Genomic DNA, 288358 nt, shown 5'->3' on the forward strand with positions numbered 1-288358 from the left:
TTTAGTGGGAGTCAGGTATGTCACTCAACAACGTAATAAGGCCATGTTGGCTGTTGGTAGACAAATGGGTTGAAGTAGTAACATTTCATGAGTTGTTGCAGTTTCTCAAACCACTTGGCCATCGTTAACAAAGCTGACCTCAGGACTTTCTGCACTGCAGTCTCGGCTTGGGTAGTTAAACAGCGCTCTGCTCAAGCTTTCTCCGAGGAGCTTCCCGTTGTCTCGCAGCTCCTCCGGACTCAGCCCTGCCCGCCGGCCACGCCCCTCCAACAGGAATTGCAGCTGGCGCTTCCTTTAGGGTGAAGAGAGACAAGAGTGAGTTAGACACAGCGAAGAGCCATACAGACACCTGGGGAGTAACAGTGGCAGAAAGTGAGTGACACCAAGGTAATTAAAGTGTGTTCTTGTGCCCATCAAATAACACGCTGTCACCTTAGTAGTGTGGAACAAGACTTTGGAAAAATAAACAAATTGGCTCACTTAAAAAGTGCTTTAGAACTGACAGCATAAACGTAAACGTGTTTCTTTAATTTCACTCAGCAGCAGGATGTGTACAATTATAAAAGCAGTGGAGGACTTTAAGCTTGATGTAAACTATAACAAATGTTGCTGTCTATCAGTATGAAATCTCCTGTGATACACTACTGCACCAACATGTTCCACAGGCCAGTGCCAGGATGCTGAAATCGTCTTTTCAGAGGCTAGAGGCAAAAATTTTCGTATAAGATAAGATATGAAGTGTGTGTGTGTGTGTGTGTGTGTGTGTGTGTATACCAAAATGCATTAACGTGTGTCAGTCTCATACATGTATCAACGAGCTTAAGAAAAGTAGAACTGTGTGTGTGCATGTTACTGTCAGTATCATGATGCCATCAGACAAGGTAAGTGTTGTGCATCCATCCAAACAAAGTTTAATTGAGTGTAAACATCCCTTGAGAGAACAGCAGTTATGATCAGGTCATAACAAAGTCCAACTCAGCCAAATGTTTCATAGTACAAGCAAAGACTATGCCATGTGTGATGGAAATCTTGCAACACTGTTTGTGGAGTTAATTTTTCAATTTTGTGTTTGAGCCAAAAGTTAACATGATACTTCCTGTGCTGACTGAGTTTTATAAACAGACTGCCTATGAAATCTATTTTAAGGTCTTGTGAAATATTGCTGAGTTTTGTAAGACTGATGGAACATGAGCCTGCAGCATTATAGTGGCTGCATTCAGGAGAAGGTCAAGAGATCAGCTGAAATCAAATCATCCATTGTCCTTTAAGCTTTATTCATTGTTAGGGGTGTCACAATTTCAAATTTAGTTCAAATCAAATCAAAAAGAGTTTTCAGTTTTGAGTGCTGTAGTCAAAAGAAGCATAGACAATTCTCCTAGAACAACATGATTAATCCTCATGATGGACTTTTGCAGACAAAAATCATGGCAAAAAAAGAAGTTATTGTTTATTATTTAAATTTGGTCTTAGTGTGGCATAAATAACATTTGTCAGGGTATAAAGATGATGATCTATTCATCTTGACCAATCTTTAACAATGGCATAGTGCTGGAAGGAATAATGTTTACATTGAAAATCAAATCAATCACTGGATACATGTCTTCTGCACATATATTTTTTTAGTTTTAACCTTATTTTATTTTTGAATTTTTGGTATATCTTATTTATTTCTATATATCTTAAGTATTTATTTTCTACCTTGTGTATTATTAGCTGCTGTAACAAGTGAATTTCCTCAGTGTTAGATCAATAAAGTCTTATCTTATCTTGTCTTATCTTATAATTATTATCTAATTATTTACTTTCTGTCCAGAATATACACTTTATATGAAATACAGTCTCAAACAGGGAGATCAAATCTTGCAGCATTTAGTGTAACAAGCAGACACTTATGTGGTAAGGATTCTGCACGCAGATAAAAGCGATTAAGATTTCAGAACCGATGCAAAAAATAATCTCTGCCCTTCAGCTGTTGTGTAATATTTATTCAGAACAGTCTATGGATCAGTGTGAGTTGCAGCCAAGGAGATGTCCTACAGTGTACCAGTTCATTTTCAACACTATTCTGAAAGGTCAATTGAGGACGCTGAGGCAGTTCAAATTGACTACTAGGTTCAGCTAGACTCAACATTTCTACATTTTGTTTATATTTTATTAACCAACCAGAATTCACATGTGCATCACTGTCTTCCACCTCCGACTAAATAACTCCACCAGAGCAACTAATTTACCAAGTTATGCCATCAAAATGGAAGTTATTCAGAGAGCTATGTGTAATACATTTTTCTAACCTAGTCAGATGATTCGACCTGGAAATTTTCCAATTTTCAGAGGAATAGTGATACTAAGAACCATTAAGAAATACTGTTGTGCGTGACATATTTGCTAGATTTTTGCCCTGCGAGGATGTTTTTCAATAACCAGGAGTGACAGACCTAAAGAACTTTTGGCTGCGGAGAGCGAGGAATGTTTGTGTCAAAGTGCCAAGTACCCACCCTAACCCTGAGACACATAGTCTAATTCCCCTGGCTCCTTGGTGCCAGGCTCTGTCTCACTGTCTCACACAAGCGTGAACACACACACACACACACAGCATGTATACACGCTATGCACAGGCATGCACATACATGAAGACTTACCTACACACTCACAAGAGGTAAGCTGTACCTCACACATATTCACATTTAAGACTCCACACATTCTTGACATATCAAAACAAATAACATACGTTGTCCAGGACACAGCACACACCTGTCATTAAACTGTAGTTAATGTTATGTTGTAGTTATGTGCGAGATCAAGTTCTCACCTGGACTCCTCAAGAACCAAGAGAAGCCGGCAACGTGGAGTTTCGGTGGCTGCTATATGACCCAGTGTCCCAAACACACGCTCTGCAGCAATCACATCATTCATCGTGACCTACGGTAGACACACCAATGAGAACTGACACATGCAACAAAAGATGTTCGATTGATTGGCTACTTGATGTGTCTCTCACACTCTAAAAACATGAAAGTAACTGTTTCAGCTTTGTCATAAGATATACCAGCGTTTTTTGAGGTGGGAGCTGTGCCTCCCCAAAGGGGTCCAAACAGTTGCAGGGGAGGCTTAGTGAATGAAAGCAAAAAATATTACATTAGTTATCAAAAGGAGATCATACAGAATAGTATAAATGAGTGGGATTTTCTGACTTTCCCAGAGTCAGGAACTAATAATGCTTTAGAACAGACCATTTTTTATGGATTTGATGTAGTCTGAAGTTATTTTAGCTTTGGGTATCTCTTCTGGGTTCACTGGCTGAATGTCTATGGGATCTTATAACAATCACGATTAGAGATGCAGTGATTATAGATTCTGATGGTCTATTTATAGTCTGAGAAAAAAAATGGCAGTGTCACGATTTTAACATTACAGATGTATAAAATCACATGAGCAACTTTTGTTTGTTTGTTTCGTAATTTTGCAGTTTTAGTAAGAATGAAGGAAACAGTCTCAGACGTTGAAAACATCTAGGCTATTATCATTTTGTCGAAGGTTATGGCCTTAGCAAAGATAAGTACACTGTGTGTACAATTAAAAGATGCTGATTGGAAGACATTGGAAGACACTCAACAGCTGACCCAAGAAAACAAGGTAAGAAACAAAAAAATTTAAATTATAAACACATTTAAAGATCATTTAAAACATCTAAAAAAGAGTTAAGAGTGAAGAAAAGTTTGCTTTCTTCTTTATGCTTCTGGTGGGGAGATGAGAACAGTTTGACATTTTTCATGCATCGAACAAATAAGATATATCCTATTATTTAGTGATCCTTAGAAGTGCTAGACAGAACCAGGGTAGTTGTTCCACCTCTTTCCAGTCTTTGTGTTAAGCTAAGCTAACAAGCAGCTGGATAGTAACCTTACAATTTACAGACAACCGTAAGACACCCCAGCAGAAAGCAAAGCGTAGAAAGAGTGAAACTACTCCTAAAATTTTCAGATTTGTTTAATTACAATATATTGATTTTGAAATGGTATATTGAACAAAACAGCAGGAGGGCTGCATTAAAAACCGAGCTGTTTCTCACCTCCTGGCCATTGATCCTCTGCAAGTTGAAGTGGTGGAGGCGGTAAATGACGAAGGACCGCCACAGGGCCAGACTGACCACTGGATTGCCCTCCGGGTGAATGGTCAGCTGGTCCAAACGCCTCACCTGAGCCAGGGCTGCCAGTTGGGGCAGACGGCTGATGTTAGTTTCCAAGAAGATCAGGTGCTGCAGAAAAAAGTAAGTTGTTTTAGAGTGGTTGAACTAGAACTAACTTGAACTATTTAGATTTGAAATATATTTGGCCTCAAAACAGGAATAATGAAATTATTAAAATATCTATGTAATTGACGTTCTTGTTGTAACCATTCTTCCCCCGATTTTGAATTTTGAAGTGAAAGTAGATCATTACCAAACCACTGTCGAATTGGACTGGAAAATTGGTTTGATTTAAACTGTGATTTCTACTGTAGTAGTAGAGTAGTACAGTAGTAGTAATCCTCTTAGTCACCTAACTGTATTTAGTCAAGCTTGTGGCAGGCAACTGAAAACTTTTGAACAGTTGTGTGTTCTTTCAAGAAACAGTAGAGTCAGTTAGATAAAAATATCATCCTAATTACACTGCATGAAAGGTTTTCATTCATAATATTTAATGTGAAGAAAATTATGTTAACTGTATGACTGTCTGGACAAAATTAGCTTTGTTTGGTTTAGACAATCAAAGGCTCACCACTGAAACTACTTCTAAAGACAATCTAAATGTCTATCTCATTGGTTATCCATCACAATGTTTTTCTTCAGGAGGTTTAGAATTACCTGAACTGGATATCCAGTACCTTTGGTTATCTGCTGTGGTCAGATCATGTTAAATTAGCCTTAGGAAAAATGTACATTGTGCTACTGTGTTACTGTATGCTAGTACCACAAGAAAGAAAATGGTTCAGCAGATGAAGTGAAAAGTTGTCTTCTCAAGGAAATTATGTCAACATTAACCTACGGCTCATTATGGTATGTGGCAAGATCCCTCACCAATAGATTAGGGAACTTGACCCTTATTCGTGGCAGTGTTGGTACGATGGCGTCAAAGTTGATGTAGCGGAAGGTTATTACAGTGACAGCCCCAGCAGTCTGAACTCCCCAGCCCCTCTCCAGGGCCTCCAGGGCTCCAAGACCAAATAAACGCAGGGTGTCTCCATCCAGCTCCGCCAGATGACTGTCAGAGAGGGACAAGCTCTGAACGCTGCCACTCCCTGTCTCCACAAGCCTGCACATAGACAGACACACACACAGAAACAAAAACATGATATGCTTGATGCACAGAATATGTTGATATTGAAGACTATCTTTGAGCTGAAGGTGCTTTGCTTAAATTTGTTTGAAAAAGCAGGTATTGTGCTAAAAGAAGGAAAAATCAACATTGCTACAGAACACACAGTGGTCTAGTCAATGTCCTATTTGTCTTGCCTAATTGCTTTCTATTCTCCTATAAGACAGCTGAAGTGCCCTTCCCTGATAAGAGAGTCGTGAGAGTGGAGAATCTGGGTGAGTCTCAAGGAGACATAATCTCTTCCAGAGCCCATGTGCTCAGCCCTCTGGGTCTGCTGACACTCAGGGGACTTTTTCAGCATGGCAGGGCATCAGATGGCTACTGGCTGCACGCTACTCAACACTGATCATTCTGGGTTCAGCCCGCCAACAGACTAATCACCCCTATTCATATTTCACACTCTCCCAATCTCCTTGCAATAGAAAGCCATAGTGCTTAGAGGACTAATCCCTTGATTACAGAACTCAAATCTGTGATTCTTGTTGAGACCGATTTTGTGTCTTTGAGTCAAGTGAGACAGAAGTAAGAGTTGGTGTCGGGGACAGATAAAGAAAAGGAGATGAAAAATGGCAGCAGATATACCATGAACAGAGAGGTACATATAAGGAAACAAAATGGAGCTGCACTGTAACTGAAGCTTGCCACCTTTGTTGCAGACACAGTAAGACTGATCCCCCCAGAGGTCACTCCTCTCTGTACCAGAGAGAAGGAACAGTTTCCTCTTTTAATGCCAGGTCCAGAATACATGATATATTTGTCTGTTAAGATTATTACTGTGTTAGATTAGGCGATTCATAAATACTTGAATAATACCTGCTCAAAACATGACAGACTGTACATTGCTCCCCAACCATTGTCACTTGCTAACTTCAACAAAATAGATTTCACCGTGAAGGAGGTGTTATGGCTGCTTCCATGAACAACAATGTAAACAATCTAAATGTCTATGATACTGGCTGTCTAATGTTTGGAAAGGCGTGAAAAAGAGAGAAAAAAGGTGACCCCCTTGCAACATCACTAAAAGCATCATTCCTCTTTCATTTTTACAACATTTACAGTTGTGCACAAAAGAGGACATGTAATGAAGTGCAAAAAAATTCTGAAATGCTAGTCCGTTTGTTGGGACGCCCTGATGCATAGCAGATGCAGCGTTGATTGCCATCCACCAAGACGCACTGCACAAAATAAAACAACTGATTATCGCCCATCGGCATTCCCAAACAGACCTGACACCCTACATCTGCCAGATCAGGCTATGATAGGACTGATACCATGTAGCCTGACCCTGGCATAAGGAAGAGGATCAAACATTTGGAGAAAAATCATTAAACTGGATTACTGAGTTATGCTGCAGAAGACTGGAGTCTAAGGAGGTCCAGGTAAAGAAGAGAATGATGAAGACAGAGAGATAGAGAGATACTTTTCAGTGTAAATAAAAACCACCTCTGCACCTACTGATGTTCACAGACTGTAAGTATTTTCTTTCTTGTCCAAGATCCAAATACATTTGGATGAACACAGTGAATCCTCACAAGTAAGAAACAAGAGAGTCGTGTTCTTTGGATTTAAGAGACTCTTTTGGGGTGAAGACAGTGATTGATACCAGTAATTATAGTGGAACATTGCACCAGCCCACATCATATGTGTAAGCTGATGGAGGAAAACATGACAAAACACTGACATCAGGTTCTTGGTGGGTGATACTTTGGCCTCGAGTCACCAGTTTAGGCCATGGCTGGTTGGGAGACTTTCTGTGTATGGAAGTATACGTTGTGACATAACACAAAGTCTTCTTTGAGGCTGTAGTTTGCCTTGGAGTTGCATCATTTTAATTAGTTCTGTAAGTTTTAATTACGCTTTGGGAGAATAAGAGAAGCCACAAATTACATTTGCCACAACAACCAGATTAATCGTAATACAGCCTGAACCTCTTCAAATAAACCTGTGACTGAGGGAATATCCCACTCAATAACAATATTTGTTTCCAAATTACTTTTACATGATACCTAAGGTGATCCTCAGGTATCCTCCATGCACCTTGTCATTCTTAATGAAATGTCAAGGGATGGCCATGGGACAATATGGGGGGATGCCATGGATATATTAAGAGGAGGCGTGGATATGGTGTGGCAGAGGCATCCTTGCTGTCATTTTTACCCAGTGGCCAATTGCCAACTCAAACTAAAAATCCCCTGAAAGCATAGAAAGCCTTTCCCCCAAAGACCACAATGACAAACACACATCTGTAAAACTGTTGACAGGACACCCCGAACAACACACAAGGTCAGTTATTATTCTGGTTTCTTACACCTTACATTACTCTTGTTACACTGCTGGATTTATAACTGAAGTGGGCACTGACAGATGTGAAAAGGTGTCAAAATATGTACATGTTAAATGATGAATGTACTCTGTCAGATGATGGAATGTGCATTAAAATGTAAAGAGGATTGTCTGAGAGCCGGTATAACACCAAAAGTATTAAAGCCAGGCTTGGTAAAGGAGAAATTCCAAGGGTGTCCTGTCCAAGCACACACATGGACAAAAACATGGGACTTGGCCAGCAATAGATGGGGTGCCAGACACTGAAAGGCAGTTTAATCTTCAGGGCATGACACGTCTTCGAAATGTAGGCTTGCCAAAAGCAGTAAATTTAGGAGCATTTGGAGAGTGGTGCAGGAGATGGAGAGTAACACGTTAGATAAGTCACGTAAAGAATGAGAGTAACTTCTGTGCGCCTGGAAGTGTGCCATCAACAGACTCTGTGCTGCGTCACATATTGTTGCCCCATAATCATTGCCGAAAGGCTGCCAGGTGTCCCTGAATCCCCTGCTGACATGAACCCGGCAACTTACACAAGGCAAGATAAGACAGAATGAAGAATCTGTCACAATTACATGGATCCTGCTGTGGCCTATTAGACTCAGAATCAGATTCAACTAGGACAATCTCAATCCTACAGGAGTTATAAAAAGAGCATTTGTCATCTCTCAACAACTTAATCTCCATGACATGACTTGTAGCATGCACATGTCTCCAATTGCCTGAATACTGTGTGGTAGTGATGCGTATGAAACATTACTCTCCAAGCTGTCATTTCTAAAGAGCATTTCATCATTACCATTCACTCTGTTGAAAAGTGAAAACAAATGGTTCAAGTGGCAGATACTGGTGCAGTGCAGATGTTGGGCTTATTGGGTGCTGAGAGCTGCAGACTGTTACTGTAAAGTGTGTTTTATTTAGGTTTCATTTTAAGGAATTGTGTAGATAACTCATTGATTTATGTGGCTGAAAAGCCACCTGCTCGAGGTCTCAGCACAGCTCTTTATAAATGTACAAATAGCATAAAAGCTTTTCCGTCTCCCCACATGATGACTAACCCCACTATTGAATTTCTGAGTAATAACTCTTCCGCTTTCACGCACCCCTACTCCCGTCTCTCAGGGGAAATGAGGTCAAATAAATCTTAGTTTGCACAGGAACAAACCTGGGCCTGCATCACAGTCACACTTTGGCAGTGCCACAGGCTATTGTCTCATAACTTATTGTAGGAACACATTGAGACAATCATGCTAAATGTGCTGTCCACATTCACACAACCTCATTCTTAAATTGTCACCAAACTGGGGCTGCTAATGCCAAACAGAGGTGACATCACGTTTTTCCCAAATTTTCATCACATTTACTATAATCTGAGGCAATGTTGTTGTTGTTTTATGTAAATGCTTTGCATTTGCACATAACAAGCACACACTGTACATTTAGAGATTGCATAGCAATTGATATGATGATTAAAAAAAAAAAAAATCAAACTGGTAGTTAAAGGCAGTTTTTATGCAGAATAATCAGATATACTGTTCTGACTTTTGTAAACTTAATCCATTAAAAGTGATAAGGTAGTCCTCAGCAGACATAGAGTTAAAGTTCAGTACTCAGAAAGAAACACACAGTGGTTGCCCTGCTCCCCAGGCTGCCACTGAGCAGATCCAGATGTGTGACTGTCCAGCCGCTGACCTAAATGGAAGACCAAGAATCTGTTCTGATTCTGTAGTAGCAGGATTATGGATGACCTGTAACAACCATACAGTGTCTCTTCAGGGTGCAAAGGAATAATTGTCTTCCTGCTGTTAGTAATTCTGGGAATTCACACCCCAAAGGACCTGATATGTGATGTCACGCACTAGTGAGGCAAGAGTGTTGATTCACAAGCCTCAAAAGCAGAGACAAGTTCATCCATCATCTGCCTCTTCATGCTCTGCATTTGGTAATATAATGTAATTTATTTCAGTGGCTAGTACTTCAGTCTGACAGCATATGGGCTGCACTGTGTAGGCATAATAAGCCCAATATACCCCCACACAGCTCAACAAAACAACCTTTAAATTTCTCACCTACCTTACATATAGCCAGGCATTTTGAGGATTGTATCTTTTGACTTTTCAGTCACAGCTATTGCTTGTATTTCATGTTACTGGTGGTGCTAGGGTTTGTAAAGGCCCTTGTTATTTTGAAATTCAATACAAACCAAAGTAATACAACTCTCATCGCATAACATTGTGGTACGTTGAATCGCGTGAGTCCTGTTCGTCACCATAACCTGTTAGGCCACAAGACTGAAGTTATAATAGACCTTGTAAAGGAAAGCCATTGCCATTGAGGGATTGCGCTTCGGGGCCATTTTCATATCCTGGTGCAGGAAGGAAAAGCCGTCTTTGAAACATGTAATAATAGTCCTTGACACAGCCCCCACTTTCATCTCAGCCTCCTCCTCATAAGTCATCCAGACCTGGATCACAGTCTGTGTGTATATCAGAGCCCTACGCTCACATTAGACTCAGCACAGACTGTTGATTTAGAGCACTTCCAACATTAGGTTATAAACAGTGGGAGAAGAAAACTCTCCTCAGACACCTTAGACATGCATAGACTGATTTTACCAGAGAGCTCACAGAGCTCAAGAACCCACGCCCCGGGAGTAAGTAAAGGGGTCATTTTATTGAGAATATTTCAAGATGGGTTTGATACACCAGCTGTTACAGGGATCAGATATGTAACCAGGATGATCTCTCTACAGTACATGCTCTATTTTGACTATTCTGTACACTGTAAGTATGCATTTCTGCAGATTTCAGTATTTAAGCTCATGAGAACCCGACTTAGCGACCTTCCCATGTAAATGACAAAGTTGTGTGTATGTATGAGTGTCTCTCTGTCTACCATTTACTGTTACTTCATGTAACACTGCCTGAAGGGAAATTCCGTTCTACCAATACAGAAGAAGTGTCAAAAAGACATATATCTCAAAACCTTTGCAAATAAAACTATCTACATGGCTAGATATCACAAGCCAAGTCAACTCATAAAATCTGTGATCAGTCCGTGTCTCATGAAGTTACTTGTCAATATAGACAACTTTAGTATTTTTTGGCATTTAGGGGGTCAGGGCCAGTACTTATTTTGGAGTTTATGGGGATGTATATGGCAGGGTTAACACACACACACGCATTTTAGTCTTACTTGGGATCTCGCGGGCTGTTTGGACGGCTGTTGGTGCGGAGTCTTGTCTCCGTTCCCCCTGATGGTCGCTCTGGTCCTGAACCTGGGCTTACCCGTCTGAAAAAAAAGAAAAAAAAAAAAAAATCAGCATCAAAACAAAATATTCTTTTTAGAACCTTCTCAGATGAAGAAGCTACAAGCCTGTAGACGCAGGCTCAGATTAGAGGTGTTTTAGATCAAAATCAAAGTCTCTGCTCTATAATTATATACGTACATTACAGGATTAGAAATAACTGCACCATATCAAACATAAAATTAAGATTGTCAATCCAGCAAAATTGCACAAACTACCCTCACCCATGCTTCTGTATCTCCTCAAGTAGTCCCTATATTGGTACTTTGAAGGACATTTCCTCCATCTTAGTTGTCAATCACAATAAAAGGCTATACCATCTTGACATCTCTTAATGGATGTCATTTTAAATGTTATTTACCATCTTCTACTTTGTTGCTTTACCTCTCATTGACTATCGTGTGTCTATTCAGACATCACTGACATATTTGTCCAGATTTTTGTAAACATGGAACTGGTTTAAAATGACCACAGTGACCAACATTGGTTGGCCAACAGCTCTGAAGGGTTGCAGTTTTAAGTGAAAACTGGCCCTCTTCAACAGATACCAAAATCAGAAGAGGAGACTCATGAGCACTGAACATATATCATATCAAACTTCCTGGAACCTCTTTACCCAGCATAAGATAGATTCATTTCTTGTGTTTTTAGCTTCCAAACAGTCTGATTAAAACTAAATAAGACTGTCTAGTGTTAGCAATGTTGACTTACCAAATACAAATAGTATGTACGGTAAATGTAACTGTCAACAGACTTGTAAAATGTTGACTAATAGTACAGATATTTTATTTATCCCAGGATGAAATCTCAAACAACAATTAGTTTATCATGGGTCACTAAAAGTCTCCACTGTAACACTTAAATAAAATCCTTTAAATAAAACTGGATGAACACTTGGCTGGCTTGAAAAATTAACAAAATTCACAATTCAAATTTTTTATGTGACTGATCAATAGGCTACCAAATATCTCAGAAAACTAAGAGTTTAAAGCCATGCTAACTACTCGGTAAGGCTATATTTATGCACAGCAGTGGTGTGAGAAAGACTCTAACAGCCAAATGCTGATGTTAAGCAGGGAAAATACTTATCATGTATCTTAGTTTACTATGTTTTACCATGCTGCTACATTTGCTGATTAGCATTAAACAGAAGTACAGCTAAGGCTGATGGGAATGTCATTGGTTTTGTAGATACTTGGGACCACCAAAAGTATTACAATTCACCCTGAGTGGGACATAAATGTCTGTACCCGATTTAAGTAAAACCACAAATCTCATAGTGGCGCTACAGCAAAAGCCAGGGGATCACTAAAATCTTCAGGATTAATCATCTGAGGACCATAAATGTCTGTACATAATGTTATTCAAACGTTAATCCATAGCCTATAAAAAGGCCAATAGGTCAGTAATTTTCAGCTAAGTGAACTGAGCCTGAATGGACTGTGCATTTCTCTAAGGTATATGAATTATGTAGATTTAAACCACGATTATACTACTGAAACCACAATTCACTCTGGACCAAACCGGAACATGAATCATACGTAACATTGGTATTTTACCAGCCAGTGGCTCTAGTTTTACAAATGTGACATGACTCCTGCTGAAGTGATGTGTACCTGGGTTCATCTGGAGAAGGGTCCTGTGCCAGGCCATTGGTCTGGGCGGGGCTATGGGCGGGGCTGTTCTCTGGACTAACTTCTTCTTTAGCACCGTTTGTTGGTGGCAGCTCCAGGCAGGCCCTGACACCCTCCCACTGCTGTGCTGCATTACGGATGGCCAGACGCCGTTTCTCCTTGATAAAGGGAACACACACACACACACACACACACACACACACGATCAAAGGACAAAGAAGGTTTCAAATGACAATTCTCTTGAGCAGAACACAGAGGGCATAGATGAAGGTAATGGAACATCTCTGTCTATCTTTACATAATCACAGGCAAACTTATACCTCTCGTCTTCCTTGTCTCTATCATATCACATTGCACTCAAGTTAGATTTGAAATCGTATATGTATGTGTTGGTCCAAATAATTTGCTTCTGTTATTACAGCATTTCAATTTAACTGCAGCTGGCTCTCGTAGCAGTGAAAATGACATTCCTGCCCTGCAAACGAGGAAATTTCTGATCTTTTAATTGGTCTTTCCTGGCCTAGCTGTAGTTTCGTATACCCAGTTATGGAATGTGCCACTCCTCAATGCAGGGGTGAGTCAGTACCAATTCATAGTGAATCCTTCGCCCTTATGAACTCTTGGCTACTGCATTCAAATAACAGTTTCTCAACACCGGGGATTAGCAGGAGTTAGGTTACCGAGAGACAATGTGTTCCACACAGAGACCATCTCTCAGCAAGAGTAACCACTGCAGCGCAGACACAGCAGGGGCACATTAATATATACTGTCACACACACACAAATACAATGACTGCAAAACAGATGCCTGTGCAAGACTGAACATCTTAGACCATTTAAAGAACTAAAGTAAAATTTACCACTGAGGACAGTGTATCCCTCCTTATATATTAACAATGCCCCCAAAAGGGCACTTGTGTTGTGTATTACTGAAGTACTAATGTATATATGTTTGAAAAGTTGAAAGTCCATGTCAGCATCAGAAAAGTGTATTTAATGGCCCACTAAAACACAGCCTCAGCAATCACAGGACTCATAAGTTAGAAGACGAAGAAGAAAGAAAAAAGTTGGATGTATCTCAACAAATCTTGTGCATGAACTAAATATTTTAGAGGTTTCTCATTAAGTATGTTTTGATGGGTGAGTATGATTAGGAGACTAGAGTTATTGCCCAAATACACACATCACCCTTGCTTTAACCTGGATACTATCATTGTAATGGCCGGATGCTGGCTAATACTGTAAAATGAGTTGAGTCCAAAATCCACAATACAACATAACATTCAAATGCTACGTAAAACAGGTCTACCCAGTGCTTTGAACCTTTGCAACTAAGTATCTTCTTCCGACCAAGAATAATTAACCATACAACAGCCAGTGTATGAAAAAGGGGCACCAGTGAGTTCAGAGGACTCTTGTTAATCTACTTGAGTTGTAGGCTGTTATGTGTATTTGCTCTATAATTAAACTTTAAATCCAGGCAGACAAACACAAGAGGAGCAAATCAGATCACAGCGATACCTTATGAATGGTCTGCTTGTGACTCTCCCTCTTCTTCTCCTCCTCTTTTCGAGCCTGTACACCAGCCATGCGCCGATCCTCGTCCTGAAAAAGATAGCTTGTTCTATCAGAGTGTCGCTCCATTCATGAGTTCTGAATTATTCAAGAGAGAGGGGAACCACAAAAGAGGCCGCCTGGAAGACTGTTCTCTACAGCAGAATTGGACCACTGTGGAGGATGGGAGAGATTCTCACACCAGCCGGCTGCATCACAGGATTATATGTCTGATTTTCAGTCTCGGATCAACTGAGCCCAGCTGTTGGGGAAAACCAAAACTCCCAGAATGCACTGCTGCCAACACAATCTGAGTGTGCCAGTTGAGAGCTGGGGGATATTCAGCTGTTTGTGACATGCTAGCGAAGACGATGCTTCAGTCTGATCAATAGAGGTAAAATGCTAAGCTCACTGGAGTCAAGCAGTGTCAGCTAGTGGAGGCAGATAAAGAGCCAGGGCTGCGTTAGTTTAAAGTCATTTTGTGAGAAAAACAGCTTCTCATGGGAAAAAAGTGCAAAGGGTGCTAGTTTTGTAGTAGTTTTTTAGTTTGGGTAGCTTCCACATTAAGTTGATTAATTGGTTGTTTATTATTTCCATTTATATATATTTAAGTTCTTTCATGAAAAAATGTCTTTTATTACAATAGTTGTCTTTTATTTTAGGAGTTTTTGGTCATATTAAATGTAAGTAAATATTATAATCAGAGTGGAATTATATGTTCTATTAGTGAATAAATTATAATGACTACAAGCCAATTGATAATAGCTCCTGTCTATATGTATGTGTATCCAAACAGTTCTGGCACATATATTCCCAAAATCTGGCCAATCTGCCAGCAGCCAGATTTAGACCTTATCTCAGATAATCTGATCTCACTTCCACTGACAGCATCGTGCACTGAGGGCACTCTTTTACAAATCAGTAGGAGGGGAAAATCTAGATCTTCAGTGGTTACTGCAGAATTTTGCCCCAGGCAATATCATGACACCTTTTGAAAAACTGGAAACTTCTGTCCTAGACTTATGTTGTTGTCAAATCAAAACTTTGCATCTTCTAAAAATAAACTTTCTGGAAATGAAACGCCTTTCCTGTTTTTGGGATTGACAGCTACAGACAGTAGTTTGTTGTAGGGGTTCAATGGGCCCTGGAGATAATGAAACTTGCTAAACCTGTTAAGGACCCTTAAATTCAAGTGAAAACATGAAAATGGTTGAAATTGGAGTTACAAGTGTTTTTTTCAAAGTATCCACAGTATGTTCTGAGGGCAAGGTGTGTGGTACTTACAGATTCCTTTAAAGTACAAGCTCAGACCTGGATGCTCCCTGCTTGACAGCCTCTAAGAGCAGGCTGATATTTCACTGTAGCGCTTTGCTGACATGCTATATAAATACAATGACTTCATATTTATGCTTGAGTATAATCATTGTTTTTTTAGGCTGGATATACATTATGTGTATTGTAAATGCTTAGATTATGGTTTAGTCACTGATGCATTTTTGACCCTAATATGCAACCAAGAATGCTGCACCAGTGTCAAAGAACAAAGATTAACAGTATGACATTGTCAAAATACAGTACAGGAGCTGGGACATGCTCCATTGACAGTGAATGGGTGACTGCCTATGTGGGTTCATCCTAAGTTTGTTTTGAACTATGAAATCATCACATTTATCATCAATCAAAGTTTTAGTTCGAGACAGAGTCGCACTCAAGAATCAACATGTACAGTGCTGTCAGGAACATTATGCTCCGACAGTGGCACAAAGGTTTGGGCTATTAGCCAAAAATGAATGTGTGATTAAAATATGACATGCAACACAGGCTTTCGTAAATACAACACGTGTTTCAGTTTTGGGTTTGTCATTCATTTTGCTTTGGTTTGCTTACATGTTATTAATAGTAACTGCAGTATAGCATAATAAAAACTATGATGTGAAGATCTCCCATTCTGGTCATATGATTTACTGTCCTAAATGTGTGGTAATAAATAAAAATATCCAAATGGGCTAAAATGTACAGCCACAGCTATAATTAGCAGAATTTAGCCAGGAGCTTACAGACACAGTTAAACAGTTTAAACTTACTGTGATGCGCTTCATGTCCAGCTGTCTCAGATGAAGCACACAGCGCAGGACGGCCTGCTTGTACCATGTCTCCAGGGCTACAGGATTCCCATCCAGGGTGAGCTCAGAAAGGGAGCGTGACTCTCCAAGGCAGGCTAGCTGATCAAAACTAGACACAAGGAAGAACACTTTGAATGAGATCAAGAGTTAAAGCAAATGTTTCCAATCTAAAAACAAGGTACACTGAATGCTTTATAATGATACAGAGACATGGGGACCTAACCCAGTATTGGGAATCCTGAGTCATCCACAGAGTACGTCAAAACAAGACAACGCTCCCCGATCTATGTTTGGATTCTTGAACCTTCAATTTAAACCTGTATTGACAGCATGGCCAAGCTAAAACAAGACATGGAGAACTGGTAATTTAGTACACACACTGGCAGCCTGACATTACTCAGGGGGCAATGAAGAGAGAAAAATCTGCCACACAGTTGCCCTTATTGGCCTGTAGCAAAAACAGACATGAAAGAGCACAGTCATGCTATGTGAGGCAGTTGAGATTCTATCGATGCTAATTTGTGATAATAACCTTGATGAATTATTTGCCTGGAACTACTGATGCACCTACTACAGTGGACTGTGCCTGACTGTGCCAGAATTTTATTCATTATCTATTCACATACACACATGTGCAATACTTTGTGTCATTTCATATAATTACTTATAACAGAGGTAATTATAGTAAATATAGAACATTTTTCAGAGTTATTATGAGAGACTACTTGACAGTTCCCAATGGTTCTTGGCTGCATCTGCTCAGGCGTTGTACATGATTATTGCATTCGTAATCACAGTCACCAGTGCCCTCTTGGATATTGTTATGATAAAACTGCTCAATAATACTCACAGTAATGAAAAGTCAACCTGCACCTGTCCCTCTGTGCTATCAAAGCTCCAAGAAGAAGTGAATATCAAAAATATGTGTGTGCTGTGTGTGCAGTGAGTGGGGTGTGGCTGAAAACTGTGTACTTTCCAAATTCATCTAGCACAACAATCCCTGCATCCCTGTCTTTACGGACTTCACATTATTAGATCTGTCTTGCTCCAGTTTCATAATGTGTCTTATTTCAAGTAGATAAAGTCAAAAATGCAATATTATGATAAGTGAAATAATGACTGCAGAGATTAATAAGGTATTTAACTGCTCCAACATCCTCTACTGGGCAAACCAACTGCACCACGTAGATGAGTGACCCTCTACCTAGCAACAGAGCACAACTGTTCTCCTATCAGCATTGAACAGTTTCAAAAGGTACAAACACACGATTTCTATTCTGCCATAGTCAGCATCCATACAAAAGAGTAGTTTTAATTAAAATTCCTTTCCAAACACTCTTATTAGTAATAATGAGAACACATTTTAAGTGTACATACTTGTACATACTGCACTTATATACAGTGTCACAGTGTTGTATATACAGAGTATATACAATGTCATAAGTTTAAGAATACAAATTGATTTCTCTTTGCAACAGTGTGTCACATACACAATCGTAAAGACACTAGAACAGTGGGGCTGTCTTGAGATGTCAGGTCAGATCTATCACAGCACAAGGTGACTAGGATAAAGGAGGCTAATGAACACTGTCCCATCCCAAATCCCATATACTGGCCCCTCCTCCAGGCAGACACAAGGCCTGTGCAGCTTTAACAAGTTAACTCTTTTACATCTCGATTGCTGGGCTCAGAGAGGGGGAAGCAAAGGACAAAACAGACTACAGATATTGGAATAGGTCTGTAAAGCAGGTTAACATTTGCACAAAGCAAGAAAACACACCTGTCATTCATCCTGCACACCTAGCAAAGCTGCTCTTCAATTCACTCAACCTTCAAATCTGTCATTAATTTTCCATGGAAGTGAACTACACTCTATCAGTCTGCTCCTCTGTTGTTTGAATAACTTACATGTATTGGCACACCCATTTCCAAGGTAACAGCATGCTAATTACTAACAATAAAAAAACACATCTAGGTTGTTGTTTTCTAGGTTACAGAAGTTGCGCATCACAGCAAACCTGGACTGTGAGTGTGCTTGTTTGTGTATATTCTGTGTGCAGCTGGTTGGCCAGGCCCTGCCAAGAGCCAAAGGAGCAGACGTGGAACTGTCCCTGGCCCTGTCCTGTGGGGAGGAGGGAGTTAAGCGGTACGAGCGCTTACCTGGTAATGTTGTTGCAGCTGAGAAAGAGTCGCTGCAAGCAGGGCAGGCGGTCCACCTCAGTCTAGAAAGAGAAAGAGAAAGAGGGAGAGGGAGGAGAGAGTGATGGAGGGATGTGAAGAGGAGAAGGTGCTCTGGAAGAGGGCACTGCATCGTCACTGTCGTCAGAGCCCTGTATCTCTCTCCATTCCCTCAGTCACCTTGCAGCTCTCAGCTCCAGCATACAGCATCCCCATCCACCCTGCGCATGCACACAGACACACACGCACACACACACACACACAGCTCACTGCCTTGTCTGCACATGGAGAGGAGGGGCAGGATAAAGAGAGAGAGAGAGAGAGAGAGAGAGAGAGAGAGAGAGAGAGAGAGAGAGAGAGAGGGAGGGGGGAGGGGCAAGAGAGCAGAGTGTGTGCTGCGCTAATGCAGAGATTCCCTGCTGCAGGAGGCTAACTGGTACTGCTCACTGGAACACATACACATCCATTCACACACACTATGAGCAGCTAGCTACTGCACCTGCATCATCCAAGAACAATAGTGGGGATAAAATTCAATTGAAACAGAACAGGGGTTGTTTTATCACCAGGCAGCGGCAGCATCAAAATCAATGCAGAATTTAGCGTGGGGGTGGGGTGAGCAGCAGCAGCTGACCACCTGGCAAGCTGAAGAGGATACCCGAGGACATAGGCAATGTCACAACCACAATGACTAAAGATAATCAGATGGATGTGTGGGAGGAAATCATGCTCAGTAGTATCCTGGTCTGTCCTGTGTATGTATGTGTGTGTGTGTGTGTGTGGATGGATGGATGGATGGCCAGTGCTGCACATGCTGGAAGCAAAGAGGACACTCCCAGCAGCAGTCTGAATGAGCTGCGTCAGCTTCCGCCCATATTGCAGCCACTGCCGTGCAGCCTCCTCCAGGACTGTTGGACAGTGTCCATTCAAATGTGAGATCAGCCTAGCATTTAGACTATGCTAGCTCCTCTGCAGAGAACAGCACTGCACTACTAACACTGCAGTCACAACTCACAACTATATAAATATAGTACAGTTACTCATCCTTGTTTGATATAGTGAGTATGCAACATCAAGAGCAATGCTTTGTGTGTTTATAAGTCTGTTTTGTGTGTGGCTGTTTGTGTTAGTTTGATGCTCAAATAAATTAATATAATGAAATCAATTTACACGTGAATTTTAACAGTGAAAATTTTATACATAATATAGAGTAGTTTCATCTTAGCTTCATCTTCATCTAGCACACAATAAATAGACAATTTTTAAGGTGTATTTTAGTCTCAATGCATTAAACTCTCTCACCTTTCCCATTTGCAGATGTGCTGTAGACCACCAGTGACTTATCAGTTAACTTCACAGCAAGAAATACTGATACTGCCATGGCACCTACTGTATGTTCTTCTCCAAGATTAATCCTAGACTATCCTACTACAACTAAGAGATCTGTTTTGTTGAAAACTGTTGTACGATACATTGTAGGCTACATCCATCTTGTTGCTCTCCATTCACAGTTCTGAGTGAATACTGGACTTAACATTTGTCAGGCGACTTGAACCTCGGCTAAAATAGGATGATCATGTTGTTCAACTGTATTTGATAATCCAGATTTTGATATTGTCTCTTAGCCTCGTAGTAAAATAAAATCACATTGTCATTTGGAAATAGAGAGCATTAGTATTAAACATACTGAATAAATTATTATTATTATTTTTTTTTTTTGCATTGAGACCAAGAATGTGTATTGATTTTTGTTATATTGGCTGTGTAATGCTTTACTGTGCACCACAGCAATACAAGCGCATGTCTCTCTTCTGCCTTTATAAAACTGCAAGTCATGCTATCCAGTGCTAGCTTAATCTGACCCTCCAACACACTCCCAGTGTCTCTGTCTGTGCCAGTCCCTTTATGGATGCTGGTGAAGCGGCAGCCACTGCACGCCGTCTGAGGCTAAATATAGCACCTCTGCCTCAGACAGAATGATGTCATCACTGAGCTGATGTTCTGCATAACAATCGCCCACCAATGTGATCTCTTTTTCAAAAAATCCGATCTATCAGAGCCAATCGGCAGACAGGATTTCATGTGAGGTTAGGTACAGTTGTGTTGCTGGATGTGTGTGCGCGTGCGCTGAGAAGCCTGCGGGTGGGCTTTTATGTGTATGTGTGCATGTGCCTTCACCTCTTTATTGCGGCTCCACCCTCTTCTCAGTGACAGTTTGCGTGTCTTCATTTTTCACACTCATACTGAGCTCTGACAGAGGCATTACTCCACAAACACAGAGCTACCTCTCATCACCGCTGTCTCTGTTCCATGCAAAAACACACCACAAAAGAGCGTGAAAGCTGCTCAAACAAACACACATGTACAAGTGGATGCCGAGTTTTTTATTTTATTTTAGATTGTAAGCTGTTGATTTGAGGTGTGAGCTTAGCTGACACACATCTGGCTTGAGGTATTGTGTGCTAGAATAGCAGATCCTAAGTGCATTATGCACTTACACACATTGAGACTACATATCTGGTGTTAAGTGTGCCTGTTCTGTTGTTTTTGCACTGTACCTCAGAGGTACAGTCACTTATCGGTCAATAGTTCTGATTTTCAGTTGCAAAGGTTTCTGTGTTCCTTGTCCATAAACTTGATTTGCTTACAAAATAAATCATCATCATCATCCCTATTATATTGACGATGTCAAGTTTTAAACTGTTTTTAATGAGAATTCTGCTTTTAATAGCAAAGATAATGATAACTTGATAATAATAATCTTACTGGTTAAAGCTGCAGCTTCCCAGCCTAACACAGTGTAGAGGCAGGGTTAAAAAGTGTCTTTATCATGGAGAAAATCAGTGAGATTACAGTTGAAAACAGACAGGTTACCTGAAAGTTGGTCACTATTAATACAGGCAATGCCAGAACCTCTTTTTTCCTATTCTTACCTTTATTAACTTATTGTGTTTATTTTGACTTTTGTTTGTATTTTAATTCCCACTGTAGTATCCTACACTTCTAATATTTTATCAAGTATTAGACACAAATTATGTTTGGCTTGTATTGTTAATTCATTGGTGGTAAAAGTTGGTGGTATTTGATATGTGCTTACCATGTTTATGAGAAAATGATTATTACCAATAAATGATTTTTTTCATAACAATGTTCAAAATAGACATATGAGTTAAAGTGTAATTGTTTAAGCTTCATGTGTTCTTTGGACTATCCGTGTTAATTAAAAACCCTTTAAAAATCCTGCATTTAAATATATTAGAGCCCTCATTGGTTAATAAGGGCCTGAGGGTCGAACAGTATGTAATGTTATAAGAATGAAAATTATTGATTCAGGAGACATGACTAGACAGACAGACTAGATTTGACTAATCAGCAGCAGAGCTACCTGATAGCATTGAATCTTTTTTTACATTTTGAATTGAAGTCATGCTTTACGCATTACTGGCCCCACAAGAAGACAAGCCCATTGGAAAAACTCCTGCTAATCCATTAAACCAGTCTGCCTCTGGGTGATGCCTTTCTGCTTTTGTCTGTTTCAGAAATGCTCACGCTGAATATCCAACTCTTCCAAACAAATCTCTGTTTCTGCTGCCAAAAATGTAAAATGCATCACTTATTGTCTGCCACAGGATTTCTCAATGGGAAGACTGACCTCTGTAGGTTTTATGAAATAATTATGTGCTGAATCACTGCTATGTCATCAGTTACACCTATCAATAAAAAAAGTGGATTACAGTATTTAGAGAGTGTGCAACACAACTGCACTAAAATTTACTTTAACAAAACAAAGATGAAATACATGTTCAGATCCATTATGGGATGACCAAAATATTAATTATCTTGACGTGTCGAAACATACGCCTAGCCCCTCCACAAGACGTTAATGTAAAGGCTTGGTTTTGATATTTTGAAGTAGGGTTGTATTTCTTTGGCAATAACCATAGAACTTACATATTCTTACACATAGTGCCGCACACTGTATTACACCAAAGATCAGCTGTTCAGAGCCGATCAAAAGTGAAAGTATTCTTAATATAGAGTACACTTAAATGGATATAGATTTTTTTTTTTTTTGAGGCGAGTCTTTTTTATGTGGCTAAAGGAAGTTTTTCACAGGAGCACATAGCTCTGCTTCAGTGCTAGGATTCCTGTCTGCTTCTACAAACTGGGGGTGTGCTGACTGTCATAGGTAATACACTGACTATATATGAGTACATGATACAACCTTAACCTAACATATAAACAACTGTTAAACTTACTTATAAGTCTCTCATAGCATATTTTCTGGTCCATTATTCCATGTTTCATCTCCCTCAAATGGAAGAGAAAACCTGGATCAGAGTTACACCTGGAGGATGGTTATTTACTTTGCACCTCATACAGGCACTTGGCAGCAAACACCTTTAATGATAGAGGCTGGAGAATCTGCTGAGGAGTTGCATTTTTCTTCTCCTATGCACCAAATAAAACATTGCATCTGATAATTAAAACTGGAAGTGGTTCTGGATCAGAACTTGCAGGCAGAGGACAGGCAGTGCGATGGCAAGAAGTTTCATACAACACAATGTTGGGTTCTGTTTGTATTTTCTACCCTGAAAAAGCAGGAAAGGGCTTAGGGGATTTGCATACAAATGAAGGGGCCTGTTTTGGCATGCACTGTTCTGTTTATCAGATTAAAACTATAGAAACCAAGGGGAGTGAATGTCCGTGTTTAGAATATCCAGTTACTCTTTCACTGCGCCAGAAAGTTGGTGGGAGGTTGTGGGTAATGAGCTACGTCTCCCTAGGTAACACCACCGAGATATATTTCACTACGAGCTTCCTCACAAAGATTCTATTGATGCACTCGTGTTTGTTGTTTTGTGACAGTAAAAACTGTTACATGTGATCTGATAAAAGAGGAAACAGTAATCATCCAGGGAACTCGTCCAAAGGAATGACATGACGATGAAAGATGAATCACTTTCAACCTATGAGGAACATTTTCCTACAGATCAATTGTCATGATTGTGTTGTCAGGGTGCATGTGTCTATTTGTTCATCAAAATGTATTTTTTTTAAATGCACCATACATGTGTATTAAGTGTGCACAACAGACACAGCACAGATACCTCAATGCACATGCTCAGGGTGCAAAAAAAAAAAAAAAAGTTAGATCCTGCTACAGCAGCAGCCAAAACAAAAGTCTGCATCTACTGTAATCTGCAACTATCGTAATTACTACTACAGTACTTAATGGGATATCTTATAATACATGTTTATTATATTTCTAACTCCTACATGCATAGAAGAAAATAGAAGCTCCACAAAGGGAAAGGGCAGAAACTGTTGGAGCCTTTTTCTTTTATATGAAGTAGAATAGTGCAGAGCATGCAGTGAATAAAGTGCTTTAAGCAGTTGCTAATTGGAAAAGAGGCCCCCTTACCACCACAGAGATGCAGTTGTGTCGTAGGTTAAGTTCATCCAAACAGTTCAGGCCCTGCAGTTTTTCCACTCTGGAGAGGTTGTTTCCTGCCAGGTTCAATACTCGCAGCTCGCTCAGGTGAGACATGTTTTCTATCCTGCAGATCTGTATGAAAGCAAAGTGGGACAAAGATAGCGTGTAAAATAAATGTATGCAAAAGGTCAATCTAAATATTGGACATATAGAGAGACACAGAGTAAGGGAGGATTAGCAGAGCATAACACACTTGGATATCACACGCAGCTAAATTTCTTTTTTGGGGTGCAAGAAAGCCAAAAATCAGTATGCTCCATTTTCTTTGCAATGCCTGAGGCTACACCTTCTGCTAAAGACAGTAAAATTACTCAACCTCTCTATGCACTTCTGAAGGAACCACAGCAACAATCTCTATCACTTGTGAAGACTGATATGCAGCCAGTCAAAGCTGTGACTGCGCCTTGACCCCTCCAAATAGTTGGGGGTCAGTCAATGGTGAAATGATACCCATTTCTCTCTCCTCATCTCTCTGGGAGAGAATACTTAGGGGCCCATGTCATAATGACACTTAAAACACTTCAGAAGAAGTCCTGGTTGCTGTTACCCTGAGAATGATGTTTTTGCCCCCATACAGTGCACACTGTACATGTGAGGATAAGGGCAAGATGTCAAAATCCAATACTCAAGGATAACAGCAGGTTAAAGAGGTCAACTGGAAAAGAAATTAAGCTAATTAAATTATAGAAAGTAATGATACATATACTGTAGATAAAGATAAATCGTGAGCTGGGTTTGAGCTTGTGTCTTCAACTATCAACTGGTCATTTTCCTCATGCCCTCTGTCCTGTAAAGATGTCATGATGGACGTTTTTTGCCTCCTTCTTTCCTAGTGTTTCTCATTGTTTCTGTCTTGTCTCTCTCTCTCTCTCTCTGTTGTTTGTGTTGCTGGGCATAGCATCCAGCTTTCCCTCTCACCTGCCTAATCACCTCGGCTGCTTCTCATCACCCAATCAACCTCCCAGATTCCACCACATCCTTCAGTCTCCCTTGTGATAACAGCGCTAACAGCCAACTATGTAATTTCTTGGAAACTTGTTTTTTGTGATACCTGTCTAACCATGATCTCCCTGTGCCTCAGAATTTTTTTTCTGCCCTCTCATCTCAGCACCTGCTCCTGGTATTTTGCCATTGCCATGTCAGCACCATTCTGGACTCACACACTTCAAGATCTTACCCTGCCCTTCTGCTGTCATATTATAAATTGTTAAAACTGAATATGGTCTCTGGCTTGTGTTTGGATCCACTACTGTTCAACATAACAGAAAATTGTTTTAAAAACCAGGCTCTGCACAAGTTGGGCTTTGGGCTAGTTAGTCTGGCACTCACTGGTGTAGGACTGGTGCTGTGTGACAAATGAATGCAGGTGTTGAATAGATCCACAACCCACAATATAATTAAAGGAGAAAAAAAAGCAGGCCTGACAATGTTGACTATTTCACAGGATGAGCAACTCCCCTCCTAGGTTTTCTTGGGGTTGCTCATCAGCATCCACAACATAAAATGAAAACAAGACCGGAAAACAAAGATTAATGGATGTGTTCTGCACTTTGGGTCGTGGGGATTCCCACTTCATTGTTTCAACTCTGCAGCATCTGTGCCTTGGGCCAGCTCCCCTGGTGGCCAGACCTGAGACCTGCCCCACTGCCACGACACACAGCACATTTGGGATGCTAATGGGACACCCACACACATGCACATAAACAAGCTTATAAACTAGGCTACTTACTAGTTGATAAATCTATTTACATTCCCTCCAATACTGATTATTAACACACAGGACACACACAGAGACATGTCCATCTGCATACAAAGGCTGTTTTCCTTTCTTTTTTTCCTTGGCTAGACCTCCATTCCTGATCCTTTGTTTACTACATGCCCACCAGCTTGAACTCATGTTGTATTCATCGTGTCCTCTTTGTTTCTGTTGTTTGTCTTTGTCTTATTGTGTATTGTAACCAACTATTGCACAATAAAAAAAAAGTTAGTATGGCACTCACTAATGGTCTGAGAGATCAAGATGAGGTTCATATGTGTGAAAACTAACAAGATTTTAAAATCAATACATAAACCTACAGGGAGCCATGGCAACATGATGAGCAGTATGTGTTTTTCTTCAGGAGTCAGCATTTACAGTTTCAGATTAATTGCAGCTGATTTATCTCTTGTTTTGGACAGTTCACAGATAAAAGTGTGTAGTAGTTAAATGATCAACCAAAAGGGAGGAAAGACTGTTACATTTGTTTGTTTTAGACACATCAAAGTACAAACATGGGATCAACTGTGTCATTTTTGCAGTGCTGGCTTTAATTTCTCCAAGTACATTGACAGTAGGTGTGCACATACAGGTGTCAGCACCGTTAAAAGAAGAGTGCATCAAGTCCACCTCAAACACCATAATTAAGCAATCTCATCTGGTGATGGATGAACGGAGTGAGATCATTACGCTGCATTCAAAGGCCTTTACAAAAGTTGGATTGTGGTTTCACAGCTGACTTGAATACTTTCAGTCAACACACAAACATCACACGCAAAGAGGACAATAGTACCTACAGTAAAAGGTTAGAGAGGCAGGCCAGTGGCAGGTTTCTGGTTCAAATATCAATAAGGAAAATGCATGAATGTAAAGCAGTCAGTGGATGGAAAACAGCTGTATCCTCAGGGAACCTTCCCTGAACAAATTAAGATGTGAAAAAAAAACACTCATCACAAGGTTAACATTATCTCAGGCCTAGACTCGGACTTCCTTGACCTAAGCATGGCAGGCGTCAGCATATCAGACCTCTGACAACATACAGACACAGTATCTGTACACTGATTCTGGATAGTTTTGTTTGTAAATATTTGAGGATCTTGTGTTTCACACCATGAATTAGGTGCTTTCCCCAGGTGTAGGTCAGACATACAGAAAGTTAAAATGGTTTTTACATGGCAAATGTTTGACCTGTCCTACACTCGTAAGATTACATTTTTCTAAGAACTTGAGATATGGAAGTAGGACACGGATGTGGGAGTGGAGAAGCTGTCTGCTATGTCTACGATACTTGTTAAACATGAGTAGAAAACTCAATTAAATGTGAAGGGATATGTCAAAAAAGAGGAGTAACATCAGCTTTTGGCATTTCATATAACGGCCTTGTGTTGTCAAAGAAGAAGTGTTAAAGATGTCTTTTATGACAGCAAAGTCTACTGCATCCTTGTTGGGAGGCTCGGTCCCAGCTTCACACGAACCCCAGAGTACTATGCTTAGCACACGTGACAGGTTTAATCAAAATCATCATCTTCCTTTAACAGACCCTGTGGGGCATTTTCCACTGTCTTCACAGAATATTTAAGTCACATTACTTGAGTGGCAAACATCACTGTCTAACTAAAGGCTAATTAGCCCACAATGTCAGGTAACCTCAACACTTAGTCACTGAGACCAAACGTGGGTTGGATGCACACTCCCAAAGAGACTATATCATTTTGAATAGCTCCAGCAAACTGGAAATGAAACAATATCCTGTTACAGAAATATGTGGGCAAACGGATAGGTTAGGAGTGATGTGAGCCTCCCTGCTAGAGGATGGGAGGAAGAACAGATGACAGTAATGTACTGTTTTGGTGGAAACTTGCACATAAAATAAAAGAGGACAAGCAGCTGGTTTTCTATGGCTGATAGTGGCTAAACAACACCCTGACCGGGTAGAATAACAATGCCTTTGACATGATTTGAATTCCATTCATCCAGTAACTCCCTCATTGACTTCATTCACTTAATCATCTTGTTTTATCATTGTGCAGCAATGCACATTACATTTGGGTGGTCAGGTCTCTAGGGAGTTTGGAAGATGTTGAGATGTTGTGATTGAACAGTTATTTAACTGAACAAAACAGGGGGTTTTGGAGTCAGTGAGTGAAAAGCAACCTGTGCTGCTTAGAATAATAGATTTATCATCTGCTCCTCAATAGGTGCCGGCCAACAAAAGGCTAGATCTGAATACAATGTATTCTCATTACCAACAAGGACAATACAAATGCTCTTGTTCTTCATTCTTAAGTCACCCACTATGCAATTGTCAAATTAGCAGAATTTTTAGAGATGTAGTTTGGAGACAGAACAAGTGGACAGCGCTTGAGATAATAAAAAATCCTCTGTCGGGAAAAATACAAAACACTGTAGCAGCATTGCATAGTAATTGAGACGCTTGCTCATGTAAAGAGCAGCCAACATCAAAGAAGTAGGGAGTCTTACCAGGACTCTGAAGTAGCTCTCTGTGGAGGGGTGTAGGCGGCAAGCTGGCAAAACGCTAATTTGACCAAGGGAAGCCTTTCTATTCTATCTTCCCTTTCTAGGAGCTGCTAAAATCCTCATTTGACATAATTTCAGATCAGTGAGCCACGTTTTATTGTGTAGGCTGAACAAACAGCCTCCAATAATAGATTTAGACTCAAATGAATTGAGGAACAGCATCTTCTGTAACAGCTCATAATTCCCAATGCTGAAAATGTGGAAACAGTTGAGCCTGTTGAATAAATTATGCTCAGGTCACTGAGAAAATGGATGTGGGAGTAGACACTTGACAAGAGCTTGTGGGTTCTGATGGTTATCAAATCTTTGTTGACTTAAAAAAGACACTGCAATACCAAACAGAGAAAGAATCCTAGACATGACGCATTTGTCCTTCATACTGTACAGGACACACTCAGTCAGCCTACAAAATATTTAAAAGGTGTAAGACAGTAAGTAACAAGTGGACAAAACTATAATGTAAGCCCTGAATTTTCATTTAATAGGCCAGCAGACTACGATGAAGAGCAAGAGGATGTGAATTCTCATGCCTGGCCTCCTGTTGTCATGTATGTTTAAGTCTAGCATTTACAGAGATGCATCTCATCCTGCAAACCACTAGTTAGCCACAGCGTGGAGGAGGTGGAAGAGACAATCCTCTACTGGTGCATACTCTGCAGCTGCAAATCATGATCCCCATCTACAGCAGCTAAATGAACTATGCAAAACGCATATGCTTGTAAGTGGGAGGATAGTGAAGGAACAGTACCTGATTGTCATGCAAATCCAATATATTCAGTTTGGACAGATTTTCCAGGCAGCATATCTTATTGATTCTGTGAAGGATCAGAAAGAAGTGACATAAAAAGTACATGAAACACAATTTGTCACAACGCATGTTAGTCAATCACACATTTAGCCAGTTCTTAAATGTTCAAGGTGCAGACTATAAGTGCATAGGAAAATCATTGGAGGACAGCCGACTGCCTAACAAGTGTATTAAAGGTTGCATTCCCCCGGGGAAACTGAACATATAGTATAGTGTACAGTGACTTACTGTTCAGGACTGTCTATATGGATTTAGATCATATTACATCTGAGGATGAAAGGCTGTAGTCACTTGAAAAATGCCAATGGAAAGCTAACTCAGTGGTGTTTTTTACTCTTCAAGAGCCCATATGGCCCGGGAAACAAATGAAATGTTGTGTTTTGCAGAAAATGAAACAAATGGCCATCTGAGTCCATCTGTCAGATCTTGATGTCATTTGCATGATTTGTGACTTCTCTTCCTCTTGCTGACATTTTGAAACATAAATGACTAACACGACAATGAATGGGTTTTCAATGAATGGCAGCTCATAAACTGCAGGCAAACAAACAAATCTGACATATTCTTGTGTTTGTTTTCTTGTGAATCCACTGACGACAACCAACCTGTTTTTCCCCAACATAAGGATCCTAAGAGAGCTTAGAGCCTCAATTCCAGTCATTTCAGAGATGTGATTGTCACACAAGTTCAGGAAAACAAGCTGCTGCAGATGTGACAGATGCTGGATCATTGTGATTTGATTGTGCTGGAGGTTGAGAAGCTGTAGTCCATTCATAATGCCCAGCTGGGGGCATTCCTCCAGACAGTGCCTGTAAAAGTAAATTTAGCACAACTCAAGCTTTATATAGATGACTGCAGATCAGTGCTTAATTTTCATGACATAACAACTTAATTTCACATTCAAGACATGCAGTTAAGTATTGATATACTGACTTATTTCTGTTCTGTCACCATTAAAGCAGTTCTTTTTGAGCCTCTGAGACAAGTGGGGGGTGGATATTTTAAGACTTTGCTGCTCCCTGGTGGCAATCTGACGCATTTACCATTTATTATTTCTATCACAGATACTGTGACAGCCAGACTGAGTTCATGAATCAAACAAAAATTAATGGTATAGGGATGACACCAAGAGTAAAGATACATAGAACTACCCTGACATGATAGTGTCCAGTTTACAGATTTTAACCAACAGATAAAATCCTTAATATGTTAGGGAATCAAAAAAAGAAAAACCGAGGTACCTGTCCAAGTCGATTCGTTGAAAACTAGATGCAAAACTGTCATGAGGCAGACGACTGAAGGGAAAACCAGGGACTGCATTGTACCTATATCTTCCTGAACTGCCTGCCATAGACATTTCACACAGTTCAAGATATACCAAATGTCATCTATGTTTTATAGTATATGTAGTATAAACTCAGAATCTTAAACTCTGCAATAGAACCAGTTGCAATTCCACAATATTTTCCAAGTGATATTTACATATTTACCTGCTGGCTTGGGGAGGTTTAAGGCATTATGGTAGTAAGTGGTCCCTGCATTGTTGGCTGGTTTCCTGGATTTGTTTCTAGCTTCTTGTGCGGCATGTGAAAATGCATCCAAACTACTTGGAGCACCGCCTGCTTGTTGTACTAGATTATGTACAGGAGAACATGTAGGATCGCTGACAAATGATGGCATAGGAGGTGTCTGGACAAGTCCTCTCTGGCTGCACGCATGCAACCTGTTTTCTTTGGAGAGTAATTAAAAGTATAGTGAAACAGTTCTTAAGATTACTGACATACCTTATGAATGTACAATACAGTGCTGAGTCACACAAAAATCTCTTGAGTGATTGGTGGGTGGGTTAGTGTGTGAACAAGTGATATTTACATATTTACCTGTTGGCTTGGGGAGGTTTAAGGCATTACGGTAGTAAGTGGTCCCTGCATTGTTGGCTGGTTTCCTGGATTTGTTTCTAGCTTCTTGTGCGGCATATGAAAATGCATCCAAACTACTTGGAGCACCGCCTGCTTGTTGAACTAGATTATGTACAGGAGAATATGTAGGATCGCTGACAAATGATGGTGGTGTCTGGACAAGTCCTCTCTGGCTGCACGCATGCACCCTGTTTTCTAGAGATATTAAAAGTATAGCGAAACAGGTCTTAACATTACTGACATACCTTTTGAATGTACAATACAGTGCTGAGTCACACAGAAATCTCTTGGGTGATTGGCGTGTGAATGAGTGGACTGTGTCCAGCTTACCTGGGTTACAATGATTACTTGTTTGGGCAATGCATTTCTCTTTTACAGGATCTTGAGAGTCAGTCTGTTAAACGATAAATGTAATAAAGTGTGAGGCATTGGAAAGCTTCTTTTTCAGTATGTTATTCACTCAGTACTCACCACACTCTGGGCTCCCTCTGGTACTGGTGATTTGACAGTCGTAAGGTGCAACTTGCAGCTGTTGACCTGCACAAATTTAGATCAACTATTGTTGCATTAAACAAGACACAGACTCTCAAACACTCATTTCAACTAACATGTTAATAGTGCGTATATATTTATACTATGAACAGTGGTACATTGGCATTTACCATGGGGGTGAGAAACACCCATCTATCGCTGACACCGCTGCTGTTGTGTTTCTGAGATCGCATTGTTTTGCTCTCAGTCCGCTCCGGCTCCATTTAGCTAAACGTTTGGTAAAGTTGCCAGATATGAAGCAACTGAAGCCTCAGCAACGATTATCATAAAATATTCAAAATAAATACGCGACTTTATAAAAAAAACTCCTTGTTTTTGTATAGCTATTTGTTGTTCATCTTAACTTGGGGCACTACAAACTTCCTCAGAGACCAACACTGTTGCCATGGCAATGACGGCGTTGCTTGGTTACGCTCACTTCCCGTGTCACTAAAAAGCACTCCGTAGGTAAACTAGTCCTAAAATTGCTTAATTTGTCAAGATGGCCTTCATTTGTTGTTTGTTTATTACCAAAAAATGTGTCTTTGTCCTGTAGAGGTGACCTATGTTACATTTAAAGTATAGAGGCCCGTATTATTTAAGTTCAAAATGTGTTCATAACATCCATATTGAGAAGATATTTTTCTTTAATGTACAAAAAATGACAACAATTACAACATTGAGGCCATTGAGTGTTATCTGTTGGTTTCTGGCCCTGTCAGTTGCAGTCTGTAGGTCTAGTCTGTGTACAAGTATATATACATAATGTATAGAAAGTAGGCAGAACGGGGGTCAGGTTATGGGCCCTCAACAAGTCAAGGATAAATGTCAGCCAACCACACACACCCGTCCAGAGTACACCTACTGCAAAGTAAATGTAGCAGAAAAACAAATCAACTGATGTACACAGTAGCCTAAGTAAACACTAGTAGCCTCTGCTATAGTCCATTACATAGACCTTTGAGATGTGGGTGCAGTCACGTTTATTTTCCAGCAAAACAGAGTAACTACAGTAATGATAGCAAATCTACAAGCAAATTGACAGGTCTACAGTATGTAAGCAAAATGTTGGTGTTTTATATAACTAATCAGTCAAACATTGTTCTCAGAAGAATCTGTATGGTAAAGGCAAAATGTCTCTTCATGAAACAGTCACTATGACCCACTTGTACACCACAAAACATTGACGTAAGCTGTTTGACAGAGAAAGTAGTGTATTTGCAAACATGCAAATTAGACATAATAGTACAGCACCTTTTCCCATCTTAATTCCAAACATAATTAAAAACAAAACACTTCAAAGAGCAAGTAATTACTTCTACCTGCCGCCGGCACATTTCATTTTGGCTTGTGTCCTTTTTCTTTTGTTTATTTATTTATTTTTTTACTCCATGTAAAATTGATGTATTGCCGAGGAAAGAGATTGCTATGATAATGACCACAAGAACACTGCAAACCGCCCTCTCTCACAATTAACATTTTGTCATTACAGGAAAAGGAACAGGTGTAACAAATAACACTAACGATGCAGACAGGAAGGCAAGGCAGTGAGTCACTGACATTTCTCAGATATCTTGGAATTTTTATTTATTTATTTATTTATTTGTATTGCTGATCTAGCCCCGCAATTAGCTTTCTGTTCACTATACCTCAAAATCTACTCTGGCTGAGCATTTTGCTGCATTTGACTGTAGGTTAAACATTTTCCATATAGATGTTAGGTTACAAACCAACACATTTCAGAATGCACTTATAGCTACACCACAGTTTGTGTATTATTGTAATATATGTCAAACTAATCACACAATATTTCTTTCTCCTGTTGAACATTTCTGTCTTGACAGTGAAGCAAAGGCACAGGTGTAACTAATTAGATTAATGACATTGTCCACTGTGAGAGAGGATCATTTCAAAAAGTTAATATGAGCTGTGTTATGTTGCTGTAAACTAAAACTTTGTTTAGTTATTATGACATGGATGGATAACAATTTAGACACAATCTTTATCAGTTTTGGTGCTCTTTCTTTGCTCCATGTACAATATAACCCTGGTGACTGACTATTTAATCCCAGTCAGTAACACCACAGAACACCAAATGTGATTAAATAGATTGTGTTGTGTATTTTCAGCCTTTTTACTCTGGCAGTAATAAGCGGTTGCTCAGAGAACACAAGTCCAGATTCATCAAAGGGACATCCCACACACTGCCTGTCACAATCTATTCATGAAACGCAGCCTGACACATATTATGTGAGGCGATCAACAGTTTGTATGACAGGGCATATTGAAGAAGTACAATGTAAATTTCAGTTGTGTATAGATGGATCTTCATATGTAGCTTTGCTATGTAGCTTTGTCATATAGGATTCACCAAAGAAACAGAGCCAATCAATGTGTTATTTCTGTATTTGTCACCTTTTATCAGTATCTTATGTTTCCTTCCTCTAGCCCAGGGTCTGTTCATCATTATTTTTTATCTCAGTTATAATGCCACCACCCTCTGCCCTTAGTAACCCTTTAATTTTGGTATTTGACCAATGTTTGTGTCACATTTAACACATTTTTATTACCGTTAAACCAAGTGGTATGAAGGATCTGTCACCAGGGAGAGTAATACAAGCAGGAAGGAAATTATTAGATCAATGTTTTTGTTCTTATAATTGGACATCCAGACAACTAGTCAGACTCAGGCTGAGTCTGCAGCACAGTCAAAGTTATATATACTGTCAGTTGTTAGAAAAACATAGACAATGGCTTTTTCTAATCATAAGAAATGCAAAAATAAACATGATGTAATTGTACCAGCAGTACTGATTTGTTGGCAACAGCACACCATAACCTCCACCTTAACTGACATGTAGATGTAGAAACAGGGATGCCAGATGAGCTGAAATGAGAGATTGAAATGAGATTTATTCTGTTTAGTCAGAGGGGAAGAATGGTTGTAAGTCGGGGTGACATTCAGTATGTTCACACAGAAAGAATAACGTGTTCAGGAAATTGTTTTATTGTATAGTGTATTCCTCCACAGAAACCCACTTCCCTAGTAACCACTTTAATTATTTGCTTTATAAACAAAAGGATGTGTGATAAACTTAAAGAAAACAACAAAACAATAAACATGAAAACACTTTGTGGTTATTGTTAAAATAATGCAAGATCTGTCTTTAGTTTAAACTGATTACATCTACGCTCATTTCAAATGTACATTCCTAACCAGCACTCTATTTGCTGTGATGGCTGCAAGAGATGGGGGTTGCAAACATTTCCTCACAGGGTTACAACCATCCCCCATTTTTGCAGTATTCTTCAAACATGCAAGTAGAAAACTGACAGGAAGGGAAAACAGATTGGTTGCCAAGGCTCCTTCCATCTGCCATATCGTATTGTCAATAATATCAAGACAGAGACAGAGAAAAAAAATCAATAAATCATGTATAATTCTTCTATATATAATATATATATATATATATATAAATAATATATATATATAGATATATATGTATGTATGTATGTATGTATGTATATGTGTGTGTGTGTGTGTGTGTGTGTGTACGTGCGTGTGTGTTTTCGATGACCTTAAGTATTCAAAAATTCTTCAAATATTTTCGCACTGTGAGCTTCAGAATTCTCCCATTGTTAACTACTGTACGTCAACAAAAATTACTGCAAGTGGCACAGCAGGTTTTAACAATGGAACTGTTTTTTAGACCTCAAAGGGAACTGGATCAAGGCCCCATTCATAGTGAGTAATGATGGGCAGGTTTGTTAAACCTCTGTTGATATATGTCACATAATTATTGATGTCACGTCAAGCTGGTGCTTTTCTACGTGTGAAACAAGACTAAGAGTCTGCAGCTATACTAATGGGACTGTAAGCCTCAACCTGCACAGCGATGCTATCTATCTATCTATCTATCTATCTATCTATCTATCTATCTATCTATCTATCTATCTATCTATCTATCTATCTATCTATCTATCTATCTATCTATGTCTGTGCTAAAGTTCATGGCAATCCATCCAATAGTTTTTGAGACATTACAGTGTGGACCAAACAGCAAACCATTACATAGACCAGATAAGGATAATAAGGGATGATGTAGCAGTCTCAGCTCTGAGATTATAATAATTTTTTACTTTTTGGACAAAAAGTCAATTTAATTATTATAATTTAAAGATTCAGGTTTTTAAACTGGGGTTGTGTGAGGTACTGATGTACAGTCAGTATGTCCCCTACAGTAGACAGCAGTCAGCACGTTCTCACTTTGGAAACAGAGGTCACAAGCAGACATGGAAAAAGAGCAAAGCACCGGTGTGGACATGGTCAGCAGAAAAATCTGTTTTCGCCACGTAATGGCCCACAAAATGGCACCTCCAAAAAAAATCTATCTGTTTATGTGTAACAAGTGTGAATTCTATGTTTGAGACAATAACAAAGGGAGAAATGTACACTTAAACAGATATTAATATTTTAAGATGGCCTTGTTTATCTGACTAAAATATTTTTTTCTGCCTGTTCACAGCAGTGCTTTGCTCTACTTCTATACTGGTGCTGGTGTCTGTTCTCCAAACTGGGAGCACACTGACCACTGTCTACTGTGGGTAACACACTGACTACGCATAAGAACTTCATATAACCCCACTACTGCCGACTGGTGAGACATGTGATCAGGACAGTCATCACAGTCTGATAAAATAAGGGTTTATTTGTGTAAACAAATGTTTCAGTGAGATTTAAGGGTGCATGTAGCTCAAGCCTTACTGATAAAAATTGCTGAAAAGAAAAAAGGTAAGTGACAAGAAGAAGGAGGAAAATTGCTGGTGGTACATTCGGTGCCAGAAGCAATTATAAAAATGAACATCATAGTGCGAATTAGAAGAAAATGCCCAAAGCAAGATTTAAGAATCAAAGATCTCGTACTCACTACATGAGTTTCCAGCTTATTCACACACCTGGATAAATCAAATAACCTCAATATAATGGCCCTGTAACATCCTGTCTTTTATCATTTTTCATTCTATTTAGTTTTTCTGCTTGAGAGGCGCTGATTCTTTTGCAGGATTTATTGTGTGGTGCTGTTGAATTGTATTGTGTTCTACAAAAAGCCTAAATGATGGTTCAAAGACACCTGAAGAAGGTCATGTTCTTCGAAGTGGGACTACCATGGGCAGCAAACAACATGTTACAGTGCTGTCTTTACATCACTTCATGGACAGCGTTTCACAACAGTTTGTGTAAGGCATGAGACATGAATCTAGAAAATCCTTGAAACAAGTTTATTTGTATTGGAAACAGCTGAGTGATCCTGCCGGCAGCCTCGCTCACATCATCTGAGAATATGAATCCATAAAAATAAACTAAATGCTTTAGGTTATTTTTGCCAGTCTCTTCCATATCCTCCCCCCCTTTTTCTCACTCATTTACTGTCTCACTGTCCCCCCATGTTGCATTGTACACAAACTGGAGCACTGTATGGCATGTGGTGCAGAGAATGAGTCAGACTGCCCACCAGCTGTGAGCGTGGCTCGCCAGTGGGGAGGAGTAAAGATATTTCATGCAGGGCAGGCAACAGCCAATAACACTGGTGTGTGATTTACAGGGCTATTAGGATGGAGGCCAACAACAAGCTACAAAAATGGACTTGAGGTGTAGCCTAGAGAGACATATTCAGATGACTGCAATCATAATTAATGCTCTCGTTTGAACACCTACATATGCTCAACATCATTGAAACCATCTATTCTTGAAATGTATGCCTGCTTTTGAAGATTCCCTAGACAAAATTAGTTATTTAGTGGTTTACTTTCACCTTTTTAGTGAGGTTTCACTGACCCCCTGGACCAAGAGTAGGGTCACAGCTACCATTGAGGACACTAAGGTCTTGTCCTTAGGATTGTTTCTGGATATTGTGCTGACTTTAGGGTGTGTTTACATAGACCTACACCCAAATGACACTTTATTGGGTGATTTTGGTATCATGTGGAGTACATGTGCTTTAATTTGATTTTAAAAAAAAAGTTATTTCCCCACAACACCAAATGTTAATACAGATCTGAGTAATGTGGAGTTTTTATACCCTGAGGGTAGGGTTTAACTCTCATTTGACTTCCTGACATGAATATATGCAAATGAAAGTCTTTCCCCCTCCTTCTTCAGACACATGAACCACTTGCCACATGCTTACAACCAGCCGCTGAAAGCATATTATCCAATTAGCGGGCGTTAGAGAAGGGGTCGTCCTTGGCACGGCAGTTTCCTAATTAGAGAGGAACACGTGAATTTGCTCCCCTACTTAGACCCATGTAAACGGGACATTCGTGTCTTCACAGTAAAAACCCAACTTACTCTGTGTGTGAAAAAAAGAAAGCGAGAAATATGCACGCCTTAGTAAACGCCTTCATGCGTTGCCTCTCCTTCCTCTTGCCTCCCTCTTGGCTTTGTGTCAGCTTTTGCTTGTGGGTTGGGAGTGAGTGCGAAGAGACGCTGCCGCGGCCCAATCCCAGAGCTCGTTTCAAACGCAGAAAGCCTCTTACATATGAGGAAGTAGCAGCAGCAGAAGCAGAAGCCCAAGGAGGCTCCAGCCCGTCGGTCTTACCAGGTCCAGGCTGCGTCTCGCTGGCTGCTACAAGCCCCGCTGCTCCTCAGGGCCCTCAGTCGGGTCGGATCTGGATCGGGGGTCTCTGGCGAGCCGTGGAGCGCGTCTTCGGAGCCCCCTGGGTCCTTCTCCGTCATCACTGGTGCCCGAAGAAACGTCGAGCAGCTTTACGCACCCCGTATCCTGTCTGTGCCTTCGAGTCAAGCGAGATTAGAAGCTTCCAGGGAGGTGCTGCTGCCGCTGCTACAACCGAGCAAGGGAAGAGAGCGTGTGCAGGCACCTTGACTTATTCGAGGAACATGAGTGGGTCCGTGGGGATCCCTGATCTGAACCCAGTGGAGTGCGCCTCGGATGCGTCAGCGGAGCAGGGCATCGATGAGGTAATCACCGTGGATCAGCACACGCAGGAAATGGGGACGGTGACGATAACCGTGGCCATTCAAGCGGCGGAGGACGAGGAACCCGAGGAAGTGTCATCCAATAATATTGACTTCCTTGGAGGCAGCTGTAGTGAGGACGAAATCGGAAGACATGACAAATCAAGGTTTGATTCACTTAAAGTTAATTGTCTTAACAGCCAGTGATGCCCCAAGGTTTGTAAACTAAATATAAGTTAATTATCCTCATGTAGTTAACAATCTGTCTCCCTGGCTTTGGTTGACTTATTTTTCATAAATGTGCCCAATAAATGTATGGTGTAAGTGTATTAGTCAGACTGGGTTCAGTAAGGTTGGTGGGTGAATGAAACGTATCCCTCTTGGTGTCAAGGTTATTTGAACTCTTCTCGTCTATTTCTGCTCCGGATTGTATAGCTTATATTGGCCCCCAACTGCCAGCACATGAGCAGCATGGATACTGTTGGATTGTTTTTTGTTTCACTGAATGAATGCCAGTTGTGTTTTAAAAAAAGAGACACTGTGCAAATATAACTGTAATCCCGAGAGGGGTATCACTGTGACCACAAAAGGCAGTGACGGACGTGACAGTGTGCTAAGAGGACAATAGATGCTCCAAATTGAGGGGGTGTAAATCCTCAGACATACCTGAGGGATATTATTATCTCCTGGGTGGGATGGCGGGAAGTACCACCTGTAGGCAGCATCAGTGCTATTGGCCTATAAGCAGACACCTGAGGGAGGAAAGAGCGAGAGAAAGATAAAGGATGGCACCTTCTCTTTAATCTAATTCCCCTGCGTCATGGCCTGCTATTTTTATCCTCTGGCCGATAAGTTCCCGACTTGGACTACGTGAGCAAAGGGTGAGTCAGTGACAGAAAGGCCAAAGGGGAAAATAAATCGGCACAACAAGTGTGTACGTTACACCGTAATGGTTCTCTGGCATAAAGAACATCTGGAATACCTGTGTAGCTGTGCTTTGTGACACGTTTTTCACACAGGATGTATTTCAAGATAAACATCTGATAGGAAGCATGCTTGCATCAGATAGAGGAAGATGCAGATTGCCCGCTGTCAGTCTCTCTTTTTTTTTAAATAGCCTATTCATGCAACATTCCTTCACAGACTTGCAGTGCACTACTTATTAGTGACTTGTAAGTGAACTTCAAGTATCACTTTACATTGCTACTGTGTTTTCCTCATTTTGCATATTTAAACTCTCTTTCGTATGTGCTGACACTGACAGTATTGTCTTCTAAAAAGCGCAGCCCGTGGTTGTCTTTTATCTGAGGTCCTGGGGAAGCAGTGGGCTCGTGCCAGCTGTGCGGTCAGCCGACTGGAGAGCTGTTTACTGAGGGCGTGTGCGAGGGAAGGGAGGAGGCTGGAGGAGGTGATGAGTCATACCACAAAATTTCATTCAGACCCTCACTCTAATCTGCAAGGCTACCTTACTCTGCTGCTCCACAGTTTCAGCCAGGTGTCTGACTGAGATCAAATAGTGCCTAAAAGCCATGGCTGTGCAGTGTTGGTACCAGTTTTTGTTAAATTGTGTGAAGTTGATTTGGTTGGCCACCATATTGTGTGTGGGAGGTAGAGCCTGTGACTCTTCGCCCTTCAGATGGAGAGGTTTTGGCAGTTTCAGGATTGGTGGGACACTGTCGAGGTCTGGCACTGAGGCGTTGTGGCTCTTACTGGAGACACAGCTCGTCAACTGCAGCAAGGAAAATTGCAGAGGGAAATGATTATGTATTCCTGCCAACAACTTATAAGCCTCTGGCTTATTGTATTAATGAAAGTGAAATGTGTAACAGTTGTAATTTTGGCAGTTCAGATATGAAGCTGTTTTCAGTGATGACTCTCTTCTGACCATGATGCATGTTGTCTTCCCACACACAGCGGTGCTGGGACCAGCGGAGGGGAGTTGGAGGAGGAGAGCTGGCAGCCTCCAGATCCAGAGCTCATCCAGAAGTTGGTCACGCAGATCGAGTACTACCTGTCTGATGAGAACCTGGAGCATGATGCCTTCTTGCTGAAACATGTCAGACGCAACAAACTGGGGTTTGTCAGCGTAAAGTTACTCACTTCGTTCAAAAAAGTAAGCATTGCTGCAAAGGGGTATGATTAAGTACACTCTGGAAACTAATAATTGGGTTCCTTATGGTAGTAGTAGTAGGAATAGTAGTCCACTGATTGCTCATTGTGTGCTTTATTCATGAGCTAATAGTAAAGTGAATGTCTAACCACTGTCTACATACATCATATTTGATCACTGCCCAAAATGTACAAATGAACGGAGGACAAATCAGTTTTAAAGTGAGAGGCTGCATAAAGTTCCAAGCCATTTTGAATTCCTAGTGACATTAGGCTGAGAAAGAGGATGTAATGACTGGCTGTTTCTAGTGTCAACATGATGCTGTTGGAGATGCAATGATATTCTCACATTGATTCGCAACATCTTGCGCTACTTTAGGCTTATGCATGCAGATTTGATGGGCTGTTTTGGCTGTAATCTGTTTATGCCACAACCAATCTGAATCCAGCCACTCATTTTTAATATAAACAAGGATTCAAACATGAGTTTGATAACACTGAGGTGAGTCATTTTCAACACGAGCAAATTATACAGCGATAAATTGAATAATGTAGTGAAGCTAGGATGTTTGTGGTTATTAAATCGGTTACAATGCCATCACTAGAGATATTAATTTAGAAAGTGTGATTGTCAGGAAGGCAGTATAAATAACTGATCGACTGATCCTGCTGAAATTATTGTTTAACCAACAAATCTTAACTGATTTCATAACTCTCAAAGAGAAGCTGTTGCAGGGACCAAATTTGTGAGTTAATAGTTGTGAAATGGCCCTCTTAAATCACTTAGCATCTCACCCATGTAACCCAAGGATTGTCTCTTTTGCAGGTAAAACACTTGACTCGTGACTGGAGAACAACTGCTTATGCTCTGAGACACTCCAAGATACTTGAGCTGAACGATGAGGGGCGTAAGGTGCGGCGTAAATCCGCAGTGCCAGTCTTTGCCAGTGAGTCGTTACCTAGCCGCATGCTGCTGTTAAGTGATTTGCAGAGGTGGCCAGAGCTGGCTGCTCTCACTAAGGATAATGGAGGCAGTGAGGGAGGAGCCACTCAGCAGGAGCAGCTGATGAAGCTGTTATTGAAGGCATTCGGAACATACGGTGCCATCGCCTCCGTTAGAGTCCTGAAGCCTGGGAAGGACCTGCCTGCAGACCTGAAAAGGCTGAGTGGTCGCTACACTCAGCTAGGCACTGAGGAATGTGCCATTGTGGAGTTTGAGGAGGTGGAGGCTGCTGTGAAAGCCAATGAAGCTGTAGGAAGCGAAGATGGAGGGACCAGTTCGCTGGGGTTGAAAGTAGTCCTGATTGGCACCAAGCCGCCCAAGAAGAAGGTTCCCAAAGAAAGACCACGTGAGGAGGGAGGGATGCGTAAAAGTCGCTCGCTCAACTGTAGAGTAAGAGAGCTCCAGTACCACGGGGACGACTCAGCCTGCAGCTCCTCAGACACTGAGAGCAACCCTACATCCCCTAGGCTTGCCAGAAAGTCCCAGTCCTGCAATAAGCTCAGCCCCACCACTGCAGGGATCAGTTTCCAGAACAATCACCTGAGTCCTGGTATGTCCCCGCGTAACAGTCCCTGGTCTAGCCCCCGTGCAAGCCCCTGTTCTCAGCGTAAATCTCCTCATTCCCACAAGTCTCCTTTAGCCAGCGAGGGCAGACTGAGCCCTGAGCCTGGTCGCCGCTGGGCAGACTACTCTTCAGACAGCAGCCTCACCCCTTCAGGGAGCCCGTGGGTTCAACGCCGCAAGCAGGTAGCGTCTCAGGAGAGCAGTCCAGTCGGCAGTCCGATGTTGGGTAGAAAGATCCAAAATGCTGACGGTCTGCCACCGGGCGTAATGAGGCTGCCACGGGGTCCTGATGGAACCCGGGGCTTTCACTGTGTCACTGTTGGCGAGAGGGGAAAGACTGCCGCCACTCAGACTTGATATGTGGAGCGTCCTTCTACATTCCATATCCCCCAGAAATAAAAGGATAGATTGGAAATTTAAGCTGTTCTTGGCCGTGTCGCTCAGCCCCCACCCTACCTTTGAGACTGTAGATATATTTTTGTTGAGTGCATCAGTTTTCAGTCTTTGTTATATTTTTATACGATGTTTTGCGTTACAATGGTAACATTAGTGAGTTACTAATGAAAATCTGAGTGAATGTAAATTTATATTGCTTTAAAATGGACCATATCACCTCCATTACTGTCTAAACTTGTTCAACGTGAGGCAGGTTGGAGAGGAAATTCCACTTTTTCTTTTCTTTTTTTAGATTGTAAAGTGTCCTCTGTCTTGTGTGTAAAAGCTCACAACATTGTCTGTGGATGGTGTATAAATGTGTAAGTGGCATAGGCGCATGGACTTGATAGAGATATCACCATATGCCTTTTCTGTATTTGTCTACTGTGAGTTCCATGTCTACATGCTATTTAAACTGAGGCCATAATCGTTCCACTGCCATAAAGGATGGACAGTTAAACTTGGACATGAGATATATATATATTTTTTTTAGGTTTTATTTCGACATTTTTAATTTCAATGTTTTCAGTACTCTTTGGCACTTAGTTGGGAGGGGCCCTGTGAATTTTTTTTTTTTTTTTTTTTTTTTTTCAGCAGGTGGCTGGTTTATTTATTTTTTTAGCTTTATTGTTTGTTTTTTTCTTGACATATCTGTTTCCATCAGTCTAAACTCAGAGTGAGGTTTGAGGGATCAGGTCAGGCAGAATAAATGCTCATACACCTGAGCTGGGGTATTTGTACAGTGTGATTCTTATTGTACAAATAAATCACTAAAATTGCAATTTGCTTGACTTTCTCTTTTGTTTGTGACACATTTTGAGGTGGCGATGATGATCTGAAACACCCATGATCCAATCTTATTATTTTATTTCAATATGTAAGCAAAATTAAGTGAGAGAGCGTTGCTGCGCCAAGACTGTTGAGACTTTTCCGACTTGGAAAGCAGAATTGGCACGGTGATGTGTTTTTGCAATGGAATGCACAGATGGGCGGATGATAAAGAGAGTTGATGGATTATAAGCTATATCAACCCTCCACAAGTAACATTAAATTGACAAAATGGTGGAGTAGATCACTTGCACATGTTCATTTATTTCCTGCATCTTGGTATGTGCAATGCCAAAAAATAGTATTCACTATGCTTTGAAATATCATGCTTGAGTCCAACACTGAGCAGGAAATGGTAATGCCAAAATGTCTGCAAATGATCCAGATTGCATCCAAATATGTAACGCACATGCAGCATAACTGGTTGCATAAGTAGACACCTCCCACAGTCAATATGTAGCAGAGGCACCTTTGTGACATCAATTACAATGTTATGTTCTGCGTGGATAGGTCTGTGCCAGGTTTACTCATCTGAACATCCACATTCACCTGCTCTGTCAAAGCTCTGCAAATGAATAGCAATTTTCACGTCTTGCCACAGATTCTTGATTGGATTGAGGTTTGGGTTCTGAATTGGACTGTATTGTTGTTGTGAATAGAGTACATTCCTATTCTAGCTTTTGCTTTGTCCTGTTGGGGGAAAAAAAGCCTCTCCCACAGTTCTCTTGCAGACCACAGCAGATTTTTACATCAAACAGGATTAAGTAAGTATGATGGACAAAATGCTCAATTTTGGAGGACCATCTCACTTTTTGTGTCAAACACTCATCCAGATGTGTGCCAGTTACAGCTCCTGAGGGTCTTTGAGTGTCCTTAAACCTTTTGGTGGCTGCTCAGAAAGGCTCTTCTCACACGGACATTTAGTTTTTTAGGACAGACTCTGAAGGAAGCTAATCTTGATCAACAGATTGGTATCTTCAATAGCTTTGTCACAAACTTGTTTAGCCTCTAAAAATAAAAAAAAAATGACCATAACAAAAGGAACTTATGCAATCAATCCTTTGTGTTTAATATTTGTTTTCATTTAGATCATATTGTAAAGCTTTGTTTTCACTCTGTCATGAAATGGTCCTCTCTGCTGATTAGTGTCAAAAAAAATTAATTACCTCTTTGTGAGTCAGTGTTGTGTGACAAAAAAAATAATCAAAAGGTCCAAGGGTGGTGGATACTTTTTATAGGCACTGTAATTTCTGTCATGTCCTCAGGTGGTTTTAAATGCTCCTTAGCAACCGTGTGAGAGTGTGAGAGCAAGGAGCACGCAGTAGGATACTTATAGAGTGGTCAGACTTGTGTGGTTCAATTCATGTGGTTGCAGAATTCTGTTTATCCACATTTTGTTGTGAGTGTATGTGTGTGAGTGTACAGTGACACAATCTGTCAGCCAGTGTTGGGCTCAGGGGTCAGAGCCAATACTCCAGAATATAGAGCTAGAGTGGGACTAAGTGGGATTGCATAAGAGAGGGATGAATAATAAACTTTTGTTCTCTTTGTATGCTTACTGATTCAAAATCAGGAAGTCGTGACACTGTCTGCCTATGACAGACAATATGTTGGCTCAACTCACAATGACTCTTAATTCTAACAGTGTCAGTAATGACTGTTTGGGATAAGTATCACAGAATTAAACTATTATTCCCTTGAGACTAACTGATATAAAATCATCATTTTGGATGGTTTCATGCTCGCAGCAATGGGAATCTTATGATGAGGGATAATAGTGAATACCACTCAGGCATCATTTATAATTGCAACAGTAGTCATTGATGTGTGAATAAGTTATTTAGTGAAGTAATTTAGCTTTTTATTCCAGACTTGTTTTTTCTTCCTCCAGACATAAGTAAGATGTGATGTTCAGAAGTAGAGCTTTGTTACTTTATGCCATGTCATTGTGTATTCAGCTTGTGTAAGTATTCTACCATAATTATAGTATTGTCAAATTCATCTAACGTGTAACAATGTATATATATTTATACCCAAATGTATGTAGAAACACCATTCAGTATACATGAAATATTATACAGGTAATGTAAGTACGTATGCACAGTAATTCAGACAAACTGAGGTCATGCTGGCGCAGTCAGTAGCAACAATCTTAGGGAGTATTCTGTGGATTACAAATCCTTTTGTGAATATTTAAATTATAGGCTTTCAAAATTATGTCTTCTTGCAGAATATAGGTGAGTGCTCTCAGCAAACTCAGAGTTTATGACAAACACTTGCATCAGTCTGTGGGAGGGAGCTGGCGAGGCTGTGAGTGGGCGGCGTCAAATTTGAGGAACTAAAATTAGGGTGGAGTACATTTACAACAGTCTTAGCGAAGCGGCCAATTGGAACAGTCGACACAAAAAAATAAGAACAAGAGAATATGTGTTCCACCAGCCCGCTGTGAAGCCCCTCCACCTTCCCATAATCTAACATGACTACAGTTAAGTTGAAACAATGACATTGTTGAATTAAATAGAACTAATTTAGTAAAATACCAATACAAATCAGTCAATCTGTTTGAATGTTTCACCACCAGGTTAACCCTCTCATGACCACCTCCTTCTGTTACACACCTTTGGATAACATAGGCTTCTGACACCGCTCACTCTGTTCGATGTGAGAAAAAGCAGACATCTGTGAAAATGACCTCAGCTAATAATAGAGCTCTGAATTCCAGACAAAGGCTGCAATGAGAACATCATTCAAGCAGAAGAACCAAGCTCATAGCCCCTGGAAACTGCACAAAGATATAAAGCAGCAGAGTTTGGTCCACAATGATTGTAGAGCTGCTTTTCTATTACAAATTAACACAAAAAAAGACCTCATAATTTCTGCTCAAATGGAGTTTTTTTTTGAAATAAAAACGTTAGTCAAAATTGTGTTCAGTCTCTTCCACCATGTACCCTTTTTATGCCTTAATAACCTAATTACAAAACCTGATGAAACTATCCACCGGAGCACCATACCCGCACCAAACCAAGGACTCGATGAAAACATTTAACCACGGCTCTAGTGTATCCACCGACAACCTGTCAATACAGTGAATTACAATAACATAAACACATATATTTAACAATTTTATTTACATAACTTAAAAAATGTCATTTACAGTGTTCCAACAGATTAAGATGACCTGACACTGAAAACATATTTACATGAAGTGAGAGGTGAGCCCGTTTGTGCCACACAAATCTTACAGTGTTAGTACATAGATATTTGTTTTTTACAATGTGAAAAATGAATGAGTTAGAGAATAAAAGACCAGTTGATAACAGGATATCTCCAATATCGCCAACACGGGAAACCAAAAGTAACCACAACTCATTAGTGCAAAAACATTTAAGGTGTTGCAATGTTGTATAACCAGATCTTGTTGCTGTTTGAACATAAGGTAGCTCTTATTCTTTTTATACAACATATGAACTTTATCAGTGAACATCTTCCAACATTTGACTTAAGTCATTGTATTATTTCTCTAGGCCTCAGGGTGATGTTTTTACAGTTGTGATATGCACCGCCAACTCACTGTAGATACGAAATAAAATTTAAAAAAAAGACACTGGATTCATCCCCAAGAACAGCTATCTGTTGTCAAAAAGGACAGTTTCCCTTCTGCATATTAATGCTATTTTATATAAATATTACCTTTCATCTTCTCTACTGTGTTTCGTATCACCATAAAAAAGGTTCTGTAGCAATGGTTACCATTTGACCCTCCATTGATGCATTTATCTTGCAATAAGGGAGGAACAACACAAGGTGACAGTATGTCTGTGAAAGCAATCTATCTATCTATATATCAGCATGACAGAGCCTAACCACCAGTAAAGTCAAACCCACCGGAGAGACATAATTACTGTCTCTCCATCCCCCTGCACAGCTCCATCTGCACAATCCTTACAGGAGATGGATGCAGGATGATGGGATTGATCTGATGATTGTGTGGGTAGAGTCATCGTTGATGTAATGAGGAAAACACTTCCTGCCTGTTAGCAGATGGGATGAGGACGTGTTGCACAGCAAGCTTGGGCAGGCAGACGTGCTAAGAACACAGCATCTCAGATCTTCAATCTTAGAGAGTGAAGCAGTGTGAAGCAGGGGGCACAAACCATCCAGCCATGTCTCCAGAGCTTTGCCTCAGATGTAGAGCGAACCGTCAGCTGGTCCCACATAACCAACCCCTATCAGAAGAACATCTATCAAAGTCCAAATGCCCAGGCCTCCAAAGCTGAACAGTTTGCCCAGGCCTTCTCTCCACTGGCCCAAATAAAACCGATCTGCCCCAAAACCACCAAGCGTGATGCTACAGAGACATGAGAGAAAACACAGACAGTCAAAGATGCTGTAAGCGAACACATTCTTGTAGATTGTTTCCAGCATCTAAGCTGGTAATAACTTATGAAATAAGAGTGGCAGGTGTACCTGAGTGCTAATGCTGTTGACCATTTGTATCCACCAGTCCAATTACAAAATAAACGTTTCTGAAAGCGTCTTTTACCTGCAGAAGAAAAAGACATTTAGTGAACACGCAAGCCCAATAATATTTCAGGAAAACAAATTAGCATGACTAAAGACAGATTTAACTTAACGTATGTAACATGCATGAAAATAAAAACACTTAAACAAAACACAACATTGGACATAATTATTTGTTGAAATATTTTCATTTGGGTTCAAGATTGTCAAATAATGCACCTGATGAACTGTCACATTGCTATAAATACTTTAACACTTCAAAACAAGACATTTCCTACATGCTACTGACTAAAAGTTTCCTTTTAGAACCATCAGGCTCTAATAATTATGTAAACTGTGCCTGGTTGATAATGGACTGGTAGCTCATTTCCAACTTTCTTCACTGCAATGTCAGATGTGATCCGTCTGAAAACTGCCTGGTAATGATAACTCTACATTTTTATTTTTAGACACCACAACATTAAAAACGTAAATGACTCTTAAGCTATATATACAGTATGTATTTGAATGTATCAGCATGGCACAACTGTTTTTTTACTATATTGTACATATATTGTCTACATCCATGTTGTGCATGTCCCTTTGAAAAACTGTGATTTATTATAATAATTAGCATCCTACAGATTGCCTATACCTGTACAGAAACACTTTTTCAATGAAAATGAATTCTGTAAACCTGATGAGAACATCTGTAAAACTCACTCCTCTCAAAACAACTACAATATGTCTGCAAGCAGTACGTGATTGAGACAGAGATATCCCACAGAAAGTAAACGCGCCGGTTTTACAACTGAGCCTTCATCGTACCTAAACAATGTACATGGTCTAACACGTCACAGGTGGCATTGTAGCGCTTGCGTGGGCAGGACACGGTCATACAGTTGGTAGAGTTTGAGCAGCGGTACTCGGATGGGTCTAGCTGCCAGCAGAACTGACAGCTGATGGAGAGAGAGAAGTTGGTTTGCGGATGTCCTGACTCTCCCTAAAAAAACAACAGCACAAAAAAAAACAGAGCATCACTACACACTGTTACCAAAATAAACCACAGCAGTTGTTTAAAACCTCAAACTCACCACACACAACTATGTGCTGCAGGGATTTTTCTCAAGAAACGTTTAGACAACTTCCAGTTCCTTCAAGCACAACGTGACGTTATGTCCATGTTTCATTTCCCTAAAATTAATGAGCTAAAGCATTTCTAAACTTCAACATATACATTTTCCACGCTTACTCTACATTTATGCAACACAGACGAGTCACGATAGGAACTGCTACTCACTATACAGTGAACTCCTTTTTTGGGTTTACAGGTGAAAGTAGCTGGTTTCCTGTAGGTGCAGTTGTGTTGATAATTGCACTGAATGCAATCAGCTGGCAGACGACTACACAAACCCCCACTGGGACACTTGGCAGTATAGCTCTCTTCATCTGCAGGCGTCACTGCAAAACAGTAGAAAAAATAAAGTTACAGGAGTTCTTCCATTTCCAGCTAGAACAATCAATATCATCAGAAAGGGTTTATTTATTTACTTTATGTGGCAATGGGCCTGCAAATACACCCCTCTGAATTTCTTGTAAAGCTGCTGGAGGTAAATGACTCTGCCCTCAACAAACAGGCCACCAGAAAGTCCCTGATCACTCCTGATTGCAGCTACCTGGTGGCCAGTATTAAATACTGACTGGTGTGTTTACCTGAGGCTGCAGCAGGGACCACCGGGCTGGTGATGACAGGTCCATGCTGGGCATCTCTGGAGTAGGGGGGCTCCTGGCCAACATGAGGAGAGCTCAGGTACCCTGGGTTAAGAAAATAAAAGCACAACTCACTTACAAAGGCAGCCACGCCGATAATGTAACTATAATCTACAAGTATCGGTCATGTTAGTGATTAATACTGCAGGACTGCGCTTTAACAAAACATCTAACATCAAGCTTTGCCTCTTAGCTGCTTTGTTAGCTCTCACAACGTGAGTAAATCAAAGGTATACATGTTGAAACACACACTGCTGTTCAATCAGCGCTGCTCACTGTTTCCGTCGTTAAACAGCTAACCAGTTCATGCTAACACGCTAGGAGGAAGCTAACACTGTAAGATAACCACATACGTGAGCCAAGCTGGTGTAATTTGTGTCACTGCCCCGATAATACATACCGTCAACACACTGTAAGGCCAGGTCCATGAACAAAACGATAATTATTCCGTAGGTTTTGAAGCACCGTCCTCGGTCCGGTCTCCATATCTGACAGCTAGTAGCCATTGTTGCTGCAGTGTGCTAACCGAAGCTGCGTTCAAGTGAAGTAGGAAAAAGCGACGTCAGCGACGCTTGCCTTTACTGACAGTGTCAAGAAATGTCCACACACGGATTTACGAATATCTAAAATACATAGCACTATTTCCCGGGTTTGACTTCAACCGAACACCATAAAGAGGCTATGGAAGAAGTGTTCCTATTACCAAGTGCTGATAATGTGTTTTTAACACTTACTCAGATACATTTATTGCTGACAGATGTACATGTACGTCTTTTGTTATACAGGCTTTGAACTAAGCACTTTGCAAAGTGATTCATTTGAGTCCAGCAAAAAATATTATAGTCAATAAAAAATCATCCTCACAGTAATCCTGATAAATATAACTGCTTTGTTGTGACTGTACATCTTAATGCCATTGAGTATTTTTTAAATTGTTCACTTTAACCTTCAGGAGGATGTTAACATGCAGTGCAGCACCAAAAGCTTTGTTATCAGCAGTGTGACTGAAATAAACGAAAAGATAATATAAGGCTTTACATTAGTCATCTTTCCTATAAGTAGGAATGCAGCATAACAGGCAGTCCAACTTCCTGGTCCTCATCTTACCACGCCCACCAAGCTCCACCTACAAAACCCTGATATCCATATAGTGAACTCAATGTTTTTTTTCTTTTAATTATGTCACATCTATGGTCAGAATGTCACATTTAATTTGATGTTTGTCGGCTGTAAATGACAGCAACACTGAATATGAAAAAGGAGCTATGGGAAATTTCCCTTTGGGACACTTCAAAAAAGGTTAAGTCTGGGGCAACTGGACTGTTTGTAGATCCATAAAGACATTTCGCCCCTCTTCCAAGAAGCTTCTTCAGTTCTGACTGACTGGTGGGGAGTCTGTGTGTTTGGCGATGAGAGCCAAAATGTCTTCCCAGATCTACAAACAGTCCACTTGTCCCAGACTTAACCTTCTGAAGAAAGATGACTTGGACGACTGAGAACCTACATGTGTATGAGCATGTCGCCTCACGTTACTCAATAGATAAAGACAATCACCACCGTGGATGAAGATGGCTTCATGGCAGATGTCGACCGTGACTGACTGACTGACAGACAGACAGACATCCATCCATCTAAGAATTTGACTGGCAAATCCTGGCCAGCAACATCTGCTCATGGAAAAAACTAAATTAATCAAGCATGACAAATTCCTGGAAGGCTGCATATCTCTAGGCCATCTCTCCAGCTGTTTATCGTCACATCTAAAGAAAAAAAAAAGAAAAAGAAAAAAAGGACAATCACTCACATTCAGTCAATTCAGTTTATTTCTGGGGTTCTCCAAGGAGAAAGACCTTCATGAAAAATCAGTGCCAAATTCACATTATCTTCATCACGATGATCACATTGTTTCCTTAAATCATCAAGTAACTTCCCTTCAGATAGACTTATAATACCCACACCACGTACAAAACCTGTCCTTTTCTACCCTTCAAATATGATCATGTGGACATTTCACGTCATTTTTCAGCCCTGTTCATTGAATTTACTTCAGCTCATCAATTCCTCTGGCTGATTTCTCCTCTACGCACTACACTTTCCCTGTACCATCATTACATGTGCCATCATTTGTCCCTTTACTGCTCATCTGACTGTAGTTGAGGTATTCGTATGCAAGAGTATGGATTGTTCTTTGTCTTGATCAGAACTCCTCCTCTGCGTTTCGACAGCGGGATTGTTTGAGCAGGGTCAGGCGAGCCAGCACCTCGGCCACCGACAGTTCTCCGTGGACTTTGTTGTCCCTCGTGCGCACATTGACACAGTTAGTCATCTTCTCCTTCTCTCCGACCACTGCCAAGACGAAAAGACACAACAGCTTGACATGGGCCAAGTCACACCATACACAGACACACACACAGCTACCCTCACACATTCCCTGCTTTGTTCCACTGAATTCAATAACTGTGGGTGGCCAGCTTGGAGGTCCATTTGCTTTATGTTGAGCCAATTAGGACTTATTATTCTATTCTACTGACAACCCACAATTGAAAATGACTTGAAAATGTGTTATTAGCCCATTCACTCCAAATTACATACTCTACATTCCCTTTGAAAACATCCATTTATGTTTGAGATTCTCGAACATTTTCTTTTGAACTTACAGCTGTAACGGTAGATGGATTTTTGAATGTCTGCAGTGCTTCTTAATGCAACAATAATTGCAACAAATGTGCTGAAAATGTATGCAAAAATGGTGGAAGAATACATTATGAAAAACCATGTTAGGACTTAGAAAGGTTTGGCAGCAGTGTAAAATATATTTTTGGTGAATGCACTATTACGTGTGGATTAATCTGTCTGGTCCTTTTATTTAAATTTTTTTAGTCACCTAATCTTTACTGATCCTACACCTTAAATGTTGTTGTGGTTTACAGCCACTGAAACCATAAATAGTCTTCTTCCCGTCTGCACTGTGGTGCAGTAATTACAAGTATTTAAAGGGGGGAAAACAACAATTTGAACAATCTTAAAAATACAATAATATCGTCTTTAAAATAGACTGGATGGTGTGGGAGTTAAAGGTACTTTTGAAGTGATTGCAGGCAACATTGAGAGCAGCAAAAAAATGAAGTGAAAATGCTCTTCAATCAGCAGTCAGTTATTGCTACATAGAGCATTAAAAGTCTCTCACCAAGAATGAAGTTATATTGGGCCAACTGAGCGTTACGGATTTTCTTGTTTAGAAGACAGCTCGAGTCAAGGTCAGCATCTGCCATGAAGCCAGCTTCTGTAAACTGCTTACACACCTGACATGTGGAAAAGCAAACAATATACAGGTCATGAGGATTTTAATGCCACAGATAAGTATTCATATGAGAGATGGGGAAGTGGAAGACTTACCCTCTTGGCGTAATCCTCACAGGAGGGGTTTACAGGCACTAACATCACCTGGCGTGGAGAAATCCACAGAGGCCTGGTGGAAGGACAAAAACAGAGTAATAAAGATTAGAACACTACCACCTACATTTTCACCCCCGACAAAATAAATCCTGGGTGAAATCTATGTGGTATGGTGATGTTGAAATTAATTAAAGAGGACATTGTGGCTTGAATGTTACTACTAAGAATAGGGTGGATAGTTTAGCAACAAGATAGCAAGCAACTCACAACTACCATAAAAACTGTATTGGAAAAAAAATACAATTTTATCTGCAGGACACATCAGAGGCATGGCACACAGGATGCAGTGGTTAGCACTGTCGCCTCACAGTAAGAAGGTTCATGTGTGAAGTTTGCATGTGTTTCCCGTGTCTGCGTGGGTTCTCACTGGGTACTCCTGCTTCTTCCCACAGTCCAAAGACATGCACTTAATCGATTATATAATAATAAAAGTAAAATAATATAAAAAAAGTGACATCATAGGAATCAGAAAGCACCTCACCATTTCCCTGCATAGTTTTCGGTGAGAATGGCAATCATCCTCTCCACTGAGCCAAGGATAGCACGATGGATGATGACTGGTCGTGTTTTGTCATCCCCATCCTTCCTGTAAAACATTGCAGCAGAAAGAATATTAAAAGGTTCCTGTGAAATGTGTCAGTATTAATATGAACCAGACTTACTTATTTACATTTATTACTAGATTTCTGTTTTACACAATTTCATGTAAAACATGCTTTAAATAATAATAATAGAACAATAATATAGAGATTATTTTTTATTAACACCACAATCGCTCTACCTCTATCTACCTCCTGGCTCTAAATCTTACTGTCTTCAACTTACGTGCCATCAATTGAGCCTTTTACTGACCTACACAGCTAGCTACCTCTTTCCTTTTCAATACGTAATACTGCGCTGATGGGCTAGTGTACAAGTCGTAAATATCATTAACTCCCTGCTGTCTATTGCTATGTGTTGTTTTTCCATTCTGGGTTTGCAGATTGAAGTTGTTGGTGATAAAATCAGCCGCCTGTCACTTGTCATCTGTAGTTCAATTTTGCATTCATCTCTTCTCTTCCTCAAACACATAACTCTGTGGAACACAGTGCACAAGCTGAAACATCTTATTTAGTAGGGGATTAACGCACAATGATTGATTAGGTGGTAGGATTAGGTGACTCACCCAACAAAGGTCAGGTTGAAGCGGATAGGCAGCTGGAAGTCCAGTTGAATAGTTGCACATTGGTGGTAACGTCCAATTGCATCTTTGATCTTAATGTCAATCTGCAACGGCACAGAACGAATTACAGTGTTTGCCAGACCTCAAAGAAATGGAAGGATTTTGTCTTTTGGCAGGAAATATGAAGAAATAATCTGACCTTGGGACCATAAAAAGCACCGTCTCCAGGGTTGAGTTTCCATGGCTCCCCAAACTCATTCAGGCTGTTCTCCAATTGCTGTCAAGCATGAGACATACGTTAACATGTATAATTTAAATCTCAACAATGGAAAGTGATTACTGTGAAAAAGGCCAACTCATACTGTAGTACACAGTTCAGTACAGAACACTGAGTTCAGTCTGCACTTATTCATTGTAGTAATTATACCATTTATATAAGTAAAGCCCTCACAGGAATCAAGTCACACCAATGACCAATGTCTTTTATTGACAACACACCTCCTACATTAATCCAAGGAACTTCACAATGACTCACTAATCTGGTACTACTCTATGAACACAGACAGCTCTTAGATTAGTCAGTGTCAACACATGCATTTTATTTGCTAGAAATGGTGTTAGGTGCGACAAAGTCCCTGCATTTTATAACATGTGCTACCAAAGCAGTGTTGCATACTTCTATATACTAGATAGATCTGCTGAACAAAGAATTCAGCTGGTACCTGCTCTAATTTTCCACCATGATGCAGTTTACCTTCTCAGCCTGGTTCCACACAGCAATGTCGCCCAGATACTTCTCTGGACGAGTAGAGAGGTGAAGCTGGAAGGAGAATCCGAACACATCATAAACACAGCGGAGGAAGTCAAGACAGCCCTTCATCTCTGACTCGATCTGTAGAAGGAAAAAAAAAGAAAAAAGAGAATTCAGAATTCAGGAAATGACTCATAATAAGTAGGTACTTGTTGTTCTTGTTTTTAACATGATGGCCTAACAACTGTTTGTGTGACAGCTGAAAACAAGTGATGTGGTCACCTGATCCATCGTGCAGAAAATGTGAGCGTCATCCTGCTGGAAACGCCGTACTCTTGTCAGCCCGGTCAGTGTTCCTGACAGCTCATTTCTGTGGAGGACCCCGAAATCTGCCAGCCTCAGAGGAAGCTCCCTCCATGAGCGAGGCCTATGGCTGAACATCAGACTGCAGGACACCCACAGAACAGGAAATCAACTGATTGTGACACACATCAAATATTTTGTCTGACATTTGATTTACAGCATTTGGGGCACGCTTCAAATGTTTACACTCAGAGTGCTCTAAATTTACCAGTGTCCGGGGCAGTTCATGGGCTTTAGTGCAAAGATGTCATCCTCTACAGGGAAAGAGAACATGTTTTCACTGTAGTGTTGCCAGTGGCCAGATGTCTCCCACAGTTTGCTGTTATAGATGTTGGGGGAGGCTACTTCCTGGAAGCCTCTTCTCCAGTACTCATCCTAGAAAAACAACAAAACCACAAAAACAAGTCAAGTCTGGCTGCACAGGTACTTTATTGAACTAAGCTGAATCATGACATTTGGCCCGAATCCTGAGCTGCAATGGAAATCAAATCCCATGAGCTTTATTTATCCATTTGTTTTCCTTTAGTAAAATATTTATTTTCCAGTTGAGTGGTTAATCAGCCAACAGTGGAAGACTGGTGGTACTGGAAAGATGTCAACCATAAATATGTGTGACTGTGAAAATGAACAGGAATGAGCTTAAGACCAGGTGTAAAAAAAAAGCATCCGTTTTCAGTCAGATTATCCTTAATGAACACAATTTTGCAGAAAAGAGGGATAGGCAACCTGAATGTTGTGTATTGAGTGACAACTGACTGCATCTCTTTCACTGCAGTCATAAGAAGCTCAGCATCTATAAATGTGAGTATGGTTCCCTGCACAGTGAGTGCTCACTGTTAAACGTTTTGGTGATGTGTCGTAGAGGGAAATACATCTCTTGTTGCTCGTTTTTTTTTCCCCCTCTCTTTTTTTATGCACAGTGATAACAGATTGAAGTGACGTGATAATGATCTTGCACAGATTCTGTGCAATGTATGTTAGGTCTTCTTGGCTTAGTCTACTGTGTTGGTGTGTGATGATGTGATGTGAAAGTCTTCAAGATGTCAACACATCTCTCCAAATCAATCCCTAAGTCACTGAGACAAGTTCCTGTTCAGTCACTGAACTTGGGAAAGAGAAGAAGTTAAAGTCATTCTGAAATTGTTTGCACAAGACTGTGTGCTGCTCTTACTGGGGAATTTCTGCCTAACTTAATTACGTGATGTGGAAATTTTGCGGTTTCGCAAACACTAATAGTTTGTCTTTAAACTAAAAGCCAAAAGAACACTTTCAGTCATTGGTTGATCATTCTATGGAACTGATCCGAGAAATCACAGGCTACTTTTAAGAAAACTGATGTGCTAATAAGCACATTAAGACGGCAATCTGAAAATCTTGACATCTCTGACTTCATGATGTTCAGTTTGTCATATATTTGGTGTTGAAACTGAAAAGTGAAAACTTAACAGCTCAGGCTATAATTCAGACATTACATAGCAGTCAGAACTGTCCAAAGCTTTTACTGGGGCTGTGAGCAGAATTTGAACAGACAGAGCTGAACTAAACTATTCAGCCCACGGATAAACTCTCAGCTTATCTTTGAGCTCCTTGGTGATTGCATGTTTTGCAGAAGTGAATTGTTAGTGGTCTGCATTTCAATGAGCTGGCAATCATTCCAAGTACACTGGAAATGTTAAAACTAGCGTGTACCTCATGAACTCAGGTTCAGAGAAAGGAGAGTGATTATAAGTGTTTTGTGATTCAGCTACTCTAGAGTACGTTTTTTTGTAAGCAATTAACAATGCACAGATGCTGTTTCTGTTTGTGGATTTTATTCCAGCATAAACTTGTGTACGGTAATCTTGTCAGATCACACAACAGTTAACATAACTGTTATGTATATGTAAATGTAACTATTGTTTCTAATTTGAACCAAAGCTTATTATGAAAGAAAAAAAAACCTTTTTCAGGAAAACCTGCTATATTAAGATCACCAAAAAACACCACAACAAAAACAAACAAACAAACAAACAAACAGTATAATGAACAAATGGCCTCTCTAGCACTAAGAGGATGGAGAGAATTGGACACAAAAATAGACAACAGGGATCAAAGTCTTGATCTCAAAATCCTCCTTCATATCCCTTGAGCTCTTTTTGTCTAAATGAGATGCTAATATATACAAATACATATTAATATATTGATTTTAAGCAACAGTGAAAACAGAGCTAAAAGATGGGCGTCATTGTCTAAAGCCTTTTGTAGCTCACATCCGGCACGACTGAATTTTCTATCCAAAAATGGTATCAAACTTGGTAAATATGCCACGAATAAAACTTTTTTTTTTAAAAGAGTCACTGATAGACAAACACTCCTACCCTGATGAACTCGGTAAGTGTGTTGTAGATGTAAGCTCCACGAGGCATGAAGAAACAGCTGCCGGGGCTCAGATCATGGAAGAAGAACAGCTCCTGATCCTGTAAAGCAAACAAAACAAAAAAGACTTTTTAATGACTTCACATATCCTTGTTATCTGCAGGTGTAAACCCAGCAAGATACTCCTCGGTACACAGCAGGAAGTTATTCAATCATCACACAGCAGAGTGACCACCAACAAAAAAACTCAATGTGCCTGATAGCTGGAAACCAGGACAAACTGTTTCTTGCTGTCAAGTGAGAAGACATATCTTATTTTATTTGGACATTATTATATTTAGAATTGGTACCAACCTTTTTATAAAATAGATTTTTTAGAAATGAGACTGCTTTATAAAACACCACGCTCCACTGTTTTTTTTATATAGTCACACACACACACACACACACCAGCGCTGTCATTTCCTCTATATAAGTGTGATGTAGAACATTTTATCAAATTCATGTCTAAGACATAGCCGGATCCCTGCTGGTGCATCTGATAGGATGTTTTTTTACTTCAGTGCTCTTGGTTAATTGCATCTAGGGGTTTAGGAAATGTTGTGCTCCCATTATGCAGCGTGCAAATGAGTGAGCAAAGGGTTGACTTGGGATCATGCCACAGAGCACCATCTTTAAAACAACATGCCGTTTTTGTCACCTCCCTCCAACTGGCTTCCACAGCAATGTCTTGACTCTCGCGTTTAATATGGAACTGTGGTATTGGTTCTGACTGAGGTGCTGCCATCTGTGTCTACCATGCTGGGAAACCAGCTGGGGTGTTCAGATGACTCACAGTTGTCATGAATATGAAGAAACACAGTGCCCTCAGCTGGTACAAAACAGCAACAGTCGAGTTATATCAGAACAACATGGTGTTGATGTTTTTGTCCTGAAACATTGTTGCTAATGTCAGCCGGGTTACAATAGGAAGATAATTTGTTTGCATCTTGTTGAATGTGTCACTACAGAGCATGTTGCCTGGAGACCCAGGCAACATGCTCCATGGCCCACGCTCTTTTCATGGTTTTACCACATCTGTTAAACCACAAGCTTAGACTCTAACGAGGAAAAACTCCTACGAAAACCTCAGGAGATGTATCAGCCATAACATTATTCAATTATGAATCAAAACTCTCTTTGTACTTGATTTAAGTTGCCAGTTCTCGTCCTCAACCAGTTGGGTGGGCTTGGGCACGACTGCCTACAGTGACTCACCTTGCCAATTTTGCGATGGTCTCTGTTCTTGGCCTCCTCCTGAAAACGTTCCCACTCCTTCAGCATCTTTGAGTCTGGGAAGGAAATCCCATAGATTCTCTGCAGAGTCTCCATGTCAGAGCGGCCCTCCCAGTAGGTTGAAGAGTTCTGATGACAGAGGCAGAAAATAGTGAAATATTAGCGTGTTAGCACAAGATTGCTTTTCTGGAAATCATGAGAACAGCATAAATTGGTTTGGGGCTTGTGGATTTAGAGCATTAGACCCTGTGTGTATTTTTCCTCATACCTTGTAGATCTTCATGGCTTTGATTTTTCCTGTATGTCTGACATGAGGACCTCTGCACAAGTCAATCAAGGGGCCACATCTAACCAGGATTCACAAAGTACACAACAGTCAGCTTTACAAAGCACAACACACAAAGACCCAAAAATTAAAATCACACAAAATCTAGTTTCTATAGTTACTGCTTCCTCCTTCTGGACAACTTACCTGTAGACTGTAGTAGTGGGGGTGGTAACTTTCTCATTCAGAATGCGGCACTTGAATTTGTTGTACTGAAAATACAAATGGTTAGTTGGAAGTTATCTAATGCAGATGGAATATTCCACACACACACACACACACACACACACACACACACACACACACACACACACACACACACTCACTATCAGTTTATGGCCAGGGAAACAATAGTGGCACAGGACAATAGCCCCTCATTCATTTCCAGACAACAAATACTCCATAATTCATTCTTCCACACAGGCAGAGGATCTGTTAACAACAGATGGGAGTGTTATCTTTCTCTCTCACCTTAAACATCTTCAACAGGGTCTCCTTGCTGATCTCAAGCCGCTCAAAAGGCTGCTTTTCCTTCACTACACTCTTACACAAAGTCTCCAGGTCCCCAAACTCAGAGCTAGACACTCCCCTGGAAACAGGAAACATGCTCAGTTCATTACAAGCGCTCATAGTCAGTATCATGACTTTTTTTATAATAACCTATTCAATGACAATCCATCATTAATAATATACATGAGATGACTGGAATACACTTATGGAAGGAACAAACTATGAGCTTTTCAAATTATAATACATGTCTGAACATGATATGATCTTCTGGAAAAATGTTCATTTCTAGCCAGAGCAGACACAGATAGTAGAAATACTCACTTCTGTCCATCCAAGAACATGTCGTAGTAGAAACCATTCTCAATGGGGGGTCCATAACACAAACAACCTCCATAAAAGCGCTCCATTGCCTCTCCCAGGATGTGAGCACTGGAGTGCCAATATACCTAGGACACAAGATGAAGTTGAACTTACAAAGTTTAGTCAAATTAAAGCACGTAGTTGCTTGAGCCCTTATAAAATTAAGGAAGACTCTACATTTGTGTTGGAAAAACACAAACAAATGAAGCACATTGTACAAGTAGTGATAATGTGAGATTGAATTGGAGAGAGAAATATATATGATTTTGTGTATATTTATATATATATATATTATATCTATATATATATATATATATATATATACTATAATATATAAAAAGATGCCCATGGAAACACAGATTTTCAGAAACAGAAATTGCAGTCCAACAGATTACATGTGAGTTTTCTCTCTGTAGCCACAGAAAGATCCTTTTTCATTATTTAAATTTAAATCTTGCTATGTACTCACTGCCTGAGCATCCTCATTGTCAAAACGCAAGATCTCAAGAGAGCAGTCCTGCTCGAGAGGTCTGTCCAGGTCCCAAAGCTCCCCATTCACCCGTGAAATCACAGAGTTGTCAGCCAGGCCCTGGCTGAAAGAACAAGTGCAAGAGAGTTGCCTCAAAAACACTGCTTCCACATTCAGAGAGATTTCTACCATTATAATGAAAAGGAATAATAATGAACATTATTGATGCCTGCTTGAATCAGACATTTTAATTATATTGATTGTATTGGCAGCCATTTACTGATGACACAACTGTAGAGTGAACATTAGTAGATGTGGCCACATGTTTGAGCACTACCTGATAGCACTAGCCAGCTGGTATGGTGTGGTGATCCAAGCCTTGCCCTCCACTTTACGTCCATCTGACAGCTCCACAGTTATGGGCTTGCTGCCGGCAGCTTTCTTTGCCAGCAGGGCATCACTCTCCCTCTTCAGCTCATCATAGAGGCTGAGGCGCTCTGTGATGTATTCAGGCCAGGGCTTCAGCTACAGCGGGACAATATGAGAAACAAAAGTTAAATAGTTTTGTGAAAGGCAGGGGAGTTGAGGGGAAATATTTTTTTGCTGTTAGACTGAAATGTTACAAGTTGTAGAGAGAGCAGGGTAACTTCATGGCCCTGTGCTTCTTTAGTAATCACCTCTTTCAAACCACCACCTCCTTCTCCTTGTTCCTTCTCCTGTTTCTTCTCCTTCTTGTTGTTCTTCTCGGCGGGTTTGGTTTCCGTGGTTGCCACCTGTCCACAGAGAGGGGTGTGTTTGTGTGTTTACTATTACAATAGGCTCATATCACTATTTGCTTTCGAGTCACATTATTGACCTATTATTAATACGTGTGCACAAGTGAACATGTGCACACGCCATGACACTGAGTGGTGCAGCTATTTATGGAAACGGGGTGGTCCAGTTTGTCATTTGGCTTCAGTAGACAGAGGGCCGCTCCTGGTAGTGGTGTACACTGGTAGTACTACTCATTACAGATGAACTCATTTAAACTGGCTAAAATAAACTACCCCTGTCTTTTAAACTACCTTATTATCAGCCCGTGTGTTTGCTTGCTGCATTTTGCTGGTGTTTTTCTCCGGAGCTTTGCCACACTTCACTCCTGGTTGTTTCTTGCCCTGTGCCTCCTCCAGCTCCAGCTCCGCCTGCAGACCTCGCCGGAGGTGCAGCAGCCGGTACCTGAGCTTCTCATTCTCCGTCCGCAGGCACTCCAGTTCAGGGGAAACCTCCACAGCACCGGCGGCATCCAGGCCTCGACTTAATCCATCGCGGAGAGTGGATATTTCCTTGGTGAGGAGCCGGATTTGCTCCTCCTGGGCGGACAAGCGTGCAGCCAGGCACTCCGCCATCTTTAAATGACCATCTTAGCCACAACTGACAGCTGACTTCCGGTGAGGGTTTTTTGAAATAAAAGCCCAACAATAAGCAAGCGAGATGATTAACAAAATAAAACAATTAAAATAATATGAATACGCTTTTTAAAATCACATTATGATGATTATTATATTATATTATATTATTTATTATTATTATTATTATTATTTATTTTATATTATTATTAGTATTAGTGAGTAGTAGTCGTAGTAGTGTAGTAAGTACTTACGTAGAAGTAATTAGTTGTTATTATTATTATTATTATTTATTATTATTATTATTATTGTTGTTGTTGTTGTTGTTGTTGTTAGATTAGATATACTTTATTCATCCCACCACGGGGAAATTGACTTGTTACAGCAGCAGAGGAAAGTGTAGCATACACTACAGGATTAGAAAAAAGGTAGAAAAGGCAAAAATAAAAAACACAATAAACAGACTATCTATAACATCTAATATCTATAACCTACACAATAAACACGAAAAACAATCAACCTTCAAAAACAGACAAGTACTGAGGATAAAAGTGGCATGATATATAAAAAAGAGTATTGTAATGTAAAGTGACTATAGTGTAAGAAATGTTGCCAAGAAAATGACCATGATACAAATAATATTATTATTGCAAGAGTAGTGAGCATAATATAAATAATATTACAAAAGAAAGTGACCGTGATATAAATAATAACTGCAAGGTATAAATGAAATAAAATAGAAAAACATTGCAATGAGACAGGAGACTACAACATGATCAGGTGGTGCAGGTGTTGTAAAGTTCGAGGGATGAAGGACCTGCTGAACCTCTCCTTACACCGTGGGTGTAACAATCTGCTGCTGAAGGAGCTGCTCAGGGACTCCACAGTGTCATGTAGGGGGTGAGAGGTGTTGTCCATGATGGATGTCAGCTTAGCTAACATCCTCCTCTCACCCACTTCCTCTGTGGAGTCCAGAGGACAGTCCAGGACAGAGCTCACTCTTCTAATAAGTCTGTTGAGCATAAGTCTGTCAAATATCCTCCTGATATTTGACGTTTTACATGTTTCAGCCACGACGATTACACGAAAGGATTACACATGAGATTACACCTTTACATCCATTGATCACACCTTGTTTAAGGTGCACCTCCTGTGGTAGTGTGAAGTACCGGAGGACCAACACTAGGTGGCGGTATCACGTTTTGTTGATGTCATTTTAATGTCAGCTGATCACCGCATTGCACCGTGTGACTAATGTAAACTAATGTAAACATTGACTTTTTATTCATGTGCTGTGTATGTGTTGGCCCACAGGTAAGTGTCAGCTGTTATATATTTTAAAAACGTTTGAATGAACTCAGACTGCTTCAGTTTTATTTCGGCTAACGGTATTTAGCACAAAGCTGAAACCTGCTGTAGTTGTATACGTGCTAATTGGCACAGCAAGTGTTTTGTTAGCGAGCTTAACTTAAACTCTGTTTAGTCATCTTACTGTCTACAGTCTGCTTTCCTATCGGGGAGACACATTCATGTCAGAATAAGAGCATTAACGAGGCTGTCTGAAATCTGGCATGTATTCATGGCAGCAAACTTTGAATTTTGAACGTCAGATCAAGAGGTGCACTTTACATCCAGTGACACACACAGTGATTCAGTAATTAACTTGCCCTCTTAACTGTTTTAAAGTGTAATGGTTTGGTTAGACTGGCCCTTAACTAGGAAACCCCATGGTGTCTTCACCAGGTTAAAGGTTAGCATCACTGACCTTGACCTCTGACCTCCAGGTAAGAGGATGATGCATACTATTGTTTTGTTCCAGCTCAGACCTACTAAGGACATTTAATGTTGCTGTCATCAGCATGGCTTCAACCTCCAGCTTTGCTCCTCCGAAACTGGCTGACTTCATCCTTACAGAGCGACTGGGCAGTGGCACCTACGCTACAGTGTATAAAGCCTACAGGAAGGTGAGTTTGTGGTGAGTCGTGTCTGTATTTGATTTTAAGGTTTGAGTCAGGTAACCAGCTGACTCGACTCTGACTTTGCTGACCATACTAGATAGATAGATAGATAGATAGATAGATAGATAGATAGATAGACTTTATTGATCCCCAAAGGGAAATTCTTTTGTTATAGCAGCATGACAAATAACAACACAGAACAGGCACACACTATATACAGGCATGAAGTAAAAAGATTGGTGACAACAGTAGAAATATAATAAACTCTAAGGAGGAAGAACATAAGGTTCTACCTCTAATATATATATATATATTATATTATCTTCCTATATATATATATATATATGTATATATAGACTCTTGTGTAATAACTTAATTTGAGAGAGTGCAATAATGCATCCATTATTATGTCCATCAATCAGATCCACTGTTACAGAATGAGTCTCCGCTCTTTGCACAGAGGGGAGTGGGTAGGAATGACTTCCTGTAACGGTCCTTTTTACAGTGGAGCTGCAAGAGTCTCTGACTGAAACTGCTCTGTTGTTTTAGCAGGAGGTCATGTAGTGGATGAGAGTTGTTGTCCATAATACTGAGAAGTTTGTGGAGCATCCTTTTTTTTTCCACAACCAGCTGTGGGGGCTCCAGAGCAGCACAGAGCCTTCTCTTGATCAGTTTGTTCTGCTATATATATACCGCTCTTACAATGAATTTGAAAGATATGAGCCTTTTATTAAATGTGGTTTCTGCATTCCTAATTTTGTCTGAAGCTTTGACAGTCCACAATAAGTATATTGACAGTGACATTGGTATTAGAGGTTCAGTCAAAAACTGAAAAACAAACACTTCTGTTAAAACTGAACAGGGGGACAGTCGAGAGGTGGTGGCAGTGAAGGTGGTTGCGAAGAAAAGTCTAAACAAGGCATCTACAGAAAATCTTCTCACAGAGATTGAAATCCTCAAGACCATGCGTCACCCTCATATAGTCCAGCTAAAAGACTTTCAGGTAAGCTCATTTATATATTTTTTTTAGATTTGTAGGTAGTTTACAAGAGTGTGTTGTGAATAAACAATAGTGTGCATCTATCCATGCAGGCTATATATTAATTTAGGGACCATGGCATCTTTTAAAAGACACAGCAGGGAAACAACTTAAAGTCAACAACATCTCAAAGTTTCTGTATCTGAATCAATAGCAACAGCTATTCCCTGAGTGTCTTCTGTTTCTTTAGTGGGATGCTGAAAATATTTATCTGATCCTGGAGTGGTGTTCTGGTGGAGATCTCTCCCGCTTCATTCGCAGTCGCAGGATTTTACCTGAGAGGGTGTCCCAGCGCTTCTTGCAACAGATAGGTGAGGCATTACAAAACTGGGTCAAATCTTGACTTTACTTTTGCACACTACATGTACATAGTTTGGAAGTGGAACTGTTGAAAATCACTCTTGTGGTTGAAATAATGTATGTCTTCTTATTTAATGCAAGTTTGTGTGTGTTTTTCACATTCTGTGTAAATTTTAGGACTGCGTGGTGTGGACTGTGTTTAGTATCACTGTGTTTTTCTCATTCCTTTCAACAGCCTGTGCCCTCCTGTTTCTTCATGAGCGAAACATCTCACACTTGGACCTGAAACCCCAGAATATTCTGCTCAGTGGCTCTGTCCTCAAACTAGCAGGTGATCTCATCCCCACTCACCCAGTCAAACAATCATGTAAACATGTATTAATATGCATGTGATTGAGATCATTTCAGTCCCAGACACCAGAAAGAATGAATCATTGACATGTTATTGTGTTTTTATTTTCGCTGAACACATTTGCTTGTTCATGTTGTAATTATATCATATTCTCTGAAGACCTATGTTTACTTACAGTTAAAATACACCCTGTTGTGCCTGAGCTATAAATATGTCAGTTTGTAGAGCAACACAGAAGGCTACATTAGTTTTAGGGGTTGTAGCCACTGAAATCTTTCTCACTGTTGTTTACATGTTTGTTTTATTCGTGCTCAGATTTCGGTTTTGCCCAGTACATGTCACCATGGGATGAGCAGAGTGTCTTGAGAGGCTCTCCTCTTTACATGGCTCCTGAAATGGTGTGCCGGCGCCAGTATGACTCGAGGGTAGATCTCTGGTCGGTAGGAGTTATTCTTTATGGTGAGTACTTTGTGCTCACCTTTTCATCTTCTTTGAATGCAGAATACCCTTAACATTAATTACAGACAATCTGTTATACCACAAGGCACAATGTCTTGCGCCCTGTAGCATGATTCCTTCTTAATAATAAATTCTAACATAACAACAATAAAAAGCTTTGACTCGCCCTGCAGGCCTGATATAGTGTACTAAGTATTTCACAAATAAAACTGTGTTAATCATAAATAAAACCATTAATCATAAAATGGCAGCCTGGTTTATTCTTTTTAGCTGGTTCAGTACAATAAAAGCACAATACTAATAATATTACAGTAATTGTGGAGTGACAATGTACAATACATAATGGAAGGAGCTTACTGTCAGTCATGTAAGCCAAATGTCGCATGTCGCAATTTCTAGACTGTTGCCAAAGAATTTCTCTTTGAAGACCAACTTCATTAATTTTAATGACAAGTTAAATATCCAAGCTATTAAAGTAGATAGATCATTTTTTAATACAGCATGAGCATTTGAAGCATGCATGCACTTTAACTTAATGCACAGTGGGTGCTTTTATTTCTTTTTGTTAAATTCTCTGTAGTCACTGCTGAGGATCCTTTTGAAATATATACATAACAATATTTGTGTGCATATAGAGGCACTATTTGGGCGAGCACCATTTGCATCAAGGTCATACACTGAATTGGAGGAGAAGATCCGGAGTAACCAACCTATTGAGGTAAGCATTGAGCAATGACTCATTCATGAATTGCTGGACTGAAAGTGGGCTGGGCAGCAGTCTTGCTGAAAAAGATGAATGACTCAGATTTTCTCACTGCTCTAAAGTGGTGCTATTTTAAGCTACGTATTTATCATTGGATGGGTGCACATGTTTAGCATACTCCAGTTGTCAAATACAGTATTATGTCTAGTCTAATGGATGATGGATGGATGAGTTTCTAATGCATGAATTGTTATATTTAATTCAGTGATTGTCTCAGTAACAGTAACACGATGCTACTACAGCAAGTTTGTTAGTTGTAACAGTTTTTTTCTAAGTAGATTAAATAATTCAAATATGCATACGCATACATAAACACACCACGTTGTCTGGGAATAAGACGAATTAGAGAATAATAAATTGTATTTTAAAGTGGCGGTTCTCAACATGAGGGTTGGGATCCCCAAGGGGGTCATGAGATAATTTCTAGTGGTGTCCAAATGGTTGTGGAAAATAAGCTAAAATTAGGAATTGTGGCAAGTAGGGGTGGTTTGCGAACACCAACTTTATTCTGGCTGTGACTCCAGAAGGTTGAGAACCAGTGTGTATAATTTAATTCTAGTAGTGTAGCTGCCAATTGCACCCACCTTACCATGTCACAGAAACTATGGAGGTCACTTGAAAGGCCGTATCTAGAGTCTTTAGTGTTTAGTTTGTCCATCCTGGGTTCCTGTAGAAACATGGCAGTTCAAGAAAAGTGTAAAATTAGCTTTTAACGTTTGAATGTTCAAATTTCAAAGTCACTGAATAAGTGACCAGTGTTTTTTTTTTTTTTTTGGTTGATGAGTGAAGCAAATCTATCAGCCGCTGGCATATTTTACCAGCATTTGGCTGCTGTGCTCGTTTGTGCCCCGCTTAATGCCTCTACGTCCTACACTGTATTTGTGAATTTTCAAGATTAAACCACTGGGTGGCACACTTTCACAACACACCCTTGTCATCTCCAGTTGCCTCGAGTAATCCAGTAGTCTCTAGAAATTAAAGGAACAATCTGGGTTAGGGTTTGTAAACAGGCCTATATATTATATTTAATTATGGCCTGTTAAGAAACTCAGATTGGTAGTGTCTCATCTATAAATGATTGATTTCTTGATCTATGTGTAAAAAAAACTTGCTAATTAATATGTCTTAAAATACTAATTGGATGTTTAAACAAGAGTTTTGTGTTGAAATGAAACAACAGCTGATTGCTTGCAATTAAAAGTCGCCCACTGCAAACACAATCCAAATGTTAATTACAACACAGCAACAATAAAGGATAACAGTACTTTTTATGATGGAGGGCTTTCCAAAACACTTGAATTCTTTTGTCAGACATTAGGCTTGAGCTCAATGCATTGCATTAGCACATGCTCCATTACCCAGGGATTCACATAGAGAGTTTGAAGGTCACCTTTTGATAAAAAGTAGCGATGTGAGACTAGAAGGTCTCTGGTAACAATCAGCTGTCCTTTTCCATTGGATTGTCCTGTGGATTGAGTGTAACATAATAAGGTCGTGTTTTGTCCTTCAGCTCCCTCCTGGGGCCAGGGTATCCAAGGACTGCAGAGACCTTCTGTTGCGGCTGCTAGAGAGAAATCCAGATGCCCGGATCACCTTTGCAGAGTTCTTCACACACCCTTTTGTGGATTTGGAGCACATGCCGAGTGCAGAGAGCTTAGTGAAAGCGGTAAGAGAATAAGAAGAAAGGGAGGTATGGGCTGGCATGTTTGTGTCTACTCAAGATGACCGTGAATAATGTGTTTGATTGACTGAGCACATGTACACATGTGTTAGGTTTCTGCCCCACATGTGTCTTCACACATGACTCTGCATGCATGCATAAGAAATGGAGAGCTGTAGCACTTTGCATTCACTGATGCCAATTCCTATTTCCTTTTTTTTAGAAAGAGCTAGTCCTACAGGCCGTTCAGAAGGACCAGGAAGGGGAGAGGTCCGCCGCTCTGTCTCTTTACTGCAGTGCCCTTGAGCACTTTGTCCCCGCTATTCACTGTAAGATACCACTGTAACAACCACTCTCATATCCTCTCTGTGCCTTGAGTCCTTCAACAATGCATCGCCTTTGTTCAACCACAATAAACGGGCAAAGTAAACGTATTAAACTTAAAACCAAAACCTTTATTCTCTCCCCTCTCTCCAGACGAAACAGACCGACAACGTAAAGATGCCCTCAGGCAGAAGGTAGGCCTGAAAACACTCCCTGCATTCACATTTGGATTACTTTCAATTGTTTTTTTTCTTTTACACTCCAGTGGCTTTCACTTGGAATGAATTCTTTTCTATGAATACCATATGGCATGCATGGAGAGCATATGGCATGGTTGACATGATTAAGTTGAGTCAATGTAAGAGGACTTCCCACAGGTCAGCCAGTATGTGTCCAGAGCTGAGGAACTGAAAGCCCTGGTGGCCTCGGACAACAGACTGAGCTTTGAGGAGTCCCGGACCTCCAGGGATATCCTTCGAGGTAATGAACAACTGAGTGCAAAGGCAGGTCTGCTCAGGAGATGTATGACAGTGCAACTTTAGTATTTTTTTTTATTTATTTTCTGAATCAAATAATGTAATTTAACTGCATTTCCCTCTTTGTGATTATTATTCTAATAAGCACATCTTCAAAAATGTAAAGATGATTGACCCTTACTGCTTCTTCTTTAATAAATCCTTTGAGCAAAATTTCATTTTCTTTTTCCCTGCCGCAGAGGTCAGGGTCAGCTACAGAACAGCAGTTCTGGGTCTCTTAGGAATTCTGTGTTTTGCTCAACAACGCTTATGCTCTATTACCCCTAAAATAAATATTATGAAATCTTAAGTATCTCACTGAGTATCTCTCAGTTTCTACAGTACTGGAGTCTTAAGATACTTCACAGTACAATGCATTGATGCTTTTAGGCTGACACTAAAGTGTTTTCTGTTTTCTTTTTATTCCAGAAATGTCTAGAGACCAACCACGGCTGCTGGCTGCTCTGCAGATGGCCTCCACTGCCATTGCTAAGGTTAGAAGAGGGTACTGCTGGATGATGCTGCTGGAATAGAGATACAAAAACAGGGAGAAGCAGAAGTAATACAACAGAAAAACACAAACTAGCAGGATACAAACCAATCCCCTTTCACAGATTACAAACTATATCTTTTAAGATCACTGGTCACTCAATATTGAGTTTTGCCATTTTGTTAGCCTTGCAAAGTCTTTTAGATTTTTGCCTGTGCTGTTTACGCCTAACAGATTGAAGTGAAAAATAATGAAACAAACTTTGCAATGCTCACAGACTAAAATAACTGAACTACGCAAGTATCAGGTTGGCCTATGTGTCTCTGTAGCCAGAATTAAAGTAATGTTTTGCCTCCTTTTCAACTTTTTGTTATAGGAGGAGAGTGGAATGGATGATCATGAGGTTCTGGATTTGTACCAACAGTGTCTGGGAGAACTTCTGTTGGCGCTAGCGGGTAGATAAACTTCTTTCTTTCAATCATCCTGTCCTTTATTGCTATTGACTATTGAGCCACTCCACTGGAGCCCTTGCTCAAGGACACCTTGGTAGTGGTGGGTGACTGAAGATGACATTTAAACCATCTGATACTTCCTTTGCATTCAGAGACATCGCCTCAGCCTCAGGCAGCTGTTTGCATATTTTTTATTCGAGGAACAGAATGAAAGAGATATAGATGGAAAGTCATTTTAAAGGGCGGATAAACATAAGAGCACATAAAGTGATTGTGAGACAGTGGGCACAATGAACAGACTATAATGGAAATTCATTCAGAGTTAAGGGTACAGACAGAAACTGAGACGGGTCAAGGAGTGGCTGAACAAAGACAATGATACTCAAGGGAAAGGCTGGAAAAGAAACAAAAATGACTTGGAGAGAGAGTAAAGATACAGAGATACTTTAATGGAAACAGAGAGGGAGACTTTGAGAGAGCTGGATAGAAAAAAAAAGACTCAAAGAGATGGAAAATAACTGAGAAAGCAATTTAGAAAAAGTTAAAGACAAACTGACAGAGAGAAAGACATACAGAGTGAAGCAATAGACTTGGATAGAGACAGGGACACTTAATAAGCGACAGACAGACAAACAGAGGAACTACAGAAGAGACTCCAGTAACTCTCTGTGGCCTGGCGTCCATTAGGCCGGGCTCATGAGCTCATCTGGAAGATCGGCCTAATGGAAGAGGTGGGATAGAGTGATCCAGATGTGGCTTTGAGCCGGGATGAGACCCAGTGCCAGCACCCTGTGTGTGGTATGAGAGCCTTGCCATCTGCTTCCCATTGAGACAGCACACTTTACTTCTTTGTGTTATGTTACACACTAGAAACAAATAAAAACAATTATCTCTCTAACAAAAAAAGAGCTCTAATCATGCAGCCAGTTATTGAACGTTCATCCAGTAGGGGTTAAAAGACTGCTACTTGTTGACTTGAGTTGATAGATTCTAGGTGTCTAATGTAGCAGTACATAAAGACAACTTAATTACAGTTATAGGCGAGTGTTTCTATTAGATGTGTTTACCAGAACTTCATCAGTAATGTACGTTACACTGGTACAACTAATCCCATGCCATCCGAAACAGCCTCTTACTCCAGTGTTAGGGAGCCACGTTGTGTGGCACAGCAGATACCACCAGAGGGATTGTGGGGAGAAAACATTGGTTCTTTGTTTGGTTAAGAGCTCTTTGTTGCACAGCTTCCCAACATGCCTTGCCACCAGAGAGCTCCTCTCCTCCTCCTCCTCCTCCTCCGCATCCTCCGCCTCCTCCTCCCCTCTCTCTCTCTGTCACTCTCCCCTCCAGGATGACTGACTGTGAAAACACTGGCCTACATTAAAACCATTTCCACCCTTGAGCCCCCAGTCTACACGCTAGCGAAATCCAATCTAGTAGTTGACCTCTTCTTGAACAAACAAGGTGATTAGGCAGTGGACTGTTTTTCCCTCCCTCTCCTCATTATTCTCTGTATCTTTTTTTCTTTCTTTTGTGACGAGACAGCCGAGCCCCAGGGCCGCAGGAGAGAGCTGCTCCACAGTGAGGTGAGTAGTCCAGGAAGGGTTTCTGGTTGAGTGCTCTTGGTAAGAACAACTATCTGTCACCTTTAGGCCCTCTACTGGCATCACCTAGCACAGTGTACGCTCAATCACATGACCCATGAGACTTTTTCCAGCAGTCACATGTGCATGTTTTCGTGGTGAGGGCCAAATAACATAATTCATCATCTATATTACTGTTACATATCATAGATCACTGTCCACTTTGTAATTGGAACTTAAAGAAGCTGTAATATTTTATTTTATATCAACAATGGACCACATGTATGGGAAAAGAGGCACAACTAGTGACAAACCGTTCACCTCTGCTCTATAAAGTTATTTTGGTTTGATTTTATGCCTCACAACTGTATAAACTGACTGTATGCTACCTGCCCAGCAACAAATGGCAAGACAGACAAAGTTGGTGAACATAGTGGCAGTACATTTAGGAGCCAGATATTTACAGCAGGAGCTGGTGGAAACAAAAACAAGAGCTAAAAGGAGAGAATAATTATCGGGCAGCCAGAAACATGATGGCTAAATGAACAGCCAAATGAAGACTGATGATGCTCAGTATCTGCTGCATGTGTGTTAAAACTTAAAAGGTGATATTATGTCAGCATTGTATTCATAGCGCAGATGGCCAATAAATAAATTAAAAAACAGATATTGAAGTTTTAAACTCCCTTAATAGATGCGTGAGTGTGTCCAATCATCTTAGTTGGATTAAATTTTAAACAGGAAAAATGTCTTTTATGTTCAGATTATTCAATTATATTCATCATAACAATTATCTTTAATGACAACCAACAAAGTTTTTCCATTCACCTTCTTTTGTCTTATTGCAGTACTGAGACATTTCTAGACTACATACATGTGTTTGGACACCAACCCGAACAAACCCTGAATTTAACTGAATACTCGCATTGATATATTTGACAAACATATGCACAGGACTTATGTGTCTACCAGTAATGCAAATTCATCTTAATGTTTTTGTGCATTGTTTAGCCAGACAACACTATTTCACCAACAAACCCCAGAAGGGAGGTGGGGGTTTGAGTGGCCTCATAGACCTCCCTATTTGAAGTTTTATTGGTACTTGTCTTAAGTAAATTCAGATGCGGCTGTAATAATCTAACACAGCATTAGAGAGGCGGGGGTGGGGGATACGATCGAAAGCATGTGTGTATGTGAGAACCCAAAAGCGCAAACACATGCTGCCATGACTGGCCTCCATGTGCGCTTCATATCTACAGTAGAGCACACTTTAGCCTTTCAAAGCTGTAATTCAATATCCTGGCTTCTCATTGGTGAGCCACAGCTTTGATCTATCCACTGTTGTTGATATCGTGTCATTATGGCGGAATATACGTGAGGGTCATGTGAGCTGTGTTTCAGTATATGTACCTTAAAACTCAAGCAAGTTATCAATATGCCCCATGAACCATCCTCACCCATGTAGATTTCGTCCACATTTATTGTATTTGGTGATTAAAGAGGTTGTGATTAAAGTGCGCTGGCTACATAAGGTTGGGGTCAGGGCTGAATCCTAAAAACCTGTGGTCAGAATGATTATTTACTGCAACAGATTGGTATTTTAAAGAGAAATTATGGAAGCCATCAGTTTAGGTCTCCCATGATTATGCCCCTTAGATGTTACTGCAGTAATACCCAAGAGGACTTGCTTTATACTGTGGCGTAGTGGTGATAGAACTAGGTATGAGGTGCAGCCAAGAACCTTCAGGATCACATGAAGACTGATTACCACAGTAAAGAGCACCCTCAAGCATGTGATCGCAGCAGTTACTACTAGCACATGCGTACCATATGAAATGTTTTCAAAGAAGCACATCAGCAGAGCTGATCAGTTTAACTTAATTTTGACGTGGAGTGTATGTCCCCATGCATCGTTATAGTGTTTCCTGTTACACCATGGCACCACAGATGCTTACTGTATGAATGCATTAGCAAACCATTTGTGTTCAAAGTTTACATTATAATTGCAATAATTGGAATTTGATGTCTCTCACCAGATTAAAAGCCTCATGAGCAGAGCTGAGTACATCAAAAAGAATATCAAGGTAAGCATAAATACCTTCCAAGTATTCGACTGAAGGATTAGACACACATCTTTAGACTGTATGGGTTAGTTTGCCAATAAGCATGCAGAGATTAGGGGAAGATTAAGACTTATCTCTGCATACTGATAGATTATTGGAACTTAAAACATAGATGGTTACAGCGTCTAAAAGTCTGTATTTATGGTCCATGTTCTGTTGTTAGCTTATTTGTTTTGGTTTTATTTTTCAGATGCAGGAGACTCAGAGGGACGTGTCTCTGGATCGAGAATCTCTTACAGACTCTGTGAGAAGCTGTGAGTTTTCCTGCTGGTATTGTATAAACCGGTCCTTTGGTCACGAGAGTGTGTTTTGGAGAACCTTGCAGTGGTGGGGGTTAAGTGAGGAATTGCCACCTAAAGATTAAATGAAACGTCTTTCATTAAAGGTTTTTCCACTAGTAAAATATGAGCCATTCTCTTGCTGTGCTGGCCACCCCGCAGGACTGTCTGGCTCTTTGATTTCATTTCAGTGCAGCCCTGGGCCGCTCTGCCCTCTTGTAAAGCCTACCTTGTGAAAGTGAGACTCGGTGCTAACAAATAGTTGCCCTCCTAACATCAGAAACAACAGCACACGCATGTAGACTTAAATACTTTTACATGCTACAGAGTAAATGTGCTTTATTTATATTTTAACAATCAGTGCATGTTCAGTACAAATATATAAAAAGCAGTGTATCAGTAATATAAAAGGTTGAACTTTCTTGACGAAACACTATATAACAAACTACTAATCTATATAAAATGGATGTTTTATAAATACACCTTACATTTTAATATACTTCAACTTCCCTAGCTGTAACCTACAGTATATATACAGCTTAATTCCCAGTATTTTCTGGGCTGAGCTCTTGGGTGGATAGTGGATACCTAAAGCCCAGACAATATCCTGTTCTCAGCAAGAAATTCCTGGGGAATTATGAATTTAAAAAAAAAAAAGAAGAAAAATGAGGAAATGGGGGGGAGGGCACCAAATTACTCTAGAGGCCACTCAAGTTTCATGAAGAACGTGGCTTCTTATTCTGCTGCTGTTATTTTAATAAAACCACACCACAGTCAGCCGTACTGACTGGCACTGATCCAACAGCAGCTGTACGAAAGCAGGTCACAGCAACGCCCAAGTCTGTCTGGTGACCTTAGACTATACCATAACACACAGCAAAATATTGCTAAGAACCCATCACACTATAACCCCTTAGCTAATTTACATTTTAGACGTTAAGTTGTATGCATTTTGTTTCAGTGTCCCAGTTACAGTGAAGCCTGAAGCACTAAACAGACTTACAGACCTGCATGATTAATGTAAAGGCCACACAGGGCAAAATTCTCTGCAAAGGTATTTGCATGTGAGTTACAATGCTCATACTTTACATAAAGATTAATGATATTAGTTCTGTTTATGTTCTAAATGTTGTAAGTGAATTCTCTGTAATCTGTTTAGATGTTCAGTTTAATTGAAAGCATTAAGTTACAGCCTTGATTCCAACATTTTGGGATGCTGTGTGAAACGTAAATAGTGTCATTCTTTTCAAATATTTGGGGGAGGGCTGTGTTTACCACATTGTTACATCATCTTTTCTTTCACCAACGCTCGGTGAGTGTTTGGGAATTGTGGACACTTATTGTTGAAGTTTTGAACATGAAATTCTTTCAGCAGTCCGGTGGTCTCTGGTCTTCATGTTGTTCTTCATAATGTGCCTCACATTTTCATTGGAGACAAGTTTGGACTGCAGGCAGTCTACTCTAGTACCCACATTTTTTTTTTTACTACGAAGCTACGCTGTTGTAACACATGCAGAATGTGGCTTGGCTTTGTCTTGCTGAAATAAGCAAGGGTGTCCCTGAAAAAGATGTTGTCTGGATGGCGGCTTATGTTGCTCCTAAACCTGTACGTGCTTTTCAGCATTAATGGTGCCTTCACAGATGTGCAAGTTACCCATTATGCCATGGGTTATAACACCCCCCCATACAATCACAGATGCTGGCTTTTGAACTTTGTGCTGGTAACAATCTGGATGATCCCTCTCCTCCATAGTACGGAAGACACGACAGCCTTGATTTCCAAAAGCTATTTGAAATGTGGACTCATCAGACTACAGCACACTTTCTATTTTCAGTCCATCTCAAATGAGCTTGGTGCCTAGAGCATTCCCTTTGGATGTTAGAGTCTTAACATGCCTTTGTAAATACAGTAAAGAGTCTGAAGTGTTCCAGAGCCCATGTAGTAATATTCTTATTATACAATTATGCCAGTTTTTAATTCAGTGAAACATGAAGAATCAAAGACCATAGGAATCCAATGCTTGGTTAGTTTTTGGTTTTGCCCCTTATGTTCACAGATTTCTCTGGACTCTGATTATTTTTAAATGATATCATGTGTTGTAGATCGTTAAAGTGGGTATAGAGAAAATGTCAATTCAAACTATTTTGTCACATACTATACTCCATCTAGCTTGAAATGATCAGACATCACTGGAATTTAACAATATTGAGAATGTTTAGTCCAAGAATTAGTTTTCTTTTGGACATAAAAGCGTCAAAACAAATTTGGAGAATATTATTCTGTGTCGGACGGCCATTTACTGCGTGTCACTCCCCCTCTCTCTGCCCCATGATTCCTGTCTATCTTCAGCTGTACTATCATTAAAGGCATAAAAAGGCCAACAAAAAAAGAAAATCTAAAAAAAGACGTCTCAGTCGATGACTGATGTGATTACTGATCCCATGAATTAGCCTTCGCCTTATTATTTGAAATATAGTGGGTAATTTAAAACTAGAGACGTGTTGTAATCTTGAAAAAGTCAAACCTAACACACATCAATCATTTCTGTTTTCACAGCTTGCTGTTTGCAGTAAGCTTGACGGCCACCGTGGGAACTCTGCTGGGACGCCGCACAGAGCAACAGGCCGGACACAAAGCTGGACACAGAGCTTTCACCTGACCAGGTTTATGTCGGGGGCTAAATCAAACCTGCATCACACCTCACTCTAACCAACTCAGAAGGCTGTCTGGGTGGGATATTACAGCTGCCAGCCAAATGTGGTCAATGTTCTGGTTATTGCTGGAAAGTTGATGATTTGGCACGTCGAGAACTTGTGTTTATTCTTTTTGAGGGGAAAAATGTTTGCCAGGTAAAAAACTGAAAGTAGTGCTTGAGTTTTGGATTTGCACACTGGTGAATGTGAAAGTTAGTCCCCTGCCCTTTACACTGTGTTGTTGCACTGCTTCGCCTCAAATCCCTCCTCCTCACACACCATTGATATGTTAATATTGGACAGCTTGTATGACAATACCACACTATCATGGTAAACAAGTTAAACCGGGACTGAGACTTATTGTAGCGCAAAACACTCAACAGTACACCTAGAAATGTGAAAATAATCAAATAGGATCTGTGACGTTGGGAAGCATCGCATTAGTTTTGAACTGTAGTATTAAGCATATTATATCAAGGCCTCTGCAAACATGCACATACTCCCTCACCCCCTCCTTCCCCACTGCCTTTACTGTGGGTCAACCGCAGGCTCACCATGCTCTCTCCGCTGATGGAGCCCTCTCCACCACTATGAGGGGAAAACTGGAGAGGTGCGGCCTCTGACTTATTTACACTAGACTTGCATTTTCTTAGGTTTGGCAGTGGCTGAGTATTTGAGGGATACAGTGAGTTGTGGCACTCAAGTGAAGCCTTCATAACTAGGCCTCTGTGAAACGGTAAAAAGCTTAACAGTCAGTGGCAGGCCAATAATCCTCCCTGTTGTAGGTCTACACGGACTGTTTTGATTTCAGACAGGTAAAGCACTTCAGTATTCCAAAAGGGAGCTTTACTTTGTGAATATAATTTTGCTGGAGAAAAGACATGAAACAGGCCTTTTCACACTGCTGTGTTGTTTTATTTTTTATTTGAATGTTTATACAGCTGTGATTTTTATATGTTATGTATTTATTAAATAAGAAAATCAGTGTAAAATAAAATGACGATCTCTAAAGTCTCTGGAGTCTGGACGTTCTGTCAACAGCACAGGGCAAACGTTGTCTTTCAGAACCTATGGAAAAATTTATGTGCTGTCGTGGGAGCAACGCTGCTGGTCCATCGCCATCGTCATCATCTGGAAGGCCGCTCTGCAGAAACAGCTGGCTCATGTCCACAATGGGAGGAGAGAGGAAGGCAGGCATGGGGAAAGTAAGGTCTTTCAATAATTATAAGATTCATATAGAAGTCTGGAAAACTATAGAAAATTAAATAGAAAATTTCCATATTTCAAATATTACTCAAAGAATTCATTACAAGTATTTTTTTTCTTTCATTAGCCACAACTCTTCTGCCATGCATTATAGATCTATCTCTTTGTGCAGCACTACAGCTGCAAGAGAAAAATAACCTGAATTAGAAATTAATAAACTGCTTGGAGGAACACTGGATTAGTCCCACCTGTAAAAACAGTTATACAGTGTACTGTGACTCTGGAGGAGCTGTGTCAAGTCTGAGAAAATAACCCTGATTATGTCATAGTGATGTCATCAGGGTTATCTGGGCTTTGAGAGTACACTAACAGAAAGCCTATATTTTCAAACTGGTGGACGTTTGACAGGTGTGTGTGTGTTAACCAGGCAGTGGGTCTACTGAAAGATGCTATTGTGTTACATTTTTCTTTCTAAGATTTAGGGAACTCTACAGAATATGGCAGAAATGGAATATAATGTGTATAAGTACTGTATGTTTCCATTCATGTATGATCACCTGAAGAATACGATTTTTAAATGTTTTTGTTAGCTTAGAATTGGCCCTTTATATCTACAGATGCAATGGTCCGAGTCACGTTAAATCATCATCTTTCTACAGTAGCCCTGAACAGACAAACTAAACGCTGGCTATTGATGGAACTTTTTGTGTTTTTCGTGTGTTTAACAGCCACTGTAGTTTCTCGTTCATGCTAGGAAGGAGATCGTGAGGCAAGGGGTTTGCAATCCTCTAAAATAATGACTCAAAAGACAAAATCTTTTAGTGAATTTGAGAAAAAAAAACGTGTCTACTTCTCCTAAATGCAGTGAAATACAGAAAGTGGTTGTAGTTGCCTTAGGTTTAACAAGTGGTTTCCAAATCTGCCCAGGACTCACAGTAATGTTTGTTTTCTACCCTACCAGCTGGTTAATCACATTCACCTGGCATGCCAGCCAGGTGTAAATCACTCCCAGACTGTATGGTTAGAACAGAGAACAGCATGGCCCCCGAGACCTGGAGCAACAGGATGGAGAACCACCGGGTGCTGCATTTGTGGCTGGGCTGGGGAGGGAGCTCTAATTGGCTAGCGGTGCCCATGGTGTTGGCTCAGCTTCATTGCTTTAATCATGACATGAGCACGTTGCTGCCAGGAAAACTTTGGATGCAATTTTGACCCTTGTGCTTGCTTTATTGCTTGTTTGTGGGAGTTCTGCCAATGTATACTGTGCCCCCCCCCCCCCCCCCAAAAAAAAAAAAAGTGCAGAGAGTATACTTACAGTAACACAACCCAGAAACGAAGATTCTGAAATGGAAACCTTAATCCACCACCCTCATCCTCCGAGACCCCCCCTCCCTCTTTCTCCTTTCCCATAACCACAATGTACGGCATTGTGGCTTTAATTGGCCTCCATTTTGCTGCAGCTCCAACAACACTGCTTACTGTCCTCTCCCCTCCCAGGCTGTCTCTCTCTGGCTCTGTTGATACTGCTAATGGGACAGCAGTCAGGTCATATTGGCATCAGCATCACCCTTAACGAGGGATCTCTATGTTCCAGACCTGAAGGAACTGGGTGCCCTTGACTCCAGCACCCCCTGCACTGAAAACAGAGAGCAGGTCAGCCATTCACTGTGGCCCGATGGTTATCATGAATGGAACATTGTACCTATGACAGACAAGAGCCTCCTAAATCTCTGGGTCACTCCCACTTTGGAGTGGTGACGAGAAAGTGAGGGGGTTGGGGGGTTTGTTTCAGAGAAATGTTGAATAAAGATAATTTAGAAAATAGGCTCCAGCACAGTGCTGCCTCTGTATCCCCCTGTTCCCTCCACACACTCAACTCCCCAAGGCTGCTCTGCTCATGTTTGTTTTGATTTTGCTCCCAGAATCGGGATGGGGGTGGGGTAGAGGTGGACGGGGTGGTTAAGTTGGAGGACTTAAAGATGCATGGCATTGGTTAAGACAGATTGGACCAAAGACAATCTAACTAAACTAGAGGCAGTCATGCTATCCTGTAGCTGCAAGCCACTTTGTTGCTCTATCTCCCTGTTTTTATGACACAATAGACAGTTGGAAGTGCTTGAGGATTCCTGTGGTTAACAAAAAATCAGGAGAAGCTGTGCAGAAGTTGTCTCCAGGCTTGGAGATGTAGAAATTTTCCACCTGTAACTCAAATAACAGACTTCTAACTTCTACATGTAGGTCTATTTTGTCACGCAAGGATTGGGAATCTTGACAAATGTGGGTCATTAAAATATGTCTTTTTAATCAAATGTTGGCGGCAGCAGTTGACAATGTGTAGCGATGTGCAACACCTCTGATTGGTTTAACTAAATCTCTTCCATCTTGTGCTCGGAAACACTGATTTTCTAGTCTTGCCACTGCACTTTTGTACCTTTTTTGGACGTGACGTGAAGTTACGTTTGCAAACCAGGTGTACAAGCCCTAAATGGTCTCTTGCTTATTTCTAGCTTTGGTCATTAGCATGGATTGTCCTGATCCCAGCTCTGTCAGATCGATTGACATGTTTCATTGACAGTCCCTCTACCTTCCTCCTCTAGCAATCCATCCATCCACCCGTTTTCTGTAACTGCTTATCCTTATCAGAGTCGCAGAAGGCTGAAGCCCATCCTAGCTGGCATTGGGCAAAAGGTGGGATACAGCCAGGACATGTCCCTTTAAACAACAGTTTGAGTCTAAATTGTTAGTCACATCTTTCTTTGTCTTTTTGCTCAAATTAAAATCTATTGCGCAATGACTAGACATTAAAATTCCTCAGCAGGTTTCAGTTACACTGATCTAATCCCTTAAATATTAGATGGTAAAACAAAGCCACATGCAGAGCTTACTTTGGAGTCACTTGGCTGACTTGAGAGTGACACTTACAAACAATAACCTCTGGTTTTGGCTTTCGCATGCTGTATATAGCATCTTTTAAAAGGGGCATTGGATAAAAATAAAGCAAAATATAATATGGAGAAGTATCACTGAAATCCCACCTTCAGAAGTTTTCAGGAATTTGGAAAAATTACAATGTTTTTAATATTGCAAAAAATGCCCAAGCACCACTGAAGCTTATACTTCTTTTAACATACTATTAAAATATTCATAGAGTCATCAAAGATTCCCTGAACCAAAGACTTTCAGTTCATGTACAATCACAAAAATGTAGGACTGAGAGAGGAGAGATCTGTCCTCACACAGTGACGTGGATTTAAAATCAAACTTTAACTTTGGGAACTTGTTACAGACACTTTATGTGACCACATTATTTTCTTTCTTGATCTCTTTGTGGACAAAACACATCATTACACAACAACTTTAGCTCACAAATATTTTTATTATAAACCTCACCCTTCCACATGAAAGACACTGCTCTGAAGTGTTTAACTCTAAAAATCATGTCACGTTTTGTGGACTATATGTTTTGGGTGTTTACATTGTAAATCCAAGTGACAGTGGGAAGACACTGGCTTATTTTACTGCATATAACTGTAAAATATATATACACATTCTTCATATTCTAGCTTCATAATTTAACATTTATGGACATGTTTCATAAACAAAACAAAAAGATTAGTTTTTACACACCATTGGCAGCTTCATTAGGAGTGATCAATACTAACGATTGTTTTTACTTTCCCTTTTTGCTAAACAGCTTTACGTGGTGTAGTGGAAGAAAGAGAACGACTGCTGGTTTAAATCCCTGGACTACTGATGTGGATCTGCAAACAGGTAACATTGGGTCTATTCCTCAAACGTGTGCAACTACAAATGAATTTGACACATTTTTCATCCAGCCACAAAACAAAAGCCTTCAAATTACACTTTCTGAGGACAACAACCTTATTATGAATTTCAACCAAACGCAATCTCTCTCTTCTTAATTAGTTTGAGCTTCATCTGTATTCGTACATTTCCTTTACTAACAGTCCTGCATGTTAAACACACTCTACATGTAGACTCTCATACTCTTTTAACAAACACAAAATAATTAACATGCCCATGTTTGTCAAGTCAGAGCAGATTGCTGCTCATGTTGTTATGACACTGCCATGTTCACTGATTAATGTATTCTCCACTGTAGACTTGATAAGGCAAAACATAATCTGGTGTCTGACATTCGCTAATATCCATAAGATTTATTTTCTTTGTTTGAGGAGCTCATAAAAGCTTATTGCAACAATTTATGTCCGAATCACATGGTTTGTTTAAAACCTCAAATCGTTTATGTAACAAAACCAAGCGGGTAAAACCTCTTATCTTGAGTAGTGCTGTGGACAAACTCCAGGTATGATATGTTGACCTATTTGTACCAGCAACAGACAACTTCTCCTGGCTTGCTGCTTCAGTGTGAAAGCAGTTATAAACACAGGGGTCTTTTTAAAGGCGTGAAAGGGAGGCAGGCAGCAGAGAGGAGGAAGAAGGGGTGGTGGGTGTCTCAGGAAAAGTTCAATAAAACAATCTCGTATGGGGGGAGGGGCCCCAGACAGAATGCTGGAGAGGGGCTTCAGTTAATTTCAGTACTTGATCCCACACCCTTGCCTGTCCTTTGACTGTTGCCACTAATATTTGAAATGTGGTTGCTGTAACAATGCAGAGGCCCCTGAAATGGAGAGCAGAGCAAACAAGAGGCTGGATGGGTCCAATGTTTGTCTAAAGTCTTAATAAGGCCACACTCCAAGTACCATTGAAACCAAACAAACAGGAGCTGGTTAAAGGCACACAGAATGGCAATGCCCTGCAACAAAGTGTGGCATGGTTCACTTCCTCTAATCATCACCTGAAAGTATTTTTGTCCACAGTGTCCACAGGCTTTCCTTCAACTTAGCAACAAGTGAGCAGTCCTCTCAGAGCACTGTAAGGCCATCTGTGTGAAGATTTGAATCACAATGTTTTAAGGCAGTTTTCCTGAGTGAGTTGTGCACTAAGAATTACGACTATGCAAATTGTACGGTTGTGGAAAGCCTACACAAATCACTACTGTGCTCACTGTCACCCTGCAACTAAACAGGGGATGGCAAAGAGGCCTGGGGGAGTGGAAGAAATAACTTCCCTTCTCCAGCAGACCGGGGTGCAAGTTGAAGTGTTTCTGATTCCATGTCATTTATAAATCCAACATATGTTTCATCTCAGTACAATATCCATGCTAGAGGAAGAAACAGGAGCGTCATGCAGCTTGACAACCTCTGGGATGCAGAGAAGGATTTATCAATATAGGCCTCATCTTTGTCACCTTTAGGGTCATAGTCCTCATCCTCATACATGTCATCCACCTCAGGCTGGTCTGCCATAGCAATGTGGTCTCCAATGGCGCAAAGTTTGCTCATGTTCTCCTTGACCACTTCACAGAAAGGTCTCTCTACCCCATCGCAAACACAGCGGTTCAGCAGCATGCCATTTGGGATAAAGAGCATCTCTTGAATGATGGCTTTACACTTGGAGGAGCATTTCCTGCCGTTGAACAGCTGCCCGCAGTATGACAAGTAAGCCACGAGGGATTTCTGGCAGTTGCTGTCTTCTTCACACCGCTGCCGGGCCTCCATGCATCCTATCCCCCCTGCATCGCTCGGGTGTCTGCGTGGGAGGCACGGCTCTATGGCTCGCTTGGCGCTGAGGCACTCCAGATCCCGGGCGCAGTCGCAGGTCTCCAGGTCTGGCCCGTTGCGGGTGTGATTGAGCCTTATCAGTGCGTTTATACAGTGGCTCGGACACTGCCTCCTCGTGCCTCTGATGTTACCCTCACATGCTGCTAAGTATTGACTGTATGCAAGGTCGCACTCGGGCTCGTCGTGGCACCGAAGGAGCGCCTGCCAGCAGATAAGCTGGGCATCTAAGGCCACCAGCACCCATGGAAGAAGTGCCAGGGCGCTGCACCAACATTTCATGCTTGGATGGAGTTCTAGTTCGGCGAGGTGCACTTTCTCCACCAGCACATTAGGATCAGGACAATTTACACATTGAATCTCACAGATTTAAGTTCATATGTATTCCGTATAACGTATTGCAAGCAGCCAGTTCATCGGTAAACACACTTAGTCCACAAACTTTCACGTATAAGCTACGTTTGCGTTCCCTCTGGTGAGCTCTGCAACAGTGTAAGACAGGATCTGACTCGGGGAAATCACCCCGCGTGGCTGCAAAGAAGAGAAACAGCGCAATAAGAGTCATTCCGGGAAACATGTCCGTTCAAAAAGTGAGTAATCGTCCTTCAAAAGTGCTGCCTGTGTCTGCTCCATGTCCCGGTGCAGATCTGAGGTGGACACCGAAACGCGCCGCAGGGCTATCCAAAGTTAACGCGCACTGTAACCACAGTTATTGTCCACAACTCTACACTTGAACTCCTATTTCTTGCCATCGTTGGTTTCGGATCCTCTCCACAGCATTTATCCACGCATTCCGATGTTTTCTATTTGTTTGTTTGTTTGTTTTTTTGTAGTTGGTAGAGGTTTCTATCTGTCGCAGTTTGTCCCGCTATGTGCGTCTTTGTCCCTCTTCTTGCTGTTACGCTTCACGGTCCGCCGAGCATTTCCCCACAACACCCCTCCTTCTGTCGAAAAAAAGAAAAAAAAGTTTTCCCCCCCCCCTCCTCTCTCTCTCTCTCTCTCTCTCTCTCTCTCTCCCACACACACACACACATTTACAATCCTGGCTACCGATTGGTCGTCATTTAGGAGTCAGTCGTGGGACCCATTTCCAGGCAGCTCTGCTGCGCACAAATCCTCTCAGTACATGACGAGATAGGCTGGATAATAATGTTTATGATTTTCCTTGCATGAGACCTCCAGGATCTGTGTGGTCCGCTCTTCTGCTGTAGCAAAACACAAGTGGAACAGTCGAGCGGGCGGGGAGGGGGGGGGGCTTGCAAAACGCATTCCTTTGCAAGAAGCTCACATCTGCAACTTCACTGCTCCAATTTTCAGCGCGGACAAACAAATCTGTTCCCCTTTAACCATGAACAGAGCAGGGGGAACCCTCTGTGACAACTGCCTCGTCGTTAAGCGTTTTTCACTTTAAGGTTCTCGCTAATTGTCCTTCTCCCCCCTCTCTCCCCGTCCTGCCTCTCATTCTGCACAGTTTGTAAGCCCCGATTGATAGAAAAGAATGGGAGAGAATAGTATTTTCTGGCCCGTTTCACCCCAATTGTGTCAGATTGGCCATGCAGTGGCCCAGTGTCTTTCCAGGCTGCAGATTGTCCACGCACTGCGGCCTATCAATAGAGAGGGGTTTCGGCATCAATATATTTTACAGCTATACCCTTTCACACCACACTTGAAAACTACCAATAGCTCAGGCTTTCCTGCCATTGAAATGGTAACTAACTTGATTTTTTTTTATGTTTTTTTTTTTTTTGGCAAAGCAGCTTCAGGTCTGCCCACACTCAGACACTGTGCCACTTTTGCACAAGCATAACTAAACCAGATGGATACCCGACCTGCAATTATTGAATTATTATTATTAAAACAATTATAGAGTTAGCACTATACCTATCCGGAGTATAAGTACTGTATGTGCAGCAGGTGGACAAAATAACACCACAAATGACAGCTTTTAAAATAAGTTGAATAAAGCTCTGTGTTTTTATAGTCTCATAATTATAAGTGTGGCACAGTAGTGTTTTTATAGAGCTGCAACTGTGTTATTTTTTTTCCATCTTCTACATAGTGTGTACTACACACTCTGTGGCCACCTCATTAGATACACCTGTACACTCTGTAATAGCCCTTTGTAGGCTGCCAACAAAACACTTAGAAGATATCCATCTTCTACAATATCTTCTGTGAAATAACAACACTTGATTTGTTGATTTCATAGCCTAGGATTTTAACAATAGCCACATGAACATCAAAACTGTCCATTTCCAGGACAAAGCCAAAATACATACGAGTGGTCTACATTTACTCTCCCACAGTGTCTCCAACATGGCTGTAGTGTAGATGACGTTGTGGACTGTTGCATTCTCCAGATATGTAGCCATAGATTCTTTACAACATTCTGTTTTTGTTGGCAATGTCAAATGTGTAAATTCAGTTATGTTTGAGAATGGGGATGTGTTTTTCTCATTAATCTTACAGAAAATTACAGACCACAGCATCCCGATAGTCAGTAGTTGATCAGCAGCTATCTGCATCCTGCCTCTGGGATGCTTCTGTAGTTGTGAGTGTATTTTTGTCTCCACCTGGTGTTCAGGTTGCTGCAAATGTAAGATCCCCACATATTCTACAGCAGCAGTCACTGTGCAAGAAAAACAAACGAACACACAAAACAGAAAAAAAGTGAATTATCCTAAAAATCTGTTTATTGCAGTTAAAACTCAAAAATCACTGAAATACTTTCAGAGACAGAATGATGGAGATACAAAGAAACAGCCAAAGAGTGAGAAGAGAACTGCGTGTCGTGGCAGCCATTTCCTGAAAAAAATCAGTTCCACAGGGTGACAACACAAAAAAAATAAAAAATAAATCATACTTGTATATTATCATTATTGAGTTATTGAATTATTATTTCAAGTCACACACACTCATACAAAGCAGACAGTTTGCTTTATGGCTTCTGTTCCACCCATTAATATTGTCTCATGATTAAACATGACAGATTCTATTATTATTTTTATTTTTATTATTATTATTATTCTATTATAAAAGGACTTATTGCAACGTCTCCTCTGCTTTATATTGTTGATATTTTACAAATATACTGTTCAGCTATCACATTACAATAACCACTGTACTGACCCCCTTTAATTTAGCAGTAGTGTGGCACCTACAGCATCAGAGAAAACAGTCAGTAGATTTTTTTGCCCACATTTCCATGTACACGTAAAAATTAAGACAATGATAATCATAAATCAGCCAAGAAAAACACATTTTGGCAGTAGAGCTATAACAGGAACCAAAAGGAGGAACAGATATGAGATCAAAGCTGTCATCACCCTCACTGCTACATAAAATCAAACACTGGCAAAATGTAGCGTATATGGATTAAACACAACATCAACAACATCTCCGCTTGATTCGCCCCCACCTCCACCTAAAAAACAACATAGACAGAATACTAAGTCACGCAGTAAACCCACAGTGACTGTGTGCTGTGTAACACTACAACCAGCGCCCTCAGCCACAGGAAGAGGTTATTTTTTGTACAGAGACACCACTTGACATATCACATCGGCTGAACAACACGAATCCACCAGCACGAAACGGCACCACTAAGACGCAGGAGGTCAATGAGATGGAGGACAGGTCAGACGTCATGTGACGGTCGACAACACTACAAGACGCAGCGAGTTGATGAAAACAAAGTGAAAAATGAGCTGCTGTTGACAGTATAGGCAAACAGCAGATACATTTACATCTTATACAACATAAATATTTGTATGTGGATTTATACTCACACCGTAGTTACACAGTTTGACATATTTGTGCCATTTCCTTTTTATATTGGTCGGACAAAGGCTTTGGCATACAACTTCTAAAGCATTTACATTTCTCTCATTTGAGCAGCTTTTGTTTTTTAACCTCTAGATGCAGCACAAACACAGATTTGCTTCCCTGTGTAGATGATATTAATGCTTCGGTTCAAATTGAGAGCACAGTTATTGTACACACTTAACTGTAAATTCTTATATTATTACACGCAATGCAGCAAATCCATCCTGCCCTCAAGTAAGACACTATTCATGCCCGCTAACAAGTTATTTTTCGCTTCCAATAAAACTAAAAGTAAGAAATCTCCCACACAAACAAAACAAACAAGAAGCCCATCTTTGTAAGAAGTAGCAAACAGATGTTGGAGCTCTAGAGAAGACAACCTTGTACGGACGTCCAAGGCACACTGAAGTAGGGAAAAAGCTAAAAATATATGTATGTATATATATATATATATTTTTTTTTTGATGATATGTCTAGGAAAAGATTAAAACTAAGATTAATGCAGCTCACAAGGAGCTTATATCTGGGCACCAGGAGGCAAACCAACATGAGTAAGCTACTTCTAAAAAGCTGCCTCATTTGTTGCTCTAAATGTGAACATTGCCCATTTCTAAAAATTTGTGCTTTTGTACGTGGAATATAAACAACCCCACAAACGACTCCTGCATTTTATCCTTCCTAAAATAAATGTCCCAAATTCAACAAATGGCCTACTCACATGAGTCAGCGTCAGTCTTGTGTACGGGTGTTTTCGTTACAACCAAGCAGCTGATTTCAGTGAACCTCTCCTGTTCAAGGTGCCCGTGTTCATCAGTGAAATCATCTGCTGTGTGTTTGGATGCAAGGAAAACCTGCACACACACCCGAGACCCCTGCTGCAAAATCAGATAGTGTTATCACTGCTCACGTGAGGTACTGAAAAGCAAGGGAGGTTAGGGAATGAATGGATTTAATAGGCAGATATATTTTACAGAGGAGCTCTAAAGACAGAAGTAATCTCATGAGTTGGATCTCAGTACGAAGAGCTAGAGAACCACAGTTTGTCAGAGTGCAAGTAAGCTAATTTCAATAAAAATATGAATGGCATTCAGGATTTTTAGGATATCTGAGGGTTAACAAGAAAACTAACTAAACTATAGCTAGATTTGTCTTTTCCAGCTAGTAAGATGAGGTTTCCAGTTTTCATAATATCTTTATTTGTACTTTTTTTTTCTGCAGGGCCTCTGAAAAACTGTTATTATGTGGCTTTACCAACTGACTTTCCACCCAAGCAATAAGAATATTTCTACCTCCAGAGCTGCTCTGCCTTTGAAAAATATTTGTACAAGTAAAACTCTCATCCTCTTGGGACTTGGAGTTAGCCAAATCACATGAGACTGCAATTCTCTGTCTGCTTTTTGAGGTCTTCCAGTGTGGCCTGGGCTTTGTCTTTCAGCTGGTCGATGTCCACGTTTTGGATGTTGGACAGCTGGCCCAGCACCGACTGTTTGTGCGTTTCCTCCTGGTTGTCCTCTGCGATCATCTTGGCCAGCTCTGTGGGCAACACCACATCATCCCCCGCCTGCTGGATCTGGGTCTCATCCATCTCGTTCTGAGGTAGATACACACATGCATGCGTGTCCGTATTGACACACCCAACAGAACAGGAGAAAAAAGGGAAACACATTTAGAACACTGTAATAAAACACTCTGCAGCCAGAATATGTTGGTCTTACAGAGGCAGCGATCCTATTGGGGACAGTATTATGTGCGTCATGACATGGCTAGCCCTTTAATCCAAACGTGCATTGTTTTTACAAAAGCAGAACTGGATTAGTTTACCTTTGGTAGTCTGTACTTTTCCCGGAAATGACTTCTAACTGTGGCTCTTTCAGCTTTCTTCTGGGCAAAACTGGCTTCCCGTTCTTGTCTGCAAGAAAGGAGGAAAAATGTTTTTTTGGCAGGATTTTCTCATTGTCACTGAACATACAAATTTAGATCAACTCTGTTGCCAACCAAAGGCTAGGAAAGATCTTTTTTTAATCGAAAAATGCATGCAGTGCATTCTTTCACCTGCGGAAAGCTTTGGAATAGCAAGAGTAACTCCAAGCACTACACATTTAAGGGGGAATATCCCTAATTATTACAAATAAACCACACATAGTATCTAAAAATGAAGAAGATCGGTGCTCATTATTGCCCTTATATTGCATCTGTGTTTTAAAAGCATCATATGGTTGCTGTTGGATCTCGGAGGCCTTGGAAGTTAGCATTACTACAGAGTGTAGATCCAGCAGCAGTGATGCCATGGGGGTAAAATACAGGAAAAGACATTCTGTCTATGTTTGGAAGGCCCCAATGCAGCATCTAGTGGTGTAGTTGCAGATTGCACCCCCTCTATTCGCCCTCCTGTTCTGAGTATGAGGGGAAACTATGGTGGCTGTAAAATGTGCCCAAAACACAGATCTAGAGGCAGTGTTTTGTCCATTCTGGGCTACTATAGAAACATGATGGACTTCGTGGGAGAGGGCTCTTCTCATAGTTATAGTTATATTGCATATTACTGTAAAAGGAGACCCTATTTCTTAGACACTTTAATCATGCTGATTTTTATTGGTGTTTTTTCATCTTTTTAGGCTGAAAACCCTAAAAAAAAAAAAACCTTCATAACTGTCTTTGCAAAACAGGCAGTTTGAGGCAAACCATCTAAAAATTAAAGATGACACTCCAACCATCTTAATAAGTCTACATACAAGAGAGTTTTAGGCATTTCTAAAATTTTACACATCCGTATGGGAGAAACAAAATGTTCAGGGATGTCCAATATTTATTTATTTATTGTTGTTGTCTGTTCAATCATCCTGTTGTCATTAAAACACATTCCTGTAAACAACTCAGCCTTTCTATAGTGTGTAATGCCTCCAGCAGAGGGCAGGCAATAGGCTAATGTTCCCTCTACTCAACATCACTGGAACATTTATGGCTTCAGTGTAGTTCATAATTGTCCCTCGTAAACTGCAACATTTGCTTAAATGCCTCTAACATGAGTCAACAGCGTGACATAATGCTTAACAAAATTGGTTGTATGGCCTGAGGCCAAACATAGCATGAATACAGTGAGATAATACAAATACCACATTTTATTAGAGTCAGTGAAATACAGTAGGTGCTTATTACTAAATCAACACTATGGATGATATTCTTCATAGTGGCAGAGCTTGCATAGTACGCCCAGAAGGATCAAATCAGCAACATAAAATTAAGGCGAGGGGACACACTGGAGGACCATGGGCATGGTTTGCAAAGTGTTTGTACCCAATGTGTCAGGGGAAGGTCGTTTTTATAGGGAGATGCAGCGTTCATGGTGCTGTCCGTGTGAGCCAGAGTTCACTTTGTGTTAACATGAACAGGCCAAACACCAAATGGCACATAGGCCCATGCGGCGCTCACTTGCAGCCAATGAGATTTGTGTCTTCTCGTCTCAAGGGCATCAGATGACCAGGGTTGTCACGGTGGCCCGGGTGCTGAGGGTGATAAAATGTCTACATGTGACACGTCAGAAAGGGCAACACAACCCCCCTCCACTCTCTACGCCAAAACCTCTGGTTTAATCTGAGCAGTATGAGCTTCTCCGTGATCTATGCTCATGTTTAGCACCTCTGACTAATAACTCACTTTCGCTGAAGGTCACATTATGACGGCGGAGCACTGAGCATTTTGCCATGCCTCCTGTAGAGCTCAGTGGGCCAAGCTGAGTGTTTGTACAGCCAGAGTTAGGACTTCACTTCCCACTCGTGCTTAAAATGCCTCTGCACATGGTACTGTGAGGCAGTTTGGACAAAAAGTGATCATCAAATGTGTTTGTGCTGATGAGCCAGGCTTTGGAAACAATTGGATAGTTCAGTTTTGTTATGCTGGTGTAACAACTGAATCTACCATTTTTCTGTAAAACTTTAACTATGAGCAGGACAATGAACATCTTGTATGAGATGTGGAGCCCTGCTCTAAGGGAAGCATCACACTAATCAATTGTGAGTTACTGTCTGCTGGGTGAACTCTTGTTTGCCAAATGACCTTGTTGTCACCTCGTCTTGTCCTCCAGTGGCTCAGGAAATAAGCATCCCCACAACAACAATAAATATGTAAATCAGGAAAAATAAGCATTTTCAGAATTCACTTTTGCAGGTGAACCAGCGCAGTGATTTAAATGATAAGAGGCGAGCATGACAAAAGAATTAAAAGGCGTACATCAGCTGTGTGCATAAAATCGGCCATACCAATCTAAAATTTAATCTTTCCACAAGCTGCAATACATTTTTACAATGGCAGCCATCTCGAGTAGTAAGTTCTATATGAATGATGAAAGAAAAAGCCATAACTTACTCAACATTAGACAATATTGTTGGATGTTTGCCCTCTGATTTGATCTGATAAATGGTACTTTAGCCACTTTATTTACCACACAGTCTGATTCATTATTAATAGGAACATGTTTAGTCCCAGACATAAAGAATCCCTGTAGACATTTCCGTAGAAGAATGGATCCAGGAATCCCAAATTAAAAACACAACTACACAATTTGCTCAGATGCTCACAGAGCTCCCTAGGCGAGAGGAGCAGCTGTGTGTAGAGCGCTCATGTTATTGCACTGATGCGTAAATAAAAGCGCACGGCGCACTGGGAGCGCTCTGCTATTTACACACAAAAACGCACAGTTTTAAATGTGCCATGCTTGCCGCTGCTTTCCCGACACGTTATGTATTACAACTTAACATTCACAAGCTTGAATCATTGCCTTACTTTTCCTCCTCTAACTGTTGCTGATACTGTTCAAATTCCTCTTGAGTCATCCCCTGCGCGGCGGCATCTGATTTCTCCGCTTCGGGTTTCTCCTCCGTCAGTCCGCCTGTCAGGTTCTTCAGCTGTCCTCCCACCACGTGTTTTACCATGAAAGCCATGGCTGCGCCTCGGTGAGTCCTCTTTGCTTTGATCGGCTGAGAAGTTTAAGGCTTTTGATGCGCTCTTGGATAGAGTGGTGACGGTGGATAAATATCCGTCAAATTACGCTTAAATCAAACGCCTGGGAGTGTTGCACAAGAGTATTTAACTTTAAAAGGCTCGATGGGAGACTGAATTATTCCAACAGCGCGTTGGAAGCTGGCGGATTCAGCACCACTGACCCTGGACAGCTCCGCGCCGTGAAGGATGGAGTTATTATGAGTCAACAAGTTTGGCGCTGAACTCTACCAATCCTGTGACTCCGTCCGCAGCTACCACTCCCTCCACCCAATCCTAGGCACCGCCGGACTGGGTGTGCGCTTTTGCAATTGCGCGCGTCTGCGTCGTGGGCTGCTCCCGTGATTCGCCGTCTGATTATAAAACTCACGACGGACTCCGGGGAGAGACAAACAACACGTGACGAGCCTCAGTGTCTCCTGGCTGTTTTGGTGCCTCCATCTCTCTCAGGGTCATCTGCGCGCTGAAGCCTAATACAGTTTGTCAACACACAAAGAGGTTCCCTAATTGCAAATTATTCAAATGGTTGTCTGTTAACCCACGGCATGAGTTCAGTTTATCGGGCTAATCACTTAGAAATGATGAGTCTTCTCTAGTAGGGTTTGTTTGATTTGCAAGAACAAGCTCATTTCCACAAGATGAGAGGAGAAATGAGCACCCTCCATGCACATTTAATGTCCGTGTAAATATTCCTTGCCTCAAACATTCAGCATCTTGAGCTGACATACTAAAATTAGAAATTTTGTCTCTAGTTGCATCACCATAATATTCATGTGGTGACTCATGTGTCTGTAGTACACACAAGTGAGTTTATGATATCAGTGTCTTATGCTTATTAGGCTTCGTATAGGATTTTTCTGTGCTACTTCCTCTCATGTCTTTACAAACTGTTTGATGCTGCTGCATAGTTCAACTTCCATCACCAGAAAAGATGATTTATTAAAAGGCTTGGTGCTTGTGGATGACACTGTGTGACGCAGTGTTCAGCTGGAAAGCCTCACTTCTAAAAATATTACCTACGTGTGTCTGTGTGAGAGAAAATTTTTTAAATCTCTCACTCTCTCTCTCTTTTCTGTGAGATTCCAAAGTGTGAGAAGGGAACTTTGATTACAAGTCAACAACTTCAGCATCGTGATCCTCGCAGCAGTCTGACATCCAGCTTGGCCTACTTTCCCGGTCCCTGTGGATCAGAAGAGACGGAGCACGTATCAGTGTCTTTTTGTTACAAGCTTAGCAGGGTCCTTTTAACCTATACCTGGCTTGCTTTTAAATCTCTCTCCAACTTCAAAGCTGCCACTGGTGAATAGATCGAAATGTAACACAGTGAATGAGATCAAACCTGTAATCTCTGTGAAATTTAATAAAAAAGACAGAATTTGCCTAACCAGCATGTTTCAACATGAAATTATATCTTTTCACTTTGGATATTCACACCAGTGCGATCAGTTCCCAGCCCAGGTCTCACTCACTTTTTTTTTTTTAATGGATTATCACTGCATCCCGACTACAGGTTCTCTGGCAGGTACACAGGAGGAGGTTTAATCCAAGATGATGTAAATTACACACAGGCACGCATGTTAATGAAGAGGAGGAGAGCCTAAACATGATGACATATTCTGGCAGCTGAGCCTCACAGAGCAATCATGTTGGCCTTAAAGGTGACAGCACCTCCTTCTTATGAAGTATGAAAAGACACAACAAGTCCTGGTTAAACACTTCTGGGTCAATTGAACATACTGTTGAGTCTTCTCCGTGTGGGCCGAACTCAATGAAACATTTTATTTTCAACACTAACACAAGCAATAAACATGAAATATAAAATATATACAAGTGTAAAGAGATATAAAGAAATGATGAAACAGCCTGATACCCACTGCATTTATTTATTAACACAAACATTAAACATTGTAAATGTAATTTAACAATACCACTGGGCTTGCAAAGGAATAACAGCATAATAGTTCAACATGTGTTATTATTTAGAAAACCTGCAAAAATTCAGTGCATTTTAAAATTGCATTGTGCACTCATAGTAAGTACATAAGTCGAGTGAATAAAAGTGAATTTTCCACATGAAATTCTCACCTAATGAGAGTTATAGCCTGCATAGACGATTGCATAATTTGGTTCCATTTAAGGTTCCACCTTCATCAAATAATATCTGAATATATGAACACATGTTCAATAATAATGTGCTTTATAAAGAATATTATAATCTGAAATACAACTGATTTTAAACTCTTGTGGTCACTGTCTCTAAAGAATGTCATGATCAGTAAAACTGTTTCACATTTCAGGATATTTTTTGTATTCTTCACCTGCAAAAGAGGGTGCAATCAGCTCTTTAAAAAAAAAAAAGAACATATGGCATTGAAATGAAACCTTCACGGTCAAATCCAGGAAAAAGAAACAAAACATTACTCACATTACCTGATCTAAAAATACTCATGTTAATACCGCCTGGCTCCCGCTTGTGTTCAGTTAATTCTACTGCCTACTCAACTTCAATTGATGTCTCGCTGTACTGTGAAAATTAACAGTTATGGTCTGTGTTAAGCATATATTAAGCATAGGTGCATGCAAAGCCTTCACACAGATGTTTAGTATAAAAGCCATGCATGCTTACACACAGACCTGACACGATATTTGCTTTACTGCATAAACATCTGTGTTTAGTGTGCAGAAGTGTTTCTGCTGTTAGTCAAAAATACATAAATAATGTAGTAAAACATTGTAGATGTAGAATAATGATGAAAAATTTTGTGTGTATGATAGTGAACCTAACCCTTTTTATTCAAAAAGGGCCAGAGCTGAATGCAACAAAAGGTTACAGAGGCATGAGGCATGGTGTGAGTCAACATAACCGAAAGCATTACTTTGGCTCCCGCCCAGTCACACTTCCAGCCTGGTTACACTTGATCTTCTAGGATTAGGAGCCTGTGTGGGATTGGGAAAGATGGGCTTATGTACACCATCACACACACACATACACACACACTCGCTGATCCTCAGCAGCTGAATACTGCACCTTTTGTTTCTTTAGACATGGAATGACAAGGGATTAGACTCATCAAACAAATGTGCCCAGCGGCAAACAATATGCACAATCAGGGAGTTTTTAAATTCACATAGGTGGAAATGATGCCATTAACAAATCACTAGGATGCCTATCTAGAGGAAAGCAGTGTGTAATTGTTGCCTCCCTCATGAGATGATATAATGTCATGCTAATCCCATTAGAAATGAAAAGTGCTCTGTGCCCTCGATGACAAAATTAGTTTTTGTATGAAGAAAACATCAGAGGCCATTTAGACAGGCTAATGTTTTGCTGAGACTTATTTCTACCTGCATCACTTCCCGAACAGAGATTGAACAGACAGGTGGGGTCACAGCAGCATGGCACCATATGGTGGCAAGCGAGTCACCCCAGCAGTGGTAGTTTGATGCCCCGCAGGTTGACTAAGAGGTGTTAAACTAAACCGTATGTCAGCGTGGCGACTGTCCCCCCAGCTAACATCAACCACTTCCTCGTGAGCTAAATATTATGGCCTTTCAACAGAACAAAAAGAAGAAGCATTTAAACTTTTGAACTTGACATTTAAAGCTGCATTAAGCCAGGCTGGAAACTGGTTTGTGTAAATGCTGCTCCTGAAGGGTTGGTGGAAAAGAAAAAAAAACACACTGAAGCTTTGTGGGTTATCTGGAGTTATGGCTACACTGTTTATGGAAAGAAATGTCTCTAATAAATATATTTTTTAATGTTTTAACAGTTCAATCAAAATCAGACTCCCTTCTTTTATATTGGGATGGTGGCAGAAATCAAATAATACCGGTATCTATCCAAATTTATCTTTGTTTTTTCTGTATGTGCATGTAGATATACCACATACATTATATTTAGGTATACTGGCACTCAATATAGGTTGTACCAAAGCTGGTTTGTGTAAATTCTGCTCTTGATTTGATATCAGCTGCTTAGATTATCTGTATTTTATTGGAGCATTCATTCAACAGAAACAGTCTAATTTACTCTTTTTTGTTTCAGTCAGCTTTGATTAAAAAATCTGTTCATCCTTGTCAGTGTTTAGACATTGTAATTTTTTAAAATTTTTGTAATTTAGTTATATTAATTTACAGTAAGGTGTGTTTGCACCTTTTAGACCTTTATAAAGATGTTTTAACTGTTTCACTGATATCTCCATGGTGAGGTATAAGGTAGGTAGGTGGAGACCTAAAAGGCAAAGAATGTGTCATGATGTCTGGATGTGAATAAAATTAAATCCAGCCAGTGGAGGTCTGCTCTCGATCTATATGGGCTATATTGGATTTAACATATATGCTTTCATAGAGGGGCAGCATCCTATTTGCAAATAGAAAAAAAATACATTTACTGGATAGAGTGAAAACTGAAAACAGGACTGGAAATGAAATTGCATGTTGGCATGGATGAAAGTGTGAAAGGAAGCTGCTAAGAGACTCAGGCAGTGACAGAATTCACAGCAGAAAAATGCGTGGATCAAAAGTGAGAAAGATGAAACACAAATGTTCAGAGAATTGGCTGAAATAGGTTGTGAAATTGAGTGTGAACAGGAAAAAAGGGCCCAAAATGGTTGGAAACATTGTAGAGCAGCTGCCTCGATAATTGCAGTAACATAGATCTGGGACTGCACTGCGGAAATCAGAAAGACAAGTCATCACTGAAATAAATGAAATGTCTAAACTGTTGATAAGCTAGATCAAGAAATGAATGCCAGGGAATTTGGAGGTAGGGAAGCTCCTAACCAGGTCACAACAATTGTAGACCTCAATTTCCACATAACTTTTTCTATTTTAGGTTTGCCGTGGTCAATTGGACAAGGCTCCTTTGTTCCGTGTGTGGTGTCACCACGATGCCTTAGACAATAGTGTGCTTTCAACTTTGTAGCAACATTCTGGGGACATGAGGTCTGTATCAACATGACAATGCCCTAATGAACCAATTCCCAACCTTGAGATTTCAATCCCCAGTTTGGGTTGCAGAAGCTACATAAACCAGTTGTGAGACCTTAATTTTGAGAAGTGACAGTTTTCTTTAAAAACATAGATTTGGCCTATACCTCAGCACTTCTGTGAGAGTGAATGAAATTGTTACTTTTTAACATTTGGCTTATTATATAAGATACAAACTTCCTTTTTTTATGTTCACTATTTGTGTTAATACAGTTGATCAGTTGTTCTCTACTGTGATTGTTATGTATTAAATATAATATGAAATGTCTATAACTGAGTCAGTTTACTCAGTGGTAGAAAATGGTTTTCCCAGTTTGGAGTGGAAGAACTTGACTAGCCCTAACCTCAAGCCCATCTAACATCTTTGAGGTTAATATCTGCGGCTGCGTGCAACTTTGGTGGCTGACCTCTCTTGTGGCAGAGTGGGAGCAGATCCCTGAGTTTAGGTTTTACAGACTGGAGGCGTTATAGCAGCATATTAACAGAAATGTTGTGTGTTCCATATATTGTATTTCACCACAAAATCTTGTATATGCACCTTTAAGTCAAGAATGACAGCCAAACATTGTTTCTTTTATGTCCCACTGTCAGCCATTCATTTAATTTGTATTTCTACTCCTCCACAGTCCTGTACTTGCACTTCCTGCAAGCTGCAGTGCTGTTAATAATAATACTCTCATTTACACACACATCTCATTTACAGTCTCCTGACTCTGTAATATTTCTGTTTTTAACCCATGCTTTAACAAGTTAATCCGTGTACTCTGCATTAAGTGTTCTTTATTCTCTGTAAAACTGCTGCCAACCTGTTAAAACCACTTGAAAGTAACCAGCCAACATCAAATGCAGCTCCTATCTCCATGTATGCACGGACCAGTATTAATATTAGCATGCTCCACTTCTGTGCATTCAAATGCATGAACTTGTATTAGTGTAAGTAGCTCTGGTGGGTTTAAACCTTATAAGCATTGCAGCTTTATTGCCATGCTGTACCCACTGGGCTATAAAGGGGGCTAAGTCTCTGCACAGACAGTGTGTGATATCATATCTGTGCAGGATGTCAAATGATAAAAAGGAAGAGGATTTTTATCCACGGTTAATTAAGTGGTTAAAATGACCCTCAGCTGCAGCTGTTATCCAGCAGTAGAACAACTAGTAGCAGAGAGTGAAAATGAGACACATATTTGTATGTTTATTTAAGAAAAACTGACATTTTATAAGAGACATTTTTATTTTCAGGAGACAGGAAAGAGAGAGACAGAAGATGCCAGGCTGGAAAGGTCATGGGTCAGATATGAGTGAACATTATAAACATATTGCCGGCTGCTGAGCACGCTGTAATGCCTCTGCTTATTTAGCTTCCCTTTCTCCTCATACATCTTTTACACCTCTCCATCAGTGCTCTCGCACATTTTCTTTACTCTCCGCCTTTCCCCTCTTCTAACCTTTCCCTCTTATCCCCCCACCCCTCCTTCAAATCCCTACCATCCTCCCTCTTTTCCCATCCTTCCATCCCTCCCCCGTCTTTCCTTCCTGATTTAGACCTCTTGCCTGAGAGGAACATCAGAGCACAATGGGTTAGTGCTGGCTGAGCTTAAATGGAATGAGAAAACCGGAAAATTCTCTTTCATGAATAGATGCAAACAAACGGCAGCGTGAGGGTGAACGAAGGAGAGGAGGGTGAGATGAAGGAGGCTGGGAAGTAACACTGAGTGAGATGGCTGAAGGGATGGTTGGAGATTGGGTGAAGGTCAGTGTCGAGGGGGCAGCAGTGAGTGACCGAGAATGATGAAGGTTTTTAATTCCAAAAGCTATTTTGACAGCATTCAAAATAATTGTTTCTTGACATTTGTGGCCTAATAATATACTGCAGATAATCCCATGCTTTGTATGTAGGGTTGGTAAGAGCATGGTCCTCAATTTGCAAATAAAATTCCATATTCAGCATTTCAAGGATTTTCTAAGTTCAGAAACACTGTCTCTTAATTTCTTTATGGTAGTGTATACATGAGTACATTTCACAGAATAACGCATCCACTTTCAAAGTATCGATACTTTTGAGAGTTTCATGACTTTATCCTTTTTGTGCAGCCTACACTACAGATTAACATTGACCTGTAATTACACAAAAAATACATAACTGATGCTTCTGCAGTTTGGGCACAGATCATTTGACCTCTTTAGACCTCTGAACTCTCTGTCTTAAGTATTTCCAGAGCTCATTTATGGCTGTCAAGTGCTGCCAATTAACATCCAATGCAGTAGCAGCGTTTGTATGGCTAATTTTCATCAGATTAGGGATACAAACGCTATCGCTAATTGGATCGCTAATTTAAAGTTTTTTTATTCTAAACTAAACTGATCAAATAGAGTTCTGAATCTTCAGTAGAAATCTTAATGCACTTATTACACATAACTCATATTCCCCATGATACAGCATGCCACATCTTCTCTATACATCTTGTCATCTTGTCGTGGCCCTGAGGTCTGCCTGAAGCCTCATCCTCCATCTGTCTCCTGTGTGTTAAAGAGTTACAGCTTCATTTCTGTCTCTCATGCACACACTCACGTACACACAGACTGATGTCAGAGAAACAGTCTCAAAATCATCTTCTGAAAGCTAGCGTTAGTTACAACGGGAGTGTTGTTAAGAGGACACTCACATCTTCATCTCCTGCCATAACACACACACACACAGATTTCTTCGTCTCCCCACATGCGTATCCATGCCCACATCATACATCCTTTTTTCCTTGTTACATAACTCCCCTCCCCCACCAGCATAATGATAAGTTATGACAGAAGTTATGACGAAGTCTAACACGCTCCTCAGTTCTGTTTCGACCTGCAAACACGCACAAACGCACACACGCGATATACACACACATGTATAATATATTGACACGCATACATGCAGGCTTTGCTGTCACTGACATGATAGCGTTTCCCAGCACAGAGTCACATGCGGTTGAGTCACAGCAGAGCTTGGCTTGTTTTTACATTCAAATAAACACTGTCTTGGTGTGTTTACACTATAAGAACCAAATCCCACAGCCTGACCTCAGAAAACCTGCACTCCGGCCTGTCTTTACCCTGATCTGCTCGCCCAAAATGGGCGAATTCTAAAATTCAAAGCAAACAAGAGAGAAGAAGGTAGAAAAGATGGTGTCTGGGACGGTGTTTAGCTCAGTTGGCAGAGCAGCCGTCCCATGTGCGAAGGCTCAGTCCTTGCTGCGGAAGCCCAGGGTTCGAATCTGGCCTGTGGCTCTTTCCCGTGTCTCTATTAAAATAAAGTTTGAAAAGGCCAAAAAAAAAATCTTTAAAAAAGAAAAGATGGTGTCTGAGATCCTTATAGTGAAGATGTGCCACCTGCTGTTGATACTGCCCCTCACTGTCTGCCACACTGACCCAACTCCTGCCAAAATATCTTCACTGACCATGTGTGTGACCATGCATGTTTTCCTTTGCGTGCAGCCTCTGTCTGTCCATTCACTGGAAGTTTGTGAATGCAGATGTTTACACAATCCCAGCGGACATGGCCAATCTGAGAACAGCTGTAAACATGCGGCCTTGTGGAGTCAGGACAGATCATAATAGGAGCATTCTTACGTGCTAATTTGTGCTATAAATAGGTGTCCGACATTTGTTTCCATGCGTGTAAATTGGGCTTCATGAGCTTATTAATCATAGCATGCAAATCATGTTTTTTAACTTGTATCGTCTGAAGCACGTCCACTTTCATACTCTATGACACACAAAACCTAATGGGGGGGAAAGCAATTTAAATTCTCACTTGTGACCTCTCAGTTTTTCCAGATTTGATCTAAAACATCTCTTCTGCATTTTTTCGTTTGCAAAATTCTGACAAATCGTGTTGTCTCTACTATCAACACTGAAATGTCAACATCCTGACATATGCTGGAACTAAGAGCATCCTCTCTCCCCCCCCCCTCTCAAAAACACACACAGCTGACTTCCTCAGAGAGCTGCGGCTCAGGACGGACTCCTCTAAGCTCACCATGCCTGATGACCTCATCTGATCTCAGCCCTCACACATCACTGCCTCTGAATCCCAGTTATCCTTAGAGGCCTCAAATCTGTAAACAGCAAATACACACACACACACACACACACACACAGTGATTTAGTAAGAGGCTGTGTCGTTCCCCATGTGAGCAGAGAGTATGAGTCAGTATGTGTCTGTGTGCACGTGCAGTGGGGTGGGTGGAGGTGGAGCTAATCGTCCTCATCCTGTCACTTCCTCTGTTCCTCTGTCTGTTCAGGTTCTGAGACGACCGTACAGATAAACAACAGACAACAGATAGATGTATCGGCTTCTTCTTCACCTCACACTGATGGTCACAAAGAGTCTTTGCTTTTCCAAAAAGGACATTTGTCAGATGAATAAAAACACCAGACGGACAAGGAACAGAGCAGTATAGCGGGCCTCAGTGTGTGGAATATTTCTAAGTAGTTCTGGTAACTTTTATTGGCACTGAAATTTGAAATTTGATTTCTGCCGCCACACCGTAACAGAGAACATCAATAAGACTTCATTTGTTTTGCTCAAGGCATCAAACAAACTTGCAATTAAACGTTTCACAGTAACACATCTTTCCAAAAGCAGTGTCAGAGTTACTCTGGATAATCCACAGTCCTCAAACTCAACAGTTTTTCAGTAGAAAGTGGTTTTGTTCCAGGCTGGATTACCAGCTGGGCAATGAGTTTAACTGTCCGGAAAACTCTCTGCGATCCTGAAGGCCCCAGGTTGTCATTGTAGCAATTACTTAGTTGTAATTTTCTAACTTTGTTTTGGATTTGTTTGGAAATATGTACCACTAAAGCAGAACAACAACCAAAATGATACTGGCCTTCAGGTGGCTTCTGCAGTTTGACATCATCTTGACATTTGTAGAAGATGATCAAGGAAGATATGTCAAGGATCTAGTTTAATACTTTCAATAAATGAAATTAAATCAAACTTTTCAGTTACACTATTTAGTGCATATTTATACACAGGTTAGTATTTAAACTAATGACTATGAGCAGAATGACACACAACAAACCTTAGGTTAGGGAAATGTGTATATTTGGAGCTTTATACGGTTTAAACATGCTAGTTAAAAATGTATGTTTTTCTGTAATTTGGGCGAAAGGACTCTTCAAATGTTTCTGCCCAGCCTTATGTGGCCTCTACCCAACCTAAACAACATGAGGCCGGCGCTGATGAAACCCACTATAAACAGCTCATATGCTCTACTGAATCAAGCCCTCACCCCAAAGGCAAACTCATCATCTTCATCTCTGCTGGAGTGCTGACGTCCCTTTCTCTCCTCCCTCTTTCCGAATATCAGACCTTTGCTCACCAAATTCAATTAACTGGCTCAATCAGAGCGTCTCTGCACACCCCATGGCTGAAGGTGAAGGTAAGGTGAGCTCCCAAAGTAGGCCGGTGACGTCTGAGAAGCCAGGGCTGAATGACGGAGCCATCAAACTTCTGGAGGCTGGACAGGATGTAGGGTTTATGTGACAGGCTGCCTGAAGACGTTAGCATTCCTGGGCGTCATGGACCTCGCTAGGTCGATGACCTCCTTGCCACGTGACAGAGACTGTGAAGACGTTTCCCTCCCAGCTAGGAGAGCGTGTCCGTCATGGCTTGTCCCCGCTAACCATGCGACCTGTCACAGTCCAACACTACACACCTGGCTGACACATCACAGGAAACACAGTAGTTATATAAACAGCAGAACAAGACAAAACATGTTGGTTGAGTTTAGCTGCACAAATAATCCAAACGAACATGATATAAATGATACCAGTGAATCGAAAACTTACTCAATAAGAGAGAAAAACAAGAAAACACAGCACATGTAGTGCATGGTTAAAATTAAACCAGTGGAAAGAGTATCTGGCCGGGCCACCTTACCATATGTTTCTATGAGTTGTTAGTAGCTCCACCACAGAGACACATGATTTAATTTAAATAACTGTTAGATGACCTCTTTACCAAAGAGATATTTTGTAAGAGATTTCACAAAAATTTTAGGAAACTCAGCAGAAAATGATCAGAGATTTGTGCAGCAGAGTGTTGTTCTTTCATCTTTCCTCTCCCTTTAATCATCTGAAGACCTCTTATATTCATCTTGTGTTTGTGTTTTTCTGCAGAACAGAAAATATTTTGCTGATAACACTTATTTTCAATTTTATTTTCAATTATATGGAGTTTGTGTTGGTACATTGAGTACTCTGAGCACTTACAGTTTACAGACACAGATTGTTTACATATATATGTATATGAGATGAAGATGCTGAGGTTCTCTTTGGGAGTGACCAAGATGGATAGGATCAGGAATGAGTACATCAGAGGGACAGCACATGTTAGAGGTTTTGGAGATAAAGTCAGAGAGGCCAGACTGAGATGGTGAATATCTTGGTAGAAGGATGCTGAGTTTTGAACTGCCAGACAGGAGGCTTGGAGGAAGACCAAAGAGGAGGTTTATGGATGCAGTGAAAGAAGACATGAAGGTAGCTGGTGTGAGAGAAGAGGATGCAGAAGACAGGGTTAGATGGAGGCAACTGATTCGCTGTGGCGACCCCTGAAGGGAAAAGCCGAAAGGAGAAGAAGAAGGAGAGAAGAAGATATATATATATTTACATTCATTCAACCATTCCTTCTTTTTGCCACAGTTGAAGAATTAGATATTTTTCCTTACTGTTCATGGTGTATTGTTCTGCAAGAACAGATCATCTCTTATTTCCTCATTTTTGTCACAACACCCCTCTTTGCATTGTATTACATTGACACTTTGTTCATTCAGAGAATATGATATGGCATCTTCTCTGGCCTGTCCCTGCATCCGTAACAGGCAGCAGCGGAAAGCCTGGGTATCCATAAAACATCTTTATGACACCTTAAATATCAATTTCAAAGCAGGGACAGTGTTGTAAGGTCGTGTGCACTGTATGTAATTATTTTTTGAGCTTCAGTTAATTCTAATAATTAAATTGTTTAATGTCATATTTTTATATATAATATAAAAATGTTGTATTATTTTTGCGTTCTTAAGGGGAAAATAGACATAAAAGTCTGTATGAAGCAGAGCTGCTGTATGTAATCTGATTGACAGCAGCTTTCACACACTTTCACAGCCCATCTTCTCATGTTTTCTGAGGTGGTGGACGTTCTGTCTCTTTCGCAACATGTTTTTTCTTTCTTTCAACTCTTCCTCAGATCTAAAACTGAACATTCAACCATCTCCTGTTATCCTCCTTCGGGACAGAAAAAAACACAATAGGCAACAGAGTTTCATGGTAGAAGTAATAACCTGCACCAGTTTCATATGAATAGATAACCTATAACTGGTGGTTATATGCTTTTACATTAGTTGCAAACATAGTAAAGAAAGCATTTTTGGAATAGATGGAAAGGAATATTTAAAATAAATTGACGATTATTAGTTTACAAGATAGCACAATAGTCAAAAATGAAACACAAATGAGGTCCTATGAAGTCTCTAAGGACATATTTTAGACTGGTAGGCTACTGATTTAAATTCCTGAACTTGCTCACAAATCCTTGACATGGAACGTAAATGACAAATATATCAAATCTTTCACCTGTCTCTCTTCACTCTGAGGTGCTCTTGAGTAAGACTATAACCCCTCAGTGCTCCAGAGGTGCTGTTAACCGGCCAAGGAGACTTGATTGAACAGGGCACCTCTCGGTGGCTGTGGATAAATATGGATCAATATGTGAGCAAGAACATCCACCAATAAAATAGCCCACGGTCAGTTATGGATGATCACTCAGAACACAGGTAAAGTATGTCAGCTTGAAATTGAAAATGTCTTTTTTTGAAGTACCACTCAGGAGTCCTTTGTGTCCCACAAATATGTTACATCTTCCCCTAAGTTTTCACCATGGCCACGACTAATCATCTCTTCGAGCCAGTGCAGAGTTAAAATGAACGTTCTTGGGAGCCACGTGAGTCATGCACAATGACGATGCCCACGTCTGTGTGTGGGGGCTGATGAGTAATCCAGCTTGGACTGAGGCAGGAGGCAAGCCTTTGATGCCAAGTCTCAGTGGAGTGGGGAAATATTAAAGCAGACCAAGCTAAACACCCCGCTAATGCAAATGTAATGTCAGTGAAGGCACAGACAAGTGAGGTAGTCACCTTGGTCAAAATGTTACTGTATATGTAGATTTGATCCTCCTTGGGGTTTCACACCTCACTGTCTAAATGAAGTAATACAATAACAGGATAGTAATTTTATTAATATAGCTGGCTGAGCAGAAATGAACTCCTGACTCTTGACTCACTGGACCAAAACGTCACCGTTGTGGCAGGAATAATCCGCCGCAGACCAGCTGCAAGACGAAAGCAGTAACGTAAAACTGGCCTCAGGCTGCATGAACAGCAAAGGTTGCATTTATAATTCTTACATAAAATGAAACAGTGGACTGAGGCCACTACTATCAGATAAACTAGGGGTCAGACAGCAGTCAGTCTAAATCATCAAGAGAGTGGACATACCATAGCAGGATCAAGTACCAAGCCTAGATTTTAGATTTTTAGATCAGAGGACAACCTTTGATAAGATGCCGTTAACACACTTTTTTTTCCCCATTATAAATGTCATGATGTAAATGAGTCCTGAATGGCTGATTCTATGTCAGCGTTAACCTTTAAAACGACACTAATGTGTTTTTAATCGCAGCACAGTCATATTACCTTGTTTACAGCTCAAGTGTGCAGTAACAGACAAACTGCACCTTTTCATGGCGATTAAAAGTGCTTTACGTAAGACAGAAAAAAGAAATATGAGCCAATAAAGACACATAAATAAGAATAAAATCATCTAAAATAGAGTAAGATGAATTAAAGCAACATTCTAATTTTTCTACCATTAAATAACAGATCATTTTCATGCTGCACTGACACATTCATGCACAATGTAACTTTAGTGGCAGACTGTGAACTCAGAGCACTGGAGGAGTCTACATTAGTACCACAGACACTTTGGACCTCTGGGAAGAAGAGGTTTTCAGACCCGGGTACAGGGGGTTGATGTAGACATGGAGCAGAGCTGGGATAGACACCAGAAGCGGAGCAACGTAACAAGGCTCAGCAGACGTTTTTCTAAATCCAGACATTATTCCAGCAGGGAGATAGTTGGTGGATTTTGTAATGCTGCTTTGTGATATTAAAATTGATTAAGATTTCTGACTTGGTTTATGGTCTTTCATGTAAGCAATTGGATGTGGACACCAACTTTTAAACTTTATTGTCCAAAGACAATTATTTCTATTTTACCTACTAGAGGAAATTTTAGTACATCCAGTCACTGATTTGTTGTATGCACTTACTCAGAGTTGGCATCAACAGACAGTTATCATCTCATCATGCTTTTGGTTGTTGCTGGAGGTAATAGGCGTTTAGTTCTGACCAAAAGTTACTCTAGTGTCGAGTCTCTCACTCTTTTGGTTGTTCAGCGCCAAAATCACTCATTGGCACTGCTACCTAAAAGCTTTATCACACCACTACCAGCCAGCCAAAAGAAAGAAGCATAATGCTTAACTAACATTGTATGAAATATTAAATATCTGCAAGCTCATATCATAAAACATTTATAAATCTGTGTCAACAAGTATTTTGTTGAAGTATAGAAAAGCATTACTTGCAATTAGCTTTTCAACACTTTATTCATTTTAACCAGTAAAGCATTTATCCAAGGTGCCTTTTTTTTATTTTACTAGAGACTTTTACCTTTGCAGGGATAATGACATAATAACATTTGTAATTTTAAAACTGAAATTATCTGCAGGATTATTGACTCAGACCCAGGCGGGGGTGGATGTGGAAGAGCAAGCCTGCATGAATAACTCACTGGTGTTTTCTGATTAACTCTGACTGAACATCTGTGTGCACAGACATAGGGAACTCTAAGAAAAGCACCACAACCTGAGGAATGGTTAGACGTTTTATTGTGCCATGGCACATGCTGAGTCAGCCCAATAAGTCCATGGGTACCCAGAATATAACACAGCTCTTTAGTGCAGCTGTCCTCGGGGTTGTCAATGTAAATGTAAAACATCTACACCATTAAAGACAATAATGCAGATGGTAGACATAAAAAAGACGTTTCCACTTTATTTAGGTGGCCTGCAGATGTTTAAGAATACAGCTCGACATGAGGAAATCAACTGAAAAGCAACATGTTCAAAAGAAGCAAATTTCCCACAAGACATCTGCGAGTACTGAATGGAATAATTAATCAAAATGGCAACTCCGCCTCTTTTCCTGTGCCCTTTAGCTGAAGTTGGAAGTGGTTGAGTCAATAAGATCTGCTGCATTTTAAAAGTATTCTTTGCCAATTTAAATTTTTTTGTGACATGCCAGAAAACGAACTGAGTGTGTGTGTGTGTGTGTGTGCGCGCAAAGTTGAGTGCATGTTTTTTATTCTATTACTCTTAAAAACAGAGGACCATAAGTGCTCATGGTGTGAACTGAAGTCCAGAAGAAGAGTCTGCTTTTGGAAGTTAATGGGGGTCACTGTACGAGGCAGCAGATCTATGCCCAGTAGGAGAAAGAAGACGTTGGGAAATGACCCCGTCTGTCCTTTTTGCCGTGTTATCATCAAGGTTGAGGGGTGAATTTAATGCCAGCATTAACCATCTCCTCTATTTTATCAGTGAATCCCACAAGGGGTGAAGCAGGGCATGGAAGAAGATGAAGAGAGGAAGAGTTAGGAGACTGATACATGAACTGGTTGTCATAGCACTGACACTGAGTGATGTTTTGTCTTCGTGGCACAGAGGCTGCTAAGTGTCAGGGTGCATTATCTTAGGCCTGGTAAATGGATAATGCAGACTGAACCAAAAATGATCAGTACTCCAGATCTGCTTGGGTGGAGAGACACTAAAAAGACACCTCCTTTCCCAAAACAGATTGAAGTTATCAATATAGTTGATCCCTTTCAGACCATAGGCTTTGTTCAGTCTGCTGAACTCTGTTCATCCCTCTGTTAATGGTTGGTAGTTTCTGATAGCTGCGCACAACAACCAGAGTTACCTGTTAAATTATCTATTTAGATGGGTTTTTTTTGCCGTTGGTCCATAAGAGACTTTTTGCATTCATTCTGTTGGTATTTTTTGGTCTTAATGTTGTTTTGGAGAAAATTCTTTAAAAAAATGTTGATGACTTATCCTGCACTCTAGGGTGTATGCTAATTTTGAATGAAACACCTTCTTTCTCATGAGGCCGCCTCAGCAGAGTGATTCTGATGATGTCTTTGGTCCCAGTCCAGAATCACTGGAAGCTCCCAGTCCAAGACGAATCAGCTACTGGGACCGCTCTACAGTCCACTATTGCTGCATAGCAGCAGCATTTTTTGGCTGCTACAGCAATTTATATCTGTGCCAAGTCTCTTTGTAGCTGCCTGTTTTAACAAGAAGTAAATATGCGGAAGCAATAAGCACCCTGGTAGCCACTTAATGGGAATTTTGTGACAAACAGGAAAAAGTTGGAAAAATATCAGCTAAGCAAAGAGAAAGTGTTTGCACTGTAGCAAAGCAGAAAGGGCATATTGGTGACACTAAGGCATTTCAGTTCTGTTATGGCTGATAATAGCCATGATGTGATAGAAGATTCACAAAAAGCTGTGCAATAATTACAGTTGGTAATCATAATAATTATATTTCACAAAGTAATGAGGATAGCCATAATCATGCCATTATACAAGCTCTACCACACACACACACACACAAAAGACAGTGGTGGTAGCATGCTGTGATGATCAGCAACATGATTTTAAATAGCTGCCTTTTAATGATCACATTATCACAGTTTCCACACAAAGCTCCCTTTAATAATGTATAAGACCCACAAATCATGCATCACAAGAATACATCAACCATTATAAGCCACTGATCCATTAAATTGAGAACACAAAGGAACAAAGTGAAAGAGTCAAGCACTGCCCTGAGTGCAGTTCATGTTAGACCTACAGAACAGGACATCAGCAGAGACATCTGTATGAACACAAGCTTTCATACAGTACTCTACAAAAAGCTACTGTACACATATATTGCCTTCTGTCTGGCGATCATGGAGAACATGTGAGCGCCCTAACAGCTTGCTTTGCTGCGGCTATGTGATTATACATGTCCGTTCACATGTGAGTTGCCACAATGCATCAACTTAATTAATGTGAATGTGCTCGGAGCAGCCCGGAGTCATTCCTGCCCACGGTAGAGAGGCTGTTACATCACTCACACACAGAATTCACAGGAACACAATAAGAAGACTATTTGAAGACATTTTCCTGCCTGTATATGTGGAATAATGATCTAATGTGATATCAAAGACAAATCCCTGTTTATTTGTTGTACTTGGAGAGCCATTCCTGCATGTTTCCTTTTATTTTCTTCTTCAGAGCAGCTTCAGTGAGGTAGTCTGTGCTGTAAAAGCTACAGCTGCTGAGACACACACTGACTTCTGGCTGCCTTCATTAGCTCCTCTGTTTCCACAAGGGTCTGGCTAACAACCCTACGCAGGCTTTCAGCCCTCATCTGTGTCTCTCCTCCCACTGCTTTCCGTGCAAAGCTGCAGGAGTAGAGCTCAGACGGTGTGTGTGGTCCCTTCCCCATGGGTGCACAGGGGCACTGGGCTAAAGGAGGGGGTTCAGTGGCCCCGATGTTATGCACAAATCCGTCCTCACAAAATAAGTCAAATCAATTTTGGTGCCAAAGTTAACAATTTATAATATTTTTTTTTCTTAAAATGATTAAAATATCTAATTGCTGCTAATGCAAAAAGTGTTCCAGCCTTTAAGCCGAAAATGCTTTTAGAAATGTTGCTGCAGGAGTGAGTTGATGCGCTCTCTGACCCAGACGTAGTCCTTAAATTACAAACGTCCCCCCTCCTTCCCACTACTAAAAAAAAAAATCCAAGAATGTAGCTGTGAACATACAGTTGTGACAAGCCTTTGACTGCACGGTTTTATTTGCAGTCTCCAAGGCATTTCATGAACCTTAACATTACTCACGGTTGGCTGAAGTTCCTCATGTGTCACAACAGTTTATAGTCTGTCCTCTGTGGATGCTCACTAAGTCGCCGAAACAAAGCCTGGGTCATTTGTGAGAGTGGAAATCCTGAAAGAAAGAGCATTAATTTTCATTTCTAAGACAGGAGATGTTCAGACGTCTTCTCTGTTTCGGTTTATCATTACATCTCCACAACTGTCACACCACAGCATGCATGTAAGTAGGGGTAGTGTGACTCTTTGTTGCTACAGTGAATTCTTGCATTCTTGTTTGCCTCTCAGAGACCACTGTAGTATAAATTCCTATTTCGACTTGTGAGCAAACCTGCAGGTAATCACTGTTTTCTAGTAGGTTCTTTGTGTTCTTGTGGTTCTGGTATGTTGAGGTGTAAAGTTTAGCACTCTGCTATAAATGATCCACAGGGACGTTGTCTGCTCAGGCAGCCTGCCACACAGCTTGATGCTCATCTATAAAAAAAGTGATAACAAACTCCTACTGCTGAATGACAGCAAGCATGACGAGCCTTCAGTGTCAGACTGTTGCTCTGACTCATACAGCGAGGATTTGTCAAATCTCACATCATCTGGCAGTCTTGTCAGGGCTGGAGCGTCGCTTCTTTTAAGCTGAACCAACAAACTTTGCACGCTAGCATCTAAAACTGGCTGCGAGACGTCACTTCAAAATTATTTGAACTTCAAAACCCGGAAATCCTGTAAGGTGGCATCAGTAAACTGAAGTCAGCCTGTTCATGTTTACCAACCCAACTGAGCTTTCATTTCATCACTTTCTGTGGTTGGAGTATATTTTAATCATGTTTTTTTTTCAATGTTACATTATGATGGATATGCCTATTTCGATTGTGATTTATGTCCTGTGCACTATATAACATAAAACAGTATGATAAGTCTAGTGCTGTAAAATGCATTTAATTCACTTGTTACACTCATAAGCAGCATTTTAATAACTCACAGCAGTAGCATGCTCATACAGAGGGCATACTGATATGAGCTTGCTACATTTGTACAAATTTCTCCATGCACTGGCAAAGTTACACAGCTCCCTGTGGCATTCACCAACTGAGAAAGGGCGTCTGTAAGCCCTGTGAACCTATGCGACTAGATTAACGGTGAGTGGGATCACGCGCTATAAAAAAAGCACGTTACATAAGTCCAATATTCACTCTTCTTTTAGCTCTATTTTGGTCTCTACCAACTTCCGAGAGAAATATCTGGATGTTTAGCAGCTAAATGCACTATGTTCACCAGTTAGTATGTACAGTGGGCTTATCAGAGCTTTTTCGCTGAAACCGCTACCTGCAAATCTTCAAACATTAAAGTTGTTGACCATGAAAAACAAAATAATGAGTTAAAAACTAAGCTCCACAGGGCTGAAGGGGACTGCAGACTTGAGACTTGATTTGTGATATCAGCATAACCCCCTCCACATATCACGTTTTACAGAAAGCATCTTTAATATTTAAATTGGTTGTTTTTACATTCTTCTCTGTTATTTTAAAGTCTTGTTTTCTGCATTTTTGAGATGGCCAAGAGGAAAATATAGGCCGTAAAGTTACTACGTGGAGTTGAATGGTCTCATAATAGTGGCTCCCAGGGGCCACAGGGCCCGTCACCCTCTTCTTATTGGGATGTGTGTTGGCACAGTACCCCCCCGCTGGCAACCAGCAGGCTGGGAGCCCAGGGCTAGGGGAGGTAAAATGTCAAGAGCAAAATGCAAATTCATGCTGACAAGCCGGTGCAGAAAACATGTTCTCTGCGACTCCGGGAACCTTGATATTTCACAAAGTCAAATGAACATGTCAGCCAACACTGCAGGGCAACTATTGGGTTATTTAAAGAGGAGGTTCAGAAAGCAGGCCAGTGTTACGTCACAGGCAGCAGGGACTGTTTACGTGCAGCTCAGTGGACAAGACTCGCCTTTGTTGTGGTTGTTATCCTCCTTCTCCAGTCTCCCTCTGTCTCTGGGCCATCACTGACTCTCAGAGTGAGACGCAATGAGGGTGGGCCGATAGACGAGACACATACTGGTTCACATTAGTCCGTCATTATATCACTGCTGCGCTCTCATCCGGCAGATCCACTGTCAGACCCAGTCCCCATGTGTTATCTATCTCCAGCACTGAACTCCCAAAAACACTACGTGGCAAACAGCTCGAGCTTTGATTAGCAGCAGGACACCTTCAGGACTTGAGAAGCAGCTTCAACCTAAAACATTATTATTTAGGTTGCTGTTGTAAAGATTTACTCTCGTCTGGTGACTTCTTGCTCAGTGACACGCTCCTTTTCTCAACGTCCTCTTCACGTCATTATGTCCGTAAATGCTTCTGAGCCTGGTTACACTGTCCGCTTGCCATCTGCATTCTCTTACGCCCTGGGTCTGAAAACTCCTCCTGGTGATCCAAAATGCCTGTGGTACAAACACTAACACTCTTTGTTGTTCTAAGCTCACAGTCTAGGCAGCCAGGCAAAATCTTTACATCACAGAGAGTTGATGTGCATATGTCTGTGTAGCATCAAAATCATTTTAAATCCAAATAAAATTATTTTATTGTTAAGTTACACAATGTCGCTTCAAAATGAGGATGCTCATAATGGACAGCTATCCTGTAACCTTTGCTGATGATGGATAAGCCAACCAACTTTTTTTGTAGTAGTGACTTATCACTTGATAAATATCATAACACAATCTACTGTGATAAGGTCATCTGGATCGCCTTGAAGAGATGTGGATGAATACTGGTGGCTTTGGTGATCCTCTGACTTTTTCTTGAGTGCCACAAGCGAGTTGACATTTTTGTTTTTTCTGTCTAACGCTTCAACAGCTATTGAATGGACAGTCTCTAGAGAAGAAAATCTCACGGGTTTGGTGATCCTCTAACTTTTTATCGAGCACCATCATCACACGAAATTTGCATCTTAAATTTGCATGATTTTAGCATATACCTTGAGGCACTGCTGTGTAGAGCTGTACAGAGCTGCTATCATGGCTGCAGTCTTTGTACAATATACAGTATGGTATCATTATGAGTATGGAGTCCTTTAAAATAACAGTTTCACATTTTTCAAGCCTGCCTTAAAACAATACCCATGTGCTAATATGTGCATAGAAAATATTATTGGCTGCTGCAATAGTTTCTCCTCTCAATACTCATCGTAATTTTAAAACTAAAGTTAATCTTTTTTGTTACTATGCCTCCACTGCAGCTCACTAAGGAAAGATCCATCCGTTATCTGTAACCGCTTATCCTCATCAGGGTCACCGTGGGGCTGAAGCCTATCCCAGCTCACTTTGGGCGGGAGGCGGGGGTATAGTCTATTCTGCTTTTATATTTCCACATTTGAAACACTTCAATCTAAAAACTCATCAATGAAACCAGTCAGCTAGAGGATGAGCTGAAAAATGACCTCAGTACATGATGCAAGTCATTTTGACACTTTCCCATGTTCCCAAGCACTCCATGTTTTCTCACCCACTATGTGCACCTCACTGAATAGATCACAATAAATGTGTTTATTCGCTTGCGTGTAGAAAGTTACGCTAAATATGAAACTAGAGCAAGCAGCCAGTTAGTTTAGCTTAGCTAGAGAGGCGAGGTACAGCCTGCACAATTCACAATTTATCGCAGGGCACATAGAGACAAACAATCATTCACACCTAAAGGCAATTTAGAATCAATCAATTAACCTATTGAGCCTATCTTTGGAGTACCCAGAGAGAACCCATGCAGACACAGGGAGAACAAGCAAACTCCACAGAAAGGCCCCAGCCGAGGTTCAAACCAGGAGCCTTCTTACTCTGAAGCGACAGCGCTAACCACTGCACCACCATGCAGCGTAAAGAAGCAAAATATCACATTTTGTACTAAAAAGATGGCAAATTTGGAAGATGTCGACTTTATCTACCACAGACTCTTGAAGACTTGAAGACTATAACTAATATTTTTCTTACACGGGGACTGTCTCTTGTCTGTTTTACTGTACATATGTGCATGTGGATATGGTTTTAAAGTAGAACTTTTCCTATAAGGGGTTTGATTCAACATAATTGCAACATACAGGATGTAGGCTAAGAAAATGAAAATAAATACTGAATATAAATAAAATGTCTGAATAAGCCACAAGGTCGTTATGGGCTGCATTTAATTCATAGCTGAATCACACTCCCTTTTCTCTTGAAGTCGCTGGATTGACGCTGTGCTGATGAGCTGCTTTGTTTGTGAGGTCGTCTCCTGCAGTTAGACATGACAAAAAACTGAGCTGTCTGTGCAAATGAGACTTCAAAATGTGAAGATGTCAACGTTTGTATGGCATAACTGATGCTTTATTAAAAATAAAGCATAATGCAATAAAATAAACACCATGTGTTACATATGGCCGATGGGGGAGTGATTCAAGCTGCCAAAATCGGCAACACCACTACACTGCTGTGACACTGCACAGGGACTGAATGCAGTAACCCCACCAAGGACAAAAAAAGTGGCACCCATGTCTGAAAGGCTAACATCCCTGTCTGAACAAAATGTCCACAAATAGAAGCTAATTGCAACAGGAAACTGTGTATTTTTAGGCTGTTCTGCAAAGACTTGAGCCCAGACAGAACAAAGCATGTGAGGCGTCCATGTAAAAAGATCTCTGTCACTGAGCCCTTGTGCACATTTGACACAGCCAGCCGCAAGTCGGCCTGATAATGTCAATATCATTTCCTTCATCTCCTGTCATGCCCGCTCCTTGTCAGTGAAACGAGCTGGAAATGGAGCACTCCCACACTTACTCAGTGACAGTGCTGGAGCTGTATAAACAAACCACTCTGTCAGTAATTTAGGGGTATATAGACTTTCTCCCCGCAATCTCCTGCATCCGTGAAGAGTTCAACAGTTTGGGCAAAATACTTACATTTTTTTGGAATAAATATAAAGCTATAAAGTAAGCTATGAATAGCAAAAACACTGTGCAAAGGTAACAAAACCTGTTTACCAGCATCCCAAGTTACATCTCTATATATGTGGATTAAATAAATAAGATACAATGTGAAAATTGTCTTTAGAGGTGCTTAGATCTGATGCTTTTTTTAACTTTCTGCTTGCTCTAGTTTCATATTTAGCATGACTTTCTACACGAAAGCAAATGTGATCTATTCAGTGAGGTGCACATAGTGGGTGTGAAAACATGGAGTGCTTGGGAACCTGAGGAAGTGTCAAAATGTCTCATACTGAGGTGCCCTTGATCAATTTTCCAGCTCATCCTCTAGCTGACTGGTTTCATTGATGAGTTTTTTTGACTGAAGTATTTCAAATGTGGAAATATAAAAGCAGGATAGCGCTGCAAAAACTCTGATGCTTGGAACAAAAACATCCCCCTTGAACACTGATGTTGAAAAACTGTTAATGCTGAGTGATCCGGGCCAGAGACAGCACACAGATTTGAGTCTTCCCGGTGAGTCATACGGCTTCGAGAAATCTGCCATCATGTAACCCAGCAACAGCACACGAAGCAAAGACTGACTGCACGTACAAAAAGAAGAGAGAGACCCTCATTCTGTCACACATATAAATCTGTCAGGTCCAGCTTGACGTGCAGGAGAATAATGCACATGCCAACTCCACAGAAACATGTGCAGCCCTCAGCTTCTTTTCTCAGACCGTGTTGGTGTAATCAGATTAATTCAGGAGCTAATTTGTTGTCTTTGAGTGTGCCTGGCTGCAGTCAGTAGCACAGATCCATAAGTTATTGAAAGCTGATTAACACATCAATCCTCCTCCTTGTGGCTGCTAAGAACGCCACGCTGTGTGGTTGTCAGGATTACTTACAGTAAGTGTGAACGAAAGGACCAAGGCACCCAGATTCCAGAGCTGTGCATTAACTCTCACTCCTGTCATCACAAGCTCTCAGCACAGTTATACCACAAGCTGGGCTTTACATTTTTAAAATACATCATTATAATTCATCATGTTTCATTGAATTAAAACAGTTTACTGTGCTAGGAATTTCAAAAAGATCAAATATGGTGACATGGAGGCAGATGGTTTAGAGACAATCACAGCTGATAAAACGTCCTTGAACAAGACACTGAATGTCAGGATGCAGCTGCCTCTGACCTTTGACCTGCAGTGGAATGTACACGTCTCCAAATCTAATGTCTGATGGCAATAACTCCTTCCAAAACTGAATTTAATCTGGGATTAAAGCTCTGTGTTAGTCTTTTTCAGTTCCCTTGGGAAGTCAGATTGCACGATGGCTCCCGGTAGTGACTTTTTACAGTCAAGCGACATCCAAAATGTTCCCCCAGTGTGCTAATGAGCTGTACTTTTCGCCAGTGAGCCAAGGAGACAAACTGAGCGGGGGTGGGGGACCTCTGCAAGCAGGCCCGTCTCGTGCAGCCGTTGAAAGATGGTAAATTAAGGCTGGCGTGATAGCTCCTGACAGCAGCGCAGTCTTGGCCATGAGCACAAACTGCTTTGCTTACATAACCAGCCAATTGTTACCGCCCGGCACTGTGATTAAAATTCATAGGAATCCCATGAAATTACACCCCAAACAACTGTCTGCGACAGGAGCAGGCGGTAAAGGGTCAAAGAGATGAGATTTGAATGAGTTAAAGTCGAAACATAAGACACACTGCCAGACAAATTGTGGTGTCATCCCTCTCTGTACGTCACTACACTGGGGTCGAGTGGGCGTTCTCCAAAGGCGGCATGATGAACTGCTGGGAACTGCTCAGCTGACAGAAAACTAACACTTGCTCACACCTGTAACACTCTTCTAACACTTAACCACCTGTTCATAGCACTTCTGCTATCAAAAGAGGATCGCAGGGGGATTATTTATAGTTGGTACATCTGTGAAGAGAGCAGGCTTCAAAACCAGACAGATGCAAGACACATCGTCATTTTGTCTCATGATTCTTGTCACAGGTTGCTCATTCAGTGCTGAGGATTTTAAATCAAAGGACTTGTTTCTCTCTTCAGTTTGATGTGATTTAAGAGGCCAGGGAGGTACTAGTCTGAATTTTACAAATGAGACTTAAAAACCAGTCGAGGAAATAGTTGTGATGACAAATTAAGTATGCTCCATCCTGTGAGCCGTCTCACATTCATCTTGCAACCCGCTGAAAGGGTTCAGACACAGTTTGAGAGGTACTAAAAATAAGTGATGTTTCTTAATCTTAAATATTTTGCAGACTTTCAAACCACGTTGTAGTTTGAGCTGTTGGCCAAGTTCCCTTGAGCAAGGCAATGTAATATTTCCACCGTGAACATTTTAAAATCTCACCCTCACACCTGGAGGGAAAGGAGCTTGCACGACCACACTCCTTACCCAAACACACACACTCTCACATATACTGTACATACACGCTGATATAATGATACAGGTGTTCCCACATTGTTCAGATGGAATGATTTATTCATAATCATGATAGCATAATAAAACAATGAACATTGAAAGCACTGACAGTTGAACCCAAGGCCTCTCACACACAGCATGCACCACCCCGACCTCAGCATTCACAGAGACACTGAACATTCCTAACGCCAAGAGACTCCTGGCTTCTGAAAGTCCTCCTTTTTTTTTTTTTTTTTTTTTAAATTTAATTCCCCACCCCAGTCAGTTTTTTCCTTGTTCTTTTTTTTTTTAATCCTTTAAATATATTTTGATATAAAAACAAGCCCACGTATGATGAATCAACCATGTTTGTGAACTGCTTCTCCCCCTTCTCCTCCTGTTATTGTCCCGACACATCCCCTCCCACCCAACCCCACCCCATCCTATCCCACCGCTCCTCCGGGCTGTATTGGTTGGAGGACGAACATGATACTGGCACCCATATCCTGTCTCTTCCTGTTCACGGTCTCTTCATGGACACTTGAAAAAAAAAGAAAAGAAAAATCCCAGTCTGATGGGGTGATGGTGGTTGTGGGGGTGAGGGGGGGCAGCACTAAAAAATAACGGTTTGATAACCTCCCTGAAAAAAAAAAGAAGAAAAAAACAAGCAATAAAAAAGATCTCTTAAAAAAAGTAATAAAAAAAAAAATCAAACCACAACAGTCCAATCGAAAGAAGTGCTGGAGGGAAGTCTGGAGCTCTGTAGACTGGAGGCACTTTGGCACAGAGCGAAGGCCCCACACCTGACACCACGCCGAGGGGAGGGAAGGATAAAAGGAAGGATGGAATGACAGAGAGCTGGGCTGAATTCATGCAGAGCCACACGGTGATACAGAGATCCAGGAATGATGGAGAGGCGGGGTGGGGGAAGAAGAAAGAGCACCTGACAAACGTGGAGGAAAAGGCCAGCCTCCCCTCTAGTTAATGCCATGTTCAGGAGAGGAGGAGGGGAGGAAAAAAAATAAGAATGAAACGGGATCTTTAAGATAGAGAAACTTGGACCAAGAGAGAAGAGACAGAGTGAGAGAGAGAGAGTGTGAGTGAGCAGGTGTAGAAGGAGGAAAAAGCAGTGGCCCATCGAGAGGAGAGGAATCTGTCTGGCAAAAGCTATACAACACAAACAGGAAAACAGTCCTTGTATGGAAGCAGAGGGCAGCTGGCGGACGTCTGAGGTTGGGGGAGGGGGCACAATATGGCAGTCCCACACAGGTTAACAGGCTGGGCAGGCAGGAGGAAGGTGCTGTGGTCCCTCTTCTTCTTCTTCTTCTTCTTCGCTTCTTCCGCTTCCTCCTCCTCCTCCTCCTCCGGCTTTACAGCTGTGCTGGGCTGTGTCTCGCCCCCCTCCTCTACCCCCGTCGTCCTCCTATGCCTCCTCTTCACAGGTAGAGCTCCTTAGCTCTGATATGCTGCAGCTTCTCCCTCAGCATGCGGAAGGAGGGCCGCACCACGGAGTCCAGGGTCCAGCACTGCTTCATCAGGTCGTACACCACGGGCGGGCAGCCATCTGGGGCATCCATCTTGTATCCCTTCTCTACCCGGGGCACCACCTCTTTCAACGGCTGAGAGACGGAGACGGAGTAACACAAACATGTTGTGATCAATATCCAGTAGATGCACCTGACAATCTGGCTCAGCTGTACCACGACTTTTTTGAAGCATAAAGGTGAAGCATGCAGAAATAATTAACTTCATAACAGTACATATTAGGTCACATTTTCATCACCTGCTCCAGCAGTCTAATGACACAAATCTAATTATTTTGAGGTCAAGACATTTCACTGATCCTGTACAGAAATGAACAAATAAAAACTGGTCCCAGCAATAAAGCCTGCCATCTGCTGGTACACCTCGGACCTTGGTGAGACAAAGGAATCTGGTGTTCAGGTACTTACAATTCTAGGATAAGGCACGCGCCCAAAGGAGTAGATCTCCCAAAGTAGGATTCCATAACTCCAGACGTCCGACTTGGTGGAAAACCTCTGTTGGACAAAAAAAAAGAATGAATGAATGAATGAATGAATGAATGAATAAATAAATGGGTAGCCCACATTCAAACATCAGACAAAGGCACTCGGGTATTCTGGGCTTACTCAGTCCAATAAAACTGGGTCTTTGTCTGCTTTAGTGCTATTTCAGAAGTTCAAGGGAAGAAACACAAATAAACAATAACCACAATTTTGAAAGTACTTTTTTTTTTCTGAGTATAAATTAAAATGTTTTCAAATGCAACACCAAAATACGTCCATGAGTTGAAACTTAATCCACTGTTTGTACTTTGACAAAGCAAATTGCTGCTAGTTCAGTTAAACAAACAAAGCACAATTAATCCAGACCATGTGAACTAGTTAACAAAACTGGTGCCGGGAGCATAAAACTAGACACACTGAGCCTCATGCAAAAACTACTTGTATGAACATGCACCAATTTTCTGTACGCCTAATTTGGATATGAATGAAGAATACAATATGAACAAAATTCACTTGAGACCTGTCGTATGGGCACTTTGAGTCCTGCCTTTCTTCAGAAAGGGGAGGAAAACAGTTGTTTGTCTTAAAAATTAGAGTGCCTGAATCTGAATTCATTTAAATATGATAATGACTGAATTGAAAATCATCATCATCATCATAGCTTGTCCATTTACTGACAAGTTTGGTGCTGTTTTTGCTCGACTTGAGTTAGCTAATGATCAAATCACATGAACGCGCATATAATTATGCACACATGACTTTCATCAGGTTGAAACAAACAATGCTTTATTTACAGCCACAGGAGAAAGAAGACAGGAAAGGCAGGGGACAAAGAGAGGAGATCATACACAGTAGCAATGTCCCAGCCCACCTGGTGCTCAAAAGTTGAAAAAAAAAAGAAAGAGTTTTGGTGAATCTGATTTGGAACTTCTAGGATGAGATTTAGGATGATTAAAAAGACAAAAATATACTTGTGTTTGTTTTTTCTTGGTTAAAGCAGATTCAGTATCATCCCTATAAGAACTGTCCTACTCAGATTTAAAGTAGATTAGGCAGGTGAAAACAAATGCCAAGAAAGCAACAAAACATCAGCCCAGGTCTGCAACCCGTCCACGCCTCGCCTCGCCTTCACTCACTTTCTCTCTTAGTGCTTCCGGGGAGGTCCATTTAACGGGCAGCTTGGCAGTGTCCTGTATGGAGGAGGCCTCCTTGGTGAGACCGAAGTCGCTGACCTTGGCGATGTTGTCGTCAGACACCAGCACGTTACGAGCTGCCAGGTCTCTGTGGACAAAGTTGTTGGCCTCCAGGTACTCCATGGCTTCACACACATCGCTGGGTGACACAGAGAAACAGGACAGATGATGAGTGAGGGCTGGATGACTAAGGTAATAAACAACCCACAGATGTGCATCTAATCTGTCATCATCTGCTCTAGCCAGGAAACCATCAACTGATGACTACAGTGCAAATTCAAAAAGATGGTGAAGGTCGAAGAGAAAAGAATCAGAAAATACTACAAAATACTTTTCCTTCTTTTTGCTTCATATCGATGCAGATAAAATCTATTCCCTCTTACACTGACGATGAATCATGAAATACTTCATGTGTATTTATGCCCAGTGAGTGTTCACACTTATGTAATGGGTGCACTCATTTCAAGTTGTGCTAGGTTACAGCACGAGCCCAGTGACTGTTAGATTAAAAATAAATAAGACTTTAAAAAGGCACTTCAATTGCAGATAAAGCAGCCATTTATCCAGGCAAACAACCTGCAGAATGGATGCTTGTATAAACAAATGGTTCTTTTATGTTCTCAGTCAAGTGCGTGACACTGTTCTTTTGAAAGTCTATTCAAATCCTGACAGCTAAAGAGCAGCAGTTTAGTTTTTTAAGATCCAGAGTAGAGCTGTCTTTTCTATAAATGTAAGTACTTGAACAGAGATGAAGAGGACTTACAGCGAGAACTTGAGTAAGCAGTCTCCACCGAGGACGGTCCGCCCTCGAGAGCGCAGGTAGTCCACTAGGCTGCCCTGTGACGCAGTTCAGATAATTGACACAACACGTGGAAGACACGGAGCAATTTAGCATAGAAGGATCCAGTGAACAAGTAATGATGCAAAAATAACTGAGTAACATGCAACCACACTCTAAAACAAATATGTTCGACTTTTCACAGCATGTTCAAACTTTGAGGTGGCTACAAACAGGACAGTTTCATCATCCAAATATCTTGACAGAGATAAATCTGAAGTAATTAGTAAAATTAGTTTCAAGACATTTGAAGAATAGTTTCCCATTTTTTTTACCTTGGCCATGTACTCTGTGACGATGTAGAGACTGCCCCTCTCCTCGACAATTACCCCTAGCAACTGCACCAGGTTGGTGTGCCTCAGTTGTCTGTATGGAACATAACAGACGCAGAAGAAAAGAAAAAGTGTTAATGTGCTGGAAATAATTAAGTTGTTATTGAGGAGCAATGTGTCTGAGCAGTAGCTGAAGGATCTTACGTCATGACAGAGGCCTCTGCGATGAAAGCCTGCGCTGTAGCATCATTTTTGATACACTTGACCGCCACCTTGGTCCCTCTGTAGTCTCCTACCATCACATCTAAGAAGGACACAGACATGATTGAATTTTAGTACAACATCCAAGGCAATATTATAATTCTGGCTCTGATTTATGAAATTAAAGGATGCAGAGATCCTTGTAAAATTAATTCCTCACCTCCAAACTCTCCTTTGCCAATGGTCTGCAAGAGTTTCAGCTCCTTTCTGTTCAAGGCCCAGCCGCCTGCCAAGACAGCACAGATAACACTTAGCAGGTTTCACAGTTGACAACGATCACGCTAGTCTAGCCAGTCTTAAAATATTACTGTAGATTATCCGGTGAAAAGCATGTATTATCTCTCCCTGATGTGTTTAGCATGGAAAATATTCAAATCAAAGAACCAGGATGTCTTAACTTTTCAGCGGATCTATTTCTTTTTTAATTATTGGTGAGTTTTACATTATATCTTCTGCTAATTAGAGTTCTGCTTTCTGAATGATAAATCTCTCATTTGGGTGGAAAAGCGTTGATTTATTTCAAGCATTTAGCTTTCCCCAGTTCTCTGGATTAGCCGGGTCAGATGGGTACATGAAGAGGAATGAAGAGAAGCAGAGGTGGAGGAAAACTCAGATTGACCTTGAGGACTGGTAAAGCTCTGGACCTCCCCAGGCACACAAAGATTAATTACCCCCTGTTGATTAACACTATTAGGACTATGATGATAGCGGATTCTTGTAGGAGATCCAGTCCTTGTGTGTACACTGTGCATGTGCCACAGACTTTATGCTTGTGAGGTTTACGTGAGAGTATATAAACAAGAGTGTGTGTCTGTGTGTGTGTTCATTGGTGCTGGTGTCCCTGTAGAGCAGTGTAAGCACGAGTGTGTACTTACTCCTGGAGAACTCGTCTTGTGCTGCCACTGTTCCCTCCATCAACTTGGGTTTAATCAGCCTGGTGCAAAGGCCATCGGCATCTTTGGTGTAATGCTGGGGACATAGTTAGAGAGAATTAAGTGCATTATTAATACAGAAAAAAAGTCAAAATGTTGTAGGTCTATGATTGTTTTTAAAATGTAATGTTTGAAAGCCTGCAGTATATTCTGTAATACTTCTTAGACTCAATTGAGAGATCAGGGGCTGACGTTCGTACACTCAATCTGAAGGCTGAGTGTGTATACAAGCGTTTGATGTGCAAAATAAAAGTGAGGTTGATGCTTCCAGTGACACTTTGCAGAAGAACATGAAAGAAGTGATGAAAAGAAGATTCATGCTGCATCTGAAGAACTAATGTGAGGGAGCTCCATCTTTTTAATATATACAGGATATCAGTGGCGTTTCTCTTCACCAAAGAGACAAAGCATGACAGAACTTTTATGAACACGCGTCAGCAAGGAAGAGGAGAAAGGTTGTCATGAAGGTAAACAGAATCTCTGCCTCATTTCCATCCAATATTGATATGGTTTACTACACACAACCGTAAACAGAATAAACACAATTCACTGAAACCCATTCCACCCGTACTGCAGTCACACATCGACTGAGGTGACAGGATGAGTCATTTGAAATTAGTGAACCTTTGCTGGGGTTTCACAGCATGCGTAAGGCATCTGATAGTACAGTAAGTCTGCTGCTGGTGTGAAGGTCTAGAGTATTTATTGTGGGAACCAAGAGCAGAGGAGGAGTGTGTGGGTGTGAGAGAGGTCACTGCATTTGACCTTTGACTCCCAGACACACCACAAACCAAACAAACCCTGAAACCTCATATATCTGCTACTCTTAATGAAATCTTTGACTTAGCACTATGGACACAGATATTTTAGTGATATTCTGGAATCATTCTATGTAAGAAAGGAAATAACTCTAAATGTGAGAGTGAATCCTCAGCTGAGGTCGCATGGGTCATCAAACCTCTGCGTGACCATCAAACTAATAAAACAGGAAAAGAGGAAGCTACACCACCACCACCAACGACAAAATCCATGTTATACAACTGCAGCATGGCGAATTGAACAGAGTGCAAGTTACCGTGACAACCACCAGGAGGCAGCACAGTGAAGGAGCCTCACTACATCATTTAGCACTGATGCTCACATATGCCAAACAACAACTGCACCACCCCTCTATCTATCTATCTATCTATCTATCTATCTATCTATCTATCTATCTATCTATCTATCTATCTATCTATCTATCTATCTATCTATCTATCTATCTATATGTGTGTCTGTGTGTGTGTGTGTGTGTGTGTGCACGCTGTTATATCCATGTAAATGCTATATGGACCCATCTTTATGTCCAGCTTCATTGCATACAATGTGACTGACAGACATACAGTAACGTCACTGTTGATCGGTAGTGATTGACAGAAATGAGTCCTGGTATTCCGTGCATATGCATGCTATATTTATAAATATACACTGTGTCTGTGTGTTGGTTTCTACGTGAAGCCTGCTGTGACAGGCCAATAAGAACAGGGTAGCAGGGAGCAAGCCGGAAAAACACACAAGAATGCAAGGAATCCTCTCATAGGCTATTATAGACCCAAGGAGAAGACACTGGGGAATGCAGGCAGAGGAGAGGATAAAGATATAGAGAGATTGGGACTGAGAAATGTCAGGAGGGGGAAGCATACTAAGAGGTTGAGATGGATAACAAAGAGAGGAGGAAAGAAAGCAATATGCCAGGTATCCATGAGGGAGCACAAAGAGAGAAAGAGGAGGCGGGAGGGAGGGAGGTAGAGAGAGGAAGTGGAGGTAGAACTGAGCCTGGAGGGTGTGAACAAGAGAGAGAGAGACAGTGAGAAGGATAGAGAGATAGAGATTGTGGGTGGCTGATAACAAGAATGCACCGGGGATGCAGATGGTCTCAGTGCCAGCTGGCACGTTTCTGTTGTCCACTTCCAACACCCCGCAAGGCAAAGAGATGAGGTCCAATTAAAAGTGTGATAGCTGCCAATCCAACGCTTCTCTTTATCTGAGAGGATGAAAAGCCTCCCTTTCCCCCACTCTCTGTGCCATCATGTCTCCTGTCTACGCCTCTCTACACTCTGTCCTTCCTCTGAACCGACTTTCAGATAACAGGCAGGGAGTGAGAGGATCAGACAGCTTTTTGAAGAATGTGAACATGGACTGATTTTGAGAGAAACTCCATGGGGATGCTCAATGTATGCTCATGCGTTATGTAATCAGACTGCTACATAATCACAGTGCAACTAGATTTCATTTTACTTTACTTACTTAGATTGGATGAATCATAACATCATGAACATACAAACAATACAATACAGATATAAATTCAGTACATCTGTCACTGATTTAGTTAGTAAGTAACATAACTAGACTTTCATTGCCCTCAAACTGATTGTGAGTAAACATTACCTGAAAACAACTTGCGCTTAACTTATTGGGGAAGTACAGGTATGTTGCTTCACATGTAGATTCAAGACAAAATTTGAGATGAAAGAATTCCTGAAAATTCAATACAGCCTTGTCGACCTGCAGCTACTGATTATTGTTTAACTACTGATAAATATGCAGATTATTTATCTGTTCTTGATTAGTCTTAGTCAGAAATGTCAGGGAGTACATCTTCAAATCTTCAAAGTTTAGTCCAATCAACAGTCCATAGCCTAAAAAATATTAAAATCCTCACAATTGAGAGGCTATCACAGGAGAATATTTGGCATTTTTGCTTGAAAAATAGCTGCAGATGTTTTTCCTGCAGCTGTTTTAGGGTAGAAAGTATTACCAGCAGGTTGGAATGTTATCTTAAAGGAAGTATCTTAACAACATGAAACATGAGTGGCATTTATGGACAGAATGTCATTGGTCTTTACATGCTCTCTGCGTGCTTTCAGTTCTCACTATTATTAAGTTTTAAGACAAAACAGCTGATCGGCACTGATAATTAAATGCTGTTGTCCCTCACCTCAACCAGCTGCATGAGGTTCTCGAAGTACTCCTCCTCGTCAATGGTGAGCTTGCCGTTGTGGTAGATGATGCGGTAGTGCTCCACCTTGCCGTCGCAGCTGACGCACAGGGTGTAATCGCCGGGATAGTTGGTGCTCTCCCTCACCAGGAACAAGCCCGTCTCCGGAGGATACAGGAGCCGTTCGGCCTGCTCCCGAGTTATCTTCCCATGAAACCATCTACAAAAAAGAAACAGAAAAGGGACAAAAGTGGGGATTAAAGAGGGAATAAAGGAAGAAAAGAATGGAGCGATAGTGTGGAAAAGAATAAATGACGACGAGGGAAAGTGAAAAAGAGAAAGAGTTAATAAAGAGGAGGTATGCAATATCAAAATGAAGCATGTGACAAAGAAAGAAAATTGGTGAGGAGATTGTTGGTGATTCAAAAACATAGATATTCTCAATATTCTGGACTAAGAGACAGGTCTAATCCTTGTACAGAAATACCACATGCCCCTTTTTGTTCTTGTGGAAAACAACTGCACTCCTCATCTGCTCTGTCAGTGCTACCAGCATCAAATGCTAAATCCTTTGACAGTTCCTACAAAAGTTCACACAGATTTTCATTTTCACTGCGCTCATCTTGCTCATTTGCAACTTCTACCACACAGAAGGATCCACTTCCACATATCACAGCCCACAACTCTCCTCTGAAATGTGAAGTGAAAAAACACAAATGTGCCGGCAACAGCACTTCCACGCCATTTGGCTCGGGCGGTGCAGGGGCAGGGCTGTCTCGTCTTAACTCAACTCTGGGAGTCAGTGAGAAAGTACCTGACTACCCAAACAACAGGAAACATGGTGTTCGCAAACACACATGCATGCACAAACACATACACACAAGAAGCCTGGGGCAGAGTCGGAAACTGACACACAGGGACTGCAATAACAGGAAAAGTGCAAAAACTGCTCAGACAACGTGGTGGGTGGGACAGAACCCAGTCATCCACTCCTAACTGAGGTCGGGGAGACAGACCGACTATTCCAACACATATTGGGGGGGGAAAAAAAAAAAAAAAAAAAAAAAAAAATCAACTCAGGCTTCTGCTAAGCTCAAAAGCTGTTCAGAGATTTGCTGGTTTTAACATGTTCTCAGAACAAATAAAGCTCTTCTTTATTTCTGATCTTTATTTAGAAGCTGGCTCTATAGCCCTGCTTCACCCTCCCCATATGGCCTCGTGGATACATCTATAGGCTACTAATGGATGGATTAGATAGCTGCATTACCCTTTAGAGTGAGTGCATTTGCGTGCATATTAGCATCGTGGTTTTGACCATAACTCTATACTGAACACAGAAATCTGGTTATTCATGATCATTACACTATCAAGGTTTCAGATGTATGTTCTAGTCTATGTGTAGGTGTCCTGATTTCTTCAAATCTCAGCCTTTTTTTCTGGACTAACTCAACAAATGTGAATGAACACAGTTTTCTAGCTGTCTGAACTATTCTTTGGCGTTTCCATCTGACTGTCTGTGATTTAAAACAAAAGCAACAACAATTTCATGATCCGCAATGCCAAGTGGTACCTATTTAGCATGTTGACTATCATTACATCATTTAAGTTTTTTTGTATTACTGACTACTATATAACTTGAGTTGAGGAGGCACCTGCAAACATGGCAGAGAATTGTCAAACAGTTGGATGAGGTGAATCCTGGTCTCTATCTGAGTAGTATCCGAGATACAGGTTTAAATAAATATTTCTTAATGTTCTTGTTTTAACATCAAATGAATTGTTACACATGACCCACAATTGTTTAAGTGCAAAGGATCTTACATTTCCCAGCAAAATATAGCTTGTAGTCAGAGTCCTGACTGTAAAGATTCATAAAATCACCTCGCTTCACCCTTGGTCCTGAGCACAAACACACCACCATCACCATATTCCATCGATTTGTGTCACTTCTTGTGTGAAAGGTCAAATTAGCCGCAAACAGTAGCAGCCCACAGGGTCTCTCTATCCGTCTTGGCTCGTGAATTGGTGGTAATCAACAGCTATAATTGATTTAGCCCGTTTCCCTGTGGCTGCCTCTGTCACTCCATCTCCACCTCCTTCTCCTCTTCGTACTCAGCCTCCTCAGACAGCAGAGGCCCTTGTGGCAAAGCAGCTTAATACGGGTTGAGTTGATTAGATCAGCGCAGGCAGCTTCTCCGATGGACAGCAGCTCCTTAACTCCCACTAATCTAAGAGCAGGCGCCAAGCGTGGATGGCCCAGAGACACACATAGCTTTTTGGTGGACACACACTAGATGTTGTGTTCAGGGCAATTAACTAGAGACTACATCATTGTGAAATTGAAAAAAAAAGGCATGTGATAAACAACTTGGTGGGGACAACGGGAAAGGAGGAAACAGGGCAGCTAGGTTGAATACCCCAGCTCTTTTTAAGGGTGGCGCTATTATGTGTGGCAGATGTCTGCCACACGGGGGCAGCAGAGCGAGCATGCTGCTAGACCCCAGTGAGGAAGTCGAAGACTGTATCCACTGCTGACTATCAATGGGTCAGGGTGAGCAAGGGGGCAGAAGACCACAGCTGAACCCTTATGTAACCCAGAGGAGAGGGAGAGGTCTCTCAGAGACATCTGTTAGTGATTCACGCAAACACACACAACAACAAAAAAACAAAAAAAACAACTAGTTCCTGTGGCTTACAGCTAATGGCTTCAGAAGAACGACTTCTTTTGAGTTGGGTGTTTTGAAAAAAACACTTAAATATGCAGTGATCCCAAAGGCAGCAGTAAGAACATAAGTCGTCAAGTGGAATCGTGCAAAATATTTTGTAGCCTATTGATTTATTTTAAAGTCTTTACTGTAGTGGCCTTAGTTCGAGTATGGCCAAAGTGGAAAATTTACTTTGAATCTAATCAGAGCTACAGCAAAGTAGGAACTACTACTGTAATGTTACCATTGGGCCTCTTCTGACCACACACACATAACAACAACTTGTCAGAACTGAATGACCCTATGACTGTGTTCAAAATGGTGTGGACAGGCTATATGAGTAGTGGCAAAGTGAGAGGTTAAAGCTTTCAGCAGCAGTTGATGGAGCGAGACAAAGCGGGTCAAAGGTCTGTTTAAATGTTTCCTGCTGATGTTACAGTCACAAACTACTGTCTCTCTATACGCACTGCTGAACTAAAGACTGCAATGCTCGTGACTGCCTAAACGTTTGCTCCTTGAACTGGTCTCTGGATCTCAGGGAAAAAACACTACCTTTAGGGTATATGGACTTCCTCCCAGGATTATAATGCACAGATGGGCCATAACAAGACAGTCCCTAATATTCACTAATAACACTTTAAACATCCACTAAACAGTCTGTTTCTGTAAAAGCACAAAACTGAAAACAATGATAAACTTAAATATGATTTAAAATTGGATCTGACTGATTCATTTAAATACAGTGGATAGGAGAACATGTCTCACCGTGCATCACTTCTCCAAGAGGAATCACTATCCTCTTCTAAATCCTTTAATTCCCTGCATCACACTGAAATAAAAAAACTTTCTACCAATCTGTAACATTTCAAACACTTGTTTATTATCACTTGACTTGAAAGCGTTGGCTTGTGATGACAGCATCTCATAGCTATGTGAAGATACTGTAGCAGCCTGTATGCTCTCGGCTTTCCTGTCTCGTGTCATTTGCATATGCCTCTCGTTATGTTTTCCCCCTTTATAAAATAGCTGCTGTTTTAAAGAGCTTGATTCAAATGTAGAGCACAGCTGGCCCTGGTCTGTGTGGCAGGCAGACACAGACATGAGAAGAGGGTACAAAGCAGAAGACTGTCAGAAATAGAATCTCCATCTTTTGATGCTTTGCCTGACTTTTGAAATCAACACTGCATTTTCCCTCACTGCAGGGGACACACGTGAACAGGGGTAGAACAAGTTGTTCACACACTTTAGAAAGAAACATAGAAAATGTGGCAAAGAAATAGATGATATACAACCACAGTAAAAATTATTATTTGGATTACTGTGTTTGTTTATTTGCCATTATGTATCATCATTTTCTTACACTGTTCTTTCTAAATGAGTCATTTCTGTAATCACCGTTCTACAGTTAGTATTTAAAATTACTTTTTAGTCAAACACAGTTTTTACAATGCAGTTGCAAATTACACAAATTATGTGTAAACACAGCAACAGTGTATATTTAAAATAATGTTTGATTGTGTGTAAAGAGACATGCAAAAAGCCCCCCACGCACACACTCAGTTATGTTGGGGTTCTCCTTCATTACCCCGCTGGTACTTACGGCATGAGACTGAGTTTCCCTCCTGACTTGACTCCTTCCCTTTTCTGGACATAGTTAGCCGGAATTGTGCCCTCTCTGCCCACTGTGTTCCTCGCTCTGTACCAGTTTGGATCCTGAAACACAGGACAACATAGATGTTAGTGCTAATAATAAAAAGTTATGATAATAATATGTCATTCTGTAGGTGAGGAGCAATCGTGTCAACACTGAGTTGAGTGAAGACAGTGGGGTTAGCAACCTACAGTGGTGGATTCAGGCAATGAGGGCTGCTGTATATCTGACACACAGAGTGGAGACATAGGGTGCCTCTAGCTAAAAGGAACTGACTGTAGCTACAAATCTGTTTGATGGAAGTATGTTCACCGGCATCAACAGTTTTTGTAAACTGTATCATGTAGATGTAGCTCTTTGTCTGCTTTGTGCCTTGCAACAGCATGCAGTATATTTTACTAATCACATAATTTCTCTGACTGATAACGGCATGCCTGTTGATATAATAATATAAATATATTAAATCTATGTATCATTTATGTATATTAAATGGGAGGTTTATCTGGTTCTATTTTAGTATAGCACAAATAGTATCAGCTCATAATTTAACTTGAAATAAGAAAAAAAAAATACACACACTACTTACTAGTTATTATTAGTTGTGTAGTTATTGTTATTGCTTAGTTAATATTAGTTATTGTTTGCTGAATCAATTCAGTGCTATGAAACTGCTGCGTTGGCTATTTCAAGCTTGCTGTGCTGGGTTTAAAGTGGGTTGTGATTAAGCAGAAACAAGTATTGCCTTCTAGAGGTGTCAAGGCCTTGATTCATTTATATTAAGTGGGCTGAGAATAGTACAGTCTGTGTAAGAATAAACCTCTCTTTTCAATAATTAGTACATGATCAGTACCTGTGAAAAAAAATATGTAACAAATAATTATATATACCTTTGTGCAATATTTCCAGTATATTCCGAGCCGCCCTCCTACTTACCCTGGTGACTCCGATGATGGTCAGTACATCTCCTTTACAGAAAGGCAGGTCCTGTTCGTTGGCAGTCTGGAAGTTGTACTTGGCTACACACTCTGTGCCAGTCGACCATGGTGCCTACATCACACAGGACAGAAGAAGAAACATTGATCTCACATGATGTAACTCTATTTCTCTATCTTTATTTTCTGTTAGCTACAAAACCTTAATTAAAATGACAAAATATTAGGTAATAGATAACACAAATGTGACCCTTATAAACAGGTGATTTTCACACATGCCACTACAGTTTGTTGGTTGTTATTAATTGGTAGAAAAAAGGAAGAAAAAGACAGAAAAAAATGCAGATACTTCAGTCTGGCTTATAATCTTCAGGTTACTTGAGGTGAAAATGTATCTACAGCTTTCTTGTACATGTTAACTACTTTGTATAAAGGAAATAATAAACTAGAATAAAGAATAAACTAAACTAATAACAAAGACAATGAGTACAAAGCAACAGGTATTAGTGAGTGGGTAAGGTCCTTGTACAAGCTCCTTGGTAAGACACAATACAGCTGAATGTTTCTGATACAGTCTGAGGCAGTAATAATGAATAATGAATTTACGACTGTGACTGAGGGGATTATAGATACAGAAAAAAACCTTGCTTCTCCATTGTTATTCATTTCCATGCGGTCACTTGAAGTATTGCTGGGGAAATTTCCTTGAGGATCTCAAGTAATTTAACATGTAGCCTAGTGGTACATACAAAGCAGCTGACGAAGCAAACCATGGGCTGCTGCATTCACACATTTTCGAGGCAACATAGGCTTTCACTGTGTGTGCGCTTCCATGAATGAAAGTCAGGGATTTGCCTGCTTATGGTATTTTTCTATGGATGACTGGATGCTGATAGTTGCACAAAACAACTGTTGACCTTCTGGTCACAGGTAGGGCAAGATAACCAGTAGGTCACAGGTTTCTGTTCTTTTGCCACTAAAAATATTCTGTGTCCACAACATTTGTGACCTCTTGACCTTTTAAAGCTTACTGTGTAGTTCTAGGAACACAATCAGTCTAAAGTTGGACACACAATGAATCCATAATGCATTTTTTGTTGCTATAAACCACAGTCTCCTGCTGGGGTCTAGAGGTTCAAATATGCAGAGTAAAAAAAGCCGGGTGGGATCTTGTGGACGTCATCAATTACCGAAATAGGTGGACGCTGCATCTGGTCAAAGCATGGACTACCAAGAAGAAACAGCTGCAGCTATACAAACTTTACATGAGATTATCTTAAATTGTGGCAGTATTTTAGACAGAGACCAACAACGCAGTGCTCTGTAAGCTCTGCTAATTGGAAATGGCTTATCACAACAGTATAACTGCTATGCATGAACTCTTGAAGCAAAAGCATCCTGGAGTGCTTTGTGATAACAACAGCAGCAAAACACTATTTAGCTGTTTACTTTTTGTCCCCACCCAACCAGGATTATCAACATGTGAAAGATGTTTCTGTTAATAGTATAGATTATGGAAATGTTTTTTCATCACCCCCATTTAAAAAAGTAATTTTAATCACTGCTGCTATGGTAACGTAGCGGTATACAATCAATTATGCAATGATTAACTCATATCACTGATGATTGACTACAACATTGAAACATTAAAGAAACAAATATTTGATAATTAGGGTCAATTAATAATTGAGTAATAAAAAAGAAACCTTTAGAATAATCAAACCTATAAATCGTTAGACGCCGCCCTACTGAGTAATCTGATATAGCTATTGATTGTGGCATTATGGCATGAATTATTAATTGAAACTGAGATTCATTGTCAAAAGCGTAATCAGACCTTCAGAAAGCCAGTAAGAAACAAATCAAAAAATACATTTAATGGATAGATTCCAGCTTTGTTTTTGTTTTTTTTATCTGACAAAAGGTGATGTTGTGAAAATCTTCACCTGACTGTAGCGAAGCTCTGCGGTGTGACATAAAAAACCAACCTGGATTAATACAGACACGTGAAAGCAGAGGATGCAGGAGAGAGAAAGTAATCCTCCTCTGAAGTTAGCACTTGGGAGGCATTAGTTAAGCCACTGCGACAGCCAGGTAATGTGAAACCACTAACACTCAGCCTGACACTTTGATGGATGTGTGTGCGAGCAGCAGCTATGTACATTAAAACATTACTACAGATGTTCATTTCAGCACCTCGGTACCTCACATGGATATTCATACTGCATGTGTATATTAGTTAACCATAATTCAGTCAAGCAGTCTCAGTGAAACTGACACATATTATGAGTAGGTATTAACGCTGGGCAGTATGACCAAGTTATATCATGCTATATTTTAAATGTTGGTATATATATTGATATACAACATAGGTTGCATAGGTTTTCCATATCCTCTCAGTATGCTAAAACAATTTATCATTTTATAATATCTGATTAATAAGTTAAAAAAAAACAGCATACGTTTTCTATTTCCAGCTTCTCTATTGTGGACATTTGCTGCTTTTCTGTTTAGGAATTGTTACAACTCGTGTCTCATCAAGAGTTATGGTCTATACCTGCCTATATGGAAAGCGTCATGAGATTATCATTCAGTGCTCACTACAGAGGCAAGACCAGACAACGACAATATTCTTGGAAAAGAAAAGACACACTAAACAAAAAAAATGTAATCTAGACTAGGGAAAGGGACTTTGTCATCTATATTAAACATCAGTAATACAATCTGACAGCTGGTGACAGAGAATATTAACCTTCAGGAAGAAACAAGTTACGTCAGAACTGAAGACAGGCGACAGCCAACAGGTTGTGGAGATTGCAGACAAAACACATCACATGGTGATCCCCATGTGTGAGCTGTTTAAAAACACAATCTGATGGCTCGCCAGTGCCCAAAAGATATCTAGCAGGCTAAATATCTGGTTGTGTTGGGATGTCATGCATTAAGCTATAGCCTATGAGTGCAGCACCAAACAGTAAGCAGTCAACTGGAAAGTTACTTTGGTAACAGCTGAAAATACTGCCACACACATGTAAAAGACGATAAATTAACAGGGTTAAGAATCTATTTTAAATTCGGCCAACTAGGACGTATTTTAGTGAGACGACTCCAAGACATATTACAAGACAGAAAGGTGTGTAGTGTGAACAATGTGACTGTAACTTGATGACTCTGAAAGTCATGTAGTGTGACCAAGGCTTAAACAAGTTAACTGTGGCAGATGCTGGTTTATCCTGAACTCCTTGTTTAGATGGGTGTAGTTGTATATAATGTAGAGAGGGTAGTGTTTGTGCAGCTAGAAACTAAAGCAACAAAAGTGTGTGATTAACTTACATGCATCCCAGACATGATGAAGGGAATTGGGCAGCAGGTGTCCTCAGGCAGGAAGCGGTCACTGTTCAGCTAGTACCATCAGAGCTGAAACAAAAAAACAAACAAACATACAAAGCATTAGAAATACAATCAATAATATATATTTTTACAGGCTAAAAGCAAGTTATTTACTGAAATTTGCTCAGTTTTACTTTTACCTCACAGATAATCACTGACCTGTCTATCTCTACAAAAAGAGTAGCTTACAGAAAGACCTCAGCTAGCATTCTCAAATATTTCTTTCTTTCTTTCTTTCTATGTGCTTCTTCTAGTGGTGGAAAACTTTTAGAATCATGTACCATGATATGGATTTGACTATATGAGTGTGGAAAGGGTTTTAATGATCATATCACATAATTGGACCATGACCATCAGTGCAAGTTACTGCATGGTGGCCAGTGAGGGAATGCTTCCCTTTTATGGTTAAACAAAGATATGTTTACATGAAGTGAAAAAGTGACATAAAGACGAGGAAATATGTCTGCAAGTCCATGTCCTTCACTTTAGGACAGCCACTGGTGCCAATACATGAAACATTCCTGAACTGTGTATGTTTAAATACATATATTCATGATGTCTATGGAGAAATGTAAAGGCAGTAATAACAAAAAAATGACTCACAGTATAAGTCATTTTAAATTTATATGACAATCAAAGCTGTCAATAAAAGACAGCTAAAACATAACACCACTACCTGAAACGTGGCTTTATAACTCTATATATCTGTGTATGTTTTGTAGTAATATTATGTAGATTGGATGCAAAATATGAAACTATGAGACAGTAAATGAGAGGAAGGCAGCTCTGTGGTATTAGGCAAGTCTGTCGAGCATCTTTGTCTAGTCTTTTAAAGGTGACCTTGATACAGTGACAGATGAGGGTATGAGGGTGTGCTGCAGAGAGACACAGAGAGAAGGAGGGTGAAATAATGTGACGATAAAAACTGTAAGTGATAAGGCAATGCACATCTGTGTGTCGGTTTACAACTAAAAAAAAGAGACTGGGTGTGATTGGGTGTGTAGGCTGAGGAGAGCATGAGTGTTTAAAATTACTATTGTGATCCTTCATTGTCAAAGACAGTATACGTGTAGCAGTAACTGGAAAAAAGGCCTCCTGCAGGAGCCTCCATTCAAAGCATCTCACTTCCGACCAGCCCAGAGAACAGGAAGTTGAAGTGGGGAGGGAGAAGGAGGAAGTAGGTGACGCATATTTTCCAGTGCATCGTACGAGATAGGGAGGGGCAATGTGAACATCGGTACTGCCTCCCTTTGGACGACTACAGTCACTATTACTGAATCACGTCAAGTATATCAATAAACACAGAAAACAAAAGCACTGCAAACAAGAAGTATAATTCATAGCTTAATTCATCTGGTTATAAAATGTGTTCTTAAATTCCCATCCTGTTGATTTCTACTGCTAGTCTGAGGTGGATTCATTTAATAAGAGTCCACGGCTATCACCCTGATTCAGTCCGTTTCCTGGAATGTAACATTTTGTCCACTGACCGAAGGTTGTTTTCCACTTATAAAGTAACCGAGTGCTCTGTGTAATTTTAGAGCCATGAAAATGATGCATCTCCTTCTGAGGGCCTGACTACTGGCTAGCATGCTCCCAAAGAGCATCTATGGCCAAGCTTCACAGCACTGCCATATCCTGTGCTGAAACAGGAAACAGCCTAATTGCAGACCATTGCAGATCTGTATGCAAACTGACAGAGCCAAATATATCCAAGGCCAGGCTGCTCTGCTGCACCCAGAGGGCACCCGCTCCTTTCCCCTCACCATTCTTTACGTCTAGAGCAGCGCTGCTGGAACAGAGCAGCACGGCTCACCAACCCACAACCACACTAGCAAGCCAATAGAGGAGAGACAAGTGAGTGCTATTCTTATCTCTCTCCAGTGCTGAGGAATGCCTTCGAGCTATTCAAGAGCTCCGGCATCACACTGCTCACATCGCTCTCCTTAAAGTAGTCAAGTGGTGCTCGGTAAAGGCTGTGAGTGAAAAGACTTCTTCTGCTCTGTTTTCTATGGCAGACTGTAGAGCAGCCAAGCATATGGTACAAACGCCTATGAATGCAATGTGATACCATACATGTTTGACGCTAAGAGAGGTTAGTACTACTCCACAAAGTGATATGCTGCTGTGTGCAACATCACCTTTCCTGTCTATCTGTGTAGAAACCCCAAGCTGTGTGCAGACCAACAATGCATTGTATCCAAAAAAGAGCTGTGTGTGTTTGGGCGTGTTGCTACAGTTACTGCTCAGAAGACAAAATAAGAGCCAGGAAGTCCAGTTTGAAGGCTTATCAGCTGCCAGGATGCTGCACAACAGTTTATATCCCAGCTTTTTGCAATGCTTTACAATCCACTGTCTTGATCCTTGCCATATAAATGTAAATTAGCAATGCCACATGGCATAAGGGCTACCTTTTGGGTAGGACTGCATCGTCTGGATTGACTTGAATTGGAAACAGAATGCTTCCGGCTGATGTAACCCGGCTCAGCGTTAACGGTTGAGCTACAATCAACTGTTTTGCCAGACTGCCCTGCATTCATTTACCCAAAACCCTCAGCAGAAACACTTTTTCTTTATTTTTGTATGCCATTGTTGGTTTAAACATGGCCTAATAATTTGTATTCTAACTATGATCACGCACTAGCCCGGTGATTAGGTGTATATGTCACATGTTATGGTCACACATCAAAGTATACATTGATTCACTCTAGCTACCAGATGTGCCAAACATGAGTGGAAATCACTTCCTTCTCCACTCCCCTCCTCCTAATTTTCTCCCTGTGCAACAGGAGCTGCTGGTGACAGTGTCATGGCAACACACTGGGAAGTGCTACATCAAAGGCTGCTGTTATATCACTCAGAGTGCAACACTGCTTTTTCCTTTGCTGTAACTCATATCGAGTTGTCGATATGTAACAGTAAGTAGATACGATACGATAATATTACTCTTTATGCCATTTTTATTATAACTAGTTAGTATTGTGTTCTACTTTGACTGCAGTCTGTACATGTCTTTGTACTGCAACCTACTGCTCTGAAACTGCTTTGAAGAAAGTGGTTAAGTGAATGTGGGGTCCTGTTGCTCATCTACCATCTACCTTATGTCTGTATGATTGTTTCACCACATTAATAATTCATTGCACTGTGCCTCTAAGACATATTCATTATACTTTGAGATTAAGGCAATGTTAACTTTTGTTTTCATACTGCACCAACATTCGGAATCCTGATGCTATGCCACTCTTTTCAGCACAGCGCAGTCCCATGGCAGGCCTGCGTCTCTGCTCTTAACGTTCCACGCCTTGTTAAAAAGACAAGTCTTCCCAAAGTCTCCACAAACCCTCTGTCAAGACAGTCAAAGGTGTGTCTTCTAACTTCAATTAACATAGCAGTGAAGAAAAAGATTACTCCGTGATAAACAGTGATGATCTATCACTAATTATAAAATAGACATTTTTTAATTTTACATTCTTGTTAAAAACAAAGAAAAAAAACACAGACATACCTCTGCCACTGGAGAAGAGACTGATTTTATCCAGTGACAGCACAAACAATGATAACAGAGCAATAGTACATTCCTCAGTTCACCATCACCATCTTACGATAGCGCATCAGTCTCTATGTTCCTTGTCAATGAAGCAGATTTGTGTCTTGATGGAGTTAAGAGCCTTTTATCTCCATATTTCTGCTTTAGAAGCAAGTCACAATTCAGGACATTTAGTTTCACTCTAATCCAGCTCTTATTAGCTAAGACTTGGCCCAAGAATCACAACACTGTTTGTCCTGGATAACTACCATGTGCAAGGAACTATGGGAATGTTTAGCTGATTGATGCTCTGTCAGCTTTTTTTCCTGATGAAGCTGAAGATGATGATGAAACTTGAGAAGAATTCACCCAAAAAGGCCCGTTTTGTTTTTTTGTTTTTTTTTATTTCAAACTGACTGTTGTCAGTTTCTAAAACTATTGCAGCAAAGTCTCGGGTTATGTAAACAGAAGACTGAGTTCAAGCAGGCCCAGAGCCATCCACAGATTACAGTCCTACTAGCACAGCGTCCAGCAGAGGTTATAAAAGTCTACTTTTACTTGGGGTGACAATTTAGCTTGGCCCAGATATATGGCTATTTAAATCAGTATGCCATTAATTGTCCTGAGGGAAATTCAATTTACTGAGCCAGCATTAAACAACAGCACCCCTCACACTCAACAAGAGACAGCATTATATACATTAATCAGTAAACAACATTCCCAACAAAATTCCAAGTCTGGTAGGTCAAGTAATGCTACACAAGAGCTGTGTATGTTGCACAGAGAGAAATAAACATGTTTTTATATTTGTCATCATGCAGCTGTGAAGAGTTTTAATGTTATACCTGGTCAAATGTTCCTCAAATATATTATGTTTTACCTAAAGAAACAACATCCTCCATTGTTCCTCTGTGTTTGTGTCGCCTTGTAGATGATGTCACTGCAGTTTCACCTGCCGCTGCTATGACAATTAGCTAAGAATTACTGAAGGGGCACCAGCTGCAGTGGAAAATTAAGTTAAGAAAAATACCTGGTCCAAACGCGTGCCAGGTCTTGTTGAGTCAAGACGCACAATGCATGGAAACACAGAACACAGAAATAACAATTGTCAACCATGTATTTATATGGCTGCTATATGTACTGTGGTTAATGCTCAACATAATTGTAAATTACTTTCTATCTATTGTTTATCTATGTAGCTTTTGCTGCTAGAGATTGGGGGTTGGGGGGTTATCTATTATTATTATTATTATTATCATTATCATTATCATTATCATTATCATCATCATCATCATCATCATCATCATCATCAGGTATTAGTATATATAGATAGACTGTAAATTTTACCCATGTCTTATCTCTTTTTTAAAGACAGCATCACAAGTATAGTGCCGTAGTACAGCTATGGTTATAAAAACTCTGACTGGCTCAGCACAAAGTTTCTATGGTAGAGCGAACTGGCAGCAAAAGGGGAGAAAAATATGTAAATGTGACCTACTGGGTATGCAAATATACAGTATACGCTCACAAAAAACACTCAGAGCTGGAGGCTCTTGAAAAGTGGACAGCAGGGAACTGTCAACAACAAATGACCCCCTGCTCCGTCTGTGGCACAGAGGGGACAAATATGACACCCCTGGTTGGGAAATATGCAAATACAGACATGTGTACAAAAGTGAGGTAATATGTTTTGGCGGCTGTCCATATATTTGAAATTTAGCACAATTTGCATTTTGCCTCTGTCAGTGTTTCACATTTAAATTACAGACACTGGTAATTAGGGATCGTGTGAGAGAACTGGTGTCTGCTTGTGACAGAAAAGATGTATCTTTACTTTTTAATTACAGGATAAACCCTTCATCTACTTGACCACTCTGGTGTGCAAACTGTGAGCTTCAACTTCCAGTAACAATGCTGAGCTGTGTATAACAAATATAGTCTGATCAAATGAAATTCCAATAGTTATTTATAGTGCAAACCAACAATAAGTACCAGTCTAACAATAAGGAAGACACAGAAACCACAGACGATCTTTTGACGCCTGTGGCTAACAAGAATATATCTTCATTAAATCATAGCAAAATGCAAGACTAATGGACTGACAGCTGAATAGAAGAAGTGGATATGAATAGTCATCCAATACGTGACTGAGTTTCAAAAAATACATAGGGGGAAGTTTTAATAAACACAAGAACCTCTGGGTTGCATAAGCCAACAGACAGAGACTAGTCCACCCTATGGACTGTTTTGAGCAACAATACATATGTTATACAACGCTGCAGTGCTGTAGCTGTATTTAGTTGTGAGAACATATCAAAGTGGCCACAGACATGGCAGCCTCTCTTTGTGTAGAGCTCTCTGTCTCTGCATCTGTAACTATGTGAATGTGTGTGTGTGAGTACATGAACCAGGAAGAGGGCTTCAATTAGTGCAAATGTTGAGAGATAATGTGCTGGATGGAAGAGATGGTAGTCGTATCCCCAGACATGTAACAGGCCTCAGTGTCCTCATGTCCTTTTCATCTTGATGATCTTTATCCCACCACAGCAGGCAGTCGCCACTGGGCCTCCACATGCTTCAATGACAACGCGACTCTGACAGATAGTCAGTACCCCACCATATAACACAGCTGCTTTACATGCCAAAACTAAACTAAACATCAAAAAATGGTTTTGATACCAGGAGCCTGATATTTAGAAGAATAATGGCGTAAAGATCGCTTTATGCTTAATTAAAGGCCTCTATTGTTTGTTGTCCACCTCAGCCCATAGAGTGTAGCAGTACTCTTCTATAAAACATCTGGGCTCTACAGTACAGCATACAACTGCATATCAGAGTCAAAATTAGTGTGTGTGTGTGTATGTGTTAAATTATTCATGTGGTGAGTAACTGACTTCAGACAGGGTAGTTGGAAAAATCCACACAGTGATTAACCATCATCTTTCCTTATAAGCAAAGCAAAGTGTACAAAACGCTCACTTGGCAGCTTCTCCCACACTGACCTTGCTTTTACTGGTTTAAGTGACAAATGTTGCCGAGGGCAGACGAAATCAGCTGTCACTTATTAATGTTTAAATAATTCTTCACTTGATGACAGAACAAAATGAAACTGATATTGACCAAAAAACATTTGCAAGGGGAGAAACCCTGCTCTTTAACACAACTGTACAATCAGAGTGTTTCTGTAGTTCCAGCAACTCCAAAGGAGTGAGTGAGAATTCTCTGTAGGAGATCACGTCATGTCAAATTCGGGAGTTCTGAGAAGAATATCAAGGTCTCTAGATTATCAGTTGTTCAACTTGTTCTCAGAAAGCCTTTTGCTTACTGTCATTACCTGATGAACATGTTAAGTGTAGCAAGCATGTGTGGCATTAGTCACTGTAGATGTTGAGCTGAAAAGACCTGAAGTGACAAAGACCTGAAGACTGAGGTGTTGATTTTCAGTGGGACTGGAAGTGATATCATTATTTTGACATTAAATGGAGTCATCAGATTTTTGCTAATATCAGCTATCCTTCTCTTGCCTACATCCATCTGCTATGCATCTCTCTTACTATACCCTAAACCTCAAAACAAGAGGTGACAGTATTTACTCATTTTACACAAAATAGTAATCTGATTGGAGAACTATTTGAAGAAATATTTTGGATTGCAACACTGAATCAGTTGAACTTTTTTATTGATCAATCGATTAGTTGTTTGGTCCATAAAATGTAAATGTAAAATGTTCTGCCAACAACCTATTCAACAGGTTAAACTAAATTCAGTTGGATCTATGTTTACACAGAGGCATATATACCATGAGATGACTGAGATCTGTCAACCATCAGAGACGGTAAGTAAGCTATTCCCTTATCACTAGTATCTCTCAGGTCAGATACACTGTCTGCTGTATGTGAGTACATGAGAGCAGTTCTGAAACTGAAAAATGTCTCTCACAAAACATTTGCTGGAGTGATCTTGAGCACATGCTGTGTCATTGATTTAGTTAGCAGGAACAATTTACAACAAATCACACCACAAACCTTAAAAGAAACAAACTTCAGAAACGTATTACTGAATCTAAATTTGAGAAAGCTCAGATAGTTCGAATCGATTCTTGTTCCTAAAAGAGATGAGATGAGAACACAGGGACACTGAAATCTCAAGAAGAGCAGAGAAACAGGAGCTGCAAGGAGTGGTGAATAATAAAGGAGAAGATCATGGAGAAAAGGAAGTTAAGAGAGACTGTGGCTTACTCAATCATTACAACTGTGTGCCTGCCTCTGCCATCTGCCACATGAAACATTTCTAGCCTTCTTCACCTTTTTTTAGCTGTGGTGCCTTTTGAGGTTGCTTTGTGGCCGTTGAAACATTTATTTAACTTTAAAATGATTCCCAACACAACCACAGACTTCTAGCATCAACCGGCAGCTGCACTGTAGGGATTAAATGTAAGTGCCTTGCTCAAGAGTATTTCACTGTTAATCATTGAGGGATGAGGAATGCAAGATTGATGACATTTCGCAGACACAGATTTACTACTAACAACTAACAACCCTTGGTGCATCAAAATCTGAATGAAACATTCATTTATTGCTAATAAGACATGATGTCTGAATGTGTTAGAAACACCATTTGTCAAGAACTCCTGAACGTGATCAGGGGGGAGTGCTGAAATGAACTGAAGAGGAGGGAAAAAATATCACACATCCTTTCACTGCGGTACAGCAAAGGAGTCATGTGTGTGTCTAATCCACAGCCACCGTCCCCTATTTTTATTTAACTGAATGATGAATGAGAAATAGAGCAGCGTGACCTCTCCCACCAAAGACAGACAGACAGGTGCGGAGACAGGCAGTCCTCCTACTTTTCTTTCTGATGTAACAAGTGACAGGCTCGGGCTCGCCACTGATGACAGATTACAAAAGCAGGGAGGCGGGAAGTGGAAGAAAGAAAGGAAGAGGGACAGAGAACCCCCGCCCCTCATGAGCTCTGGGAGACTGCTGGACTGGAGAAAGCAGAAGGGAGGAAGGGTAGTGGTGACAGCTTATTGTTTGAGCTGTGTGTGCTGTGGTTCCAGTCTCAGCACACTCATCCAGGCCTGGCTATTTATATCCTCTCAATATCCATGCAGGCGGAGGCAGGCTGCAGTTGTTTTCATCATTGCATACATTATGGAGACACTGCATTAAAAAGAGTCTGCCTGCTTGTGTCAGGATTTCCCCATTTATATTTGGGCAATTTGGATGTTTTATCCAAAATTGAATACTGTTGTATTGTTGCTTAAAAGCACATGTGTACAAGTAAAAAAGCAAAGAAGCATTTAATCTGCAAAAAACAAAACACATATTTTCCTACGAGGTGAATGCTACTAAATATATTAAAAGGGGCAGTTGAGCAGTTTGTATTTTCATTAAAATGGGAGACTTGTTAAAAACAATCTAAATAAATAGTCAAAATCAAAGTAGAAGAGGCTGAGATATCCTGTTTTTAGTTCCCAGTAGGGGAGGAGGCTACATAATATGCTGGACCCTACATATTCCATAATGCAACTCAACAGCATCGGTCATCATGACATCACCTGGGTTATTTTGTCAGACTTAAGAAGGCAACCTCGAGAGCCACAGAAGATATTATACAACTGTTTTCGCAGGCTGCACAGCCCTGCTCATGACCAATAAACTGAACTTCATAATGTAGTACCCCTTACAGATCAAATTCAGCTTGTCAAACTAGCAATGCACGACATCAGACTTCATTACAGACATGTAATGATGAGAGTTAAGGAATTAAGGGGAAATGCTAAAACACTCAAGAATATCGTAACAACAGTGTGTGTGCGTAACGGTGGTATTCCTTGGCAGCATCCAACCATTAGCCATTGCATTTAAGATAAAGAGGCATAAAGAGGCAGTCTTACTGGGGAAGTGTGCATGTGTCTGTGTTAAAATGCAGAGGAAAGAGAAGGATAGAACAACTGAGAACTACTCTGGCCTGAGTGCAAAATAATATGTGGAGGCAGGTAAGTGTAGGAAGCTCCCAAAGTGGTGATGTGAGGTTTGGGAGCTGGAAGGGATGCAGGCTGAGAGCCAGAGGGTTGTGGGATTTAGTGAGGCTCTGTGCTCTTCCAACAACAAGACATCTGCGTGGCATTGCAGGTGCACACACACACACACACAGTTTTCAGCCTTTGCTTATTCTGTCAATGTTACTGACAACATAGACTAAAAAATAGCGCACACACAAAATGCTCCATGTCCACTGGCCTGATATATGCTGCAACTTGCATACACAGACATAAACATTCTTTAACCGTGGCCTAATGTATGCTGCTGTCTCTTAAACATGTGCATACACAAACATATATACGAAACGGCTTCAAACATCCCAGGGGGTGAGAGTGAATGAGTGAGAGGGGGGGTTGCAGCTTTTCGCTGCTTCTTGCCCTCCTTTGATGGCAACACATGACAAGTCTTCCATTCAGACCAGAGGAGGAGGAGACGAGGAGGCAAAGCACGGGGATGGAGACACAAAGAATGTCATTAGCAGCAGCCACAGCAGGGTGCTGGTACAATATGGCAGCGGCATTAGTGGTGACTGGAGCTCCAAATATCTTAAATAAAAGAAGCATTCAGAGGCAGCAGCACTGACACCATGGAGAAAAATCAGTGGACTAAAAAGAAGAGAGAAAGGGAGGAGAGAGGCACATAGAGAGAAAATGGGGACTGGGAGGGAGAGCCTAAAGGCAAAATCTAAATTGCAGAGGACACTGAAATATTATTTGGCTCAAAATAGAGATTATACAGATTACCTGAGCAGGAAGTAATCCAAATTGAGAAAAGAAATCGACTATGTGCAGATTCTGCCTCTAAAAATAGTAGACACAGGCAGACGCGGTGACTAAAAGAGAATACAATTATAGATAGAATAATAACTGTACTTTGTCCTGGAAAATTAGGTGCACTCATCAGGTTGTCATATTCAACCAGTGTGTGTGAGCATCCAGAGCAACACAACGGCAGACAGCAGTCCAAATCTGGTGCCCTGCTAAACTTTTTCATTACTTCTAAAAATAATTAATTTGACACTGTGTGAATTAAATGACAAATCACTTTTGGCACCAAACAAAATACAATAAAATAAAGATAAGTTGAATGAAGTTACCCTAATGTTCATAGTTTTCTTCAAATAATTAAATTTCTGAGCTTTATATCAGGCCCTAGTGACTAACTTGTTTTCTGTTTTCTAGTCTGTAACTTTTTTTACTAAAATTTTCATCAACATCCAACATATTTTAATTAAGAGTTTAGAGCGAACAAGAGACAGTGACAGCACAGCACTGAGACATGGAGGTGATGCAGGGAGGGACATACAGACGATACAGAGGGAGGGAAAGTGATGCAAACAGATGGAGAGGACAGAGATCAGGAGAGCAAGGGCATATGAAAAGAGGAGTTAGAGTGGAGGGGGTGTAGATGATTGAGGATGGATGGTTGAGACACACAGGGAACTGCCTGTTTTTTTGGTGGAGGTCTGTCTCTGCTGGTCCTTAATATTGACAGCAGTCATCTGCCGGTTCCAGTGCCAACTATGAATAATAGAGGCTCCACCCAGCTTTGCCAGCACTCTGAATTATTAATTCACAACCACAGACTTGCATTAGTGCTCAGTGTGGGGCACTCTGCACTGTGGGGTACAGGCACATTTGCCTGCTTAGACTGAACCACATGCATGCGCTCACACAGAGGAAGTGAAAATGCGTGACACAGACATTGTTAAACATATGCACATTCTTGCATGCATGTTTTCTTCACTCTTTCTGGAGTGCCTAGCTGGCTTTTCCTTAGAAAACTCTTGTGAGGTAAGCAGAGCAGAGATACGTTTCACTTTTTGGCCGACAACGTATTTAAATTTCTGTGGTTGTAACATTAGGTGAAAAGAGACGCCAGTGCTTCACTGGTCAAAATGACCACTGTGTCATGAATTTTTAGCAAAACTGGATCATATTTGATTGAGATAAAATGTTTTGGTTGATTTCCAGTTTCTTGTTGGGCAGAAAACTTAACTTGTTTCTAAGGTATTTCCACTACATAGACATGCTTGACTTGACTGCTTGTTTTTGGTACATCTGCTTCGTTTTCCAGATAGTACTTTGGATGATACCCCCTGGTAGTCAGAGCAATGCAGTTGGGAAACAACAGACAGGCGCTTCACTTTGGTCTTGAGAAGATGGAGCCTTTATTCACTGACAAACTGTAGCTGTACATTTACTGCCAGATTGATAACTTCACTGCTCTCTTCTTCCTCTGTACAGAGAGGATATGAAGGGATGGTGTTTTCACTTTTGATGGTAGCTTGGCTTTGGGCTATGCAATATGACAAATGTCATATCCCGATGAAGGTAATATATCCAGATAACAATACATGATATGGCACATTTTCAATGAAACAAGACTGTTGCAAGGGTTTCATTTCACATGTTTTAATCACGTCTATGTAATATAGCTTTTAATTCACAACACATATGAATACTTTATATATCTCTCTTATTTTGTGTGTGCCGTTGTATTGTTTGTATTGTATTCAAGTTGATTGCCGCTGTGAGTAACACCATTGCCCAAGCCGAATTTCCTTCTTATCTTATAGTTTATATAAAATTACCACATGAAAAGCCTGATTCTGATTATATTTTACACTTGCAACAGTCTTGTTAGATGCTAGTTGCAACAACAGCTGTTATCTCCTCTCATCTTTGTGAATCTTTTCCCAATGAGAATTTGGGGTTTGTTTTGAGCATTTAATTGTACTTTTGTAGACTTTCACTGGAGTGTTTTGCATGATTCTCGAGTAGGTGGTAAAAGAGGTCAGGGGTGTTTGAGTTTGTTGTGGGGACTGGTCTTCAGCATAATTTGTAACATTTGTATCATCACAGTTTCTGGTCCATGTTGGACTTTTCATACCCAAACTCCATTCATGTGACAGAAACAACCCCTCTTTTAGATACGAGCTCCTCGTTTTGTCTTTGCTGGTCGAAGTCCTTTTGACTAAGTTATATGCTATGGCATGCTATGGTTATCACGATAATACAGGGCTAGTACAGTATGCACTGATAGAAAATACGATAAGCATTTAGTTCCCCATATTTTTGAGAGATGAAAGAGATGAAGTGCCTTTGAAATATGGAGCAAAATAACCAGTTAATAACCATTACTGTTTCAGCCACAATAGTACGACTCGAGAGACAATGTTAACTAGGTCATTAGTTTCTTTTCATAGACTAGGTTAAGAAATGTAGCCTAATTAGGTGAGAGGAGAACTGCCTGACAAATGTGAATGTGTACAATGCTGCTCTGACAGCATGTTATGTTATGTGAAGGTCTGAGGGCTGGGTGTCTGAATGCGTGTGAGTCATTGATGAAACACTGAGCATGTATTGTATTGTCACTTCTCCCCATACCACATGCCCTAGTTTAAGCCCTTATTAAAAATCACACCACACATACAACAATTTACGTGCAAGCACAAAGACAGCTCTCACTCTTTTCATTGGCTTTGCATCTGCCTCACCTAGAAGACAACTTCTACACTCCACACCTCTTTCTATCAAAACAGAAAACAACTCCACACACACACAAAGCCAGCCAATCAATCTCAGGTAGCTCAACCCAGCCAATCAATCTCTAGAGTCAGGTAGCTCAACAGAAAGAAACCATAAACACAATAAACACATGTAGAGTTAAAAAAAAAACAAAAAAAAAAAACATACAGCTGTGTTAAGGTATTTGAATGTGTTTGTTTTGCAGTGCAGTACCAGATTTGCATTTGCATGCTACATTTAGAGTCTGATTTCACCTGTGCCTTGGATTGTAAAGTGATGGTTATGGTGTGGGTGAGAAAACACTGACATGCAAGAAGTACAAGGGGAGAATTTCTCTTAATGCAGAGCTAATTCTTGCAGAGGCAGCAACTGCATATCTTGCCTGCGGAGCACAGGGCTTGGGGAGTTCAGTAAATTCACAAAAGCCTCAAACTCTGCGTGCAGTGATAACCCTGTTCACTCTCACAGGCCAGAGATAGGCATGCAGCTTTAAGAGAAGTCTGCACAGATAGGGCTGAGCAGTCTAATACCAAATCTGTATCAAAGGAACAATGTACAGTAGATCATGGTAACTTTGTCACTCGCAATTTCTACTTAACGTGATTTTATTTTTCTCCCCATTCACTCTGCTGATGCATGTAAACATCATTCCAGGAGTAGCACTAAGGCTGTCCTCCCACCTGCAGTCCACTTTCAATTAAAATAAAATGTTAGACCAACCATAGTAGTATTAGTGATCATGTTAGGCTCTGTCAAACTGGTAATACTTTAGGAAATTGTGATGGGTGCCCTTTTCTGACATTTTGTAGACCAAAAGATGAATGCAGAGAATGATCGATGGATAAAAATGATTATCCATTAATCACTTAGCACTTCTTGATAAAGCCATCTTCTTTATCCTTTAACATACTTTTAACAGCTTTAATATACGACAGCAAAACACTGTTAATTTTGGTATTAATCACTCCTGACTATTAATTATCAAGGTTATAGTCAATTCTCTATTAATCCTCTCATCGATTAATTGCTTCAGTACTGAACTACATAGACATTTTTTAATATGTGGTGACACACACTAAGAGAGACAGCAGAAAGGAAAAGCACCAGACACATTATGCAGACGTGAGCAAACATCCTGGCCATGAATTGCATTGCAGAATAAGACTTCAGCCATGTGCAGGATTCACCAACATCACACCATTCAAGGTATATTAATATTTGGCTATACACTTAACAGTGCTCAAGACTGGTCCAGGAACATTACTTTACATGAGAATATAAACAGACTGGTACTTTATTACTGCAATAATATCATAGTGATAGCATGAAGCGCCTCCTATGCCAACAACAATAGACAATCTTCTGGTTGCCTGGCTGAGCTAAATGTAGGAAGCATATTTGGCAGCACCCATGAAAATAATCTACGACCTAATATTTATCTAGACTATGCTCCGTACTTGACACAATGAAGCTAAAACAAGTCAAAGAATATGCGGGGAGGGGTCTACATATCCTAAATGGTTGGTACATTCTTATGCTCCCTGGAGACCCGAAGCGGAGCGCTGCAGTAACTTGAGATGGGTGGCTTTATTTTCCTCTGATGCTGACCCCACCATGGTCTACTCACAGGCTTGGACATCAGCAGTAACAGTGGATGATGTGTGCAGGAAAGTCACCAAATAAAAACAAATTGGTGCGAATCAGAGTGGGTAAGAGACAAGAATGAAGGGCCCTGTGTCAATCTGATGTGTGAATGAATGAGCGAGGGAAAACGAGAGAAAGTCAGCAATGTCAGCATTAACTATAAATACATATCACTATGAAAACTCTGCAGAAATCTCATTTCCTCAATTGTCTGACAGCATTCATAGGAAGCAAGAGCTGAATGACCACACTCCATGTCGAAAGGCAGAAATAGATATGATGACCTATATGAGCAGAGTCACGCATTTAGTGTGACTACTGTTTCAGCTGTCACCTACAAACTAAATTGATTATGAAACAAGATCATTTCCAGGGAGAAATCAAGTTGCAATCGATATTCTTTTTTCACAATCTGTACTAAGAAGACAGAGAGAAACAAACTATATACTTGCGCCCAACATAAGGTCTTTAGTGGGACAGTATTTGCATTTGTTTTTTTTTCAATATTTAATATTGTGTTCTTGGTGGTCTGTTACTTACTCTACTTACAACATAACTAGCCATAACATACTGATTCATGTATTTCTACATATTAGTACACCAGTGGTTAACTGCAGCTAATGAATGTATGCAACAGCTCGCATAGGGTGCATGTTAAACTAATAAGCAAAAGACAAGATAAGCAGAAAAATAAAATGAAGTCAAAAAGTGAAGAGAGTCACAATATTACTGTAAAACTCACAAGGCAACCCAATGTTGTTGCGTTTTACAACTGTGCTTCATTATGGCCAAAATTTCTGTCAAACTGTACGAGACTGCTGCCTTTTCCGTTTGAAAACATCCCATCTCATCCCAAAATGACAGCCTTAGTGAAGACGGGTTAGAAAAGAGCACAGGCTAGCTATATATATGGATTCTATTGAGTCATCAATATTAAGTCTGCACCAGCCAAGAAAACCTTGACAGGCTTCACACTATCGCACCAGATAATAACCCATCCACGTACTCCAACCAGTTAAGAGTTTCAACAGCAGTGACAAGGACACAATCCTTCACTCGCTTTCCACAGGTGAGCTCTGAATTCTATGTATTTTCAGTAATGGTGATGAATGCTACTACAACACATATTGTCCAGTACGTTTAACATCCAGGTACAACTGGGCCACATGGCGAGCAGGGCTAGCTAGTGCATTGTTGGATGAAATGAACCCAAGAAAGATTAGCTGTTAGGGATGTTAGGGATTCAAATAAAAAAAAATAAAAAATAAAAAAGATGAAGATGTCTGATGATGCCAACTTTCTCCAGCATTTTTTACATTTTAGCTGCTACCCTTATTCAGAGTGTTAAATGCAACAAGACGACATCATTTTCAACATTTCAAGTGATGATTTAAAGGGTATAGGCCACAGTACCAAGATGATGACATTCTTGTGCTTAGGATTTCAGTGTATGCTAATAGGGTAAAAGATAAGACCTAAAGAGTAATCCATCTGCCCATCTCTAAATCTATCATTGTCTATCCATTTAAGCATCCATCTTATGCATCAGCTACCTACCTCTCAGTAAGCCATACCCAGATGTAGGCCACAGTCAACAATAAACATCTCTACCACACTGCACAGATCTTCTGGTTTAATCTCTCAATTGAAAACACAAGGGGGGAAATGTTGCTTTTATTAAAGAGATAGTATGAATAGAAAGATAGACCGAGTTTAATGTTCCTTTAATAGAAAACCTGTGACATCATTAAAGCAGAGGCGTTTCCTGTGTCTTTTGAAGTGCGTCAAATGACTCAATTGCACGAAAACTACTCTGGAGTGCATTGAACAGCAATTAAGAGAGGAAGCACTGCTGCCTCACTGCTGAGACAGAATTCACTATCGTCATCAGTCATCCTGTCTTTTCTCTTAGGACATTCACAGTAACGTCAGCAGAGTTTAATATCTCAATAAATGGAGGAAAACAGCACAAACTGTATAACTCCTCTTGTCTCCCTATACTGGCCTAAATATGGACTTCTGTGAACCAGGACACAGGTGTCGTGTGCAGAGAGACAGAAAGATCAGACAGTGGACATAAGCAGGGGAAGTCCCTCATATAGGTTACATATTGGCACAGGTCTTTGGTACAGTCCACTTCCTGCTTGGCTCGGGAACTTGCGTCCAGTGTTCAGAGGTCAGTTTGTTGCTTCATCTACAATATGTGCCTGACACAGTGCGTATGTGACAGAGCTGGGCTCTCTAATATAGGGTTGTCAAAAGTATCTATAATACTTTTTTGATATGTGTTTAAAATGATACAATCTTTGTTAATTACATGTTCAATCATTTCTAAAGTACTGAAACCACCTCGCTCTTTTCCTCCCGTGTGGTCTGTTCAGAATCACAGTGAGAGAAAGAAGTTATCTGGTATTACATAGAAGACCCTGACACTGTGTTCTCTTCTGCAGTAGTAAACAGTGAACACAACTGTTTGGTCATTCTGTACCACGGTGATCCAAAAAGACTACATCATTAACAACAAGCTTCCTCCGCACTTTTCTTGTTTTGAGTTTGTTTTTTGGGCAACTTTAAAACAATATTGTTGTCCCTGTTTGATACCTCAAGAGAGAGAAACGGAGAAAGCTAGGGCAAGCAGGTGTGTGAGGTGTGTTGGCGGAAAAGAGACGAAAAAAAGCAAGGAGAGCAGATTAAAGTAGTTTGTGAGTAAACACTAAAATTAGGAGAATTAAAATGATGCCATGAGAAATAAGCAATTATAAATATGGCAATGTATTAAATTATAATAGGCACACCACAGTTACACTGTCATACTGTGGCAAAATCTGCACCTCAATGTGTTCAGTGTGTAGGTTGGTTATTTAATTAGAAAAATGGAAAATAATCTTTTTGCTGTGGTATCTAAAGAGGTATAGAGTCTAACCAGACCAGATGGTAGTATCAGATGTAGGCTAATCCACTGAAAGATACCTGGCAAATGTAAGTACTTCATTACAATGAAAATCCTTCAGTCCCTCCATTTTAGACTTTAAACAGTTATGCTGATTTGCAGTTTTGCTCCCAAAGGCCTCAACATCAAGAGATATTAAAAAGGGACAGCTGCATCCATATAGACTGCACAGCACAACCACAAGCAACTGACAAACCTAAATCATCTCAAAGTACAATATCATAATATCAACCAAATGTTTAGTGAGAAATATTTCAATTAAAGCCCTCTGCTATGACTTGTGTTGCTTTTGTTTTCCCATGGTGCACACTGGCTAGATGAAGGCAGTTTAAACCTGAAATATGACAAGACAATAAGACAATAACTTGCTATTCAAGACAGATGGCATAAAAGCAGCAAAGAAGTCAGCCCAAAACCAGGCTGAGCAGGAGAAAAGTACAGTCTCAGTTAGACTATTGAGTAGTAATACAAAAGATGAGATGCTATCAGGATTAGAGTTGTCATGATACCAAAATGAGTAACCACGATACTATAGACAAAATATAGGCAAAGTATCACGGTTTCGGGTATTATCACGATACTGTGGCCGTTTTTTATTATTATTATTATTATGAACTGCAATGTATTCATACAAGTTATAAATACTTTCTGACTGTAAGCCGTGTGCGCGTCTGAGAGATACAGAACTTTAGCTTGTTGTTTGTTTTGAAGCGAATTTCTAACGAAGCGGAGCTGTCTTCATGGAGTTCGTTCTTGCCGGCAGTAACACACGAACAGCCAATCAGCTAACAGACGGGCGGACCCAGCGTGCGGATGTCACCAGTAACAGGCAAACAGCCAATCATTCAGTAGCTGTGTAGTTTAGTTGCAGTAGTTGCCATGCTGGTTTGTGTACAAGGGAGTAGCATGCAGTGAGAAGCTAGGGGGAGAGTAGAGTCGGCCACTATGTAGCAGAAACCGGCACCTGTAGTATCGTAATCCATGGTAGTACCGTCATGTAGAATTTCTAGTATAGTAGGAACCATTACGATTTGGCACCGCGGGGTATCGTGCAACTCTAATTAGGATTTTATCACACTAGATGATTGATAATCATCACGGGTTTGCATCACAGTGATTAATCAGACTGGCAAATCACTATGTTGGGGCAAAATAAGCCAAACAGTACAAAATACTGGAGACAAATGGCTCAAATCAGCTGGAAACATGAAAGGTATAATTCATGACACACATAAACCAACACTGCTGATCACACATGGTGTTTAGTTAGACTGGCATTTTATGCAAAGCTTCAGACTGAAGTTAATATTCATCAGCTAGACGACTTTTTATGCTGACAGGTTATTTTATTAAATTGGACACCTGCGCAAACATCCTGACCATGCGTTGCATTTTACAGTTTTACAGTTAAAAAGTTATGTCACAAGCTCTTAAAAATGTACTAGAACATGACTTCAGCCCTGTGTTGGATTCACCAACAAAACACAATTCAGTGTTTATTAATATATGGCTATACATTTACAACTATACACTAGGGCACATGCTGGTAAAATATTCAAGTGGCTGTAAATTTACTTCACTTACCATCCATTTGGCAAGTGGACAAAAATGTTAATTCTGAACTCTGTTCAGCACTGTTCCAGGAACATTGCTTTGCATGAGAATAAACAAAAAGAGAAAGACATTATATTACTGTAATAAACTGACAACATGAACTTACCATATTCCTACAATACTGCAGCTAGCTAGGTAACATGAAACATCCCCTATCGATGCCTGGTGGTTTCTTTATGATACTGTAGTTCTGTAAACTTGACACAACTCAAAGGCAGAATGTTAAACATGAAACAGGAACATTTGACAACTTTTCTGTGACCTTTTTTTTTCCCTCACTGATTAAGCCCAATAGTATCATTTTAATTTGTAAGGAATTATATGTGGTGAAAATCTGACGGTGCAGGAAAGGTATCCTGCAGTGCATATATTTGTATTTGTCTATATTGTGTACATTCATACAGGAGGCAGCTGCTGGGTTCAAAGCTTATTTTAATAAACATCCTTAAAATCAACATACTATTGTTACACCATTAGCTGGCTGTCCAATTATATCCCATTATATCCCTTTCCGACTAACACAGCGACACAGGATAAACCCACATCTGTGGTCAACCAGAAAGGGTCTACGATATCATATCTTGCCTAGTGACCCCCATCTCAGTTTGGTCTGAACACAGCTAGACACTGACTTGGATGATGTAATATGTGATAAACAATATGTTACTGACTACAGACTAGTCTAAGAGGAACACAAAACTAGAGAAACTAGAACACCAATGTTGCCACAGTGTCACTAACTGAGTTAAAAGGCTGAAAACAAGTTATGTAGTCCTGCATCGTATGCGCACCTCTCAAATAAAGAGATGCTCCAGACTTCAGCTTTTCTGCGTGGATCCACTACAGGAGGATGTATCCGATTGTTTCCCCCAGCTGAAAATTTTCCTTCTGCTCATTAATTCAAATTAGCTCTCACACAACCCCAAAAAGCAGATTGATGTCATCCATCTGACTGGTCATTTAAATAGCAAACCATTGTGTCGTGCTGGTTTGCACCATGCAGTAGCTCTGGGTATAGGTGAGGGTGGTTTGTGAGAGGAGACTAGGGGCCAACACTTTGCTGAATTCTGTGCATTGCAAGCAAGGCTGTAGAAATAATGACATGACCACAATATTGTGGTCATAGCCTACAGTGGTTTTGAGCTCACGGATGTCATTGCTGAAAATTTGGTGGGTTCAATATCTTGTTATTTCACTGAAATGCATTTGAGCTCTGTCTGCACACCCATTACTTTTTTCTCCACTGGCATCCCATGAAGACTTGCGCTACTTTGCCTCTGATTGGTCAACGAGTCAGGAACACAGCCTCTGGTTGGTTGACAGTCTCAATCCGAGGCAACATCACCCAAGACAGTGGATGGCAACAACATGCAACCAAAACTAACTATTTTCAACACAGACAACAGGAGAAATTATCAAAGACATTCAGTGTCAGATTTGTAAAAATCTTTGTCTGAAATGGTATCACGAAATACTAAAATGCTGAATTATCGTTTACAGTGGAAAAACTCTGGAGGCTGTGGGTGTACTGAAAGACGAGGCATGTGTCAGGCATGCGGCTCTACTCATTGCCTACATTGTGCAGCTAGCCAGCAGGCGTGGCGGGCTGAAGCCTCTCTGCCTTTAAGGAGCTGCCTGACTGACCAGCCGCTGCCCAGATGGAGAGGCCTCGCTGAGTTTGCATGCAAGATGGCAGCCACAATGGCACTATTCTACTGGGCAGCATGATCACTAGGAAGGAGGACAGGGGGCAGCCTCTATCACAGTTCAGCAGGTGCTGAACCGAGAAGATTTGCACATAAGTGGAAAAAATATTTAGGACCAATGAGGATTGTAATGAGGCAGCACCTAAATAGCAACTCTAGTAAATGTTCTAAATTATTAAATGCAATATCTTCATGTGCTGTTATGCTGCTGAAATATGACATTTCCTGTTAATGTAAAGAGAAAAAAACAAGGACTTGAAGCCGTCACGCATCAAATCATCCAGAGAGACTCAGAGTCACGTCCGGTATCGACAAACAACAAAGAATGTCCTCTTGATCACTTCCCAGCTGAGAGCAAAAGAAACTGTTGTGCACCTCTCAAACATCTGCAAAATACACTGTTATATGATACACCTCTTCAGCCTGAACACAATTTAAAAAGAGGAAGCACTGCAGGTGCAGTGCAGATTTCCTGCCAGTTTCATTTTCTATCATCCTTCCTAAAGAAGTGGACCGTGACACTACTCACCACTTTACATCTTGCAAAGTCTACAATGCACTTGCATAACTCAGAATGTCACATACCTTACCAGACACAGTCAAATGTATCATATGTGTGTGTTTGGGTATAAAGACTAATGCAGCAACTCAGTGCCCTACATTTTAAAGCTACTAACACACTATACCAGGCTGCTGAACCATGAACCAAATGTTAGTGAATATATCTATGCAGCCTATGCCTTTAACCATCTGTGATATCCTGTAGCTCATACGTCTCGGTATACTGTTAAGTTCTGCACCAAAGTCACCATGATAAAACCCTCCTCTGTTATTGTACTTGCTGATTAAAGACACAGCGGACATTGAAGAGGTTGGACGGGAAGAATGAACTAAACGCAGTCATTGTGTTGAGGTCAGCAGGGCCTTGGACAGTCTTCAAATGTGCAATGAGATGGTCAGTGTACAGACAGAGGAGCCATTACTTCCCTGCTGAGCACATAAGCCAGGCTCAGAGCTTAACATAAGACAGTAACACAGCTCAGCTCTTTGCTGATCCTTAAGGATCGACCAGCGTTTTTTTCTTTTCTTCTCTCCACATCCTCACATAACTCACTCCTAAAAAGCAGAGAGCCGACATGTAGCTGGGCTTGCAGACATGTCCTGTCACCTCTCGTCCTTGTCATGCTGCACCTCGATTAGACTACTCCGACCTAGTCATCAGTCAGTCAGTCAGATGGGGGAGGGAGCTATTGGCAAAAAGAAGATGGAGAAGTGTAAAACTTTTGTGTGGTCATATATTTCATCTGAAAATTTTCTGTCACCTCACTTGATGGGTCTGACTTCACAGATGGAGAGCTGTACAGTGTCACCACTGAGACCAGGGCTGAGTCATGCTGTGCCTGGAGGACTAGTACATTACACAGAGTGCTGAAATGTTGTCACATAGAAATTACTTCAATTAGTACAGGAAAAGAAAAAGGTACTACTCGCAAAAACTCTCAGCACAGACCCTATGTTGTGCATCATGGCATACTGGCAGCAGGTTAGCCCTGACAGACGCGGCATATGGATCCCTAACATGTTGCTGTCTGGTTCAACAGATTCCTCTGGGGATAATAAATGCCAAGCCCTCACACCCCCACTCGCTCCAGCCAATCTTGGTAACAGATTTTGAAAACCCAAAAGCCATCACGCTGCTTCTTCAGCACTCTGCACTCACTGTAATCAGCACAACAGCTAAGTGTAAGCTAAGGCATTAATATGGGTAATTTAATGTAATTATCTATCAAAGCAACCGTCCACTTGCCATCGTCTCTACACTGATTACAACGCAAAATCCAACTGATGGTCAACCTAAAACTGACTGTGGCAATCAGTTATTAAAATAGGCAACAAGATCTGGACACATGATATTTTAGATTTTGAGTAATATGTCAGATAAGAGGCACAGACGCTGTGATAATACGCTAACAGAAAGATTTGTTTTATGAAAACAAACCAGGAGTACGATTATAAAGTGATTAAGCGTGTTACAAAGCCGAGCAGTCCGGCAGCCTTCATCTAAAGTGCATGCAAAGTAACAATGTGCTACAGACACTACACCACTTTTGTCAGTCAAGCCACGGCTTGCAAAGGTATGTACATTTCGACATTTCAGTCAGACAGTGAATTACTGAGTGAGGGACTAACAAACAAAGCCAAAGCTGCAGGGACAGCAGGTCTCATGCTGCTCTGATTTATAAAACAATATCACAATAATAATAATATTTAACATATATATATATTTAATACATTTTTATCTTTTTTAACCTGTGTGTTAGCATGCATGATTGCTAAAAATGTCTGAGCACGACACCAGCTTCAGGATGGTGTTCTTAGCTTAGCATGACCTCTGACCTCCCTGTGGAGGGGTGCGGGAGAAAAACAATTTCCCTGGAGGATAAGCAGTATCACAACAACAGTGTTTGTGTCCCTCCAATTATCTGCTGTCATTATCAACAGGACACTGTCCCTCCTCTACAATTATATACAGTGATGCCCATTCCTCTGAAGCCAGTTGCTAAAGAATAATAGTGGACAGCATGTTATATAAAAACAATGAGTGAGGAGAGAGGGATCAGTGTTTCCTCAGTGTGAGGGGCTGAACCTCCAGCCCTGTGTGTTATAGTGAAGCGCGGAGGTGGCTAAAATTACTGGGTCCATTATCGGACAGAGTCATTTCTTTCTTGCTTTTTCCTAAATACAAAAACAATACCAACTAGCTACACCACAGTATGAGTACACGTTTCATACGCACACGGTCAGCGGTTCAGTCATACACTAACTGTCCCCTCTACAGTCAGTTCAACGACATTTTTACACAAATCAAAACGGCGCATCCGCCTGTGACACAATGCTGCACGCTTCCCTGTTTTACCGACTCCCAGATTTACAAGTGGGCTTCCCAAACAACACAGCACCACGCAGAGTGCACACACGGGCTGTCTATTAATGGAAAAACAAGACGGTGTGGAAGTAAAAGTCATGCCCACACAAAGCTTTAGCCGAGACCAAGGCGTACGACTATGGGTAGAGAAGGAGGTGGGTGACGAGGAGGTTTTAGGGCACAGCCGCAAAATCCCTCTTAAAAACCAAGAAGATAATTGTTCAGCAGTGCCCTTGTTTAGTTTGTTGCTCCACTGTCAAACCCAATGAAATAGACTGGGGATGTGTTTGAGACCTAGCATAAAAAAAAATCCTGTCCGATAATGGATCTCGTCGACGTTACATTGTACGTTAACTAGCGGCTAACGCTAACGAACAGATTTAGCTCTGTACGTTAAAACCCGTTTGTAGCCGTTAGTGGATATTACATTTAAAAAAAACAAGGAAAAGACACAACATGCAGACTAACAATGACCTCCTCCTGGTTGCTTCCCGAAAAAAAAAAAAAAAAAAAAAAAAGCGGTGCAGCAGCGGCAACACAACGAGACAAAACAGTGACTGCGCTGAGGGCAACTCACCCAAAAGATACCACTGTAGACCAGATGTTGCTGCAAATCAGCGATGAAGGCCCATTAGGATGACTTCTGTGGTCGGGGGGCATCCAGGTTTAAGCGGCGTTCAGATAAGACAATCCCAAAACGTGGCTTTGCTTTGACGGTACTCTTGTCTGCATATGTGTGTATGTTTGCGTGTGTGTATATGTGTGTGTGGAGCTCTGCGAGGAGGCCTGCTGCTGGCTGGCTGCTGCTGCTGCTGCTGCTGCTGGAGGAAATGGTCTCCGCTCCGTCAACGCAACACGCAGGCGCAGAGCAACAGCACGGCACAGCCACGGGGGCGAGCGGTCTGTGAGCACAACCGTGTGGCCAACAGGTGAGACTGTCAACTGATGGCAGACTTGTTACTGTGAGAGGTTTCCTCTGAGCTGCATGCTGCGATTCAAGCCATCATCACGTGTAAGTTGTACATGATGTCGTAATACACCGGCGCGTTACTGTATCCAGGCCAAGTGGTGATTCAGTGCAGTGTGTTGAAAATTGGACTCCCACACAGGTGTTTTTTTAGTGACATATCTCTGAGGACAATTGAACACTGTTGTTGTTACACACATAAAATAAGCCCCAGGGCCCTTATAATCATTAGTAATTTCATTAAAGGTCCAGTGTGTACGATTAAGTGGCACCTAGCAGTGAAGTTGCAGATTGCAACCAAGCGTAAACCTCCAGTGCTGCGAAATAAAGTCAATGCCAAAGTGCTAAAAACTGTAATTTCTTGAGTGGCCGTTTGAGACACACTGTTAAATATATGGTAAAACCTATAAATATGGTAGAACCTTTTCTAATATGTCAGTAAAAGGATATTAGTATTGTTGATTTCATGTATAAGGTTGGCGTTTTAATGCATATTATACATATAATATCTGTAGATTTTACAGAGAAAAACTGCCAAACTATGATAGTAAAAGACTGTAAAATATGCCATCAAGTCATGTCATATTTCAATACGGCATTTTAAGGGAATTTATACAAAATAAAGTAATATTTTATATTAGAGACTGTTAATTATTTAATGGCATATTTTATAGTTTGGCAGGCGCTCTGTCCATTCTTCATACTGTCATTGATTAAAGCATTCAGTGTCAATGAATACTTTAAGACATCTCACCCTCTCGTCTATTAATGATGCATGGTGCATGCTAGGTGCTGCTGCTGTGCATGGTGGTAATGGAACTTAGCCGTCATTAATGTTATTAAGTCTACCTGTGTTTTTTCTGCCGTGACAAGTCAAAATGTCTGCTGTACGACCAGTCCATAAGTATAACTAATAACATTAATGATGGCTTCACTGTAGTAAGGAAATATGCACAAATCCATGGCCTTGAAGTGGAACTCTTACATGAAATGCAGTCATAATTAATGTTAATGGATACACCTGCACTCTTCATGCTATAATATGTTAAAGTATGCTATATTAAATCCCAGTGGTTATCGAGGTTGACATAGATGAGCACAGTGCCTCCAAAACTTTTACAATGTCATTAAAAGAACTGGGTGGTGCAGTGGTTAGGACTGTCACCTCACAGCAAGAAGATCCTGGTTTGAACCTCGACTGGGGCCTTTCTGTGTGGAGTTTGCATGTTCTCTCCGGGCACTCCTGCTTCCTTAATAGGTTAATTTGTGACTCTAAATTGCCTGTAGGTATGTCTGAGAGTGTAAATAGTTGTTTGTCTCTGTGTGATTAACGACTTGTTCGCGGTGTACCCTGCCTCTCGCCCAAAGTCAGCTGGGATAGGCTCCAGCCTCACTGTGGCCCTGATGAGGATAAGCAGTTACAGGACTAAAAAAAACTAGAGAACATAACACTCCAGACAACAGGCCTTAAAGTTAATTCAAGCCTATTTTAAACCAAACATGATTTTTGACATTATGTTGTATCACAGTAGAAAAAGCACAGGCGTAAATTTTAAAATTCAGGATGGCAAAATCCTATTTAGCCATCCCCCTTTAGGCTTCTATTAGGTATTGTGCACCAGAAATACCAGATGCCACTACAAGAATATTTATAACAGTATTATGAAAAATGGCAGATAAGTATCACAAGTAACTCATCATGTAGAAAGGGCCCCTTCAGAGTGTTATATTATTATTACTCCTAAATATAGGAGCATTGAAAGGGAAATACCCAAATATAGTGCACTTAGGTGTAGTCATTTAGGTGTTGTATTTTGTCAGTGACCATTACTCAGATCTTCCACAGTTTACACACAGTATGCACAAGATATTTTTTTATTTCATTTGCATTTACAGTAAGAGAGCACCCACCCATCCTAGCATCTGCATTTTGTCAGTAAAACCAGGATGAATGTTTATCAATGAAATATTTTTTGCAGCTTCAAATGCTTTACATGTAGCCATAAAAAACACATTTAAAATGTGTTTTTAGGTCATGTTTTCAAGAAGCTATAACAGGCTTACAAAATGTACTTAGCACTCACATCAGTGGTTGGAATTAAACTTAGTCAAAACCACAGGTATAAAAACGATTTGACAACACTCCTGCAAACTAAGATAAAAACACATTAGCAAGAAATTCACCTTATTTTGTATTGCAGTGTTTTCCCTTTTCCCCGCTTAACCCAACGAATAAAGATGAGACTAATCCTAAAGTTGCAAACTTGCATGAATTTTTCAGTCATCAAGTGTTTCATTTAGTCTTTACTGCAATGAAGAACAAAAAAACATAGTTCTGATGAAGCACAGAAAAAGAGGCTGCAGTGTCTGAAACTGTTTCCCTGAATGGAGGCTCTCAGGTGAAATTTTAAATATTTTATTTACATTAATATTCAGATACCCTTTAAGAACTTTGTAGAAGCACCAACAGATTAAGTTTCATCTACTCTGTCCACATCAACCAGCTTTGCACACCTGGATCTAGGCAGTTCTTGGTTTAGGCAAGCTCTCAGGAGATAAAGTACAATTCACAGATTTCTTGAAGAGCTGTCAACTGAGTGACTCTCTTGAACTCTCTTGTTCACCACAGATTTCTTGATTCTTTACTTCCTTTTTTCCCCTTTTTGTAGAACAGCCACAATCATTGTTTTAATCCAAACATTAGCCAATGAAATGTGTTCAGATACTGCTGTACATTAAAGGGCTCATTAAATCCAAAGTGCAGACATTATGAAGACTCTGCAAAGCCTATCAATCTGTCATTTATTACTTATGACAAAAGTTTTTTACTGTATTTTATGGAGTCAGAAAAAGTCCAGTGATTTAAGAACTCTTAAAAAAACAATGTGCATAATTTCAAAAGTGCATAGCTGCCAGTTTAAGATAAGGCTGTTTTTCTTTGTTGTTCTCAAATTGACATGTTGCTAATTTGGGGGTTTATCTTTACTGACCAGAAGAGAGGAAGTTGGTCAGAGCTGTAATTGTACTGAAGATGGTTGATCCGATGTGTCAAAAATGGAAAATGCTTAATTAGGCATCACTACACCCACAGTAGTTAGCTATAATCCTTAGAGTTGAACCTGGTCCAAGATGGTTTTGGTCCTTGGAATGTGTGCTTCAAATTCACGTCTAATCTGCAAGATTTTAGCAATACAGAAAATTAATCCTCCAGAGTATCTGAGACCACTTTTAATTTTCTGTCTCACTGGTTATAAGCTCAAGACACCTAACAGTGCAGAAAGAGTGCTATCACATGTAATGTAAATGCAAATATAAAGTTTTTCCATTCATTATTCCTGAGATCTGTTCCACAAATAAATACAAATATAGATACTGTGTAATACCACCTTTTCTGTGAAGCATGCTACAACAAGACAATATACACCCATTTGAGTGAGTAACAGAAATGCATCAAATTGAAAGACAATGGACATGAAAATGCAGATGAATGGCAGATTTGGGTTGGCGGACAGCTTTTAGGGTGAGCTGTGCTCCGGGTCACAGGGTCGGGATCACGCTCCACAAGCAATCTAAAGGAGGAAACAGGAACTGTGTCTCTGCTGCTCTCACTGGTCATGGGATCAGAGGTTACAGATAGACTCACAGTGGTCAGCATTTTGTAAACATATTCACATAGTCACAGAGCCCTAATCAAAACACACCAAAGAACAGGAAACCTTTCTCTCTTAAAAACAAGAGGTGTCTCACGCAACACACTGCAATCCCCCCTGCCCCTGGGAGTTTCCAGTGGGTAAGAGGAAAAGCCTACACCATATGCTTTTAGACGTGTCATAAAGTCACCTTGTAATGAAATATTGGTTTGGTCATAATGTTGTTTCTCAGCTATTTCCACATACATAATGTTACTTTTATACACCGTGGAAAGGCAGACTACTACATCCTATTGTCCATTTGTAACTAAATGCAATGTAAATAGGTACTCTGTTATGCCGAGTGCAGAGGAATGACAAATTTACATCCAAAGGGTGAGTGGTAACGGATCCCAACTTCTTGAAAAACCAGTTTAGGGATGCCAATGTCACAGAGGTAGACCCTGCTCTCCGCCTTAGGTAACGGTAGTGGAAGGCCCAAAAAGAGGGTCCACTTTGCCTCAACCATCTGATGCTGCTCGCTGACTGACGGATCGATACTTAGGACAGGAGCCCGGTTCTGGTTAGCCCAGTCGGCGGCTAATTTATACCAGGACTGCTCTCTCAGGAGTCGGTTCTCATGGCAGTCTAGGCAGTTGATGACCAGATCAACAGGGCCTGTTGGCAGGTCTAGGACAAAAAAAAATGAAAAGAAAGAGACATAAAGTTGATGGACGCAGTGCTTCAAAGTTGCCTCATGAAATAAGAGAGAGAATACAATTTTGATCTTGCTAAGAACTGACTTTACTGAATCTTTACTATCCATCTACAGGAATATAAAATGCTGCTCCACTAGAGGGCAATATTTATCTGCGCAGGTCTGTTTCACCAGGACAAAATGAACCAATTCTTACACAGATTCTCTGAATTGTATCAACATTCATCATCATCATTTTCAGCACTCATCAGCCTGTAGACCTGACATCAAGGTCAGTGAAACCTGAGGAGACAGGGATTTAATCAGGAAATATCCCTGTTGGTGTGCGATACCTTTGACATTGGCCACTTGCTTGCTGCTGGTTCTGCTGTAGAGGTTGACCTCGCTGGTGACTGACTCCTGCATTTTGAGAAAGTTGGGCAGGAACAGGATGACCTCCACTTCGTGGTTGGCCAAGTGTCTACCACAGCTGATGCCCTGGGCTCCCTGGATGTGTGGCCCACACAGAAGGACCACAGTGGGCCTCTGGTGGACATTTTTTGGGTTGAGTCTGGGGACATTAAAGAGACGACAAAGAGATTAATTCACAAAAAAGGCAAAAACTTAAAATAAAACTCTGAATGACAACACTGTTACTGTTGACAGTATTCATTATTTATTGGACTGATAAGGTAGAAATTATTTGAAAGTTTGATGCGAGGCTTGCGTGTAGACTTTTTGAGTATGAATTGAGTGCCTGTTGGCTGTCAGGGAAATAATAGAACGCTATTGTAGTGATTGTGATCCTGGTATTACAATACAAAATTAAACTTGATCTGAACTCTCAGTAGTTCCAGTGTAAATTTGAGACACGTAAGTATTACACTGCTAAATTGATAAAAAAAAAAGGATCTGAGACAGTAAACCTGTTTGTTATATGAGACTCTGCGCTTAGGTTCTTTGATCTTAAAATAAGACTACTCCGCTCATAAAAGGTGCAGGTAAACAACACCAAACAAGGCTGCTTTAGTCTATTAGAAAGTTCTTGACCTGCAGTGTGACTGCTCACTGTAGTGCTTTTCTAAGAAAACATACCCTGAGGGGGGTCAAGGTTAACACCATCTAACTCATGTAGAAACATGGTAGTAAAGATGATTGCCATGGAAACAGGAAAACATGACATGAAAACAAAAAGTTGTATAGAGCTGCTTTAATGATTGTGTGAGTACTCAGACAGGTATGTTTGGCACTTTGTTGTGCATTCCTCTTCCTATTTTACAAATGACAGAAGCTATACTGTACTTTTCACCAGATGAATAGTCATGTATTCCAGTAACTGATTAACTTTATACACCTTACACTAGAGTGGTATTGCTTACCTGTTTGGTCCTCCCAGCAGAGTGAGAGCCATCTGACTGGAACAAACACCTATCGTCTCCAGTCTGCGCTCAAGAGACAAGCCCCAGCGCTCTGCAGCTGCGAGAATGCGCTTATGGAGCTCATAGGACACACTGGGGACCACCAGACCTGAATCTGCAAAGTGAAAACATGAGGTAAGATAGATCGTAAGGGTCTATATTTGTTACTTCTGATGTAACAGAACATAGAGCATGACAGGATGATTGTTGATAAAAACATTACTCTGTTCTAGCAAACATCCGGCCAGATGTATTGTCCTTAAGGAACAAAGCACAAGAAAGGAAATTCCACTGGTAATAAACTCTGTCATTAACATTCCTCCAATGCAATCAAAATCATGTCAAGCACATGCCAAACCAGACAACTGAGCCTTGCGATGTATGCCTTCATTTTAAAATCTTAAACGTCTAAATCTCTCGGAAACAGAGGTATTCAGAGCAACATAACATAACATAACATTTAGGGAAAAGAATGGGAATATTTGTCCAATATTCGTACACATATTTGTTGTCTTACATTTCTGGATCCATTAGAGTAGTCTGACATGTATCATGTTTCTAAATTAGACCTGAAATGTAATACATCTTCATCAGTACTATGTAATTTTGCCATCTATCTTCATCAGTGCACCTTGAAAAACAGCAGCTGGAGTAAAAGTAAAACCCAGAAACCTGACCTCCAAGATAACAACAAATGTTGGTTTACAGATAAACACACTCCCAGGTTCTCAGGGGGTGGTAGGTATGTGTAAGCAACACAGATCCTCATGCGAGGAACCCAATCCCCAGGGAAAAAGCCCTTCCTCATGACCTGATCTTGTTCCCATCACGGAAGATTCTCCATTTCCTCTCCTGTTTGTCACTGCGGTCTGCAGCAACAAAGGGAAGATTGGCAGCCTTTACAAAACATGACAAACATAAGGCAGCCACAGTGAGACGCCTATTCCCGTAGGCCCTGGGTTCACACGCACCATCACATGGTTTCTGACCAATCCTCAAACCCTTAGCTCTAGGATAGGGCTGCACTAGGCTAGACCCCCCACATTGATTGCCGTCTCAGTCAAAACATACAGTAGGTTGGCGTGACAAAAAAGGAGACAAACATCATATACATATGAACACCTGCACCTGTATCCCAACAAGTGGTGAGAGATTGCGGAGGGGTAAACATGGGGGAGGCATGGTGGTAACAGTGGATTCAATTCAGTTGAGCCTTTAAAATAAACTGTTGATTCTTATTGTCAATAGCTTTTGAACAAAATAAACTTTTTAAACCAATCAAAGTCCTGACAAACGATGTGTTCGTGGTTATACAGCTGTGCAAAAATCTAAATAACAATAATTCCTCCTTTCCACGTTAGAAGCCAAACTCAGATATCGGCTGTAGGCTTAGACAAAGTCCATTTGGCAACAATGGAGCAATGCGATCACTATGGCAAACATGTTTGTTTCAGCTTGCCTAACAAACATACAATACATAGACCAGTTACAACACTACAACAACCTTTTCTTATTCCCCCTCAACATTTAGACCAAAAACATGACAATGATGTGCCCTTTCTGAAAAGGATCGGTGTGTGTAGGATTTAGTGGGATCTAGCTGTATAACTGCCTCCTCCACTCGTCGTCCTATTCAGAGGCTAAAGAAGAAACTACGGTTGATGCAAAATGCATGAAAAACATGAAACGCATGAATCTGGAGCCACTGTCTGATTTGTTCTTGGCTACTGTAGAAACATGGTGGACACTATGCAAGAGGACCAGGTGATTATACACTAATGAAAACATGGTTATGCATTTTATATTCCATTTGTGCCATATTCTGTAAGGAAAGGCTCCCAACATCTTACAAACTGGGCCTTTAAGAACAACTTAGTAATGTTACAGTGCCAGTGGTTGTGCATAGGTTGTAAGGGGCAGCTCAGAGTCAGTACAAGGAACTGTATCAGTGCAGAACGATTAACTTAGATACTTGATAAGTAAAAACCAAAAACTGCATTATAGTTTCTGGAAGGTGACAGAGAGCTACAGGCCAACCAATGCTGGACGTTTTAGGCTGATACTTGTATCAATATTTAAAAGTTTAACAATAAATCGACCAAACATTTACAGTTGAAATGTCACCAGCCCTCTCTGGTATACAAGGTTATCTCTGTTTTTTAATTACCTTACATGCATGCATTTTTGGCACTGTAGGAGGCCTGACACGCTAAAAAATATGTTTCAGATGTTTAGCTTTTGTATAGAAAACGTTTAGACATTTAGTTGCTATATGTGAGCTGAACGTCTCTAATCGTTTACAGTTTCACATCGATCTTTTTTTTTCTTCAAAAGTCTATTCTGTTATGGACTTCATCTTCTCTTTAGTTTCTTTCTTCTGAGAAAAATACTTAAATCCCTTTGCTTTTATCTTGTCATGTCAAGTCACCTAACCTTGACAGAATTGTTCACTTCTGTGTATTTTTTGAATGACTGTATTACAGAACTACAATCCAGCCTTTTATCACTGTACAAACTGAAGTGTGTGGAAACCTTTAAAGAGCATGTGCTAATCCCTAGCTGTCTGTTGCCTGTGGCACATTAGAAGGGTAATGAAAGTCAAGCTGGGGGAACTGCACGGCTCAGGATCCCTTTGATAAATAAAGCTGCTGGGAGGCAGTTAAGTCCTTAATGGCCTCCTACAGATCTTTGGCCTGGTAGCTGAGAACTTGGTGGCCTCACTAGTGTACACAAATTCACACAGACACACACTCCCGTGCTAGCACACACGTCATGCTCCAGCACACAAGCTGAGTAACAACACATATACACACAACTTTGTACCCTAGCATGCAACACGGACAGAGTGACACACACATTCATCCACACAGAATACACGTACACACTCATACACAAGATAATTACCTATAAACACAGACTGATGCCGTGCCTGACTGAAATCCTCACTTATCTTTCTGCTCCCCTCCCACTATTATTTTATTGATACTGCACAAAAGACTGCTAATATGTTTTAGTGGGCAACAGAAATCTGGAACATGCCAAACCTCGTGTGAGCGATAAGCACAGGAAAGTCAATTGCCTCTTGTCATGCAAACTGCTGCCCTGAGTGCCAAGCTCAGGGGAAGTGGGAGTTGCATTAGTATGCACTAATTGCTTTTCAACCATCCCACCAGGTACGTTTCATAATAACCCCCTTGCTGATGTTGCTACTACAATGCCCCCCCAATACTTATGTCATCTCCTCCTTCTTCACACCCTCACACGTACATGCAGTGATTTATGTAGACATACACACCCACTTTTGATGTGATGTGAAAACAAACTCTAGAGTCAACTAGCAAAACCGGGTAGCCATGAGTATGCAGCAGCACTAAAATAAACTGAGCTGGAAGCAATCCTTCAAGCATGACAAGGCAACTGACGGGACTGAAAGCAATACACGCTGGCTGGATGTGGGCCATGTGAGACAAAGGCTTGTGCTGGTATAAGGAGGGTTAGACAAGGCTGTTCCATTCCTCTCTGCTGCACCGCAAGAGATGAACTATGTTGACCTGCACTGAAGGTAGCAAGATGCAGTGTTGTTTCATAGCTGCACAGGAAAGAAGCTTAATGCAGTAATCTGGAAGATTTTTTAAAAATGTTTTTGGTAATATCTTTAGTGCCACTTATCACTCAAACCATGAAACATACTTCATACATGAAGTATATCACATATTTCATTTTCTGTTTGAATTCAATTTGTCTGTTCAGACAGCGTGAGTGCTCATGTCATATACTCATTTACATTTTAAATAATCCAGACAAGCTATAGTTGCTGTTCCTGGACACTTATATCATAAAGTCTTATTGACAGTAAGCTGAATAAGATCAAAAACTTAATCATCAGCAGGTAAAACAACCACATAATCCTGCACACTGTTGATCATTTGTTTTAACCTTTTTATGAAGGTCTATGGATCTTAATCTCAATTTAACTTCAACTTAAGATGCATCACTTCCCCTGTTCCTTTAGCCTCAACGCCCAGTGCTTTCCTGCTTTACGTGATGGAGGCAGTTTGGCTCAAATTGGTTAAAAATATTTTGTTATGACAGAAATTTGCATCATGCTTTGTCCAAAGTGGTGATGATAAATAAATAAATAAATAAATAAATAAATAAATGAAAAAAAACTGTTGACAGTTGGCTTGGTTGCAATTTGTGTTGTGGCCTGGCTTGTTTGCACTGAGGCTTCACTGCACAGCTGGAGTCAATCACACCACAGGAAAAGACAATAACACAACCAAACTTATACAGACTGCAACCTACAATAAATACTAGTCTGTAGGAACAGGCCTGTCAAACCCCCATGCCAGAGCAATATGGCAACCCAAACATACACCTTGGCACTTTGTTTTTCTACTTCCATTACTGTACTGTTGATTTATCTGTTTACTGGCAAAGATTTCAGGTCAAAAGCACTGTGGTTTGTTCCTGCTTCAGAGGTGCTGTTTATGTAAGGTTGTACGTCGGCATGCTAATTACAGAGTGCAGAGGATGGGGATTACGATAACAGCCCTGGAAAGCAGATCTGCCGGCATGGCAAGAAAAGGAGGCTCTGCTTGGCAGCTGTCTACTGAATGTTGGACAGCTGCTCCCGCTGAGCTGCACTGTGTCACCGCAATCAGATTCACTGGGACTGGGATAGAAATCCTAGAAACACCATCACTACTACAACTGGCCTGTCACCTACATGTCAGGGGAATAAGTAGCTAAAATCCCATCTACCACTAGCTTTGTTCCAGGCTTCCTAGTTCATTAGAAGAATTTGGTGTTAGTGCTTAAAAGACGCTTTTACCAACCGACACTTATCAACACTGTAACATATTTTGAACTGTCAATTTTGACAACCAACATGAAAAAAAGTTAGTATATAATTAATGCACTATACTGTATCTTGTCCACTATTCCACATTCTCCTGCTGTGTAATCTGTTACTTTATCTTGTAACTAGAAAACGGTGGAGTTTGATCCCTCGAGTTTTAGTGTAACAACCTACGACCTCACTTCTCAAACTAAACCATTTTACTCACACCATGAACTCCAGGGCCTGTGTTAGCATGCCATTTACTTATCTTATGTCTGTATTATACAGTTATGTAATACTCAGGTTCCAGGAGTGAGCTGAAGTGTGAGAGAGGAAGAGTTTGTCATCTCTGTGGGCCTATCGCAGGGGTGGGTGTGTGGGGCGTCAAAAGCCAGCACCTTTATGATAAACAGTAACCATGAGGACATGATTCCAGTCCGTCTGCCCCAAGGTGACCTCTCGCTGGCCAATAGGAGAACTCAGTGATAACTGCGACCTCCCTTTATAGTGCATGTGGTTTTTATCATTGTGTTCAATAGAAACACTACAGCACATTCCTCAGCGAGAGCTTCTCAGTATTGTGTTTAAAATATTTAAACTTTTTTTTTTTTGACTGTGCTTCAAAACAGTGTTATTAGATAAATTGATGGTACTCCTGGTCAAAGTTTAAACACAGTGGAAAAAACCTGCTCCTTCCAAAAGAAATACAGTGTTCACAAACATTCTCACTGATAAAATGTCCCACAGAGGGACTTCATTTTATCTCAAGGTTTTTGCCAGTACAAAGAGACTATCTCATGTGACAGTAGATTATATTGAGTGCATACAATCACAGGAAATGGGAACAGGTGAGTGAGAACAGGTATACTACTAATCTTGTCAAAGTTGGTCCTTAAAATCTTAAGACCAGGTCTAAACAACTTCTGAATTATTCTTTTTCTGTCCTCATATCATATACAAAAAAACTAAACAAACAACAAACATATAATAAAGTAGGCACACACACCTTGTTCTTACACACTGCTATTGTGACGAGTGCTTATGAAAAATCTGCCCTCAAGCCAATAATACCAAAAGGTTGTTCTTCTTTAAAGGGCATAATATAGTATTTATTTAGTTTTACTAAAATACTGTATTTTCATTCACAGCAGGTACTCCACACTTGCTGAAATGAAGGAAATAAAATCAAATATGAAAATAAGTATATTTTTTTGTATCTAAGGAAAGAAATTGCATTTTTTTTGGCTCAACAGGTTTTCATGGTATTTATTTATGCCACAATTCTCCACCAACCTTGTCAGGATCAGCTACAAAATTGTGTTCTACAATAAAGTCGGCACAGCAAATATTTCTTGTTGAGGCAAATTGAGCATGGGTACTGAGCTGAAAGCCACTTGCCCTAAAACACCACAGGATTCAACACCTGTCTTTGTAAATGAACTGTTTACTGCGGTCATATTGACTGCCATCACTATATCGTGGAATCACAAGCAACATAAGTGCTGCAAGTACATAAACATTAATATTTTACCTTTGTGTGTGTGCATGCACATGCATGTTCTCACCTGTACAGTACTCTTTGCCCACATGCTGGGGCACCGCTATCTGTCTGTATATGACAGGTTTGCCCTCCAGAATATTCTCATCATGGCGATAGGACACAGGCTTCTGTTCACCTGGCGTGCTGTGATGCTGTGCCCTGTTACTGTGGCTGTTGGTCCCATCAATCTGGGAGAAGACGGCAGCTTTATCGAACAGAGCAAGGTTTCCCTCAAAGTCAAAGTCTGTGTCGAGGTCTTCCTCAGTCCCATCTCCAAAGCACTCGTCGTCCTTTGGCCTCATAGGACCTGCAGCACCACCATTCCTCACACTATTTTTCTTTGGTGTGGCCTGTGTTGCCCCTCTGATATTAGCTGGAGCTGTAGGAGCTGGAGAATACAGAGACATCAAGATGGGAGAAAGAAATGACATGAAGGGTTGTGAATGAATCATCAGCAGTGACTGAAAAGCAACTAGCCAAAAAGCAAGTACAATTTCAGTTTAAGGACAATTTTTTTTGATTAAGCAATAATATATTATATCACATACTGTATAGTGTATACTGTATAGCCTACATATAACAATAGACTGGACAACAATAAATTAAAGAAAACAAAGTAATGACATGGAAAAGTCTATAAAATATCCCAACAATAGTATGAGATTCGTGGTCTTGTACCATGTGTGCTAACTTAATAACATACAGTTTCTGTAATGGTCCCTAGAACTACATTTAATAAACTATAAAAACAGGCTTTATCCTGGGCTACCAGAGGTGTATCCTCCCTTTAATCTCAAACCCAAAATGCATAGATTACCCACAAATCCCATCTCTCAGCTCTGCTCACATGCTAATCACCCCCTCAAAAAGAGCCATGAGCTGTCTTACTATATATCACAATGTTGTATAAAGGCTGTAATCCACACACAATAAGTTCCTGCACTTAGCAGTTTCAAATTCTGACTAGATGCTTGAAACTCCTTTTATCTAGTGTAACTCTGACTGCTAACAAGTGTTGTCCTCTCACGGTTAGTTACTATTACCCACTGAGAACAAAACATACAATGGCCAACTGAGCTGTACTCAATAAAGTTTACATACATGTAAGAACAAACACACACACAAAAAAACCTCAAAATGAACAGAGAACAAAAAAAGAAAAACTGGAAAAACCTGGTCTTCAACCCTAACCATGCTGAGCTCTCACGCTAACCAGGAGACACGGAGGCACAGTCACACGCTACTGTCACTGTGTGACAGCTAAGGTAGTTTGGACTCTGTCACGCAAAACACTGGGTGGCTCTGTCATAGTAAAGTGGCAATGATGCAAAGCCGCTCAGAAAATACCGTATGAGATCATTTGCAATGGACTTCAATATCACAACACTGTCTTACAGCCACCACTTCAGTGACAGATTTATTTTTTTTTTTTTTTTGCATTCATACAGTGGTGCGATATTGTATCAACATGCAATTAGTATTTCCCTTACTGCTCTGACAAAATATTACAATCAATGTGTCTAATTTCTCTCTAAATAAAGACAAGTGCACCACTAATTGATATACTAATTACACTATAATCGATCATAACTAGCAGGTAAAACATTACTGAGACTGGTCCAACATGTTGAGGAGAGGGGTGTTAGTGTTTTAACCGCTGTGAACGTGAAGAAAAAATAGCTTCTATATTCATTTCTTTAAGCCAAGGATGTTGTCTTTATTTACAAGGAAGTGTTTTGTCATGCTATGTAGAACTACATTTAATAAACTATAAAAACAGGCTTTATCCTGGGCTACCAGAGGTGTATCCTCCCTTTAATCTCAAACCCAAAATGCATAGATTACCCACAAATCCCATCTCTCAGCTCTGCTCACATGCTAATCACCCCCTCAAAGGAGCCATGAGCCGTCTTACTATATATCACAATGTTGTATAAAGGCTGTAATCCACGCACAATAAGTTCCTGCACTTAGCAGTTTCAAATTCTGACTAGATGCTCTAGTGTAACTCTGACTACTAACAAGTCTTGTCCTCTCACGGTTAGTTACTATTACCCACTGAGAATAAAACACTGCTGACACACAAAACATATAATGGCCAACTGAGCTGTACTTAATAAAGTTTACATACATTTAAGGACAAACACACACACACACACACAAAAAAAAAACCTCAAAATGAACAGAGAACAAAAAAGAAAAACTGGAAAAACCTGGCCTTCAACCCTAACCATGCGGAGCTCTCACGCTAACCAGGAGACACAGAGGCACAGTCACACGCTACTGTCACTGTGTGACAGCTAAGGTAGTTTGGACTCTGTCACGCAAAACACACTGGTTGGCTCGGTCATAGTAAAGTGGCAATGATGCAAAGCCGCTCAGAAAATACTGAATGAGATCATTTGCAATGGACACTATCACAACACTGTCTGAGAGATTTATTTTTTATTTTTTGCATTCATTCAGTGGTGTGAGGGTGTATCAACGTGCAATCAGTGTTTCTGCTACTGCTCTGACAAAAAATCCCTCTAAATAAAGAAATGAAGAAAAAATAGCTTCTATATTTATTTCTTAGAGCCAAGGATGTTGTCTTTATTTTCAAGGAAGTGTTTTGTCATGCTGTGAATCAAAAATCTGAACGATCTGGGCAGACCTCCAAGTCAAACAGAGTAATGAATAACAAGTAGCCAGACAGACAGTGAACTTGTCTTCAGTTTAGACAAACTTACCACTATAAATTTCACTGACTGTGGTACACAGGCCTGGAATATTTCAAACTGAAATATCCGTGATAATAAAACTGTTGAACACACACCTATTAAAATGTGACAAGCCACAACTAGTGACAACTGGTGACTGAATATCTGACTGTTACTGTTCAATGTGTGATCAATGTTATCAAGGATGGACAAATGAACTGATACATGTAAGAATAATAACAGGAGACTGACAGGCCAAAGGGGGGTAAATCCAAATGCAACTGCCAAGACCATAACAACATTGTGTGTCAGTGACATGCCATCCATAAAAAGGAACAGAGAGCTTGTGGAGTTGGCGATGGAGGAACAGCAGCCATGCTAAGCAACAGGCTGACTCGACTGAGCTAATTGCACTGCTGTAAGAAACCTGCTTGTTGCTGATTTTAATGACTAAACAAGCTAAGAAAACCTGAAACATGAATCTGCAACATTGTTCACTACTTTAGTAACTATAATAGTTGCTGTGTAGTTAACTTTGGATGTCCATAATCACACTGAATATTTGGAGTTGTAGGAATTTGTAGCTAAACCTTTCCCAGATACATAGAGGTTTAAAAGAAATCGGAGGCAAGCATTTAAGGGAAACAAGCTGCACACAATTTCATTACTTATACAGAGGTAGCATGCTGGTTATGGGAATAGTTTTCATAAGGGCAGACTCTGAACGTCCCCCTCCAAAATGCCCTTTTTTTGAGATCTGTTTGGATCTAATAGAAGCTTCTAGAGTCCTATGCATCATTCACAAAAGCAGTTTCTAAATTCCCATCCTACTCTCCCATAAAGATCAATGGCAGATATTCAGAAAACATTTCTGGAATCCATGATCTTGTATAAGCAACGGCCCACCCTTCTTTCCCTTCTTTGTGGCCGGGGGGTTCTTGGGAGCATGGCATTGCGTGTGAAAGGACCAGCCCTGCCCAAGCCACTCAGCACTTTGGCCCCATGCAATTTGGGCATTAGCTCCCTGGCCACCAGTCTGCAAGCTGGAGATTAAAATAAAAACTCAAAAGGTAAACATCGCTTCCACAATTGATATTGCTTTGGGCTTCCGAGCACACTGGGACAACATGGCTTCCTGTCGGGGAGGGGGGCGGTTTCCTGTGCCGAGCAGGAGCGAGGGAGGGAGGGGGAGAGAGAGAAAGAGAGAGAGAGGACAGGAGGGCATTGAGGCACGAAAGCCTGGCTTTGCATAACCTTCTCTTTAGGAGCAGACACAGAGAGGGAGGGGGAATGTTTATTGATCTTAGTCACACACATATTGTAAAGAGGAACTTTGGTACAAGCCTTTAGCACGCTATGGGAATCTTAGGGGGGGGGTCATAGCAAGACAGTGTTTGGTCCCATGCTCAGGCTTCTTAGTAAGAACTAGTAACACACAGGGAGTAGCGGTGAGTCAACAAGCTACAAGTCTTGCTGTCACAAAATGAATAATGCAGATTGCAACATTTCTTTTCACAACGTAATCAAAAAATATATAGCCAGGCTTCCTATTGTGCAAGCTTCATCCTCCATGCACCAAGGCAAAGGTGATTTTTACAACCAGGCTGAAGAATATTACACATTGTCCATTAGCCAATTCTATTGACCTCTGACTCCTCCATTGTTTAGTGATCCTGAGTGTGAAAGTGAACTGACTTTAACTGATTCCGGCAGAGGCCAGAGAGCTATCCAAGCAGGCTTCCTCCTGACTTGATGCTGACAAGAGGAAATGCCATTTTTAACCTTTATCTAATCAGGAAGGTTGAGTAACACACATCTTATTTTTACAACAACATGTACAGGGAAATGCAGATGTGCTTTTCTATATCCGTGTGTCAAAACAAACAGCTCCATCGCTGCTTGACTAAAACATGTGACAGCCAACACTTTTTCATGTCCTGTAGCTATTTTTATTTTTTTTTAAATAAAAATAAATCCCATTTTAGATATGTACAGTAAATTGCTGCCACAAAATCAAACTACATTTAAGATGAAGGTTTTATAAGGAGCCGTTTTTGACAGTCAACATTTTAGAGGTTTTAAAAACAGTGCGCACACATAGCCAAAAGCCAATACGAGGACAACTACAAAATACCGAAAGAAGTGCATGATATTAAGTTGAAGATAAGTTACAGCTACAACAGCTAGAGATGACTCATAGTGCATTATCAAATGACTCAACAACATCTGCCAAAGAGGAACAGTAGTCACACTGAACCTCATCACTAATGACTGTAAAACACTGAACAAGACACAACACTACAAACCACAGCATCACAAATTACTCCACAGTACTACTACTGAGCTGAATCAACCACACAGTCCAAGTTTTAATATAAACAATAATAGAGGCTTCACAATGGTACAATGTTTTGGCTAGGGCCACTGTGTTAGACTACATGTGGACGGACTAATTGTTAATTGTTGCTGTTACTTTGTGTCCCCTTGCTTTAGTCTAGCCAGTCAAACTTAGCTGAGCACTCTTGTCTGTTAACATAGACTGTCCCATTCGGATCAACTGTAGACACTGAAAGAGCTATAAAATACTTAAAAATTACAGTCTCAATATTCAGTCTAACCCCTGTATAAAAATACATTTTGCTTTTTTATTTATTTATTCAAATAACTTCTTATTGTCAATAAATCTAATGAAAAGACCTAATCAATATATGGATACTATCTAGTTTTGTTTGTTTTACCCATATTTGACAAGGTAAAAGCATACTTTTTTATTCAAGGAGGACCTGGCCAAGACAGCAGCATAAAATGCTTAAGGCAACAATAATAACCATAAAAAACATCAAGTGGCTGATTCAGGTAATCTTTTCATTGGTTCATAAAATTTTAACATTTTAGCTGGTTGGTTGTTGAAATAATAAAAATATTCACCATGAAAGTATTAACCAATTACTAAACATTGTTCTTATAGGAGCTTTAAAAATCAGACAGAGATTCTCAGTTACAGTTTTTGAAGGCTTTTTTTTCAAGTGAGAGGAGCAGAGCACATGAAATCTTTCTTTCGTTTCGTATGTGCACTTGGAACAAGCAGCATCATGGGAAACTATGGTTGCTTTATTAAATTACTGAGCAGTAATGAACTTAAAGAGAGATACTTGTGACCTGTTTTCAATGATCATCAGGGAAACTAATGGGCTTTAGGCCGAGAGACACATATCTGAGAAGTGAGAAGTATTGAGCTGCTGTTTTCTGTTTTGTTCCTTAATGATGATAACAAAAATGTCAAATATAGCCAGACTTATTTAATAAAGAAAATCTTGTGTGCTTTTAGTAGCACTGGAATATTGTGATTACTTGACTGTGAAGTTATCTTGTGACATCTGAAAAATCATTTCATCTGCAGAGGAATTTACTTCCTTCCTAGAAAACATCTTGTGCATCTATTGCACAATCAAACACAGTGACGTTGAGTGACTTTGCATTTTCAGGACATCTTCAGTGGCAATTATCTGGGGATTATAAAAATAAAAAAGTTGGGCAGTATGTGACACTACTGTGTATCACATTACCTTCAGTCAGTGAACAATATCTATTTTCTACTCCTCAACAGAGGAGTACTGTATGACCATGCTGCGGTAAATTCCTGTAATGACTCCTGATATGTACTTTGCAACAATAGCTCTGTGATTCAAGAACTAGGATATGCACCTTCACAATGAATAAGCAAAAGCTTTAAATAAACTGGGTTTTTCCTAACCTATGAAAACCAACATTAACCTGTCTTAATATTTTGGAACTTTTGTAAAATAATCTGTCAGTCCTTTACAGTAGTATTGCTACACAATCACGCTCTCCTTGGACAATGTTCAGCTTAGTTGTAGCGTGATTAGCACCAGCAGTGGTGACTGTAAAGGTCACAGCCTTTGGTACAAAACCTGATTCTGTTATCTGATGCTGTTAACAAACTTAACTCATACTTGGAGAGAGCAAAGTTAGTATCAGCGAATGAGCCAATGGTGGAAAGTTTCTGCATGAACTGATTCTGTATTATGTAAAAAATCCATGTGACATGCTACAATGTCCCTAATTCTTAGGCATTAGGTGTAGGTCTAAAATAATATCACAATATTTCAGGGTATTTCTGCGAAGATGATATTCTTGACAATATAACAAAATACTGGAAAAATATTTGGCGTCTGGAACAACGACATGACATCATTATGGCAACAAGTTGGAATCCTGCCATCATCAGAATATAGTCATAAAATTATGCCAGTATCATCATGAACAATATGATATTGCATACCCCTTTACACATTATGAAACACTAAATGTTGTTCATATTTTCTAACTTTTATCTCTATTGAAGGCAGTGAATGTGAAAGTGATTTATCAATAGGTCACCCATGTCACCTACCCACCTACCTCTGCGTAGGATGGTGATTGGAGCAGTGCTAGAATGAGAGCTGCTGCTGGTAACATGTGGGTGAGTGATTTTGTTACTCTGGCCTTGGCGTCCTGAAGGTACGGAGCTTGGTTCTGATGCAGCTCCCTGAACAGAGCTGGGCTTGTCAACTGTATTCTGGATATCTAGGAACTTCAACTCCTTGATATCCATTGCACTAGAAAAAAAAATAAAATATTGAAGCTTAAACTCTATTATCCTTGTGTACAGGACATTTATCAAGTCACATACATCATACAAATTTTACCTATTTAAGAATTTCTACTGGATTTTGACATGTATTTTCAGTCAGAATGTCAAAATATAACAGATATGGGTTTAACAATACCTCCAACAAGTCCACACAATCCTCTTGATTGGTTAAAAATATATATATAATATATATATATATTATATATATATATATATATATATGTGTGTGTGTGTGTGTGTGTGTGTGTGCGCGCATTTAGCTGGATTTTACTTCATCCAAAGTACAGTAGATTAGAAAATAACAAAAAATGGTCAAATCGTCTGTCTCATAATGAGAATAAATACTTTTAATTAAAATTCCTGTTGCTGACTTGCAATAAACTGATCACTTGTTCCTCAACTCTTTGCTCTCCTTGGCGGTGGTGGTGGTGATAAATATATAAAAATACATTTTCAGCATCCGTCTTCGTTCTCACCTGAAAGTGACCTCAGGAACAGGACATCTGACCCCATTGTGATAAGGCTGTCTCAGTGAGATGGTCTGGCTGGCGTGATCGACAGATGACACTTGTCCCTGATAAACCCCCAGTGTCAGCCCACAGTTTATTGACACAACGCTGCCCAACCAGTCTGTGGCCATTCTGCTCACTGAAAAACTGAAAACATAAACAAGAGAAATTATCAATCAATATATAAATATACAATGTTATAAATCAATCTAAAGCAGTGATCAAAGTCAACAATTGCTTTTGTGTATATTTCAGACGGGGCTGTAGGGTAACAAATTTAAATGTGATTACATTTAGGCCTGTAAATAATTAAAGGATTAAATGAAGCTCTTATTTGGGTTGCTTTGGGGGGCTTGGCCTTATTTTTATTATATTTCTAACATAATAGCTATAGCCATAATTTCAGCCCTGAACATCTGGCCTCACTGTTTAGACGCGTTGAACCAAATTTCACTGAATAATAAGCTGCAGGTGTGCTGAATTTATGGGCAAATGTCTTACCCAGTCCACTTTATTATTGATATTTTCGTCTGTACTCGGTCTACTAAACGTTATACAGCACCTGAACTTAATTAATTAATTCACGCTGCTCACCTGCAATGTAATTCACGAGATTACTTTACTGCGGTCAAGTGAGCCGTCGTTCGTCCTTTCTTGGTCAAATCAGCGGCACTAAAATATTAAGTGCGTCCCTATTACAGAATGTATGGCAAATGCAGGTGGTCCATGATAGAGAGCGAGCAAACTTTCGGTTTTCAAAATAAAACGTCGGTTATTCCAAGGCAGTAAAAACAGACAAGCCAATGTGATACGAAGCTGATTTTCAGACATTAGGCCACATAGTCTAGAAGCTATTGAACTAAAATAGAATATTTTCTTATGAAAAGGCTTGATGCTTTCATACTAATTTTTGACAATGGATGATATTTTGCGCCTCAAGACTACGTTTACTACTCACTGACTTAGTATCAAACATTTTGCATGTATCATTTGAGAGAAATTCAGCCTCAAAGTTACTTTTTTTGCATAGAAAAAAGGTCTCGTGCTCTATAGTTACGCTACTGTAAAGACACTTTGATCCATAATTTCTGAGAAAGGTTGATACATTTGACCCGAGAAGCATCCTGACTATTCACTCACTTAGTATCAAGCATATTTACTGTATCATATTTGAGAAATTCAGCCTCAAAGTTCCTTCTTTTGCACTGAAAAAAGGCCTCATGCTCTGTATTTACTCTACTGTAAAATCCCTTTGATCCATAATTTCTAACAAAGATTGATACAGTTGATCTCAGGACCATCCTGACTGTTCAATCAGTCAGTATCAAGCATATTTACTGTATATTTTTGGAGAAATTCAGCCTCAAAGTTCCTTCTTTTGCTTTGTAAAGGGAGATTCTTAGTTGTTTTTTTTAAATATTGGTTTTGTATATTTGTTCAAAATAAGATTGAAGCTGAACAAATGAAGAGGTTTACACTCCAAAACAGAGGGAAAACTAAACAACTCAGCTGAAAACCGAAAACATCATTACAAACCCTCCATGTCTCAGCTCCACTTTTGGGAAACAAATAACATTATTCACTAGTAAAATGTGAATCTGTGAGCAGGAAGTGAATATAGACTGTAGATATAGTCTGAGATCAGTGTTGGAGTTGTTTATTCATTGTTCGCAAATAATACAATTCCAGTCACTACTCTCTGCCTGCTGAACCGTTGCCGAGTCCATGTCGATGCACTCCACATGAAACCACCTGCAACAGGTGTCACACTGAATCTGTAAAAGGGGCAAATTAAGCACATGCAAGAATAAACTTTAATATCTAGCCATGATGGACACCAGATAACCATGATCCACGAGTTAATATTGAGTTAATATTTGCTTCTTTGAAACACTTTACAGATACAGTTTTTCATATTTGTAGATCTTTCTCTAGATATGGTGATGGCTTCACAGTGTGATATTTTGGTTGATGTGGTCCAAATATGATATTCCTGGGGTCAAGTGCATCAACATCTCTCAGAAATTGTAGATCAAAGAGATTTTACAGTAGAGTAAATACAGAGCATGAGGCATTTTCTCAATGCAAAAGAAGAAACTTTAAGGCTGAATTTCTCAAATATGATACAGTAAATATGCTTGATACTGAGTGAGTGAATAGTCAGGATGCTTCTGAGGTCAAATGTATGAACCTCTCTCAGAAATTATGGATCAAAGTGTCTTTACAGTAGCGCAAATATAGAGCATGAGGCATTTTTTCTATGCAAAAAAAGGAACTTTGAGGCTGAATTTCTCTCAAATGATACATGCAAAATGTTTGATACTAAGTCAGTGAGTAGTAAACATAGTCTTGAGGAGCAAAATGTCATCCATTGTCAAAAATTAGTATGAAAGCATCAAGCCTTTTCATAAGAAAATATTATATTTTAGTTCAATAGCTTCTAGACTACGATATGAAAATCAGTTTCGGATCACATTGGCACTGCCTTGGAATAACCGACGTTTTATTTTGAAAACTGAAAGTTTGCTCGCTCCCTATCATGGACCACCTGCATTTGCCATACATTCTGTAATAGTGGCGCACTTGAAATTTTGGTGCACGAAAAGACGAACGACGGCTCACTTGACCGCAGTTTAACTTTACGGTTTAGAAGTGGCGTTGGGATGAAATATGAAAGTTAATCGGGATAGCTAATCGGCAGCTCGTATTAAAAAGCTGCAGCCTTAATTAAAATGTTTTCATTCATGTGGCGAGCATTGTGGAAATGTTTGCTACTTCAATCTCCGTTTGTTTTAAACGGATGAATTAATCTGTCTGAGGCAGAATTGAGCATTAAAAACTTGTTGGGCTTGAAATAACATCCATATGAGAAATATATGATCAATCACAACATTTAGCAGTAAACAGTAAGCTGGGCACGCTAGCCGAACAGCTAGCATTAGCTTCGCTTCGTGTGTGGTTTTTATCTCAGCGGATTGTTGTGAACTTGTGACCAGTGTGTACTCATTTCAAATGCTCAAACTGAGAATAATAGTGAACTGAGAAAAAAGAGTTACCTTGTCGACAAATCTGTAGCTGTAGTTGTCAAGGAAAGACAAATCTCCAGCGGTTTGTTTGCGCTGACTTCCGAGTTGACACGTAACGTCACTTCCTTTATCTCCCACGTGGGTTTGTTGTGATTTTTTTCCCTCGCTTTAAAGTTGAAGTCCATTCAAGTGAGAGCTAAATATTATTATTATTATTATTGTGCAAACAACATGAACAAGACCACAATCTTTACAGCATATTTAATTTTATTTGTGTGGCTGATTAAAGGATGCACCGATCACACACCCGTACATGTTATACAATCATTTATACATTACATATAGAAATACAAAATTGTATAGCCTTCCAATATATTCCAAAAACTCACTGGAGCTCTTTTTTTTTTTCGTGCGTTTATATTCCATGCAAATAAACAGCAAAACTATTTCACCTCAGATATATACAAACGCTAGGCACATGAAAATGGCTTTAAAAAATACAAAGAACTTGATATATACACACAAAATCACATTTTGGGATACAAATATAGCTTCAGTGTCTTACATCCACATTATATTATGGAATAAAAATATTTACCTTACAAGTATAAATGGTATCAAAATGTATTATCTGTTCAGTTCTGAGTCCTGTGTCACAGAAGAAAAATATATTGCAGTGGTCTAAATCATAATGCCTATCCAGTAAAACATACTGTTTGCCCCAAAGATGAACATGGTAATTTATAACTTCTTAATGGGAACAGTTTAGTTTACTACACAACACAGGAGAACCAAGTATCTCTCTCATACTTCACTAAGAAGCACTGATCATGTGCAGGAAGATCTCATAAAGAATCAAAAACATGACAGAGATATGTTCACACAGACATAGTCATCTCTGACAATCCGCAACGAGCAACATTCACTGATTTGCTTCAATGCCATTACGTCTGTGAATCAAATTAGGCATCCGGTGCCTTACATTCTAAGAAAGATGCTTCTTTCACTGACTCTTGCATTGTTAGAGTCAACTTATACCACTTTAGTGAGTCATACATTGTACATTCTGAATAGCTTCACTGCTTATTTCTCACTCGCATTGTGGCTCTCAGGTGGCAGCGTTTGTGCTTCATTGTGAGGCCGTATTCTGGTGTCATGTCCAGTGGCTGTCCAGGCTTTGCCTGGAATTGCAACTTCTGGGCGAGGATTGCCAAGAAGAGGTAGACTTCATTTCGTGCAATGACCTCGCCGATGCAGCGGCGCTTTCCCATGCCAAATAGCATTACCTTCTCCCCTTCCATCTTGTTGACAGCAGTGCCATCAGCACTCAGGAAGCGATCTGGGTTGAAGGAAGATGGATCTTTCCAAATCTCTCTGAAAAGTCCAGAGAATGAAGAAATAAGATGAGCTGTGCAAATCACACCATATCAACAAAAAGCAGGTTCATTATCTACTAGGGGTATAATTTCATTCAGTCGGATCACATTCAGTGGGTGTGGGAAGTAAACAAGGACTGCTCTTTGCTTGACAGCTACCATCTTAACTAGTTGTACTGGGCTAATCTGAAGTGTGAATGTTGTGTCAGAGTCAGCCATATTCAACCGATTTAGACCAAAAAAGTGCAGGAAAAATAACTTACGGATCATGGTTCATCTGCCACTGATTGATGAAGACACATGTGTCTTTGGGAATGAAGTATCCATTTAGCGATGTGTTTTTTGATGTGCTGAAAAAGAAGAACAATGTGTTAATTCATTGTGTTTTTACAGGTTTATATCACATACATTCTAATGCTTATGATAGCTACGTTTTTGTTCTGTCATTAACACCTCATGTTCATGGCCATGTGTGGTACTCTTATGCATCTAAAAGAGATTAACCTCACCAGTGAGGGATGGTGAAGGGCAGGAATGAAGAATGTCGAAAGAGCTCCAGGATGAAAGCATCCAGAAAGGGTAAGTTGGGTCTGTCAGAGAGACGAGGAGTGCGATCCAGACCCACTGCGTCCTCTTGAAATCAAAAGAGATCATTGACTATTAGCTTCTGATGAGGATGAATGTTACAGTTTAAAGTCCTGTCTCAAATTTTTTACTTGATTAAATAATTACAATCATCTATTTAATTTTGAGAGCAGCAAAATGTGTTTCTGCATTACATTACAATCCAATATCATCAAAGCCATGCATTTGTCACACTTTTACTGTCTTGTAAAATAAATGCAAGGAAGTAATTTGTGTAAAAGAGCATTACTTACTCAGTTCTTGATGAAGCCTTTCCTGCATCTCTGGGTGAGCCACCAAGTACATCACTGACCAAGACAGGGCAGTGGAGATGGTGTCAAAACCTAGAAGAGAAATGTAACCTCTATGAAGACATGTCTTTTTTTCTTTGTTCAGGGAGGAATCACCTCTGACCAGATCATTCAACACACAAAAATTCAACCTACCAGCTCCAAACAGGTCATTGACAATTCCTACAATCTTCTCATCTGACATCTGGACATTGGAGTTCTCATCCAGCTTCCTGTCCTCACAGTGATCAATGAGGGAATCAGTGATGTCACGAATGTTGTCCTGAAAGAATATAATCGCACAATAAATGACTAAAAGGGGAAACCATGTCTCTTTTTTAATAGTACTATGGAAGAATATGTATTCATGATTGATTCAGTGAGTGATGTACCTTGTTGTAGGTGGCATAGTGCTCAATGACGATCTTTTGCACAAATGCACTGAAACGGGCATTGATACTCATGAAAGACTTCATTGTTGAGCTGGGCAGGTATTGAAGAACAGGGATGAAGTCTGCAGGGTTACCGCTGCCCACCACCCGACCAAATTCGTCACTAAGGTTCACCAAGCTGAGAAGCTCCTGGTCATTGTGGTCATAGCGTCGGCCAAAGCACATTCCACAGATCACATTAGCAACAGAGACAACAATGTGTCGGAAGGGGTCGAAGCTGCCGTCAGCCTTCATGACATTGTTGAGCTGTTTGATCAGATATTCTCCCTCTTTACAAATGTGTTCTTCCAGCATGCAGGAGTACTCTGGGGTTGTGCCGTCCAGGCTGGAGAAGGAGCGAAGGGCACTGTAGGCCAGCTTCCTGCGAGCACGCCAGACGCCGGCCTGGTCTGTACTGAAGGCCAGACTCTTGCCATCGTTGATGAACCTAAAGCTGTACAGGTCAGGTCTGCCTGCAAACTCTTCCCCCTGCTTGATGAGAGCCTGTCGAACTGTGTCACTGCCACTCAGCACAATTACGGGACGCATGCCAATCTGGATCTGGAAGACATCACCATAACGCTTGCTCATGGCAGTGAGACTCAAGTAAGGTTTGCTGCCCACCTCCAGCACATTCCCGATGAGAGGAAAGGGCTTTGGTCCAGGCAGTCGACGAAGCCCCTCAGGAATCTCAGTATGAAAAAATCTGAGAGCCAGGTAGACCAGACACAACACTGTTATGGCCACCAAACCCTCAGATACGGACACTGATCCAATGAATGGCAGTATCATTAGCACCATGATGACAACTCCTTTTTTTCTGGCTTCGGCGCAACCTTGAAATTAAAAAGGAGGGGCATTAGAGTAGTGAAGGCAGGGAAGACGAGAGGTGTTGTGCAACATGTTGACTATATGCACAATAAAGTTTAGAATGACTGAACAAAGTCACACAACATGTGTTTGTTATTATTAATTGTCCTGTAGATTCTGCTGCTATAAAATAAAAAATCAATACATTGCCAGCTGTGCATAGTAGGAGGTTATGTAAAGTTTATTTGTCTAACACCACACCATGACTCACACAAGTACCATGAATAAAACACACTGATTAAAAAAACAATGTGCAGATTAAACGTTGCAACTGCATAGACCAAACTCACACTTATTAACAGCCAGGCTTGCAAAATACCCTCCAGTCAGCACTTTGCTCTTATTACTCTTGACATTGCCTGCTCAGTTAGAAATCAATCTGTCGTCATATGTATGTATTAAGCTTACCTTAGTCGAGTGGTTAAATAGGAACAATGCTGCGGTTCCACAAGCACTTTGTAGCAGACACGAGAAAGTAAATAGTAATAGTAAAAAATATCGTTGTGGAAAGTGGAAAGTTATTGTCCGAGTTTACTCTCTTGATGTCCCAACAACAGAGAATGTGCTCTGCTTTATAGTGCTCTCATCAGCTTCATTGGCTGCTGTTCATGACGTAACCCCCCTCTCTCTCCCTCTCTCTCTCCCTCTCTCTCTCTCTCTGTCTCTCTCTCTTTGTCATGAATGAAGTTTAGTTGAAAAGGTGCGTGATTGGTGTGTGTGTGTGTGTGTGTGTGTGCTCCCGCGCGTGTGCAGAGTATAATCAGTTTGAAACCTTATGTCAATGAAGAACATTGATTGTCTATTTTACAATAGTTGACGCAACGCTCCTCATGAATTTATAACCCCAAAGGCGTTTTATGTTTTCTAGTTTATGGACGGATAAGACATGATAAGACAAGTATAATCGAGTCTGTGATAACTGTATTTAATTTAATACATTCCACCCACTGTATATATATATATATATATTTAATAATAAAATCTGTACCAGTGTTATTTGCTTTAATGTTTATGCAAACGTCTTGGGATCAAACGCTCGGCAATATCTCGTGCGTTACAGATTACTTTTCCATACGTATTAAGTGTCGTATCAAAACTTTATCGATCATCCTCTTAAAGATTGCAGGTGAGTTTAATAAAATGCGACAACAGGTGGATTTCACGTATTTCTGTTGAGCGCGCGATGTTATTGCTCGGCAAATGTTTTGATGAGATTTTTATTCTGGTCAAGAATAAGTGGGAAAGTATTACTGTGGATTTTGAGGATATTATTGTGAAGACTGAGACGAATGATTTGGTTTGGTGCGTGGAAAAAATATACACTAAACGAGCTCTATATTAAAGGAAATAGTCCATATGTCTAACATCTGGAGACGTTATCTGCTCTACTAATAAGAGTATTGACCTTGGACAACAGAGACAACAACACGTGTGCGCGTAAAGTCAATCCTGTGCTCTTCCATTTGAAACAGGAGTTTGTGACAGCTGCCAAAGCAGCCACCCAGGCAGGTTTAAGTCCTGATAAAAACAGTTTAATGCCATTTCGTGCTTGTACCTGCCAGCTCTGCGCTAGAGTTAAACATTGACCAGTTGCGTGAGAGCGCAGTGATCAAACCCTCACCTCCCCTTTGAAGAGGATGCTAGGGAGGGAGGGAAGGAGAGGGCAATCGTGCAGCACTGCTGGAGTGCAAGGGTAGATGGGTTCAATACCATTTCTCTTTCTCCCCTTTTTAACCTTTTATACCCAAGTAGGCTTTTGCAGCACGACACCGCTTCACATTCAAAGTGTATAGTCCAGCCATTGCGCAGCACTATTTGGGGCTTAAAAAGAATAATGTCTCACAAATTCCTTCAATATATGAACTGAGAAATTAATTATAAATACTTTCATTCATTAATTTATTTTTAAATTTTAAGCTGTTGCATGTACCACTCTTGGACTTTGCGTTGTCCAGCCACTGCATGGCTTTTCAGTCTGTCCGGACAAGTGTTACAGTGAATTCTGTGACCAGTCTGCGATTGAGAAAATACGTAGAATGTCTGTATAACATCATGGTGAAAGTATGACCCCAGATATGGTAAAAGCGGGATTATAATTTCCTTTGCAAACTAGAATAACCTCTCTGACTTCCTTCTCTCAACCTGCTTTATTTCTGTTTTCATTTGCCGGGACAGGAATGACAACGAATATGTGATGGATGATTGTATTATATTATATGTGCACTGACTGAATAATTTATCATGACTCGTTGTCTTTGTTGGTGGGATGACGGAAAGTTCTTGAAGTTTGATTTGCTTCAGGTTAAGTGTGTAACCTGACAATGGGTGGATGAAAGACTACTGGATATCAAACAACACTCACATTGTAAGACTTAATGTCCTTTAAAGGGAATCCAGACTGTAAAGGCCACTACAAGAAGAGCATATATTTAATATAATTTGAAGCAAAAAATGATGAATGAAAGGTTCAGTCCTTTTCCTCTCTTCTTTTATTTGAAATACACAATTCAGGATCATGTAACGGTCGATTGTCATTTTGATTTATGATATATGAGCTATATGATTTAATCTGTGAAAAATATCACGTTTGAGCTGTATTAATTGTCATACAAAAGAACCATAACCATCTATAATCATTTTATCTCGTGAAATTAGACAAAAATAAATAAACAGCCTCACAAACTAAAACAAAAAATATAATTTATTACATATAATGTTGCACATAATATGTTTATTATAGTCTTAAGATAATGTCCTTTTGAGGGGAAATTATCTTTTTTTTAGCTTAGTTATGTATGTATGTATGTATGTATGTATGTATGTATCTCTCTCTCTCTCTCTCTCTCTCTCTCTATATATTATATATATATATATATATCATATATATATATATATTATATTATATATATAGATTCTATTGAGTCATCAATATTAAGTCTGCATTGTGAACCTGTAATTGAAGTGACTTGTTGAAATACACAGACAACAGGTACTGTAGCGGGAGAATGATCTTTTACCACACACAAACACAAAAGTGAAGTGAAGGGCAGATTCTAAGGAAAAAAGTCCCAAACTTTTGCTCGTCCGTTTATTTTTCGTAATCCACGCGGTTCATCGCTGTCCTGATCTTCTCGAACTGTCTGCTGACTCTCCGGGGACTCTCCCAGTGCGCCACAGGGCTGCGCCTCTGGTGCTGCAGGTTGCGTGAGAAGCGGAGCTGCCGGTTTGAGGGGAGGGTCTCGGTCTTCTGGACAATCCTAAATCTGCTTGGTCAAGTCACGCGAAGGCAGCAGCCTCTGGAAAAGACACAAGGGTCTTAAACTTGCAGAACAAAGACCGCAGGACGCGAGACTCTCTTTTTTTCCCTCTGCTTGGGCACGAAGGTGCACATATTTGCGCGCTATAGCTTCTGTAAATGCGAGGATCTTGGGGCTTTGGAGTCATGCAATCTGCCACTCAGGCTTCATTCATTGCAGTCATGCAACACGGTTGAGCACAGGCGAGAGAACCCACCAAACGGCAAAACAAGTTACGAAAACTGGAACTTGTGAAACAATTGGTCTTTCTCTCACGTAGCGGGTCCCAAAGTGGAGCCTGGGATCGCTGAACAGGGTGCGGAGAGTCTTTCGGCTAAATTATGAATGATTTCATGGTTAATTTGAAATCAGGACAGTGAAAAAAAAATGACATAGCCTAACATAGCCTGTAGTTTCATTTTCTAAACTCATTTAAAGACAGAAAAAGTTACAATATAAATATATAATAATAACCCAACAGATATTGAGGGATTTTTTTGAGAATCCCATAATGAGAAAACACCTATTTAATCCAATATTTTCTACACCATAATACATGCACACGTAGCTCACTGAATTAGATTTAAAAACATCTGAAAACATTTGTCACATCACAGCTGCCACCCTGCATGTTGACAGACAAGAATGAAGTCATGTCTGTGTGGTTCTGGTGGACACGATGCTGGTGGTAGTGCCTTTGCACCGGAGATGACATCCTTTTGCACTGGCCGGTCAGTAGGTAAATAGAAAACTCATCTTTCTGTAGTGTTACAGAACTCAGAGATCAAAATTATAAACCCAGGATGGGGAGAAACACTTGTTACATTGACTAAGTATGAATCTGATCCACACTTGAGTGTGAGTGTGTTCCTCTGGGATGAATTTGACCCCAGTTAAAGATGAGTGTGTTTGTGAGCACCATCTGAGACAAAACTAGAGCAGAAGAGGAAGGATGTGGATGTGAGTCAGCGGGGGGATTCTGCGGTGAGGTAGTCTGCTAACTTCTTAAAAAGCTTAGAGAGATTACAGGCTACTACGGGAAGTCAAGAGTAATGTTGTGCTGTATCTAAAGCCATGTGTAGAGTTGACCATGAGTTAAAGCAGTGGTGGGTCATGTCAGGATATACAGGATGAGTTGGAATGCAGATCTGGACACTGGCCTCGAGGTGTGTGCTGTTACTTTGCCTGTGTCCATTTCACAGAACTAGGAGGGGGAATACACACACACACACACACACACACACACAAAAATGTTTTGCCCACAGCCATATACCTCTTAAAGAATTCTTGGACATAAAAGCAGGTGTAATGACTGTGAAGGTTGTTAGTTTCTACTCACGCAAAGGCTGTCACGCACACCTTCAGAGCAGGTGTGTACCTCTATTTCAATGTGTGCGAGTGTCTTTTTTTGCATACCGACGCTGTCAGGAGGTTGTTTTTACTTTGTGTAGGTATTCATGATTTAGCATTGAGCTGAATGAATGAATTAACCTCCATGGAATGTCATGAAGCTATAAAACATATTCAAAACATGCAGATAAAAATCAAAAAGTCATGGTGACTACACCAAAAACAAACAAACTGTGGACTCATAGGGTTTTACACAGTCAATCAGTCAGCCAGTACATGTATATACATATACATGTACTTTTTATGGTGCTTTTGAGACATAACACACATTTCACATTTCAAATATAAAGAACTGTTTAAAGATGTACTCAACATGGATTACACCTCCTTTAAGTGCTGCTTTCTGAGTGTGTATACACTATGAAAATCATTGACATGATACTACCTCCAGCATGGCAAAAAAAAAAAATTGGCTGAACATTGTTTAATTTCTGTGTATAGCAGTGGGATTCACACAATACTTGCTGAAAACCCCACAACTCATCCTCACACTCTGGCAAGCAGCTGCCCTGCTTCTTGACCTTCTTGAATGAGACACTGAAATGTTTACCGGAGGAAGTGGGAAAGCAAAATAGGAATTTCCCTTCCATGACCTGTCACGTATCACATTCAGTCCTCACTTCACTCACAAGCCTCTTTACAAGAAAGTTAAACTCCCTGTAAGACAACGAACAAGATTTTCAAATGTCAAAGTAAAGAAGACAGTTGTTTTCACAGTAGTGCTCCTTATGATGAGTTAACTGAACTTCATATGTAAAATTGATGGAGTGCCCCTTTAATGCTTCCCCAACTGTTCTAAATTCAAAAGCTAAACCTTACTGTAACATGTATGTAATAATACAGTTCCTCTGAACAGAACAATTGCATTTGCTTGACCAGTAAGACATCTGTGAACAGACTCCCGGCCTTGCGTGTGCTTGATCAGCAACAAACAGTAACACAAATTTACAGCATTTCCCACTCACTGCATTTAGGGCTAACATCATCTCATGCCAAACAAAGCTGCACTTAATGTTTTCCAGTACACATTATTATCATAGCTGCTGCATGAAGTTCTCAATTTTACAGTAAAACAACATACAACTCCTTGCTGGATGCAGGGTGTAAAATGTCTTGTTTCATTAGGTTTAAATTGCAGACTGCAGGTTGCAGCACACCACTCTCTTACAGTAACTTTATTTTTATATAATTTATTAATTGATGCTTAATGATATTGTTTTCTTTATCCTGTTAAAAATCGTTCCCTTCTTAATTTTAATCCACAAAAGGAAGTTAATCATAAAACCTGTGAATGGACCAAAGCACTTAAAGACTAAAGAAGTATTAGAAACAAGTGTTACATTATTATAATATTGTTTCATTGGATCAATAACAACTACAATATTTTATTACATAAAGTAGCATAAAAAGGAAATATTCAAATAAACGTACCTAAATACATTGAGTAAATATGCGCAGTTACTTTCCATCAACTTTCAAGGACAATTCATCTTATTTGCACCACTCAGTGGTGAACTAAAAGGATGCACAAACTCCATCTAAGTTAAAAAAAAAAAAGAACGAAAAACTTAAATAATAATAATAATAATAAGCATGTATTTTTTGTGAACTGTCTGAAAACATTTAGATGTAAAAGAATCATTAAAATACTTTTCCCCTGTAATATGAGGTAATGGATTTAAATTACATTGAAATATTAACCACCTACTGTAGTTTGAATCAACAGATGGTACAGTAATAGATAAACATAAACTGATAAACACCATACAGGTTGCACACACAAAATATCTAAATTGTATTTTCAATGCAAACAGGTGAACTGTGCATGACAGGACTTCTCTCTCTCTCTCTCTCTTTGTAATTGATCTCTGGACACAGTTTATCAAACGTCCAATGACTGGCGCAACACAGGTGACTGCACCATATCAGAAGACAGTCAAACATCTCTTAGATCAGGTCAGGTCAAAACAGAGACAATCAATAGATCAGGGTAAGTCAAGCACCAAAATCAGCTGCTGATATCTCTTTCACATGCAACCATGAGCTCAACACAAGCACAGTGTCTTTTTCATAGTGTGTGTGTGTGTGTGTATGTGTGTTTGCATGGCAGGGAGAGAAAGATCTCGTGCTTTGTGTGTGTGAGAGTGTGTGTATGTGCATGGGTGGGGGGTACTAGATCACCTTCCCTTCCTGACCAAGCGTGAATACCAGATTAGTAACTGAGCTAATGGCTTCCCCTCCCTCCCACCCTTTACAACCCTCCTCCGCCCTTATGCAAGCGAGTATTTGCGCTCTGCGGCAATAACAATAGTTGCGTGCGGAAATATCTCGGTCATCCATCTTTCTGTCACCTCTCCCTAGTGGATCACGAAGGTGTCATAACTGTGCGTAAATAACCAAGTCCAAGGAAGGCGAGCTCATAAATGGAAAGCCCTTAAAATGCGTGTCTGAGGAGAGTCATGACCTGCACAGCAACGGAAAAAAAAAGAGAAAGAAAGCACGAAGCCGACCAGACACGCTGTGCGTGTGAATGTTTGGCTTGGTTTCAGCTTGATACAGCAGAATGAATATAGCTTATAAATAACATCTCAGCTGAAGTTTTTATGAAAAGGTTTTCCTGAGAAGAAATCATGAATGCTATAGAGAGTAATTAGTCTTAAAACAACAAACAAAAAAACAAACAAAACAAATCAATTTAAAATTGAGTCACAAGAGTGATATTCTGCAGATTCATGCTCCAGAAGCAAAATATTTGTCTGTATGTGTTAATATAAAAGTTGAATGTTTAATATACAGTATTTGTGCATACTTGTGCATCGTGTTGTTGTCCTGCTTCTCCATTCACAAACACAAATACAGTGTACAGGTTTCATTTTATCTGTATAATCAAAGGAAAATGCTCCTCCAATATAATGATCAAAAAAAGGCTACCACAAAATATATACCATCAAGCAACACTAGCTGGTAACATATATACAGAGATAGTTATGAATAGTTTGAGTTCTAATTATGGTAAAATTTTAAAACAACATGAAAAACACATGAAAAAACTACCCAACTTATATAAAACAACATTCTAATTATCAAGGATAGGTCTTTATATATGTGTACAATATACATATAATACAAAGTTATAAAACAGATGTAAAAATCTTTTTAACAAAAATGTACATTTAACAAAATGAGAAAAAAAAACAAAAAAAAACAATTTAAGTTAGGAATCCTCTCCTGCATTTAAAACATGACACAGCGAGCTTGTGTGTTGTGAACGGTTTGTGGTGATGAGACGAATCCTGACTGCAGGCAGAATCATCCACCATCCACCTTCTGCTGAAAGTGAGTAAATTGACCGAATTGAGGTCATAACCCCAATTAACTGTCTGGCCATGGCCACATGCTGGCGCCATGGTAAAAAAAAAAAAAGAAAAAAGTTTTCTCCCCTCACCCAGGAAAATATTTAAAGCTCCATTAAAGGTCCTGTGTGTAAGATTTAGGTCCCTCCATATAAAGAATATAGACAATAGGATACATAACTATGTATAAGCATAGAGGGAGCGGGTCTGCATCAACAGTGTTTGACATGTAGAGCCGCCATGTTTCTACAGCAGCCCAGAACAGACAAACTAGAAATTGGCTCTAGAATAGGTGTTTTTGTGTTTTTTGTGGCTACAACACAGGAGGTGACTGCAGTAAATAACTATGCAGCTAGATGGAATTAAATCCTGCACACTGGACAATATTTTTATATTAACACTGAAAAATATTATTGCATGTAATATGAAAAGTGTTGCTTATAATGACAAACCCACAGAAAATTGTCACCCACTCTTAGCTTAGTTGATGTTTTTGTTTTTACATTTTGACATTTGATTTTCATTTGCAGCAGCAGCAGCAGCAGATAGCTGTTCAATAAACTCAATAAATCAATCAAGGATCTCACAGCAAACAAAGTGTGCAACTATAGTTAGACAGTGAACGATTTCACAAAACAACCAAACTAAAGATCCAGATATTTTCCTCAGAATCGGAGTTAAAAGGAGAATGTTGGTCTGCCTCTGCAGGCCAATATATATCGATTAGCGCAGCCTTAAAGATATGATATCTCGAAAAAAGTAGTTTTACATGGAAATAGCCAAGAATTGAATTTGTTGTTTAAAATTTATCAGCTCCTGTTAACATTGGGATAGTTGCATTTATATCTAAACTATTATGTGGTGTCTCTTCAATAAATATATATTATTTGTGATGGCATTTGTGCTGATAGCCAGTCCTCCTATGGGGAAATAAGATATGGATAAGCTTGGCACGCAAAATAAGTCATGCATGACAGAAATTAACCTCTTCTGCCCCCTACACACACAACACCCCCTCCTAAACCCCCACACACACGCACACGCACACACACACACACACACACACATTGCCCCCACCACAACCTTCATTCTCTGCAGTGCAAACCATTGGGCTGCCAACCAGCCTATCATCTATGGGTTAATCCACAGAGTCTGATTTCAGCAGAGAGGTCTCACTCTGATCCATTTTCTTCGGATCTTAAGGAATGGGCCAATTGGTTGCACTTAATTTGCATCAACGGAAAAGTTAGCATGAGTTTGTAGATCAAGTTGTAGATAAACTTCATTAGAATCTCTCATTAGAAGTTGGACAAATCAGCTATTTACTTGTGGGACTTTCAACGATTGGTTTTAAACAGTGAGAAAAAAACAGTATGGTGTACATACATGAATCTCTCAGTTTAATTTGTATGTTTGTTGGCACAATGTGGTGAGAAATGGGGAAAAAATGCCATAGACAAAGCAAAATGTTCAAGCCAGCACACAACTGATTTCCATTGGTGAGCCACATGCTGGATCATAAAGGCAGAGAGGAAAGCGTAATGAATGGGTCATATTACCATTTAAATTGCCTGTACTATCAACAGAGTGGTAATGTTGTCAGATATAGTTGTAACATGTATAAACCAATTTTCTCTATGCCCACATTTCCATGCTGGGAGAGCTTTTAAATGGAAAGAAAAAGAGGGCACAAGGGTTCATGCAGTAGACAGGAAACTGGGCCAGTTGTGAGTCCTCCCTCAATAGACGATCTGCGGGTTAATCATTGTGCATTGCGTGCAGACTGTGTTTGCTTGGACAGAGCCAAGGGTCGGGAGGTTGTGTACAGAAAGAGTTGAGGGAGGTATCGGTCACCCTTTTCTATCAAAACAATCATGGTCCGTTTTTTTAGACAGCACGCTAAGTTGTGTCAAATAAAAGAGGGGGGGAAAAGTTTGCAGTTATTCATCTGTAGGGCAACTGTGCCTTTGTACCTTATCATCAGTTGGATGTGCTCATATGTCCCAATGATGAATGCCTTCACTTAAAAACAGATAATGCATTAGATTAGGACACAGAATGAGCTTGAAATGATGCTATGCAATGAAGGAAAGTCTCTTACCATCCATATGTAGCAGCTCTTCATAGGGAAATTATAAAATAATCCAATCACAATCCAAAATGACCAATTTCAGCAATTTTGCAGCATTTTTCTTTTGATCTGCTCCTCTGCGCCGCTGTTATGGGTTTAGTTATGTTTATGCCTCTAAAACACATAGTGAAGGTTGAGGAACAATAGTTATGGGCAAACTAACACTGACTGTTTGTAGGCGACAGGACACAAACCCCCAGTCTGCAGTTAGAGTTGAACACATTGTGCATAATCTGCTTGTACTCGCTGTTCTATAAGAACATCATCCTATTTCCTGCTTTTGAACTGAACCAAACTGATTGTTTTAAACTTTCTGAAGCGACTAATGCTGTTGTTTGTCTTGCAAAGGCATGTCAGCCCTCTGTCTTCCATGTGAGCCCACTCTGTAGTAAAAACAATATTGACAGACAGAAAAAATAACAAGGAAAAGGAAATGATCTGACAGATAGATAAAGGTTAATAGTTTTATATTTAAAATATTTTGCTGTGCACACTGCAGTACATAGACAGTACATGGAGCTTAATGAGACTGAAGTTTGACTATGTTCACCTTTATCCAAAACCAACAGAGAACCAAGTCAGGGATAAAAAAAGATAAAAACAGAACTCCCCTGGTGTCATGAGTTGTTAATGTCCAAGTTATCCCGGGTCTCAGGAAGCTGGAAAAGATCTTATAATAGTGTGCAAGCTAGCTGCCGAAACCGTGATACTGTGGCATGTTTGTCCAGGTTTCTGTCACTGTTCTCAGCCTAATTAGCAAAAGGAAAAAAACAAAAAATGGGATAATAAATAAAGCAATGATGGACAAACTGAAATGAATGGGAAACCCTGTAATGTGGTGGCTAAATATTTATCACGTTGCTCTTGTTGTACTGTTGTACTGCTGTAATTACATAGTTTTTCAGTCAGAAACCAAATTCACATGCACGTGTGGGAGCAGGCAATCAAAAATCCGAATTCTGTTAACATCATGTAAGATTTACACAGAGAAGACCATTCCATTATGTTAATATTCCATCAAAACATCATGTCACAGACATAAGTATAAGCAGTAAAAGACACAAAACTGGTGCACTGATGTGCATTCAAAGATAGTACATAGTGTATATTTGAGGGAGGTTTTTGCTGAACTTAAATAAATGCCCTCAATCTCTAAGGACAAGCCGACCACTATTGTTTAAGAAGTTATAACTGACTGCCTCACTGTGGTGAATAAGAACAAAACTCACACAGTTGTGTCAAACATCTATATGAATGCAGAAGATTTCCTAAATCTGGCAGAACGTCAAGAGGTTGTGCAACAGATTGTGACTGCAAAAGTATTCCTCCACAGTTATGTTGTAGGTCATGTTGTGTACGCTTCTTCATCCTTGCATCTTTCCATGCTGCCATGGCTTGAGGGACAGAACAATAACAAGAAGATGAAGCTTAAGTGTCACCTGAAACTGGCTCTGCTCAACACCCGCTCACTTAACAATAAAAGTCTCATTCTGAATTATTCAATAACCTGGATTTTCTCTGTATCACTGAAACCTGGTCCCACTCCTCTGGTCACTGCCATCATCTACCGACCTCCTACTGACTTCCTCACCCAGTTATCTGCCATCTCACCTTCCATTCTTCTTCTGGGCGATTTCAACATCCACATCGACACTGACTGCAAATCTGCCACTGAATTCCTGGAATTGCTACACTACTTCAACTTCACTCAACATGCCAACTTTCCCACCCACAGCCGTGGTCACATCCTGGACCTGGTCTACTCCACTGGTCTCACCATACATCACTTCTCCAACTTAAGCCTCAACATCTCCAACCACCTGGCATCATCATGGACATTGACATCCCCATTCCAACCGCTAAGGATAAATGGACAATATCTTTCAGAAACCTCAAATCCATCTCCCCTTTAGCCCTTTCTGCCTCTCTTGCAAGTAAAATATCTGCTTCCCCCCCTCCGTTAACTGAAAATCCCTCTGACGAAATCCTTCTCACCAAATTCTACAATGAAACTCTCTCCTCCTGTCTCAATCAGTTAGCCCCCACCAAAACTAAAACTGTCTCCTTCACCCACTCTGCCCCCGGTACACTGCTGGACTACACAAAATTAATTCATGAAAACGACAGCTTGAAAGACTTTACAAGAAAACCGGTTTAACTGTCCATCTACAAGCCTATACAAGATTACCTTCAGCAGTACAAGTATGCTCTCAGTACTGCCCGGTCCACCTACTACTCTCACCTCATACACTCAAACTAGCTGCTGTCACCCCCATCCTCAATAAACCTGGACTCAACCCTGACATCATGTCGAACTTCTGGCCCATCTCCATCCTCCCCTTTCTGTCCAAAATACTGGAGCGCCCACCTCTTCTCAAATTACCTGTTCGAACCATTTCAATTCGGTTTCCGTTCCCAACACAGCACTGAAACAGCCAATTCATCCACATCAACAACTGCACCCCCTCCACTGTTCCTCTGTCCCAAGGCGTCTCCCAGGGTTCGGTGCTTGGTCCTCTCCTCTTTATACTTTACCTGCTCCCCCTTGACAACATCATTCACCACCATGGTCTCCATTTGTTCATGCTACATAGATCTTTGTGCAGATGTCACCTTTGGTTTTTGGTATTCAAGTGTTTTAACATCAGAGTGGGATGAGAGGGCCAGTAATGGTCTGTCATCAGCCACCCAGCAGGCTGTTTCGGTGTCAGGTCTTGTATGTGTGTTAGATTTCAGTCAATTTTACTTAGAGATGCATTAAAAATGTATAGCAAAAATAGTGGTAGTTTTATTCCTTTTATAACTGTGTTTCCACCCAAAGTCTTCGGCCAGTTCTTGTCTTCATTTCCGTCATGGTCTAAAGACTCACATTGATAATAAAAATTTGTCTGCTGACATATGAAAAAGTGGCGGCTGTTTATACATTAAACGATGAATACTTTGTTTGTGGATGCAGGTTTTTAAAAATTGTGGCTGAAATAAAATGTGTGTGTGTCCAAAGTTGGGGCTTGCAGCAAAGTATTACTCCTTAAGCGGGGACTGTTTGGAAAGTAAAATAATGTCCCTAATCGGAATATGGACCCTGATCTTTGAGGTGGAAATGCACAAAGTTCCTCCAAGTTTGGTGAAAATGCGCTTATAAAGGCTGTACAGGGATTTCATTTACTTAATCAATCCACTGTGTTCACCTTGGTTAAATGTTGCTCAACCACCACCAAACTGTAACATCCACCATCCTATCTGGGCTGCTCTGCATGACAATAATGAAATAATATGATTTCCTCTGTGCAGAAGCTGGTCCGGACTTGACTGTCGCCATGCCATGGTGGGGAGAGCGCTGTTTTTTAACTTGATGAGAGGAGACCATGTGAATGTCAATGATTAGTACCAGCCGCTAACATACCCACTGTGTGATAATACATTCTTTCTAAGCCCACCTTGTGTCTATGAGTGTACCATCCATCTCCAGCAAGAAAACTAAAAGTGAGCTGCATATTGCTCTTGTATATTATAGCATGTGTCAAAGAGTTATTATACACCCTTCAGGCTTTTTAAATAGTTTATTTTTTCATCAGTATGACCTTTCCTTAAATTATCACAGATTGTACTCCTGTTCTATCATACTCACTTCAAGGTAACAATCACACCATAGGACTCAACATGCAAATTTGTACATTTATTACAGATTATGACACCATTTCTATCTTCTGTATTCAGGAAACTTGGTTACAGAGGGTGTTAGAATGATCGGCAGAGGTAAATAATTCCCTTGCGTGAGGAAGCTCTGGTTATGCAGGTACACGTGTAGCACTGAGGCTATTGTGTGCCAAGCTTTATCTCCTTAATCAGTTCTCTTTGCCACCAGTTAATCATTTGTGCATGCCAGGGCTCAGACACATTGGATTCATTACACGCAGTGGGAGAACAGAGGCAGAATGACGACACCCTGGCTGATAGTGCAGACTTAGCCGCTGGACAGCAGTGTAAATTACACAGCCACGGCCCTCCTTTTGTACCAGCGGGAATAGATTTAATCGTGTGCATTGTGAAGTACTCCAACATCTGATCTCTCTGTGTCTCAACATGCTCTTTTATGCAACACAGTGAGTGACAAGAAGGCAGATAAAAAGAAGAGCTGACACATCTGGCCACTGGGCTTGTGCATGTGCATATGTGTGTGTATTTTTTGCATGTATGAATTTGTGCAGTTTCACATCTTATTTTTACGTTGTTTGCAGTGATGACTTGTGTGGTTTATTGGCAAAGTGATAAAAACATAAAGAAACAGTGAGTAACACACTTCTATGTACTTATATACACATGCATATATTATGCAGTCCGAGCAGACGCAGATAAAAAGGCAAGTGCGTTAACAACGCTGTGTGTCGTGTGCTGGCATGTGTGATAAGTAAAGGCAGTAATCCAACAGCTTGTTAGCTCGCAGGTACTCACAAAGCAGGAGATTAAAGATGGTGATCATGATACGGGAATGTTAAAGAGACACGACAGAAACCGCTGAAGGAACTGCCACACCTGGCATGTGTATGTGTCGCAATGCTTGCAGGTCTGTGTGTGTGCATGCTCGCTGCTGTAGGTATGTGTTGAGGTATGGATGCGTGTAAGCTTTAGACATGAGTGTGTGTGTGGGGAGAACAGAAAAAAGAGTCTAGTTGTTTGTTGCCAATGGGTGTAACCTGGCTTAAATAAATTTTGATCCCTACAGGGCAGTACTGCTTGTCATCCACCCATCTCTGTGATGTGAGCATCTCATAAACACCACAACAAATTTTTTTAGCTCTCCTCTCTTCTTCTCCTTCATGTGTTTACAGAAACACTACCGTGTCAACTCCTCTTGTCTGTCCACACTCTGCAGGCCTTCTGCATCGAAAAAAACATGCTTAATAAAAACTGAGAGCTGATGAGTGATATGGAAATCACATTTGATAATAAGTTTAGACTGGGAGAGGAAAAGACTCTATCTCACGAGGAAATACTACTGATGTATCATGTCAAGTGGTGACAGGACACAGTGTTCACACAGTCTGCCCTCCAGTGCCACATCAAATGAGGTTACAAATAGATCTGCCAACAGTCCATTACCCTGCCTTTCAGGTGAGAAATTATTCAAATTTGATCTCAAGCCAGTTCTCAGCTTCCAAATGTAATTTATGAGCAATCATAACTGTAGCAGTTCCACAAAAAACAAACCAAGCCTAATACGTTACTGCATGGCCTCAGGTGATTACAGCTTTTTATTGTCGAGCTGAGCTTCTTTGATGTTTGTTTACTGCCTAGTGATATATAGCAGTACTAGTAAATAGTGACTGAATATTAAATAAACTTTACATGTAGTAGTCAACAGGCTAAGGTTTGTTCAAGCAAACTTTTCAGTAAGAAAATGCTTTCTAGTCATATTAATTATTCAGTTAGTAGAATAGAATAGCATTTTATTGTCACTCTGCACATGTACAATGAGATTAAAAAACAACCCAATAACAGCGCAACAGTGAAAAAATATAAAATATAAAAATATACAATATAAACATAAGAAAAGAAAAAGGAAGTAAGGTGCACAGTCCTGATGAGTATGTACATTTGTTATATGCTGCGTTACATGTATATATATACTGCACATTATGGGATGGAAAAGTAATAAAGCATAAGCAGCTGACCCTGTACTGACGTCAGCAGTGAAGGTGTATGCTATTGCTGCTGTAGAAAGTGAGATAAGTAGATAAGACATTAGCGCCAGCCTCTGTGAACATTGACTCTCTCTCTCTCCCATTCGCTTCAGTTGAAGACAAGACACCATTCCCTGTTTTGGCATAAACTCCTGGCCATCTCTGGCAGACTTAAAGGTCAATGGTCACCTGTTGTTGATCAGTTATGACCTGCAAAAATGTTCACAGTCAGCCAAAATAAGTAGAATTGTGTTGATACATCTTGTGTAATGATATTTAATTGCCTGGTTGTGTACACACGCCGTTCTCTATGCATCTCTGACAGATCGGCCCCTCAGGACCAAAAGAATAAAATAAAAGGGCAGTAGCTACATGTGGTGGAGCACCGGTCCACAGAAAATCAGAATGCATTCAGGGTGAAGCAGGTTTGATTGATTGAATTTAAATGATTGAACTGGATTGAAATTACATTATGTTTATATAAATGCTATAATATAAAGTAAGCAAACTAAGAATTCTTATACTAAACATGTAGTCAATAGAGCAGTTAATAGACATGGACACTGAGTAGTCCAAAAATATTCTCATGTATGAGTTATATGCACTTGTATATTATCACCTAGTTTTGACTGCTCACTTTGCTGCTCATGTTTCAGAGATGTTGCATCTTTTCTGCAGAGTAGTTTCTTTATACTACAGACACATTTGATCCCTTAATCACTAGATCATGTCCTATGAAATCAATTTGCTATGTGAATCACTCAATACATACACTTACATATTTGTCATACCGAAATCTGTAATACACCTTACGGGCAAGCATTACACAACAATGTTCTAGTACAGTGAGATATAGTACAGATTTCACAAGTTCCAAGATTCATTGTTGGTCACATTCAGTGGTAATTTCATCAGGCACTATAAATTGCATTCAACATATCAAGGCTCATCTCTATTTACATTGTTACACATTTACACAGATTTAACAAACTGGACATAACATGTTTATAAGTGAGTTTTAGAGGTGCTGGTAGGTGGATTTTGTTATCTATGGACAAAGCCAGGCTAGCTCTATCCAGCCTTTATGATAATGCTACGTTAAGCACATCATCTGCTGGCTACAGCATCAAATTTGGCACACAAGAGTGGTGCCGCTCTTCTCCTCTCAAGCATACAGTACAAGTGTATTTCTCTTCTTTCAGTGGATAGTTGTGGATCTGATGTGATCCCAGGTCTCAGCAATCACTTTGACGAGTGCAGGATTGTCATGATTGATGATCAAATGATGGCCAAAAAATAAGAACCAAGTTGCATTAAACTAAAATAACAACTAGAATGTACAAAAGACTTTGGAGATATTAAAACTAGGCTTTGGCATCTGTAAAGAAACTCATACGAAATATTTCAGATTGCAAAATATCTAAAAAATGCGTTTAAATCTATGCAGTATGTATAAAGGGGGCTGTAGAGGAAGAAAATAATGAGAGCTGCTCATGCATGGGTGTGGCACCAACAATGTCCTTGCACGAAGGCAGGTGAGTAAAGGTGCAGGTATCCAACTTTGAATTCCAGTTCCCACAGTATGAGTCACCCATTTGCTTTCGAGCAATCCGCCTACATGACTTAGAAATAGTGCTTGCACGTTAGGGAGCTATCTTTTTGCAGAGTGAGGTGGTAGAAGCTGCAACAATCTACAGTTCTGTTAAATAAGATTTGATGATCTTCATGGAAATTTGGATAAAACAGATGGCAGAGAGAGATGCACAATACTTTATGCTCTATGTCTGTGTGTCATCTTACAGTTGTCACTGTTAAATAAATGAAGCAATATTAAAGCACACATTGAAACGAATCAGAGTCATTAAGCTCCAGGCTCCACAGTAAGCGCATAAACAATCTTGAAGCCACTCCCATGCACAGATGAATGAAAACTTTTTGTGAATGACAGCAGCTGCTTGACAAAGAGTTCTCTCTGTCTGTCATTCAAGATCTTTCATACTGAGAACAAGCTGTTTTCTTTGGCAGCAGCAGCAGGCCTCCAACTTGTAGGACGGAGAGCTCTGAAAGTACAGGCATGGGAGCTGTTTACCATTAGTGTATCCCAGCTTGGTTTGCTTGAGTTTTGGCTTTGATTCTTGATGAAATAAAAGTAATGTTTTAAAAAGTAAAGAATATTGAAAAAGAAAAAGTCTAGTGATCTTTGGAGTGGCAGACTCAGCAGGAGAATGCACCAAGAGTCGGCACCAGAAACGTGTCACTAGTGTTTTCCAAAGTTATGGAGTGCCTGGTGTGCACACATGTCTTTTGCCATGCTACATGTTGTTCTAGCAGTTTTCAGACATTTGCAAAACTTTAAAATGCAATGTGTCAAGTAGCACTGTTCATCAATGCCTTTCTTGGCATTGATGAACAGTGCTACTCAACACTTTACCACTTCCTGTTTCGATGCCGGTAGATGTGATATAGGCGAGGTGTGGAAGCAGTCGCACCTGTGGCAATGTGTCTCTGTCTGTTCGACCCCTCAGGCTGTCTGAGGGACAGGGGTAAAAAAACATAAGATCATGATGCATTTATGGAAAACCAGTTCCAAGCGGTTAAGATTAATCCTTAATTTACATTCTGTTTATGTCAATTGGTGGTGACACAACATGTCAATATTAATTATAATCATGCTATTAAAGTCGAATATTGAATATTGTGTTATATAATCCAGCACCTCTGAGAACGTTTTAGTTTCTTTCTGTTCTCACTTTGTGGTTCACACTCCAACATACAGTAGTAGGTGTTGGTAAAGGACATTAACATTTGTTACCAGGGTTACAGTTAATTGAAATTAATTTTCACAACAACTGCCAGTGTTCACAAAAGTACACAAAAAAGTTGAAACACTAAACATAGTTCAGTCTTAGTGAGTCAATCCAGTGAAACATGCCGGGCTCACAAACTCAAATTGTCAAATTAGGCAGTGTTAATCAAATATGAATCATGATTCTGTCACTGCATTGCATATTTACTGACTCAACAATCTGAAGCTGAAGCTGTACCACGCTGTCGTCCAAATGCAGTCAGTTCTGGCTCCAAAAAATCAAGATGGCAACAGCCATACTGCTTCAAAAAGGTGGTCCATAAAACAGTGGTTGATGTCATGTTAGATTACACTTGGCTGAATTACATTGATTTATTTGCCTCTCTTCTTTTCTAACAGACTTTGACAGGCTATAAAAAATGTCTGTGCAGTCAATTGCACAACACTGTTTACTAATATGGCAATGTTGGACTCACCAACCCAGCAGATGCTGAATTTTGGCATATTTGTCACTCAGCGGGGAATTATCCTGTTCAATAACCATAACGTACTTGGTTGTGTTTATTTGGTTTGATTATTAGTGCCAAAGGTATATCGTGTAAAGCCAAGCTTTATCTTGCCAGATAGATTTTCAGAACAAGATTTAAATCTGGAAAACAAATTGAAAGTTGACAGAGCCTTAAAGATATGCGTCTCAAAACTCACAAAGCTTGTGATTTTATTTGAGGAAATTTCTAAAACAGCTGCTGTATGTATTTTGGCTTAAAAGTCGTCAGAGGCAAAGACATGTGAAGGCCAAAAGGGGTGAAGGAAAGAATATTTGCCATGTTCGAAGTGTCTGTCCCAAACATACAATGGCTGATAAGTTACATTTAATGGGTTACTTTTAAAAGCTGGCCACTCCCTCCTGACCTTTGCTGCACCTTGATATCCCCTCTATAGTTATATAAATGCAGCATCCCCCGCATAAGCCACTTCATTCCACAGGAAAACACAGTAAACAAAGTGTTTTCCAAATTTAATTGAAATGCAGGATGCTGGGTTAGCAAATTACTTCTTGGTTATCTGGGGGATGGAAAAATGGTTGTGCACTGTGGATTACTCGGGATTGTTGGAGATTATGATTCCACGTTAGTTGAAGAGGTGCCCTTTTTAGTCATGTTAACATTGTGGCTTCATGGATGGCGTTATGGATCAGTGACAGTCTGTTGGTGCACCACTTTTGTCCAGACTGGAATATCTCAAACCAGTTGGATGTATTGCCATGGAATTAATATCCCAAAAGAGGATTCTGTACATCCCATATCATCAGCTGGTCAAAATTGAATTTTGATTTGTCCAAATACTTTGGACCTGCAAAACCAGTGATATTCTCGCCAGCCTCAACTGTACTTTGCATTAAGAGTTCATTAGTAATGTTAGCATGTCAACATGCAAAACTGAGGCGCTTAATATGGTAAACATACCTACCAAATATCAGCATGTTAGCACTGTCATTGTGAGCATGTTGGCAAAACGATACAGTCTCACAGAGGTGCTAGCATGGCTATAGAAGCTTGTCTGACAATGGGGACCAGCACTCTCTATTGTTCCACCATGTCCAGGTGACATTGTGAATGTCACATGTGTTATCCGTGACAGCTCAACAGTATTTAATGCAGTCAGTTTGTGCCAAACAGGCTTCCTTAATCTTGACAACCCTCCATTACTGCTATTATTCACCAGCTGGGTTTGAGCACAACATTTTAAGAATACCTCTCTGGATGGCTAGATTGCCCTCAGAGGCAGCATGGTAACTGAGGTCTCTAGAAATATATACGATTCAAGCTACAATCAAATCAGTATAACTTTCTCCCTTCAATAAGCCGTGCAAGTCAACAGAGTATGACTCACAGTTGTGCAACAGAGAAATGTATGCACAATGAGGTATGTAATCTATATTACAGTAACCAAGGGTTTAGTACAAAACATAAATACCATTGACTGCAGTGCCAGGGTTAATTACATGTTGTTTTATTAACAAACTTTCATGACCCAACAGACACTGCTTTGCTCTGTGAATCCACGTGTAATTAGACTGATACGATAAAAAGGAGGACAGAAAAGAAAGTTTACACATAAGACATAATTTTGAAACACACAGCAGAACTGTCTAATAACAGACCGGCAGCATTGATTTCTTTTCATTTACTTTAATTTCCTACGTCAAGACTTTTGTGCTGAGGACATGCCACTGTGCCCTCAGGATGAATCCATCAAAGACACACGATGAAACGCCAACACATCCTGTTAGTAAATCTATGGTGGACTGTAAATCAAAACTTCTTTTTAACTGTCTGTCAAATATTTTTATAGCTGGAAAGTTTCCTGCTTTATTCCACACCCAGACAAGCTGCATTTCACCTGCAGTCTACACACCTGGTGACGGGCGCACACATTAGCACCAATATACACAAGCACTTTTACACGTTATGTATTTATATAAGGAACATCATTTTTTAATATTTGACCGTAGGTTAGTGGTATTTTCTTCTGCACACAGAAACACTGACACCTATCCTGTATGAGTGATAATAGGCTGTCAGTTCATAAAGTGTTTTCTCCTTTTTTAAATCAGAAACTGTTGTTTTTAAAAGCCATTTTAGTCGGTGGAATGGTGGCTTTTAACCCAGGGAGCCTGATCTTAATTCATGTTACTATATGTTTTGATATGTGTGATGGTGTAAATTGACAGAAATTCAAAATGGAAAATATTGTTGCAAAGAAAAAAAAGATAACTTTGTATGATATAATGCAAAATATCTTTCCACTTTGGGTCCCATTGTAGTTTTATGTTTAGTTAGGTCTGTAACACAACAGAGACAACAAAATAGTCAATTATAAATATGTATGAATACACAGGGACTGTGTTGCCAAAAGAAAGACTAATGTTGTTTTTTCTTAGGTACAGGTATTGAGAGCTGAAGAGAAACTGAAACTTCTTCTGCTGTAGAATTCAAAACTTGCTGACATTGGTACCTATGCTAATAACTAAAAATCCAGCTTTCACTGCCATGCATGTAGGTTTTTTTTTCATGGGAGCTGTGGTTTTCTTCTTCTTTCTTCTTCTCATAAAGTAAACTTTGTTTAACTTTCTTAAATTCATCAAGGTTTCAACACTTTTAGTGACTGACTGAAGTTAGAAATTAAACTCTCGGAATGCACTTTATTTTATTAGAAAAATCAATGAAAAAGAAATTCTGAATGAGAGACTACACTGAGTTACAGAAGCTAGTGGAGCAATGGCTAGCCTTGAAGTTACATTTCCCACTGTGATAAAACTCAAGGATCCACTTACTAAGTTATTTCTGATGCTTTTAGCCACATCCCACTGTGGAACTTGCTCAGACTTAGGGTGAGCACAGGACTTTGGTCACATAATGACAGGTGGCTTCTGTCTTTGTGTAAAGATAGTGTCTAGCTTTAGATGTAAATGTCCTTTTTGATCTTGATCTGGCTCACCACTGACTTCCAGTGACCTGTTCCCAGTGATTAGTGTTGGTCTGATGCTCACACGCAGCTGATATCTGCTTCCAGTTCCAAGCTCGTTGCCATTTCATTCATGCACTGATGCAGTATATCATATGTAGTTTTCTTATCGAGGGAAAATAAAACATGTAAAAATTAAATTGAAAGAATCTACAGGTGCAAATGCTCCTTCAGCACCTGTAAATTCCTATCAAAGCCATATATGTTTAGACTGCTGCTGAACCAAATCTAAACATCCATTTAGTATTTTTATTAGCCAGTCATAGGGAAAGCTGAGCTTGGTTTTCTTCCAAGTCAACAGATTGTGAAATGATCATAAAAAAAACTTTACAATGATTACAGATACAAAGAAAAAGTGATGGTGTTGAAAATAGTTTAACAGTTCCTGACATGCAGCTTTATGCCATTTGAGAACTTGTTGTAGGTGGTGGTTTTCATATTGGACTGTTCAAAGATATGGTAAAAACAAAATATTCAGATAACACTGTGAATCTGTTAGTTGCATTAAATGCATCACTGTTGTACAATTACCTGTCAAAATATTGTAAAAACAGCATGACAGCCGTTTTTTTATTTCAGGTTTTTGGTGTAGGATTGATGAAGACGTAAACAACATAAACTCACTAAAGGAGCGCACAGATCAAGCAGGTATCAAGTCTCTACAAGTTGGTTTCCACAAGAAAAACATTGCCTGGAAGGTTAAAAAAAACATCCAGTCATTTATTAGAACACTATTGCATGCTATGAGAAAGGTTCAATATTTAGTGCATGTAAAGGACTCACTGAAGGAGAAAATACCTGATGTGCAGCAAATGTGTATGCCTTCTGCAAGTGATTCACAAAATGGCACTGAACTTGATTATCCATGGCACTCTCCAGCCAGTTCGACACAGCTGCTGTCAGACCTTTATTTTATGGTGGGAGTCATTTTGTAAAGCTACAGGTGTCTGCACATTGTTTCCCAACCTCTAATTCAATTATCAGTCTGTTTTCCAATGAATGACACTTGGAAATTCCACTATCATAAAATTCCACTATCGTGCCAGAAAACTCACAGTCTGCCTAGGCCAAAAACAACAGTTTTTGATGTTGTGCAGTGTGTGTGTGTGTGTGTGTCTGTGTGTTCATATCCATTTATCTGCACTAGTGTCAGCACGATTATTTGTTGTGCATGTATCAGTCTCACGAAGTGATTTGTACTGATATTAAACAAACACAAGGGTTAAGCTTGAACGCTCCAGGTGTCGTGAACAGATATTTTGCGTTCATAACGGCCAGTGGTTGATTTAGTGGTTAATCTGCATGCCATCACAGTTACCTAGCTGTGGTTTGGCCTAAATATCAACAAGTCCTCAGTTTCACACAACAGGTAACTGGGAAGCAGACGTAGGATATTAACTGCCACTGCAAAGCCAAACACTGTTGACAGGAGATGTTACAACTTGCATTTGTTTTGAAGAATGTGAAGGCTGCAGGAACACACGTCATTATAGCAATATTATTATTTTCCTAAATCATAAAACAGGCAAGTGTCAAATGCTGCTATTATGTTGCTGACAGGAAAATGATTGGCAGGGAACAGAGTCAATTTCCAAACATTAATCAGTGTTCATCATGTGCACATAAACACAGCTGATGTTGTGAAATAGATTAATAGATGTTATGATAACTTGAAGTTGAAACATTGCAAGTGTTCAGGTTATGAGCAATTCACTTAATAGTGACTGTATATTAAATAGAGAAAAAGAGAATTGTAATTTTTCCGACATAAACAAGTTAATGAACTTAATGAAAAATCCAAAAGGAAACTATTCTCAACACCTAAAAGCTAGCCTGTAGCAAGTAATGGAAAATATATGGACTTTTGATAAACATGACACTAGTCAATCTTGCTGTAGGTTGTAAGTTTCCAACTTCCTTTTTAAATCAGTATTAATTGACTTTTAGGCTAATTGGCAGCATAATTGGCTGTAAGCACATCATAAAATAACAAACATGCTAGCAAACAGTTGCTTATTATAAATAAGCAACTGTTTGCTAACATCCAGGAGACATCAAGCGACTTTAGCACTAATGTGGATGTTTGTTTTTTATATTTACTCTGCTTTTTGCACTGTTTTGGTCTCCACCAACTCCTGAGGGAAATATCTGACATCTGACTTAAGCTACTATATGCCGTATTATGTTTACCAGCTATTTGTTTTTCTCTCTACATGTTTCTGCCATTGTTAATATAAAAACAGTGATTAGTGCAGCTTTTAGTGTGTTGAGATTTGTATGCCTTGAGCACGTAAAAAGAAAAAAGCGAATTGTAAAAGTGCCGCAGCCATAGGCCGGGTCAGGAGGTCTGAAAAGATGAAGCTGTTGTCCTCACGCAAGGCACCTCTGCAACCAGAGGCAACGCTCTTTTTTTCCTTAAAAGACAAGGGAGCCATGGACTTGCTCATCCGGTTTTTCACACTCTTGGCTCTGCTGTGTGCATGCGAAACGCTTGTAAATGACAGAGGAAGCCAAGGTGTATAGAGACCAAGTGCCTCAGGCCAGGGGAGTTTACACAGCGTGTTGCCATTAATCCGCCCTCTCAGATTTTTCTATCCAATTCTGCCATAACAATGCCAATCAAGTGCAGTTTTCCTGTAAAGCTAAGTAAAAGCATTTGGCAAGTGTCTGATATGCATTTTTGACAGATGTGATATTGTATCTAGGCTTTACTGTGGAGAATCACATCATCTGTATATCATTCACAACGAAAATAAATCAGACCTATAGCTGTGAACAAATGTGGAAATCTAGTGCTCTTGCAGCCGTGACATTAAATCATTTTATGTGTTTTATTTTTATTTGGTGTTATTGGCTTACTTTTGTTTTGGCCATGATACATACAGAACATGAACATCATATATAAATCCAATACCAATATTTAAAAAAAATAACTAAATAAATAAATAATAGTTGTTGAAATAATAAAAAAATAATAATGCTAATAATAACAATAGTATGTAGATAAATAAGTAATAAAAGAAAAGAAGAAAAAAATGTTGCATAAGTGTTAAAAGATTTATTTATTTTCACGTAGATGAAAGCTGATTGCAAAACAGCAATAGAAAAGTGGTACTCATGATAATAATCACACTTAGTCAACATAAAGAAAAATAAAAGATTCTTTCCCAAGGCTCCAAGGAGAGCGGAAAAAAGAAAACCAAAACAACAGGGAATGTTTAAATATGTGGGCCATGCTTGAAATTATATTTGAATTCATTTGATTCAGTCTACTTTCTCTATGGAGAAAACTTTAATGTTTTAACCATTAATTTGTTGCCTCCACTGAGCTTCACTGAGCTTGCATGTGTGCTACTGAGGGACAAACCCTCAAATACAGCAGAACTAATTGCAGTGTGCAGACAGCTTCATCTGAAAAAAATGTCAGATTAACCACTGTTGTAATGTCTGGTCTTGATTGAGGGATCAGTGCTTCTGAAAGGGCCTTCTTAAACAGACACCTGCAGGACAACTAATAATACATACTGATCATGGGATTGGTGGCATGCTTCTGACACAGCAAATAAGTCCATTACTCATCAGACAAGCTCAGATTCTCAGCCCTTTTAGCAGCTCCATTATGAACAGAATGACAGAAGTCGGCCTACAATCGGAAGAGGGTGTGCCCAGAGACAAGGACTGGAAGAGGAACAGGCTTCAGAGAGTAAACTAGGGTGCTTAGCACTCAGCCTCAGGCACGTAACTCAGATTTAAGAATGAGTTAGCGTGTCAAGATAGCGTGTCTAGCAGGAGACCACGCCTGCACCTGTCAGGTGTTCTGTGGCATGCCTGTGTTTTGTGCGGGAGATCATATGTGCGTGCAGGGCTGCACGTTCGATAGTAAGACATGTATTTATGCGTGTGTGTGCCCCCTCATCTTGTTGCACATTGCTACATACCTTAGAAATGATGGACACTTGTGATTTAATGCCTTCAACGGCTACGAATCCCTGGAAACATCTAAATATTTAGCAGGAATCCAGCGGTTGAGCTGCTCTGGCAGCCAACTTTCTGCCCTTTTGCTGAGGCATTAAAACTGGTTATATAAACTGTAATTTTTCTGTATCACTTCCAACTATCCCAATTCACTTTGTCTGTGGGTTTGATTAATGGATCCTGACTGAGGCAAATGCATATTTTTATTATTATTTGTCTGGGTCACAATTTACTTAGCAATTAATCCGCATTTAAAGCAAAAATCAATCCAGTTGGTGGCATCTGTAGGTTAATGTGTGTAGTAATGCTCTTTACATGGCTCCTGCTTAAGCTGAATCCTCAAATAACAACAGAATTTTTTTATGAAAAGCACAGAAACAAAACAATGTTAGACGTTTTGCTGGAGGACACGTTGCCACCATTTAGAGTTGCTATAGCTAACGTGTGAGCAAACAATTGTTATGCGTCCAGCAGACTTGTAGCAACGTTAGCCTTCATTTGGAGCCAAGTTTCATTCACACAAGGAATTTATTCTATATTGCCTTCCCTTGTCTCAGTCAACTTCTAATAAAATGATCTCTTTAGTTGCTAAAAGCTGCTCTATGCACACTTGCTTATTGCTAGCTAATACTTATTCCTCTACCATTTGGCGTTGGACAGGTCGCCCACTATGCTTTTTTGGTGGAAAATGAGGGTGACTAAAGTGGGAATCCTGTAAAATTTGGTTCCAACAAATCAAAAAGTGAGCTTAAAGATGCAAGTTGTTTAGAGCTGGGTGATTATTCTCTGTAGGTTTGTATGAATCAGTGCAGCTTTAAAGTTTACATCTGATGCCTATTATACCATAGAACATGGTAGAGCTGAAAGTTGAGGTGAGTCCAGCTTGCTCTGGATGGATGAAGCTGTTCATATTGCACCCTTAGGTTTTTGTGTCCCACCCTCCCTCCTCAGCACCTGAATTTTATCTATTGTTCGTTCCTGTTCTTTCTGTCACTAGGTGGTTTCTTTGTGGTTTACAAAGAAGAGATGACTGATAAACTTGCAACTATGTTGACCTGCTACTGGAGTGTGCATATTCTCTGAAAACTATTTTTATACTTTTGTGCGTTCATAGCGAATAAGCTTGGGTTTCTAAGAAAGTGAAATATAAATAACACCATAAAATTCCTTGGTGCCATTGTGAGAAATTTAGATTAGGATCAGTGGAATGAAGAGACGTGGCCAGTGAAGGGTGTTCTGACTGTTGAAGAATACTCTTTGTGATATCTGATTTCAAGAAACTTTGTTAAACGCTGTTGCAATAAAGCAACTGGTGTACCTTGTGCTGTCAAAGAGAGGATTTAGCAGCTTAGCAAGTTAGTTTAGACAAACCGGTGTATGCATGTTTTAGCCAGTTTATAATAATGTCATCTACAATAACATTTAACAAAGCTAACATTTCTTTTTTTCTGTCATTGTTTTTGGGACATGGAGATGCCTTCAATGGATAACCGACAGTAGTGACATGAGAAGAAACCCTGGTTAGCTGTAAACTGAGGTGTGCTGTAGTTCATGGTTGGCACCTCAGCCTTTAGGCCTCCAGGAAGCCTCACATTTTGAAAAGTTTTTTCCTACCTTCAAGGCTGTCAGTGGAAGGTCGGAAAATCAACTTGCAGGGACTTGAGACAGGCATTCATTTTGTTGGGGCACTTTTGAAAACTTTGAAATAAATTACGTTGCTATGATGATGTGACTTTAAATGACGTACACTCTTATGGATTATCTATTACAACCTTTCAAGCAAGTTTCCAGTTTCTGCATTATGAGTTTGTGCCAAGAGTCAACAATTGCATGAAAATCAATCCCAAAATTGGTGGTGAACGTTGATAAAATTTGAAAAAACACTAATATGGTCCTTTAATAGTGACTAGGGGATAGTGAGATGCAGACTGTCTGCGACCCTTTCTAACCGGCTGATTCATCCTTGAGTTAATTATTGAATAACTGAAGGGAGCCCAAAGAAAAAAAACTCAAAGGCAGATCAATAGAAGATTGATTGAAGAAGAAATAACTGACTGACCTGAGTATGAGCTTGACACACAGTATAAACACACCCCCAAGAATAGTCACACAAACAAGCTTCTTCTCGCACGTAAACCACGTACACACACACGCACGCACGCACAAACACACACAGACCCAGACTGTCTGAAATGACAGCCGTGCCGTGCATGAGGTGTATACTGTGCCAGTGAGGAAATTCCTCTCATACAAGAACACATCTGGCCAAATTTGAACTCTCCTCACAATACATCATCACTGGACTGGAGTCCCAACATAACATATGTTGATGACATAAATGAAGTCAGAGATATGTTCGTATTAAGAGTTATTAAAAGATACATTGAATGTATTTTTAGCCTTGCCGGGCTTATCAACAGTGATGCCAGTAAAAAAGATTTTACTACAAAATATTTACAGGCTGACAATTATAAAGTGCGATAAGTACATGTGAGATATTCAAATGTTCAAGATAATTCAACCTTTTTCCTTCCTGAAAATAGAACAGTTTTTGCTCCTATCACTCTTCTTATGATCTTATTATGATGGTGGTGACAGATCTATTGTCGCAGGTGGTATGTGAACTTTTTGCTTCGAAACGCACTCTGTTGACCTCATCTCTACTGTCCCCTACAGGCTGAGAGGAAAGCCTCCAATTGCATGACAAGTGGTGAAGGAAATGAGATAATCTCTTTCACTTTCTTGCCTTTCTCTCGCTGACATGGTTCTTAAATTGTTTCATGTTGTTTTTCCTGATCCTGGTTGCTCTGGCAACGACTGTACTGTGAGCAGTGACCGCACGGCAGGAGGCGGAGCTGTTAGGTGAGAAGCCTGTCAAGTAACACACACAGACACACACACACACACACACACCCATGCACACACATTGATATAGGTATATGGGTAAACACTGACATTAGAATTACGCACGCACACACACACACACACACACACACACACACACACTACTTTATCTAAATCTGTCAGTACAAAGACACACTCCCACAGCAGAAGATCTGTCATCTTGATCAAAGCATCAGGAAAAGGTCAGACGGTGTGTGTCCATGTCTTTGGTGGTGGGTACAAGCCAAGACAGGCCCCCTCTGACAGCTTGGGGTCTTCAATTATCCCTCCAGCTGTTTATACCCAGGCATTTCACCTCTAACCTCTGATACTTACACCTCTCATAATGACACTCAGCTACGCTACAGTTCAGAAGTCGGTGCTGAGGATAACGAGCGGATAATGTGTCTAAGAGCATAAATTCTAGGATGATTTACTTATTTTTCATAACTTGTATGTTTGAGAAGCTATTGATATTGAGATTTATGCATTGTAATTATGTTAGGATTTAGTGCTGTGAAAACTTGCTGAGACTTTGGTTGTCTCACCTGGTTGGTATTCCGAGTTACACTGATGGTGAGGCTCTACTTCAAGGGGATTTTCTGGGACTTGTCACCCTCTGCTGGTGGACACACTTCACTTCAGGCATCAGGAGTGCAGAATCACGTTATTTAGAGGCAGGAATACAGGATGGTTAGAAAAAAATGACATTTTAAAGCTTTGTTTCTCCAAGGTTACTGTTGCAAATAGATTGTGGTCACTAAATGTTGAGAGGGAGGAAAGGAGTGTTGTTCATTTGGGTATTTTACTTGATGACAAGCTTTATTCAACATCTCCTTATGGTAATATTGGTTTTAAATTATCTGGCTCATTTAAAAAATAATGGGAGAAAGATACACGTGTATCTCGTCTTTCCCGCAGTGTTAAAATAAATTTAAAAAAGAGAGCTTTGATCTGTCGGATATAGTAACAGGAGTACATCACTGTAAAAGAAGAAACCCTTACATATATTTACCCCAACATAATACGGTGCTACTGATTCTGGTTAAAGGTTGAAGAACATGTGTGCAGCTCTGAGCCATGCAAATAAGCATGTTAATCAAGGTTTTATAGTCGTGAACTATACTACATTTGCAGCTGGTTAGTTTAGCTTACATTAACATATAAACTGGCTTTGTTTCAATGGCACCAGAATCTACCGGCTCCTCTAAATCTCACTAAATAAGATGTTATATATTGTTTGTTTAATCTGCAAAAGTACCTTTATTTATTTCACTGTTAAAATGAAAAATGTAAACTGAACTGCATGACAATGCTGTATTGTTTTTGATGCACTCATTCTTTCATGTTTCATCAAAACATATAATATTTATTACTTCTTTTCAAAAATTTGATGATCAGTTCACAAAAAACAAACTTTAAAACGTTCAAATCTAGATTCAGAGAAAACTTTATTGATCAGTGAGTTAGCTCTTGTTGGCAGCTGCTTCAGTAAAAAACAAAAAACTTCCAAGTCAAAATATGACACTCACAGTCAACTGGCCTGATGATATATGGGTTATAAAAGTGACTGTAAAATGTAGTTATCTGCAACTCACAATACATAAATCCATGTCATCATTTTAATTTAAAGTTTTGATTTTCTACAACCTTTTTAAGTAATATTTAATATGCATGTTATTTATAAGCAGCAGATATGAGCGGATTCTTTAAAATATACTGACCAAAGATTGGGTGCCTTACATACTTGGCATTTGACAACATTTGAGTTTTCTAATTGTACAATTTCAAAAACACATCTGTTTTTTTGTGCAACAGTAGAGGATTGAGATTGTACAATGAATGAATAATGAATCAGTTTCTGAAGACGCCTCAGAGGGGAGAACGGCTCCAGGGCTCAGACTCGAGGGATGGATACTGCAGACAGGTGCAGGGGAGGCCTCTCAGTGAAGGTCCTGGTCCTTTGTACCAATGCCCTGCAGGCAAACTGTCAGTGACAGCAGAGCTTCCATGGACAGACTCGGGAACAGGAAGAGATGTAGACGATAAAGTTCATCGTTTGAAGTGGTTCAGCTTAGAGTCTCAGACATAAAGGCACTCACTACATTTTTCTCACTCCATGTCCTGCACATTCATCCCTCATTCACACCACAGCATATGAAAGGCAGCCACAAGGTGCTTGCAGTAGTTAACAGAGTCTGTGGTCCAATTTCTGTTTTTATAATCCTTGTTTCTCTCTGATTTACTGTCTGTGGCAGTGTTGAGAGCGTAATCAAGGCTCCATGCTCAGGTTATCCCGGCTGTGAGAAATTATCTACATGTTGGCACTTTGAACACCAGCATCCTTCAAGAGTCAAGTTTGATGTTTGTTTTGCTGGGTTTGAGTGATTGTTACTGAGTGAGTTGTCAAAGGTCAGGTATTGAGCATGAGGTCTCCTTGTCCAGAGCCCCACTCTACAAAGTCCATTTCCCCGCTGGAATGAGGAGGATTGTCCAGAGAGATGCCTCGCCGCTCCCCAAACACCTTCTCCTGCAGTTCAATTATGTCATTGCGGATGTCAGCCATCATTAGCAGAAGGAAGTCGAAGGAGCCGGGTGGTCCCTGAGGAGAGAAAAGAAACTGAGGAATTTAGGACACAAATGCTATGCATATCATTTTTCACTGGGTTTCCTTTTGTGAAGTGTCCGGCCCAAAGGATGTAAGAGAATATTATAGTCATACAAAATGATACAAAACATATTGTGCACCAACCTCTTGTATAAATTAAGCTGTCTCTCGTTGAGAACGCTAGTTACTATATCTACTTGAAACGTGGAAATAAAATAAGATGACTATGGCTATGGCACTAATTCACAGTTCAAGTTTGAGTGTGTATGTTGTTATGTCTGCTAAATGCAGATTGAAGGAGGAAGCTTAAAGACTAACATTAATCCTAGAATATAAAATAAGGTATGACAAAAATTAATTCACTTACAGGTGGACCTCTGAGACCAGGAGCTCCTCTGTCACCCTGTAGATGAGGAACAATACAAATTAAACCACTTTCAAGAAACAGCTTTGTAAGAGCTGTCCAAACTGCAGTGCACCAAATTCAGATAAATCAAGAACAAATTGTCCTATTTAGCGACATTAAAATGTCAAGTACGTTAACTGTAATAGTCATTATTGGACTAACAGTGTTTGTGGTGTATCATTTACATCACTGTATAATCAATGTAGACACTAGTGGGCAGTGCACAGTGTAGTTCCACACACATACACAGACACACAGAGAAGCACATACAGTATGAGGAAAATTAATATATGCAATCCTGACCTTTAGTCCATCTCTTCCTGGTGCCCCAGGGGGTCCCTGTATAATCAATAAGTAGGACACAAGTAGGAGAAAGTTTGTCAAGTTAATCATATGAGGAATAAGCTTCATGGTGCACAACAATCAACACATTTTTTTGCTCTTAGAAATACAGAGAAGCAGGTCTCCTTTTAATCAAAGCATCTTACAAACTATGATGAGTTCAGGACTGGCAGTTTTACAGAAAATCCCACTACACTGTTTGAAATCAGTGTATGTCCTCCACCGTCAGTGGATTTATTGGTTGCTCACGTAAAACCAGCATCATCAGACCCTTATTCATACGACTTATTCGTTGAAGATGTGAACTCCAGGTTTAAAAGTGCCAATTTGATGTCCTGAAGACAGAGCTTCAGTAGGAAGTAAACTAAAAAATATGTCTGTGTACAAAACAGATGTGATAACTTCAACATTATGATGGAATTGTTTATTTTTCTTACCACTGGGCCCCTGCGGCCTCTTTTGATGTGCTTCAGGTCAGGCTCTGGACCCATGGGTCCCATGTCTCCCCGTGGACCCCAAGGGCCAGGTTGGCCTCTCTCTCCTGGGTCCCCTCTTTTTCCTGGTTCTCCTGGGTGTCCTGTTGAGGACAGATGGACAGAGGGATAAAGTACTACATGGTGACTACTAGGTCATGTAAAAAAAAATCTGTGTCTAACGTTAAGTTTAAGGCTTTTTTTCCTTTTTTTCAGATGGCTTTGGCTTTTACCCTTTTCTGATTTAATCTTACACACATCTTTCTTGTAGAACTTTTTTTTTATTTGATTCATTTTCAGCACACAAAGTATCCTCTTTTCCCTTTCTGTTATTCTGACTGCTGTGCAAGCAAAATCTTTTGTTGCAGATGCGGACTATGTCTATCACTAACACATATATCTGCACTTGGCAGTGGGTTTTATCGTCCTGAAGCCTGAAGTAATTTCATATCTGCATTACCTGGGACCCCAGGAGCTCCTGGAGGACCAGGAAGACCAGGAAGACACGAGCTATCTGGACTTTTTCCTGTCCTCCCCAGAGATGGCTTGTCACTGCTGTTGGCCAGGCCAGATACCTACAAACACAAAGAGGAAAGGCGAAGCAGAGTAAATAGAGGAAAGGAAATTAGGGTGAGTAATTTAAATGGGCTTTCTAAGATAGACATGTCACCTGGTTGGGGGACTGTGTGTTGCCCAATTTTAATTTTAGCTGCAGCAAACTGTTTTTCATGTTCATAAAATCCTGACAGGTCAACGAGCAGGTACCAGCACTCATCAAGGTATCTGACTTCCCCGATGAACTCACTGCAACACAAAACAACACATCTATATTTATCTAGATCATATTTTCAGCATGGCCATCTGCACTGGTAAAATTGACATTCCCTTGTAAACATCATCACCTCCATCATTAACATTGTTACCAATTGTTAACATGCACAAATAAACATATAAACACAATTTTCCTGGTCACTGCTAGGACTGGGACAAGGACTGACTATCATTATACTCATAGATGGATTTCTATCTATTTTTATCTTTTACTGATACTGATATTAGTGAGAGAATAAACATAATAAACAGTGGAAGCCTGAAAGTATCTAACACCCTGATGGAGTGATGAAATTATGTACTGATTGAGATTTTGCTACTGGATTATCATCCAAAAGCTGTGAAGCTCAGCTGAAACATATGAACTCACAGTTGTGTACAGAGATGCAGGAGCGTTCGTCCGGTGACAGTATATAGCCGCTTCGACAGCGACACAGGAAGCTGCCCACTGTGTTCACACACTCATGATCACACATGTTACCGCCTGGCTGCTCACACTCATCAATGTCTGTTTTCATGAAGGGGAAGAGAAGAGAGGTAGAAAGACAGAAAAAAATTAAAATAAATAAAATCAAAGTTTGGAGGTTGCTTTATTATTTCATGTATTCACCTCTCAGCACGGATCTGAGATTGTTTTTTGTTTTTCAGAATGTAACAGCTGTTAAACCCTTTGAGACTATGATCAAGAGCTACGTATAATAACCCTGTTGTGACTTTATTCTATACAATTTCATCTGCATGGCATTTTACATTATGTGGCACTGGGGTGCAAATATGGCAAGAAGGTGGCTGAATTGCTTTTTGGTAAAGAAGAAACTACTTTACTGCACAAAACAAGAGGAGGTTTTTCCAGTTTAAAAAATCCTGAATAATCACTTCTGACATGTTTGTGCTGTTTTGAATCACTAAGGAAAGAAATAAGGACGTTTCTTTTGTGTGTTTGCAGAGCCTCTTCTGATATGTCCGTGGGCCTCAGTAAGGAATACAGGACTGTAGCATGATGAAATGTCTGAGAAATCTCTCATGTAACAGTCAAAAGTATTTAACCAGGAGATGAGAAGGGAGTGCACTGACCCAGACAGTAAGGAGATTTGTGATTACGGTGTCTTTCTCGGTCGAAGCGATAGCCAGGATAACATGTGCAGACAACTCTTCCAAAGTTATCAGTGCACTGCTGCTCACAGGGTGACGCCGCACACACATCCACGCCTGCAGAGGGAGAGAGAGGAGGCAGAGTACACTGACTGAGCATGTTAAAGTTATTCAGGATCACAAAATCAACATTACTGTAATCACCCAAGAGCTCTATTAATCTCTATTACCTTCTTCCTTACACTCATAAATTCCCACATCCACAACTGGGAGCTGACCTATACAACTTCTACTGTCAGCCCACAGACAGCTCTATAGTCACAGAAGACATTTCCGCATGTATCAGCAGGAAAAACACAGACGTAAATAATAAAAAAGAATGATGACTGAATTCAGTTTCGCTGCTTTGGTTTCAGGGTCCTGCCTCACTGTTACCTTGCCATTGCTTACTTGGACACGGTACACAAACAACTTTTAGTGTGTATCCAGTGAATACCAGATAATTTTACAATTTAATAAGAAAAATAACTTACAATATAATAATAACCCACAAGAAACATGTCTGAGGGCCTGCACAGTTCTTCTGATCCCAGGATTTTTATGCCTCAATAAAAACATAGCTATTAAAAGACTATATATGTAATGTGTACAATGTAATTCAATACAAAAGCTCCATAGCACACTCTACCATAAATTCTGCCTTGATCCTTTTATGGGAATTACTTTAACTACATATTTATTATTGAGGTTGTAGTTTGCTGTGGTGTTGAACTTATACTGAGAAGTGTTTACCTAAATGAGACTGGCAGAATATTAAAAACACCTTTCAATATAATGCACTCTAGTATTACAACAGTACCAACCATCATCTTGATAATAAACATAAAGTGGAATTATTACTTTTTCTGACACACAACAACACAATTTATTAACAGTATATATCTATATATATAAATTTATGTATAATTTTTCACTACAAATCCTATTTCCATCTATCGATAAGTATGTCATTTCATATCTAAAGTACATTTCATGCAACAAGGTTTAATGTAAACACTGTCGAGCCTCAGAGCACAATTTACAGAATATCTGTATATGCTGTATATATGGATACACACAAACACACACAAATGATTAGACAATATGATTTCTCAGACACAGATGCATCTTTAAAAGTCTGTTACAGTACCTTCATAGAGGAACAGCATTCTCTAGTGGCCAATGTGAATCACTGTTCTTCAGTGAAAGCACACTACAATCTATATTCAAGTACTGATGCTTATAAACAACCACAAACATGTCTGTCATTGTTGTTCACAAGTGTTTCTGATCATCATTATGTAAGTCTAATTTTCACAATTATCAGATCAAACACATGAAATGTGGCAGTTATCTATGTTTTTTGTTGTTTATTCACTGGAATGATTTAAAACAAGTCCTTAAACATAATTACTCCATAACAGATAATAGTCGACCATAATATGTTCATTATCTGGACTTCTTTGGAGGTCCAAATAGGCAAATCTGGTCTCCAGGACATGTTTAGTGCAGTCTGTTTTAATCTATAAACTGTTGTAATTGATATACTATATCAGAGCATGTGAATCAGATATGAGAGTTCATTCAGCCAAATGTAGGAGGACAGTGTGTATGGTTTACCTACTTTCAGGTATACACTGGCCCATCACAAACCTGAATCCGTCACAGCATTTCCTCCTGAAAAAGTTCAAGAGTTAAAAAAAAAAAAAAGTTAAGAAGAAAGTTAGACTGATACCACTCTCATGCGTATGAATACATAAAGGAGGCATTTGTAGGTGCAGTGGTTTAGTTTTATGGATTGTTGAATAAAGACAACACCATCCTGGATCCTTATATAGTCTAACAGTTCATCTTCATCTTTTCATCTTCAGGTTTGGTGGCATGCAATATACTGAAAACTTCTGACAGTTTAATTAAATATTTTGTTCTGGTTGTTCCTTTGCCATGTCTGTGGCCAGTTTATATATTGTAAAGTTACTGCAAACACTTCTTGCAAACATTTCAGCAGACTGCCACTCCATCTGTCTGAGAGCTTCTGGTCTGTTCTCCTGGTTTCAAGAAGTCCACTCATAAATGTAAATAAATGTGGAAGAGTATCCACATTACTTCCTACTACCTCATTCAGGTTATTTCCCGCTTTGTCCCCAGGCCAGTCCAAATAATCAACTAAAACCTTTTAAGTCATGTTTTTAAATGATTTACAGTCTCTTCTCTTCTGATGTGAGTTTGTAACAGCTCTGTGGATGCAGTATTTTTGAAATACTTCATTGTGCAACGAATATTGGGCAACAATTTCTCTCGAAATTGATTTATGGTGTTTGGCCATGACAGTCTTCCAGACATCCCACAACAATCCACCACATGTTACAGACATTACAGAAAAAAGAGAGAGGAAATGTCTCACGAACTGGACCAGTACAGGCAACAAATATTACACACACACACACACACACACACACACACACACACACTTAAAGAAAGTAAAAAAAACTGCAGGACTCCTGTCCTAAAAACTGCATGCTGTTACCACAGGGGATTTAGCATGCTGCCTTATTCACTTCCCCCTCAAGACAACAAGTTGCTTTTATTCTCCTCCAGCCTCCATGCAGTGTAACCCTAAATCACTCTGAGATCCCCCCCTCCTTCTCCTGAATGAAAAATAACCTATAAAACGGTGAGGCAGGCTTAAACTGATGAGATCCAGATGAGGGCAGCTTTAATCTGCAGCTTGTAGCTGGGAGTGTTGAGAGGGATGGATAAGGCCGGGCATGGAGCTGAGGTGGAGAAAGTCGAGTGAATGCATGGAGGAACATTGTCACTCATTCAGCCAGTCTGTCAGTCAGTCAATCAATCAATAAGTCAATCAGTCTGTCAGTGATCAAAGTTGGTTTAAGACTTTCTGTCCTGGATGGGAACTCCATACCTTTGCATGTGTCACCAAAAAGTCGATCTGGTTTAGTAGTACCCACTTTAGTGACCCACACTGCTAGGCTGATCACAACTCAATACTCATTCAACAGTCAGAAAACTGAGGAGGATATGACAGAATACAGTTTCTTTTACCATCCACATAAATGCCACATAAATCTCTGGCCTCATACTACCTTACATAAAAATTATTCTGTAGAGACAAGTGATAAATGTTGCTAAATTCAGGATTTCTCACAAATGGTGATCAAGCAATATTCAGACCATAAAATGCACTTTGTTCTCTCAGTTAAGCAATACGGTGTAATGTCAAACAGTGACAGAATGACTCTGAGGACACCATTCATGTCTGTCATTGTGTGCAGTCACTTTTTATGATAAAACAACAAAAAGTAAACTGATAAGTTTACAAGTGTCTTTATCCACCGCGCTTCTTCTGCTTATTATTCTTACGCCGTTTTTTTTGCTCACTTCTCCTCCCAGAGTTTTTGTCGCACACACACAAAACAGGTATCAAAACGTGTGGCTCGGCCGGGATCGGTGTGCTATGACTTTTCTAAGAGTTTCGGCAAACGGTTTTGCCAAAAATCGCCAAAAACCACGGCAAAAAAATTAATGGGTGTGTATTGCAAGAATTTTCGAGAGCTAGGATGAGTGATGTCATCGCTAGAGAGGAAAATTTGTCTAAAAATAAATTTGTAAACTGGGATTGTGGCCGCAAATGTCAAGCTACAGAAATAATTTATAGCTAGAAACGTAGGAAAATTTGTCGTCTCACTCACATTCGCCTGCTAAAGCTGTCAGATATACAGTTTTGGCGGGAGACGCAAAAATGCAGCAGCAACACCCATCGACAGCCTCATAGACCGCCATGTTAAAAAGGCGTGAAATTTTCTGGAGGAAAGCAGAAGTAACATTTTCTCTGAATTGCTGTAGATGGCACATTTCTTCATTTATCGACACAAAACAACTATGTAGACGTTCAGGAAGGACTCAGGATGCTCAAAGTTAAGCCGGTTCAATGATTGGAAATACGGTTTGGCCAGAGATCCTTCCTCTTCGAGGGATGGTCTCAGCATTTTCTCTCTGTCTCTGTCAGCATTCCCAACTGACATTCTAACAGGTGCAGTAACTGCTCTGCTGATTAGAGTTGGTCCTGGTTGCTTGGCAACCTCAAGGCTGCCTGAAGGAGGAGAGGGGGGAGGGGCCAGCAGGCAGAAGCCGAGTGGCGGCCATTTTAGCAGTTATTGGCACTTAATTTGAACTTGTCTGTCTAAAATGACAGACAGAGACAGCAGAGCAGCTAGCGCGTTAGACATGCTAATTGCTAACATTAGTGGCCAATGCTAAAATTAGTGCTAACGTTAATTGCTAGCACGTCAGCTAGTTAGAAGTTGGGGTTTGGCACTATATTTTATACATTTCCAGGCTGCTTACAAACTGATGTTGCGAGGTATCGTTGAGTTGCCACATTATGATGTTGATGCCAATATATTGTGTGTTTGACATATAATGCATGGCTTTAAATTATTTGGTTTCAAAGCTGAAATCAATGTATATAAATGGTGTTTGATTTACAGATGAATACTGAATATTGAAGCACCAGTTTTGTCAACTTTTATTCTGCATGACAGCACAGAACACTACTGAGTTGATGCCTGGTAAAGTCTGTTACATATTCTACAATATACTAATGTTTAAAGGCCAATTTTTACCAGGCACAGATCTAATGCTAATGATGGTCATTCTAGTCAATGTTTCAGACCTCACCAGAAGCGCAGCAGTCTGCTTCAGAAGTGACAATCCGATTGGCTCCACAGAAAATGCTCAGATGCCACGAGCAGCAAGCGTCAGTTTGCACAGAGCAGATTGAGCTAGCTGGAAGTTGTTGTTTTTTTTTTTTTAAAAGGGACAGGTTCTTGTGGTGTTACTAAGCTTTGTAAGTCAGAATATGTAACAGACTTTGCAGTGTTGGTGCAGGTGTTGGTAAATGTAAGTTCAGATTGATGGATTTTCATCATGTTGATAATGAATACAAGTTATACAAGATGTATTATTTCTGCTGCTCGTCTTCTACAAACATCATGAAGAATTACAAGTGAGCAAGAAATGTGTTTCAACAGATACTTTAACAGATTTTGGTTCTTCAGCTTGTCAGGTATTTGTGGATCAATGAGACTTCAATAAATGCCTGAGAAGGATGTAAGGAAGGAAGGAAAAAACGACGAAAGGAATGAGGGAAGGAAGGAAAAAACGACGAATGGAAGGAGGGAAGGAAGTAAGGAAGGAAGTAAGGAAGGAAGGAAAAAAACGACGAAAGGAAGGAGGAAAGGAAGTGAGAAGGAAGTAAGGAAGGAAGGAAAAAAATGACGAAAGGAAGGAGGAAAGGAAGGAAGGAAGGAAAAAAACGATGAAAGGAAGGAAGGAAGGAAGAAAAATGACTAAAGGAAGGAAGGAAGGAAGGAAGAAAGAAAGGAAGGAAGGAAGGAAGGCAGGAAGGAAAAAATTGACGAAAGGAAGGAGGAAAGGAAGTAAGGAAGGAAGTAAGGAAGGAAGGAAAAAAACAACGAAAGGAAGGAAGTAAGGAAGGAAGGAAAGAAACAAAAAAAGGAAGGAGGGAAGGAAGGAAAAAAACAACAAAAGGAAATAAGGAAGGGAGTAAGGAAAAAAACGACGAAAGGAAGGAGGGAAGGAAGTAAGGCAGGAAGGAAAAAATTGACGAAAGGAAGGAGGAAAGGAAGGAAGGAAGGAAGGAAGGAAAAAAACAATGAAAGGAAGTAAGGAAGGAAGGAAAAACGAGGAAAGGAAGGAGGGAAGGAAGTAAGGAAGGAAGTAAGGAAGGAAGGAAAAAAACGACGAAAGGAAGGAAGGAAGGAAGGAAGGAAGGAAGGAAGGAAGGAAAAAACAACAAAAGGAAATAAGGAAGGAAGTAAGGAAAAAAACGACGAAAGGAAGGAGAGAAGGAAGTAAGGAAGAAAGGAAAAAAACAACGAAAGGAAGGAAGTAAGGAAGGAAGGAAAAAACGATGAAAGGAAGGAGGGAAGTCTGAATACAGACCCCTGGAAACAGCCCACTCGTCACTCTCAAAATTTCTGCGGGAATTTTCTAGTACTGAATTTACTGTGCAGTGTCAGTATGGAGCGACGGGGCCAGAGTCAGGCACACTCAAAATTTCTTTCGAAATTTTCTAGTTTACTACACATTGTACAACTAATGTACAATAAATGTCAACCTGCTGATGGGACTACAGGAAAAAGTCAGGAGATCACCAAAGTCAGTAGGATACATTATCCTAGAATGTCTGTACTAAAATTCAAAATCATTCAATAGTTTTTGAGCACAGTGGCTGACAGATGTCACCATCCCTTGAGCCTCCTACTTTTTACATTCAAATAACAAAACTGAACTGAGACAGTAGCATATAGCATAAAAACAACTCATATCCCAGATCCAGTGAGCAGTAAAAGCTGATCTCACTACAACACACTACACATCCACTCACAGACAGGTCGTCTGTCAGTCAGAAATGCAGCAGCCTCTGCAGATCTCCCTGACGTGTGATGGACAGGAAAGGGAGGCTGTAGCATCTGGACAAGCAGATGAGTGTGGAGGGAGAGGTGACCCGTGTGTTTTTGCTTTGGAAAGTAAAAGTATGTTTGTCAGACAGGCAACAGGCCCGGTCAACATGACATGGCCCCTAAAACATGGACCATTACATCTCAGTGGAATCTGACTCATGTGTATGTGTGCATAGAAGATTGGTGGGAGTGTGTTTCTTTTATCAGCATAATAGGAGTTGTAGTGGTATTATTTTGGAAAGAAAATGGGCATACATAAAACACGGACACAGAATATTGGCAGCACCCTTGAATAGAAAATACGAGTAACGTAATCTCCAAAATCCAGAGCAATCTGCCTGTGCGAATGTGTGTGTTCATGCCTGTGAGCATACATCTGCTCATACAGCATGTGTGTGAGAGTTTGTGTGAGGGCTTGGATACCATCCAGTAATTGGGTACAGCCTTTTAATGTCAGTCAGGGTATATTAGTGAGAGCGATCCATGACGCAAGCAAGCTCCCTCTCCTCCTCTCTCTTTTTTCATGTCCTCTTCATGCACTTTACTTCACTCGCTCTACGTCTAGTCTGTGATTTGAAACATGTCGATTTATATTCAGGCCATTCTATCGGCCTCTTGTTTCACAGTGCACTCCATTGGTTCACTAGTTGTTGACATAATCTCTGTCTCTGTCTCTCTCTCTCTCTCTCTCTCTCTCTCTCTCTCTCTGTCTTCTCCCCAGGCTGACATGTAGTTGGCCTCATGTTGCCCTCTGTACATGAAACTTGATGAGGTGTCTGCCTTTTCCATCTTTATTTCATTCAGACGAATATTTTTCTGTCCTCTCAGGACTTGCTGAGGCCAAGAGGATTACTCAAAGCTTTTAACAGCCACTTCAACTACAGCCCCAGTGAACAGGTCTATCTGTCTGCTGATTTTGCTCAGAGGCATTTCTCTACACTTAAGTTTTTAAAACTCTTCATTTCTTTATCGACAGTTAATGTCACATCCAAACTGCACTGATGCAACAAAAGCACTTCATGCACACTTCAGGATCAGTTCCATACAGAGTTCAACTTTTTCGTTGCTGCAGCTCACCATGTGACTATCAATGAAGAGAAACATATTAGCATCATGTCCACATCACTTTTTATGTCCTCTTCAAGTCCTCTTCTTGTTCCCTTTCTTCAGTATGAAACACTGAGGGTTTGATTATCCAGTCTGTAGTTGCAATTAGCTTGTTTTTTTAAATTATTATTATTATTTAGTAGCAATGCAGCAAATAGAAGTCTAATTTACTGTATATTGTGTTACATTAAAGCAATAATACATGCAAGACAGTGATGGTGTGGGACAAGGATCCACACAATGAGTTACAACTAACATTGAACATAAACATGAATCTTATGTTCAATGGTATGCCTTTAAGCTTTATTTGACATGGATTTGATTATGCATTTCAACTTTAAATGTGTAATTTTCAAGATTCAGTATACTCAGCTTGCCATTATTGTAGTAATATTTGCAAGAGAGTTGTCAAACTGTATTGCAATGTTTATGTGTAGATTTGTGAATGTCTATGCAATTTGTAAGTATGTACACAAATGTGTGAATGTGTGTGTATTTTCTGTTTTTCCATCTCTCGAAGCCTAAGACTCCTACCTTGTTGATAAAAATCACTTACATTCAGTTTCTTGTGCATTTCTACACACATCTTGTGCATATTTGGAGATTTGTTTAGCAGAAAACATGTGTAAAGATTGTGGTACACACATTTGTAAATAATACTGATATTGCTTGTTTGAAGAGGATTTGGAGTTCATCTATTTATTGTCTTTCACTGACAGTTTGGATATCATTAACTGTGACTGCTGGCTGCGGTTTTAGTTTGTGTACTAAGAGTGCGATAAATTACAATAAACAAGGAACTGGAAATGGACATGACATCATACCAAGCCAGTAAAATACCTCAATTTGCTCTGATAGAGATCCTGCAGAGGGATAAGATAGAAAAACAGACAAAAATGGAAAAATACGATATATCATTATCACCCTTGACAGGCCTGACATCACCCAGTGGTGTGTTTTCAGGATGATGTGTCTACATGCAACCTTCAGCACACCATACTGCCACATGCCATATTGACCTGATCCTACTCAACACATCCTCTCTTTGGGTACCAACTTTCTCCCTTTAATCTCTTCAGTCTTGGTGGTGGCTGACCCAGGTAGGGGTCCAGGCAGGCCCATGCACAGCCTCAGTTTGCTGCAGCAGTTGCTGCCAAAATCAGCATGGCAGCACTGGAAGAAACACTGAGACAGGATCCAGAGGCAGGCCTGTGCCTGGCTCACTTTACACTGAAGATAATGTACTTTAGCAAGGGGTTTCACTGTTATTGTTTCCAATCAAGCTTTACTGTGAATTATTTGTGCATTTGCAGGCAGGAATGTGCTACGAGGACATCTGATGTCCTTTGAAATAAATCACATCACCTCAGAGTGCAACGATGTGGGTTGATCTGAGGGGGATGTTAAGGAAATGCCACGAGTAAGAAATGAGGGAGGATGACATTGACAGGAGGAGGAGGATGGTTAAAAGACAGGGATGAAGGTTGTTGTCAGCTTAGAGTTTCTCTCTTGGGACTCTGGTGGGAGGAACACAGGAAGTGGAGCTCAGTGGAGGTCAACGGCCTCTTGACACGCCAGGACAGGAGGCCGACCATGTGTGTGTACGTGTGTGTGCCTGTGCGCGTCTTGTCAGTTTGATGGATGTCTTATAGTGGTGTGTTACAATTTCAGCATGTTGTATTCATCAACCACTCTGTAATTGATTTATTTGCTCAGCAACCCTAACAGTTCAAAAACTTGGATGGTCATGTTGTGTATGATGGTGTGATGATGGATTACGTTGAAACACATTAGCATGATGAGACCAATAAAACACGTTTGTTTCTGGAGGGATGCCATTTTTCATACATAATCTTTTGGGAGTAAGTATTGTTTATTTCTGACGTTGAACTTTTTTTCATTTTGAGTTTTTGTCTTTTCAGTCTGCTGTTCTGCCCGGTGGGATTTAAGAGATTTTATTTACAAGCTGTAGCTCCCATTTGTCTCACAATATAAAGAAAATTGGAACAAAATTCCAACTTGTTTGATGATTAAGTCTTTACTTTCACTCGTGATCTTGGCAGTTTCATCTCAACAAAATTAAACAAAACCAGCCAACTCTTAAAGGTCAGTTCCCTCTTAAAAGGTGTGAAGGTGTTGCGCCCAGCCGCATGTACAACTTTTTTAGTGTTAGTGTATAATTGCATGTGTGTGTGTGTATTCTTTTGAAACCCGTGTGAGTATACATATGTGAAGGTGTTAGTGTGGCGAGCGTGAGCACCTCCTCTCCTGTTTATTTGCTCTGCCAGCCCACTTCCAGGACCCTGGCCTCTGGGGAAACATCAGAGCTCTGGCCTAACAGAGGAAGCTTTGACTGGGAGCACAGGAGGTCTGAACTGCTTCCACCAGAATACAGACTGACCTGCACTCCTCCTCCTCCTCCTCACTATTATGCCTCACCTCTACCCAACGCGCCTCATCTTTCCAGTATTTCTCCTGCCACTTTCCCATCCTGACCCCCTCTTTAAAAAGACCCTTTAACCTCTTGTCCCTTGCTCTAATTTTCCCACTGTCATCACTGCAGAAGGAAGATTTTGATACAACCACTAAATATCTGACCAGATGCACTGAAACTTTTACATTTCTCACTAAGAAACAAATGAATCAATATTTTCTATGTGTGTTGGCTAACTGCTATTGTAAATGCCAGGCGAGCCAGGACTGCTAAGGTTTTAGTGTTTATATTTAATATGAGTTAAACGAGCTGGCTACATCAGTAAGCACTTCTGCTGTTATAAGTGTTACAGCTTGATATTTTGATATAACATGTCTGTAAATGTGGATCTGGAGTCAGGGGGTCATTACATTAGCTTAGTATAAAGACTGCAAACATCCTAACTCTGTCTTAAAGATAATGTGGCTGCCATCATTAACTCATGATATAATTTATTTGTTTAATCTGTACACAATCAGAAAAGCAAAGACATAATTGCTAACCTTTATTTAACCAGGAAAGGTCCCATTGAGATTAAACATCTCTTTTTCAATTATTGGTTCAATCATACTGTAAATATTTCTTGACCAGGTGCAGTCAAGTCTAGTCTTCACTGTGACTTTTAAATTTTGGCAAGAAAGTGAATAAGTGTATTTCCCAAAAGGTCAAACTATTCCTTCAAGATATGAAAATATTCAAACATTTATTATTAGACACAGACCATGGATCCTGGTTCAAGTCTGGCTAGGAACCTTGGGAAACCCCGCGTCTCTTGATGCCTCATTTCCTGCCATGTCTGATGGAAGTGTAAAATACCCAAAGAAGAATTTTAAGAAAGTAGTTGGCTTGCGTCTCAACTCAGCTCAAGGTTAGACGAAAGAGGGGAGACATAACCTGACTGCACCAGATGGCTTGTAAGAAAGTAATTTTGCATAAGTAGAAGGGAGCCCAACATAAAGACAAACTCCAGTAAAACCAAACAGGGTGGAAGTCAGGAAAGAGTGGAAGACTGGCTGACTGCCACCAGCTCATAGTCTTGCAGACAGACCAGGTGAACTGAATCTCCCTGACGATCTGACTCACCAGGATCCTGAAGCGAGAGGCCTGCTCAGACTCACAGTTTGTAAAAAAGTAAAAAAAACACCTTAAGCATGATCTTGTTATATCTCAATTTGTTGTTTTAAACATTTAGAATATTGAATAAGATAAATTATGTTTCTCTACAGCAAGTTACTGTACAGTATGTTACATCTTGTTTTAGAGAATATCACATTTTTTGAAAATGCTTATCTTAGAACGAGTTTCATGCTTTTGATTAAATAAATAAATAAAAAACAGTCAGTTGATTGTTCCTTGGCTGGTTGCCATGTACAGTTTTGTTACAGATTTCTGCACAGGCATATATTGGTACCAAACATGGCAAACTCGTGTGAAGATAAAAAGGTTGCTGCACATAGTCACTGCAACTGTTGTTTGCCAACAGTTAGATAAAGCACTCAGTAATCCCTACAAGCACAAGATTTTAAAAAAATGTAAATGTCTTAATAAGTGAGCTTTAAGAGCCCTAGAAGCCCTTTTTTCACTTTGGACAGCCAGGCTAGCTGTTACGCCCTCTGTCCAGTTGTGGTAATTGAGGTTAATTATGTCCCATTTACCCAAAATATATGAACTATTTCTTTAAAAATCAGTCAAATCCTCAGAATATGAAGAATAGTAAAGTAGTGATGAATAGTAAAGAAAATACAGGCGTATGAATCACCTAATTCACAGGGTTATTAAACATGTTTGTGTGAGATCATATCCCTTTCCTGCCTTTTTGTTCCATGATACACAAAACCTCAGACACCACAGATTTCCAGCGAAGCCTGATGATTGAGAATTATGCAGCATCTTTCCACCTCATTGTGACATTTGGCAAATTACACTACATTGTTTCTTTATGCATGATTTCCCACAAACCTCTGACCATATTTTAATGAAACGTAGGCAAATGATTCATTTTCACACTTCATGCCAATTTGCCAAGCTTGGCTCTTAAGTACTTTGGTTTTAGATCAGGAGAAGATGGGTTTGTAAGTGCTATGCCATTGAGAGACTGAAACATTTAAGGGGCAACATTTTTTTTATAAAGGCCTGGTTTTCATTTGTTACAAGAGGACTAAAGGAGGGATTTCATGATTGTGGTGAACTGATGTTTGTGTCTTGGGGCTGACAGAGCTCTGAGCTGCTCTTTGCGACTGACACACACGTGATTGGCTCTGTCTGAGTCTCCAGGGATATAGAGGTCTGGTATCTTACTGTTGACAGCAAAAAGAAGTCGAAAAACATGTGAGGGAGGACACAGGGAGGGATTCCCAGACAAGTTAGGTTTCCATCTATATTTCTACTCATACAAATGGGAGTAAATGTTCAAAATTCTGCCAGAAATAAAATGTAAATTAGTCTTGTGCTCCATCAACATGACTAAAGTGAATCAAGGCTTCTCTGACTAATCAGATTGTTATGTATGTCAGCTAAATGTATTTTTTTTTTTTTTTTACAAATTTAAGGTTTGTAAATGCTGTAATGTTTTAAGCCAAAAAGAGTTTGTTTTACTCACTGGCCCACTGGTGCCAGATGTTAATGCCATTGCATTGTGAAAGTATCTGGGAAGTCATAAGAAATATTGCGATATCACTATTTCCCAGACATGATTCATTGTATGATGTTTTGGCATAAAAATCCAAGCTGTGGCTGAACAGAATGTGTCACATCACATCAGTATGTGTGAATGACAGAGAGAAAAGCTGTCAAAAATAACACTTATTTTCGGGATTCTTGAATAATGCATTTTTTTATATCTGTAAATTGTAATAAAACGCACTTCAGCTGAATGAATTGTGCAGATAATGTGATGTGCAGATAATAATAGTGACTGATGGTCTGATACAGCGATAAGGGAGTAGAAAGGAGGGAAAAAGTAACCAAAGTAGGATGGGATGGGTAAGTGTAAGATAAGGGGTGAGTGAGAGCAGCTAAATAGTGAGGTCAAGCTAATGACAGATCCCTCTTAACGATGTGTCTGGTTGAGTTTTCATGCCAGACCGGAAAGTTGTTTTAAAGGAGGACCTTTTAGTAAAAATCCTACTAAAGAGTAATGAACTGATGAGACCAAGAAAGTCTTCCAAGTCTTCTAAATGGTCTTGTGCCTGCCTTGATGTCAAATTCCTGGAGGTACAGTATTGAGAGATTTAGTCTGTTTTCAGTTGCATCTCTCCAGCTGTTATGCTCCACACCTCTATTCTAAACTACTTCAGTTTTGTTACACATGAGACAAAGCTTCATACATGCAGGAACATGCACCCCGCTGGGCTTGTCGACTTCAAACAATACAGCAACAACAATGTTGTTTCAGTCTGTTATCAATTGGTCGGAGATTTGTTTTGTTGAGTATTGACATTGACAGCGCAGCCATACAAGAGCTAATCTTGAGCAGATTGTACACAAAACAGAGGAGAAAAAACAGGCATTGCGCTTGTCCAGAGGGCCGTTCAGGTGCACACTAATCGGAAAAAGATGGAAGATGATGACAGAAGTTTTTTGGGAGGTCTGACTCTGGTCTGCAGCTACGAAGACAATTATACCTCCATTAAACACAGGAAGCGTAACTCAAAGGCCTCATAAAAGTTTGCTCTGAGAAAATTAAGACAGAGGACAGCACTAAGTGCTTCTCACTGTAATGAAACAGCAAAACACAGAGCGGTATAGCTTTGCTGAAAGAATCTTGTGTCAACTCCAAGTGTGAGAAAAATGAACAGGTTACTGTTCCCACAGTTTGGGGTTTGTTGATCACCATCCAAAGCACACAGAGAGAAAAGGTGAAAGAGAGTGATAGTTTGAATAGGATATCCCTGTGGACTTCTGGATGCAGTGCAAACAATCCGTAAGCCGATCGTGTTCAGTGCAAATGTGTTGCCCTCATGTGCAAGTCGACTATTTGTTTCCACTTGGCAAGAGCAGAGATTCAAGCATTTCAGTGCTTTCATCTCATGAGCTCAATGCAAAAAAAATACTATATCCACTGTGTTAATGATGAAGACTGAGCTGAAGACAGGGCTGTCAGTACCTCACTAAAATCCTCTGGATGATAAACAGTAGTCTGCCGGCAGAGGGAATTTAATCACCATAACACACACATGCAATACGTGTATACCATATATACACACACATATGTTTACAGTTTATCAGATTTTGTCCGTCTCAGTGCCACCAGACATCTAGTAACCCTGCATACACATGCACACATTTACAAGCGTAAAGGATGAGCTCATTTATGTGCACCTGTGCTCATATAAAAGTATCAGATGTAATGATATTCAATCCAGACATCTACAAAGTGTAACAACTAGAGCCAGACCGATATATCAGTAGGTCAGTTTTATCAGCAAAGATTGGTTGGCCAGAAATGTATCAGTACTGTATATAAAAAAAGATGCTCAGGGTCATTAATTAACTTTGTTCTATTTGTGTTTTTATGTTGTCCTTTATAATTATTGAATCTTAAATTCAGCATCACATTAATTAAAGCAACATTGTGTAGAAATTGGTATTGCTGCAATTTAGTGCCCCCAGTGTCAGAGAGCAATACCACTGTCGAAAATATGGACAGCTGTACAAGTGAATTTGTTATGATTACATTACTTATCAACTCAACAGATTTGCTAACAATACATAACCAGCCAGACAGCATCACACAGCTCTCACTGACAACTAAAGGTCTAAACTAAACCTCCTCTTCCCACTGGCCCAAAACACATGTGGTACAAACATGAACACTCCCCCGGTGCACTGTACTCAAAGTTTGGGCAGCCTGGCTAACAAACTGAGCTCACATTAGCTAACAGCAGCTACAGTTGGCAGCAGTTTTCTTTACTGCCCATCGGGAAACTGTAAATCACAGAGAGTTGATGCAGAGCAGTCGAAGGACATCAGAGGAAAGACCAGAAAACATTTTCTCTGTAAAATATGATCCAGTTTCACTAAAATCAGTAAAGAAGTTGGTGGTGGGTGACTTAGTGCTAAGTGTCACATACTTCTCATGGGTGATCGAATTTTTACAAACATACAGGGCACTATGTTTGACTGACAGAGGAACCATTCACTTGATTACGCATTTTTTTACTCACTAATATCGGTATCAGCATCAGCCCCAAAAATCCAGTATCAGTCAGGCTCTAATAACAACATACATATGCACCCATGCCTAAACATATTCACATCAGACACACGAAACACACAGTGATTTAGCATCTGGTCCTTGTTACCTGTTTCAGGCCCAAATCAAACCACGTTTTCCCATTCTTCAGTCATACATCAAACATTTATGTTTTACAAAATAGACTTCAGCACCTAATTTCACTTTTTATTGTTTTTCCACTTGTGTATTGATCCTGTCATTGCAGGACAATCCACTAGGGCTGCTGCTGAAATGTAAAGCATGTGAGTGAGTCTTATTATTACTGAGTGATGTTAACATGTATAAATTACACATTTTTAGGAGAGAACACATTCACTTTTGAGTTTTACAGCAGCTATAGCAGCAGTATAATAGCTTGCTTTATGGCTTGTAAAATGGTGACCTTTAACTTCAGATCAGCCGGCCCTGAACACTGAGCCCTGTAGTGCATGGTATGAGCCACACACCGACACACACACAGAAGAGTGAGGCCTTTTTACAAAGATATTTGACATGTCATGGTAGGGAAAAGCACAGGAGTAAATAATAAAAATAATGATTCCTGAATCTCATCTGTTTCCATTTTTCTATCCTGTTACTGTACATGGCAGTTTACTGTCATTGTTCCATCTGTTTCATGGACACTTGTCCCTATTTCACTTTGTATTTAATGCAATCTATTTATCATACCCATAATCTGAGTGTAAATTTATTTTATATAACTCATAGTGATTTCAGAAATTCCCACAACAAAGCAAAAAAAGTGCCCATCTCTGCCAACAGTACTACAATGTTCAATGTTATGCCATTCTCCTTGTAGATTAAAAAAATATGGAATAATACACCTGTCAATGATGATGCAAAATAAGGGAGTACTGAATGAGTGGATGAGGGATGCGATGTACACTCATGCACCAATGGCGCAGCCTTCGGGAGGAATTTGGGGTTCACTATCTTACCCAAGGACATTTCGACATGAAGTCCAGAGGATTGATCCTCTGATCATTTGATTAGTGGACGACCCACTCTACGTGTAGTATACTGATGAGTACTAGCCAGTTTAAGCACTACTAACAAATATATCAAGTCAGTCAATGTCATTTTGAAAATGTTGCCTTGTAATAGACCTTTTTTTCACAACAGCCATTTCGACATGAACTAGTCGGGTAAATGCACGTGTTACCAATGATACTAATTAAGGTTCAATGTAGCAGAGCCTTTCCAGTCCCACAAAAATGGTCTCTCGTAATCGTGCAGACATTCTGCACTGCAGGCATTTTACTGTGTCGGAAAAGCACAGGTGTAAATAATAAAGTAATTTATGAAATCTGTTCCAATTCATATCCATTCATGCACAATACCACGAAACCTGAACTCAACACTTAAATTGAATGCAGCCATTGTTAATGTTATTGGCAACACCTGTGCTCCTCTTGCTGTGACTTCATAAAATGGCTGCTGTGAAAAAAGTGTGGGAGAGGAGAAGTCCCCGTTCTTGTGCACTGTATACAAAAACAGTTTTATCAGACTATAAACAAGGCAGCTAGTTAGACTAAACAGGCAATCAAGCAGGTGTTATGTGTTGCATGCTATCTGGGACCAACTCACTAAGTAAATGTGGTATGTGCAAATATACTTTTATAAAATGACTGTTGTTTCTGATCAAAGAGAATGTAAGAGGATGAGTTAAGGTGAGCTAAGGTGAGTCATAGAGTGAAAGGAAAGCATAAACTAGAAGCAAATGAAAAGGAAAAAGAAATAAAAGGAAGATGGGCAGGATCAATGAAAGAAGGAGGTAATATGACGAAACAGAGCTATTTAAAAGAGAGGAAGTGACAACTATGGATGCATAAAAAGGAAAGAATTTGAGTGGGAATGCAGAGGGAGAGTAAAGTACGTAATGTCTACTGAGTGAAGCAGCTAAAAGTCTGATTGGGCCGACAGCGAACATCAGTCACCATCACACCACATGTGCTCATCTAGGTGGGAATCCAATTACAGGAGAGAGAGAAAAACACTCAGCAGCTTCTCTCGCTGCTCTGATTTCCCCTTCTTGCTCTTTTTAAAGACCTTTACATGGTTTTCCAGGCAAATCCCCCACAGAGGAGAACGCTGAGCCTGCCAGGGTGCAACTTTATTTCGTTTGGATCAAAAAATACCACCGCTTCCAAAGCCCCCATCTCCTTTTCTCTCTCTCTTTCTTTCTTTTTGCCACCTCCCTGTGGTTTTCTCTGCTGTTTATGTTTTTGTTGGGGTTTTTTTTTTAGGATCTTTTTATATTTTTATTCTTACTACACTGTTTGTTAGTAGCCTAGCTGTGATGTGTTTCATGGAAACAAACTTTTATATTGTTGTACTCACTGGTCTCTCCAAATGAAAAAGCTGGATCATTGCACACAAAAGTGCATCAGATAGAATACTAATAATTTCTCCACGGCCAGACATTTCAAAGAAACTACACTCCATAACTCTGCTTTTCTTTCTTCTGCTTTGAGCAGATAAAATCTCAAAGAAAGTGAGGGAAAGGCAAGACCTGCTGGGGGAATGTACAATACGGACCGCTCAAACTTCCTCCACACTTTTGACATATTGCACTCTTAAACTAGGGGTGTGTAACAGAAACCATAGATAATGAATTTCTTACAGAGCATCACACCAAACCTGGGCAGTTTTTAGTGTGTCAAGTGTCAGATGACTATCAAAGAAACATGCTCTTCCATTTATAAGTGACACTGTATCATCATGACTAATTTAGTAAGCTAATGACAGTGTAAAAGTCACCATGATGCTAGAGATTGAAGAACCCTTTACAGCAGCACACTACATTATGTCTTTCATCATTTACTGGGAGGTTGTGTCTCTCATGTAACTCTCAAATCTTTATCTGCCTTGTTTACTCTGTATATGTCTTGTTAGTCTCAATGACTGTCATGTCATTGTTTGTTTAGTTGAATAACTCATTACCTCAGTTTATTTCATATCTAATCTGCTGTGCTGTTGCTCTTTTCACAACAGCTAGTGGCTTGTTTATGCATTTTATTCTGAAAGTCTGGCTCTCAGATGGCCTGTTTTTCTTTCACGCATTTTGCTACTCAGTGATGCATCATTATAAACACTGGGGTTTCTTAAGGACGTATACGTGACTGATTATGTGTTTATGAGGGAGAATTTCATAGCTTTGAAACTATGTGCAAAGACCATGTAGGATCAGAGTTGAGGTGAGAGCTCAAGTCTAATACCCTAAATCCAGAAGGAAACAAAGGAGATGAGAGAGAGCTTAACACCCTGAGGTAATGCCTCTCTATCTTAAGTCTTGCATTGAAGGTGTCAAGGAGCAAAGTTCACACACACTCTCACACATGCATCACTTACAAATTTCACCATACAAGCTTGGATCTCATCCAAGAGCTGTCAATCACTCCAGCAAGTCAATTAATCCATCAGCAAATTGCACTGCATGAAAACCCAGATTTTCAGCCCGCTAAAATTAGTATCTGAACAACAGCAAAACCAACTTGGCTAGAAAAGAACATGTCCCACTCCAGCACTGGATTTTCATCCAGACCACAGAACCACAGAAAAGAGAAAGATTACTCATAACTAGCTGGTAAATCTGTTGCTATTGATCCCCTTGGCTCATTATAATACAGGCTTTGGTAAACCCCTCCATCAAAACCATTATCAAGGGATAACACTGCAAGAAACTTGTTTATGAACAGCAAAAACTTTATTTATACTCAGCGCAAATGTAAAACTCACAAACAGAACTGTCAGTATCCTCCATTCAGACCAGGACCATCCAATGAAATGTCTTTTTGCCATCTCACTGTCATATGTGTTTGGTGGTTCTGTCCGAATGTGTTACGATGTTTCGATTTTGAAAAATACTACATGTGAGTTCATTGTGAAATTGTTCACAAAGGTGCTGAAGGTCTTTCATCTTTAGGGACTTCCATCTTGTAGAAAGAAAAAAAAGAATTTCTTTTGCATCTAGACCTAAATATTTACTTCCTGAATATGATACATCAGTTTTGAAGTCCAAGAAGTTGATGGAGTTAAAGTTGGTGACACAGTCGGTGTGCAATATTCATGTTTTTGGCATCAAATTGAATGGGCAGGATTTATTTATTAAGTACAATGATTTGAGAATGTTTTGCACTATAACAGACAGCAAACTTTACAACCGTTGTATGTGAAAGCAGTCACAGCAGCTATACACTCAAAAAACAGAAGGAATGCACAAGAACTGCAGGAGACGTAGAGGGAGAGACAGTGCCTGGATGACCCACGAACAGTTTATCATAGTTCATGAGAATGCAGCGAAGTGAAGACAGAGAGCAGGTTTCATAGAGGACATGAGCATATATAACACAGATCTGATTGTCTGTTAACAGACTCCAGTCTGTATTGAGAAACTACAGGATTGTAGAGTAACATAAGGCTTCATGATCAAATAAAGTTTTTATATAACATCAACACTTCTGTCCATTTTTAAACATTCTTTCTAAGTTGTCCACATGATTTCTCTTTCTCTCTGTTGTGAGTCTGCGTTTCAACTGATGGGTTTTTAATGTCTGGTTGTGAATGGCAGAATGATGCGTTACTTTTTTGTTGTTGCCGCAAGTAATTGTAGGACTGAATTATTTCCTTTCCTTTCGTAAAGGATCAAGACGGTATAAAGTGTTTTTTGTCATAATTCATTCTTTCACACTAAAATGATGAGATGTGATCATTTTGACAAGGACAAGGACAGGATCAAATTCTTGACACTAACCACGCTGACCTTCTCTGGTTAGCACAAAAATCTAAGAGTCACTGACGTTCTGTAATTACACCCACTTCTAAAACAACACTTAGCATCTGCAAAACTTGTTTATTTCATTTGACCTGACCTCAACCCCAACTTTAATACTCAGGCTACTAGACGGAGGCCTGGCTTCTGTCTCTCCGGGAGCAAAACAGAGAATCAGAGTCCAACAAGAAAGAGAGAAGCTGTGGAGTTGAGATGGAGTCCAGGCCATGAGTCGGTCTCATTAATGACCACTTTAAAAGTAAAGTTTTTAGGTGACTCACAGGGCAACTGTGGGTCACCTAAAAATTTGTGTTGGGACTTGGTGCCTGCGAGAGAATCAACGCCTCTTATGCACACTTTCAGAGTTTCCATACAAGGTCTTTAACATTTCCACTCAAGGAAAAAAACAAAAAAACAAGGAAAACAAAAGAAAGATGCTGAACTTTTGCTTGGCAGATTGTTCAAATTATCTTATAAACATATACTGTGGCATGACCTCCAAAACCACCGGCATTTTGTGTCAGGCCTTTACATCAGAAACCAAATATGATTAAACAGTATGGCCTGTGTATAGACCAAAGACTTTCAGCTCTTTAGTGAAGCAAGGGAACAACTGATGTGCGTAGATCAGCAAACGAATAGTTAGTCTTCAATAGCCCTTTTTAGGAAGCCTAAAGCGTTACCGTCTAACACAACCACAAACTCATCCCAGCAATGACACTGTGGTTCATTTCAAGCAAATCTCAACCATTCAGTTTAACAACTAGAACCAGCAAATATATAAACTCACTGATGTAAGCCAACAACAACGCTTACTGACTAAAAGCAACCCAAGCAGGCTACAAATTTGAAGCTTGTGTTCTTTACAAAGAGATGACCTGGGTCTGACTGAATTTTAATGTGTTGAGTCAGACTGTCTTTGGTTATAGAACTATAAATGAGTGAACATTGACAACGCTAACATACTGATTTTTAGCGAGTACCCATGTACTTGTTCACTATCTTGGTTTATCATGTTAGCATGATAAAATCCTATCTTATTAACACTGAATTTACTGAGACTAATGTCACCAGTTGTGGAGATATTTCACTGAAAACCACAAATTCAGCAAAAAGTCAGGAGATTATCTCAAAATTAGAACTGAGATTGTTTTCTTTCTTTTTTTTATTTGCAGAGCTAACACCAAATAACTAGAGAATGTTTGTTTGACAGTTTGCCTAAGAAGACCATCTTATTTGCAAATTTTTGCTGAATTGTGGTTTGCTCTGCATTGGCTTGTAACAATTGTTCTCAACTGGATTGTTTTATGTGGAAAAAATTACAAACACGCCTCCAATTTGACTGTTTATTGCGTAAGCATTAAAGGGACTGGGTAAGATAAAAAAACATGAAAATAAAGCAGCTATTAGTTAATTTGTTGTTAATTCCTGGAGGGATTCAAATAGTTTTTAAACCACACAGCCACATAGATGGAAGCAAACTTTTATCCACATTCAACCAGGAAACACGAGGGGAAAAAACATCTTGGACAGACAATACTTGAATATAATGGATTTTCAGTATACATGTGTATCGTTTTAAAGGGTGGAAATCAGAAGAATCCACTCGTACAAACTGAATCCTGGCAACATAAAGAGGAAACAGAATGCAGCTACAGTATATCTGATGTGGATATAATCCACATGAAATGCATGCCAGTTGTAAAGAGGCTTTCCGAAGGAACAGTCAGCACGCTATCACGTTCACAGATGCAAACTCTGCATGAGTAGTGTAATGATTCAAGGCAGGAAGCTGTTGACTTCACATTATTTAAGCTTGCATGTCTCGTGGAGCCTTTTCGTCCAGTGAGCTTACATACAGTTGGCTCAAAAGACAATAAGGACTCTAGTGATGCTAGTAAAGATGCAGTCAGGTCAAGCATAGCTATATTCTTGTACTATTTGTGGAAAGTGAGTAGCTCATCTATAACAAATGATTTGTATGGATGCGGCCAACAGTGTAATGATATCACAGACCCCTGCAAAGAAGCTTCAGAGACAAAAATTCAGCTATAAATGACCAAATCCTGTGTGAGTCAGTCTTGAGAAATTTCTGGAGGCAAAGTTAAGAAACACTGATTGTAAGCATTCCTTCTTTTTCCAAACCATTTCTTTTATTTCTCAAAGACAGCCTGAGTTGGACTGTGTTCATCTGACCACATGCTCTAAACTTCATTGTACTATAGGTTGTGGAGGAGAGCAAGAAAGAAAAAGTAAAATAAGAGAAGTGGGAGTATTATTGACACATGATCTTAATTCAAAAACTGTCTTCCCTTGGTTTGATCCTCTAATTTAAGGCCTGAGAAAGAGATGCATTTTAATAATGTGAGGAAAGAGGATTCTTTCTTACGTTCTCTCTCCAACATCATCCGAATTAGTTGGGACACACAGTTATGAAATTCTTGCCATGCTTAATCGATTCATCTTTGGTCTCAGGGAACACTCCTCCGCCTGAATGTCTCCTCAGTCATTTGTCTAATTACAGTTGACAGGAGATGATTTCACAACTTCTACAGAGTGTTGGATAGTGCAGGACTATTACAGGTGAAACATTTGGAGGTTTTTTCCTTCACAGATCTTATTACAGTTGACAAATTAACCAATATTTTCATGCGTCATTGATTTTATTGCCATATAAATACCTCTACCACCAATGCTTTTCACAGTACATCACATGTATTCCTACACAGACATATGAAAGAAACATGCTTCCTAAACAAGTTTCCCCTAACTTGAAGTCTGCTGGCTTTTCAAACATTAGCCACCACAAGATGCTGGTCATACCAGATCAAGCATGACTCAGTGTTTTGAACTGAGTAAGGGTGCATTTGAATGAAGTCAACTTTTCATGTTGTAAGAGCGAACATGTTTTTTATTATTTCTCAACTGATCATCAAAATTCTTTCTGTTGATTAACTAATCCGTTCATTACTTTTAATTAACTTTACTTCATCCCATGAACAATCTGAAACCAAAGAACCTGCACTCTTGCTCTCCAATCAAAGGCTCATTCTCCAGGCCTGATTATCTTTCCATTTCAGTTAAGATGGATTTCAGTGCCAACATTTGATTGACACACTGGCTGTCACTCATTAGCCTATACAAGTTGATCTCAGACAAACAATAAAGTCTCTCATGACATTACTCATACAGTCAAATGTAGCTGCTGTGATGGCTTTTAGTGTGACTTGTATACTGAAAACTCAAATTTGACATACTTGGCAGCGGTACAGTGCTGAACCCTTTAGATACTGCTAACCTAAATGAGTGCTGCTGTGACAGGAAAACAGCATGTTGGATTCAGATGTAAATGATCGTTCTCAGCTCCAGGCATTTCTCATTTCTGTTTCTCCAACAATATAAAACATAAGTGGAAAAGGAATCAGTAAAAAGTTGTCTGTGAGATACTATAATAAAAGATCAACACTTATGAGAAAAACTAAATGGAATGAACACAAAGGGAGAGATTGATCATTGTAGCAACAAAAGTAGCATAAAGTATGGAAACAATAAAAACCAATCATGACTCCAGACATCCATCATCATCCCTTACTTAATCTGTGTAAGAGCATGAGCTCACATAGTGTAGCGTGATATTGTGGGTGTTATCTACTGCAATAATGAGCCCTGTAGACCAGAACAACATGCCAATCAAATGAAAGGATGGTTTATAGTTCAGTGGAGCCGATCAGTCCTGTAAGAGTCTAACTCCACAGCTGAGAGTGTTTAGAGAGAGTGGGTTCAGAAAGCAAATTAACTCTCATCATCAACCGTAAACCTGCTGTAACAGCCAGCACAGACAGTACAGAGACAACTTACACAGACTTGGACATAAACATGCAAGCTCACACACTCACTCACATCAGTCAGAATCTGGGTACGAACCATATATTTGGCTTGGCATGCCTGAAATGTAACCTCCAGCAAAGACAGAATAAGAAATGGCCAGAACAATAGAAATGAAGAAATTGATCTGATTCACTCTCATCGCTGTGAAAACCACAGCGGAGGAGGAGACCTGCGGCCAGCAAGGTCTTTGTTTAGATGGTGAGAGCATTGAGGGTTTACTTCTGCACAATACCACAAAACCCTCTGAGACAGAGACATTACATTTACATTTTAGGCTTTTAGTAAACTTATCCGCAGTAACGCACAGTGAGTGAAGCAACAGAGAAGATCAGTAACCAAGTGCAAGATGTGGAAAGAGTCAGTGCACTGATAACAGGTTGGTCAAAATAAATTATCCAGTGAAATATACATTAAAATATCACTGTTAGAAATCAAAGATCTGTTTCATGAACTCTTCTGCTTAATGTTGAGCGCTGCCATAATTTACTTACTTTACTTACCATAATTTGCTTCATTGTTTTCATAGCAACTAAGCCCACTTTCTTTGGAAAGGTGTGAATTTTTCCAAATGGTTAACATGTCATCTTTAATCAAAACTCAAGAAATATTACTTTCTCCCAGATTATTTGAATATGAGAGTAGTGCCAGGTGGAGAAATAAGACACCAAAACCAGCAATGCTTGGAAAATGTCCAGGCTGTCTGGACACGGCAGAGCTGTGGGTAGAGATTAGACTGACCAGGTCTGAGTCAAATACAGTTTTAAAACTTAAATTGTCCAATCATAGCTTGGCAACTATACAGCAGGCCTGTCAAGTTTGAGATTTCTCCACATGTAGTAAAAACAATATGCCTGTCCGAAACCAAAAACATAAGAGCAAAAGTGTAAGAAACTGATTAAACAGCATGTTTATCTTCTTTTGGAAGGGATAAACCTGGGCCAACTGAAATTGGTTGTAGATATGTGAAGACGTTTCACCTTTCATCCAAGAGACCCCTTTAGTTCTGATGTCCAATCCAGTCCAACTCCTTTGGCCCTTCATTTAACCCTTCTCATAGAAAGATAACCTGGGCAACTGAGGAGCTTCACAGACTTCTTACAGCATGTTTATCTCTTCAGAAATAAGTATACAATTGTTACTATGCCCAGCTAACCACCTTACAGCACATCATTAACTCACTACAACTGTTTAAGGAGTTAAAGGTTACATTTAAAAAGTGTACCCTTTAGTATTTCCCCACTGTGTAGACACGGGTCATAGAGTTGGGAAATTTTACACTTACCCATTTTACACAATTTTATACGGCAACCTCGGCCAATGTTATCTGAGATTCTGTTACATTTGCCAAACACATTGGTAAGTCTCCACCCTAAAATCATTTTCTCAGCCATATTGCTGAACGGTAGTTCACTGTTGAGTCTCATTCCCAGGTCATCATCTATGTGGACACTCCCTGAGTTCATCAAATGGCAAACAAACAACACAACAGTTGCTGTTTCGTTTTGGGAATAACACTCAATTATCTACAAGCCACCACCCAAACAGGGTTATGTCATGATGTAATGCTGTAATGGCCTGGTGTTGCATTTTCCTTATCTTGTTTATACGGTACTAACTAACTATGACTAACTAACATTGATCAACATCTGATAACAAAGCTTACTTTTTACATCTTTTAACATTTACTTTTAGGGCACACTGTGTAGTCATAAAGTCCTTATTTAGATCCCTTTTTTAAGAGCTGTTGTTTTGAAGCACGGTAGCTGTAAACATAAAAAATGGAGTTTGAGACAGCGTACTAACCCACAAAGGTAATGTTAGCTCTTGTATTCTGCACCTGGTGCTATGGCGGATTCCCCACCGAAGCTTCCCTACAACGCAGCAACACACAGAAGAAGTACAAGGCTTTATCCTTGATTCACAATCTTTTAGTAGTAAATCATTTAAATGTATCCTGTTGATGGTGTGGTCCTTGCTGGTGAAAGAGGTGAAAGCCTAACTTGTGAAGCTAACGTTAGAAGCTAACTACTAAAATTAAAACAATGGCTGTTTCAGGCAGCAAAATCGATGGTTGCTGTCAAGTGGTTGCAAGCTTGCATGTCTACCTGAATTCAAGGAGCCATTGTTACTAAAGTTACCAATAATCTTGAGTGGTAAACATTATTATCGTGGTAAACTGCTTATACGCCATACAGTGGAAAGCTTAACAGGCATAGCAACAGAAGTGAAGGGGAGTGCGGCCCACAGACGTCAGTCTCAGTAAACCTCCATCGTCAAACCGACCTCGGACCTACAGCAAGAAGTAAACATCCATCAAGGCAAACTATAACTTCAACTTTGAGTCTGTCAAAAAGATGGAAATATGTGGCAGCTGCTTCATTATATCTGTCTGGACAACACACTGCTCTCATTGACGCTGGATTTAAAGCAATATTTATGTACAGACACAATGGATCAATCTAGACGCCCCTGAAGTTATTTGCAAAATCAATTTGATCCAGGTCTGTGCTGAACTGCCTTGAGAAACATGGCAAGGAAAATACATCCACCTCCTCCAGCACCACACATCTCTTATAGAGCCAAAAATTAAACACGACACAGAGCCTGTTACAGTCTAACCTTGACAGTAAACAGATCAGATGGTCTGGCCTCACACCAGGTCTGGTACCTCATTTATTAAAGGATCTTCTTACGCCAACAACCAAATCCAAGCAAGTTTAGCTTTAGAAGAAAGTTATCTAAACGTCAAAATGAGTGATTTACATTGATTACAGTGATTTTCATCTGTTGTTTATGATGTATCACAAGCTAAAAGTCTTACGACCTGTCATATCGTCTGCACTGAATATTTATTTCCTTCAACCTATGTTTCAAGGTGTTCATACGATATTCTTTCAAAGGATCTTTTTCTAGATGCTAGACCCCTGGAGGGTGTATGTAATAGAGAGAGAAGAGCAATTTCATCAAGAAATATTTCATACCTTTCAAAAACGGCCATAAATTCCCCCCAATCTCATCTTTGTTGTACTCGTCCTTGTTTAAATTTGCAAAAAACTTTTCTTTTCAGTAAGTTCAACCAAATTTGGAGTTGGTTCTCACTATAAGGAGACTTCCTCTAAATAGATACAGTGCAATAAAAATAACAAATCTCATCCTCTCCTGTCAGACTACTTCTACATTTTAGGTTATGATGCAGGCCTAACTCCCTGGGGGAGGGGGGGCTTCCACAAATGTTTTAGCTCTGGTCTCAAGCTGAGAGAAAGTTGAAGTCCAAATTCTGTTTTACTGTCACAGAGCCAGGCTGGTGGGATTCAGTTTAGTGCAGATGAAAATTGCAGCACAAGGTAAACCTCATCTTGACTTCTTAAAGAGCCGCTGCTGTTGCTTGACAAATTACAACTTTTACTTTTACAACTTGAGTGAAGATCATCATTCAGTCTGTGAGTGATGATCTTCAGGAAATTATTATTTTTCTCTCCCAAGTGGACATATGGTTTCCAAAAAAATGGGGATGTACTGTATGGAGTTCTGGAAATGACACAGCCGGTGGTTTAGTGGTTACAGAAACTGTTCCACAGGGCCAAAAAGTTTCAATCCTCCCTGTCCTGTCAAAGTGTCCTTGAGCAAAACACTGTTCTGGGAAAGACAGTTGGCTGGATCCCACAATATAAAAGTAAAATGTAGACTAACTCACTCAGCGGTTCAGGCTTATTATACTCAAAGAGACCCAGTGGTATTGTGAGCTGTGAACGGACTTTTACCTGAAACAAGTGCTGTTCTTCCCCCCAGCTCGGACACAGGGATACTCCACGGTCAAGATCTTATTATCTGGACACTCCGTTCTGAAAGAAGAAAGACACATGATGGCAAATGTGACTGACTGTCCTGTTGTACAGTTTTCCAATGTATAGTTGACAACTATTTTGATAATTGAATAAAATAGTTGATAAAATCAATTGTGTTCTGTTTGAAAAGACGACCATTGTTCAAGCTTCTGCAATGTGATGTTTTTTTGTAAACCAAATATCATAAATCAAATGTGGGTTTTGATCTTTTTGTTCTGATGGCTTCACATTGGCCTCTACACAACTGTTACAGGTAAAGTCACCACTTTATGCATTTTGTTGGCAAAAACATTACTGATTTAATTGAGAAAACAATGAGGCATATGATCTCTAATGAAAACAATCATTAGTTGGAGCCCCAAAACACTGACATTAAAACAAGGTTTGTGACCAAAACATATTTATCAGGACAATTTACACTCGATAAAATCATCCAAACTTTTAAGTGCTGATATATCGGTCTATCTCTTAACTCTCCTGTTAAAGAAATGTCTTAACATATACATTGTGAATTTCAAGATGTAAACCAAAATAACAACATATATACTGTAACATATTTCTGATTTTATTAATTCAGTATTACAGTGTAGTCATTAACGCTGTGTGTCTGTGTAAAGTCATGAGCTTAAAGGCATTAACACAGCTATGTGTGTTTATGTATCTACATGAGGTCCATCAATCACAGTAGTAGATGTTTGTAACAAAATCCTCTAAATTCACACCGAATCTTTAGGGTATAAATCTGAGGTGGACACCAAATAACACATGCTGGTTTACTGTTTGGGGTTTAACCTGCTGCTCGGTGGTTTCCTCTTCTCCTCAGATTATTGGGTACATGTGCTCCGCTCACATCCTCTCCTCACCTCCTGACCTACTGTCTCCGGGCACCTTAATAGCATCTGTCATGTTATGTCTGAGCACAAGTAACATTTGGCTCTCTGCACCGCGACCGATTCCAACCATTTGGAGTTTCTCTTTTGCCCTTTGCATTTCCTTGAAAATCACATTAGATTAGACGCGCTACAGCGGTTCATCCAGGGGTCTCGTCTTTGACAGTCTCCTCATACAGTTTGTCGTAAAGGGCAAAAACTAATAAAACATAGAGTAAACTCTATTAGGGTTTTTGGCAGTGCGCTAATCTGACAGTGATGTACTGAGTTTAAATTAAAAGCCAACACAAACGTAGGCTGTGTGTGTGGAGAGAATGTTGCCAAGATGTTTACAGAGCTTTAGTCTCAAATGAATATTTAAAACCACTGCATATCATCAATAAAATGTTATTCAGACGTTGTGGTTCAAGTTGGAAAGCTTACAAATGAATGTTTTGCGCCAAGCTGAAAAAAAACCCCGACATTTGTAAACCACTTCATCCCCGATTAAATTCATTATGGATATCTCACCCATAATATGTCGACATCAGCATACAGCCGTTCATTCACAAAAGATCCAGATATTTTTAGGATCCTCTAAACAAGTCTATGAGACTCACCTCGAGGTGTCCACTGCAAGCGTCGTCCTGATAGAGCTGGCACCAGATTCCCACAGGAAAACAACACAGATAGCGCCAAACGGTAAAAGAGACGCACCATAAAGTTGACCCATGTCCCCTCTGCGCTCCGGGACAGATGATTTGTTCAAGCTGAAAACGCCTTCACATCAGCAAAAGCTCCAATGTTTTTCATCTGTCAGTTACCCGCGCGGCTACTACTTTCAAAATATCAAAAATCCTTGTCAAGTATCCCGCAGAGGTGACGCACATGGAGCCCGTGGGATAATAAAGTGCTGCGCTGTGCGTCCGGAGCCCCGTCCCAACTTTACGCACTGAGGCAGAGACCCCTTGGAGAGCTACTGAAGGGTTTACAGCCCAGTGTGTTCTCACTAATCCCCCTGGATTTACATTCCTGCCTTTAAAGAAGAGACTTAAAGTGACTAGGTATACAATAGCAAATTGGTGGTGATGACATATAGCATAATTATAATAATATGAATAATATTAATAACAATAAGAAGAAGAATAACAAAAAGAAGAAGAAGAAGAAGAAGAAAAAGAAGAAGGGGGAGGAGAAGAAGGAGACTCCATAATCCCAAAATTATATCCAAACCATCCTACTGACATCTTGAAAATTAACACATTTAATAATTGAGTTTCATATCACAGTAAGCTAGGGGAAATTTGGGGAGCTGCTGGATGTGGTGACCTGTGAAAAATGGGGTTAATGAGATTAAAATGTGTAATGTGGGCCAGCTAATGACAAATGGACAGACTGCCAGAGTGACTATGGATAACAAAACAACTTTACCTCTAACTCAAACCACATTTGATGCGCTTTTAAAAGTGCTTTTCATATAGTGAAAGAAAAAAAGGCGATACACTGACACTAAAACAACAGATTAAATAACAAAAGAGACTCAAACTGCAAACAGAATGAAAAATGTCAAAGAAATACAATATGAATTCAATAATAGCATTCAGAAAATTGGCGTAGGATTTAATAAAAAGCGTTGGCAAACATGCATTTTCAGCTTGTAAAACTAATAAATATTGAGGCAAGCCCCAGATAAGTTCCAAATATGAGCAGCTAAAAGAGGTTTCACCATGTTTGGATTGAATTTTGGGAACAACCAGACCACTGCCAACCTCCAAAGTTAAGTGTGTTGATGCTGCAGTAGAAGATCCAAAATATATTTTGGTCTCAAACCATCACAATGACTGATGGGCTAAAAGAGCAGTATGTTTTTTGACAGACTGGAATTTAGGGCAAAGATTTGACATGTGGTGTAATGTGGTCTTTTAGGATCCATCTGGCTGAGAGCTTTTTTAAAAATGCCAGAGAAGTATCCTAGCAATAAAGACAATGACTAGTTCTTTAAAATCTTATTTGAACATGAATTTTGACAGCTAAACTTAGTGCTGAATCCACTTTGATTCAATGACAGAGATTTGTGCTGAGTACCAACTTTCAATCTTTCCTAGCACCAAAACTCAGAATCTTCACTTTTTTCATCCATTTTTAATCTATAACTCATTATATGATGCAAATGTGAATGTCATCTGCATAATTATGATCCCAAAATTCATTGTTTCTTAACAGCAATCAACAGGTTCAAGGCAGCCTCAGAGCCACAGTGCAATTTATTTCTGAAGTACCAACTGTACCTTATAGCAGCGGCCAGATGGGGCCACTGAAAATCTCACATCGTTAGTCAATGTGACAGATGGTCAAAAGTGGCTGGCTGGCTTTACATGTTTTATTTTCTTTTACATGACCTATGAGGAAATGGTTAATTATGATTCGATTATGTGTTTATTTGTTTAATTCAATGATTTAAATGAATTACATTAGAAAATAGCAGGCTGTTGTCATAGCAATATCAAATTATAGAAAGTATATAAGTAAGTAAAAGTATGTATTTTCACTGTAATTAGAGACTCTGTGCTTCTCATTGAAGTTACTGTAAAGTGTATTCAGTATGTGTAATGTTGTCTGTATGACTGCATTTTCCTGTCAGCCAGTTTTGATTGTTTCATAATGCAAAAAAAATCCAAGTTTCGAAATAAACAAGTCAAACCCTATCCCAACAAACTTATCTGTCAACTTTGGTCTGGAAACTAGAGTAAAGGTGGAAGGAGGAGGACTTAAAAAAAGAAGACGAAGAAAGGCATTAAAAAATAGCTTCCATGTGGAGGTCAGTTTTCATTTCCTACTGTTTTGTTTTTTGTTTTGTTTTTATTAAACTTGTGATCATAGTTTAATCACTTTATCTGCAAGTTGGCTTTTTTAAAGTTGCACATACTGAAATCTGATTAACCCAGCAGACTATACAGAGTTTGTGTTTTCACATCATCATGATGAATTGCAATGTGCACATTAACATCTTGAATCAAGGACGTTAATGAACTCATCTGAGCCCTGTTTACTGTATCTTTTGGTTTCTTTTTATTGGTCATGAAAGAAAATTCTTCATTTTTTTAACAGGTCTTTCATATTACTGCAGCTAAGAAGATGCTGTATCTTTTTTCCTCTTCTTGACATATGGCTGATAGAAAACAACAATAATACAAATGAGAGCCTTCGCTGCATGAGTAATTGAATGAAATAAAAGCCAAATTGCATTACTCAACATTTTCTACTTACAGAACCTGATAAGAAAAACAACTGTAATGCTGTAATACATTTTAGTGGCATATTACACATGCATCCCTAATTAGTATGTATAATAGTGTCACATGAGATAAGAAATTTCATAAATTGGATTAAGGTCATCATCATAAGGTCATCACACACAACATGAGCCTCTCTCTGAATAAAGACACTTTGGGGGGATTTTGTTGTCCTTGGATGTCATAGAAATGTTCTAGAGAGTTTTTATTCAGGGTGACTCAGTTGCTAGTTTGGGTTCATGTGGGTAGTTTCTGATGATTAATGAAGAAATAAGGGTTATTCCATTGTTGTGAGAGCAGAGCTGACCAATAGTCACCTCAATGGAAATCACGTCGCAGTGGTCAGTGGACGGTCAGGCGATGTTAGGTAACTCTGTACTCAGTGGTCTCTTACACCGTCTATTCCCCGTGGTGCATGGGGTTCTTGGCCACCGTTCAATAGAAACAGCTGGTTTTATTCACCACAAATGAATCATGTTAGAAATACACATGCACTCACTTACACACATACTGTATACATGCATGAACACCGTAATTTGGTCTAGCACATCAAATTAAACTGCACAGTCTCCTTTGGCTCCATTCCCTCTAGAATCAAATAAATTCATAAAATACATAAAGCAACATTATTAAAGAACCGCAGCAAAAGGCAGCTGTTGAAATGGCAGTCTCTGCTTCATTATTACGACCACACAGGCCATGGTTTCCCTTGTTCCCACGAAGGAGAGTCTCCTTTTCTCGGTTTACTTTGGTTGTGGTTTTTATTTGGTGTTTGTCTATCTGGCTATAAGAAGGCTGGATGAAATGTGTTTTTCATTGAGCGCTGGGGCCACATACTGCATCGTTACCAACTTCTTGTCATTCATGGATAAAACGGCCCAATTGTGAAACACATAAAAGCAAAGATATTTATCCTCAGCTTCCCAATGGGAGTAAAGTTGATGCATAAAATGGGCATATCTTTGTTGCTCATCACCTTTAGTGTGGAAAAAGTGCATTTACCACTGAGTACATAAATGTCCAAATCACTAAGTAACACAAACGAAACACACTCAAGATGTTGTGTGACCAACAGATGCACGTTGGGTTGCTCATGGTGGCACCTCCAGCAGTGATATCAACATTGCTGAGTGCGAGCACTTGTTCATTTGTTTGTAATAGTTTTAGTCACTTGACTGAATAAACTATCATGGTTATTACCAAAGTGCATTTTGCAGTTGGCATGAACACAAACACCTTTACACACAGACATGTAAACTTGTAAACCTACTACAGTTTTCATCTTCCTATTGTGAAAAATGACAGTCAACGGATGGGGAAGTTTTTGTAGACCAACTGATCGACAGATCACCCTGTAAAGCTGCTGGTTGCAGCTAAAAGAAAGGGTGGTCAGAAGTTGAAAAGTTTGATGAAGGTGAAATTTCCTCCCCCCAGTGAAAAGGACCAAATGATTTAGAGTTGGTTCAGGAAAGTTAGTCTTCACCTACTTTGGATATGTATGTGGAAATTAATCAACAAAAACAAAGTTCTGCTTGGCACAAAGTCACATAGTCAGATTTACGTAATGTTGCTAACGAACCACACCCACAGCAATGAGCAAGAATGATGACAGTGTTATGGAATTTGTTCAATTGAAGTGAGTTATCACTGTTAGAAAAATGTCTCATTGATCACATTGATCAACAAAATGCAGTTTATAACAGTTTGTCCTACAAAATCTGTTAAACATAAACTTCTCTACCTATAGATAAGCTCACAACGGTTTGATCAGAGCCTGTCAGTGCTGGGTTAATGTACTGGTACCACCAAGGCCAATGTGCAATATATATAATCTCAGACTTTCAAGTACCTTTTAGAGGTCCCAGTTCGTTTTAGGTAGCAACATGCCCCCACTGGCCTCAAATGTCATCAAGAGTACTTCAAGGATGTGTGTCGTCTCCATTCTTATTTTTTTTTTACCCTACTTTAGCTCAAAGAGTGCAGTCCTTTTTGATACTATCTTCCTTGGGTGTGTGGAAAACATAGGCCTCTCTTGAAGCCTTGTCTCTTAAGTCTTTTCTTTCAGACAAGTCCATGCAAGAAGAGGTTCAGCATCTGGACATGGGAAATAGTATGACCTTGAATGGCAAGAGGAGGTAGAAGAGTAACAAATTCCTCACATGAGGAACATGTTGTAACTGTATCTGTGTGAAGAGGACAAGTTCATAGCTCTAATTGCTCGATATCCTTACAGGAACTTAGACTGAAATCTTTCTTATTAGAAACAAGTGGCATTGTGGAGAGGCATCAAAGCTCCTTCATCAGCTTAGAGTATGGACCCACACAGGTCAGGAAGGAAGATTGGATCATCAAACAGTGTACTACCCCAAAGGTACAAATCTCTTAGCTGAAACCATACTCATGCTTGTACATAACTGAGAAATTATGGTACAGCAGTCCTGCAGTTGACTTTGATAAGCTTGAAGTATGATATTTTTCTAATGTTTAAAAATTCCATTGTCTTATTCTTACTTTATTCTTACTTTAACTATGTAAAGATGGTTGTATAGCGGACTTACAAAGTGCAGAATCTTTTCTTGAATGAACTGTTATCCCTATAAACACCTTCTCACCAATCACTTCTTCCAGTGCTGTGCTGATGTGAGTCAGTTTACCCTAGTCTGAAAAAAAATTACATAATGTTAAGAGATACAATACTGAAAGACTTTTTGGCAATCAGTGAATCACTGATTGCCAAAAAGTCACTGTATAACAGAGCTGAAATAAAGCCGACATTAGAGACATCTTTGTAATCTCACATCAAGTAAAAAATGTGACTTATTTTATTTCATCATAATGCAGTCCATCATGATATGCACACTGGACAAGCAACATTTTCCAGTCTCTACGTTGGCTAAATGTTAAAGTCTCCCTTGCCTGTTAAACACAAGCCCATCATGACCTCATGTCGTAGCGCTCCATAGAGATAACTTATTTTTAGTATACTCAGAAGACAAATTGATCCCTGTAACCTCTCTTCATCTGACTGATTTATTTGTAGCCAGTTTGCCATTAGCAATAATCTCAAAAAAAGCTGCTTGTCAATACAATATTGACAGGGAGATGTATGACACAAACCTGGCTAAAGTTTCCATGATTTACAGTTGGATACCCTGCTTCAATTTTGTTTTTATTGTCGTCGTGTTGCTCGGAAACTGATGGAGTGTTGCACGGAAACAGAGGAATATGAGTGTTGCATGCGTCTCTTATCATAGCAAACACCTGACTGTTCAAGTCAAATTAACACAGATGTGATTCATCAGTGTCAGAACAGATTTCTGGAAGGAAGCCTCTTTTGTAATACGACTTGCATTGCGCAACTGAAATGTTTTGGTGTTGGTTTATGTTTAGCAGAGACAAAGGTTAATAAGTTGACATTTGGCTGACCTTTGGACAAATGCTTTGGCTTGCTTTTTTGTGCCTGTCCTTCATTATTTCTGACAGTTAGTTTTATTACATCAGACAGCAGTAAATTAAGCAGAACCTGTCAACCTTGAACAACCACAAACTACTCCTTTTAAATGTCTTTATTTGGTCTCACTGTTACATTTCAGAAGGAGTTGAGGTGAAGGTGTTGTGTAGTATGTGCTATACTCTCACTGACATTTACCTGTGTCCTTTGCCCCACTGAGACAAGCTATGAACCTTATTGTCATGAAATTCAAACTGGAATAAGACGATTTCTTTCCTGCTCTCAAGCTCTAAAGATGTGGTACAGCCAGTGGAAAATCATTGTTTGGCTTACTTTACAAGGATTTGACCTTCCAACTGCTGTTCAACATCTGACTTTAAACTTAAGAAGCAGGCCTCTTTGGGAAAATATTTGTAATACTTCTACTACAGATTAGATGTGTTGAATGAAGGTGAAACACATGTACAGTGTGAATCATTTATACAAAATTCCTATAACTGTCAAACTTCTCAAGTTTCTGTCCCATTTGTCCGCAGTATATCAACCACTGTAAATCACGAAATCCTGTCTCCTGTTCTGTCTCATGTTGATTAAAGTTGTGGTTACTGTATGATGCGCATGCACATAACTCAAAGTGATGTGGGGAAAATACTTAGTATCCCAAGTAGGAAAACTTTTTGTTAGCTCCGAGTGCACATTGCAAAAATGTATATCAGCATCTATTCATCTGGTCAGAAACTTGTGATTTTAAAAAGGTGGTTGATGGTTTTGCACAACAAACTGATGAAGGAAAATGTCTGTTTTATAGTGAGGCAGCTCACACTGTTACTGCATGTTTATGGCTATTGTGCAAACATTTTTCATGAGCTGTGATCAATGCTTGATCAGTTTCAGTGCATGTTGGTGACATAAAGATGGCATACTTTTGGCTAAAGTTGTAAAAAAAAAAAAAGCATCACGTTGTTAGGCTTGCAGTATTACAGAGGCAAAAATAATCAAAAACAGGTGTGCGCTGTCTTATGATCATGACCAATAGTACTTGTTAGATTGTTTTGATGGTAGATGATGGGAAGTTCATTCATACTAATGCTTCTACTATGAAGAGTGGCATTGTGTTTTCTGCCTTCCTGCTTGGTAAACTTTCTCAGTTGTTTGTGTATTCAATCACATGAAATACAATCCTAGCCAAACAATTCATGACATGCTCACATAAAGTGGCCAAATTCTCTCTTACTCACCTCTGCACATCTCATCTTTAAGAATGAATTGCCATAATCAAAAGCTGGTTTCCTGCTAAAGTCACAGTGCACCTTTCCTCCCGTGTGAATTAACAATACCATTTTGCCCCCTTTGATTCCTGTCACCCCTATTGTACCTGCATAAGCTCCTATGATTTATAGGAGTATAGTTTGTAGGAGGCTTTGAAAGGCTTTCTTTTTCTCTCACAGGTGCAACCAGCAGTCAGCAGCTGAAAACACAGAAAGCAAAAGCAAGTCTAGCTTTGACGTGACACAGACCTCAACACAAGTCGCCCCATGCAGCACTGCAGCCACGTCCTGAAGCTGTGTCAACTGTGATGAATTTGGCTCAGCTTGACAGATGGATGATGATGTGATGAAGTAGCCTACACAAGGAGAAAGAACAACAATAGAAAGGGTAAATGTGATCAGTTTGAAAGCTGGAGCTTTGTGTTATCACAGGTGAGATGCTACTAGGTATTGACATTGAGTTAGTAGGATGTTTTTCACTGTAAAGGAAGTGCACACATATTCAACAGCAGCTTTATGATAAGCAAAGCTAACTAGCTGCTGGGAGTAGCTTCAGAAGAGGCATCGATCTTATCTAACTCTTGGAAAGAAAGCAAAAAAACATAGACACAAAATATACTTTAAGCATGAGCGACAGCGATATCTACTTCAACAGAAACTCAATACTTATCAGTGCAGTATGTCTGTTAAAGTATGTCACAATATTCTCCAAGTGCTGCAGATTAGAAACACCGCAGTGGAGATATCGCTAAAGTCAGAAAACAAGGAACTATAAGATTACAACTTTAATTTGCAGAGACAGGAGGTTACCAAAGAGCGTCAAGTTGTAGATAAAGCTTTGAGTTATTGAGGTTAGCCACCTGTAGCAAATGTTGCAAGAGCACAAATAGTCTACTCCCTTCTGACAACACTTACAGTATTAGTTCTTAATAGGGGATTTATCTTTCACTTACTAAAAAAAATTCCTGTCCCATGTGTAACCTTCATTAGTCATGCGAGTGGTACTTAATGTAAGTGTAAGCATTTATACTGACTTTGTGGGAGGATGTTTTTTGACAAATGACAAGCTGTGAAAACTGATTCAGGTAGGTCATTCCTCGGTTACATCTTAATCAGTCACACCAGAGGGGAATCCCGCTGTAGTAGCACTGTGGCCCAGCCAGGCAGAGAGACCGCACACTTTGTGTGTGTTCAGTGATCGGTTTAATGGGGTAGAAACCGTGGCTATGTCTGGAATGCCTGCCAACGCGGCCATGACCTCCTCGGACGGGGGGGATTACAAGCTGTGGGAGAGGACGGAGCATCTTTTTTCACACACTGGGCAGATCTTGTGGTCAAACCTGCAGATCAGCAACATCAAACGTGAAAAGAGCCTCTGACTTATAGACGCTGCCCTCGACAGTTTTTCTGCATATGCAGTCTTATGAGGTTTACAAAGACCCCTTGCTGACCCACAATACAAATACTGTGTGGTGTAGAGCAGGCTCATTGCATTGGGGATGCTAACTCATTGTAAATCCCCTCTGATGCACATCAGCTGAACGTTTTCTAGGATGTAATGATGATATAATGATGCTTACTCCCTGAGGTCAAGCAGCAGAAGTTAAGCGACAGTGTGCAAATTACTACTTGCTCATTTTTCATGGGGCATAAATTATATATATATAATTATATATATTATGATGATGATAATATCCTCACCTCTCCAGGCACCACTACACCACTACACCACTGTAAATACTGTAGATTGGGTGTAAAGAAAAACACTATGAGAATTTAGCTCTTTGCAACAGAATCTCAACTCCTTCACAGCAGAGGTTAAATACTTTACCCAGTGACACACACCCAGGACTTTCAAAAGGCCATGACCAAATGTAACATACTGTATGATTGCACTGAATTCCCAGCATGCATTGTCACAGTGAGAATCAGAGCTCTACGCCTGGCAGTGATCTATTGCTTCAGCTAAATGGGACCACATGCAGGAAAAAGTCAGATAGTTAGAACTCTATTATTCAATATGACTTTTATGAAACAAATTGTGCAAACAGGCTCTGTGATCAATGCTTGATCAGTTTCAGTGTACATTTTGGCGACTGTTGGCAGACTTTTGGCTTTGGCCTAAATGTTGTTAGGCTTATAGTATTTCAGAGGAAAAAAAAATCAAAACCAGCTGTGCCGCGTCTCATGATCCCATGCGGCTGATCAATAATACTTGTCTTTTCTTTTGATAAATAACAACAGGAAGTTCATTTATGGTATGGCTACAACTATACAGAATGAGGGGCCTCCTTGTGCAGCAGTTTTGGGTGTCTTGTGCTAACGTTACTTATGCAAGGTGACTTAGGCATTTAGCTCTTTGCATCAGATTTTCTATAATGTGCCCCTCCTTCACAGGAGAGGTTAAATACTTGACCCAATAACCACTACAGGACTTTCAAAAATCCATGACCAAATGTAACATACTGTATGATTGCGCTGGATTTCCAGCATGCGTTGCACAGTGCACAGTGGGAATCAGAGCCTTACTCCTGGCAGTGATCTACTACTTCAGCTAAATGGGACCACATGCAGACAAAAGTCAGATATATGGCAGTGAAAAAGTGTGTAGTTGGAGCTCTGTTTCCCCACATGACTTTTAATTTACACCATGCAGCATGAAGTAGGGATCTGAATGGGGAAAATGTGTAAATCTCCTCAGTGAAACTGCAAATTAAACAGCTCTGAAAAGATAATGTGAAACCTTTGTCATGAATCAGTCTGCACAGGCTGAACCACACTAGCACAGCTGTATGTCCCGGGACAAGCACTGCTGCATGCATTAAGTCACACACAGGGATGGTGGTAGAACACACACAATGAAAAAGACAGGATTATTCATCATTCTGTTTACACTCAAGGAAAATATTTTATGTCTTCACTGTTGCCTTAAAGGGAACATAGACAGGGCGACAAATGGGGCCGATTTTTCTCTCACTAATGACACACTAAGAGGTTCTGCTCACTGTCCACTCAGCAGCAGGCTTCCCAACTTAATTGCTATGCTATAATTAAATGGACATTGTGCTTCCTAAGAACCCAGAGCTAATCAGATCAGCTTGGATGAATAACGATGACAGGCAATACTAATTAGAGCTGCACACTAAATCTTACTCGCTGTATGTGGGGTCTTGCTACCACACAATGTTAGCATGTGTTCTTTATGTGTGTGTGGGTGTGTTAGACAAACAAGGCAATATTGCAAGAGCTCTAAAACTGCAAATGAAAAATTATTGGCACTCACAAGATCAATTAGAGGCAACTGCACAATGTATGTACTGCATTACTGTTGTAGCCACAGTCACAGCAAAGAACGCTTTCTGAGGGATGAGGTCAGGTTAAAGATATTTTACTTTCACTAATTTTACTTTTCCTACTATAATACACAATAACTGTCAGTACATCAAAGATTAAACATATTCAGAGTACATATTCAGTACAAGTACAATACCTAAGTACAATTTATAACATAGTAATGCAATTTTAGACTTTTTAGACTGCACTTCTTCTTCACTATATAGTCGTACTTTATACATTTATCCTTGTTTTCTGCCATCCTCCATCCCGATTTTGTTTTGCTTCTTTTCTTCTTTGATTCAAATATTCCTGCTCTCTTGGCTCTTCTTCTGCTAAATAATAAGTGTGATCCTCCATTTGTCTGGATTTAACTTTACAGACTACTAACAAAACACAACAAAGTTAGCTGTTAGAAACTAGCAAGCATGTCCTCCTCCTCCTCTAGGCCACATCTGCCATCTTCTTCTTCTTCCTTTGTCCATTCTAGGCTACTGTAATAAATATAATAGCTGATGTTGTTTGACCCGCGGTATATGTAAATAAAAAGGCTAAATCTAAGGTAATAAAAACATTACATAAGGTGACTATATACCACTTAAAACATAGTTATGTATATTATATTCCATTTCTGCCAATAAATCACCCTAAATGTTACACACTGTACCTTTGGGCTGTCAGATATATGCAATCATCATATATTATTATATATACTGGTGGTTTCCAACTTTTTTTACTTGTGACCCCTAACCAACGAGCAGTGGCTACTTGGGGCCCCTTGTCACATGTTTCCATGAGTCTAGGAGTGGTTAGAAGCTCTACTGAAGTGACATTTCCCCTCTAAACTTTTCACATGGTTTCATTTAAATAATTGAGGCCCAAAGAGGTAAACCTGTGCAACATTCCTGCAGAACCAGTGCTTTCGTTTGTAATATTTGAAGTAAATATTGCTCATAATACTTCTGCCATTATTCAGAAGTGTCTCTCGCCATTCAGTCCACTTCACAGCACACCTGTCTCTAATTCTCTTCTGTTAGTTTATGATTTTTACATGTTGCCTTCCTGCCTGCTACTGTTTTGGATTTGTTTCACTTTGCAGACTGACTGCCTGTTGCTGATAAGTGTTTTGATTTTGGACCAAGTAAACATAATTTTAATCCTACCTGCTCTGTTCTTGCATCCAAACATAAATTACCAAAATCATCACAAAAACTATTCCCATGAGCATTTTCTGATCCATCACACCGGATTGTTGTTTAAACCAAAACTGCCTGGTTAATGGGAAAAGATTGTGGTCATGATTAAAAGAAACAAATATAGTTTGTTGGTAGGAGACAGGATACAAACTAGACCTTATGGTGCCAAAGTCAGTCACTATCAATTATCAACTATATGCGTTTTTTTCTGTTTCTTTACAACATTATAACAATTTCATCCTTTGCTTCTGTGACACTTATTTTGTTTGTTTTGTTTGTTTGTTTGTTTTTTTTGCACTAATGTAAGAACTCCCTTATCTGGCGAATTGCTAAAAAGGTAATTTTAAGCATTTAAACAAACCGCCATCTTTCTGTAGCACCAGTTGTTTCACCAAACCAGGAAACAAGACGCAACCTGAATCCCCATCAGCAGAACTACTAGGTCCTAACTAACTACTATAGTTTAATCTTAGTTACTCAAAAGTCAGTAAATGGCAGTTTGAGTTAGCATTTTCTATCCCCATATATGAAGACATGAGTTAAAACTACCTCTCTAATCACAACAGGGTGGCTGTTTTAAATAAGGATTTACAACCCACATTAAAATCAAGTCAGGTTTCCTGGTTACCACAAGACTTAGCATGACAACCACTTTCTTGTTTTTAAAGCAACACTAGCTCTGTTTATGAGGAACTATAAGTATGACTGGAACACGTCTTTGGCCAATCAAACTGTTTGGTTGAAACTACCTGTTGTTTTATAGTTTCCTTTTACTCGCTTTGCTTAAAGAATATGTATGCTGAAAATACAGGACAGACCGGCAGTGTTCCCATGGTCACTGACCTAAATAAAAAGCCGTCTTCCATCATTTCCTTTATGAGGACGACTAGGCACTTGTCCCTGCAGACTTACAGGTCAAACCTCAGAAACCTGTCAGAGGCACTGAGGGCCCAACTAAGATATGTGAGATGCAATATAAACAAATAACGAACAAATTGGACTTCAGGCAACAAATAAATTCTGCAGTCCTTAACAAGGCGGGCTTTATTCTACAGAGAAGGCAGTTCGGGAAAAGGGTGGGAAGTGGTGATTTTAAAACTGTAAAGGTACCAGTAAGCAAGAGCAGATGGGGACAGCAAGAAAACCTCTTGTGGTAAAGCCCTCAAATTGCTCTGTGTAAACGTTCCGTTTTATTATTCGGCTGTCTTTACTATTCCCTGTAAATTCGGAGCTTGTGAAGGTCGTCATCACGGTAAAATGCAGAACGCATATACCAAGGAAGTTGTGTCATTAGCAAACAATGATTTGAGCAAGCAAGGACGAATTAAAAGCATTTGGGTTAATCAAAACCATCTGATAATGAGCGACAAACGGCCTACTGCGCAGAGTGTTAAAGAGGTAACTATTGAAAGTCAACAGTGGAGGTCTGTAACACAATAAAGTCTTTCTAAGTCTCTACTTTTGAAGTTATAAAGGCAAGACAAATATGGTTACTCCCTGAATACTTTTACACTGTAAGTCATTATCAAATCATGATGAGAAGGCAGAAGTACAAACTTGTTGTTACACACAGTTAAGAGTTTTATATCTCTGTCATTGGGTGTTCCCATTCAAGAAAACTGAGACATCCCTCCAGATGTAATTCTTTGTGGTCTATTCAGATGATGAACAATAGCAGAATAATTGTACAGTTACATTCTTAATTGATTTTCAATCATCAGTTTGGCGTAGAATGAGGAGGATATACGATATTTGTTTGGTTTCGTGAACAGTGTCCTATGACTGAAACTTCAAGATATATGCATATATCGGTACTGAACGTGCCCTTTTCTGTAACCATCACGCCGTTGCTGTTTTCTTATTTTATTAGCAACACCATTTGTCTTACAAGACAGTTCTCTGTGTAAGACAGCAGAGAAAGGGAGAAAATAGGGGATTTTCCAGCCCTGTAAAACTTGAGATCTGAGATCGCATTCTCACATGAGGACTGACGTGTGAAGTTAATTACATAAACATCACAGAAAGGGCTGTTTTCGAAAGTTTAGCACCTCTTATGAGAAACAGGCAGCCGTGTGTATATGTGTGTGTGCAACTTTGTGATTGTACCTGCATTTGCTAAACGTCTGGTGTGTGTGTATATTTATATATATACAGTATATGTGTGCGACTGAATAGACATATGTGTGTGGTCTATATCCCTGTGCAGCCTGACGTTCACCTCCCACCGTGACACACGGCAAAGAAAAGGGGTTGATGAGGAACAAAGGGGTTAATAGGATCTGGGACAGGCTCTTTCAGGTCAACATAGCCATGACAATAGACACAAAGTCTGTCACACTAAGTGCCTGGTTTAGCTAGAACAATTTAAATTAAGCATTTTATCTTTGGGTCTTAGTGTGTCTGTGTCAGTGACATTATAGCGTGAGACACAGAAAACATCCTCCCTGGTCTGAGCAGCATGGTTTTGATCTGCACTCCTAATTAAGAACTTATTGTGATAAGACTGGCTGAAACATAATAAGCACTATGAGGATAGTAAGCAGTAAATAATAAAGCCCTTATAGACTAGATATCATACTCTTTGAAGATATCAAATAATACATAATGCTTTGTTTTCTCTTTCTTTAAAGCAACATATAACGCTTTGAAAACTCCCAGAGTTGACCTTCTGTGCATCACATGTTGAGCCTGAAATGTTTCCCGTAACATCATTGTCACATAATCATCTGACTTACATTATTGGTTTACTCCTATTTATTTATTTCCCCTGGCAAGGGAACAGAGGCGAGGTGACGCAGAGTCGCCAGAGTCTGGTGGATGGGAGTGGTTGCGTTGTATGTGGAGCAAGCTGTTAGGGCTGAGGATAACAGCTTGGCTGAGTAAGCATGGCTCATACTGCAGTGATTAAAAAGGTAGAGATACAGTACATATGTGTCAATACTGATCAATCTTTTATTTCACAGTTAACTGTCTAATGCATGTATGATAGGAAAAATTAAGGGTGTTTAATCAGGAATTTTTTTTTTCTTTTTTTTTTTTATATTTGCTTAAAAGCTGCAATTTGATTCTCAAGTTGCTTTTAGAGTAGCATGTAGATCTTTTAGTAAGGAAAGGCATTGTAGTTGGTGTCCAGCATGGTATTTAGTAACTGTTACACTTAAGGCAAGCTGTTACTTTAGTGAGATTGGGTTTTTAACCTGAATGAATAAAGTGAATAAGTGAATCTATTCCTTCCTTCTTAAACAAATACTGTCATAGTTTCTGAGAACAAGACATCAAAGCCCAGTTTGCTGCTATGAAACTTCCTTTTTAAACGTGTGTAGTGAATCTTTATGTAAATAAAAGTAATACCACGCTGTAATAATGCTGCATTAAAAGCTTTCCCTTCACATTCTACTTAGAAGTATGCAACTAATTAACTACCAATGGCTTTTCTTCAATCAAACAACAAAAGTAGGATATATTCCTTTGATGAACATCCATTGAATTTTGATGACAACAGGCGAATGCCATAATGTTCAAATAATAATCTGGACTGAATGTGGTCACAGTCCTAGTTCTTCTCTTTTTTTATATCCCCTTTATAAGACAGTATCTACAAAATAAGCTCCAGCCCAGAAAATGTGGTCCTTGAATTCTCCAGGGTTGAAACACCACTAATAGCACCCTTCAACAGCATCCTTAAAACCCATCAGAAGTTCAAAAATGCATTTCGTGCAGAAGGGCCTGTGAGCAAACACAACAATGGAGATAGTTTGAACAGAAAAGAGTCTCACGTGTTTTTGTTTAACGTTGGCTGGCCCATTGTTTACACAGAGAGACACACTGAGTCCAGCTGCTCTGGAATATTTGGGCCTCGCAGTCTTTAACACATCTTCATTGTTGCTCTCACCAACCTCTCCCCTGCAGCTGCAGTCATGCACCATGCTGTCCCACTGAATGCACAGCAGGGACCATTTGCTCTGATGGAGATATCTGTATGAATACGCAGCCTAGAGCGTAATATCTGTGATATTTCCATTACATTCTGACTATTATTAGCTTCAGACAGAGCACATGATGACAGGTGAATCCTTCTCTCCGCTGCCTTTTTATTTGAAAAATTATGCAGCATTTTAAAGAGGAGAAAAGCATATTAAGGAAAAAAAAAAAATGGGGAGGGAAGGCAGTGTCAGAGAGGGGAGAATTATATATATATTTTTCTCTCTGCTGAAGGGAGGGTAGTCTTTTTTAGGAGAGGCTCCGGGTTTTTTCAACTTTTCCACGTCCTTGATTTCTATTTTATTTTCAGACATCTTAAATAGGTCATCAACCATTCGGACTTATTGTACAGCACTTTTAATAAAAAAAATTAAATGTACCAGTAATCAAAACTTTGGTTTTCCCGGTCGAGCTATAGAAAATTGGCTACCATCCATAGCTATTAAAAGTCATGCCTTGTCTGCAGATGACGTCCTCAACTGGCTGCATGTACAGGTAAAAAAGAGTAGGATCTAAGATTGAACCTTGGGGAACACCACAATTAATTGTCTAGCTTTTTGATGAACATTAATGAGATGAGACTTAAAACACATTACAACATAATTTGATCCAATTAAAATGTATGGATGGATGGATGGATTCAGGACTGGGGTGCTAACTGTTTATTCATTAGTTTTTAAATTCAAAAATAGAGAGGAAGATGCACCATTTTGTTACTTTATTATGCCATCGCTTTAGTTATTGATGATTAAACAAATTATACCAATCCAATACTGTTATATTATCTTCACATACAAGTGGGGAGGGTGTTGCAGTTTTCTTCTAAGATATTTCAAGATATTAATTAAAATGTATTTTTAACATTTGGATTCAGCATTTTATCCACATTATATGAAAGTGGTAACATGTTTACATGTTTGCTCTGCTTTGTCTTGCTTAAACAATCCCAGCAACCTGGACGCCATCCCTGTCTTCTTCAATCCAGCAGGCATTTGATCCGGTGCCGACAGACTCGAGACCTCTGACTGTGCTGTGGCTTCAGGTCCCAGAGCAACCTGAGCCAGAGAGGGGTTAAAGTTCTGAGTTGGCACAAAAGGGCGTGAAAGCTAGTCTAATCGAGACAGAGTGTTCATTAATCATGGTCACAGAAAGCTATAATAAAGGCAAAGAGGCAGATCTGATCTCAGTTATGGTTCTCTGATCTTCCACCAGGTCTGAAGTGGGCTCCAGATGTGTGGGCTGACAGTGTAATCACACACACATACACACACTGGCCCATGCACACATATTATCTTCCACATAACATCCACATGCATTCACGTCACACACAATTTTGTAAAATCATGTGCAGGAGTTTGTCTTCAAAGATCAGAGAGGCAGGGTGTGTTTGCTTTAACAAAATGTAGCTCAATTGTGGCGTTATTGTATTACTGAGGTGGAGACAGCAGCTTCCACCTGGAGTTACAGCCAGGTCTTTGGCCTCACTTCACAGACATTTAGTCATTGTGTGTGAGTCAAAAGCAAAGTCATGTTTTCCTGGTTTAGTTCAGTTCGGTTATAGTTTTGGCCAGCAGATGCTTTACCTCAGAGATCCACAAGAGGGCAACATTGAAGCAGTTTTAGGAGGAATCATGGGTAGAATTTCAAAGTTCTCACAATCCGGACAGGAAATCATGTGTCAGATTAAGACATTATAAGGCATGCCAATTACTGTAAACATGACAAATACAAGTTTTATATATTATCCCAAAAACAGTGCTCCAAAATCTAATATACATCCACATATATATTTATAAACCTTTTTAGCTTTCTTCTGTTGTCTCATATCCTTTTTCATAACAATGTATATATAAATATATACAACAACAGAAGTATGATTTATGTGTATTGTGAGTTGGTGACTAAATTGTCCATTATCTTCAGTGTAACACATTATTTAAACCACTATTTTAGATTTATTGCATGTGTGTCTGTGACATCTCCACTGTGATAAACCTATACCCTATAATAATATAGTATTTAATAACATGCTGGTAGTCATGAATGACATAAGAAGCAACTGTGAGTATATTGAAGTAGGCAGAGGCATCTCAGACCCATCAGTGTATGCATGACATTTTTTAAATAGTTAAACTGTAAACATTATCTGATGTTACTAAAACACTGAATAAACTAATAACATCCATATAAAAATGGACTCTGCTGCTCTATTGGTAACAAATTACAAATCACAGGTAAGACCAAGTATCTTTTCAGGCCCACACAAATATAAAATAAAGTCAGTAAAGATCACTGATTGTCTCTGTGTTTTTCAGCTTGCATTGAGAGAACAGTTGAAGAAGATTTTGTTTTGTTTCCGTTGAAAGGCTTCAGGAGCTTTAACTGGAGGAGTCTGAGGAAGCTACTGCCAAGCTTCTTCTCATACTGATGAGATGCTTGAAAAGACATTACAGTATCTCTCTAATACAGGTGAAATGGTGTAAAAAATACTTTACTTTTATGGAGAGGTCATCATGATTCATCAACATCTAGCCAGTTTGAATTGCCTGATATACAAACTCCATACATTTGGGGGAAGTTTAGGAAAACAATAAAGGAAAACTCTCATGTTCTTCACACAGATGTGTGATTTTGCGGTGTAGTGTTTTAAAATTTCCAACATGGGGTCACAGTGCATTACCATTGATGAAACTACAGCAGGATGACAGCAGAGGTCACGACTGCCTGGGCTCTCCTAAGGTATGCCACTCCTATTGATCTGGGTGCTGAGTGGAAGTAGAACACAGTCAATATACTGTATGTGGCCAAGAGGGCTGAGTCATAAGGCTGAATTAGTGTGGTTCACAACAGCACTAAGATAATATTCACAACGCTGCATTTTTTTTTTATTATCAATTTGTCCATATCAGCGTAAGAACTGAGCTCATACTGCACCCTATTCTTACATTACGTCGGTTGATTGATTGTGAAATGTAAGCTGGCTGTGTCACTTCGTTCACATAGTTTGTCTTTTTTTTTTTTTGCTAATGTTGACACAGCCAAATTATCGATCAGTGTGTCAGACAGCCAATCAATCTCTTAATTTTTCTCAGTGTGTAGCTTTGTCACACATTCAAGTAAAAGCTCACATCTAAAACATCTGTTACAAAACAGGTTCACATGAGTCCTGAGTTTTTCCTTGCTATTGTCACCAAGTGACTTTAGTAAATTAGTTTAACACAATTCAGTTAAACAATTCATCCTGTCAGGAACGTGACATCTCACTGAAATCCATCCAAAAGTTTGTTTCAATTGTATATTTAAACTAAAGATGTCAACCAATGGCAGCACTAGATAAAAATATTTTTTTCAAATTACAAAAAGTCATATTAAGAATCATTGTGTGTCGGGGCGGTCGGTAGCATAGTGGGTTAAGCGGCCGCCCCATGTGTGGAGGCTATAGTCCTCGCTGCAGCTGGCCCCGGTTCGAATCCCGCATCGGACGGCCATTTACTGCGTGTCACTCTCTCTGCTTCCTGTTTCCTGTCTGTCTTCAGCTGTCCTATCATAAAAGGCCAAAAAAATAATCTTAAAAAAAAAGGATTTAAGAATCATTGTGTGGGAATCAGGAGTGTTGGTACCAAATTTCGTGGTAATCCATAGCCACAGTTGTTGAGTCTTTTCAGCCTGGATCAAACTCCAACTGACCAAGAAACCTCCTGACGTCCCCTTGCTTCATGAACTAGTTTTGCTCATTATGTTACCATTGGACCTCCATGAAAGTCTGAACAAACTCAGTGATACTGAAATCCAACTGATGAGGCAGTGTGTGGGAAGTTTTTTTTTTTTTTTCTGTGTTCTTAAAGAAGAATTAGAAAGTTTTTAATCTTTTTGTCATGACAGCATTGTGAATCAGTTGACTTGAGCACGCCTCAGGATCCAATTTAGTGGAGGACATGTCCCGTCTATACCCAGAACAGAAAGGCCCCGCTGTCTCCTCAGATGAACACAGGTGCACAGTGACGGGCAGTAAATGTCAGACTGTTGGCACTAGTAAAGGCAACCGAGGCAGCACAAGTATGAAGGAATGAGTCACAGATGCATCCTGCAGTGCAGTGCAGAAGATGTTAGAAGGCTGGAGGTCATTAGTTTCTAAATTATCAGCCCAATCTAATAGTTAATAATGATAGTTTCTATGCTAATGTGCCACAGTTTAGTTTATAACTACACATTTTTACACACACCATCTGTGATGCCCATACACACAAATGAATAAAACTTTGTGACTGACTTGTATCCAGAGAGCAGTCAGAGAGGTGAGCACACAGGTTGACAAGCTGGCACGTGGTGGATCAATAGTGCCAAAACACAGTCGACAGTCAGACTAATGGAGGGTTGTTCAGGGACTGTGAGTCAGGGACTGCTGCTTACTGAAGTGAACAGACTTGTTTTTTTTTTCTTTGTATGGGAGAGAACACAGTGTCCAGTCTGCAGTCAGTGTACAGGTAGTTTTATTTTACGTAACGGATTTATCACAGGAGAGAACATGAAACAATCTGTTGTGGTTCACAGTGCAGCATTACAAAACACTCATTCAGTGTTGTTAAACAACAGTGCAGCATTACAAAACACTCATTCAGTGTTGTTAAACAAGGTATAATGTGAGCAGCACAAAGAACGTTTAATTTGTAAATGATAAACAAATTTATGGTTAATTAATAATGTACTAATACTTATTATATATATTATATTAATAAATATAATATATTATAAGATAAAATATTATGAGCAACTCATGTGTTCTTATGTTGTGGAAAAACAGGTTGGTTATAAATATAAGACGAATATAGAAAGAATATTAAAATATTCTAATCGGTCTTGTCTAACAGTAAAATCACAGTTTCTGTAAAAAAGAGTCTAGCCTGACTTTAAAAAGAATGTAGATAACAGCTTCAGTTTCCTGTCTGATGGCAAAGTAAAGCTGTGGAAATATTCTAAATATAGCATACACTGAAACTGATATTGATATTGTTCACAGCAATACATTGTTAAGCTTCTGTGCCGGTCCCCATGAGGGAGAGATGCCAATCAAAACATGATCTGCAACACCTGAGAAATGATCTGATCAGCAAACTGAGCTGTTTTTAAGTTTTCTAAAAATTAAGAATATTTTTACTCATATTTTTGTGGATATTTAATGAGATGCTTAACTTTGATGTCATGCTTTAAAATCACGTTTCCTGAGACTTTAATCATTGGTTGGTTTTCAACTTATAAATCATTTATAAAGGCTGATTTATTAGACAGCAGCACCAGAAATCCCTCTGTATCCTGCCCCTATAGTGTGGAAAAAAGTAAATACACACAATTACAGATGCAGTGCAATTATGCAGGTTTTATGTGGGTTGTTTTGATGTATCTATCTGTAATAGTGGCAGAGTCACTGCAGGCCTACACAGACAGAAGATTACACTGCGGATAGATCAACAAAATCTCATTTACTTAGCCTCCCCCAGGAGCGTGGGGCAGATCAGAGGAATGAACAAAAAAGAGAACCATGTCTGTATCAAATGCTTTATAGCCTCATGCCAAGGATTTTATTTCACATTGTTTACACTTACCAGGCTGTGAAATGTTTTGTGCTTTCATGTTTAAAGGATTTTATTCCTAAGCAACACAGAAGCACAAGCAGAGGAAATACTTGCCCAAATTCACTTTAATTCAGCCAGTATTGTAAATTTTCAGATAATCCTCTATATCAGTTACACTTTAGATTGACTTATTTTACTTCTTGTAGTTAGTGCGCTTATGTTTTAGGTGGAAGACAACCACAGTTGGGTGTAGGGAGTGATGTATTACAGGGTATAAATAGGGATATGTTTATTTTATAGTCAGCTTTGGGTATACCCACTTATAAATCCCCTCTGATGCGAATTATTTAGTAGTGTTCAGTTCAGTAGTGTTCTGTGAGTGAGGATGGCGAAGGCATGACATAGTTGTCCAATTTTCATGAGTGAAAGGAGTAATGAATAGTTTCAAAGTGCATAGTTATGTAGTTGTCTCACTGGGTCTGTATTTATTGCAAAATCTTCTGTGGCTAATGATTTCATAATAATCATTACTCCCTGAAGTCAAGCAGCAGACAGGCCACTAAATAAGAAAAATTTGTATACGCACTACACCAAGCACCTCTTGTATTGTGCTAACTTGAAAATAAATACCTTGAAAACATTAGTTAAATGAAATTATTCCCTCAAGCACATCTGGAGCTTTTCTGGACCTCATCCTGTGTCCGTGGACAGATGTGATGCAAATTACAGAGTGAAGAAAGGAGCCATCAATTTGTATTGAGAGGGAAGAGGGGAAAAAAAGCAGAATAGGAAGCCTGACTTGGTATGATGAGTGTAATTAAGTGTGAGAATGTGTTTTCCATCCAACTGGGCTCATGATACACATTTACACATTTTATACATTGTGATGGTTTTCTGACTCACAGGGAACAGAGATGTGGCTTTTTATGTGGGTGTGTGCATTAATGTGTGACCTTTTAATGTATGTTTTATATACTGTGTATGTGGCAGTACTCACATTTGTTTGGTTATCTGATATGACATAGGATCACCCAGGGAGCTAAATTACATCACTACTGGATTGCACATCCTGTGGATATTTATAACTATCTGGAGGGATGTCACCCACTGTGAATAGGAAACATTGACTGAAAGATTCAGTCATGGAGTTTGTTTGCCAAATCTTTATCAGGACCAGATGATTCTCAGGAATATGAAATATGAATGAATTTTGCATAAAAACTGAATTTTTATTCCAGTAATCAAAGCAAGCCTAATGATTCTGTGAGTGCATTGAGTTTTAATTAAAAAAAAAAATACTTCCAATTAAGTGTTATTGACTTTTATTTCACTGAGTGCAAGTCTCCCAGCTGTGAAGCAGAAACTCTCCCCATATTGCCATAAAATCACTAAGAAGGCTACATAACATCATCAGTCTGCTGTTCAACTTCTGAAGGTGATTCTTAGGTCATCATCTAAACTTAATAAAATCCACATCTGTTTGGCAAATTTCCTTTATATACTATATCAATTTATTCAATAGATTCTTTGAAATAGTTCCCCTTTCAACGCAAAGACATTCATATACAGTTCAGACAATACATGCCATCAGCAGGCATCAACATGGTCAGTATACAATAAATACAAACACAACACAATAACTCCACTCTAAAAACCTTACATTAGTGCTAAAACTTATTATATTCCATCATTATTATGACATTGTTCATTATTATGCCATTATACATGTGAAGTCTGACAAATGTTAAGAATTGTTCACACCGTCGTCACTTTGTTAGAGGAAAAAGTGTCACATTTTTCAAATATTGAAATAAAAGTGCCAAGAAATGTTGACATCTTTAGGCTGGGCAATGTGGTGTGGACTTTTAATCTTTCATTTCAAATGATGATATCAACAGACCAGACAAATGTCTACTTAATTCCTGACATAAAAGTGTAATTTTAATGTTTGCCTCATGCCTAAAAAGATGACAACAGGTATTCGTATTCTCCACTTGAGGAATTCCTACTTTTTTCCAATACCAATGCAAAAATAAATTTGGCATTAATCGATTGGCTAGTGGATGATTTAATTCATTAGATTGTCTTATATTTACTGAGTGCAGTGTGCCACTGACTGCAGAGAAAACTGTCAGGCCATGCTAAGAACGTCAAAAGTCATCATGCAATCGATTGTAATGCTGTTCTCCACTGAGGCCTCTCTTGTATTGAGAGGACTCGTGAATCACTGCTGCAGATTCATAAAATCCAATAGCAACGGAGCCACAATGTATAGTGTAGTGGTTCAGTGTATAGTGGTAGTGCATGATAGTCAGTCACTAATGTTAATTGGTACTGCTGTTGCTTGGTGACAGTCATTTGACTAGTAAAGACATCATGTTGCACAGCAGGCAAAATGCAAGGTAGTTCTTCATTCTCATATTCATGTGATTTGTATTATGGTTAAATCAAATTCTAACTATCTTATACCTTTTATTATGCCTTTACTGCACATTAGCAGGCCAAATTCAGATGGCTGAATATAATTCAGTAAAGCTGTATTCAAATCTAAGTTGTGGTATCTGTAATTCGTCAAGCCTTCACATGTTTATGAAGCTCTGAGTGGATGAAAAGAGAGTACAACAAACAAATCCTCCTGGGAACTGAACAAAAGAAAAAAAAAAAACAATAATTCAGCAGGCATGCCACACACAGTGAGGCCACTGTAATGGCCTCCTACATACAGTGTTAGTAAAGAGAGGCATTTATAGCATGTGGACAAATACTGGAACAGTATAACACACCACAGCAAACCACGAGCAGAATATCAACACATATGCTCAGTAATTGTTTGAATATCAATCAAAGTTCTTGTCAACGCTAACATTTGTAGCCTCTGGGCACAATACAAACAGTACCACAACATCAGCACAATTTGCATACATACAACCAGAATGACACAGTTATACAGATTACAGTTTGGAGAAGTCACAGTGGAAATAATCACAATGTCGGGACGCAGAACACTGTTGATATGGAGAAAGCAGCGGCACATCCCTCATCCATACAGTGAGCAGCTCCTCTAAACCACTGTACATACTCATGGACCATCTTTATATTTGATATTTTTCTCTCTAGTTTAATCAACAACAAACCTAAAAATAAATACCTTAAGAGTAGAAGATTAGAGTGCACCATAATCTTTTTGCTTCACTCACTCTATCAATCCTACAGCAGGTCTGATTGGATGGTGTGCCAACGAGCTGTCTCTGTTTGACCCCGGCTGCACATTTCCTTCCAGTGTCCCTGTCCCGCCTCTGAAGCATCGCTGCCGATCAACACACGACCCAGAATACTGCTTTTTGTATAGAGACGACCCTGTAGACACATAGAGAAGACTGAATTAAAAAAAAAAAATTCAGATATAGAAGATATTCAGTTACCAATATCTAACCACATGTCACTGTGAAATGTACACAAGGCACTTATTAACTCACATAGAAGTTCCTACCTGCATGACAATAAACTCAAGGACCAATGGTAGCTGAGTGATGTCACCAGACGGCAGGTCAAACAGGAAGGGAGCGTTCCAGACGGGGTTTGGACCGCTGGTCCCTTTGGTCTCCTTGGTACCAATGATTTTTCCATCTAAACGCAGGTTGATGACAACATAGTGGTCTGTGGGGGGAAAAAGACATTCTCTGTCATGACTTTGTTTATTTATGTCAGATATTTTTGTCATATTAATATATAACTGTACGCTGACTGCAGTCTTGTGTGTTGTGTGTTGCTTAATCTTCACATTTATCTGCATCCTCATAATCCTCTCTGAACACCTCTCCACTGTCATTGATCCAACTCTGCATCATCTCTTGCAAAAAATGATCTCCCTTGTAAATCAATTCTGGCATGCTAATTGGATTTACTAAAATGAATAAGCAACATGTCACTTTCAGACAAGAGCCACCTGCAAAGATCTAATAGATTTCAGGAACTATTTGATCTCGAACTGACAGAGAAAATCTAGTCGACCATGTAGTTTAGGTGCCAAAACATTAAATTTGTTTTCCTCATACAGAATCTCCAGCATCTTCCTCTCCTCACCAGCATCATCAAAGCAGAGCTTTAAATCAGATGCAGTGAGATATGATACAGACAGGAGGGGAAATGACATCGGGTTGATCGGTTCCTAATCTTATTATACTACAAGCCAATCAGGGATCCGGTCTGTCTGACTGCGGCTGAATAGAGGAGAATACAGACAGAGACTGCAAACCTTATGAGATGTTTACATGTTAGCCAGTGTGCTCAGGTGTGCTTTAACCTACAATGTGTAATCACAACATTACAGTTCAGAATAATATCCATCTATTTGTTAAAGTTCATAGATGTTGTCAAAGAGAAGAACGTTGTTTAGGAAGTTTTAGTGTGGCACATGAGTTGAATGTGTCTAAAGCCCAGGCTGATGCTGTGACACATCAGTTTTAGCAACATGTTTCTGTTCATACAGCTGGAAATTTTTCCTCCTTGTAACTCCCTCCTGGGTTGCTCAGGTGGTCTTTCAGCTGAAGCTGGAAAGTACCACCCAGAGCTCTGCATTTATTATGAGGCTTATTTTGGTCATGATTTATGTAAATTTAGGGTGGGAGTTGAGAGGCAGGACTTTGGGGTTTTAAAGCATGGTAAAGGTTGTATGTAAAACTGAGGAACTAGAAAGAAATCTAATAAATAATAATACAGAGATCCAATTTTAAATCTGACTATGGATCATTACTTGTCTGTATGACTTGTTGAGAGAATTATCACTTGACTCTGTAGTTCCTCTAAACTCTTCAGTGATTTATCATCTTTCACCTCATTGTTTTGATTTTTTGGCATCCTGACAGACAAAGTTAGCGACTAGCCAGAGAACACAGTAACACACACAATACAGTAGTGTAGCATTTAGCAGCAGCAGAGCCAGATATTACCCATAGGAGTTGGCTGGGAGCAAAACATGAAGAGTGAATATTGGATTTACATTCATCGTTCAAGTGTCCAGATTTATTACTGGATGAATGAATACTACTGCTGGATGTTTAAATAGACAGCAGCTTCAACTTAAAAGTCGATAATATGTCAGTATTGTGTTTTATTTTGTTTATGTTGCCTCCAAGTGTCCAAAAAAATCATTTATTCAGGTTTTATGAAGGAAAACCAGGATGAAGAATTGTATTTATTACATATATTACAATTTTATTTAACCAAACCAAAGCAGCTGTTGTTGTGTCTTAAAGAGAGTGTCCTGCTTAAAACCTATTTTTAGGTTTGTTATCTTTCCCTAATCTTATTCACTAGTTGTAGTTCCCAAACCATAGATGTGGCACATGGGTTTCTTTGGCACCACCCAACAACCTGTTTTGCCTTTTAATTATGGTGGGCATGTAAACCTTCTGTACGGTGCACCAGATCAGCACCAACAGGATTCTTGGTCTTTACCTGGAGCTCCAGGGATCCGTGTGAGCTTGGCCAGATTCTCAGCCTTTCGGACCATCACCTTGATGCGCTGGGCCAGCGTTTGGTACTGCAGCAGGATGAACAGCTGGCCTAAAGCCCGTGGCACACACACCGAGCTCTTCCTCCTGTGACCAAATGTTTCCTGAGAGCTCACACTCTGCAGGTGGGAAGGGGAGGACAGGGGGGAGTTAAAGTGAGTTAGAAATTTGGCAAAGGGGAGGGGGGTTTCTTTCACTCAGCAGATGTTCCCTTCATCTTTTGGGAGGCGGGGAATGAAATGAAACCGGCGAGAGAAAACCCATGCTCGTGAATATATTTCTATAGCTCAGTTAGTGAGCAAGTCGACCAAGGCATTGATACTGTCAGAAGAAATGTTTCAGTTCCGCTTCAGAGGGTTTCCCTGTGATTCGCTGCCTGTCAAAATAAAGTGACAGTGAGTTTTTATTCATGAGGCATCTTGGATTGACCTGCCTGAGGAGCTCAGCTGGGCTAAATCTGAATCCCATTTTCAATCATTTCCAGCTAATCGGTGATATTGGTTATAATTATATGTAGCTATAAGTGTTAAGCCAATTTGACCATTTATCCTATACTAATACATTCATGCACTAAGTCACTTTGGATAAAAGTTATATCTAATGTATAAGTATGATGGTAATTTCCATCTGATTTCACGTCAGATCTCATTAGCTCGCATTGTTTTGGGTCCGGTGAGTCACAGTCTGCTGTCAACTGGCTGAGATGTAGCCCGCCAGCAGCTCTCAGAGGCCGGGCAGCAGAGTGTGAATGTGATTTCATCCAACAAGTGACTTTCGGTTCACTGCCTCTGTCTGTCACTAGCACTTTCTCACTCACACTTACACTGCCTTTTAAGAAAGAGACAGATATTCTGCAAACACACATGTTGAACAAAGCTCAAAGTTATACAGTAGCAAGAGATCTGTTGTTCAGGGTAGTAAAGTTTTTCAACCCTTCACCAAACTTAATTATCGTCATTAATTATTTAAAAAAAATAGAAAGATATATGCTGATTTGTTTCTCATAACACCACCCTTCACTGAGCAGTAAAATCTGTTGTATCCCTCTTTGCCTATAATGAAGAGATGATATGAAGGTTGCTCCAAAAAGTTGGCTGCATCACTATATCATCTGCATATTCACTACTTTATGTTAACAACCTAACCTAACCTAAAAAAAAGTTTAACTTTAGCGATACGTTGGATATCAACATTTTTGTGCCAGATGTTCATCAACAATATTTCAATAATAATGAATATCATAATCTGTTTGCCTTATAGTTAGCAAATATATTGTATAAAAACAAGAATTTTCTAGGAAACTGGCAAAAACTAATGACTGGTGAAGAAAATTAAATATCCAACAAGCTAAAGACCCAGATATTATTCTCAGGAGGTGCTGAAGACAAAATCTGGATTTCTAACTCTTGGATATGTTAGTAGGTATTTCTTTGCAGGTTAGGTATTAATAATCCAATAGTCTATCAGAGTTGAGTTTGTTGTGCAAAATTTCTACATCCTGGTATTCTAGTAATGTTGAGTAATTTCTCCAACTCGGCAGCCTGTGACTGTGTGGCTGTCTTGCCGGTCGAGCACACGAAAGACATGCTGTTTTTTTTGTTTGTTTTTTTACAAACCATAAGCACCTACTTTCAGCTCAGAAGCTCAAATCAATTTCGACACAGAACAAAATTGTTTGGAGCTGAAGTAAAAGAGAGAACGAGAGCCTAAAAGGTGAACATCTAGCAAGCCAAAGAGACCCAGAACATTATCTCAATTATAGCTCTCCAAAACAACACGAGGGGATCACCATGATGCTCTGTTTTAACAGCTTGATGTAGCAACAGATCATGACATGTTTGTGTTGGACAAAGTATAACTTACTCCCAATTCTGTCATCAGTTTATCGTTTAAAGATTCATCATTCCTATATTCATCCCTAATGTTATTCATATTCTCATTGGCTGACGAGAGAAAGCACTTGCTGAGAATGATGTATGACTGTGACTGCCAGAAAATGGAGAACTTGCTGATCATTGTAACAATCAATAGCAGCACTTTGTCATGATCATCCTCCCCCTGAGCAAAATTGTGCAGCCCTAGAATTTCTGCCACGTCATGCCCTCTATTACCATGAAATATCAAATGAAGTAAAGTAATGCAGATGAATAATCATCAGTTTGCCAGCTGGTCCCATTACACTGATTACAAATCCTGGTGTTTTACTATAAATGCAGGAAGTGCCTACATTAAAAGATGGAGTCACTGCAGCCTCCGTATACACACCCACTCTTTAAAGAATTATCCGGATTGCTGAGCATCCCCCGGCTCTTTCAAAGCAACCTCCTCCACGCCCGGCAGCTGAGAAAGAGGATGCCAATAGTGGGTGTATGTGTGTGGGGCAGGATGAGCCATACATGGACATGAGAGGAGGGACAGAGATAACTACATCTCACTTTGATTTTCACGTCACTGTAAAATAGGAGAAATTATTCTGGCCAGAGTCAGAGTGACGGACTGAGTGAGGTCCACTGAAACATCAGGACCCCCTCCCTTCAAAAGCCTGTTATTATGTCCTCTGGCAGTGTTTCAACAGAGCCGCAGAGGGCACGGCGTGGGCGCACTGCCAATTTGCTGCACTCTGCTTGTTTGCTCTGCAGTCTCTAACAACAATGTCACCATGACTAACAACAGTGGAAAACTGGCTAATGGGTGAACTGATTAGACGCTACATTCCTTCATGGATAGAATATGATATGTGCTATTTATACTGTACGCCTGCGTGCGTAGTTTCCATATCTGTTAAATCAACTGAAAATGCCGACTTTGTAAAAAAGAAAAAAAAAATTATGTTGCACCTACAGTGGCCAAAAAACAAATAATTCCCACCACTCAGAAACACTCAATCATGCACAATCCATCCTGCTCTCATCTGCATTTAAGATCAAAACATTACCACCTGAAAATCTCAAAGATGTACTCCTGCAGATTTTGTTACCTGTAGATAGATTTGGCCAGGATAGCAGTTTCCTCATGTTTCTAGTCTTTGTGCCAAGCTAAGCTAACCAGCTGGCAGTAGCTTTGTATTTACCAACAAGGGAGCGGTGTTGATTTCCTTTATCTAGACATAGTTATCAGAGCTTGTTTGGGCTCGGGTCCAGTTGCTGATAGCCGGGTCCTACTTGTTTTGACTTCGGTTCTCCGATGCACTTGTGTGGTTTCTTACTCTGTACACTCTGCTCTGAGAGGCTGAATTGTAACGCATGCAATGAAATGAATTAAATCATCCAATCACCAAATACCTTTTTCAGCTTGGTTTTAGTTGGGCTAAGCTGTCTGGTGTAGGTGGTGGTGGTGTCAGGCTCCCAATCCACCTGCTCACAGGGCAGCTCCACCACCCCCAGCGCAGCCTCTCTTAGGCCTGAGAAGTCCCTGCTGTACACAGCAAGTCTCAAGGTACAGGTGCGCAGCTCTTCCACAGAGCCCACCTGCAGCACAAAGCTCTGGTTTTGGAGGTCTGGGCTGAGGCTGCGGCGCCGAGAGGATATCTGCTGAGGGGAGGGGCAGCAGGGAGGAAGGCTAGCCCGGACAAACACCCCACTGCGCCTTCGACTGGCCCCTGAGAGCCCCAGGATGTTGATCGCCAGGGTGCCGCATGCAGAGGAGAAGAGCAAAGAGAAGTGTAGGAGAGGAGCAGGCTTCGATGGGATGGACAGTAAGTTGGATCCATACTGTGACCTATACCCTTGCTGGGTGGGAGATCTAGCAGCACCGACAGTCAGTTGACTGCTCTCGTTGTAAAGAAAACTTTCCCCGCTCACTGTGCTGCGTCGACCCATTGCCCGACGGGACTTGGTCACCAAGCTCAGCTTAGTGAGGGAGGGAAGAGAGGCTCTGCCATGGTTTGTACGTTTATTGGGTGAGCAGGGAACAGCCGGCGTGCTGAGGCGTCGCATCGGAAAAGAAGTCCCAGGTGACTGCACCAGCTCAGCTGATCTGGTAGGACTGGAGTCAAAGGGCAAAGCACTGAGGTCATCCTCAGAGGGAGAAGAGCTGCTTTTGAAGGAAGGGAATTCCAGCACATCCCCATCTAACTCCTCATACTGCTGCTTGACAGGTTGAGTGCATGGAGATGGAGTCAATGTCACAGTCACCCTCTCAGCAGGATGAGGAGCCAAAAAAACTGCCTCTTTATCCTGCAATGAAACACTCTTCCGTCTGCGACAGCAAAGGATACAACCGAGAACCAGACAGTAGCAGAACACAGCCAGACCCACAGCCAGCAGGATCTGCAGGTGGACTAGACAGACAGAAAACAAAGCAGACATGGTTTAACACTGTGTCCATGATGAGAATGAGAAACTGAGATGGTAGTGTCACAAACTAACAAATCATATCAGTTTTGTGCTGTTTGAGTGACCTATCAGTCAAGAAAACTCCCAATGAAGCCAAGTTCATTACGAAAGATCTGAGGACATCTGACTCTAAACATTATCTTGTTGTGTCTGCACTCTGCTTCCATGATGAGATTAAAGAGGAAATGTCTTAGGGTCCTAATCATAATTCTATCAATGATATCGTCACAGTTACTGCTTTGAGCCAAAGCAGGAGCGGTGCACACACAATGCGTTGGTGTCAGTTTTCCTTTTAATTAAATTGTGTGTGTGTGTGCGTGTGTGCGTATTCATCATTTGAGCATTTTACTGATTACACATTCATAGACAGCATTATGATTTTAATCAGTTAAACTACAATGTTGTACATGCACAAAACAGAAACCGTTACAAGTTAGATAAAACATTTTCACACACACACTGACAACATTACTCTGCATATGTATTCTGTATTAATGTTCCACTACAAAAACTACTGTATATCATGATAATATACCAGAATATTCAAATCACAGGCTGTAACATTACATCACTTGAAACATATCTCATGCCTTTTTTTTTAAATCATTTTGTTTAGATTTCCCTGAAATTAAGTTTTGCATACTGTAATTAACACAAACACATGAAATATTGAACAGAATTTCAAAATAAAGCTCTATGGGAGCATGAAGGCAGAATGCAGGTGTTAAAGCTGAACCCTGACGTCCATTTAATGTCAGATAATGAGGCTGTATCGAGATGACTCATACATCAGACACCCTGGTGGATAGTGATGAAAACAAGTTTGGATAGCTGTGTGACCATTGTACACTGAACAACCAGCAAAGAGAATAAAAACCCTATGGTTCATTGCTATTAATGTCCATATATTTATCCATATACACAAATCTATTAAATTAATAATATATAATAATAAATTAGCATTAAATCTAGGAGGAGGTGTTGAGTTTAGGTGCACCACATCTTCTCTATAGAAGCAGATTTGGTAAATTAGATAAGGGACATTGAAAAACATAAATATCATCTAATTATCTGAGGGGTGTGTCCCAATAAGTACCATGCATCGATGCTCTTATCACAAGAGGCTTATCAGACAACACGCTGCACAAGGTGTGTACTTATAAAGATAAGATAACTATTAAAGTAAGTGAGCGTTAACTGTCAGTGCAGATCCATTTCAGCCCTGTCAAAGAGCAGACACCTCTTCGAGTGACCTCACATTAAACAAAGAAAGTACAGAAGGGCTGAATGCAGCAGTGTTGTTAGAAAATAAAGGCTGATGGAGTCGCTCTAAAATATGACTCAGACTGGCCGGCCAGTGGGTATGATTATAAACCAAATGAGGTAATGATGAAACCTGACCTGTGCCATTTCAGCATTCAGTGCAGAAATCTTTGAAGCAAGTGTTTTTCTGTGTATTTCTGCTAGTGTGGTGTGCATGGACTCCACTCAACAGTAAACAGTGCATTAGTAATATCCTCATAGAAACAGACAGACAGAAAGTGCTAACCTCTGGGCTAGACTAATCATAATCATAAGTGTCTTTGACAACAAACTGTTGGTCGTTATTTATACAGAATTATCTAAAACAAACAGACTAAAGGACCCAATGAGTAACAGCTCTCTATACTTCATGCCTGACTTGTCTAAAGCCTAAAGACCCCTCTCCTTCAGCAACCTCCAGCTCTTCTTCAGCATAATATACATATTTTATTTCTATCACTGAATCTGTGCCACATCCTGATATCTGCATTTTTTCAAATTAATAATGAAGCTACAAATGGAAACAAAATCGCCACATAGAGACTGCAGACTAAACATAGACAGTAAGATAAAAGTAATAAACACTTCCTACCTCCCAGAGTGTACTGCGACATGTTCCCATTCACTTTGATGTGTGTGTGTGTGCGTGTGTGTGTGGAGTCAGTGTGAGCGCTGTTTATGAGAGCGGTCCATCGCCAGTGCGCAGGGACCTGAAGCCTCCCAGCCAATAGCTTCATCGAGTGACTGAGCTTTTATTTCAATCGCACTGATTGTGCGTTGGAGGCAGAAACGAGTCCACTGCCTGCCTCCTTAAAAACAGCTCAGCTTATAAGGGCTGTGGTTCACTGTCATTACAATACCACAGCGTGTTTCTTAACGACCGAACAAAAACGAAACGAAATAAATCAAATTTCAAACTTTTTTTTCCTGTGGCACATCATTCCAGCAGCCATGTCAGAGACTCATGCCAGGACAATCAGTTAGATGTTGCAATATCATATCTTGAGATTAAGATTTTTTTGGCCAAATATTTTATTTAATCTTTTTTGTGTTAATCTTGTGAAATTTACTGAAAAGATAATTGAACGGTTATTATTTTTACTACAATTTAAATAAAGCGCCTTTTCTGTGTGCCATGGAGCCATTATGGTGCATTGGTACACTTGTACATGACAAACAACACATACTGTCTCTCCATTTACGTTTCCACTTTGCAATTATAGCTAGTTAGTCAATTTCAACCTTTTCTTCTTAAGGGACCTTTTTTCTATCACTGACTGAAATAACGACCCCTTTCAGTGCATAACAATAACAATTCAGAACAAACTGTGCAATTACTCCAAATAGTGAATACAATGAAGGCTGCTAAAAGGTTGCATAAAATTAGTGATTTGGATGAATTTTGAGTAGAATATTTCCTCTGAATTTGACATTAGAGATACATTTTTATGATATTTATACAGTTCTGTCTGCATTGTGTGTTGCATTTACTTTTTTTACTTTTCTTCACATAAATGAATAGAAATCTGAGATAGACCTACTATATATATATATATATATATATTGACGTTATTGACGTTAACACTCCTTAAAATCAAAAAAGGCTTTGTGGTATCATCTAAAGCTTTGGCGACCCCTAGTGGGAGTCAGGAGTGGAGCCATATTGTCAGTAGTTAGGAATAAAATACGTGTAGCTTTATAGATAATGTTGAACATTAAAAGGAAACATTTCAAGCGCACATTTCTGTGTCCATCAAAACACACATTCTCTTTATTCTGCATTACAACAGACCTATAGGTTTAAATTACTTAAATGTATCATATAGAGTTAACTGATAATAAAATGCACATATAAATCTGTTCTACTAACAGTTGATTCAAAAATGATTGCACTGTGTGTCTCTGTGCACCATTCACTTATTCAGTGAAAAAACAACTGCTCATCTTGGTTCAAAAATAGAGAATAGCTGGAAGTCATAATATGCAATTTGGGCAATGCAGTGTAAAAATAAATGTTACCGTAAGCTTATTAGGCTTGAAATTGGGTTTGACCTGAGAACTTAGGACGGAGGCTCCAAAGCAAATATTAACATTTCTTGGTTTTTAAAGAGTAAAACAAACATTGCCTCTCTTTCCAGCTCACTAACTTACAATCGCTACATAATCATCCCTTCAGTGCAAAGTGGAAAACACACAAATGAAGGCTGCGGCTAAATCTTGGCTTGATCAAGTCATTGATTATCTTTTCAATAAAATAGTCATTATGTAGTGAAGGTGTGTTCTTCTAGATTGTGGGTCACATACACATTGTTGTCTTGGATCTACCACCTACACATCCACCACAAGGCTGTATGAACACAAAGAGAGGGTGAGTCACTCCTCGCCATACAAAGACCTTGTATACATGTAAGAACATATGCTGGCTGTCTTCTCACCCCCAGTTTCTAATTTACAAAATGTGATTAAGCAGAACATCCCATTGGCACTGAAACAGCTTTTTGTTCAATCACAACTAATGATTTCTCACAGGAGGCTGCAAAAAGGGTTGTCCTAAAGTGAAGAAGAGCTCGTCAACAACTCACTGCTTCTCATGCTCATTCATGCCGCACTGCTTCATTCTGCATAAGCATTCAAAACAACAACCACGTGATCTTTATGATGTTGGAAGATGACGTCAGACCACTTCCACCATGTATGTTTTACAGCACTGAAGTATAATAAGAAATGTTGCATCACTGCACATAAACTGATCATCTAATAGTCCGCACTTGAGTTCACATACAGTGGTCTCAGCAAAACTGTACATTCACTTTAGATTCAAGTTTAGTTAAAGTAACAGTGCAGGATTTGTCCTGTGTGCAGAGCAGTGCTCTCACAGATGATCATAGATCATCGGTGGGATCTGTTCATTTTGGAGGTGCTGTAGGAATATGGGGTTCAGAGATCGCTGCTTTGAACAATTGGTTTCTACATTTGCATTCTCGCTACAGTCTGTAATTTTCCTTCAACCTATGCCATATGATAATGAAGGAGGTACAACCAGAGACCACAGTGAATATGTTTAGGAGCCCAGGCATCAACTTCAGACATAATGTTTAAGAAGTTCAGAAACTGAATCATGTTCCTTAATACCAGATACTTTTTCACATAGAAATTTACATTCAATTATTATTATTATTATTTTATCAACATAATGAGGAATTGTGTTTAATGAAGTTTGAAAATGACAATATGGCTGACAACATAGATAATTTGTTTTCCCTACAATAGACACTCAGACACAATGAAATATCCCCTTGTAGCAAATAAAAAATGATTTAACTTTGTTATGGTTATGTTTTAACACAGCTCTTGTTTAAGGCCAGGGAGAGATTTTATTGTTCTTTGATTTAAAGTGAAAAAGTTGAGAATGATGTAAAGCATGATGCAAAATATTTGTACTTATTAACTTTAACCAAAACCACAGTCTTATGCTAATCTTTACCAAAGTGCTTGTGTTGTCCTATCTCGACCACATGTATGGAAAACACATCACCAGTGAATTAAATTATCCATAAAATAAAATGAAATAAAATTGTACCTAGCAAAATCTAGTCTGTATGCCGATGTTGTGATCTTGTGATATATGCATGTGAAAGAGTGGATGAGGATGAGGACGACTTTATGAAGACTAACACAAATGTTTTCACAACCTGTAACTGAAAATTGTGGGAAACCCACAATTCTCAATGAAGTTAGTCATTATTGCCTGGGGAGTACACTCATATTTTGGTGGGGTGTTTTAATTGAAGTTAAATATGATTATGGGCCTGCAGGGTGGCGCTAAGACACCTAAAATACCATGCAGTCCCTCAAGCGATATATAACCACTAGAGGGCAGAAGGTGAATTTAAAAAAACAAACTCAACCCTTGAAGCCTGGTGTATGGCACATTGCATTAAGGAAAATATCTGTTTGTTTGTTTTTTCCTCTTTGCAAATATATTTTTAGGTTGTTATCTAATTTTTAATGTAATATATAATATGTTTTAGAGATAAATAGGAATGCCTGACCTTTCAGACTTAAAGTGTACACTTGATACTCCAGCACAGTCCAGCAAGTCCTGAGTTGATTGTTTTTTTTCCCCACTGGACCGAAACCCTTACAGGAACCCAGACAGAGTCAACAACAGGAAGAATATGTGCCTGTTTATGCTTGATAAACGGGGTATGCAAGGTCAGAATGCTTTTTCAGGGCTGTTGATTCCATTACAATACTATACGATACTCTAATTACTCACATCTGATTACATCTATTACTCACATAACCGTGCAATACTCCCTCCCAATACCTCTTCCTTTGCTTTCCTATTAGTTCTAGAGTTACTACGTCCTGCTTTTTAACAAGCCGTTGATGCCTATGGCAGAGCCTAAAGATAATGCCTCCTTTTGTTAGGTTTTACTGTCACAATGTGTGGATGTTTACATTGTCAAATATGTTTTTATTGTTTTTTAGAAGCTGTTAAGGATCTGAATGGTATCCAAAAATCCATATTAAAATGTGACAGTGAGGTAAACATCACACCTGCCAAACATCAGCATGTTATTAACACTGTCATTGTGACAATGTTAGCATTTTTTCTCAAAGCATTGCTGTCCCTAAGTATAGGCTCAGAGAGTTAGCTGCAAGGCAGCAGACTCTTAGTCATGTTTGTTGTTGTCATTAGGTTGTTTGTGTTCAGTT

General features: G+C 39.9%; 12 protein-coding genes and 1 long non-coding RNA gene across 19 annotated transcripts in view; 3 read left to right on the top strand and 10 right to left on the bottom strand.

The window, feature by feature from the left end:
- Nucleotides 1–33058, bottom strand: part of lrrc49 (leucine rich repeat containing 49) — a 53130-nt gene extending 20072 nt beyond the window's left edge. Inside the window, exons 1-18 of one of the 2 annotated variants that reach the window (XM_010733111.3) lie at nt 31653–31953; nt 31462–31527; nt 31321–31384; nt 30952–31185; nt 30562–30801; nt 30313–30415; nt 29677–29880; nt 29012–29078; nt 23898–24041; nt 18455–18516; nt 16256–16403; nt 14139–14222; nt 12600–12775; nt 10872–10967; nt 5057–5291; nt 4070–4255; nt 2810–2919; nt 139–292 (exon numbers count right to left, since the gene is read on the bottom strand). In XM_010733111.3, coding sequence (XP_010731413.3) covers nt 139–292; nt 2810–2919; nt 4070–4255; nt 5057–5291; nt 10872–10967; nt 12600–12775; nt 14139–14222; nt 16256–16403; nt 18455–18516; nt 23898–24041; nt 29012–29078; nt 29677–29880; nt 30313–30415; nt 30562–30801; nt 30952–31185; nt 31321–31384; nt 31462–31527; nt 31653–31745 — 2466 coding nt within the window. In that variant the 5' untranslated portion in view covers nt 31746–31953. Of the gene's footprint in view, nt 1–138; nt 293–2809; nt 2920–4069; nt 4256–5056; nt 5292–10871; nt 10968–12599; nt 12776–14138; nt 14223–16255; nt 16404–18454; nt 18517–23897; nt 24042–29011; nt 29079–29676; nt 29881–30312; nt 30416–30561; nt 30802–30951; nt 31186–31320; nt 31385–31461; nt 31528–31652; nt 31954–32843 lie in introns of those variants that run through there. The other variant, XM_027281820.1, reaches the window with a different exon arrangement.
- A 4671-nt stretch (nt 33059–37729) lies between these two features.
- larp6a (La ribonucleoprotein 6, translational regulator a) lies at nt 37730–43390 on the top strand. Its single transcript, XM_010733110.3, has 3 exons — nt 37730–38664; nt 40412–40610; nt 41433–43390. Exons 1-3 carry the CDS (start codon nt 37901–37903, stop codon nt 42528–42530), a joined length of 2061 nt encoding a protein of 686 aa, XP_010731412.2. The 5' UTR covers nt 37730–37900; the 3' UTR covers nt 42531–43390.
- A 3155-nt stretch (nt 43391–46545) lies between these two features.
- Nucleotides 46546–50282, bottom strand: tm2d3 (TM2 domain containing 3). Its single transcript, XM_010733109.3, has 6 exons — nt 50107–50282; nt 49650–49751; nt 49237–49397; nt 48765–48939; nt 47904–47979; nt 46546–47784 (listed from the first exon to the last, which is right to left on the bottom strand). The coding sequence occupies exons 1-6, from the start codon at nt 50210–50212 to the stop codon at nt 47619–47621; spliced, it is 786 nt and encodes a 261-aa protein (XP_010731411.1). The 5' UTR covers nt 50213–50282; the 3' UTR covers nt 46546–47618.
- A 1229-nt stretch (nt 50283–51511) lies between these two features.
- tars3 (threonyl-tRNA synthetase 3) lies at nt 51512–62162 on the bottom strand. The gene is made up of 19 exons (XM_010733108.3): nt 61800–62162; nt 61410–61505; nt 61070–61257; nt 60733–60856; nt 60225–60349; nt 59865–59982; nt 59541–59605; nt 59337–59415; nt 59051–59197; nt 57796–57894; nt 55647–55813; nt 55358–55520; nt 55079–55216; nt 54524–54601; nt 54328–54428; nt 53644–53748; nt 53103–53175; nt 52894–53008; nt 51512–52052 (listed from the first exon to the last, which is right to left on the bottom strand). Exons 1-19 carry the CDS (start codon nt 62118–62120, stop codon nt 51904–51906), a joined length of 2451 nt encoding a protein of 816 aa, XP_010731410.2. The 5' UTR covers nt 62121–62162; the 3' UTR covers nt 51512–51903.
- A 1146-nt stretch (nt 62163–63308) lies between these two features.
- ulk3 (unc-51 like kinase 3) lies at nt 63309–89344 on the top strand. 3 transcript variants are annotated; one of them, XM_027281469.1, is made up of 19 exons: nt 63309–63434; nt 63940–64084; nt 64941–65081; nt 65308–65428; nt 65653–65748; nt 66085–66228; nt 66864–66946; nt 68502–68657; nt 68875–68980; nt 69129–69169; nt 69353–69455; nt 69920–69984; nt 70357–70435; nt 71975–72015; nt 74049–74096; nt 74326–74389; nt 76971–78312; nt 82008–82084; nt 89216–89344. In XM_027281469.1, the coding sequence occupies exons 2-17, from the start codon at nt 63980–63982 to the stop codon at nt 76985–76987; spliced, it is 1410 nt and encodes a 469-aa protein (XP_027137270.1). In that variant the 5' UTR covers nt 63309–63434; nt 63940–63979; the 3' UTR covers nt 76988–78312; nt 82008–82084; nt 89216–89344. The 3 variants fall into 3 exon arrangements, with proteins under 3 accessions (XP_027137270.1, XP_010731409.2, XP_019127049.1); XM_010733107.3 differs by lacking the exon at nt 89216–89344 and having other exon boundaries at nt 82008–82665; XM_019271504.2 differs by lacking the exons at nt 63309–63434; nt 89216–89344 and having other exon boundaries at nt 63959–64095; nt 82008–82665.
- On the bottom strand, nt 81670–85687 carry LOC104920746 (growth arrest-specific protein 1). The gene has a single exon (XM_027281471.1). It carries the CDS (start codon nt 84235–84237, stop codon nt 83482–83484), a length of 756 nt encoding a protein of 251 aa, XP_027137272.1. The 5' UTR covers nt 84238–85687; the 3' UTR covers nt 81670–83481.
- cplx3b (complexin 3b) lies at nt 86627–93422 on the bottom strand. The gene is made up of 3 exons (XM_010733104.3): nt 92560–93422; nt 89602–89689; nt 86627–89371 (listed from the first exon to the last, which is right to left on the bottom strand). The coding sequence occupies exons 1-3, from the start codon at nt 92715–92717 to the stop codon at nt 89147–89149; spliced, it is 471 nt and encodes a 156-aa protein (XP_010731406.1). The 5' UTR covers nt 92718–93422; the 3' UTR covers nt 86627–89146.
- Nucleotides 93423–118209: 24787 nt separating this feature from the next.
- On the bottom strand, nt 118210–160253 carry cskl (c-src tyrosine kinase-like). The gene is made up of 13 exons (XM_010733103.3): nt 159851–160253; nt 135271–135354; nt 131939–132052; nt 130955–131067; nt 126650–126869; nt 123616–123709; nt 122901–122966; nt 122684–122783; nt 122483–122573; nt 122133–122206; nt 121313–121508; nt 120102–120188; nt 118210–119768 (listed from the first exon to the last, which is right to left on the bottom strand). The coding sequence occupies exons 2-13, from the start codon at nt 135283–135285 to the stop codon at nt 119586–119588; spliced, it is 1353 nt and encodes a 450-aa protein (XP_010731405.1). The 5' UTR covers nt 135286–135354; nt 159851–160253; the 3' UTR covers nt 118210–119585.
- Nucleotides 160254–162102: 1849 nt separating this feature from the next.
- Nucleotides 162103–183403, bottom strand: LOC104920768 (enhancer of mRNA-decapping protein 3). Of its 3 annotated transcripts, XM_027281349.1 has the most exons (8): nt 183286–183403; nt 181926–182004; nt 180197–180376; nt 179489–179685; nt 172393–172755; nt 165946–166099; nt 164920–165137; nt 162103–164559 (listed from the first exon to the last, which is right to left on the bottom strand). In XM_027281349.1, the coding sequence occupies exons 3-8, from the start codon at nt 180358–180360 to the stop codon at nt 164225–164227; spliced, it is 1431 nt and encodes a 476-aa protein (XP_027137150.1). In that variant the 5' UTR covers nt 180361–180376; nt 181926–182004; nt 183286–183403; the 3' UTR covers nt 162103–164224. The 3 variants fall into 3 exon arrangements, with proteins under 3 accessions (XP_027137150.1, XP_010731435.3, XP_027137151.1); XM_010733133.3 differs by lacking the exon at nt 181926–182004 and having other exon boundaries at nt 183286–183402; XM_027281350.1 differs by lacking the exons at nt 181926–182004; nt 183286–183403 and adding an exon at nt 180824–181119.
- Nucleotides 183404–183506: 103 nt separating this feature from the next.
- Nucleotides 183507–187394, bottom strand: cyp1a (cytochrome P450, family 1, subfamily A). Its single transcript, NM_001303362.1, is given in 7 exon segments — nt 183507–184629; nt 184895–184981; nt 185141–185264; nt 185510–185599; nt 185702–185828; nt 185938–186812; nt 187255–187394. Coding segments are annotated over 6 exon segments (1566 nt in total). The 5' UTR covers nt 186778–186812; nt 187255–187394; the 3' UTR covers nt 183507–184331.
- Nucleotides 187395–217341: 29947 nt separating this feature from the next.
- Nucleotides 217342–251539, bottom strand: LOC104920766 (collagen and calcium-binding EGF domain-containing protein 1). The gene is made up of 11 exons (XM_019271502.2): nt 251016–251539; nt 249443–249523; nt 223325–223377; nt 221644–221778; nt 220940–221077; nt 220409–220542; nt 220199–220313; nt 219703–219842; nt 219227–219262; nt 218885–218920; nt 217342–218511 (listed from the first exon to the last, which is right to left on the bottom strand). Exons 1-11 carry the CDS (start codon nt 251126–251128, stop codon nt 218323–218325), a joined length of 1170 nt encoding a protein of 389 aa, XP_019127047.1. The 5' UTR covers nt 251129–251539; the 3' UTR covers nt 217342–218322.
- A 1592-nt stretch (nt 251540–253131) lies between these two features.
- LOC113746378 (uncharacterized) lies at nt 253132–268703 on the top strand. The gene is made up of 3 exons (XR_003462815.1): nt 253132–253213; nt 258588–258795; nt 267868–268703. It is a non-coding gene; the product is annotated as an uncharacterized LOC113746378 (long non-coding RNA).
- Nucleotides 268704–273812: 5109 nt separating this feature from the next.
- On the bottom strand, nt 273813–284448 carry LOC104920765 (uncharacterized). Of its 2 annotated transcripts, none has more exons than XM_010733129.3 (5): nt 284229–284448; nt 281282–282279; nt 277945–278119; nt 275978–276144; nt 273813–275844 (listed from the first exon to the last, which is right to left on the bottom strand). In XM_010733129.3, exons 1-5 carry the CDS (start codon nt 284371–284373, stop codon nt 275695–275697), a joined length of 1635 nt encoding a protein of 544 aa, XP_010731431.2. In that variant the 5' UTR covers nt 284374–284448; the 3' UTR covers nt 273813–275694. The 2 variants fall into 2 exon arrangements, with proteins under 2 accessions (XP_010731431.2, XP_027136831.1); XM_027281030.1 differs by having other exon boundaries at nt 275678–275844; nt 275964–276144.
- Nucleotides 284449–288358: the final 3910 nt, after the last annotated feature.

The sequence above is a fragment of the Larimichthys crocea genome, chromosome VIII (assembly GCF_000972845.2).
Source record: "Larimichthys crocea isolate SSNF chromosome VIII, L_crocea_2.0, whole genome shotgun sequence".
NCBI lineage: Eukaryota > Metazoa > Chordata > Actinopteri > Sciaenidae > Larimichthys > Larimichthys crocea.

What these genes read in the sequence shown, in the direction of transcription:
- cplx3b (XM_010733104.3), bottom strand. Translation starts at nt 92,717, where the DNA reads ATGGCTTTCATGGTAAAACACGTGGTGGGAGGACAGCTGAAGAACCTG. An exon ending in CAACAGTTAGAGGAGGAAAA is followed by an intron (nt 89,690 to 92,559) that starts GTAAGGCAATGA and finishes CCTTTCTTGCAG; the next exon opens with ACAAGAACGGGAAGCCAGTT. An exon ending in AAAAGTACAGACTACCAAAG is followed by an intron (nt 89,372 to 89,601) that starts GTAAACTAATCC and finishes TATCTACCTCAG; the next exon opens with AACGAGATGGATGAGACCCA.
- LOC104920746 (XM_027281471.1), bottom strand. Translation starts at nt 84,237, where the DNA reads ATGAAATGTTGGTGCAGCGCCCTGGCACTTCTTCCATGGGTGCTGGTG.
- LOC104920765 (XM_010733129.3), bottom strand. Translation starts at nt 284,373, where the DNA reads ATGAAGCTATTGGCTGGGAGGCTTCAGGTCCCTGCGCACTGGCGATGG. An exon ending in CTAAAACCAAGCTGAAAAAG is followed by an intron (nt 278,120 to 281,281) that starts GTATTTGGTGAT and finishes TCCCACCTGCAG; the next exon opens with AGTGTGAGCTCTCAGGAAAC. An exon ending in TTGAGTTTATTGTCATGCAG is followed by an intron (nt 275,845 to 275,977) that starts GTAGGAACTTCT and finishes ATGTGTCTACAG; the next exon opens with GGTCGTCTCTATACAAAAAG.
- LOC104920768 (XM_027281349.1), bottom strand. Translation starts at nt 180,360, where the DNA reads ATGGCCACAGACTGGTTGGGCAGCGTTGTGTCAATAAACTGTGGGCTG. An exon ending in CTGCTGGGAGGACCAAACAG is followed by an intron (nt 165,138 to 165,945) that starts GTAAGCAATACC and finishes TAATGTCCCCAG; the next exon opens with ACTCAACCCAAAAAATGTCC. An exon ending in GCAAGTGGCCAATGTCAAAG is followed by an intron (nt 164,560 to 164,919) that starts GTATCGCACACC and finishes TTTTTGTCCTAG; the next exon opens with ACCTGCCAACAGGCCCTGTT.
- tars3 (XM_010733108.3), bottom strand. Translation starts at nt 62,120, where the DNA reads ATGGCGGAGTGCCTGGCTGCACGCTTGTCCGCCCAGGAGGAGCAAATC. An exon ending in GTGCTTTTTATGGTCCCAAG is followed by an intron (nt 54,429 to 54,523) that starts GTCAGATTATTT and finishes GTGCCGTTGCAG; the next exon opens with ATTGACATTAAGATCAAAGA. An exon ending in GTGAGGATTACGCCAAGAGG is followed by an intron (nt 53,009 to 53,102) that starts GTAAGTCTTCCA and finishes TCCACATGTCAG; the next exon opens with GTGTGTAAGCAGTTTACAGA.
- larp6a (XM_010733110.3), top strand. Translation starts at nt 37,901, where the DNA reads ATGCACGCCTTAGTAAACGCCTTCATGCGTTGCCTCTCCTTCCTCTTG. An exon ending in GGAAGACATGACAAATCAAG is followed by an intron (nt 38,665 to 40,411) that starts GTTTGATTCACT and finishes TCCCACACACAG; the next exon opens with CGGTGCTGGGACCAGCGGAG. An exon ending in TACTCACTTCGTTCAAAAAA is followed by an intron (nt 40,611 to 41,432) that starts GTAAGCATTGCT and finishes TCTCTTTTGCAG; the next exon opens with GTAAAACACTTGACTCGTGA.
- tm2d3 (XM_010733109.3), bottom strand. Translation starts at nt 50,212, where the DNA reads ATGGCTACTAGCTGTCAGATATGGAGACCGGACCGAGGACGGTGCTTC. An exon ending in GGCCTTACAGTGTGTTGACG is followed by an intron (nt 49,752 to 50,106) that starts GTATGTATTATC and finishes TTCTTAACCCAG; the next exon opens with GGTACCTGAGCTCTCCTCAT. An exon ending in AAAAAGGAGTTCACTGTATA is followed by an intron (nt 48,940 to 49,236) that starts GTGAGTAGCAGT and finishes TTGTTTTTTTAG; the next exon opens with GGAGAGTCAGGACATCCGCA.
- cskl (XM_010733103.3), bottom strand. An exon ending in CCATCATCGGAGTCACCAGG is followed by an intron (nt 131,068 to 131,938) that starts GTAAGTAGGAGG and finishes CCTGTGTTTCAG; the next exon opens with GATCCAAACTGGTACAGAGC. An exon ending in CGGAAGCACTAAGAGAGAAA is followed by an intron (nt 120,189 to 121,312) that starts GTGAGTGAAGGC and finishes TTTGTCCAACAG; the next exon opens with AGGTTTTCCACCAAGTCGGA.
- ulk3 (XM_027281469.1), top strand. Translation starts at nt 63,980, where the DNA reads ATGGCTTCAACCTCCAGCTTTGCTCCTCCGAAACTGGCTGACTTCATC. An exon ending in GCGCTTCTTGCAACAGATAG is followed by an intron (nt 65,429 to 65,652) that starts GTGAGGCATTAC and finishes TCCTTTCAACAG; the next exon opens with CCTGTGCCCTCCTGTTTCTT. An exon ending in AAGATGCCCTCAGGCAGAAG is followed by an intron (nt 69,170 to 69,352) that starts GTAGGCCTGAAA and finishes GACTTCCCACAG; the next exon opens with GTCAGCCAGTATGTGTCCAG.
- LOC104920766 (XM_019271502.2), bottom strand. Translation starts at nt 251,128, where the DNA reads ATGGGTCAACTTTATGGTGCGTCTCTTTTACCGTTTGGCGCTATCTGT. An exon ending in CTTGCAGTGGACACCTCGAG is followed by an intron (nt 249,524 to 251,015) that starts GTGAGTCTCATA and finishes TTCTTCTTTCAG; the next exon opens with AACGGAGTGTCCAGATAATA. An exon ending in GGGCCAGTGTATACCTGAAA is followed by an intron (nt 221,779 to 223,324) that starts GTAGGTAAACCA and finishes CTCCCTCTGCAG; the next exon opens with GCGTGGATGTGTGTGCGGCG.